General features: G+C 41.6%; 2 long non-coding RNA genes across 3 annotated transcripts; both read right to left on the bottom strand.

The window, feature by feature from the left end:
- Positions 1–109,943: 109,943 nt before the first annotated feature.
- LOC132360471 (uncharacterized) lies at positions 109,944–113,866 on the bottom strand. The gene is made up of 3 exons (XR_009501112.1): positions 113,802–113,866; positions 111,266–111,288; positions 109,944–110,272 (listed from the first exon to the last, which is right to left on the bottom strand). It is a non-coding gene; the product is annotated as an uncharacterized LOC132360471 (long non-coding RNA).
- A 36,099-nt stretch (positions 113,867–149,965) lies between these two features.
- Positions 149,966–272,704, bottom strand: LOC132360469 (uncharacterized). Of its 2 annotated transcripts, XR_009501110.1 has the most exons (6): positions 222,767–222,898; positions 212,063–212,284; positions 207,624–207,750; positions 162,452–162,539; positions 152,186–152,283; positions 149,966–150,340 (listed from the first exon to the last, which is right to left on the bottom strand). It is a non-coding gene; the product is annotated as an uncharacterized LOC132360469 (long non-coding RNA). The 2 variants fall into 2 exon arrangements; XR_009501111.1 differs by lacking the exons at positions 207,624–207,750; positions 212,063–212,284; positions 222,767–222,898 and adding exons at positions 270,938–270,976; positions 272,584–272,704.
- Between the last annotated feature and the right edge of the window lie 457 nt (positions 272,705–273,161).

Here is a 273,161-nt window from a genome sequence, read left to right as displayed (position 1 = left end):
CTCTCTGTCTTTTCTTTTTTAAACTTTTATTTCATATTGGAGTATAGTTGATTAACAATGTTGCATTAGTTTCAGATGTACAGCAAAGGGATTCAGTTACACATATACATGTATCTATTCTTTTTCAAATTCTTGTCCCATTTAGGTTGTTACATAATACTGAGCAGAGTTCCCTGTACTATACAGTAGGTCCTTGTTGGTTATCCATTTAAAATATAGCAATGTGTACATGTCAATCCCAAACTCCTTAACTATCCCTCCCCCCCAACCCTTCTCTCCCCGCTGTAACCAAAAGTTCATTCTCTAAGTCTGTGAATCTGTTTCTGTTTTGTAAATAAGTTCATTTGTATCATTTCTTTTTAGAATAGCATATGATATTTCTCTTTCTCTTTCTGACTTACTTCATTCAGTATGATGATCTCTAGGTCCATCCATGTTGCCATAAATGGCATTATTTCATTCTTTTTAACAGCTGAGTAATATTCCATTGTATATATGTACCACATCTTCTTTACTAATTCCTCTGTTGATGAACATTTAGGTTGCTTCCATGTCTTGGCTGTTATGAATATTGGGGTGCATGTATCCTTTCGGACCATGTTTTTCTCCAGATATATGCCCAGTAGTGGGATTGCAGGATCATATGGTAGCTTTATTTTTAGTTTTTTAAGGAACCTCCATACTGTTCTCCACAGTGGCTGTATCAATTTACATTCCCACCAACAGTATAAGAGGGTTCCCTCTCTTGATTTCAGTTTTCTCATTTTTGAAAGGAGATGGTTCAACATCCATTTCTCTGACACTTCTATGGTATCTGTCAACTCTGTAGCACCATTAGCTATTTTATGAATGCTACGCTTAAATATTACTCTTTCAATAGCTTGGTCTGTAAGCTTTTTATGGATGTGTGAGCCCTGTTCCCTGTTAGATGTGAGGTATATATGAGATTGGCAATAAAATAAGGCATGACAACAATGCATTTTAAGCCATTTAGCTTGTGTCTATATTTGATGTTTACCCTTTTTGCATATATAGCATGCAAAACACTTAAATCTCTGCTAACGTTGCCTTCTTTATCAAACAGATGTTATACCATAAACAAGGAGGAAATGGACAGATAATAAAATCAATCTTTAATTCACAGAGGAATCAAGGGGTGAGAGGTTGGGGGAGGGCAGTCAAACCCTGGATATTCAGACCACGAATCAACTGGGACTCACATATTAAGGAAAATAGACTATTTCTAGACCCTGTCCCATGATATAATTCTTTTTAGAATTAGGTATTGATTATTGGTTGATAAATCTCTTTGTAGCATGCACTTTGGCTTATCTTAGCCTCTTGTGCTGGGTTTGGGTGAAGGAAAGCATGAAAATATGGCACTTGTTTCATATGCACTGTTAATTCAGACTGTTGTTCATTTGTGTGAGATGGACTCGCCTGAAGCTACTGTAAAGATTGACTTAGGGCCAGTTAGAGAAGTTGTGAGAGGGAAGATTTGTCAGTGTCAGACAGCCCTGTCCAGTGGAAGTTTCTATGCTGGTGGAGACTCTGTGCTGTCCAATATGGTAGCCACTAGCATATATGGCTTCTGAGCAGTTGGACTGTAGCCAATGCCACTGAAATACTATATTGGACAGCACTGATCTGGAAAGCCACCACTGCTGCTGCCACAACTGTCAGAGGTCAGACTGCTGCTCTGAATGTAACAACTCCAAGGGACACTTGACTCTGCTTAAAAGATGAGATCTGCCTTGTACATTTTGTATATCTACCCTTGTGTCTCATAAACACTGAGCTCACAGTTGATCAACCAATCAATCACAGTGCTAGTTTGAGGGTCTTTGGGGTTTTTTATTTTTCTTGTTTAGAAACGATGATGAGCACATCCATTGGAAGCTGAGAGAGGGTCAGCACTTGGCTTGGGGGAACGGTTTCCTCTTACATTTTCGTGGTGCTTTTGAGCTCTATGAGTTAATTCTCAACACGCTTTTTGTTGGAAAGGAATAACCTTCATCATTCCCATTTTCCAGGTGCAGAAATTGAGATCAGCGGGGCTGTGACAGCTATGGAAATATAGATGACAGCCAATTCACAAATCAGGGCTAATTCACATATTCTCACACTCAGGCCCTGTGCACAAACCAACACTCTCCACGAAAGGGCTGAAAGAGAATATCAGTGTTCAGTCAGAAAGGATGGCCTCTCTCCAGCGTTTCACGTATAATGAGGAGAGACAAAAAGGGTAGAATAATTACAGTATCCAGGGGTATGTGCCAAATACGGAGTGAAAAATGAAACATTTAGTGAATCAGTCACATGCTTGGCTATCATAATGAACATGCCAAATCAATTATTTGGAAAAAAAAAAAAAATCCCTGGATTGAGTTGATGCAGTACTGTAGGCTGAAAGCAACCAGAGAGGATGAATTTAGAGATGTTAAAAGAAACTAACCTGATGTGTCCAAATTGTACCCATCTAAGTTTCTGGGCATCCTGCCAGATCTACATCTGTGGACTGTCAGAGAGTCTTTGGGGGCAAATTCACTTTATTTCTTATTTTGGAATTTCTTCATATGGAGCTGGGGTGGTACATTGGGAGTTAAACACGGTTATAATTTTTCCACTTTTCCCTATGGTTGGGAGACCTATAGGGAATCACACTTTATCTTAAAGGAGAATGTTTTCTGATGATCTGAGCTGCCTAGCCTTCTGTGAGGCTTGGAATAATAACATAGAAAATGTCTGTTGAAGGAGCAAATTTGATGACTGCCTCAGGGTTTTATTCTAAGCCAGGTGGCAGGGACTGACCAGACAATTGCAAACGTTAATGCTAATAAACATAGCAGAAGCATATACCACTTAGCATTTGCAAATCAGGTTCCCAAATAAGAGGATTAGAGAATTCTTTAACATTCTGAATGGTTTGGGAGAGCTTTAGAAAGTGTAAAAAGGAAATGGAAACCTTGGGGTACTTTTGCAAACTTGAAAGCCTCAGGTGTTAGTGTGCATTTGGAATTTGAGTTAGGCTCCAAAATTCAAGGACATCTCAGGTTGAGAGACAGGACCATTAGCTGGTCTAAGCAATCTGGATTGTTTGTTGGTCAGTTATGAACCTACAGCAACTGATAAAATTGAAGTCAAACCTTAAGATTCAACCTGACTTGATGACAGCCTCTCAGACTGCCCAAGTGAAGGCTGCCCCCTGAATAAGCCCATCTGAATTCTGGGACTTATTAAGCTATTATTTCCAATTACCTATGCAACCCATCTCCAGAGAGGTAGAAACAGTTGAACTCTTGAAGCTGGCATAATTTACATAAATATTTACCATAAATTTATTTAATGAAAATGGTAAAATATTTAACTGAAGAAAGCAATGGAATTCAAATTATTTTAAATGTAAGTATACATATAGAAGGGAGTCTGGAAAGAAACACACAAAATACTAAAAACTGGTTGTAATCATTAAAACTAACATTTTGAAATGTGCCTCATTCAAACATATATTTTGGAGAAATGTCTTTAATTTAGATTCTTCTAAGTTTGTTTTAAAAAAGGAAAAAAACAAAAACTCCTGGAGACAGCCCCTGACTTTGATTAGTTTTCTGGTCTCAAGAAAAGGTGACGTCGGTCCACCACTGGAAACAAACTCCGGGAAGGTTTGATTTAGCTGGGAGAGAGATGTCCCAGTGGTTATCGACCTTGGTGTCCTTTGATTTCCAAGGTGTTTAAACAGTGTATTTCATTTTTAGCTGGAGATCCTAGGAGTGACGTGGTGAAATATGAAAATTGTGAAAATCCCAAAAGGCAGAAAAGAGGCTTCCGAGGAAAGAACTAGGACCCAGGCAGAGCGGCCCAGGCAGCAGCTGAGCAGGGCGTGAGTAGACGCTAAGAGTCCAGAGCAGGACCTCAGAATGGAGAAGCTGCGTCAGCCTTGGTCTTATTCTCAAAGGGCACAGACACAGAAACCTGGAAAGACCCATCTTCTCCTTTGTCTTCTCTTCCCTGGATTCCAGAATAACAGAAAGCTAGGAAGCGCGTGAATAGAGAACAGGTAGCTCTGGGGGACAATGAGATTGTTACGGCAATGACAACTCGTGAAAACACAAAATAATTAGTAGAGCAAAATCCTCTCCTCTGTGACAGCATGCCAATTAAGGCTGTCAGAAAAGCCACACCCCTTTCCAAAATTCCCTGTGGTTCCTCCCCTCGCCCCTCCCACTGACCCCCTCCCTTTTTTTTTTTTAACATCTTTATTGGAGTATAATTGCTTTACAATGGTGTGTTAGTTTCTGCTTTATAACAAAGTGAATACATATACATATGTTCCCATATCTCTTCCCTCTTGCGTCTCCCTCCCTCCCACCCTCCCTATCCCACCCCTCTAGGTGGTCACAAAGCACCAAGCTGATCTCCCTGTGCTATGCGGCTGCTTCCCACTAGCTATCTATTTTACATTTGGTAGTGTATATATGTCCATGCCACTCTCTCACTTTGTCCCAGCTTACCCTTCCCCCCGCCCCATATCCTCAAGTCCATTCTCTAGTAGGCCTGTGTCTTTATTCCCGTCTTGCCCCTAGGTTCTTCATGACCTTTCTTTATTTTTTTCTTAGATTCCATATATATGTGTTAGCATACGGTATTTGTTTTTCTCTTTCTGACTTACTTCACTCTGTATGACAGACTCTAGGTCCATCCCCCTCACTACAAATAACTCAATTTTGTTTCTTTTTATGGCTGAGTAATATTCCATTGTATATATGTGCCACATCTTCTTTATCCATTCATCTGTTGATGGACACTTAGGTTGCTTCCATGTCCTGGCTATTGTAAATAGAGCTGCAATGAACATTTTGGTACCTGACTCTTTTTGAATTATGGTTTTCTCAGGGTATATGCCCAGTAGTGGTATTGCTGGGTCATATGGTAGTTCTATTGTTAGTTTTTTAAGGAACCTCCATACTGTTCTCTATAGTGGCTGTATCAATTTACATTCCCACCAACAGTGCAAGAGGGTTCCCTTTTCTCCAAACCCTCTCCAGCATTTGTTGTTTGTAGATTTTCTGATGATGCCCGTTCTAACTGGTGTGAGGTGATACCTCATTGTAATTTTGATTTGCATTTCTCTAATAATTAGTGATGTTGAGCAGCTTTTCATGTGCCTCTTGGCTATCTGTATGTCTTCTTTGGAGAAATGTCTATTTAGGTCTTCTGCCCATTTTTTGATTGGGTTGTTTGGTTTTTTTATGTTGAGCTGCATGAACTGTTTATATATTTTGGAGATTAATCCTTTGTCCGTTGATTCGTTTGCAAATATCCAGAAAACTTTTCTAAGTGCAAGCAACTAGTTGAAAGACAGAAGAGTAGTTAGAAAATATTTTGCTTCATAACTATGTTGCCATCACATCCCAAACAACAAAGTATGAGGTACGCTACTTTGTACTCAGTTTTAATTGGACTCTGATAAAAGTTGAAGGAGTGGAAAGGAGAGATGAATGAGAGGGAAAACTGAGAAAAGTTGGGCAGTAATAGATAATATTTAGAGATTAGTAAGAAAAATACCTGTGTTTTACATGTATTTGGCTTGAAAGAACTGCTGTAATATACAATATGATCCTCTTTTGGTAAATAAACCATGACACCCCCTCTCCAACACATAAGTATATGCATTATTTAAAAATTTACTTTATTTTTTATTTATTTATTTTTGGCTGTGTTGAGTCTTCGTTGCTGTGTGCGGGCCTTCTCTAGTTGCAGTGAGCGGGAGCTACTCTTCCTTGTGGTGTGTGGGCTTCTCATTGCGGTGGCTTCTCTTGTTGTGGAGCACAGGCTCTAGGCTCACTGGCTTCAGTAGCTGTGGCACGTGGGCTTCAGTAGTTGCAGCTCGTGGGCTCTAGAGCGCAGGCTCAGTAGTTGTAACGCATGGGCTCTAGAGCGCAGGCTCAGTAGTTGTGGTGCATGGGCTTAGTTGCTCCACGGCATGTGGGATCTTCCGGGACCAGGGATCAAACCCATGTCCTCTGCACTGGCAGGTGGATTCTTAACCACTGCGCCACCAGGGAAGTCCTAGTATATGCATGTTTGATGATTTATGTATGCATTGAGAAAATTACTAAAGGATAAACACCAGGTGTGAACATTTGTTATTGGACTAAAACGGAATAAGTTAAAACTATTATAATAACAATAATAGAATGTGAGAGGGAGAATGACCACAGTAAAGACCATCTATGATGTAATTCTATTCATGTGTGAACATGTATATAGAGATACATAAACATATATCTTTATATGAGCAATAAGGGTGTGCATGAAAGAATCGAGGTGGTTGGTAGTCTACCCAGTAAACTTCCACCCATCTTCTCCTGCTGCAAACTTGCTAGGAGAGCCCACCTCCCACTACAGAGGCTTAACATGCCAAGTACTTCTTTTCCAGTCTCTTTGACAGTGAGGACATGGAAATGTAACCCAGTTCTGGCCAGCAGAACCTTAGCAAAAGTCTGGGAAGGCTTTGGGGAAGTTTTCCTTCCCTAATAGAAGGGAATACATGAGGAGAAGCTCCCCTCCTTTGGATGGTGGCAAGTGATATATGGTGCATGAATCAGCAGCTACCATCTTGGTACCATGAAGTAAACTGGGAGAAAAGCCCATGTGCTGAAGGAGGCAGAGGAAAGATGGTTATATAGAGCTGCTGAACTCACCAACTTTGAAGCCCCTCATATCTGGATTTCCTGTTAAGGGAGAGATTAATATTCTTGTCCCATGGCTGATGGGATATTGTTTCTTCCAGTTGAAAGCACCCTAACTGATAGAGTCACCAACATGCGTAAGGTAGTTATCTCACAGTGGAGGAGTGATGAGGTGGAAATCTCTCTCATCTATTTGCCCATACATAATTTGTTTTATATTAGTGGTTTTCAATTTTGGCTGCATATTGGAATCACCTGGAGAGCTTTTCAAAACTACCAATGCTTGGGCCACATCCCAGAACAATTAAATCAATTAAGTCAGCATCTCCTGGATGGGCCCAGGCATTGGTATGTTCAAAGTGCTCTCCACAAGATTTTGATGTTCAGCCAGAACTAAAATTCCCTGCTCTATGTTATGTCTTTCTTGTGTGTCATGAAAATGTTAGTATGTGTATTCGTCATCTGAAATAAATTACTTGTATTAATTTTCTATTGCTGCAGAACAAATTAGCACAAACTAGATGCTTATTAGCACATGATCCTATAGGTTAGTGTTGTGGGTATGCTCGACTGGGTTCTCTGCTCAGGGTCTCACAAGGCCGTAAGAAGTTCTCGGCTGAGTTGGACTTTTACCTGGAGGTTCTAGGAAAGAATCTGCTTCCAACTCTTTCAGGCAGTTGGCAGAATTCAGTTTTGGTTGTACAACTGAGGCCCCAGCTCCCTTGCTGGCTGTCGGCTGGAGCCACTCTTAACTTCTAAATGCTGTCAGTAATTCCTTGTCTTGTGGCGCCACTCTATCTTTAAGAAAACCTTTAAGAAAAACTAAAGAAAACTCACTGCTTTTAAAGAGCTCTCTTCAGCACTTTAAATGATTGCATCAGGACCCTATCACAAGGTCAACTACTTGGGGCTTTAATTATATTTGAAAAATCCCTTCACAGCAGTACCTATATTAGTATTTGATTAAATAAGAAGGGAATGAGAATCTTGGGGTGGGGGGGCGGCCATCTTTAAAATTCTGTCTACCACAACATCCCAAATTTAATGGCTGACAACAACGATTATTTTCCACAATTCTATAGGCTGGCAATTTGAGGAGGGCTCAGGTGGGACAGCTCACCTCTGCTCCACATGGTGTTGGCTGGGGTTTCTCATGCATCTGCAACCCATCAGCTGGTAGAGCTGGCCGTGAGGCTGGCTGGTCTTTGATGGCCTCACATACCTTGGGCCTCAGCTGGGATATCTGGGATGACTGGACCTCTATTGTAACAGGATCTCTGTCTGTCTTTCTCCCTGTCTCTCCCTCAAAAAGGCTATCTTAGGCTTGCTTCAAGGTTCTTGCTTCAAGAACGTGACAGTGGAAGCTCCAAGGCCGCTTTAAGCAGAGGCTTGGAAATCACACAGAATCATGTCTGTCACTTCCTTTGGTCAGAGCAAGTCAGAGGGCCAGCCCAGGTCCAGCGGGGAGGGGAGGAAAGACTCCCACTGCTTGATGGAAGGAGCTGTAAAAATTTTATAGCCATATATTGTCAGAGTGAGCAGTCAATATTTATGATGATATGTAACAAAGAGGTGTTTGGATGTCTTAGAGGTGCAAAAAGCACAGTTGATGGACCTGAAGTAGCCTCAGCTATAGGCCAACACATTTCAGTTAACTCTGACGGAGAAAATCCCAAGTGATTGACTGAAACTGTATGTTAAGTTGTGACCATCAGGGGCCCACAACACAGATGGCAGAAAGAAACAAAACAATCTGCTTCTATAAGTCCAACCCTTCGAATCTTAGAGTGGCTACAAAATCATGCAATTGGATGTCCAACACTTTAAAGGACCGTAGGAATCAAAGAACTCTCTTTCCCAAAGTGATGTTAAAAACTCAGAAGGGGAGCATTTCATATTCTTAGTCTGAGGATAGTCTTGGTGGTCATTAAGGATCTAGAAGTTCCTTGTGACTTTATATTTACTAAAATGATAGATAATTGAACACATTAAATGTGTTTACACTAATTTCATGGGGACTTGTCTTCCAAAACTATACAGCACTCTTAGACTGTGTAAGGTCGGTAAAGTACATTTATTTCCGTTAATAGAAAACAGAATTAAGGCAGCCATATCTATGTCTGGACTAAAAAGCCCTTTGGTTGTTAAAGTTTTCATTATCACTTTTTGAAAGCAACAAAAGCTTAGGTGCACGTCAGTCTTTTCACCCACCAACTGATCTTCTACGTGACCATCAGCATGATTTTCTAAAACAGCTTTTGGTTACTAAATTACTCCCTGATTGCTTAAAAAGCTTCAGTCACTTCCTATAACAAAAAGAATAAGTAATAAATCCCAACTTCCTTATTTGTATACAAGGCCCTTCCCAACATGGCTTCAATGATGGGTCCTCATTATCTCCTATCATTTCCCTAAGTCATACTTAGAAGTCAATACTGTTCATTCAGTAATTTAGTTATTCATTCATTCAAATAAGAATTCATTGAGGGCCTATTATGGACCATATATGGTCTTCCAGTTGCTGGAGGTTCAAATATGAACAAAGTATTTTCCCCCCTCCCCCACTCCCCGCCAATGGATTCAAGGCTTACTTGGGGCCAGGAATAAAAATTTAAATGGCAATTAGAGGACTTCCCTGGTGGCACAGTGATTAAGAATCCACTTGCCAATGCAGGGGACAGGGGTTCGATCCCTGCTCCAGGAAGATCCCACATGCTGCGGAGCAGCTAAGCCCGTGCGCCACAACTACTGAGCCCGTGTGCCACAACTACTGAGGCCCGCGCGCCTAGAGCCTGTGCTCTGCAACAAGAGAAGCCACCGCAATGAGAAGCCCACACGCCGCAACCAGAGAAAGCCCTCATGCAGCAACGAAGAACAAATGCAGGCAAAAATAATAAATAAATAAATAATGGCAATTAGAGTGCACACATTGTAATAATTATGATAGGTCTCTAACCCAGGTACCCTTTTGCAAACATGCATTCATTCATTCAAGGGACATTTAGTGAGTGTCTACTGCTGAGCAGCATGAAAACACCTAGAGAAACTGGTGGGAATGCACTGAGCTTAAATTTTCCACTTTAAATGGGGTTCCATGGTGAATGAAGAAACAAAAAACAAACAGACAAAAAGGTCCAGGACAGTTTATCTATCTTTCCCTAAGCAGCGCTGTCCTGTGCATAAGAAGAGCCTCTAATCTGGGAAACTGTACAGCACATTGGAAAGTACTGCTGCCCTGTAGCCAATGACAGGTGCCTGAGTCAAGTACAAGGCAGGGGGTGCACATTGGTGGGGTGTGAAATGAAACAGGTTTTCACAGAAACTGGTAGTGGCAGACTGAAGGACATAGGCCATGCCAACATTCTCTAAAATCTCTCTCCCTTCTGTTTCCCATGTTTTCTGCTTTTGGTTCTTGGTAGACAGGGAGAGAAGCAGGAGAATTGGGTGTAAGGGATAAAGTAAATAGCCTTTGCTCTGGGGTTATTTTGTTTCGTTTCCTCATTATTTCCCATCCTGTCAAGTGATCTCCGGAATAGGCTGAGTTAGAGGCTGGGAAATCGAGGCTGAGCGCACTTTTCTGGTACCTCGTAGAGCCTCACTTCACTCCCATTTGCCCTTCCACCCAAATCCTCCTCTTATAAAAGAGGACAAGAGCAAAATGAGAAGGTCAACGACATAGGGAAGAGGAAGTATAGCTTGAAAGGACAGATTCACAGACATGACAAAATCTAAATCACTTTTGCGTGCCAGAGGCTCCAGCTGAACAAAACTTCCTAGTTTCTGCACGTGTAGGGTTTTCCTACCACCGTTCACCAGTGCATGCGTGAATCCTGTGCATCCTTTTTTTAAAAAAACTTGACAGAGACATTGTGAAACCTTTTATTTTTTTAATTTAATTAATTAATTAATTAATTTATGGCTATGTTGGGTCTTCGTTTCTGTGCGAGGGCTTTCTCTAGTTGTGGCAAGCGGGGGCCACTCTTCATCGCGGTGCGCGGGCCTCTCACTATCGTGGCCTCTCTTGTTGCGGAGCACAGGCTCCAGACGCGCAGGCTCAGTAGTTGTGGCTCACGGGCCTAGTTGCTCCGCGGCATGTGGGATCCTCCCAGACCAGGGCTCGAACCCGTGTCCCCTGCATTGGCAGGCAGACTCTCAACCACTGCGCCACCAGGGAAGCCCCTGTGCATCCTTTAAGGTCCAGGGCAAACGCAGCCACCTCCTCTATGGCATTTCCCTAGATCTGTTGGCTGGAAGAAATCTGACCCCGAGGACTCCTTAGTCTTTCTCTGAACTCCCTTTATGGCCCTTGTTGTTTTCTACGTTGCAACCAAACTGCACATGTACTGGTCATGTCCCACCCTTGACTGTAAGCCTGTTGGTGGCTGACACCATATGTAGCACATCTTTGTAACACCTGACACGGCCTAACCCAGCCCTGCACCTGATAGACCCTCAGATGTCTCAAAGCCACGGAACTGAAGGTTTGAGCTCAGCCTGGGGGCCTGCTCCACGTGGCTCTCTCTGCCTCTAAGTGCCAGTAACCACACTACGTTCTCTTCTTTGGGTCGAGAGATGAGAATTGCTGTCTGCTCTTACTAGACCCCAGATATTGCACTCATTTCCCTACAAAAGAATTTTATGAATTCTTTTTCTGTCAACCTTTGCTCAAGAAATCTTAATTTGAGAGTGCTGTCAGTTTCTTGTTCGGACCCTAACTGACACAGTATTTTGTCAACAACAATAACAGCTACTATTTGTTGGACCACTTTCCTCTCCTCTATCTTTACAGTAAACTAAGAGCCGAGTACTTTAATTTTATCCTTGAGAGATTCAGGGAGTTTAAATAATTTATCTAAAGTTGCACAGCTTGTAAGATCTCAGTTCAAGTGTTAACTTCTCACAGGAAGCCTTACCTACTTGAAATAACCCTTTCCTCCTAAGCCCTAATGGCACTTTTTATCTCCTTCGTAACACTCATTACTACCAGAATTTCCTTATTTGTGGGTGTTTTATCTGATTGTCTTATCCAGCCAGAATGCGTGCTCCACGGAGTCAGGACTTTGTTTCATTCACGGCTTTGCCCTCAGAACAGACTGGATACTCGGTAAATATATGCTGAATGAACGAGAGAAATTCTCCTTCTTCAGCCCAGGCTCCCTTTACACTGTGTGTCTCTCCTAATACCCTGGGATTATTTCCTTTCCATTTGTTATCAAGATCTTCAAATCCAGAGCTTAGATCATTCAATTCTACCCATATCAACTCTTTGGACCAAAAGTAGGGAGTCTCAAAATTGATTCTGATGTTTTTATGAAGAAAGTTAAAGAGCCAAGAGGAAGCAAAAGGAGAGACAGAGAAAGAGAGAGTGACACAGAGAGACACAGAGAGGAGGGAGAGACAGAAAGAGAGAATGGGAAGAGATGCAGTGAAATTCTCCAGGGCGGAAGATTCACTAAGAGATGCTTAGGGCCGCTAATAAAGGAGCAGCCCAGCAGCAAGTGCAAACCTGGTGAATCACTCTCTAGACTGCATTTAAGACTGTGGTCCTCTGGCAACCGTTCAAAGATTGTTGACACCGTGTACCCTAAAACAACAACAGAGTAAAAATAGTCACATCTGATAAGTAAACGACCCTTGTAAACGTTCAAAACCAAACAGCGCACTCTCTTGAAAAAAAGCAAATAAAAATACAGATTGCTGCGTATGTTCTGTAAGGACTATATGATCTATTCCCCTGTGGGAAAAAAAAATGTCCACATACTCTACTAAATTTACTGCTTGTAACTATAGCGTGCACCTACACAATTTCACATTTAAAATATTTTAAGATTTCAGATGAAAAGATTTCAAATTCACATGATCCTTCTATAAGGAGGATCCTTCTATAATGGTATAAGTAGCCATTTGCTTTAAAAAAATCCATTTTGGACTTAAATTCCTGGCAATTCTTTAATTTTGTTTCACAAACCATTTTCTCTGCACAGAACTGGTCCCTGCCTGCTGGAGATCTACATGAAGCCTTGTGCTGGGCTTTTTCTGTTCAGGAAGGACAGGATTAAGTTAAACTCTCATTTCTCCATTTTGTGTTCCCTGTTCCCCACTGAGAATTTCCCATGGACGTCATTGTAAGGACCTTCCTGGGAGCTTTCCATAGACTATAGGCTGTAAAGCCTTGAGCCAGGGAACCTAGTACAGTGCTTGGTACATTCCTGGAGCCCAAAGTGATTCCGTTGGCTGGCGGGAGGAACTCAGGGCTTCCTCAAGAGGGTAAATATCTTTTACACCTGTAGTGTTGTTTTCTTTCCACAGGAAAGAAGTTATTGTTCTGTTAGAAGTCTCTGTAATTTTGGTGCTGTGTTCACTGGGTAGATATGAGGACCCTTGCTCCTTACAAACTGTTCCTGAGTGAATGCAAAAGGAGTCTTAAAGCAAACCCCTAGAATCAGCATGGACATACATAGATGTCTGGAGGAAAATATCACAGAATAAAATGCGAAGAATGCTGCACAGATGACAACGTGGGTCAGGAACAGGCCTGAGCACTCCCATTTCCAGCCGTTTATAACTGGAGCAATGACACCAATCACCACTGAGATGGACCACGGGTGAAGAAGAAAAACTGCACCTGTATATAAGGCGCTGCTTCAGCAAACCTAGCTAATTTATATAAAGTGTTGTTATTCTTGTCAGTTTTGTGTGTGTGTGTGTGTATCTAAAATCCTTGTAAATTCCACAGAGACATTTTCCTAGCAGAAATCCTTGCAATCACTGTGGTGTCTCCTGAACACACTATCATTTTTGGAGAAGAAAATCCATGCAACGTATGTCCCAGAGCTGAACCCTGATGTGATAACTGCCCGTCACCATGACTATGAGGACACAAACTGAGAAGGACCACATCCTGCTGAGGTTAACTTGACTTTCAGTGAGTCTCTGGGCTTAGCACACGTGTGTCAGCACCTCTGTGGCCAAGCCAGTTCTCCAAGGGTGGTTTTCAATGGCGCAGCCTCACAGAATCTGCATAGAAATTGTGAACTATCAGTGATCTGCAATTCCCTGAATCAACCTCACATCCCTGTTTGGACTAATACAATTTAAATTTCTTCCTTAAGAAAAATAAACACTGTGGTATGTTTTGGGCTGTCCTCTTATACATTCTTCCAAACAAATTCTATCATCACCTTGAGATAAATGAGTTTTAAAACCCAGTTGCTGATCCAAACAACAATTACAGAAAGGGGGAGGGAGGCGGGAAGGAGTGTTAAATAGAACATCTAACTCAAGGGGTTTTGTTGTTGTTTTGGTTTCATAACTATTTTGTTGTTTTTAAGCAATGCAGCATAGTTTAGGTCAGAGTGCACAAGACTGGAGGTCAGGAACTAGACCCTTCTCTGCTGTGTAAGGCTGAACCCTCAATTTCCTGAGTAACAAGAGGTTGCATCAACTAAGCTCTAACATTCATTTCAAGTCTTGCTTTCGTGAGTTTATGCAGTGGAGCCAGTTGACCTGGGGTTGTTTCACAATCTCTGCCATTTATTAGCCTATAAGCTGTGCCAATTTGTCCTTCTCGAAAAAATAAACTCTCCTCTGTCTCCTCATTTGTCAAATGGGTACAATAACAGTATATATCCCTCTTAGGGAGTTTGTGGAGATTAAATGTGTTTCTATATGTAAAGTGTTTATGCAGCTCTGGCACTAGGAAGTACTGTATGCATATTAGCTATTGGTATTTACATTTTTATTATTATTCTGTCTTCATTGAGAAAAGCTAAACCAATATTTCTCACTGTAAGGGGAAAATGCAAGCTGAAGACTGGGTGAAGATTCATGTAGGCATGGGCTTGAGTAGCAAAGTTTTGGCTTAAGTTTTATGATACTTGAATGATGGAGAAATGAATGCCCTTGAAACTCTGCAAAAGCTTTTGCCCCTTGACCCTCTTCCCAGTGAAGTCACTTCTTTCTGGATAAACAAGTCAGGTCCCATCCAGGGGAAGCACTCTAAGTGAAGCCTCCTTCTTTGTGTGTGACAGGAGTCTGAAATAAGCATTTCAATTAAATTCATTAAGACAGTTATTACTTGGTAATTGAATAGCGACAGATTGTAAAGGAACACTTATTGAGGTCTAATAAGTATGTAGGAGAGAAACCTTCCGTAATTCCATCAGCTATGAACCAGTGTAATTAGATTCTTACTAACACATTCAAATTGAAGGGAATGTTGAGGCATATAATTGGCACTTAGGAAGACACCTGCATTATGTTAGGGTGCTTTCCATTTACATACTTATTAAGTGTTAGTTTAAGTTGTTAAATAATTGAGAATTGTGGACAGTAGTAGGTCAAGTGGTTAAGTAAGAATTAAATTCTTAAACATATAAATAAATTAGGACAAGATCTATTTTAAAATATAAAATGCAACTTTACTGTGTCCATAAGTTTGCATCAATACACATAATATTTCAACGCTTCTCATGAAAATATTCAGGACTATGAATTGATTTGCTCAAGTATGATAAATTCATTCATTCATTCATTTGCAATCATTTTTTGAGCAACTACTGTTTGTAAAAAGAGTACGTTTTTTTGATAATGGAGAGTTTCATAATGGAGATAAGGTAAGTACTATATAAGAAAAATCCATAGTTTGTGACACAAGCAAAGCATGCTGGGAGAACCAAAAAGGAAGAAAAAAAATTCTTTTCATAGTCTCTCTTTTTCATGGAACACAATCCTCTTTGGGATTTCAATTTTCTACCAATTATACGACTAGATAGTTCTACTTACAAATCAAAGTACGAACTTCAGAGGCAAGTCCTTATTCTTTATTATTTTTGATGCAAAATCATGACCAGATGCTATGTGTATAGCAAGTTAAATTAAGTATTTAAAAAACCTCAAATAATTTCTTGTAATGAAAATGTATTTAATTTTTTGAGAAATTACATTTAATGCAATTATATTAATAACCAAAATTCGGATAACCTAGTTTATCTTTCACTGAAACCATTCATAAGAAAGACTCATATCCCAGAAAATCTATAGGGAAACAAAATCTAAAATGACTGCACATGCGTGAACAATTCAAACTGTATTTATAAGGCAGGAGGCTCGCTTGACTGTTGACTGGTGCAAAAAAGTATCATTTTTTTTACCAAAGTCCCTGAGAAGCAAAGAAAAGCCACCAACCCCAGAGGACCTTCAATATGGTGGAGGAGTAAGACGTGGAGATCACCTTCCTCCCCAAAAATACGTCAAAAATACATCTACATGTGGAACAACTCCTACAGAACACATACTGAACGCTGGCAGAAGACCTCAGACATCCCAAAAGGCAAGAAACTCCCCACGTACCTGGGTAGAGCAAAAGAAAAGACACAAAAGAATAGGGACGGGACCTGCACCTCTGGGAGGGAGCTGTGAAGGAGGAAAAGTTTCCACACACTAGGAAGCCCCTTCACTGGCGAAGATAGGGGGTGGTGGGGGGAAGCTTCGGAGCCACGGAGGAGAGCGCAGCAACAGGGGTTCAGAGGGCCAAGTAGAGAGATTCCCGCACAGAGGATCGGTGCCGACCAGCACTCACCAGCCCGAGAGGCTTGTCTGCTCACCCACCGGGACGGGTGGGGGCTGGGGGCTGGGATCTGAGGCTCGGGCTTTGGTCGGATCCCAGGGAGAGGACTGGGGCTGGCTGCGTGAACACAGGCTGAAGGGGGGCTAGTGCACCACAGCTAGCCGGGAGGGAGTCCGGGAAAAATTTGGAGCTGCCAAAGAGGCAAGAGACCATTGTTTCAGGGTGCAGGAGGAGAGGGGATTCAGAGCACTGCCTAAACGAGCTCCAGAGACAGGCGTGAGCCGCGGCTATCAGCACGGACACCAGAGACGGGCATGAAATGCTAAGGCTGCTGTTGCAGCCACCAAGAAGCCTATGTGCAAGCACAGGTCACTATCCATACCTCCCCTCCCAGGAGCCTGTGCAACCGGCCACTGCCAGGGTCCCGTGATCCACGGACAACATCCCCAGGAGAACACACGGCGCACCTCAGGCTGGTGCAACGTCACACTGGCCTCTGCCATGGCAGGGTTGCCCCACATTCTGTACCCCTCCCTCCCCCTGGCCTGAGTGAGCCAGAGCCCCCTAATCAGCTGCTCCTTTAACCCCCTACTGTCTGGGTGAAGAACAGATGCCAGAGGGCGACGTACATGCAGAGGTGGGGCCAAATCCAAAGCTGAACCCCAGGAGCTGTGCAACCAAAGAAGAGAAAGGGAAATCTCTCCGTGCAGCCTCAGGAGCAGTGGATTAAATCCTCACAATCAACTTGATGTACCTGCATCTGTGGAATACCTGAATAGACAACAAATCATCCCAAAACTGAGGCAGTGGACTTTGGGAGCAACTGTAGACTTGAGATTTGCTTTCTGCATCTAATTTCTTTCTAGTTTTATGCTTATCTTAGTTTAGCATTTAGAGTTTATTATCATTGGGAGATTTGTTTACTGATTTGGTTGCTCTCTTCCTTTTATATATATTTTTTCTTTTTTTGCTTTTTCTCTTTTTGTGTGTATGTGTATGCTATTTGTGTGATTTTGTCTGTATAAGTTTGCTTTTACCATTTGTCTTAGGGTTCTGTCTGTCCATTTTTTTAGTGTAGATTTTAGTGCTTCTTATCATTGGTGGATTTGTTTATTGGTTTGGTTGCTCTCTTCCTTTTTTTTTTTTTTTAATTTATTTATTTATGGCTGTGTTGGGTCTTCGTTTCTGTGCGAGGGCTTTCTCTAGTTAAGGCAAGCGGGGGCCACTCTTCATCGCGGTGTGCGGGCCTCTCACTATCGCGGCCTCTCTTGTTGGGAGCACAGGCTCCAGGCGCGCAGGCTCAGCAGTTGTGGCTCATGGGCCCAGTTACTCCCTGGCATGTGGGATCTTCCCAGACCAGGGCTCGAACCCATGTCCCCTGCAGTAGCAGGCAGACTCTCAACCACTGCGCCACCAGGGAAGCCCGCTCTCTTCCTTTTTTTAAATTGCTTTTTTATTCTTTTGTTTTAATAATTTATTTTTTATTTTAGTAACTTTATTTTTCTTTCTTTCTTTTTTTTTTTTGCTTTTCTCCCTTTTCTTCTGAGCCGTGTGGCTGACAGGATCTTGGTGCTCCCGCCGAGTGTTAGGCCTGTGCCTCTGAGATGGGAGAGCTGAGATCAGGACATTGGTCCACCAGGGACCTCCTGGACCCTCATAATTTCAATCGATGAGAGCCCTCCCAGAGATCTCTGTCTCAATGCTAAGACCCAGCTCCACTCAACGACCAGCAAGCTACAGTGCTGGACACCCCATGCCAAACAACTGGCAAGACAAGAACATAACCCCACCCATTAGCAGAGAGGCTGCCTAAAATTATAATAAGGTCACATACACCACAAAACACACCACCGGATGTGGTCCTGCCTACCAGAAAGACAAGATCCAGCCTCATCCACCAGAACACAGGCACCAGTCCCCTCCACCAGGAAGCCTACAAAACACACTGAACCAACCTCACTCACTGAAGGCAGACACCAAAAACAATGGGAACTACAAACCTGCAGCCTGTGAAAAGGAGACCCCCAAACACAGTAAGTGAAGCAAAATGAGAAGACAGAGAAATACACAGCAGTTGAAGGAGCAAGGTAAAAACCCACCAGACCAAACAGATGAAGAGAAAATAGGCAGTCTACCTGACAAAGAATTCGGAGTAATGATAGTAAAGATGATCCAAAATCTTGGAAATAGAATGGAGAAAATACAGGAAACTTTTAACAATGACGTAGAAGAACTAAAGAGCAAACAAATAATGATTAACAGCACAATAAATGAAATTAAAAATTCTCTAGAAGGAATCAGTAGCAAAATAACTGAGGGGGAAGAACGGATAAGTGACCTGGAAGATAAAATAGTGGAAATAACCACTGCAGAGCAAAATAAAGAAAAAAGAATGAAAGGAATTGAGGACAGTCTCAGAGACCTCTGGCAGAACATTAAATGCACCAACATTCGAATTATAGAGGTACCAGAAGAAGAAAAGAAAAAGAAAGGAACTGAGAAAATATTTGAAGAGATTTTAGTTGAAAACTTCCCTAATATGGGAAAGGAAATAGTCAATCAAGTCCAGGAAGCGCAGAGTCCCATACAGGATAAATCCAAGGAGAAACATGCCAAGACACATATTAATCAAGCTATCAAAAATTAAATACAAAGGAAAAATATTAAAAGCAGCAAGGGAAAATCACCAAATAACATACAAGGGAATCCCCATAAGGTTAACAGCTGATCTTTCAGGAGAAACTGTGCAAGCCAGAAGGGTGTGACAGGACATATTTAAAGTGATGAAACGGAAAAACCTACAACCAAGATTACTCTACCCAGCAAGGATCTCATTCAGATTCGATGGAGAAATTAAAACCTTTACAGACAAGCAAAAGCTAAGAGAATTCAGCACCACCAAACCAGCTTTACAACAAATGCTAAGGAAACTTCTCTAAGTAGAAAACAAAAGAAAAGGAAAAGACCTACAATAACAAAACCAAAACAATTAAGAAAATGGTAATAGGAACATACATATCAATAATTACCTTAAATGTAAATGGATTAAATGCTCCCACCAGAAGACATAGACTGGCTGAATGGATACAAAAAAAAAGACCCGTATATATGTTGTCTACAAGAGACCCACTTCAGACCTAGGGACACATATAGACTGAAAGTGAGGGGATGGAAAAAGATATTCCATGCAAATGGAAATCAAAAGAAAGCTGGAGTAGCAATTCTCATATCAGAAAAAATAGACTTTTTAAAATAAAGACCATTATAAGAGACAAAGAAGGACATTACATAATGATCAAGGAATCAATCCCAGAAGAAGATATAACAATTGTAAATATTTATGCACCCAATATAGGAGCACCTCAATACATAAGGCAAATACTAACAGCCATAAAAGGGGAAATCGACAGTAACACAACCATAGTAGGGGACTTTAACACCCCACTTTCACCAAAGGACAGATCATCCAAAATAAAAACAAATGAGGAAACACAAGCTTTAAATGATACATTAAACAAGATGGACTTAATTGATATTTAAAGGACATTCCCTCCAAAAACAACAGAATACACTTTCTTCTCAAATGCTCATGGAACATTCTCCAGGATACATCATATCTTCGGTCACAGATCAAGCCTTGGTAAATTTAAGAAAATTGAAATCGTATCAAGTATCTTTTCTGAGCACAACTCTATGAGATGAGATATCAATTACAGGAAAAAATCCGTAAAAAATACAAACACATGGAGGCTAAACAGTACACTACTAAATAAGCAAGAGATCACTGAGGAAATCAAAGAGGAAATCAAAAAATACCTAGAAACAAATGACAATGAAAACACGATGACCCAAAACTTATGGGATGCAGCAAAAGCAGTTCTAAGAGGGAAGTTTATAGCAATACAATCCTACCTCAAGAAACAAGCAACATCTCAAATAAACAACCTAACCTTACACCTAAAGCAACTAGAGAGAGAACAACAAAAAAACCCCAAAGTTAGCAGAAGGAAAGAAATCATAAAGATCAGATCAGAAATAAATGAAAAAGAAATGAAGGAAACATTAGCAAAGATCAATAAAACTAAAAGCTGGTTCTTTGAGAAGATAAACAAAATAGATAAACCATTAGCCAGACTCATCAAGAAAAAAAGGGAGAAGACTCAAATCAATAGAATTAGAAATGAAAAAGGAGAAGTAACAACTGACATTGCAGAAATACAAAGAATCATGAGAGATTACTACAAGCAACTATATGCCAATAAAATGGACAACCTGGAAGAAATGGACAAATTCTTAGAAAAGCACAACCTTCCAAGACTGAACCAAGAAGAAATAGAAAATATAAACAGACCAATCACAAGCACTGAAATTGAACCTGTGATTAAAAATCTTCCAACAGGGCTTCCCTGGTGGCGCAGTGGTTGAGAATCCGCCTGCCAATGCAGGGGACACGGGTTCGAGCCCTGGTCTGGGAAGATCCCACATGCCGCGGAGTGGCTGGGCCCGTGAGCCACAACTACTGAGCCTGCGCATCTGGAGCCTGTGCTCCGCAACAAGAGAGGCCACGATAGTGAGAGGTCTGTGCACCGCGATGAAGAGTGGCCCCCGCTTGCCACAACTAGAGAAAGCCCTCGCACAGAAACGAAGACCCAACACAGCCATAAATAAATAAATAAACAAATTTTAAAAAATTAAAAAAAAAAAATCTTCCAACAAACAAAAGCCCAGGACAAGATGCCTTCACAGGTGTATTCTATCAAACATTTAGAGAAGAGCTAACACCTATCCTTCTCAAACTCTTCCAAAATATAGCAGAGGGAGGAACACTCCCAAACTCATTCTATGAGGCTACCATCACCCTGATACCAAAACCAGAAAAAGATGTCACAAAAAAAGAAAACTGCAGGCCAATATCACTGACGAACATAGATGCAAAAATCCTCAACAAAATACTAGCAAACAGAATCCAACAGCACATTAAAAGGATCATACACCATGATCGAGTGGGGTTTATCCCAGGAATGCAAGTATTCTTCAATATACGCAAATCAATCAATGTGATACACCATATTAACCAAATGAACAATAAAAACTATATGATAATCTCAATAGATGCAGAAAAAGCTTTCAAAAAATTCAACACCCATTTATGATAAATGCCCTCCAGAAAGTAGGCATAGAAGGAACTTACCTCAACATAAAAAAGGCCATATATGACAAACCCACAGCCAACATCATTCTCAATGGTAAAAACCTGAAACCATTTCCACTAAGATCAGGAACAAGACAAGGTTGCTCACTCTTGCCACTATTATTCAACATAGTTTTGGAAGTTTTAGCCACAGCAATCAGAGAAGAAAAAGAAATAAAAGAAATACAAATCAGAAAAGAAGAAATAAAACTGTCACTGTTTGCAGATGACATGATACTCTGCATAGAGAATCCTAAAGATGCTTCCAGGACACTACTAGAGCTAATCAATGATTTGGGTAAAGTAGCAGGATACAAAATTAATGCACAGAAATCTCTTGCATTCCTATACACTAATGATGAAAAATCTGAAAGAGAAATGAAGGAAACACTCCCATTTACCACTGCAACAAAAAGAATAAAATACCTAGGAATAAACCTATCTAAGGTGACAAAAGACCTGCATGCCGAAAACTATAAGACACTGATGAAAGAAATTAAAGATGATACAAACAGATGGAGAGATATACCACGTTCTTGGACTGGAAGAATCAACATTGTGAAAATGACTCTACTACCCAAAGCAATCTACAGATTCAATGCAATCCCTATCAAACTACCACTGGCATTTTTCATAGAACTAGAACAAAAAATTTCACAATATGTATGGAAACACCAAAAGCCCCGAATAGCCAAAGCAATCTTGAGAAAGAAAAACGGAACTGGAGGAATCAGGCTCCCGGACTTCAGACTATACTACAAAGCTACAGTAGTAGCTGGCAAAGACAGTATGGTACTGCCACAAAAACAGAAATATAGATCAATGGAACAGGATAGAAAGCTCAGAGATAAACCCACACACATATGGTCACCTTATCTTTGATAAAGGAGGCAAGAATATACGATGGAGAAAAGACAGCCTCTTCAATAAGTGGTGCTGGGAAAACTGGACAGCTACATGTAAAAGAATGAAATTGGAAAACTCCCTAACACCATACACAAAAATAATCTCAAAATGGATTAAAGACCTAAATGGAAGGCCAGAAACTATAAAACTCTTAGAGGAAAACATAGTCAGAACACTCTGTGACATAAATCACAGCAAGATCCTTTTTGACCCACCTCCTAGAGAAAAGGAAATAAAAACAAAAACAAATGGGACTTAATGAAACTTTAAAGCTTTTGAACAACAAAGGAAACCATAAACAAGACGAAAAGACAACCCTCAGAATGAGAGAAAATATTTGCAAATGAAGCAACTGACAAAGGATTTATCTCCAAAATTTACAAGCAGCTCATGCAGCTCAACATCAAAAAATCAACCCAATCCAAAAATGGGCAGAAGACTTAAATAGACATTTCTCCAAACAAGATATACAGATTGCCAACAAACACATGAAAGGATGCTCAATATTACAAATCATGAGAGAAATGCAAATCAAAACTACAATGAAATATCACCGCATACTGGTCAGAATGGCCATCATCAAAAAGTCTACAAACAATAAATGCTGGAGAGGGTGTGGAGAAAAGGGACTGCTCTTTCACTGTTGCTGGGAATGTAAATTGATACAGCCACTATGGAGAACAGTACTGAGGTTCCTTAAAAAACTAAAAATAGAACTACCATATGACCCAGCAATCCCACTACTGGGCATATACCCGGAGAAAACCATAATTCAAAAAGAGTCATGTGAGGAGATTTAACCAAGATGGCGGAGTAGAAGGACGTGCTGTCACTCCCTCTTGCGAGAGCACCAGAATCACAACTGACTGCTGGACCATCATTGACAGGAAGACCCTGGACTTCACCAAGGAGGATACCCCACGTCCAAGGACAGAGGAGAAGCCACAGTGAGACGGTAGGAGGGGCGCAAGCAGAGTAAAATCAAACCCCGTAACTGCTGGGTGGGTGACTCACAGACTGGCGAACACTTATACCACAGAAGTCCACCCACTGGAGTAAAGGTTCTGAGCCCCACGTCAGGCTTCCCAACCTGGGGGTCAGGCAACGGGAGGAGGAATTCCTAGAGAATCAGACTTTGAAGCCTAGTGGGAATTGGATTGCAGGACTTTGACGGGACTGGGGGAAACAGAGACCCCACTCTTGGAGGGCACACACAAAGTAATGTGTGCATCAGGACCCAGGGGAAGGAGCAGTGAGCCAGGGGGAGACTGAACCAGACCTACCTGCTGGTGTTGGGGGGTCTCCTGCAGAGGCGAGTGGTGGCTCTGTTTCACCGTGGGGATAAGGACACTGGCAGCAGAGGTTCTGGGAAGTTCTCCTTGGCGTGAGCCCTCCCAGAGTCTGCCATTAACCCCACCAAAGAGCACGGGTAGGCTCCAGTGTTGGGTTGCCTCAGGCAAAACAGCCAACAGGGAGGGAACCCAGCCCCACCCATCAACAGTCAAGTGGATTAAGGTTTTACTGAGCTCTGACCGCCACAGCAACAGGGAGGGAACCCAGCCCCACCCATCAACAGTCAAGTGGATTAAGGCTTTACTGAGCTCTGACCACCACAGCAACAGTCAGCTCTACCCACCACCAGAGCCTCCCATCAAGCCTCTTAGATAGCCTCAACCACCAGAGGGCAGACAACAGAAGCAAGAAAAACTATAATCCTGCAGCCTGTGGACCAAAAACCACAGTTACAGAAAGATAGAGAAGATGAAAAGGCAGAGGGCTATGTACCAGATGAAGGAACAAGAAAAAACCCCAGAAAAACAACTAAATGAAGTGGAGATAGGCAACCTTCCAGAAAAAGAATTCAGAAAAATGATAGTGAAGATGATCCAGGACCTTGGAATAAGAATGGAGGCAAAGATTGAGAAGATGCAAGAAATGATTAACAAAGACCTAGAAGAATTAAAGAACAAACAAACAGAGATGACCAATACAATAACTGAAATGAAAACTACACTAGAAGGAATCAATAGCAGAATAACTGAGGCAGAAGAACGGATAAGTGACCTGGAAGACAGAATGATGGAATTCACTGCTGCGGAACAGACTAAAGAAAAAAGAATGAAAAGAAATGAAGACAGCCTAAGAGACCTCTGGGACAACATTAAACGCAACAACATTCGCATTATAGGGGTCCCAGAAGGAGAAGAGAGAGAGAAAGGACCAGAGAAAATATTTGAAGAGATTATAGTCGAAAACTTCCCTAACATGGGAAAGGAAATAGCCACCCAAGTCCAGGAAGCGCAGAGAGTCCCATACAGGATAAACCCAAGGAGAAACACGCCGAGACACATAGTAATCAAAGTGGCAAAAATTAAAGACAAAGAAAAATTATTGAAAGCAGCAAGGGAAAAACGACAAATAACATACAAGGGAACTCCCATAAGGTTAACAGCTGATTTCTCAGCAGAAACTCTGCAAGCCAGAAGGGAGTGGCATGATATACTTAAAGTGATGAAAGGGAAGAACCTACAACCAAGATTACTCTACCCGGCAAGGATCTCATTTAGATTTGATGGAGAAATCAAAAGCTTTACAGACAAGCAAAAGCTAAGAGAATTCAGCACCACCAAACCAGCTCTACAACAAATGCTAAAGGAACTTCTCTAAGTGGGAAACACAAGAGAAGAAAAGGACCTACAAAAACAAACCCAAAACAATTAAGAAAATGGTCATAGGAACATACATATCGATAATTACCTTAAACGTGAATGGATTAAATGCCCCAACCAAAAGACATAGACTGGCTGAATGGATACAAAAACAAGACCCATATATATGCTGTCTACAAGAGACCCACTTTAGACCTAGGGACACATACAGACTGAAAGTGATGGGATGGAAAAAGATATTCCATGCAAATGGAAATCAAAAGAAAGCTGGAGTAGCTATACTCATATCAGATAAAATAGACTTTAAATTAAAGAATGTTACAAGAGACAAGGAAGGACACTACATAATGATCCAGGGATCAATCCAAGAAGAAGATATAACAATTATAAATATATATGCACCCAACATAGGAGCACCTCAATACATAAGGCAACTGCTAACAGCTATAAAAGAGGAAATCGACAGTAACACAATAATAGTGGGGGACTTTAACACCTCACTTACACCAATGGACAGATCATCCAAAATGAAAATAAATAAGGAAACAGAAGCTTTAAATGACACAATAGACCAGATAGATTTAATTGATATATATCGGACATTCCATCCAAAAACAGCAGATTACACGTTCTTCTCAAGTGCGCACGGAACATTCTCCAAGATAGATCACATCTTGGGTCACAAATCAAGCCTCAGTAAATTTAAGAAAATTGAAATCATATCAAGCATCTTTTCTGACCACAACGCTATGAGATTAGAAATGAATTACAGGGAAAAAAACGTAAAAAGGACAAACACATGGAGGCTAAACAATACGTTACTAAATAACCAAGAGATCACTGAAGAAATCAAAGAGGAAATCAAAAAATACCTAGAGACAAATGACAATGAAAACACGACGACCCAAAACCTATGGGATGCAGCAAAAGCAGTTCTAAGAGGGAAGTTTATAGCTATACAAGCCTACCTAAAGAAACAAGAAAAAGCTCAAGTAAACAATCTAACCTTACACTTAAAGAAACTAGAGAAAGAAGAACAAACAAAACCCAAAGTTAGCAGAAGGAAAGAAATCATAAAGATCAGAGCAGAAATAAATGAAATAGAAACAAAGAAAACAATAGCAAAGATCAATAAAACTAAAAGTTGGTTCTTTGAGAAGATAAACAAAATTGATAAGCCATTAGCCAGACTCATCAAGAAAAAGAGGGAGAGGACTCAAATCAATAAAATCAGAAATGAAAAAGGAGAAGTTACAACAGACACTGCAGAAATACAAAGCATCCTAAGAGACTACTACAAGCAACTTTATGCCAATAAAATGGACAACCTGGAAGAAATGGACAAATTCTTAGAAAGGTATAACCTTCCAAGACTGAACCAGGAAGAAATAGAAAATATGAACAGACCAATCACAAGTAATGAAATTGAAACTGTGATTAAAAATCTTCCAACAAACAAAAGTCCAGGACCAGATGGCTTCACAGGTGAATTCTATCAAACATTTAGAGAAGAGCTAACACCCATCCTTCTCAAACTCTTCCAAAAAATTGCAGAGGAAGGAACACTCCCAAACTCATTCTATGAGGCCACCATCACCCTGATACCAAAACCAGACAAAGACACTACAAAAAAAGAAAATTACAGACCAATATCACTGATGAATATAGATGCAAAAATCCTCAACAAAATACTAGCAAACAGAATCCAACAACACATTAAAAGGATCATACACCACGATCAAGTGGGATTTATCCCAGGGATGCAAGGATTCTTCAATATACGCAAATCAATCAATGTGATACACCATATTAACAAATTGAGGAATAAAAACCATATGATCATCTCAATAGATGCAGAAAAAGCTTTTGACAAAATTCAACACCCATTTCTGATAAAAACTCTCCAGAAAGTGGGCATAGAGGGAACCTACCTCAACATAATAAAGGCCATATATGACAAACCCACAGCAAACATCATTCTCAATGGTGAAAAACTGAAAGCATTTCCTCTAAGATCAGGAACGAGACAAGGATGTCCACTCTCACCACTATTATTCAACATAGTTTTGGAAGTCCTAGCCACGGCAATCAGAGAAGAAAAAGAAATAAAAGGAATACAAATTGGAAAAGAAGAAGTAAAACTGTCACTGTTTGCGGATGACATGATACTATACATAGAGAATCCTAAAACAGCCACCAGAAAACTGCTAGAGCTAATTAATGAATATGGTAAAGTTGCAGGATACAAAATTAATGCACAGAAATCTCTTGCATTCCTATACACTAATGATGAAAAATCTGAAAGAGAAATTATGGAAACACTCCCATTTACCATTGCAACAAAAAGAATAAAATACCTAGGAATAAACCTACCTAGGGAGACAAAAGACCTGTATGCAGAAAACTATAAGACACTGATGAAAGAAATTAAAGATGATACCAACAGATGGAGAGATATACCATGTTCTTGGATTGGAAGAATCAACATTGTGAAAATGAGTATACTACCCAAAGCAATCTACAGATTCAATGCAATCCCTATCAAATTACCAATGGCATTTTTTACGGAGCTAGAACAAATCATCTTAAAATTTGTATGGAGACACAAAAGACCCCGAATAGCCAAAGCAGTCTTGAGGCAAAAAAATGGAGCTGGAGGAATCAGACTCCCTGACTTCAGACTATACTACAAAGCTACAGTAATCAAGACAATATGGTACTGGCACAAAAACAGAAACATAGATCAATGGAACAAGATAGAAAGCCCAGAGATTAACCCACGCACCTATGGTCAACTAATCTATGACAAAGGAGGCAAAGATATACAATGGAGAAAAGACAGTCTCTTCAATAAGTGGTGCTGGGAAAACTGGACAGCTACATGTAAAAGAATGAAATTAGAATACTCCCTAACACCATACACAAAAATAAACTCAAAATGGATTAGAGACCTAAATATAAGACTGGACACTATAAAACTCTTAGAGGAAAACATAGGAAGAACACTCTTTGACATAAATCACAGCAAGATCTTTTTTGATCCACCTCCTAGAGTAATGGAAATAAAAACAAAAATAAACAAATGGGACCTAATGAAACTTCAAAGCTTTTGCACAGCAAAGGAAACCATAAACAAGACGAAAAGACAACCCTCAGAATGGGAGAAAATATTTGCAAATGAATCAACGGACAAAGGATTAATCTCCAAAATATATAAACAGCTCATTCAGCTCAATATCAAAGAAACAAACACCCCAATCCAAAAATGGGCAGAAGACCTAAATAGACATTTCTCCAAAGAAGACATACAGATGGCCACGAAGCACATGAAAAGATGCTCAACATCACTAATTATTAGAGAAATGCAAATCAAAACTACAATGAGGTATCACCTCACTCCTGTTAGAATGGGCATCATCAGAAAATCTACAAACAACAAATGCTGGAGAGGGTGTGGTGAAAAGGGAACCCTCTTGCACTGTTGGTGGGAATGTAAATTGATACAGCCACTATGGAGAACAATATGGAGGTTCCTTAAAAAACTAAAAATAGAATTACCATATGACCCAGCAATCCCACTACTGGGCATATACCCAGAGAAAACCGTAATTCAAAAAGACACATGCACCCGAATGTTCATTGCAGCACTATTTACAATAGCCAGGTCATGGAAGCAACCTAAATGCCCATCAACAGACGAATGGATAAAGAAGATGTGGTACATATATACAATGGAATATTACTCAGCCATAAAAAGGAACGAAATTGAGTCATTTGTTGAGACGTGGATGGATCTAGAGACTGTCATACAGAGTGAAGTAAGTCAGAAAGAGAAAAACAAATATCGTCTATTAATGCATGTATGCGGAACCTAGAAAAATGGTACAGATGAGCCAGTTTGCAGGGCAGAAGTTGAGACACAGATGTAGAGAATGGACATATGGACACCAAGGGGGGAAAACTGCGGTGAGGTGGGGATGGTGGTGTGCTGAATTGGGCGATTGGGATTGACATGTATACACTGATGTGTATAAAACTGATGCCTAATAAGAACCTGCAGTATAAAAAAACAAACAACTAATACTAAACTTTCATTGGGTTATTTGTATGGAAACATGTTAATATAAATGTTTCAGACATTACATGAAATTTCTAAAAATCTTATATTTGTATTTGTATGGAAATATGTATGGAAATATGTTAATATAAATGTTTCAGACATTACATGAAATTTCTAAAAATCATATTTGTATTTGTATGGAAATATGTATGGAAATATGTTAATATAAATGTTTCAGACATTACATGAAATTTCTAAAAATCTTATATTTGTACTTGTATGGAAATATGTATGGAAATATGTTAATATAAATGTTTCAGACATTACATGAAATTTCTAAAAATCTTAGATGTTCTGGTATAATGTTATAAGTAATAATCCTAGTTATTACTTTAAAATGTATATCTCAGAAATAACTAATTTTCTTGTCAACTGCATTATTATGAACTGTCATCAAATCTTTAACCGTGGTCATTTTTAAGTCTTTTGTCATTTACAGACAGTTCTGGGTGTACTCTGGTGATTTTGCAAATATGTTCCTATAAAAGGGTTTCATCTTCAAGAAATACATGGAAAAGACTCTGACAAGTACAGGTTTCTGGTAACGGACTGTACTGCTGAACTGAATGAATAAGCATTTTCAGAACTCTAATGAAAAACTGATGAACTCATAAAAGTGCTAACAAAAGATCAAGATGAAAAAAAAAATTAATTACATGGGACTGAGTGAACTGATGAGGATGAGTATAATTTTTGTGACTTTCTGTCTGAATTTAAAAAAAAAAAAAAAAAAAATTCCACAAGGACTCAGAGGCAAAGAATATACAAATCAATTTTCACTGCAAAGTAAAGGAGTTGTTACAGTGGAGGATTACTGGACTGAATGTCAATACTATGACATAGTATGAGTGTGTTTCATGTTTGGTAATTGCAATCATTGTTGCTTTTGTTGTGGTCATCCATGTACAATGCTTGGTGTCAGTCGATTTATCTCTTGTAAAAATAAAATACAGTGTGTGTGTGTGTGAAAAAAAAAAAAAAAAAAAGAGTCATGTACCACAATGTTCATTGCCGCACTATTTACAATAGCCAGGACATGGAAGCAACCTAAGTGTCCATCGACAGAAGAATGTATAAAGAAGATGTGGCATATATATACAATGGAATATTAACCATAAAAAGAAACAAAATTGAGTTATTTGTAGTGAGGTGGATGGACCTAGAGTCTGTCATACAGAGTGAAGAAAGTCAGAAAGAGAAAAATAAATACTATATATTAACACATATATATGGAATTAAAAAAAAAATAGTTCTGAAGTACCTAGGGGCAGGACAGGAATAAATACGCAGATATTGAGAATGGACTTGAGGACACGGGGAGGGGGAAGGGTAAGCGGGGATGAAGTGAGAGAGTGGCATGGACATATATACACTACCAAATGTAAAATAGATAGCTAGTGGGAAGCAGCCCCATAGGACAGGGAGATCAGCTCGGTGCTTTGTGACCACCTAGAGGGGTGGGATAGGGAGGGTGGGAGGGAGATGCAAGAGGAAGGAGATATGTGGTATATGTATACGTATAGCTGATTCACTTTGTTATACAGCAGAAACTAACACACCATTTTAAAGCAATTTTACTCCAGTAAAGATGTTAAAAATATATATATACTGTGATAAACCATAATGGAAAAGAATATGAAAAAGAATATATATATGTATAACTGAGTCACTTTGCTGTACAGCAGAAATTAACACACCATTTAAAATCAACTGTACTTCAATAAAATTTTTAAAAATAAATTTAATAAAAAGAAAAGCCACCAATCCCCCCTCCACTCCCCCTACACCAAAAAGTAGGATTTGACAATATCCATTTTTGATGATTTTTTAATTTATAAACCTTGCCAGGATGTGTACAGATTGCTAAAAGTTCTCATTGTTGACAACATTTTCCCTTCTCCTCTCTGTTTTAACTACCTATTTATCTAGCAAGGGACAGAAAGGAAAAAAAAAATGTCTTCTTTACTATTCTGGCACCATTTTGATTTTACTATCAAAGCCCTGGTAATACCACAATCTTTTATTTATAAATCCAACTCCTTATCTAGCAGACCAACCTCTCCCTGTTCCCTCTTTGTCACAGATACCATTGTCTCCCTCATCTTTCATGCTCACCATTACAGGCCTGCTTCTGACACTATCCTTTTCTCCCTGTCACTAAACAATGGATGTCACTAAGCCTTGTCACTTTTCTCTACAACATCTCTTAACTCCATCTTAGCTCTCCATGTCTGTTAAATCTTTACCCATGTTTTATCCTGTGTAAAGACGTAAAACGGGCTTATGTGACAACTGGAAGGATTTATCTTGAATATAAGGGAGAATTTCTTGACCATGAATCATTGCAAAAGGCTTTTATAAGAGTCTATTGTAATGTTTAAGGATGACAGACTCACCTTGGATGGGAACCAGTTAAAATTTTCTGAAACCCGACTTTATTCCTCTGCTTATTTGTGGTCATGCTTCCCTCTCCCATATGCAGCCCTCACTCTGCTACTTCTTCTAGCTCCTATTTCTGCCTTCATTATTTCTTCCTCAGCCAAGTGAATGGATTTCTCTATTGCTGATGCGTTAGGATTTCTTTACAAATTCCCATGAACATCCCTCTGGAGAGTCACTTAAATGACCATTACAATAAAAGCTAATCTTTATTAAGCACTTACTGTGTGCCAGACAATGTCATAAGCACTTTGGTTATATTATCTTATTTAACCCCATAACAACCACAGAAGTCAGATACTATTATTATCTCATTTTCCAAGTTGGGGAAATGAGATTTAAGTTAAACAACTTGTCCAAGATCACATGGCTAGTAAGTGGTAAAACCTGGGTTTACACCTGGGAAATCTCCCTCTTAACTACCCACAGCCTAAAATTATTAAATTTTAGGTTTGTTTCCAATAGAACTGACATTTACTGCTATATTCCAGTATGCCTCCCCACCTCCTTTCTTAATACCACCCAGATTTTAATGAAAAACAAAAAAGCCACTCATCCCCAAAGGGCCCCAGTATTTGTGAGAAACTGACCCACTCACAGTTCCAAATGGTGGACCCTTGTTGATGGAAACCAATCAAGGCATTCCATTTCCTGGGCCATGTCATTTATAAGCAGTGGGCACGTGACCTAAGTGTCTGAACCTCAAAATCCTTGCTTGTAAGGCCGGGGCAGAAGTGCTCTCCCCGTTGCCAGATGTGAAAGCAGCAGCATGGAGCTCCAGTTCCTCCCGGCACCCGTCCTATGACCACAGAAGAAGCAGCCTTAGGATAAAGCTATCATCCAGAAGGCAGAGTGGAGACATTAGAAGAAACTGATTGGACTGCTTCAAAGCCCACCTGACCTCTGGAGTTCTTGGTTTGCGGGCCAGATTGCTCAAGACAACTTGAATTGGGGTATTTTAAGGGTGGAAAAGTGACCCGTTTGCCCATGACAGTCCAGGTTTATACCTGTTGTCCTGGACTAATTATTGGCAGTGCCTCCTTTCACTCTCAAAGTGTCCTAGTTTGGATAATAAATCATATGGTCACCCTAGTTTTTCTATAACTTGAAACAACAAGTCCTAACTAGCCCATTCAGTTCTTCCTCAGACTGGATTTCTTTCTACACATTTCACAAATACTCCAAAACTTGATGTGAGAGGATCAGAAAATAAAGATCCCCTGATAAATGGGACATGGTAATTTTGACACGTTAAATTCCTGAACCCTCCTTGCTTCTAGCCAGCTAAGAAAAGGCTTCTTGAGGCCCAAATCGAATGAAAAGGCCATTTGGGGATCCAGGATCCAGTAAGTTACTGCTGCTGTAAGCTGCACCCAAACTAAGCTGATCACTGGTCGTGAGCGTCAGTGACATGAATCTAGAAGCACCTCCCCCACATTCATTTGTCAGCAGGTAAAGATTAGGCTGTGTCTTGCTGCTCTATAAACAGTCAAATGTAGCCTCTTAGAATAGAAAGAACTATGCATCTCTGAGCATCACACTGATGCCCTGGCACAGCACATCAATGCCGACACCCTGGGAACCAGATTGCAAAGGTGTTCTTAGCATCTGACTCAGAGCTAGAGCAACATACTGAGTGAGCTATGGATTCCAGCTACGAATGCTAATTTTAGCATTTTCTCTTTAGTGAAAGAGAAAATGAGGAGAAAATCGCTCTAACGGAGAATAATAATTGGGAACATTTGGATTTATATCATGAAATGCAGTGCAGGTCTCAGGACTTGAGGTTTGGTGAAGAGAAAACATAATGATTACCAAGTAAAAATAAGGAAGGATTCAAGCACCCTAATTATTCATGCACTTTACACTCTTGAATATTTTCTTTCCTCTCAAATACTAAGAAGAAAAACTTTGAAAATATTTACTTTTTTCCTCCAGTTTCATGTCCACCTCGGACAGAGGATGGGTCTCCAATTCTTTGAGGATCTCTCTTTGCATATAGTAGTTGTAACTAGTAGGAGAAAAGGTGAAACTCTTCTAATGACCCTGGTTGGTCCCATGATGTCTATGTATCTGAGGGTCCCAGAGGGTCTGCAGCCAGTGGAAAGGAGTCTAGTGAGAAGGGACAGACAAGGGACAGGGCCAAGGTCTTGAAAGGTAATGGAGTTCTGAACACAGCTCAGATGCTCCTATAGAATTTGTCCTTATCCGGGGATCCAGGAATCTACTGCTGCATAACAGAATATTCCCCAGCTTAAAAACAATGACTAGGGGCTTCCCTGGTGGCACAGTGATTAAGAATCTGTCTGCCAATGCAGGGGACACAGGTTTGAGCCCTGGTCCGGGAAGATCCCACATGCCGCGGAGCAGCTAAGCCCGTGAGCCACAACTACTGAGCCCGTGTGCCACAACTACTGAAGCCCACATGCCTAGAGCCCGAGCTCCGCAACAAGAGAAGCCACCTCAGTGAGAAGCCCGCACACCGCAACGAAGAGTAGCCCCCACTCACCGCAACTAAAGAAAGCCAGCGCGCAGCAACGAAGACCCAAGACAGCCAAAAAATAAATAAATAAATAAATAAATAAATAAATAAATAAATAAATAAATTTCTAAAAAAAACAATGACCATTTTTACATAGGTCAGGAATTGGTCGATTCCTCTGCCACGTGTCGAGTTGACTGGGGTCACTTCATGGCAATCAGCTGGTGACTGGCTTTCCCTGGAGGGGCCAGAGGCTTCGGCCGCATGCCTGGGGCCTTGGCAGGCGTGGCTGGAAGGCTGGACTCAGCTGGACCCTTTGCCTTTCCGTGGAGTCTTAGGGCCTCTGCGCATAGTTTCTCAAGCAAGGTAGTCGGATTTCTTATATGCTGGGGCCAGGTTCCAAGAGGTCAAGGCAGAGGCTGCCAGTGCTCTTCAAAGCCAGGGCCAGACCCAGCGCAGATTCGCTTCCATGGTACTCATTCTCCTAGTCAAACACAGGCCAGCCAGAGTCACGGGGAGGGGTGGGGAGAGGACAGAGAGGTCCCACTTCTCCTTGGGAAGCCTGTCAAAGAATTTGCCCCCATCTCAATTTAGTCATATCCGGTTACACTAGCAGTGTGTGTGTGTGTGCGTGTGTGTGTGTTTATACATTGAAAGAATATATCCCTAAGTACTTGAGGGCTGCTCATGTAATCTTGCTCCGGGAACCTTACTCCCTTTCAGACTGAAAATGAAGTCATTTTCTACCTTTGACTTCAAAAGTAAGCACGTCTGGCACCCACTTCACCCTCAGACAGGTGAAGGCAGTACTCACTACTGTAGAGATGCAAGCAGATTTCCACCTTCAGAGCTGTGTCTCTGAGGAATGGCTAGCCTGGGGGCTACTGATCTAGGCTCACATCCACCACCCTGGGAGGAGGGAAGAGCTGGATCACTAATTGCTGTGATATTATGAGGCTCAAGCTGAAGTTCTGCAGGAAATCCTGTCTTCCACCCTCAACTTTCCCAGCCCCACCCTCAGCTTCTGACTTTGCAGAAGCAGTGATAAGGATCTCTGGCACCCGGTCAGGAGATAGCGTTCCACTTTCCCTGACATGGAGAACCGTTGATTTTCAATTCCTGCAGGATTCAGGCGACAGCAACAGAGACAGCAGCTGTATTCTAGAATCAGAATGGTCCCTCCCCAGAAACAACAAGGCAGGGTTGCGGAGCGTTGCAGAGTGTTGCAGAGTGTCCGTGAAACAGAGAAGTTTAGAAAGCAGCAGTGAAGACCAATTACCCTGGGGGTAGCATGGCTTGGGGTGTGCAGTTAAATATGACAGGGGCTTGGAGCCATTACGATTTGTGTATTAAAACTCAATTTGTGCTTATTGGCTGGTGAAGCCTGAGATGGGCACATTATATAGATCGGATTTTTTTTTTTTTTGAATGAAGAAACAGAGTTAAAATAAAACATTGGTTAGCTACTGACAGCCGACTTAGCAAAAGGAAAGGTGAAAACAATGGAAGAGTGATGCAAAATAATCTTCTCTATTCTGCTCCATCTACCTTACTTCTGCACTTACAGAGTTTGTATTTCAGTCCCGGGTGGGAAGAGGTAAGTAGTACGTACTCCTGAGCTCCAGTTACAGGCTTTAGTAGAGGTCCTCAGGGCATCCACAAAATAGTCCTGCTTCAAGCTGGAAACTGAGGCTGAACATCCCGAGCTTTTTTCCCTTTGGGTTATAAGTGCTTAAACTGTAAACTGGAATCTTGAGAGACATGGACATCCTTAGTGGAAGCATCATTTGTAATCATCTTGTGCAAGTTCCTTCCTTTAACTTATTTCTCAGAAATGTGAATACCGCATTACACCATAAATGGTACTATTAAGAAGGGAAGGGCTTCCCTGGTGGCGCAGTGGTTGAGAATCTGCCTGCCAATGCAGGGGACACGGGTTCGAGCCCTGGTCTGGGGGGATCCCACATGCCGCGGAGCAACTAGGACCGTGAACCACAACTACTGAGCCTGCGCGTCTGGAGCCTGTGCTCCGCAACGAGAGAGGCCACGACAGTGAAAGGCCCGCGCACTGCAATGAAGAGTGGTCCCCGCTCGCCACAACTAGAGAAAGCCCTCGCACAGAAACGAAGACCCAACACAGCCAAAATAAATAAATAAATTTATAAAAAAAAAAAAAAAAAAAGAAGGGAAGAAATTATTAAAGAAAAAGAAGCTATTCGATGATCTTACTTAAACTTTAGTTTGAATTGTAGTGTAACTCAGCATCCCTTAATGAGGTGAAAACTTGTAATAATAGTCGTAGATTCCAGTGTGTTTAAAGCAATGCTGTGTTTAATGTTTTCTTTTCTTTCCTTTCTACTTTTTAAAATGATTTTTTTCAGAAATGTAAAAATGATCTGTAATATTTAGATCTACTATTTAAGGACAACCACTATAGCACTGAGAAGAGAATAAATTGTTTAAATTAAAAATGATCTTAAAAAAATGATCTTATTGATTAAATGTTCCAAGGTAAGAAAGGACACGTTGAGAAACTGCAAGTTTGTGTAGCTGTGTGTATCTGTATACAATGTGTGTGTAAATATATGTATCTATATTTTATATATGAAAGAAAAATATTAATAATCAATTTAACCACCTCTTTTATGAGACTAAATCTCTCAGATAACATGATGAAAAGTTAAACCACCTTTTGAAAAGAAAATAAAAACTAAGGAAAATAAAAGACCATGAGTCATTGTGTAGATAGAAGTTGAACGTACAGACCATCCCTAAATCAGTAAATAAATTTACCACCTTTATTGAGATGTAATTGACATACAACATTGTGTAAGTTTAAGGTTTACAATCTGATGATTTGATACATGTATATATTGTGAAATGATTACCACATTAAGGTTAGTTAACACATCCATCACCTCACATAATTACCATTTTTGTGTGTGTGTGGTGAGAACATTCTACAAAACATTCCATAAAATATGCCATATCCACCTGATGCGGTTTTAGAACCATCCATCCTCCTGAATGACATGAGATCCACTGGAGCTGCAGCTTATCCCAGCCATGGGTACAGAGAGACACCGAGACCAGCTTCATAGGTAAGTTCTTCCACCGCCACATGCAGGTAGGCTGAGGGACTCCCACTGTGAAACAGTGCACCCCTTTTGCAGCCGTAAATCCCAGGTAACTCTCTGCAGGGCTGCTGCCTGGAGGGACTTAATGAGCCTCCCCTGCGCTCCCCCTGGGCTCAAGTGGAGGGCGTTGGCAGGAGGAGTGGGGAGTAGGTGTAAGGTCATAGGATAGAAATCAGTGTCATCTACTCTGCCACAGCACTGAGACTCGAGGCTGAGAGTGCTGGAATGAGGAGTGGGAAAGACAGGTGTGCTAGGACCCAGCTACGGAAGCAGAGTCCACAGACCGGAGGGTTTGGCATCACCTGGGAGTTGGTTCAGAGCTGCAGACTGAGGACAGATCACCTGGGGGTCTGGTTCAACATGAGCTCTGATTGGGTAGGTGTGGAACGAGCCCTGAGATACTGCACTTCTCCCGGGGACACTGCTATTAACAGCTGCTCCTTCAACAGGAGTGGTTCTGGGACACCCGGTAATTTCAGTGCAGTTCCTCTCTGTTTTCAAGCAAGTGCTTTTAAACTTGGAAAACATGATTAGGTATTCCCATGAAGTCGATCTCATTATTCTAGGGACTAAAAATATTGGAATCAATGAGGGGAGGGGGCTGATAGTGGAGGGAGCGGTAGGTGGAGAGGAGAGACTTAGAAACAGTTACTCTAGATCCAGCAGTTTGTACATAAATATTAGGGCACCTGTTTCTAGTTGCCAAGTCTATGCATCTCTCAGGTGCTCTTTGTGTTTATATTGTTCTTATTATTTATTATCATTATTACAGCAGCACAGTAATTAAGAGAATGTGGAAGGTAGTTTAGAAAGATGACTCCCCTGTTTGCTATCTGCATGACCTTGGACAAGTCTCTTGCCCTCTCTGAGCTTCAGTTTTTTCATCTGTAAAATGGCAATAATAATTATGCCTCTCTCACTGACTTGTGAGAATGAACTGGAGTTAAAGACATTATGAGTTAAAGAATAATGACCTATTCAGATGTTAATTGTCGATACTGTTCTTATCAGTGATTACACTGCATGGACCCAGTTGTCCTGGAGTGTGCTTAGGTGCCTTTTCCTTGGGCAACAATGGGAAATTAAATCCCTTCTGTTAAAATATGAATTCTACAAACCAGTCAGAACAGGGGAATTATTGGAATAAACTAAGCAATTTGCCTGAGTCAAAGAGGGAACTACTTCTAAGGACTCGGAGTGTCTCTGAGAATAAATATCTATGCCCTTGGGGCTCTGTGGAAGGGTCTGCCTGGGTTTGAGTGACCGCCATGCTTTTTGTCCCTCATCAACCAATGAGGCCACAGGCAGATGCTCCTTCATTGGCCTAAGAGCTGGAGCCCAGTTCCTGAAACTTGCCTGATGGTGAAGTCCCATGCTGTGTTGCTGGTTCAGGTGAAAATAAATGATGCAGTTAGAAGAGGATAGGAAAGAATATTTAGGAACTGGTGAGAAAGTGAAGACTCCCAGCTCAGAGAGATTTCATCACTTTTTCCTATTGCTCGTTAAACTTTGGAATGGAAGGGAGGAAGGGCAGGGAACTCAGATCTGAATAAAAGTATTCTATGAGTCAGTTCTAGATGTTGTTATCCTATTTAATTTTCACAACAACATTATGGGTTAGATAAAATTTCCACTGTTTCAGAGTTGAGTAGACTAAAGCTCAGAGAGGTTAAATTGCATGTTTGTCTAAGCTCACACAGCTCACAAAGGATGGAGTTGAGACACAAACCCAGGTCTGGCCAGACTCCAAAGCCCATAGTTTTTCCATCCGATCTTGCTGCTTCCTGAAAAAGACAATTTGGGAGATGTTAACGTTACTCCACAAATGGTGTCAACACAGTCTGTCTAAAGAATTTCTTTACTTAAGACAATTGTCCTCAAACTTTAGCAGGCATCAGAATCTCCTACAGATCTTGTTAAAACACAAGTTGCTGGGCTCACCCCCAGTTTCTGAATCAGTCTGACTGAGGTGAGGCCAGAGAGTTAGCCTTTCTAACAAGCTCCCAAGGGATCCCAATGCTGCTGGTCCGAGGACCACACTTTGAGAACTGCTGACTTATGGCAGTGGTTCTCAAACTTAGCTGCACATCAAAATCACGTAGGGGGTTTTAAGAATCCCAGTGCCCAACGTGCACCCCATACCAACTACATCAGAATTTGGCGGGTGGGGGGTTGGGACCAAGGCATCAGTGTTTTTAAAATACTCTCTAGGTGATTCAAATGCCCAGGCAAGTATGAGAGCCTGTATCTAAAGGTACTGCTCTGATGAGCCAATCAGGGATGTGGCTGTGGAATGGGCAGCCCTGAGCATTTGTGGAATGCCAGTGGGTTGCTCTTCTTACAGTTACAGGATAGGGAGGGGAAGAGGAACCGGGCTGTTGGTTTTTTGTTTTGTTTTGTTTTTTTCCCAGCGTTGGTGGGGAACTCCTTGGTGGAGAAACCCACTCAAAATCCGCAAACGGAAAGGTCAATAAGGAAAGTCTCCACTCTCGTCATGTTTTCTGTTTTCTATTCCATGTCAAAGAAGACCAGTAGCCTGCTTATTCTCTGCAGCCTCTGTGAGTTCCTTCTTTGCTCTCCCGCTTTCAGGACTAGAGCCTGTGATTCAGAAGAAACAGAATGCAAATCAAACCTAACTACGGGCTACAACTCTTAAAATAAAAGTAAGCTAATCTGATTATGCGGCTGTCACGCAATGCAGTGTGACAACACCCTGAACCTTGTGGTACATTTACAATCATAAATGTATGTTATTTTTTTTTTCCTAGTCCCCCAAGCATTCATGGCTACAGTGCTTCCCTGCTTTTTGACCCATGTATTAGAAGCTTATGGGTTCTTAATTTTTAATAAATGAGATATTGATTTGTTTTGCAAAATACGCTAGCAGGTAAACCTTAATTGACTGTTCCTAAAGACCCAGGTTATAAAAAAGCCATCAGACCCCACAATTACACTCTGATTTTTTTTCCTTCTAACTTCGGGAGACATTAAAAAGCATTCCCGCCAACATGGCCTCCTTCAGAATTGTTCAGGATCCTTAAGAACAGAAGTAGATGCAAACTATTATATATAAGATGGATAAACAACAAGGTCTTACTGTATCGCACAGGGAACTATACTCAATATCCCATGATAAACCATACTGGAAAAGAATATGACAAAGAATATATATATATAAAACTGAATCACTTTGCTGTACAGCAGAAATTTACACAACACTGTAAATCAACTATACTTCAATAAAATAAATTAAAAAAAAAAAAAAAAAGAACAGAAGTTTGCCTTACTCTCAGAGGAGCTGTCCCATGGAACTCTGACCTCTGGAATCCTGTCATCTCCAGAGTGAATTTTCATCTCAGGCATTCACCTTGGCTTGGGGTCTCGGGTCTGTTCAGGAGCACACATCGAGGAAGGGGGAAAAGCAGCAATTTTCTAGGGAATGTAGGAGTCAAGTGCTTCCTGTTGATCAAGGAAAAGGGTGAGGTCTATGAATGTAAAGGGATTACGAGTGTCTTGGGGCCAGCCCACTTGAGCAGGATGTCTATGAGATAACTATAAAATCACATCCTTGCTCTGCAGCTTACTGAACTGGCTTGCTGGTTGACAGCACAGAAGGGAGATGGAGGAGGGGGCAGGGCCGGAAGGTAGGAAAAATCATCTGAACATTATATTCCAGAGTATGCAACTGTATCTTTCTGCCAGATAATTAAACATTAACCTGTGACACTAAAATTTAAACATGTGACTAATAAACTAATGCATGAGGCCATCAGGCTAAACAGAAAAGGCAATTTGTAGTTGCATCCTTCGTCCTGGGGCTATACTTTCGGGTTTTGAGGCACGGACCGAAATGTTCATTTTTCAAAATACGGCAAAACTCAGGACTTAATGCCACCAATAAGGACTAAACAGATTATGAATAAGAAACTTCAGGAGGTCTCACATTCACACTGCAGCAATGTTCTAAGTGGCCCTCAAGCCATTCCCAACGAAGTGCTCTCTAGATATCCTGAACAGATAAGTGCCGGCATTTGGGGATGGGGTAAACCTAATTGTCTAATTACTGCTTCCTTAATTTGATTACAGTTTTCCCCCATTTTGGCCTACCTGCTGTAATAGTGGTTTTCCTGTCAAAAGGAATTATTTCATACCGTGCAAAGATTCAGTCTGAGCAGCATATGGTGCTATGCAAATCAGCAAGAATGATGCACATCACCTCAAGCAGAATCTAAATGAGGTGACATAGGCTGATCTCATCAAGCCAGCGAACCCCGATTCAACAAATCACCAAGTAATTACCGTGCCATAGTAGGCAAAGCTAATCTGATTGTCTTTGTTTTCTCTAAACACATATATACACATGCCGTTTTATTTATTTATTTTGGGGAAAATGATAGCTGCTGGTGGGGAAAAAAAAAAAGCAATCATACAGAGTACAGAGAGCTGAGTAAGAAATAGCCTCTAACAGAGGCAGCAGGGAATTTTAGGGACCATAATTCCAGAGATTCACATACAGACAGGAGGAGGTTGGGAGACAAGTTTCACAAAAATGAAGTTACTCTACGAGCTATTTGTATTCAATGTTTTAAGTTTAATTTTTATAAATGTTAGCAGAATATAACCAAATATAATAAAACGAAACATATTGATCTTTAGATAAAATTTTTTAACGTTTCTAAAAGATGCCTAAAATTTGAAAGTGAAGATTATGGATAACATGAAGAGACTGAAAATCATTTAAAAGGGAAAAGACTCCCTATTTTAACTTTAAACAGTGTTTATTGATGTTTTATTATAAATTATAAGGAAATTAGCATCCTACTCTTTCTCTCCATCTCATGATTATTATTATTATGTTATTCAGTCTGGCCTTAACATTTGTGAGGTCTGTGGCAACAGTAAAACAAAAACTCACTTACCCTGTGCCTAAATATTTGTTATAAATGCTAACTGTTAAATGAAATTCTCTTTATCTTCCTACCCTGATAAATATACCTTCATAATACCAAACTGAAAAATATGTAAAACTATAGTTTTTTTTATATGGCTAAAAGTTGGGAACTATCATAGACAAGTGAATATAATTATTTTTGCTCCTACTGATGTGTTTTGATGTATAAATGAGTAATAAAAGACATACATAACTTACAAAGTATTATGTATTTATTTTTTGTACTTAAGCCAAATCACATTATATTTATATAGTCGAGATTTTCATATAAGTTGTATTATATTGACAGTAGTGAGACAAAGAATTAAACATAAAATGTAGTTTCATATAATATGTGAATATGTTTGGACCAAAAGTGTAAATTAAGGTAAACATAAAAATAAAACAATCAAAATTATTTATTTTTCATGTGGATTTTTCACATGAGTGCTCAACTGTAGTTTATCATTAAATGTTGTTATGGAGAAGTTTAAGGTCACTTAGATTTTTTTTTTCTTGTGATTATGATTTGCTTGGATGCCCCAAGATTCTTTTTTTAAACTTTATCACTAGTTACTTTGATGTAGATCACTTTCTATCAGTTTTTCTGCTGACACAGTATGCTATTTTGTACAGCCTGACACACAGTAAATGCCATATTTTCCTATTACTGCTAACATATTAATAAAATTTTTAAAATTATATCTCTGAATATTTTAAGACTCCATTTGTTTTGTATCACATATGAGAGGCTGTATAGCATAGCAGTTGAGAACATTGGAGACTTCAGGTTTCAAATCTCAGCTCTGCTGCCTACCTTCTAGGTGACCTTGGATAAGTTACTTAACCTCTTTGTGCCTTGTTGTTCTCGCCTATTGTGTTAGTCTGGGCTGCCATAACAAAATACCATAGACTAGGTGGCTTGGACAAGAGAAATCCACAGTTCAGGAGACTGCAAGTCTGAGATCAGAGTGCCAGCGAGGTTGGATTCTCATGAGCATCTTCTGTCTGGCTTGCAGATGGCTGTCTTCTCAGTGTGTGTTCACATGGTGGAGCGAGAGAGAGAGAGAGAGAGAGAGAGAGAGAGAGAGCTCTCTGGGGTCTCTTCTTAATGGATAGTAATCCATTAAGGGCCTCAGCCTCATGACCTCATTTAACCTTAATTAATCCCTTACAGGCTTCATCTCCAAATACAGCCACACTAGGTGCAGGTGGGGGTAGGGTTTCAACATGTAAATTTGGTGAGGGGGGCACAGGTGTTCAGCCCATAACACCCATGAAATGGAGACCTACTTTATACAGCTTTTATAAAGATTAAATGAGGTAATAAAAGCCTTAGAAAATGCCTGACATTTAGTAAGTACTATATAAATATTAGCTATTATTATTATTCATGAACACCAGCCATATATATGTAATATATATAATAAACAGCTATCATATATATGCATGTATATTTATATACATGTATATATGATTACCTTTTGTCTGCCTTTCGTATTTTTCATTTTATTGATAACACTTTATTTTTTTAAATTATATTGTGATTCTAAAGTGATAATTCCCTCAGGCCTGTTATCCATGTCTCTAACAGTGTTTGCATTCAATTTCCTTTCACTGTTTGTATTTTCTTTATGTGACTTTCTTCTTTGCAATAGTTTGACTTTCTCTTCCATTTCTTTTCTGTGCTCAGCCAGGTCACTTTTCAACTTTTCAGCTGTCTTACCATCTTTTCTTCTTAAAGTAATATGTATTGGTTCTCAGGGTCCTCCTACATTTTATCCCAAATTTCATTGTATTAGGCAATATGTTAGATGTCTACTGCTGTGTAACAAATTACCCTCAAACTTAGAGGCTTAAAACAATAAACATTTATCATCCATAGTATTTTGGGGTCAGGAATTTGAGAGTGGCTAAGGGTGTCTTGTGAGGTGGCAGTCAAGATATCTGCTGGGAGTGCAGTCATTTGAAGGCTTGATGGAGCCAGAGGACCCTCTACCAAGATGATTTACTCACATGGGTGTTGGCAGGAGACGTTAGGTCTTAACCACATTGGTCTAGCCTAGGCTGCCTGAATCCTTGTGATACAGCAGCTGGCTTCCCACAGTGCCAGTGATCCAAGAACACACGCTGGAAACCACACTATCTTTTATGACCCAGCCTCAGAAATCACACTCCATCCTTTCTGCAGTATCCTAATGGTTACATAGGTCAGCCCTATTCTTTGTGGGAGGGGTCTCTAACACAGGCATGAATACTGGGGCCATCTCGGGGTTGGCTACAACTGGCGGATACTACTCATGGTTTAATAACAGAGATGGCTTCAGAGCTTTGCTCTGCCACTTAGTAGCCATGTGACATTTTTGTTACTATCGAATGGGCAGGCAATATCATCCAAATTTGGAGATAAGTGCAATGCATATCATGGAGATGACTGAAGCAAGTTTAATGTCAATGCTGTACCAGTTTGCAGATTCCCAACAGTCTAAGAATATCCAAATTTGGAGTTACATTCATCATGTTTCCCTGTAAGCAGAAGGGAAAACTAGAGTCTTATGTGAGCCAGCACTCCCTCTTTCCCCCTGCAAACCAAATCAGGTGGGCATATTGAGAAGCTGCACTCTCATTCCCTAAGTCACTGGCTGAAGGGACACTTTCCTGTCTACACAGGTTACCTTCCCTTCAGAACTGGGGTTCTGGGCACCACCCATCAGTCTCAAGTTCAGATAAATTTCACTTTGACCCCATATCTGGCCTGCACATACCATTCTCAGGAAGGGTCAGCCACAGGCACAATTTTGAATCCTCCCTTCTCAGCACCTTCTCCTCTCTCAGCACCCAACTCCCTCCCAGCACGTGCCTCTTCTGTTTTCTTTCCTCCAGGTCTTGTTTTCAGGTAGCTGTCATTTAGTTGTCAACAAATTTCTGGAGGTATTACCTGACAGATTATTCTTATCTCATTCAGGGGCATGACATTTTAATAGGGCTTACTTAAGGCAAAGACATCTTCAATACCCAAAGGAATACATCCTAAACAGTGACTTTTAAGCACGGTGACTAAAACGGGTGCTGGATAGGATCAGAGAGAGATTTTGTGGTTAAGAGGTCCTAATATTTGCTCTTCAAATCACTGCTCATAGGGCAAGTCTGCTTTGGGAGTTCAGTCTTCATTCCCTTCTCTCCTACCTCACCTTCTGGGCTTAATTTCCACACCTGGGGCTCCCACACCATTTCTCCCCTGGAGTCCCTTCCAGCGCTCCTGTGCAGCTATTCAGATTCACTTGTGCCTTCAGCTGAAAAGTGCCATTCCTTCCCCTCTCTCTGCCTTCATTCAGGCTGTGCATATGGTGGGGGTGTCTTCTTTACCCTTCTTCGTTCTCCCTTTCATGAATTTCAAAATCTGATTCAGCCTCTAAGTTCCAACATAAATATCCCCTCCTCTCAAAAGACTTCCCCTAAATTCCCCAGGTCGATCTTATGGTATCTGACTCCCAGGATCCCCCCGGAACCTCTGTGTACTTCAAATGGAGCACATGCTGTAAAGTGCTTAGTGCATTGTGCCTTCCTGGAGGGAACCACTGAGTCCTAGTCAACTTGGTATGTTTGGTTCCCAGCACAAGCTTTGGCATTTTGGTGCCCAATAGAAGCCTCATTGGTTTCTCGTTGTTGTTGTCTGTCTGTTTTTTTTAAATGCTACTTACAGTTTCTGCCGTGAACTAACTCTGTGCTCTTGGTTAAATCATTTCCATTTCTCTGCGCCTCAGTTTCCTCCACTTTAAAATGAAGAAGTTGGGCAAGAATTATCCTAAAGCTTTTCCCATCAATAAAACGTTATACCACAGCATCATGGCTCAAGCTCTCCAAAACAAAGAATTAATATTTTCTTCACAGTATGATAAGAATGTGTTTGTTTTTTAGAGACCTTCTGACACATAAATTTTAGAGACCTTTGTGCAAATAAATTAACATTGCCGCCTCATTTGTCCTGGAACCACAAGTTCACATACCAAAGAGAACTGAGATGGGGCACGAGAAAAACACTTCCAATTTATCAAAGTAGGAGTGTACCATTCCCCATTTTTATTCCATGAGTACTAGCCATTGTTGTCCTGTCACTCTGCAGAATGGGAAAGTTCTGGATGGCTTCTCTGAGGAGCGTGAGGGTCAAGGATGGCTGCCAAGGCATCAAGAGATATCATCACACTTGTCCTTCTTCTTGTTGACTTTGCTTAGATCATTACAATTGAAATGCAGGAGAAACCCTAAAGGAAATGTGAAGCTGAGAGGGACCTAGCTCTCTGACCATGACCACAGAATGAAACAAAGACAAACACATTCCTCTGATGGTTTCACTTGATTGCCTCTTCTGTCCAGCCTTGAACAGTCTGAGCAAACGCCCATGTCCAAGGGAATGACAATAGACCAGACTTTTTCTCCCTGCCCTGTTAAACCTTCTTCTCTCTCCTGCATCCACACTCCACTCCTGCAGTAGATGCTATGGGGTGGGAGTCGGGGGCAGGGGGCTGGGCCCAGATCCCTTTAACCAGCTGGTGCACTGATCCCACTTACTGTGCTAACGACCCATAGCTGCCCTCTTCTCCAGAAAACCACCCTCAGAGGACAGGAGCTGCATTGCCCAGGAAGATACGCACCCTCCCTAGAGGCCCGCAGCCAGTGCCTGATATACACGGGCATATAGAAAGCCGACCTCCTTGCCTAAAAGGGGACAATTGTTCTGTGTGGCATGTGCTCCAGAACCTTTCTCCCATAGATCAGACCAAGGCCGGGCCTTACCAAACCACACCCTCACTAAGCTTCTCTGCCTGCCCTACCCTGTGTCAGGCTCGGCTTCTAAGGAACCCAACATGATTCAGCCCATCTCTCCTCGGACTTTCCACATAACTCTCTTCTAGAAAAGCCAGTTTAAATGGTAGGTAGACTGCTTTGCTGCACGGCTGCTCTTTGGAGGTTTTATGCAATCCTAACAAATGTGCCCTGTGGTTCATTTATATTTAAGCGCTAGTGGGTCTCCAGTAGTCATGTTTTCAGATCACTGGGGAGGAGGAAATGAGGCTTGTGGTGTCATGGTGTCGTGGCAGAGGACTGGCTTGGGATGAAGGGAACTGTCCAGCTCCACCCCCCAATAGTCATCTTGACCGGGATTGACTGGTGTAGCTCTTGGGTCTCAATTTACTGTTCTGTTAAGTGGAGAGAGGAAAAGATGAGCCCCAGATTTCCTTCCTGTTCTGCCATTCTAGGGGTTTATGATTCACACTCTTTCCATTTCTACCCGGAAGGAACATACAGGAAGATATGCATATGCAGGAAGAGATATGTGATGGGGTGGACCCTGAACTCAATTATTCATTTCCTAGCTCCAAAGCAGAGAATCCACACACATATTTTAGTGATATTTATGCAGCACTTAGTGCCTTCAAAGAACTGGTTTTGAAATAACATGGTCTAAGCACCTACACTTTTGGGGGGAAGCTGGCAGCGGGGCTTCCTCATTTCACTCTGGCAACCACTCAACATCTGCTCTTCTTGGCTCTGCATTCACAGAGAGCCTGTTGGTAAAGGCCAAATCTGCTCAGATCAGCACAGGACTCATTTGTAAAAAAAGGAGGGTGCTTATTGAATCCATTGTAGACCACAACGTTCATTTCAAGAGTGGAGCGTTCACTTGTTTTCTCTTTCCTTTTGATTTTCCAAAACACAACCATTCCTTCATCTGGTCTCCCTGCTGACCTTGTAACATCCTGCCTTGTTACTACATGTTACCTTGTAACATACCTCTATTTGAAAAGCAAGGAAACTGAGGAAGGGTGTGGTTATGTGACTCGATTTTCTTGTCACGGTGCTTTAATGTCAAAAGCAGTCCTAGGGCACAGTTCTCAGGCTCTGAGCCACCTGAATTCCTACCAAACCACACTGCCTTTCTTAAAAGAGTTTAAAAAATTGTTCTCCAAGGATTTCAAGTTTATTGGAAGGTGGATAATTGTTATGCAAAAAGGAGTGGTCTGTGATGAAGTAAGTATGGGAAAAGCTAGGTTAAGCAGGCTGCTTTACCGTAAGACATCTTGGAGCCTTCATGCTACTTAAGTGTTCCAAGACAAGGCAATGCACATAGCAGTTCCAAACGTACTTGACCGTACAGACCCGTACTTCCAGATCATCCTGCATCTTGGAAAGCACTCTAAGAAGTCATACTCATTGGTGTATATGATACCCACAGTCTGGATATTTGGATGATTTCTGCTATCAAGTAGGCATATCCTACTATTCAAATTATTTCAGTGCCCAGTAACCTAATGCCTTGGTTTTGAATGTTTATTTGAGTGTGTTCATGCGTGTGTGCTAGCAAGCCCCACTTGGTTGTAGTATGATGAGTGCCATCTCTGCCCCTCTGTCTTTGAAAAGTTTGCCACAGAGGACTTAGTGACCACTCTTGCAGAACTGACTCGAATCTCACCTTCTCAAAGTTTCCAGTAGGCTAACTGGGTCTCATGATTTCCAGCAATCTGGACATTCGAGGTATACTAGTTCTGACACAGCTTGTAATGTCTTAATCTTAAACCTTATCCAAGCTGCTTTCTGCTGAGAAGGTCCACAGCCCTCCAAAACAAGTTGACAATCATCTATAATTACAAGGATTCAATTGCCCACATATAAGAAAATTTCAAGGACTCTAATCATGGTCTCTACATAAACATATACTTCTTTTACTTAGATACGAAGTACCAGTGATGGACTCAGTTTATGCCTCTCCCCAGTTCGCTCTGCCCCAAATGTCCCCAGGTCTTGGATTTTGCTCAGTGGAGAGCCCTGGCTGCTGCTGCCCTGTTTCCTATCACCACTGGCAGCAGCTCAGGCCCTATACAGACCTTGTTAGAGGCATAAAGGCTCAGGTCCTCCACATTCTGGGGCACGAATGAAACTCCAGGGCACGAGGCTAGGAATTGGCCCTCTCCCAGAAGGGCTGAGTGATACAGCCTGGCAGTGTGTGTTTGGGGGGTGAGGGAGGGCTTGATACCCAGAGAGACCACACCTGACCAGTAAGTGGCAGAGGAGGCAGAAAGAAACCACCAGGAAAACACTACTCCTGTTCTCCCCTCAACAGAATGTTCTGAGGTACAGGGGCTCCTCACAGCACCTCCAGAGCCCTTGGAGCAACCAACTGTGCTTTCTCATGAAGCTGTGGCCGCCTCAGAAACCACTGCCTTTGACTTGCTTTGTCTGCTTCCCTTGCCTTACTCTCTGTGCCCTGGAATTGTACACCCCCAGGGAAGCCTTAGCATTTAAACCCTGATTTAAGCTCTGCACTAGGAAACTCAGGCTGATAATTCCATGCATATCCAAGGGTTTTGCCTATTTTAAAAACAATCATATCTTGTATACGGAACCTTATTATACAGACTCCACACACACTGTGCTTCCTACCTCCCATTGGATGAGAATAAAATTGTGATAGGCCACTTCCTACAACACTTTGTTTACTCTTAAGGGTCCTAAAGTAGATCTTTTCCAAAGTATTTCCTGCAGAGGACAGATGTAAGAGTTCATTAAGAAAATAATTATGCTCTAGACAAGAATGCTGCCAGGTTTCATCATTGCTGAAGCATGATTAGCTCATGATCTTCCAAACCAATCCTGTTCAAGGGAAAAAATACATTCAGATAAAAAGTGGGACTAGCATATGTATATATATTATAGGGGTTATAGGTTGCCCACAGGCCTAGGAAGAAAGGCAGATCAGTTTCATCATAAACTTTAATAAAGCATTGGAAAAAATTGGTTAATTCTCTATTCCCCCACAATAAAATCATATATAGCTAAAGTTTTATGGAAACTTGGTTCTTTCCTACGTCCACGATAATATATATTTCCCTGGTCTGGAAGTGAGAAGGACTTTTTCAAACCCTAGAGAGGTGTTTCTATAAGCTATGAACACAGATTCTTTCCACTGACAGCTAGAAGCTCCCCTCTTCCCAGAAGGGATTGTGAGAGTCCAGTAGAACAGCGTAGGCTGTGCTGCATTAACAAGCAAGGCAATTATCTTAGTAGCTTATGACAGTAAACACTTGCTTCTCACTCTCCTTACATGTCCATCAATGGCTGGCAGGGGCTCTGTTCCAAGTCATCTCCATTTTCGAAGCCACCATCACCTGACCATTGCCAGTCACCTTGGCAGGTAAAAGAAGAGGTGGTGAATTAGGTAGTAACTCTTAAAGCTTCAACAGGAGATGGTACAATTATTTCCATCCATCCTTATTTTAGTGAGCCAAGCAAGTCAGATGGCCACAGCTCACTTCAGAGTGGGTGGGGCAAAAGAGTTCTACCAAATGCCCTAAAGAAGCAAGTAAATATTTGCTTTCAGCCCTAAAGACTACGGTTCTTCAGCCCTAATTACTGTGCTTCTACGCACCATCACCAAAAGAAGAAATTACATCCTGGGAAAGGAAAATCAACAAAGCATTTTGTTCCAAGTACAGCCTGACTTTTCTGAGGTCGTAGATATCCAGGAGTTCTCAGATATTTGAAGGTGGTGCTACTACATGGGCACAACATACTAACACACACACACACACACACACACACACACACACAAACACACACAAACACACACACACACCCCTCCCCAGACTGCCTAGTGTAAATGTTTACTTAAACCCCCCACATTAGAGAAGGGAGAATTGGACACCCCCTCTCTGTGTCGAGCAGCTTCGTAGGGGGTAGGGGGAGTAGAAGTTTGCCAGCCCCATTCTGGGGCAGAATGAGATTCAGAAAGCATCCTACCCCAACTGTCCTCCACAGTGCCGAGGGCTTCCTTCTCCTCTTTCTGCAGACTTAGCCTTGGCAATAGAATGAAGTCCCTAATGATTTGACACCCCGTGTACTTTGCATCCAGATGCATCAGTCTGCTCTGGAAAGCTTTGCAAATGCAATCCCCAAGTTCTCTGCAGACAGCATCCTGTCAACCTGGGAGCTGGCTTGTTTTCTGTGGTGCTGTCTTAGCAAAAAGCCATTTTCCAGAGGGTTCCTGTGAATGGTTCCTATAAACCAGAGTTGAAAGACATCATGGCCAGAAGCCTTTTAAAGAAATTTCTGTTCTTTCTTCTCCAGGCTTTTAAAAGACCACATTTTCAGAAGCCATTTTCTTTATCTATCTGGGGCTAAGTAGAGAATTCTATAGATCAGAGACAGAAGAAGAATTTTCTTTATTTAAAAAAAAAAAGAAAGAAAGAAAGAAAGGAAAGAACAAATCATAAAGAGTTTTTAGGTACACGGACCTAGAAACTTTGATACTGGATGTATTTTTATCACTCGATAAAAATGTCTTTGTTTCTTCTTCAACCTCATTAAAGGGGACAAAGGAGAGAAGCACATTTCTCGTTTTCCCCTCTGAGGTTATTCCCCTTTACACGGCCCACGTGCCCACAGCTTAGCACATTAGCATCACCAAGCCCCCCAAAGGTCTTGCCTCTCTGCCCACCACCTCTCAGATCCTCTCTGGCTGCTTGGAAAGCAAGTAGCAGTTTAATGAGACAAGTCCCCCTTGGAGACTCCTCTTCCCTCTAGGAATTCGGTAAGTGCTTTATATAAAACAGTAATAGGATGGTTCAGCCAGACTCTCTGGCTCACATACACTAACTGGTATTCCCTTTGGGAAGGAGGAGCAGGTAGCCGAGTGATAAGGCCATTAGGGCTGACTGCACTGTGTGAGCCGCTGGTCCCTGGAGCCACTTTGCTTGCCTGTTGTAAGTATGAAAGGAAGTCGGTGAATGGCTGATCAGAACAGACTTCCTGGTGGGTTGTAAAGACGTCCATGGGCAGAGCCTGGATAATAATGGGCAAAGAGTGATGTAGTACCATGACTATTCCTCAACAGAGGCTGGAAGCATTGCACCCAGGAAGCTCAGAGGAGGTGCAGAAGGAGAGATGAGTGAGAAAGCAGATATGCTGACCCCACAGAGGTTGCCTGCTCTTGTCAGTAGAAGGAACCAAGGGAATCCTCTGGGAGGCCTTAGCAAAGCCTCGCAGCAGAACACTAGGAGACATCAGGTAAGAGAAGATCACAAACGTGGGAGAACTGGAGAATTTCTCTCCTCCTTACATATCACATTACCTTGTCCTCTGAATTCATAGATTTTCAGCTCTCAAATGACTCTAGGCATCAAGGGTACCTGGTGCTCTGCCTATGTTGGGTTCTTTTTCCTAAGAAGTTAAGAATGTTGTAATATCTCAACAATTGTAAGATCAACAACTGGAGTTAGGGAGAAGTTAGTTAAAGCCATGAGCAATGTCAGAATGGCTTAAGGGGTGGGGATGGGGCTTCAGATGGAAGTGAATGGCAGGATAAAGAGTGACAGGAATAGAGTTATGCTTTTCTTTTTCTTTCTTCCTTTTCTTCTTCATTTTAATGCATGGTATTTGTTGATATCTCCCTAACAACTGCACAAATTAGAAATTCTACTCAACCAGTGAAGTGATTTTAAGAGAAGTCCACAAATTCTTTGCTACTCCACCCTTTTAGAAATGGAGACTAATTCCCCTTAAGTGTGGGCTGGACTCTGCTATTTGTTTCCAACAAATAAAATAAAGCACATAGTATGTGACTTTGGAGACTAGATTGTAGAGAGTCTGTGGCTTCGTGCTTGTTCCCTTTCCCTCTCTCACTTGAAGCTTTCATTCTGGGGGGAGCCAGCTGCCATGGCATGAGGACTCTCAGGCAGCCTGTGGAGAATTCCACACAGTAAGGAACCGAGGCCTCCTGCCAGCAGCCACGTGAGTGCGCTATCTTGGAAGCAAATCTCCAGCCCAAGTCAAGCCTTCACTGCCTGCAGCTACAGTCAACATCCTGACTGCCACCTCACAAGACATCCTGAGCCAGACCACCCAGCTAAGCCACTCCCAAATTCCTGACCAGCAGAAATTGTGAGATAATGTGTTTGTTGTTTTAAGCCACTGCATTTTGGGGTGACGTTATGCAGCGGTAGATAACTATGACAACTGGTATTATAGTCACTGTGATAATGACAGTGGTCCAAAGTAACAGATCACTAATACAAAGTCTGCATCACTGTTCCTCTACTCAGTGCCACGGTTCATTAGCACCTCAAAAATCTGGGGAGGAAGAAAAGGAAAATAAGCTAAAAGCTTTCCATTCAGTGCTTGTCCCCGGCAAAATGAATTTGTTATTTTAAAGCATCCCAAGCTTTGTTCCTGTGTACCTTTCCTTGGGCCAAGTGAGCAAGACCTCAAGCTGAAGCTACATTCAAAGTTGTGGTTACGTATTCATGTGATCATCCTTTTTGAGTAATTTAGATAATACATTTTCCTATTCTAGGTTTAGACATTGTTAGACTGGAAAAATTAGAGCAGAAATGAAGGAGAGAAGGAGGAGAAGAAGAGGAGAGGAGAAATGAGTTAAGAGTGAGATCTACAGTTTATATTTGCTCATCTGGAAGCATCAAAAATAAGGAAATTTCATATTTGAGCAGCTAGAGAAACTCCTGCATTTCGAGTTTTTATGAATTTTGTCCCTAAGCCTTTCATACCTATCTTGATTTATTAGCCTTTCTCAGCATTATGTCTTGTAGACCTGCCAGAAGAACACAGTAGAATGAAACATCTGGCAAATTTTCCCAGATCCTATTATGAAATATCTTCAGTTTTCAATTCAGTGAAAAGTAAACAAGTCATTGTCGTCCCCAGAAGTGATTGATTCACTTTGCTGTCAGAACCCATGGGTTGTAGGCGATGGAGGTTTCTGAGTCCCTCCTCGGGCTGATGGGCACCTGGAGCCCTGTCTTTGGCAGTCTGGGTTAGTTGGAAGGGTCACAGGACTCTCGGATACTTCAGCTAAGTAAATACATCTGCTTGCTCAGTGAGGTGGTTATTTTTTAATTTCCAAGTGATGTGCTTTGATGCTACTAAGGGGTCACTTATGATTTGACATTATATCAGTGAATAGTAATTGCTTAATTTCTGCAGAAATGTCTAGTTTCATTTCCATTCCAACTTTCCAACCCCCCCCCCCCCCCCCAACACACACACACTTAAAAAAGGCAACGTGGATACCATGGCCATCTACAGCTGCTTGTAGTATCACATAGCCAGATTCTTTTCAAAGGGAAGAATTCTAGCAGATCTTTCTGACATCAGTCTGTTCTGAACTTGAATTAAAATGCACACTATTTCTGAAATCTTCGTATTCATTCAACATAAAACAAAGCCAAATAACTGGAAGAGACTGACTACTATGCTGGTGAGTATACCCAGGGATTTTTTTTTTTTTCAACAAGGCATCTTTAGAGATATAACATATAGAGATACTAAGCAGATACCCTGGACTGACAGACAGGGAGTCCTGAACCAGAAGGACTTGAAACAAGCACGTACTAGCTTTCAATTGCCCTGAGCCTCTGCCAAGAGAGTCTGAGTGACTTAGAACCAGATGATTCTTAACAACACATATGGAGACACTGAGCTCGAATGTGGGAAACAAATTTGGTTAGCGTGCCACATAAGTGATGCCAGTGCGGTGCAAACAATTCAGATGTAGGATGTCGAGGAAAAAAAGGCAAAGATAAGCAACTCCAAAATTAGAGTGGGTCAACTGGATTCTAAAATCACTGCTACCCCACTGCAGAGACTCAGAAATGATCCACAACAGGACCTTTTAACTGTTGGTAGGGTCCGATGCATGTGAATCATCCCAGACTGTCTCAGCAGTCCAGAAAGTGGAAAGCCTTCTTTCACAAGGAGCTCTGGTTCATCTTTACAGAGATTAAGTTATAAAGATGTTAAGTGCAGAATCTATGATTGTCTATTTTTTAAAATTTTTATTGAAATATAGTTGGTTTACAAACGTTGTGTTAGCTTCAGGTGTACAGCAAAGGGATTCAGTTTTATATATATATATATATATATATATATATATATATATATATATATATATATGTTCTTTTTTTAGATTCTTTTCCATTATAGGTTATTACAAGATATTGAGTATAGTTCCCCAGGCTATACAGTAGGTCCTTGTTGATTAGCTATTTTATATATAGTAGTGTATACATTTTAATCCCAAACTCCTACTTTATCCCTCACCCCTCCTTTCCCCTTTGGTAACCATAAGTTTGTCTTCTATGTCTGTGAGTCTATTTCTGTTTTGTAAATAAGTCCATTTGAATCATTATTTTTTTAGATTCCACATATAAATGATACCATATGATAGTTTCCTTCTCTGTCTGACTTACTTCACTTAGTATAATAATCTCTAGGTCTATCCATGTTGCTGCAAATGGCATTATTTCATTCTTTTTTATGGCTGGGTAACATTCCATTGATTAAGTCTTTAATGGTTCCCATTTCAAGCATGGTGCTGGGCATGTAATAAGCATTCAATAAGTGCTTGTTGAAACCCACTACTGGGCATATACCCAAAGAAAACCATAATTCAAAAAGACACATGCACCCCAGTGTTCATTGCAGCACTATTTACAATAGCCAGGTCATGGAAGCAACCTAAATGCCCATCGACAGACGAATGGATAAAGAAGATGTGGTACATATATACAATGGAATATTACTCAACCATAAAAAGGAACGAAATTGGGTCATTTGTAGAGATGTGGATGGATCTAGAGACTGTCACACAGAGTGAAGTAAGTCAGAAAGAGAAAAACACATATCGTATATTAACGCATATATGTGTAACCGAGAAAAATGGTACAGATGAACCGGTTTGCAGGGCGGAAATAGAGACACAGATGTAGAGAACAAATGTATGGACACCAAGGGGGGAAAGTGGCAGGGGGTGGGGGTGGTGGTGGTGGTGGGATGAACTGGGAGATTGGGATTGACATGTGTACACTAATATGTATAAAATGGATAACTAATAAGAACCTGTTGTATAAAAAAATAAATAAAATAAAATTCAAAAAAATAAGTAAAATAAATGCTTGTTGAAGTGAAAAATGGAATAGTTTCCATCATTTTGGATCACACCTTCTACATTTCTTGCTATTAAGAAATAGCAAGAAATGTAGAAGAAGAAAGAAACTTCTTCCTTTTAAAGAAGAAACTTCCTTTTAAGAAGAAACTTCTTCCTTTTAAAGCTGAATGAAGGTAGAAAGGGGCTCCAGCACTCCTTAAATTTCCTTCTTGAAATAAATGAGCCAGCTGGAAACTCTCAAACTTTGAGTTTCTAGTAATCTTGTTCATGCAGTTCCTCTGTCTTTCTCTCTTTTTGATTTCACCTTAATAAGCACTAAGCCTATTAACGCTTCCACCCAGGAACGCAAGCAAGGGAGAGAAGAGGGAACACCACCTGCATTTTACCTTTCCTTTTCTCAGGGAGCCAAATTATGTTATTTTTGTAAAAGCATCTCTCCTCTTTTCCTATCATCAGTCCCAGTCATCTCTTGTATCTGACTGTGGAGCGTCTCAGCATGGGGCCTGCTTATCTTGGTGGGGATCTGGTGGGAGGCTTTAAAAGTTGCCCTAAGCTGAGCTGGACGTCTGCAATTCTCAGCACTATTTACTTGGGGGGCAAAAAAGTGGGGGGAAAATCATCACTGATGCACTGGTGTAGAAAATGCTAGTGAACATTTTCATTTTCAGCTCCATTTTCTTAATTCCTTGCAGTGGAAGAAAGAAAGACAGTAGGCTAGTAAACTTGGAAATTCACAGGCCCATGCTCATGCCTGGCATTTTTGTAAATATTGTAATAAGGCTCAGGAATGAAAGACAAAGGCATGGGAGAATGTCTAAAGGCAAAATGCTCTAGTCAGTACTGTTTTCTTCTATCACAAACATTTATTCTTTTTGCTAAGCCTGTTTGAAACTGCTAATCCAGGTTTGTTTATGGTTGGCCTCAGCCTGTAAGCTTGCAGGCCGGCCAAACCAGGCAGCAGTAAGCCCGTTCCCTGCCCCAGCTTCACCTACTCGTCACAAGCCTGGTGGAGGTTGAGTATGCCGCAGTGTAAACAAGGGCCGTTGAAGCTGGAGCTAAGAGAAACCGGCCTCGACGTTTTCCTATTTTACATGAAAAAAATTGGCAAAGCTTATTCCAAACCTGCTTTGGGAAACCAGGGTTCAGAAAACAGTGGTCAGGAAGCGTTCGATGAGTTAAAGAGAATCTTGATTCCTCCACCAGGACCCTCACATAGGATGGGACAGGAGAGCTAATGTGAAAACGATAGACCAGCTGAAAAGCATTTAATACAAATGGGTGGGCTCCTCGAGGGCTGCCGAGTGGTGGCATCTCAGCGGCCCAGAGCTGATGCCCCCCGGCTTGGTTCGTATGCATGGGCCCCGCTGGCCTGGAGGAAAGGCCCTGAGTGCCAGAAGCAGACACTAGCTCATCTACTCTCAGCGTCCATAAAATAGAGAAATTAAAGTCAGACCTGAAAAATAAGAAGACAGGGCTTCTCTGGTGGCGCAGTGGTTGAGAGTCTGCCTGCCAATGCAGGGGACACGGGTTCGAGCCCTGGTCTGGGAAGATCCCACATGCCGCGGAGCAACTAGGCCCGTGAGCCACAATCACTGAGCCTGCGCGTCTGGAGCCTGTGCTCCGCAACGGGAGAGGCTGCGATAGTGAGAGGCCCGCGCACCGCGATGAAGAGTGGCCCCCGCTTGCCGCAACTAGAGAAAGCCCTCGCACAGAAACGAAGACCCAACACAGCCATAAATAAATGAATAAATAAATAAATAAATAAATAAATAAATAAATAAATTTATTAAAAAAAAAAATAAGAAGAAGGCAAAGAGTGGCTCCAGAGCCAGGGAAGAGGACATGCAGGCAGCACACGAATTAACTGTATCCTCTCCTCAATGTCCATCTAACCCAGGTTATACTGTGTTCTGGAGAATGCTGGGCTTCCACAAGTATCTGGCCCAAATGGCACCAGCATTAGGAAAATCAATTCAAAGTGTATGATAAATGAATTAAAGGGAAGAAAAAAATGCTCTTTTATGAAACTGAAGGCAGCTTTTCAGTCTAACGGGGAGGGGTGACTATTTGTGCAGAAGTCGTGAGTGAGGGCAGGCCGGGGCTGCTCTTTTGTTTAAAGGGGTATCGGTTAGGGAGGCAAGAACGTGGTCCGGAATGGGGTTGTCAAGACAAAAGAACTTAACGTACTGTACACAGTAAGGCAATTCTGAGACTGAGAGCTTGTTCTCATGTGAAATGAGGTTTTCATTTCCTCTGTGGCAGCCTCCGTCACAGAGGGAGGAGAGCGGGGTGGGGAGGGGGCAGGGATTCAATAAGGTAAACATAGGTCCCAGAGATAAGATGAGGAAGCCAGGTCTGAGGAGAGGGTTCCATGATGATGCGGAGGCCAATGCCAAGTGTTCAGCAACTCTGCTCTTCCATAGCCGGTGGGGCTGTGTGTCCAGTACGTGCTCCAATCCCTCTCCATGCTTCCCCGCCTTCAAGACAGCTTGACGAACCATTTAGTTTAGGGTACACCTGGTGACAACCCTGCTTTGGGTGGGCTGTGCTCACATTGCAGGTGCCAGGACCCCAGATGCCAGAGGGCACTGAGAAAGTGAGCCAGGTTTGGAGAGGGTGTTCACGGATGACTCAAGGGCACATGGGGACCACCCAGGCTTTCTCAGAAATGTCCAGGAAAGTACCAAGGGTGTGGCAGTCAAAATGAGGGATGGGCTGGAGCTATCTTACCCCTTTTTTTTTTTTTCATTAAACATAGTTTATTCAAATACATCCTCAAGGAAAAGGTTGAGTAATACTTATTTCAGGCAACTCCATTTTGGAGCAGGCAACTGTTCCCTTGTGTACACCTGTTCAAGTAGGAGGTCTGAGCCTAAAGAATGAGACTGGGTTTGAAGGGAGAGACAAGCCTCAGCTTTGAGTGGGTCAGAAGCCTGCATGATGCTGGGGTGTGGGTGGGATCAGAATGAGGCAGCGGCTATAGGTGAGTTCTGAAGAGAGAGCCCAGAACCAGGCAGACTGCAGCCAAGAGTCCGGAGCTATCTTACTTGAATAGTAAAATCAAAGCCAACCCAGAAGTCTAAGGCTGGAGGATACCACTTCCCATGACCACTGAATCTTGCTTCTGCTGATGGGGGCACGGCAGGGAGGACTAACCACATCTAGTTTAAGCAATGCTGATTTAGCTGCCTCTGCCATCCCTGTGATTCCTAGGCAGACTTCCTCAACTCCTTAACTCCTCTCCTCTAATCTTCTCTTCAAATCTCCTTGGCTGTGCAGCAGTTAGCAGGCCTGGTGGTGTAGGGCTTGCCAAGCCTGGTGGTTACACCGTTGGTCAACAGCCTAATGCCAGCCAAGGAGCATGGGAGGCTGCGATGATTTATTAGATTTATTATTTCCACCAATAGGAGTAAAGAGGCCAAACTACTTTATTTTTTTTTTAAGGCCAGGAGTTAAACTACTACTCCTGAGTTACCGTTAAGCTGAAATAAAATGATTGGTGGAAAGCTTTAGTGTACAATCATGCTAAATGTGTAATGGTATAAGGTTAAATTGCTTTCTGCTCTCTGTTCTTTTTGTCTTAAGGTCTGACACTGTGCGATATCATCTGATGATATGTATTTTCCATCATTAAACCAGGTAAAATGTTACTTCTTCATTGTCCTGAGACTTGACGAGATTGCTTCATTTTGGTTGCATTCTTTGAGTTACTCTTTTGGGAGAGGGTTTTTTTCTGTTCTTTTTATGTCTTGTTGTTGAGTTAACTTACACACAGATAATGAGTTTTTGTAAATGTATACACCTGTGTAACCACTTGCCTAATCAAGACATAGACTGTCTCCATCATTCCAGAAAGTTGCCTTCTGTCCTCTTCCAGTGACTCCCAACTACCTCTATCCCCTGAAAGGTAACCACTGTTTTTTTTCAAAGGGTAGTTTTGTCTGTTCTTGAACTTCATATAAATAGAAGCATACCGTACATAGTCTTTTGGTGTCTGATTCTTTTGCTCAACAAGTCGCTGCATGAATAAATGACTTGTTCATTTTTATTGCTGAGTCATATTCCATTATATAAATGTACCACAATTTGTGTACTCTTTCTCCTGTTGATGGACATTTGGGTAGTTTCCAGTTGGGGCTATTGCGAATAAAGCTGCTATAAAAGTTCTTGTGTAAGCCTTTTTGAGGGTATGTTTTAATTTCTCTTGGATAACAGTAGAATGGCAAGATCAAAAGGTAGATGTATGTTTAACTTTATATAGAACTGCCAAATAGTTTTCCAAAATGATTACAACATTTTTCATTTCCACCAACAGAGTATGAGAGCTCTAGTTGTTCCGCATCCTAGACACATTCTTTGATTTCAGCTATTCTAGTAAATGTGAAATGGCATTTCATTGTGGTTTTAATTTTCGTTTCCCTGATGATAATGATGTTGAGCCTTTCTTCATGTGATTATTGGCCATTTGCAGATCTTTTATTGAGAAGTGTCTATTCCAATATTTTCCCCATTTCATTATTGAATTGTTTGTCTTTTTAAATTCATTTATTTGTAGAAGCTTTTATATATTCTAGATACAAGCTCTTTGCCATATCGTGAATATGTTCTGTAGTCTGTGGCATATCTTTTCATTTTCTTAACAGTATTTTTTAATAAGAAGTTTTAAATTTTGGTAGTCTAGTTTATCAACTCTCTCCCTTTACATTTAGCATTTTTTGTTTTGTCTAGAAAATCTTTACGTGTTCGGGTGACTTTTTGACTGAAACTTTTAAAGAACATTTTCTAAGTGTTCTCAAGAATAAAAATTTCCCGATTATCCATGTTCACAAAAATACTTCTTTATTTTCATTATTTTCATTTTAATTACCCAAATGCAGTGTTGTGCTGGTAAACTGGCTTTCTGGGAGGCGAGGGAAGCCCTGGTTTATAGTATTTGCCAATCTCCATGGTATAAACGCTCCCACCATGACTAATTTCAAGCTGCAAATGGTTTAACAACTGGATTACAAAATTCCTGAATATTTAACAATCAACTCTCACTAGCTATTATGATTCTCTCTAGTACACGATTGCAAATGCCATACGAAAACCAGTGGCAAGAGGTAAACCCTTGGGGAAAGGCTGATCCCAGGGACAATATAAAGATGCCATGTTTTGAGGGACACTTGGTGACCCAAACTGAAGAGTCAGGGACCATGACTGAGAATAGAGCCTGCCCTGACTTCCTACTGTGGCTAATATTAACAGAAGTGCAGAGATGAGTGATGAGAGAGTTAAAAAATAAACACTTAAAATGGGAAACCCACTGTTCTGACAAATTAGTGTAAAAGCAGAGGTTCTGTGATATTCCAGTTATTGGCGAGATCAAGAGGCAACTGCCTCCTGAAAATACAAAAGGGGACTGGATGGGAGGCTGGATGACCTTGTAGGGCTGGGGGAATGGACATTTAGATTATAAACAAAGGGAGCAGAATAGAAACCAAGATGGAGTGATTCATGGAGAGACCCAGGACACATCTTGCCTAGTGAGTTCACTTGGAATAGGAATTATTAAACAGCAAAAGCCTAGTGAGATGGTAAATGAACATATTTCATCCACAGCTGCTATGACCAAGTGGTGTGCTTGACGATTTGGCCCAGCAAATGATCATGGAACCAAGACCTTCAAGGCATAAGAAAGAGTCTCACAGATGGCTTTCTTTTTTTTTTTTTCCTTTTTTTGGCCGCGCTGCGCGGCTTGCGGGATCTTAGTCCCCAGCTGGGGATTGAACCTGCGCCCTTGACAGTGAAAGCGCAGAGTCCTAACCACTGGACCTCCAGGGAATTCCCCAGATGACTTTCTTTTCATCAAAAAGATAAGAAAATTTATAGTAACCTCCTACCACAGCAGTAAGCAGAAGGAGGCATTTCATAGCAATCATTCCACAAAGAATTTGCATATTAGAGTAGAAAAAACCTGGAGATTTGCAGCTGTGCATGGTTTTCTGTTGCAGCAATAACAGAAATAGAACAAGGGAAATACATTTTAAAATCTTTATTCTTTCAAAACTAAGCTTTGGCCAATTATGAACTGAGATTTAGAAGTATTTCCAGTTTATACCTATGTAATTTTATATTTTATTTACTTCATTAAATATATCATACATGCAAACAAACATACCTATTTAATTTAGTTTAAATAATGGTAATAAAATGAATGCACTTATACTCACCACCAAGCTTATATAATAAAAGATCACCGATGCCCATATCTATACATCTCTTGAGCCATCTCCCTCACTCCTCCCATTCATAGAGGAATTTTTTTCTTCATTTCATATCCCAGTGGTTTTCCTAACTTTACTGCCGGCTCAGCCATGAGCTAAAAAGATGTTGTTGTTGTTTTATGATTTATCCTGCAGTGTTAGGTGTCCTGTATTAGGAGACGTTTCTCTGTAGCACTGATATGCCACATCACCAGAAACAGAAAGTCCATACGGCTTTCAGTATCACTAAGTAATAGGCTTGAGGACATGCTAGTCAAGGGGCCAGCCCCTCTCATGGCCTTTCTCAGAGAATCCGTGCTCCCCTACCCCAGCTGAGTAAGCAGTAGAGGGTGTGACCTTGTCCACTCCCCACTCCTGCTAACAGATGATTGCGTGAGGTTTGGGCACCTGAAACAAGCAAGGCTTGATAATAAGAAATGGAGAAACAGAGATCTACTTAGCTCATGTTGACCACTGGGTTGGAGAAGATAGGTAGAACTGGGGCTGTGGGTACCACTTCCTCTGAGGTACTCTGTTTATTCTGTTCTGTGGTGTCTGTTTACTCTGTTCTGCAGAGAGAAAAGATGAAGGAGGGCAGTTTTGAATTGTACTTCCTTGTGATTCCTGGCTGTAATTCTTGCTCATGGGTAATGTGTGCTGCTCGTTTGTTCTTCCAATGGCTACCTCTTTTATGTGTGTTTGTTTGAACTAGTTTTAATAGGTTTGTTTCTTGAGTTTAAATAGCCCATAATCACAAGCTGGGATTGGGCAGAAAGAAAATGTGACGGTAACTGTAACGTCCCAGTGTGGGAATAAATGAAAGTCTAGACAGGATAACACCGACCTCTTCAAGTATTTCCAAAACAGAGAACTTAATGCCTGGAATTCGTAATGCAAGTGATGGAGGAGCTGAGCTCCAATCTGGAGATGCTGCGGTAACCCAGAGATTAGCAACAGCAGGAAGCCACTGTCACACCTGGGCAAGAGAGACAGGAGGAGGAAGGTGTTACTGGAGCCGAGGGCTTGGATCATGTGGAGGGAACCTGTCTGGTGAGAGGGGAGTTGAGGAGGAGGCATGGCTGCTGCTGAGAAAGCACCCAAGGGAGAGTGGAAAGAGAGAAACAGCTGGGCTTTTTCCTTCCCCTGTCCTGCAATCTCCTGTTAGCAGTGCCTTCACTAGGTGAATTCAGCCAGCAGCCAGCTGACCCTGAGACCCGTAATACGGAGCAAAACAGAGGAAGGATGAGGTGTGAATTTGAGGCCCAGGACCGGTATAGTGAAAGCAAGGAATTCTTCTCTCCTCTTCAGCAGAGTTAAATCACCAGGTACATTGTGAATGTGAAAACCACCTAAATGCCCAGGCACAGATAGATGTTTAATTAATTAGAAAACAGTAAGTGGGCTTTGAAAAAAGATATTAAAAAGAATTTATAACTACATGAAAATATTTAAAGGTTAAGGTTAAGTAAAAATATAGGAAAATATTGAGCATCTATTACTTTTATAATAAAAAAAAAAGAATGTTCTCATCATCCCCTGAAATATGGAATCCACCGAGTTACACAGCTCCCAGGGAGATTATCTGCCATTTGTGGGCATTACTATTAGAAATGGTAGTTTTGATGCTCTCATGCATTCTTATAGTATTGTATTTTGTAAAGGACTTTTATTATTTTTTTAATAATAACCACATGAGCTAGGTTTTTCTGCCCTGCAGATAAAGAAATAGAAACAACACAAGATCAGGCTGGTAGCAAAAGGCAGAGCCAAGGTCGGAGCACTGGCCTTGATGTCCCTTGTCGAAAGACACTGTGGGGGACACTCCAACTGCTTCATACGTTCCTCTTTCAAGACACATGGTAGCGATGCCTTCTCCACCTCCTGGGAAGCATGGTCATGTGATTTTCTCTGGCTAAAGAAATATGAGCAGAAATGATGTGTTTAACTTCCCGGTTGAAACTTTCAAAGCAGGGTGAAGTTAGTCATTGTCTTTTCCAGAGAATGGGAAATCTATGGAAATCCTGGGAAGCCATTTAAAAATGAAGCCTCCATAAATCTTGGTCTCTGAGATCCCCATCTTTTTACCTGCTTTGGACCTGTAGCATGAACAAGAACTAAACTTTCAATGTGTTAAGTCACTGAGATTTGGTGGATGTTTGTACAGTTTAACTTAACACATGTTAATCAAAACAGAAGTTATTCTTTCACAGCAGTAAACTGGGTATCTCATATTCCTATCCATTCTCAAAGACAATTGAATAGTGACTATTTGTAAAAACAACACATAATGTCAACAGAATAAAAATATTAGAGCAAAATAGTCAAAGATACATTTTGAAACTATTCAGAATAATTTTGTAAATGGTAAAGAAGTAATTGTCTAATTTCAAAGGAAGAAATAACAAATGTAGTTTTTTTAAATATAAATCTGATTCTTTTTTTTTTTAATTAATTTATTTATTTATTTATTTTTGGCTGTGTTGGGTCTTCGTTTCTGTGCGAGGGCTTTCTCTAGTTGCAGCAAGCGGGGGCCACTCTTCATCGCAGTGCGCAGGCCTCTCACTATCGTGGCCTCTCTTGTTGCGGAGCACAGGCTCCAGACGCGCAGGCTCAGTAGTTGTGGCTCACGGGCTTTGTTGCTCTGCAGCATGTGGGATCTTCCTAGACCAGGGCTCGAACCCGTGTCCCCTGCATTGGCAGGCAGACTCTCAACCGCTGCGCCACCAGGGAAGCCCAACAAATGTAGTTTGGATACAACTTCTTAGCACTGCTCTTTTGCTCCTCCTCTTCCCTTCTTTAAAAACCGTTTATTGTTTTCTTTCCTTCCTTTATCAAAAAGCCATTAAGGCAGACCCAAATAGGTAGGTGATCTGAAGGAGGCAGGCCCAAGCAAGGGTAACCAGGGGGCTAGCGCCAGGTGAGGAGACTGGAGATGCTGGAATCCAGGTTTCTCACATTCAGAGAAGGGAAGTACACATATAGAACGGGGGGAGGTGGAACGAACCTGTAATGCTGGATTGGAATTGGAAGTATCAGTGAGCACACATGGTTTTCTATCTAGTTAGAAAGATAGAGAATAAATAAATAAATATATATATATATATATAAATTTCTGATTCCCCAGGACTGGGTCAAATAAAACACAAGATGAGTCTAGAACACCTTTTTGTGACAGTAAGTAAAGAAATGGTCAAAGAAGGATGGGGACAGGCCAAAAGTTCACATATATAGGGGTTTCTATTGGCTAAACTTGGACAATGTGAGGATCAAAATAATAATCTGAGAGTGAATTACAACAGGCTGAATACCATAGGAAGCCATGAGTCCACACTGATATAAATAAATGAATAAATAAATTAATGAATGGAAAGAGAAAGTTCTTTCCAAGGAGAGGAAACCAACTAATAAATGTAGAAGGAACCAAGGTATTGGAAAAAACACCATTTCCATCATAGTAGTGAGTAATTCAGGCAAGAAATGTGCTGAAGTGTGCTAAAACTTGTGGGTAAAAACTGGATGAGGAATAAGATTTTACATAGTCTTAAAATGTCACCCACAGTATATTGATTAGTTAGAAAGAAATAAAAAGTTACCTTGCAATAGAGAAACCTGGCAGACACCATCTCAATCACATTATCAAAATTCGCACCAGTTACAGGACAAATAGACATCATGTGCCACTACGTAGGAAGTATTGGAAAGAACTCCAACATCTGTGATATTCCCTCCACAAAATATATAACTGGGGCCTAATCATGAGGACGCACTGGAAACCCCAAACTGAGGAACATTCCACAAAATGACTGGTTGACAATCTTCAAAAATGTCAAGGTCACGGAGGTTAGAGAAGACTAAGGAACTAGCCGGTTGAAAGACCAGAGAGACTGACAACAGGCTTAATGGTTGATCCTGTGTGGACCTTCTGCTATAAAGGATGTTGCAGAGGCATCGAGCAAAATTTGAATGGGGTTCTGGGTCAAGATTCTATAGGAGGTTTTTCTACTCTTCTTATGACTTTTCTGTAAGGTTGGAACTGTCAAAATAAAATATTACACAAATCTCTTTGCATGGCACCATAGTTTCCCAGTAGCTGATGAAGAGAAGGTGGGGAGCAGGGAATGGAGAGGGAACACTGAGGCTGGCAGAGGCCAGAGGCAGCACAAATATTCCTCAGTCCTGTCCAACAAATCAGCACTTCCAGTGCTTCACTGCAATGAGGGGGTCACAGGGACGGATGACGGGGTGGAGCAGGTAAAGAGGCTTTCCAGCTTCTGGAAATTCTGCTTTGCACAGTCAGGTCAGGGAAGAGTAATTTGGGGAGCACGGACAAGAGGAGGAGGAGGGTGAGGGCCCAGAGGTAGAACAAGCCCCGGAGGAGCTGGGACCCAGGCAGTTAGGCAGATAGCAGACCCTGGTGAGAAAGTCAGGAGCCGTGAGCCGTGAACGTGAGCCGTGAACATGGGCCTGGGGATGGAGGAGCCTCTGCAAAGGAACAGAAGAGGAAAGTGTGGGTCTGAGAAGTCAAAAGTAGGTGACCAGGGTACAACGCTTGTCAAAAGGAAGCCAGGCCAGAGAAATGAAGCAAAGGTATGTTAAAAACTAAAGACAAAAAATAAAAATACGTCAAGTTGATAAGAAGCAAAGGTCAGCAGGGCCTCACAGAGATAGGTGGATTTCTTATTGGTGTTAGAAGGCGAGATTACAGAAAATTGAAATAAATTCTGTGCCTGAGAGTTCATGGGGAAGGCTGGCAAACGGGGAACAGAAAATCTAAATTTCAAGAAGGGAGAAAGCACAGACAGAAAAAGTAAGGGAGCATACATGGGTGATGGTATAAAGCTTATACTACCTGGATCATAATAAAGCATAAAGTTGGGAATGACCACAGCCTAGTATTCAAAAGTGGCAGGGAAAAAAATAGTGATATTTCTCTTTAAAATCACCTCCTGGTAGCAAGAAAGGAACCTGCTCAATATCTTATTCACTAACTAGATGAACGTCTAGTGCTCAAAACATCATTGTGCCATCAGAGGGAGCAGAAGGGAAGTGGCAAAGGCTCACCCAGCATCCTTAGTCAGGAACCCCAGGCTTCTGATGTGAGCGGCAGGAAGACGCACAAATGTTCCCTGCACAGCCTGAGGGCGTTCATCTTTGGGTCCTCAGTACCTAATGCAAGTACCAGTCACCTAGCAGTTGCTCAATGAATGTTGTTTTAACTGTCTGAAGAATAAAGGTTTCTCTCAAATGATAAGGACAAATAGAGAAAAACAGAGAGGTCTGTATAATTTGGTAAAATCTCTGGGAAATTATTAGGAATAAATAATTATAGATAAAATTTTACCTTAAGTCTACCTTTTATTTCATTTCCAAACATTCTGAAACAAACCCTTGTAAAGATTTTAGCCAGTAATGTATCACTCTAAATAGTGGGTTTAGTAACCATGTCTGCCGGTCTTAAAAGTACGATATAAAATTTCAAATAGACTCTGACTACGGAAAAGAAAAGAAATGATTTGGAGAGGGAGAGATGTTTTCCTATTTTAAAAGGCAACGTGGAAAACTGTCCTCTTCTGATAGGAAAGACTAAATTTCAGGGAAAACTCAAATTCATGAAAGATAGAATCTTGAAAGTCATAGAGAATAGTAGACCATCCTGAAAAGTAAGAAGGCAGGCAGGGCTATCGATTTAATTATTTGTGTTGACCTCTGCTGATGGAGAAGTGCTGACAGTTGAGAATGAATAACCAGAAGAGACCAGACAGCAGTTTGTTCTACAGTCACAAAGCCATAGTCGTATCATGATAAGGAACTATATTAGTGTTCTCCAGAGAAACAGAACCCATTGCCTATATATGAAGAGATTTATTGTAAGGAATTGGCTCCCACAACTTCGGAGGTTAAGAAGTCCCACAATCTGCTGTCTGCAAACTGGAGATATAGGAGAGCCAGTGGTGGAAATTCCAGGCTGAATCCAAAGGTCTGAGAACCAGGAGCACCAATGATGCAAGACCCAATCTGAGGACAGAAGACCAGTGCACAGCTCAAGCAGTCAGATAGACAGCGAGAGAGAGTGAAAGAGAGAGAGAGAGAGAGAATTATCCCTTCTTTCACTTTTTTGTTCTGTTCAGGCCCTCAAAGTGTTGGGTGAGGTCTACCCTGAGCATGACAATCTGCTTTACGCAGTCTACAGATCCAGTGCTAATCTCATCTGGAAACACTCTCACAGACACACCTAGAAATAATTTTTAGCCAAATATCTGGGCATCCAATGGTCCAGCCAAATTGACACATAAAATTAACCATTGCAGGGGCTAATTAAAAAAAAAAAATTCAGGGAGAATCTGGGTTGTACACTGAGACTAAAAACATCCTAACCTATGACTAACAGTAAAGGGCACAGAATTACAGATTAAATAAGCCTTCTCTCAAACTGTTCTTTGGGTGAAAGGAAAAACGGGTTCCTCTTTCTCAGTGATATGCTGGGGAATTAAACCAAACCAGGAGAACCACGAGGACATATACTGGTTATGAAAGACCTTCTTTACTACTGAGTTCTACAGACCTAGAACTCAAATAAATGGCAACAGGAAGTCATATGAGAAGAAGTTTCATTAAAAATCTGAAATTTTAATTGAATTCCATTCTGCAGAGTGAAGAGCTTTTGAGAAGGATGAAAAATCAATATCATATGCTAACACATATATATGGAATCTAAAAAAAAGTTCTGAAGAACCTAGGGGCAGGACAGGAATAAAGACACAGACGTAGAGAATGGACTTGAGGACACGGGGAGGGGGAAGGGTAAGCTGGGATGAAGTGAGAGAGCGGCATGGACATATATACACTACCAAATGTAAAATAGATAGCTAGTGGGAAGAAGCTGCATAGCACAGGGAGATCAGCTCGGTGCTTTGTGACCACCTAGAGGGGTGGGATAGGGAGGATGGGAGGGAGACGCAAGAGGGAGGAGATATGGGGATATATGTATATGTATAGCTGATTCACTTTGTTATACAGCAGCAACTAACACACCACTGTAAAGCAATTATACTCCAATAAAGATGTTAAAAAAAAAAAAAAGGATGAATCAATAGAGAATCAATCTTCTTCTCTTCAGAGCAGAACTCACTCCTCTTCCCTCTTCTCCCACTAGTTTGGCTTTATCTTCCTAAAATACAACTCTGGACAAAAACTTGAGTGGAAGCTGCTGAGTGGATGGGTACTCAATTTCCACTGACCATCTGAGGTGGTCTGACTTCCTCGGGAGCAATGTTTCAGGAAGGAAGACAAGAAATACATCAGAGAAGCCAGAAAATGCTCAATTCGCTGGGAACCGGAGACACTCAGGTGGAAGGAATCTCCTACATCTATGTGTTCAACAAGCAGAACTGAGCACCTACTATGCACAGAGCACTGTTCTTGGCACTCGGGCGCTGTTCCCTACTGGGGACGCTAAGCAGAAGTCATTGTCAGCAATGGAAAGGTGTAGTCGGATCACAGTGAGAAGAGGAAGGCACACAGTGGAGGCTAAGGTGAAAATGGGAAATGGCTGTTCTCTGTCTGCTAAGAAATTGGAAGATTAAAGCTGGAGTGTTAGGGTGCATGGATGGTGCGTTGTTTGCAACAGGCATTCATTGCGGGAGGAACTTCTCTGCATTTTGAGACAATTGTTTTATTGGCTTTCCATTTAGAGCAGCTTACATACTACTACAGGACAGGATGATGGAGTTAACTTTTGAGGTCAGTCCACATTTTAAATTCTGGGTGCTTATGCTTTCTATCTTGCCTTATTTGTACACTGTTTCTATTCTTAAACAAACATGCCTAATGCTTTAAAGGGGCAAGTTGCTGAATTAAGCAACTTGAGACCCAAAGAATAAAGGAGACATGGCCTCTGACTTTAAGGGACTCATAAAAGTTGATAAAGCAGGTGCCCAAGTTATATTCTGTTTTTAAATTTCTATCAAAACAGTAAAATTAAACCACAAGCAAAACCTCTTCAAACCAGGCAATCAAAAAGGTTGTGATTGACTGACTGCAAACATTTCCCAAACTCTTCATTCTTTCTATCCATGCCCGATAAAATGTGATTTTGCAGTTCCTTCCGTAAGAGGTTGAGTCTAGTTCCCCACTCTTGAAACCAAGTTGTTCTTGTGATTTTCTTTGGCCAATAGAAAGGAGCAGAAGGGATAGCATGCCGGTTCTGAACCCAAGCCTCAAAGGGCCTTGCACACTGCCTCTTTCTCTCAGAACCCTGTCACCACCATGAGACCAAGCCCAAGCTAACCTGCTGGAGGATGAGGGACCATGTAGAGGAAAGCACAGTTGTCTCGGCTAAGGCCATCCTAGGCTACCTCACAGCCAGCCAACCCCCTTACACGTGAGAGAGCCCAGCCAAGATGAGCAGACCTTTCTGCCATCACAGAGCTGTCTGCGGATACGTGGGTGAACCCAGCTGAGACCTGTAGACTTGTGAGGACAAATAAATGTTTACTGCAGTTTGCTACCACAGTTTGGATATTTGTTACTCAGCTTCATTGTGACAATTCATAACTGATACCAAAGGCTTCACGAGGTAGTTATCTTTCAAAAAAGCCATGAAGAATGAGGAGAATTGTGACAGGCAGTATAAACGTGGAGGATTTCAGGCCAAAGGAATAGCGTGAATAAAACCATGGAGTCAGAAAGCCCAAAGATATGTTCACAGAATGGCAATAACTCAGATCAATAAAAAAAGGCTCGGGGCTTCCCGGGTGGCGCAGCGGTTGAGAGTCTGCCTGCTAATGCAGGGGACACGGGTTCGAGCCCTGGTCTGGGAAGATCCCACATGCCGCGAAGCAACTAGGCCCGTGAGCCACAATTACTGAGCCTGCGCGTCTGGAGCCTGTGCTCCGCAACAAGAGAGGCCGCGATGGTGAGAGGCCCGCGCACCGCGATGAAGAGTGGCCCCCGCTTGCCGCAACTAGAGAAAGCCCTCGCACAGAAACGAAGACCCAACACAGCCAAAAATAAATAAATAAGTAAATAAAATTTTAAGAAAAGGCTCAGAGTTTCAAAATGACCCCTATCATGATATCAGCTCCAAGAATGGATTTGGAAGGGTGGTTGCTCTCTAGACAAGCAGCCCTACTGAAAGAGGGTTCATTCTGACACAAGCCTCCTTAGACATTGGGACTATGGAATACAATTTGCGCTCCTCACTGGGCTGAGCCAAAGGGGTGCAAGACATGGGAAGAGTCAAACCTTATAGTTTCACCTGTTTTAACACATGCATCTGAGCAGGGCAAGGAAGCAAATACGTTCTTGAAATAAAGACAACATGACTGGATGGTGGAACAGGGAGCTGGAACAAGTGAATACAGATATTTTTGCTGAGACACATTTTTTATTTCACTGGAACTCAGAAGCACTCAGGTTAGATATTTGTATTAGCTTGTTGTTGTTATTTTGCTAAGAAACTCAATTTAGGAGCATGCGGGTGTTACTGAGATGCTATCACATTGGACTGCCTCAAAAATCTTTGGGGAAGTAGGTGGCATATGAATAATCAATAAATAACTAATCCCTTTCTAGAGAAACTGGAAGAAAAACAGAAATGCAGTGTTGACTTCCTCATATTGATTGTTTGCTTTTACTTTATGTTCCCCCCTCCCACTTCCTGTAATTGCCAGCATGCTAGGTGACCTTTGTGTGTTTAATTACCCAAAAGAAGCATGCAAGAAATGAATGCCAGAGGAAGAGGGAGGTCCCTGTTCCTGAGTGTCTTGTCAAAATAACCACCTTCAAGCTCTTTTCTCTTTCTGCGGGATATGTGATGCTTCTTTGAAATGAACAGAAAATGAAATGAATGAAGCATATGGCGGTGAGGCCATGAGAGAAGGTGGAATCGGGTGGGGAATAGCTAAACAAAAACATGTCTCTGCAAGGAAGCGTCTCAGTGTCATTCTTGGGAATAAGAGGCTCCTAAATTGCCCATTCTTGGGAATTCTTCAAACAGAATTGTCAACTCAGACACTTCTATCGTGGAGCTTTCAGTCATTAGATCCAGTTATCTTGCTGGACCTGATCATTTCCAACCTGGTTATTGAATAGACAGAGCCTCTCGCATAAACAATGCTGAAGAGAATAAGGAAGATGTTTCAGAGCTATTGCTACTCAGTCAAGGGTCACACGCCACTTTCTCCAACGAGCACAGAGAAAATAATATTAATTTCCTCTCTCATCACTTCATTTGCATCTGATGCCTTAGGTGCCTAATAAAAGCTACTTTACTGCCCTGGATTATTTCCTGACTTAGTGACTCTTTTATTTCACTATTATGGGGCTTAATAAGAGGTGCAGGGAGTAACACAGGAGAACTTCAATTTGAATTATACGATTTCTAATTTGCAGTTTGGGCACTGAGACAGAACAGCTCAACTCCATTTCACAGCCTCCAGCCAGAGTCCACACTGGCAGGGAAACAACTCAGAGTCCTTGAGCACGTGCTTGTCGGGAGGCATTTTTTAGGTCTATTGAGAGACAACTTGGAAATTAAGTATCTTTAGTGGGAGTTAAGAGGACAAAGTAGTGTGGGGAGGAGGTAAAGGGGACAAAGGAAGGAATCATGTCCGTGTTAAGAAGTCCAATGCTTGTTTGTTCAGGCTGGAGATTATGGCTTTGCTTTGTATCTACTCAATGAGTGCCAGAACTAGATGGGTGTCAGGGGTTATAACCTCCAAACTACTCATTCCATCAAGAGGAAACTGAGATCAATAAAAGGAAAGATGTTTGCCACACATAGATCCCCACCTCCCCGTTCTGGGTACTACCACACCATGAGCTTATCTGGAGTCATACAGGCTTCAGCCTAAGGACCTGCTGCCCTTCACACCCACCCCCCCATATACACACAGAAGGATTTCTGAGCACTGAGATAGTCATCTCTATCATGCTGTCCCCACAGACAACAACCCAGAAGGGCACACATCACAGTACATGTGCTTGATATGCCATCTCAGTGATGCATCCAGATTGATGGGCTCTGCCAAATGGATGCCCGTCGTGGTCTGGCTTCCCAGACGACACTCTGTTAAACTCAGACCCAAAGACCACGTTGAACTACTTCAGATTACCTTCCCTTTATCTCAGCAGATCGTCTGTTGATAAAAAGGAAATGAACATTCCCATCCTTCCTGAACTGGACCCTTTTTTAGGCTACCAGCTACTGGAGGAATGATGGCCATGGAGTTTCTCCAGGAGACTAATCATCCCAGCTGTCTGATCACAAGACCTGAAAGTCTAGTCTTCAGGAGCTAGCCTGAAAAGGAACGACTGCCAAGACTGATTGTGAAATGTGACTTCTTCTCTTGCCCACAGAAAGGTATGGAAGAGCTGGTAAACAAATGGATTTAAAGGGCTGAGATAGTGATTCTTCACCTGTGCCAAGGGAGCAACTACTTTTCCCCAGATCCTTTATCTGTAAGTAATCATGTTACTTTGCCTATGAATGACAGATACATCAGCATACTAGCACCATCTTTAGACACCTAGAAGCGGCATTGGGAATACACTTCATAGAGTCTACCTTCTCATCATTGCCTCTTCAACAAATGCCTCCTCATCTCCAGTTTCCATGTGCGAGAATATCGGTTTTCATGTTTCAGCCTGAGATCCTTGATTTAAATACTGGATTTATTTTTTACTCACCTCCCCAGGGTCAGTGTGGGAGAGTTCAGACATGTTTTCACATGCACTGAGATGTCAGAGAAATTAAAGAAGAGGCAGAATTTTCGTATCAGTCAAAGACTAATTATAACTGTGCTTTCCAGCAAACCAGTGATTGTAGGCTAATTTTCAGTTATGAAACAGAAACTGAGGTTAATGAGGCTAATTGTGTTTACCAGCATTTGCAAAAAAAAAAAAGAAGGAAAGAAGCCAACTCAATTTTGAAGAGAGTTCTCTGTCAAGAACAAATTGGGAAAAATTGCTACAGTTGTATCAGCATTTCCTAAAACTGCTCAATGCCATTCTCAGGAAATGAACATCCTTGAACACAAGATAGTAGTCCAGAAAATCAAGTCCTTAGACGGTGAGGCTTTCCTGATCCAAAGGGCATTGCTGCATGACATAATAGCTGAATCTTGGAGCCAATGAGGAGACGTTGCAGTGGCCAGCCCTCAATTCTGGCCCATTGTGCAGGGTGAGTAGCAGAAAGAATCATCATATACTGATGTCTAATAAACCAAGATCTGGCTTTGCTGACTTCTGAAGATTGAGAGAGGCAAGGAGCCTCCTGAGAAGAAAACCTCATCTAGCTGGAGATTAATATGGCCTTGACACTCCAGTGTGAGGTGACTACAGTACTGACTTCCTCCTGCCTGGGATTGCCCGTGAATGGTTCATCCATCCTTTCCAACAATTTTATCAAGCTAGAAGATTGGCTATAACAACTCCTAGGAAAAATCATCAGTCAAGAGGCCTGAGTTTCCTGAGGCCACAAACAGCTCGCCATGTAACAGAGCAAGCATCAACTGAATACCAAGTACATAGAATAGAGGAAAATGCTTCTGTGATCATGTACAGCGTCAGTCTGGAATTAGAGGTAACAGGGACTGTTTGTAGTTCCCACGTGGGCTTTGCCCATTTGCTCTAAACGATCCTCCCCTTTGATTACACGAGACCATAGGGCAGAGTTAGCTGGGCTCTGAAAGAGGTTGATTTAAGGCCACCAACATCAGGTTACTCTGGTTCTAGATTTAGGTTCCAAGATCTCCATGTCTCTAAACAGGTTTCTGCAGACAGTCCTTTGGGGGCATTAGGCAGACTCTAGTGGTTCAATAGCTTTAAAGAGAACGGAAATGCACCACATTATCTATTATGATTCTAAACCACACTCCCTATTTTAAAGGAAGTCTTGGGTTCTTCCACTTGAGATTGTTTGAAGGAACCAAATCTGCTGATACTCATGACGATGATGACGATGACGATGATGTGCCCATGACCCAGCCAGGGTTAACTGAGCACATGCTGTGTACCTGAGGAATACAAGAGAAAAAGACGACAGGGCTTGCACTAAAGGACTTTATTCTCTGCCAGGGAGACCAGACTTCCCCCCCACACACACTCTACCATGGCTGGCAAATTTGGGCATGAAACAAATCATATATTTTAAAAGACTGTCACATTGTATTTAATTAAATGCTGCCGTGCAAGAATAACAAGTGCTGAAAACCATCAGAAATGAAAGATCATTCACATTCACCAAGGCTTAATTCAAAGGCAAACTCTTCAGTCTCTCTCATCTCTCTAGTCACTGTCAGCCCCATTTTCCTTAGGGTCCCAAAACACAGGGTTTCAACCTTGATTCAGCACTTATTTCACCATGCCTTATTGGTATACTTGTCTATTTCACTAACTTCTTTAAATTAGAAGTTCTTTAGGACAGGGGCCCCAACCTACCTTTATATTCTTCACATAATACTGACATAAAGTAGGCTCTTGATAAATATTTATGAAAATGAAAATGAAAGAAGAGGAGTCATTTGTGTTTTCTAGAAATTGTTAGGGAAAGGGTTCTAGATAATATGAAAAAGAAGCCAAAGCCACAAGAGCTAGAGGGCTAAGGGTCTAAGTAAGAGAAAAAGAGGCTGACATTTTAAGAAAGGGAGAGCAGCCTGGGCAAATAGAAAGTAACAAACTTTGTGGGTGACTGCTGGAGGCAAGGTAGGGATCAAAAATGGGAGATCTGATATAGATCATAGGTGGAGAAAAGCTGAGACAGATTGGGAGATTCTGAAGAAATTAGTTTCAAGTGTAAGAAGCTTAAGTTTGCCAAAATTCAATTCATTGATCTCTTACATCCCTTTCTGAAATGCATGAAGGTGATTCCTGGATGGGCATGTGTGAGCTCAGAAAAATGTTTATGGCTGTGAGCTTGCAGAAGTCTGGATGCCTGCTACCCTGGTCTTTTAAAAGCTGGAGGAGTAAGGTGCTTAGGTTGGCAATAAAGTTTTAGAATTAACCCTATGTGCAAGGCAGTGATTCACCAAAAGTCAGGCCCAGAGTCTACCTATTGTGGGGATGCAGACTGTGTCTTGATGCGCGAAGTAGCTTGGCCACTCTGATTAGTCTAGCCTGACTGGCGTACTAACGTGATCTTGGCCCTTAAGACCTGAGTACCAGCTCATCAGAGTCAACAGGATTCATCAGTCATTTTCCATTGCGGTGGCTTTTCAGATATCGCAACCGGTGCAGGGCACAGATTTCACATTAGATTTTCCTACTTTCCCATGGGATCATAGCCTCAGTTCAGGAGAAAACAAGCCCAAGACCATGCTAGTTTGCAAAGATTCCATAATCATCTAGGGTTGGTGGGTCAGCTCCTTCTCCTGTGGTCACAGGCCTGAGTGTGAACATCCCCATTGACACTTTGTCACAGTAGGGCTTTGAGGTCACTTGAATTCTGACATTCTGCTCAGCAATCTCCAGAGCTCTCTACGGCAGAGCTGGACCATGGGTGGTTCCCAGTGGGCACAGAGGCTCAGCTCATTAACATTTTATGCCTATGAGATAACGGAATTTTTTTTTGAATAGAAAACTAGTACAGAGTGGCACTCGAATTTCCCCATGTCTAGGCCTTCTATGCACTATTGTTGGCAAAATTATTGCAAAAAGATGCATTCTTGCTATTTTGTAAGGAAAAGAGGAGGAAGAGGAGGGAGAGGGGCAGGAGGAGGAGGAGGAAGGAGAAGAATCTCCACCAAGGCCACTGCCACCAAAATGTCACCTGATTATTTCTCATATTTTCCAATCCAGCATTCTCGAAGACCCTCTAGTCTCCATCGTCAGACTTCGAATTTTAAAATATTCTGGAGGTCAAGGGAGAAGAATGAAAGTTCCCAGGGCAGATCCAGCGCCTATGCTCTTCACAACCTGCCCACTCTTGGCTTCTGCAGCCTTGACTCCAATGACCAGTCACTTCACGCCACCCGTCGCTCCCTGCATATGCCCTGTGCTTTCTCGATTTGTTCACCCTTCCCAGGCTGCAGGCTCCCACCCTCTGCCACGTGCCAGAAGTGCACAGCATTCTTGCAAGCCTGGTTCAAATCGCATCTCTTCAGAGCGGCGGGCGGAGCGTGTCACTCCCTCCCCAGCAGCCCCATGACACGAAACTTTGCACACTTGTCCATTATGTGATCTGTGATGTTGTCGTAAAGGTAGTATGTTGATGAAAGTGTCCCCTGCTTACTTGCAATCTGAGTAAGAGTATGGAATGGGTTTGCTCTCCTCATACAGTGGTTGGCATGAAGCAAGTGTTCAGAAATAATGTTTACTAAGTGAACGACTGAATGAATGAATGAATAGATAAGTGAGTTAAACAGTAAAGTTAAAGGAGGAAAGAGCTCTCCATTTTTACCTGAGTGAAGTCCTTTCTAAACAGGACAAGGATACCATCTAGCACTCTGTAGATTTTTCTGCAGCCTAAACTACTCTTGGAGCATAGAACTAAAGGCTTTGAACTTTGCCTTAGGGAATCTGTTAACTGATAGGACACAAAGAGGCTGGGAGGAAATTAGGAGAACCAAAGGCACAGTTATCTCACCTGGAAGCATAGAGAGCAAACGGGCTGCCTTAACAGAGTGGACGCCTCTGCTGCTCTGTGTGTGTGTGTGTGTGTGTGTGTTTGTGTGTGTGTGTGTGTGCACATGAGGCCACACATGCATGTGTGAGGGCACTGTGAGTGTCTGGAGGAGGAGGGGGAGGCAGGGATGGGGGTGTGGAGCACACGGACACTGGATTTGAGTAGAGTTAATAACAAACTATCCACAAATACAGAAAGCACTTTCACGTTGGAAATAATCATGAGGAAAATACCGAAATTAAAGAAAAATTGCAGATTTCCAGAAACAATCCTAACCTTAGTCATTTAAAAAAACAAATAAAAATGAACATTTGTTATTGCAAAATACATTGTATCATTTTTCTCTATATTACCAATTTTATTTCTTTATATTCTTCCATTAAAAAATGTTAATTTTTTATTTTGTCTTCCAGGTTAAAAGCAGGGAGAATCCCTACCAGTCTAGGCTGAGTTCTGTCTTCCCAGCATTAGGGAGGCCGGTGCTCAACACTGACCCGGCCCAGGAGTCACTAAGGCTATTCCTGGCAACCAACAGGAAGCATAATGTATTGATCTAAATTTTGAGAGAAGTGACTATAATCAGTCAGCATTTCCCAGGCCTACTGAGTTCCATAGTATAGAAAATCTATTTGTAAATATTATTTAATTTCATATACAAATATGTAGCTAGAATTTCATTTATAAAACAGGCTGCCATCACTAACATACATCATTCAGTCAAATTAGATTGTGGATGAGTTCAACATGCCGTGTAGGGTAAAAATTCATTTAGGTCTAATTTATACTAACAAAACTGGTCAATAAATAAGGGTTAAAGTGATTATCTCTTCTTTACCCCTCCAAAAAGGTTTTCATAATTTTTTCCCTAAAATTATTCAAGTAGTTGCCTAAATTCTCATATTCTCTTTGTATGTGTAGCTATAGATGATAACTTGTTTTCTCTAAAAATAAAATGCTTTCAAAAGCATTTTCTAATGCCTCAATGAAAGCCAAAAGAAAGACAAAAATAATACTATATTTTGTTGGAAGAATATTTCAAGTTTAATTCAATTACAGAATCTCATGATTCAAAGGAACTTGAGAGATCATCTGATAGGCACCTTCACTGAATTATTGAATCCTAGCCCAAGTGGGCATCAGCCTCTACTTGTCTCTTCTAATCACAAGAAGTGCAAGACAGGGCATCTCATTTGTTTCCTGAAAGTTCTCATTGTTTAAAGTTCTGAATACAATCTGCCTCCTTGAAATTCAGTTCCAGTTCTGTATACTGGAGCTACGCAAAAGCTTCCTCTTTTACACGTCAGCTTTACCCACCAACTTCAGCCTTGAGTGGAATTAAAGTTGTCAGGAGTGTGTCACTCAAAGAGTCACATCCTACTTGAGTGATCATATCCCATTGTGAGAAAATTAGGACTAGTTCATGGTCAACACCAATAAGCCTTTAGGAACCTATAAGTCTCGTTTGTCCAATATGGTAACCATTAGCCATATGTGATTACTGAGTACTAGAAATACAGCTGGTCTGAACAGAGATATGTTATGTGTGTAAAGTACACAGCAGAGTTTGAAGACTTGTAAGAATGTAAATAAATCTCACTAATTTTCTATACAGATTGCATGTTGAAAAGTAATATTTTAGATATACTGGATAAATAAAAACATTTTTATTAAAATTAATTTCACCATTTTAACCTTTTTAAATATAGTTACTAGAAATTCTAAAATCATAGATCCTCCAGTCATGCTATTTTCACCATAGAATTGATCACAACTTGTACCAACCTCCAGTCATACTATTTTCACCATAGAATTGATCACAACTTGTACCAATGTTATTGTATGTGCACATGTGTGTCAGGGGAGGAGGTGTATGTGTGTGTATGTGTGTGTGTGTGTGTGTGTATTTGCCTAATATCTGTCTCTCTAGTCAAGTATGAGCTCCGAGGACATTTCACCTCACTCACTTTCTATTCCCAATACTTAGCACAGTATCTAGCATGTAGTAGCTCTAAAAATTTTTGTTGAATGTTTGAATGAATGGAGCTTACCATATCAAGGACCAATTTCTGCATCATTAGAGAGTCCTCAAACATGAGGTTCTGAGTTCTGCATATTCAAATGAGGAGCCATATAAAAGTTGGCGATTTGGCCGGACATTAGTGAGGACAGGGCCAAGACATTCTACAAAATGCAGAAAGCAAGGGACATGGGCTGGTAGGATTGGGGAAAGGCAGAAGTAGGCAAAGATAAAGCATGGGCTAGGCTAGCCTCGCATTTGTCACATCTGTAAGTACCTACTTACCCTTAGAGAAACGTTGTCCTATAAAAATACAGTGTTAGCCACATAAGTGAGTTTATAGAGAGTTGTAGAGAGCGTCTTTAAGGAAGCGATATTGAAGGAAAGATCTGGAAGATAGAAGAGAGTCATCCAGGTGAAGACTGGAAGAAAGAACTTTTCAGCTGTGTGAAAGCCTCAAGGTGAGAAAGAGCTAGGCCACATTCAACTAAATGAAAAAAGACCAATGTAATCGAATTGTGGGAAGCAGGAAGAGAATGGGCCAAGATGAGGTTGGAGAAGGAGTCAGGGGCCACTCGTCTTAAGAAATCTGGACTTTAAGTATACTGACCGCCACCAGTGACATGATGAAATCTATTGTTTTTGTTTTTTTTTAAGATCATTCTAACAACCATGTGTAAAAGGGACTGCCAGGGACCAAGAAAGGAAGCAGGAAGACTAGTGAGACTATTGTTGTCCAGGAAAGAGATATGAATGTTTAAACTTGAGGGAATGGGGATGGAGACAGTAGATGAACTCAGAATAAAATCTGTAGAACTTGGACTAGATTGGATAGAGTGCATGATGAAGAAGTTAGAGATTAAGGATTGCTCATGGTTTCTGGTTTCAGCACTTGGAAAGAGGAACATTTCCTCACCGAGTGGAAGAAGGCAGATGAAAGAGCAGTGGAGAGAAAGTCAAGAACTACATTCAGCAAGTGTTTAGCAAGTTGCGCCCACTATGATGAAAAAGTGTTGAGGATGGGGTAGAGGTCAAGGGAATGTGAGGAGTAGCTAGTAACCATCGTGATCCTCTGCACAGATGAGAATGAGCCCTCTTCTGCACCAATCCTGCAGTTCCGAGGAGGACTGCCTACCTTTATGACCAAGGGAATGTGTGCTCACCTGTGTGCAACAGGATTAAATCTGGAGGCTCTGAGACCATCCAGCAAGCTTTGAATTTGCCTGCAGAGCTTCTTATCAACTGTTTATAAAAATGGTTAAGAATTTTGAATGTAATATTGAAGACGAAACATTAGGTAAAAATGAAAATACTAGAATGCATCTTACTCGTAAGCGTGAACCTCCTGGGAAGCTTCTAAAAACTGGGTTATTTCGTGCTTTCTAGCTGGTAAGAAGAGTAAATCCCTCCCCAGACAGACCTAGAGTCCTTCCTAAATCTCTCACACTGTAGTACATAAAGGAGGTTCCATGTAAATAGAACTCACCTGCTGACTTGCCAGGAAATGAAATATCTAAGCCTGTTGTGTCTTTCTCAGGGCCACAAAGAATGATTCGTGGGAAGAAGGAAGCAGCACGAGAACCCAATCAGATGGTGGTCCACAGAGGACCTTTGATGATTAAAAAGTCAAGTCCACCCAGCATGCATAAGGAGACCCCCTTTGTGAGCCTATTACGTTGCCTGCCACGTCGGAAGTTCTTATTGCAAAGGTGCCCCAACACGTCACTTTGGTTCCTCTCTGCTTTTGTCCTTCATCAAATTCTAAAGTGAGATACTAACCCCAAACCCTGATTTTCAAGTCTTCTGGAGACAGAATGCTGTTCCACCCCATACTTTCAGCAGACCTGCTCTCCTTTCCACACCCTCCTCCTGCCACCTACCTCATATTCTGGCGGTAGGTATTATTCCAAAATCTCAGAATATTTAATGTGTTGTGTTTCCTGCACTGTGTTAACACTTCAGGTTAATGATGTTATCCATGCTCTGCACATTCACATCTCTTAAGTAAATATTTTTTTATACATTAAGATTCTAAATTGCCTATGAACAATTACAAAACGTGTCAAGACACAATAAGGACTAGTCAAGTATGAACTAGTACAGAGGAAAAGTGTTTCAAAGCAGACAAACTGACCTAAATTCACAGTCAATTGTTCTGTATCGTTAGGATTTCACTAATGATTGTATTTGTTCCCTCTTGTCTAGGTTGATCTGCCATTTATGCAACCCATTGATCTACAGACAGGAATTAATTGCAGAACTCAACAACTTCTGTCAAAGTATGGGACTTAGTTTGAAAATATAGTTTTATGTTGCAGATCTTTGCTGATGATGATTTCTAAAATTGAAATTCAGGAGGTAACAACACCAAAAGAAGAAAAAAAAAATAGCTCTATGTAATCGAGACTTGCCAAAAGGAATTTGAAAACCTGTTGTATATTCTACATTGAGCTCACATATACTACACATTTCAAATGTTTCTTAAACATCTTTATTGGAATAATTTCCAGGAAAATTAAAATAAATCATTGCTTTATAGTTGTATACATGACAAAAATAAAGATGGGAAATGTAACACACTAATTTTTTTTTTAACATCTTTATTGGAGTATAACTGCTATACAACGGTGTGTTAGTTTCTGCTTTATAACAAAGTGAATCAGTTATACATATATGTATGTTACCATATCTCTTCCCTCTTGCATCTCCCTCCCTCCCACCCTCCCTATCCCACCCCTCTAGGTGGTCACAAAGCACCGAGCTGATCTCCCTGTGCTATGCGGTTGCTTCCCACTAGCTATCTATTTTACGTTTGGTAGTGTATATATGTCCATGCCACTCTCTCACTTTGTCACAGTTTACCCTTCCCCCTCCCCATATCCTCAGGTCCATTCTCTAGTAGGTCTGTGTCTTTATTCCTGTCTTGCCCCTAGGTTCTTCATGACCTTTTTTTTTTGTTTCTTAGATTCCATATATATGTGTTAGCATACAGTATTTGTTTTTCTCTTTCTGACTTACTTCACTCTGTATGACAGACTCTAGGTCCATCAACCTCAGTACAAATAACTCAATTTCATTTATTTTTATGGCTGAGTAATATTCCATTGTATATATGTGTCACACCTTCTTTATCCATTCATCTGTTGATGGACACCTAGGTTGCTTCCATGTCCTGGCTATTGTAAATAGAGCTGCAATGAACATTGTGGTACATGACTCTTTTTGAATTATGGTTTTCTCAGGGTATATGCCCAGTAGTGGTATTGCTGGGTTGTATGGTAGTTCTATTTTTAGTTTTTTAAGGAACCTCCATACTGTTCTCCATAGTGGCTGTATCAATTTACATTCCCACCAACAGTGCAAGAGGGTTCCCTTTTCTCCACCCCTCTCCAGCATTTATTGTTTGTAGATTTTTTGATGATGGCCATTCTGACCGGTGAGAGATGATATCTCATTGTAGTTTTGATTTGCATTTCTTTAATGATTAATGTTGTTGAGCATCCTTTCATCTGTAACAAACTAATTTTTAAATAATCCTGGTTCCTAATCTGTTTTTAATATCACAAGTCCACTTTTTCTTCTATTCATGCAACAAAGGAAATAAATAAATAAGTGCATTTTGGTTATTTTTCAATCAAAGATGCTTGTTTACTTTTAATTTAATGTTTATCAAAGTTATATATATGCATAATAACAACTCAAGAGATAAGCATGGAAATCTTTAATCTCTTTACTCTAGTCCCACTCCTCAAAAGCAATCTCAACGCTAGTCAGTTTTCAGTTGTTCTGAAGTTATCACTATGTCTCTTGAGAGATGCTTGTAACACCATGTCTTGATTTTTTAAATTTAGAAGATTTTCTATTGACTTTCAAAAATGAAAGATGAAGATCTGGGTCACTTACCCTACCCCCCTTCTCCTCTTCTGCTCTCAGCATTTGATAGTTAAATGTCTAATGTTTCTCTTTGTAGCTTTAAATATGCTATTCTATTTCTTGTCCCATTGACTTTCAATATAATTCTTGATACCCTATTTGTAAAATAAAGATATTAGTGTCCTACTTTTTCCTCTGCTTTTTCTCTTCTTCCCTACATCCCCCCTTCCGTCTCCTACACGTTGGCATTGCCAGTGTGCTTCACATTTACATTCATTCCAGCAACCACAAGCAAATGTACTTAGTTCACAGATTGATAGTAAACATCTAATAAAACAACAAAACCTGTTTACATTATTAGGACTGTGTAAATTGTGTTCATTGCTCTATTGAGCAGCACGCCAGGACTGTGTTTCTTTCCTTGCAGGTCTAGCCTCATGATTCCTCAGTCATTGGTAGGAAAATTTCTAGCATCAGAGTTTAAAAACCCTTTATACCATTATACTCAATCAATTACATAAAATCAAACAACATCTTACTCTGCTTCATAGTGGGGCCATTCTGCTCCTTTTCTTTTGTTTATTTTTCTTGAAGTTTCTAATTTTATTTTTCATTTTAGTTTGCATTTTGGCCTTTATGATATCACCAAGTATGCCCAAGTTATCTTATGAAGACATTTGTAAATTTTTCTCCTGAGGATCTAAACTCTCTTTTTCTGTGTGGGAAATTTTTGGTCAAAGCCCAAGTTCCTCTACTGGAATCTACAATCCTCTTTCCTAATCTCTTTTGCATCCATGGCCATGAACAAGTTACCTAGGGTTTGCCCATCAGATTTCCCTACTCAGGACTTTGAATTGAGAACTAGTGACTCAAAGAAACAAGGACCATAGAGTATTTGCTCTGGTTGGGATGGTGGTGTTGGTGGCATCAGCCAGGGTGTTGAGTTTCTGTGGACCCCAAGACAGTGGTGTGAGGGTCCAGCATCCAGGACCAGCTGCAGCAGTGAAACAGGGTATGCAGTCAGTATTCTATGGAAGTGGGAATGGTTAACTCAGTTGTGACCTAGTTTTGGCAACTCTCTGGTGCTCTTCAGCCATGCCTTCTCTCCCACTTTCTCAATCTGATACTTCAACCTTGCCAGTCATGAGATGTACATTTTCTGAGTCTCTGATATCTAAAGAGGTTTCTATTCTGACTTCCCACTTGAGTGGGCAAAAATTCTAGGTTGAACTTTATTTTCCTCAAAACTTTAAAATTGCTTGCTCTGTTGTCTTCTAGCATCCTAAGTTGCTTTTGAAAAGATTGATGTCAGTTGTATTCTTTTTACAAATTTAAATTTGCAAGGCTTTCCTACTTGCTGGCTATGAGAAGCCTCTAAAATTACCATTTATGTGTGATCGAAGTGAGATGCTCTCTGGACAAATCTTTTTCATAAGAAACTCAACACAGAATGGTGACATGAAGCCTATTGTAAAGTCAGAACACAGGCACAAAATCAAAATACATTCCATCTGGACCGGGCACCAGGCCCATGGTTATAATGCTCATACTTCCGAAAGGTTGAGAATCACCTTCTCTTACTATTGACAGATCTTCCCTTACTGCTTCTCTCTCTAGTTACAATTGAACTTTAACCTCTATTGGTCACCTATCAGCTACCAGAGTTAAGGAAACTTTGTCTAGATCGGTGGTTTTTAACATGCTCTAGGTTACTGACTGCTTTGGGAATCTGGTAAAGGATATCAGCTCTTTCCCCGAGAAGAAATGTACATATTCAAAATTGTTTGCATATAATTATAAGGATTTCAACCCATTCATAGACCTTGTGATCCAGAATTAAACACCCTTTTCTATGGTCCTGTAAAGTCCAAGTTTTATAAACTGGAAGACTATCCAACAGGCAATACAAATATTTAACTATGTCAGAAAGGGTACTGTTACCAGCATTACTCTGAGAAAAGTGAGTAAAGAATTCTCATAATAGCACTCTGTCAAAAGATCTTCTGCTGACAACTTGACTTTAAAAACAAACCGAAGGTCTAGGGCACAAGAGTTAGAAATTCCAGACCCCTCCCTGACAAGTAAATCTAAGCTATGTGAAAATGTGCTTCAAAATTAGTTTCCAGCCTGATTTTGTGCCTCTGGCTTGAGAATAAACCGGTTATCCTGTCCAGTGACACAGAGGACATCTCTCTGGAATTGGTGTGAATACAGGGCTGGATCTGGTTCATAGAAGAAGCCATGCAGGTGGGAAGCCTATTCCACAGAATCGCTGTGGGCCTGACCCTGTTTGCTGTTCTCTCTGAACTCTTCTCCCTTGTCTTGTCCGTCCGAGGAGAATGTGTAGCCTGGTCTGTCTTCTACTCCTTGGGTGCAGGGAGATGGACTCCTACAGTCCACAAAGATGGAGCTTCATGACAGGGAATTGCATCTAGGTCCAGAGTCACTATTATCCTTACAGTAATGTCAGGAGATGTAATTTCTCTCATTGGAGTTTGTGTCAAGGCAGCAAGATGAAAAATAGGAACTTGATACAGAACGTCTTTACCCACTTTCCCTTCTACTGGAGGAATGAGTTCTCTAGCAGCCACCTAACATTGCCCTACTATACCTTAACTTTTGTATGGAGAAATACATGACCCTTAGAATTGATTCATTTAAGAGTAACCACTAGCTAGCTATGGAAACCCGTTTTGAATTGTTAATAAAAAAGCCCACACAACTTACTTATATTAAGACGTAAGTGTTAATTTTCCAGCCCACACCTCGCATGTCAGAGCTACTTAACCATTATGTTCCAAAGGTGTCTGACAGTCTCAAGTCACGGCTGCATGGTGGAGACAAAGAACCTCTATGGGGTTATTTGGCTATGTTTTACCACCTAGCTCAGGACTTGCTTGTGCCAGAACCAGAAGATGTTGACCTTTTATAATTGAGGGAATCTCCTCAAAGGTCAACCCCAACAGAAAATGTTGTGATTGGTGCAGCTGGAATTGCTGAATCCCTGGGCTATGACAACTCAGCGGAGTGTCTGTGGTTTCCTTTCACTGCTCTACAGACAGCAGTCCAACTCAGGCCACATGGGGTTTTTATATCACCAACTGGGGGGAAAAAATCAAGCAAACACAGCCACCACCACTCCCCGAGGGCAGGGATTTTGTCCTTTTCCATCATGGTGTCTGTAGTATTTAGCCCCGTGCCCAAAGTTTACTAAATGCTAGCATTTTCCTGGAGTTTCCTAAAGGGATACACCCAATTTTACCATTTCCTAGAAACACCAAGGCCTCCAAGTTACGTGTACTCGAGCAAAACAGGGAGATAAAAGATTCCCACGGTCTTACGCTGAGCTCCCCTCTAAGTGGAAGAGTGTGTGGTATGATCTTTGTGTCTCATAACCACCCCTCTGAAATCCATGTCGTGATTTTTATTTTACAGAAGGGGAAACTGAGATTTAGAAAGATGAGAGAACTTTCCAAGATCGTCTGTATAAGTACATGGGGATCCGGGATTGAAATTCCAGTCTGTCAGAACCTGATATCTAAAGATATCTCCATCCCACAGCACTGAGGTAGCTTTGAGTGGTTCTTCTGGTCCCCAAATGCCTCTAACTTTATCTGAAGCTCGCATCACCTACAAAGACGAGAATAATGCCTCCCTTAAGCTCCAGTTCAGATGCAGCACAACATTGATTGAAATGTGGGCCTGTAGCCCTTTACTGCTAGCTTTTCCTTTTTTTAATATATATATTTTTAATGGAGTATAATTGCTTTACAATGGTGTGTTAGTTTCTGCTGTATAACAAAGTGAATCAGCTATACGTATACATATATCCCCTCCCTCTTGCATCTCCCTCCCACCCTCCCTATCCCACCCCTCTAGGTGGTCACAAAGCACCGAGCTGATCTCCCTGTGCTATGCAGCAACTTCCCACTTTTTATATTGAGTCAAATTTCAGTTAGGATGAGCTGAAGTCTGACATGCTCTGATTAGCACTAAGGCTGAGGGTGTAGAGCATGAAATAAATGCCTGAACTCCTGGACAGCTTCTTAGGTATACAACTCTGCGGAGAATCTCCCATGGCTAGGGGACAGTGGGTGACCTCAATCTAGTGCATCTTCCATGGCCTAATCCTAAATGTATCCAATATTCTTCAAAGGGAGAGGTCCTGGGTAACGGCGAACACTCCTGACTCTACCTACAGAATTCCGCAAACAACCTTGGAGAAGGTCAGCAGCTAAGGTCAGCAAGATGCCAAGGAGCGGGCACTGGACTCAGCTGCTCACCCAGGAGGCTGCATAGCTCCAAGGGGAAGTGGCGCCCTCAGGTCCGCTGTGGGTGCTGAAGGCTGCTGAGTGGCCCAGAGACGCAGCGCACTGTCTTTCTTCTGAGGTGTGGGTTCAGATGCCTCACTCAGAGGGAACTCTTATCTCCCCATCCCGCATTCTACAAGGTGTAACAGGAAGTCAGGTGCTTCCGGGAATACGACTCATTAGCTTTCTTCCCACCAGACGGCGATGATTTGGTCTGGTTCTAGTTCTACCCAAATGCACTTCAATAAACAGTGTTTTTTTGGGGCTTCCCTGGTGGCGCAGTGGTTGAGAATCCGCCTGCCAATGCAGGGGACACGGGTTCGAGCCCTGGGCTGGGAAGATCCCACATGCCGCGGAGCGACTGGGCCCGTGAGCCACAACTACTGAGCCTGCGCGTCTGGAGCCTGTGCTCCGCAACAAGAGAGGCCGCGATAGTGAGAGGCCTGCGCATCGCGATGAAGAGTGGCCACCGCTTGCCGCAACTAGAGAGAGCCCTCGCACAGAAACGAAGAACCAACACAGTCATAAATAAATAAATAAATAAATAAATTTAAAAAAAAAAAAAATAAAAAATAAACAGTGTTTTTTCCCTCAAGATTGCCTACTCCTGTCTTTTACCTCCTTTGCATGTGGCAAGGAGAAATAAGATAATATATGTGCAATGTTTTGAGCTCCTTGGGAAAGCAGAACTCTCTAAGTGCATGATATTAATAACAGCAATATTTCTGTTACCACGAAGACAGGCTGAGTCCGTCTTTCTCATGTCCTTTTAAGTCATTTTCCCTGCGGCTGCCTTTTCTGGTAAAATGGTTCTGAACGAGCCACACATCTCTAGTTTTAAAACACTCATTGAGGAAGACACTAGTTGGTCTCCATATTACTTAGAAAATGAATATTCCGATGTTTGTTTCTTGCAATGATGGTGCTTTGGTAGGTCAAGAATGGGAGAGTGATCTCCAGGTAACAGAGCTGTGAAAGAGGCAATTGGTATGGAAAATAGAAATGCATGGAAGCCCTGCCTGCCATGTTCAGAATTCTGGGCCTGCTCCCTGAAGAGCAATGTGACTGAGGGACAAGAAACTCCTTTCTTGGGAGTCATGAAACACAAGTATTCTAGCCTTAAGAAAACAGACCAATACCGGGGGGAAGGGCGGGGGCAACGGGTAAATTGGGAGTTTGGGATTGACATGTACACACTGCTATATTTAAAATAGATAACCAACAAGGACCTACTGTTAAATAAACAAACAAACAAACAAAAAAGAAAACAGACCAAGGTTCCTGCAGCCAGGCAGCCAAGAGCCTCCCTCGATTAGAAACAGACCTGACTGATAATACTATACCCAACACTGGCAAAATACCATGATGATGATGATGATGATGAGAACCACCATTTATCAAAATCCTGTCCCATCCAGAGACCAAGCTAAAGTCTTTTTTTTTTTTAATTTATTTATTTATTTGTTTATTTTTGGCTGTGTTGGGTCTTCGTTGCTGTGCGCGGGCTTTCTCTAGTTGCGGTGAGCAGGGGCTACTCTTCATTGCGGTGTGTGGGCCTCTCATTGCGGTGGCTTCTCTTGTTGTGGAGCACGGGCTATAGGCAAGTGGACTTCAGTAGTTGTGGCATGTGGGCTCAGTAGTTGTGGCGCACAGGCCTAGTTGCTCCGTGGCATGTGGGATCTTCCCAGACCAGGGCTCGAACCCGTGTCCCCTGCATTGGCAGGCGGACTCCCAACCACTGCACCACCAGGGAAGCCCCCAAGCTAAAGTCTTTATATTCCTTGTCTCGTTTTATTTAATCCTCTAAACAAACCTAGTTGTTGATACTCTTATTTTGAAAACTCAGGGATATTTAGCATTTTGCCCAATGTCACACAGCAACAATTTAAAATTTGAGGTTCAAGCTGAAAATAATATGCTGTGGCTACTTAAAAAAAAGTGGGGCCTGCTCCGTTGCTGTGATCCCCCATCTCCTCCGCCACCTCCTCTCCATCCATTCAAATGCATTTGGTGCTTTTTGTGTCTGAGTTAGACACTGTTAGGTTCTGGGAATACAGTGATGAATAAATAAATGTTTCCATCCTGGAGGATCAGGAATGCACTCTAAGGGATAATGTGGGGACTCCAGCAGAGGAATGAGGTCTATTTCCTTGTTTGCTCCTGGGACGATCACCCGATGGGCAGGCTGTGAGCCTGCGGTTTCCATGCCTTTCGCCTCTGTGCCTGGGTTCCCTCTCTCTCCTTAGGAGGGCGCAAACATGTCATAAATAAAACCAAAGAACAGGGCTTCCCTGGTAGCGCAGTGGTTGAGAATCTGCCTGCCAATGCAGGGGACACGGGTTCGAGCCCTGGTCTGGGAAGATCCCACATGCCGTGGAGCGACTAGGCCCGTGAGCCACAACTACTGAGCCTGCGCGTCTGGAGCCTGTGCTCCGCAACAAGAGAGGCCGCGATAGTGAGAGGCCCGCGCATCGCGATGAAGAGTGGCCCCTGCTCGCTGCAACTAGAGAAAGCCCTCGCACAGAAACGAAGACCCAACACAGCCATAAATAAATTAAAAAAAAAAAAAAATTCCAAGCCTCAGTTGCTCATATTTTAAATGGAGCTAACACTACACACTGTGAAGGGCGGTTGAGAGTATTAAATGAGCTACTGCATTTAAAGGGCCTGATATAGGGCTTGGCGGCTATATGACCCTCAATTGTGGTAAACGCTCTTTCTGTCGTAAAATCCAAGAAGAATGTTCAAAAACAGCCAGGCTTGAAGAGTAAAATCTACTGGAGACTGGTGAAGTGCCACCACGGCCATTCTGAAGTCTGTGAAATCTGTAATATAACCTCCTTCCAGCATCCACACTTGTCCAAAACCCCTCTGCCTGGGAAGATTGCTAATAAAATGGGAACAAAAGAAATCGTGCAGGAACCATCCATTCGGTAATCAAATAAAGCCAGTGCAAAACCAGCCACTGCCCCCTTAGCGCAACAGACTGGCTGGCCACAAGGCAGGGGCCCCAGGGCGGCTGGAGAGCCCCCTTATCACAAGGAGCTCGGAAGACAGGGTCGCCATTCGCTGGCTGCAGCCCCCTGGACGCTAAGGATTGTCCACCCTTTCCTAACAAACACAGGCGTCATCAATAGAGGATTGACACAGCCCTGGGCGTAATTAACTGCCTTCTAATTCACTCCAGTGCTGGTCCTTGCTCTTAGGAGACTGAGAATGAACTTGGTATTTTGCCTTAATGAAGTAAAACAAGCCTATGTGTAAAGAAACCTCCAGCTTTCTTGTGCGACTGGCAAGGGTATCTGGCTTTTCTCTTTCACACCAACCACACACTCTATTTTTCTTTCCTTGCTGAAGACTGTCATTGTGAGACAGGCCGAATATGACAATTTAAATGTGTACCCCAGGGCTTAAGAACCACAGTGCCAGAAATTCTAGTGATCCTGGTTGATACAGACAGTCTGACCTCCAGCTGCAGTCCTTGGAAAAGGAATCTGTGCTGCCCAAACACAAAACATATAAGACCGTTTTTTATATAAAGGATTCTGTCAAGTGTCTTTTTTATTTATTTTGCCTTTTGTCACACTCAGTCAGAAGTCTGTATATGAAAATTCTTTCTTGCTGTTCTTGGTCCTCATCTTACTAAAAATTTTCCTCACTTCATTTGTAAAAACAAGTACATATAAACAAATACGGTTACTTGTTTTAAGGTAGAGCTTTAAAATAACAACTGATTAAAAAGAAATGGAGCATACGGGAATAAATACTGGCATAAAGATTATCAATCTTAGGAAGTTCCACAAATACATCAAAGACGCTGTAGCTAATCCCTGGGTATCAGTGACCTTTCTTCCCTGCTGCCAAGGCCCTGATTGGGTTTTGGCATTCACTCCTTCCCCTTATGAGTCACAGATACATCCTGAATTGCCCAGGCCAGTGATGGAGATACCATTTTTCTTGGTTTAGAGGTGGGCATGGACACTAGTCCTTGTCAATGAAACGTGAGGGAAGGCCCACTGGGAGTTTTCACGGAATGGTTTTAAAAAGAACCAACAAGCCCAAGAGCTATGCTACTTTGTAACATTTCGTTATGTAAGGTAATATTTTTTCCCTTATTCTTTAAGCCTGTGGAGGTGAAGATTTCTTATTTGTCACTGAAAACATTCAAACTGATAAATGATAACTGCTCAACTCATCTTGTAATCTCCTTGATGGAAAATGCTGTCAGAATCAATTTAACACCATCACAAGGAAATCTGTGTAGCAGTCAACTGTTGCTACCGTTCAGCATCCGTTCTCCCTTCTTAGTAGAGCAGTCAGTGCTCCTCGGACTTGAATGTGCAGATGAATCATCTGGGGCATCTTGTGCAAACACAGATTTCGATTCTGTAGGTGTAGGGTGGGACCTGACACTCTGTCTGACCTGTATTTCTCCTTGGTGGTACAGAGGTTGCTGGTCCATGGACCACTCCTTACTTAGCAAGGGTCTATATTTCCACTGGGATAACGAAATCCTCTCCCATTTGCTATAATATTTAGGTGAAATTAGCTTGAGATAGCCAGAGAAGTCTATTCCTGGACTACAGTTATTGGTTCATTGATGGGCATGTCACCCAAGATGAGCCAATGAGATGTGAGATATTTGCTGGGAGCTGTTCGTAAAGAAGCTTTTTCACTCTCCAAGAAAGCTACTGGAACAGTTTTCTTTGGATGGTGTGGTACAAGGATATGATGATTGGAATCGTGCATTTCTGCTGCAACAAGTGGAGCCACATAGGGATGAAGCCCACCCACTGAAAAGTCAGAGCTGAGAGAAGCACAGAGATATAGAGTCCCTGGGGATGAAGTTGCAAACCTCTGCATCAACCCCCACTGACATTAGAGATTTTCCTAGAGTTTCCAGTGATACGATCCAGTAAAGTCCTTTTTCCCTTTGCTTAAAGCACTTTGGTCAAGGTTTTCTATTACTTGTAATTAAAATAGTCTTAAGTAATGCAGTTAGAATCAATGCTTTAGATTAGAGCAGGGGTTGGCAAACTATAGTCAGAAATCTGTTTTTGTATGGCCCTGCAGCAAAGAATGGTGTTTACCTTTTTAACAAATTGTAAAAGGAAAGACAAAAGGAAAGAAGGAAAAGAAAGAAAGAAGGAAGAAAGAAAAGGAACAACGGCCACACAGATAGTATGTGGCTCCAAAGAAGGGATTTGTAAGACTTTTCTGCAAACAACCAGATAGTAAATATTCTAGGCTCTAAAGGCCATACAGTTACTGTTGCAACTACTCACCTCTGCTGTACTAGCTGAAAGCAGCCATAGATAATATGTAAATGAATGAGCTTGGCTGTGTACCAATAAAACTTTATTTGTAAAAACAAGCAGCAGGTCATATTTGGCCCATGGGCCACAGTTTTCCTACCCCTGCTTTAAAGCCACACTTCCTTTTGACAAAAAAGAAAAAAGAAAAAGAATCTGATCAAATGCTTTATATATTGCTTTGGTCACTTTATGACCAAAGTGTTAAGCTGTGGCTGCAACTGGGTCATCAGCAGTTTTGCAGATGTCTACTTTGAGCCTTCTCCATAGACACATGAGCTCTGGCATGTTTGTGTAACCCACTTTCCCAGGCCCACCGGTCACCAGATGTGAATGGCTGACAGAAACTCAACACAGGATTCTTCTGGCTCGACCTCATCACACTTACTGTGTGGGAAATCTGTCCCCCTTCAAATCCTCAAATGGTTCTTATAGCTATAATCTTTGTCAACTCTGAATATTGTCCTCTTGCTACATTTCCAAAAGTTTTTGTCTTTTCTGCTCCAGATTTCTTTGGTAATAACAAAGGCAAGAGCTAGACCAAGCCAAGGGACTACCATAAAGGCACATGATTCTACTACTGTCCTCTCAGCTCAGGTAATGAGTCTAAGGCCAAGGGCACTGATATTTGAACCAATAGTGTTTATATTGTGGGCATCAGTGGCTTCAATGAATGACACTGAGGGCCCACTATTGCTGCTGCTCTGCCTTTGCTCCTGGTTGCTTATGGTAGTCTGCAGCCATCTAGACTTTGATGAAGTAGATTTTTTCAGTGTACTTTCCCCTTGACAGTCTTATCACAGCTTCCTTAACCTAAGGTTTAGGCATGCACTCTTTCAGCGGGGCCTCATTGTAGGTCAAATAATGACCTCCTCCCGATCCAAGATAACCCCAGACCCTAATTCCTGGATCCCGTGAAGTTACCATGTGTGGCAAAAGACTTTCAGGTATGATTAAGTTAAGGATTTGAGATGGGGAAATTATTCTGGATTATTTTCGCAGACCCTAAATGTAATCACAACTATCCTTGTAAGATTGGGTTGGAAGGGGGGATGGCGTGGCGCAGAGGGACATTTGACGTCAAGAGAGCACAAGGTGATGTGACCATGGAAGCAGACATTGGAGTGATGTAGCCACAAACCAAGGAATGCTGGCAGCCACCAAAAGCTGGAAGAGGCAAAAAATGAATTTTCCCTGGAATCTCTAGAAGGAAACAGCCTTATCTACATCTTGATTTTAGCCACATACGACTAATTTCAGATTTCTGGCCTCCAGAAAAATTTGTGGCAATTTGCTACCGCAGCAAAAAAAGAACAAAAACAAGCAAACAAAAACAAACAACCAAAAATAACCAAACAAAAACTAATACAAGCCTGGAGATGATCATCCTTATCTTCAGAATCTTCCATTCCTTCTGAAGTTCTTGAGTCACCTACATTCCCTTATGTACCTCTTATTAAGATATCCTTGGCACACATACCCTACCAATCCTCTGAACATAACCAAATATGCCTAAATCCAAGCTTAGGCTAAAGCAAGAAATCCTGATACTTATTTCTTTATAACCTACTCATTCACTTTTGTAAATGACCCTGGAATGGCAGGGAATTGATTTATTTTAAATTTTGAAATTTTCCTGTCACTACTTTTCTCTTCACTTCATTCACTCCCAGGTTAAATTGTATTAGTTATAATAGGGAGAGAGATGATCTATCCAGCTTCTGAAGTTCTTTCCAGGTCAACGTTGCTATGGTTTTATCTTGTAAAGAGAACTCAAAACAATGAATATAACTCTTCCCAAGGGTGAACATCATGAACATCACTACCATGAAAATGCAGAGTGGTCTTCTAGGAGGAGGCACTGTGGTGCTACAGAGAAGGAATCCTAGCCAATTTAGCAGAAGGTATCAAAAGACTTTAATAAACACATATACATTTTCACCCAAAAATGTATTCCTAGGACTGTACGCCTATAAATTTAAAATTTATAATCAAATTAACCCAGATGTGCATGAAGATATATCTGCAAGGATGTTTATCACAATTTAGTTTATAGCTGCAAAAGGGAAAAATGAAAAGAAATAGACAAAGTATAACAGGAGATCCATTAAATAAATCATGGTACCTCTTTATGATTGAATGATATGCAACCATTAAGTGGTGTTATAAAAAATTAATGACATGGGAAATCTCATGAAATTATGAAGAAGAAAAAACAGGCTATAAAACAATGTTTATTTTAGGTTACCATGTGTATATACACAAAGATAAAAGATTGAAAAGATCTACATCAAGATGTTAAAAATGGTTATTCCTTGGTCATGGAATTAAAGATGATTTTTATTTTCTTGTACATGTCTGTATTTTTTAGATTTTCTACAGTGAGTATGCTATTCATGTGATATAAATGAAAAATGTTAATTTTAAAAGTAGAATAGCTCTAATCTGAGAGTCAGAATCCAGAGTCCCATTCTCACCTCCATCAAAAACCGGTTGGGTGGCTTTGGGTAAATCATTTCATCTCTCTGGGACTCAATGTATTCCTCATCAAAAAGACCCCCAGGGCTGCACACAGGTGTCCAATGAGTGAGTAGACACATGAACCCCCTACCCCTGCTTCAGTCAAATCAGCTATGCTTTTATCTGCTCTGAACACTGGGCTTGAACCTTATGTTTTGTTTGGAAAAACGTTTTGTTTTTAATTATTAAAAATTACTGATTTATATAGTTTCCAAAATTCCTTCCAGCAATAACATACTTTGATCTAGTGACTATAATTTCATGTCCATTCTCATAACTATTTCCAAAGCATTCAGACCATTTCCTGCTTGAATCGGAGGCTGCTACCAAGTAGACCTGAGAAAAGATGGGAACCCCAGAAGGGAAACAAGAAAGTTCGTCTGTCAGGTTTTGGTACAAGGAGGCAGCATGTCAAAGCCATTTGGAGTCTGGATTCAATCATTCATCCTCCCAGCCTGCCCTCTGTTTGGTGCTTTCCATGAACGAGGTCCTTAGCTCCCTTTTGGTCCACTCTGCCATCAGTCTATGTGTCCTGCAGATGGATGATCATCTGGGTCTTTTTTGTCCTTTTGTAGGACAGCCAGACCTGTGAGTGAAGGCATTTCCGGATGATTTCAGCCCCCAGCATAGAGTCACCATCAACCTTTGACTCTTCCCAGCTGACGCCCCAGACATAATGGAACAGGGGCAAGCTGCCTCTGCTGCACCCTCCCTGAATTCCTGACCCATGGAATATATAAGAAAAATAAATCGATCGTTTTATGCCCCTAAGTTTTAGGAGAATGTGTTACCCAGCAAAAGTAACTAGTGTGACCCTAGGCCTCATCAGCTACAGATTCAAAAGAAATCGAATTAACTTTCATAAACCAGTTGTGTTCCTCTTACACCCACGTGTTCACACAGCCCCTCTAACACCTGCCAAATTGTCTTGGAGGCTCCAGAAGAGTCTCAGGTGCCATTCGCTGAGCTCTCCCCCAACCCCCTGGCCTCTGCTGATGACCAATCTCATCCACTGGGCATTCACAGGGCCTGATAAGTACCCCATCTCCTCCAGGGTTCCTGCTGTCGCTGCTCCCTCACCAGGTGAATGCTGCCCTGTCCTGGGTGCTCTCTTATCTTCTGCATAAGAACTAAGAAGCTACTTCTGGAATGAAGAGCTGCAGAGGGGGTTATAACAGCTGGGCAGATGAGAAGGCCGTGAACTGGTATGGGGCAACAGTAATAGCAATTAGGGGATAGGGCACTGCCTGCTAAAGGGAATCTGGGTGGGGCACCAAAAGCCTCTGCTTCAGAGAAAGAGAAGGAGAAAGAGAGAAGAGGGAATGTAATTAAGGGCATGGACTTTAGAATCAAAATGCCTGGGTTCACATCTCAGCTCCTGTACTTACTTGCTGTATCACCTTGGGGAGTTACTGAACTTTTTTTGCCACAGTTTCTTCATTTGTCAAATGGGGATACTAGTAATACCTGCCTAATGAGAAAATATATATCAAGCACATAGGCCAGTGCTTGACACTTAGAACAGCGCTGTATCCCTGCGGTAGGGAAAGGCAGCCCCTAAGACAGCTGGTTCCCAGGACTCTGGTGAACTCATAACAGGCCCCGGAGCCTGCCCTTCTCCTCCTATACATGGGAAGTGAGGAAAGAAGTAAACAACAAAAATATCCAGGAGTCTCACGCATTGCTGGGGCTTAATATTACCGGGAACAAGTGTCCCTAGAGAGGAGCTTTTCCAAAGACACTTAGCGGGGATGGGGGTGGGGAAATCGGGAGAAGAAAGCGGAATTGCTCATTGGGCATTCCCTTAAGTGATTTCTGAAGGTTCATTTCTAAAGGCAAATACAGTAAACTGTCCCCCTAAGGAGTGACCCAGTGTACCAGAGGCTCCGAAAATATGCAGATGGAATTTCTGGGATTCGCAATGTTGCAATCGGTTGTTTTCCCTTTTTTTCAAGAGGCAGCCCCAAGGGAGCTGGCAGCAAAGCTCTTCTCAGTGCCATAGATAAGCAAAGAGCAACTGAAAGAGACTCTCTTGCAGTCCCCAAGGTACAGACAGGCAGGGGCCGCAGCAGAGCTCACAAAGGGACGCAACTGGCATTTACACTAAGATGATGTGCAGCTCTAATCCCGTGCCCTTTGCCCCGCACTATATTCCGATAGGTCAGAGCATCCTTGCTTGGTTTGCCTAATGCATATTTTCCTCTCTAGTCAATAAAATTCCCCTCTGTCTCCACATTGACAATAGATGTGAAGGTCAGCTCGCCTCCTCCAGCTGCAACAGTGTCTGAGCTGTCAGTGGGAATTTAAATTAAGGATATAGGTAATCATTTCATTGCTTTTAGGCAAAAATGGGAGAGTCTGTTGCTTTGGCTGCAATCAGATTCTCGGAAGAGAAGTGAAAAGATCTCTGGGCTCCCAGAGGAAAATATTTTAAAGTGCCTGAGAGGGCCTAAAGTGCATACACACTGCCTTAAGTGGTTCATTTCCTAAGAGAGAGACTCTCTCTGTTACATTTTTCCTGGTGCGAGCCACCTTCTTTCTCAGCTTTCATTGTCAAACAGTGTCACCTCCAGCAGAGCAGTCATGATTAGAGTGAAATGAATTCCGTACTGAAGAGATGACAAGAAAAGGAAGACAAGAGGAAATGAAGAGATCGCTAGAGACCTGGACGGGAGGGAAGCCGCGTGTGGATTTGTGGGCCTGAGCCCTGGGCCGGCTCTGCTACTGGACCGGTCCGTCGTGGGATCTTGGGTAGGTCCATTAACCTCCCTGGGACTCAGCGTCCTTATCAGCAAAATGATTTGATTGAGGTTAAAAGTTCTCGAAGATCCTTTCAGGTGGGTTCCAGTATTTCCTGAGCTTAAAAGTCATTACAGCTTAGAGTTGTTTAGCGTGCACTAGTCTCATTTTAGAAAAACTGGATGAGAGACGTGTTTTGCCCTCAATCCTCAAATCCTATAAAGCTGAGCTGGAACAGAGCTCCACAGATTATCCTGTCCAACCTGCTCATTTAGAAGATGGAGAAACTAAAGTGGCTTTTCTACTTGGCTTTTTCAACCAAAATTTCCCCCTTGATCTCCCTTTTTTTTTTCTTCCCTCTCCTTCTAGCTCTCTTTTCCTGGTCTCTGTTGATGGAAGATCTTCTAATTCAGTTCAGATTTTCTCAAGAAGTCAGTGAGAAATAGAATAGAGTCAGAGAGAGAAGGAAGTTGGTTCATACTTCTTTAAAAAGAACCAGACTCCTATTGCACACTGTATACACAAATAATTATGGGATGATTAAAGGTTTAATTGCAAAAATCCAAACAAAGTACTAGATAAAAACACAGAAAAAATATATATTTGACCTTGCTATGGGTGAGAATTTCTGAACATGATCCTAAAGGCAGAAACCAAAAATGAATAGATCAATATATTGTAGTGACATAAAAATTAAAAGAATTGCACACCAAAAATACCCACACACAATTGAATGTCAAAAGAAGGTCCTGGAAGAAATGGGCAATTCATGTGGCTCATAGAGTTAGTCTTCTTAATATATAAAGGTTTCTTTCAATTTAAAAAGAAAAATATGAGCAGATAGTAAAAGGGAAAAAAGATGTGAATTGCAAGTCACAGAAATATGAATGATCATTAAAAAATATAAAAATACCCTACCTCAATAATTTCCAAATAAATACAAATCGTAAAATCTGTCAGATGTGCTTTGCTTATGAAGTTAACAAACTTTGCTTTACTTTTGTTTTTTATAGTAACAACAGCCAGCATTGGTAAATGAATATTTTTTAAAACTCTTAGTAGAAGTGTAAATGGGTATAGTTGGTAATCGGGCAACACATAATCTTTAAAACTGAATATGCTCTTTTGTGCTCTAGAGCCCACGAGCCACGACTGCTGAGCCCATGTTCCTAGAGCCCGTGCTCCCAACAAGAGAAGCCACCGCAATGAGAAGCCCTCGCTCGCCACAACTAGACCCGTGCTCAGCAACGAAGACCCAATGCAGCCAAAAATAAATAAATTAATTTATAAAAAAAAAAAAACCCATACATTTCCCAAGAATCCTTAATGATATTGGCATTTAGACTTTTAGAACTAAACCTCAACTATATATATGTGTGTGTGTATATACATATGTATATACATATGTATACATATAATATATGGATGCATTATTAGAGCCCCTTTTGGTACCTACTGCAGGGGGAAGTCACGTCTGAGCGGGGATAAATGGGTTCTCGCCTATGCAAACCCACAGGGGTCCCCAGGATAGGCAAGAAAAACAAGCATTTTTTTTTTTCTTCATCTCCTTACTGTAACCTCCCTAAGAATATCATTGAAGACAGACCCCCTGTATGAGTCTGCTCGGGCTGCCATGACAAAATACTGTAGGCGGAATGACTTAAACAACAAAAATTTATATTCTCATAGTTCTAGAGGCTGGAAGTCCAAGATCAAGGTGCCAGAGTTGGTCTCTGGTGAGAGCTTTCTTCCTAGATTGCAGTGGGCAACCTTCTTACCATGTCCTCACATGAAATTTCCTCTGTGTGTGAGTGCAAAGAGAGAGGAGAGAGATCTCTAGCTTTCTTCTTCTTATAAGGACACTAGTCGTATCAGATTAGGAACCCACCTTTATGACTTTGCTTAACTTTACACCCTTGAAGACCCTATCTCCAAGTACAATCATGTTGGGGGTTAAGGCTTCAACATGTGAATTTGGGGAGGACAAAATTCAGTCTATGACACCCCCAAGTGAACCTATTTATTGGGTCATCTGGTTGCTCATTTAACCAATATTTACCAAACAAGTACAATTGCCCATCAGTGTGCTACATCTGGGATGTGTGGTTATTATGCTTGTTTTTCTTCCTTGACTTATGGTGTACATGAATTTGGGCTAAGGTTGTATCTAACCGAAATTCTCAAAGTCTCATACTAAAAAATAGGAAGGCAGAAAATTGTGTCAACACGAAAACCTGCACACGAATGTTTATAGCAATTTGTTCATAATGGTCCAAAATTGGAAGCAACCCAGATGTCCTTTACTAGGTGAATGGATAAACAAACTGGAAAATCCATGCAGTGGAATATTATTCGGCAATAGAAAGACATGAGCTATCAAACTATGAAAAGACATGGAAGAACCTTAAATGCATGTTATTAAATGAAAGAACTGATCTGAATAGGCTACATTCTATGATTCCAAGTATAACACATTCTGGAAAAGGCAAAACTATGGAAACAGTGAAAAGATCAGTGGTTGCCAGGAGTTGGGGGGAGGAAGGGATGAATAGACACAGTGTAGGAAATTTTTAGGGCACTGGAACTATTCTGTGTGATACTACGGTGATGGATACAGGTCGTTGTACATTTGTCCAAACCCAAAGAATGCATATCTCCAAGAGTAAACCCTAAAGTCAATATGGACTTTAATTCATAATTATGCATCAGTATTGGCTCATTAATTGTAACAAATACACTACACTAATGCAAGATGTTAATAATAGAGAAAAATGGGGGGAGAAAGTGAGGGCATATATGGGAACTCTTCATTCTTTCCATTATTTTTCTGTAAATCTAAAACAGATCTAAGAAACTAAAGTTTTAAAAACGGGGAAAAAATAGAAAGGCAGAAAGCATTCTTCTCCACTCCCTTCCTCCCCTCCCTACACACATACACCCTCAGTTAGTGTTCACCAAAAGGGCTGCTGAGAAGCTGACAATCTGATTAATGTAATACTTGGGACCCTGTCCCAAGCCGCCCCTCTGGGATTATTCCTCCTTCTATTCTGTCCAGCACTGCTTAGACTCAGTGTGCTTGCCATGATAACACTTGTCAAACATGCAGGACAAATTCAGCCACAGCTACCACGTTTACTGCTATCCAAGTTCAGTACGGGACTGATAAAAAGACTCCATGAGACCCCTGTCAGCCCAGTAAACACCTTTGAAAAAGATGACCCACCTCCCTACTGTTATCTTCTGGTTATTCTTGAAATCACTTACAGGCAGGAGAGTTCTGTCAAGTCACAGTGGACTTAAGCTTGGAGGTTAGTGGTAAAAAGGGGGAAAAAAAATTGAAAAGGAAATTGCTGAGGATTTCAAGTCAGCTGATCTTGGGATTTTCTTGTTCGACTCGTGTTATAGAGGCCTGTTGTCTTTAAGAACAGTGAAATCTGAGTCTTAACTTTGATGCCTTATGAATGGGGTCAGGAATCTGTTACATAATACAAATTAAAATTTCAAAGACTTTTCTATTCAGTTCCAACGTCAGCCTCTCTGCCTGGTCACCAGACCTTCCCATGGATATTTCAATGCATGGTTCATTCTTCATGTCCAGTTGGCAGCGGTGGGCACTGGGCTGACCCTGGCTGTTACCTACCCCACCTGCCATGCTCTATGGATGGTCCTCTGGACACTGTGCAAGGAAACTATTAGTCTGATCTGAAAAGACACAGGACAAGGGACACAGTCCCACTTCTACATCTCTCTTCCTCAGACAGATTAAGGGTATTTGATTGCCGATGCAATTCTGGTCTTAAAGGGAAAGAAAGGGACCCATTGACAAGCAAACATAACAAGTGATGCTTTCAGATACTATGTCCAAACTGTTTTGGGGGTATTAGAAATTTACTGCCAGCATTTGGGCCTTTAAAAAATACTATAAGAGGGACTTCCCTGGTGGCGCAGTGGTTAAGAATCCGCCTGCCAACACAGGGGACACGGGTTTGATCCCTGGTATGGGAAGATCCCACATTACCACGGAGCAACTAAGCCCGTGTGCCACAGCTACCGAGCCTGTGCTCTAGAGCCCACCAGCCACAACTACTGAACCCCACGTGCCTAGATCCCATGCTCCGCAACAAGAGAAGCCACCGCAATGAGAAGCCTGTGCACCGCAACGAAGAGTAGCCCCTGCTCGTCACAACTAGAGAAAGGCGGCACACAGCAATGAAAACCCAACACAGCCAAAAATAAAAAATAAAAAATAAAAAAAAATTTTTAAAAAATGCTATAAGAGACCAACTTTATGTCTTAGCTAAGTTCAAGTCCCCCTCCCCTGCCCTATAATTGATAAAAATATACGGGTCCACTCTCCTCAGAAATGGCATGACTGATGATGGTTAGGAGGATGTCAGAGGTCAAGCCAAAGTGGCATTTCTCCATCTCTTACAGAAATGGCCATTTTGCTCCCTTGCAAAGGTAAGAGTGCATTACTGTAGCAATAATGCATTAAATGATATTCTAATTGACCTTAAATAGATACTAGAGCTCTCTAAGCACCTAACTTGCTACTGAGGAGGGATTCAGACACATGGAACAATGGAGGTTTTGCTTATTAGCTGTACCACACAAGCTTCAGATAACCAAAGAGAGCTCACTTTTTAGCCCCATAATAATCTCAATGCAAATTGGAATGCATAGAGCATCTCCATCTGTAAACTAGTCAAAACTGAAGCTGTGTCTAATCAAATGGAGCGAAAAGACCATGGAGCAATAGAACCCTTCACTTTGGATCACCACAGCCTGTCTCCTAAGTCCGGATGGATGTGCCGCGTGTGCCCTGACCACTCGGAGAGTGATGCCCTATTAAGATGGCATGGCGGCTGGCTCAGTGATGCTTCAGGCTGGTCGTTTCATTGTGTAGAGGCATGACCTTGAATCAAGTCATTCATCCTTCATGTCTGGCAAACAGTGTTCCAAGATTTAAGTATTTGAGTTTTTAAACCGATGGCTCTTTTCCCCTCTATATTATATGCCAAGAAAAAAAGAATTATGTCTGAAAAATAACGTTCATCTATCCCAAGGGCTGCTAAGTTAATGCTTTGATGTGAAGGTTTGCTTAGGGGAGAGAAAGGGAAGTGCTTTTGGTCCATTCCATGGACTCATACAGCCCCGCTGAATAAACTGGCCCTAAATGACCCCCTCCAGAGCCATGACCTTTTTTTTTTTTCAAGTCTCCATTATCCATTGTCCATTTGTCCCGTTGTGCTAGTGGGTGACAGACTGGAAGGAGAGTGAGATTTTGCAGGGAGTGGAAGTCTTACGTTCTGCTCAGGGTCCCGGTTTTATTGGTCTGGCATCTTGTGCCAGTTGATTTTATTGACAAAATTGTTTGTCCCAGTTTCAGTATTTAATTGGCAAATTTTTTATCTGTGACTGTGAGTCACTTATTTCTCTTTGATGTTAATTGTATGGAAAGCAGTTGAAAGGAGAGTTCTGTGTTTCTCCTCTAATAGGAAGCATGGTTGAAAGTCAGAATACAGGAAAATGAGAGAAGCTGATTAGTCAAATTGCCTTGGGAAGATAAATGGCAGTCATTGATTGTGTTAGGAGATTCGATTTCCAAATAATCCCCACTGCTTAGAAGTGCAGCACAGCACTAACTCCATTCAGCGTCCCAGTTCGGATCAGCCATCGATCAGCTTTCAAACAAAAACAAACTCTAGAGTCTAATCAGAATATTTGCAGAAAAGGTGACTCAAATTACGTCCTACTTTAACCAAAGACTAGCTCTTATTTTGTGTTCACTGAAGTCTGTTCTGATTTGGGAACTAGCCAGATGAGGAGTGCCAAGTGTACAGAACATGTGGCATTTTCCACTTTACATTCAGATGAGCTGGTGTCACTGAAAACCAGTGTTTCAGAAACGAAATGGAAAGGCCTAGAGGAACTTGCAGTTAACAGTGCTTGAAAGACACTTGTCTTTGTTAATCTGTTTGCCTTAAAATTTTTTTCAGAGTCTAGAGAATACAACTCTTCGACTTTTAAATATTTACTGCAATTCTTTGCTTCTCAGTTATATAGTATATCTTTCCCTGAAGTCTGCCTACCAATATTCTAAGAAGAATCCTGCCAAGAATTCTCTGCTACCACATCAGGAAATTTTCAGCAGAAAAGCTGTGATTGGAAATTGAAACCAGTAAGACTATGTTTTTTTTTTTTAAATCTAAACCCAACTCAGAATATTTTTTATGGCTCAGATGTAGAATTCAATGTGAATTCAAGTATGTATTAATGCTTTAGAGGGAATCTTAAAGTAATGGAATAATTATTAGTACAGTACACGAGGATGAAGAGGGTCATACATAACCACAAAACTGATAGAAGCCTCATGTTCATTTTCATGTAATGATCACACTCTCACCTAATTATCATATCTAGCCTATTTTTGTTAGAGCTCACACTATACTGAGTGCTTGATTGACTAATGACTTACACTATACAATTGCTAAAGATCATGATAGTAGCAATTTAGAAGCATATCAGTGCAATTTGTTTGTTGTGCTGAATCAATCAAAATATTGTTCCCAGTTTCCCTTTAATGGTTTTACTGAAGCAATTTAAATATTCTGCCATTACCATCCATCTTTGACAGTTTCCTTTTTGAAACTACGAAAGAATTCTAAATTTAGGTTGTGGGTAGAGATGTATGGTGCCACACACATAGAAATCTGTTCTCATTTTCAATTAAAGCATTTCTATTAACTTTGTTCTATAGACAATTTATAGACAGTATTGCTTTGAAATGGGAAGTGACCTGATGAAGTATACCAGGGTGTTTAGCTAGGCTGGACTTAGGACTCAGATATTTCTGATCAATAATTTGGTAAATAACAATTTTACCCCCTAAAATGTATATATTATATTTATTTCCTGAATTACACAGGGGCTAGGGAGACTCCTAGGGGAATAATGAGCAAAAACACAGTGTGGAAACACATTAATCAAAGTCACAAAAATGAATTTATTGCAAACTATAATTAATGCCATTACAGAGAGAACACACTAAAGGGGGTCAAGGGTTTCCCTGGTGGCGTAGTGGTTGAGAATCTGCCTGCCAATGCAGGAGACGCGGGTTCGAGCCCTGGCCTGGGAAGATCCCACATGCCGCGGAGCAATTAGGCCCGTGAGCCACAATTGCTGAGCCTGTGCGTCTGGAGCCTGTGCTCCGCAACAAGAGAGGCCGCGGTAGTGACAGGCCCGCGCACTGCGATGAAGAGTGGCCCCCGCTCGCCACAACTAGAGAAAGCCCTCGCACAGAAACGAAGACCCAACACAGCCATAAATAAATAAATAAATAAATAAACTACATTCCTTAAAAAAAAAAAAAAGACCCAATGTAGCCAAAAATAAATAAATAAAAATAAATTAAAGGGAGTCAAGAAAGACTTTCTGGGGTAGTGATGTTTGTGTTGACATCTAAAGAAGTTGGTTGGCTTGCAGAGTCCTGGGAGGGTATTTATGACTGGGGTAAAAGAAGTAGGGAGAAGCCAGCTCATGCACAGCCTTTTCAAGGATTCTGGTCCTTAAGAGCAATGGGAAGACACTAAAAGGGTCCTTTAAGCATGCTCACATTTGCATCTGGATTTTTTCTGGTTCAACATAGGAATGAACTGGAGGAAGCCAGTTAACAAACTGTCTAAGTTGTCCAGGTGATAAATAATGGTAACTGAGACCGGTAGGGGATGACATAGACGGAAACAAGTGGACAGATTCAAGGCATTTGGGAGGCAGAATGTCCTAGTTTGGTGATGGTTATTTATTTGGTGGGGAGGTGAGTGAGGCAGATGATTTCCAGTTTTCTCACTTGCTCAACTGAATGGCTGTAGTATTTACTAGGTAGATAACCCTGGAAGAGGACCAACCTTGGAGGGAGATATGAATTTGTATAAATTAAACTTGAGATACCCTTGAGACAGCCAAGTAAAGATGTCATGTAGACAAGGACTTACATGGTCTAGAACACAAAGAAAAAATATGGACTATAAATATATACTTTGATATCACTGGCATATGAGTAGTAGTTAAAGTAGAGGACAAGAATATGTTTCTTAGGAAGAATATATAGAAGAAGAAGAAAAGAAGACCAGGACTCAGCCTTGAAGAACTCAAATATTAAAGATCAGGTGGAGAGAAATATGCAAGGGAAAGCTTTGGACAAAGAGAAGCCAGGTAGGCAGTAGGAATATATGAAGAGCGTGGTATCACAGTGACTAAAGAATAAGAGAACTTCAAGAAAAAGGGAGCATGGTAAATAGTGCAAGGATTGCCAAGAGACTGGATACAAAGAGCCCTGAAAAAATATCCATTGCATTTGGTGACCTGGAAGGATTATCAGAACTCTTCTCTAGCACAGTGGGATCAGATACCAGCCTGGAGCAGGTCAAGGAAAAAGTGGGACATGGGGAAATAGAGCTCTCAGGTAGAAAAAGCCTTGTCAACTTGTAGTCCCTGGGGGGATTCCTAGAAATAATTAAGGAGGGAGACTGTACAAGCATCACGCTGGTAGAGCCTCAGACCAATGAGAACTAGGTATTAATGTATATATTCATTTTATCTGTACTGGCTTCAGGTTGAAGTTTGCTTCGTATTAAGGCCATTAAGCCTTAAACAATTAACCAATATATGATCAGATCACGTTTTGCCACCTTAAATTAGATCATAGAGCACAGCAAACCAATTGATTACTTGGCAGTTGGCCTATAACTGATCGATCCAGGCAAACATACAGTCTTTGGTTCTGAACAGCCTCCACCATAAGCACAGTCATGCATCCATCAACGGAGGCAGCTAGTTTTGACTAATGTCAAAGGAGATAAGGGAATGGTGTCTCTGTGAGAAGGGTGTCCACAGAGGACAGGCAGATAATACAAATGATCAAGTGATTGAAATGCAACTGCAGAAAACTAGAGGAAGTATACCCCCTTTAAAGGGACAGCTGCCACTTCGTTCAAGCTGATGATAGCCGTGGGAAATGCCAGACATCCAAAGTTTTATGTGAAATCTGCCAATAGGCCATTACGTCAAAATTTAAAGATGCTTCTAGCCTATGACCTGCCAGTTTGTGACTTCTGTTGTAGGACTACAAACTTTAATTTAGTGTATGTTTCATGAGCACTTGCTCTCTGTAAACTGTGATAGAAGCTTATGGGTAAGCACAGATGGCATGGCCCCTGCTCCTTGAAAGGCCATTAACTAGTGAGGAGAGGTGAAACAGCTATCATACAAGGCAGAGGGACAGAAATGCCAAAAAGAGGCACAATTACAAAGTTCCAAAATGCAGAGGAAGGAGCTGTTAATTTTGGCTGGAGAGAGGGCCATCAGAAGACTGTATAAAGGTGATATTTGCACTGGATTTGAAGGATTTCAATGGGGAGGAAGTAAATGGGAGGAATTCAATACTTCTCAGCAGTACCCAAAATCTTCCTTTAAAATATGAAATGTAACTTTCAGAATCAAAACAAATGCAAACAAACAAGTACAATGTATAACTTTTCTGGGTTAAAAAAACTTTGTTTTAACATGCTAAGAGTTCCTCCATCAAAAGAGATGATTAATTAGTAAATGACATCACCTTGTAATTTGCTGATTTCTGTTAATGATAAGAGTAACAACTAACACATGTACTGCTTTATAGTTCACCTATAGCTTTCACTCACTTTTTCTCAGTGAAGGCTGCAATCTAGCCAAGACTCTCCCAAGCCAGGACAGCTACCTCAGAACTTACCAGAGTTGTCTGTGGCCAGAGTACTTGGTCCTCTGGTTATGCTACAGGGAAGAGTGCAGGTTGCAGTGCCAGACAAGGGCTCATCTCCTTGTAAACAGTCTCCGGTGCTAGTTTAGCTCTGTTCTTTGGATTCTTCCAGGTCCTTTTCCATGGGAGGGCTCAGGCATTTTTTTTTTTTTACCCATTGAACATATTCATTCTCTATTCAAGTAAAATACAGTGTGAAAGTAGGGATGGAGTGGGGAGGGCTGACCCACATTCAAGTTCTTAGAAAAAACATATTCTTATTGGCCACGAATCTCTGAGCTTCCATGTCACTCCTGGGGAAGGATTTTAGCCTATGGATTCTCTGAGTTGAGCAGGAGGCAGAGTATGTAGGGTAGGGCCACTATGGGATGGTAGAGTGCTATCCTGCCAACCCTCCTTCACCTCCCTGGTGGACTCTTGCCCCAGGGTAATGGGTGAGGCATGGTAGTACACAGGAATTTTTCATGGTTCTCTAGAACCTCCATGGTGCTGTCTGCAAGACCACACTAGTAAGAATACTGCAGGAGCTCCTTGAGCCCAGGTTGCTTGTGTTTCATCACAAGAACAGAACTAGGTTGGTAAAAAAAAAAAAAAAAAAAAAAATGGATTTTAAGACTGGCCAGCTCAAAATATTCCCAGTGGTTCCCAATCCAATGGAGTGATTTAGGTGGCCCCAATGATAGGAGGTAAGCAAAAAAAAAATGGCTGCCATAAGGTGTCACTTCCAGCCAGAATGTGAGCAGAGTAGTGTTTCTGGGTTGCAACTTTAGTCACATCTAAAATCAGGCTTTATTACCTTCAATCCCAACCTCATAGCTTAGTGGTTCTCAAACATTTCTGCCCCCCCACCCCAAATCACCTAAGCATTGTAATAAATGCAAATTCCTAAGACTCACCCCAAAATACTGACTCAAAGGGTTCAAAGTGGGAACCAAGAATCTAAATTTCTAATGGAAAGCCCAGATGATTCTGAAGCAGGTGACAGCCCATGGACTTGCCTTTGAAAACCAATGGTAAGAATCACCTATTTCCTCAAATCACTTCCCACTCCCAAAACTTACTTACCATCGTGAACAAGTAGAATGAAGTAAGTGATGGCCTATCAAGAGTGTGAAAGGGGCAAAGGTCCCTGTGGTCAGGGTCTCCCATTCAATTACTGCCTAAATTTTAGATTTCTGACATTATATCCAAATAATGTTATTTATATATTTAATTACAGAAGTGAACCAACAGGATTGGAAGAAGATGATGTTCATCAAATAATTTTAAACTTTCATCCCATTACCAGATTATAATACTTATAGGTGATATAATTTAAATTTTAAAATAAATCCTCCAATTACATTTTGAATGGCACAATTTTATTAAATTGTACTTTCTGAATTGAAGGTAAGAATATCTTTTTCTTTTTTGGCTGCGTTGGGTCTTCATTGCTGCGCGCGGGCATTTTCTCTAGTTGCAGTGAGAGGGGGTTATTCTTCGTTGTGGTGTGCGTGCTTCTCATTGTGGTGGCTTCTCTTGTTGTGGAGCACAGGTTCCAGGTCCGCGGGCTTCAGTAGTTGCAGCACGTGGGCTCAGTAGTTGTGGCTCACGGGCTCTAGAGCACAGGCTCAGTAGTTGTGGCGCACGGGCTTAGCTGCTCTGCGGCATGTGGGATCGTCCCGGACCAGGGATCGAACCCATGTTCCTTGCATTGGCAGGCGATTCTTAACCATTGCACCATCAGGAAAGTCCCAAGTAAGAGTATCTTAAATGCAAATATTGAACTTGTATAAGCTTCTGTAATTTTTATTTTGGCACTTATTTTTATTTTGTAGTGTACGAAGAGCCCCACCCCACCCCACCCCAACCCTACTCCCAAATACAGAAGTGACCTGGACCTCTCTCAATGTCTGTAGAGAAGGCACCTTAGGAGACTAGAAAATAAAAGATAAACTTTCAAAAATGTTGCTTGCTAGGATTTTAAATATGCACCACTAAACTAAGGTCTCAGGCTTAGCATGGCTGGATTCCTTTGCAATTGTACCATAGTACAATAGGAATTTATCTACATTAAGATGAAGAAAATGACTATTCACTCCCAAAAACTGAACCAGAAGAAAGGCCTTTCAGATGAAGAAAATAACTTTTCACTTCCAAAAACTGAACCAGAAAAAAACCTTTCTCTAGCCATTACTAAGCTGAGCTATCCCTGGACAGACTGTAATAAAACATTCATTCACAGTTAGAAGATCCAGAACATTTACTGGATGTTTACCATCCATTTATGCCCTCTCTTTCTCTCTCTCTCCCCCTCAATCACAGGCGTGCACACACACACACACACACACACACACACACACACCCCACACACCCAAACATGACAACCAGTACTTCAACTGATGACAGTACATCAGTGGTATAAGCCATTTCCTGCTACTTCTTTCATGGCTTCCAGATGTCTGGTGGGAAACTCACTCCATTCTCTGTTTCCTTAGCAAATTCCACAGAGGGACGCTCCGGCGGATTTTTAGCAGAGCTGTATACTTAATGGGCTGCTGGGCAATTTTGTCAACCTAGTTGTTTTCTGGTGACTTATCTATAATACTGAGGGAGCTACACAATGTTATCTGTTTGTAAATAATTGGAAATCCTTCCTGAGCTTGCAGGGAGAAATGCTTTATGGCTAAATGGAGTTGATTCCCCCGGTAGTTTAATTTTCTTACGTACATCTCCTTGCTGACCTCAAAACAATACCTACCTTTTTTCATCCTTTTTTTCTCCCTGGAGAAGGAAAAAGAAATAAACAAAACCAGACTTGTTAGAACACAATAGTTTGTTAAGAGCGAGCTAGATTAGTTGGTGATTAGTGTTGTTTTAATTAAATAGGAAACAAAGATGGAGCCCTTGGGAGGTTATTTACCTTTGGTGGAAATAAATTTAGGGTGAGAGATTACTACTGGGCTTCTACAATGGGAGCAGGTTTTGTTTTGCAGTTTGGTGATCGCTGTTTTTCAAGATTTCACTCAATGTGAAGACCAAGGACATTTAGACAATTGTTAAACATATAATTCCTCAGGGCCAATTAAAATAACAATACATTTTTGCTGGGCTTTCCAATTTATAGGATGCCTTGAGATAGTTAAATTTTTCTTTCTCATTACTCTGTCTTAAAGCATCAAACTGGGTGGCCTTTTCCCCATCCACAGCAATTACATCAAATAATAGTCCCTAGCTGAAACCTTAAAGTTCTTTGAAATGAGTTTCAATAGAGAATGGTAATCTTGAAATATATTTAAAAATTTTTAAATGCTTTCTTTATTTTAGTGTACACTTTCCATTGTGCGATTTTTAAAAAATCTGCCACCTGAAAACTGTATCTGGTTATGTTCCAGGCACAACCCAGTGGAGATAGAAATAAAGCCAGCCTTTTCAGAAGTCTTCCACTTCCTCATGACTCCGAGGAGCAGGCAGTTGGAAACCGTGGGGACATTGATAATTTTCAGTCAGAAATAAGCGGATTGGTACTAGAAAATGCATCCATTAAACATCAAATGGACTCGACTCACAGTGTTAAATAACAGCTAGAAAGAAGAGCCTCCTGCAATGGCCCCAGACTGCCAAAGGGCTAACCCACATGTGTCATTGTGACAGAGCTGTCTTCCTGATGGAGGCCATTGGAGGATTCCAACGTCCCATGCTGTCATGGAAGGGAGTGAAGTAGCGCAGAGGCCCACTGGCTTCTCCTGCCTTGAAGAAAGCCTGGGAACCCAATCAGGAGTTTGTCTTCCATAAAGGAGATTATTTTAGAGAAAAATGAAAATTAATGAAAGTCTTTTCAAAAATTCAAAATAGCCCAGAAGAAGTGAATACGCTAGAACTGGAGTCACAGAAGGAGAAACCAGACTTAGAAAGAGTGCATTTTGCTGAGGTCACCCAGGATGTAAATACTCTTCCCTTGGAGAAAATTAACTTTAAAATCACAATATCAAGACCTCATCAGAATCCATTTCCCAGTGCCCTCCTCCCATGTTTCTCTGCCTCATCCTGCTACCAGAGGTTGGCAGTCAACCCAAGGCCAGCAGTCACAGTTGTAGACACATTCCAGATGGAAAAATCATTTTGTTTCTAGACACCGTAACAAAGGACTTGGCAGTTGGTGAGTAACCCCCCTGCCGGGAGCAGGTGTCTTCACTTTGACAAGATTGTATTTTATACCTTGAAGGACCTGAAACAGACTGTAACGGGTAGTAGGTCAAACAAGTTGGGGTTTTTGAAAAGAGCTGGCTAACCAGCTTGAGGTGAGGAGCAATGACATGGGGAATGAGTTACCTGTTTACTAATGTCACAGGAATTTAGCCATTCATTTTGACTGTAGCAGGCTCCTTAGTGCAGCCCGAGGTTCTAGCCTCTGAAAGGCTCAATGGAAACTGTTGCTTGGGAAGACAGTAAATTAAAATGTACACACACATGCAGAGAAAAACAAACTAGATTTTGGAAAAATAATTCCGTAGTGTGAGCTAGTATTTTCCTTCAGTGGAATATACCACTCTTCTAAAAGGTGAATTTATTACCTTTGAGATAATGTTTTCTACAAACAATTCAACACAATAAAACATCTTTAGGATAAATGCCTAAACACCCAACAAGAGTAGATTGGTTAAGTAAACCGTAATATAGTTGCACCGTGGATGAACGATTAGAAATACATGCAACAATATGGGTGATTCTCACAGACACAAGACTAAGCCAAAGAAGTCACACCCCAAAAAGTACATACTACACCATTCCATTTATAAGGACAAAACAGGAGATACTAGTGTGTGGTTAGAAAGCAGGAGGGTGATTACTGCGGGGGGTTTGTTAGTGACTGAAAGGGGGCCAGAGGGGATGTTAGTAACGTGCTGTTTCTTGATCTAGCTGTTGCTTATGTGAATGTGTTCAGTCTGTGATGATTCAGCAAAAGAAACACTTACATGCACTGTTCTGCATGTAGATTTTACCTTAATTCAAAGTTAAAACATTAAATTCCCCTAGCACATAGGTGTTCTTAAAAGAAGCTCTGATTTATACATTTTTTAAACTGGGAAGACAACCTACTGAATTGCTGTAGAAAAATAAATTAGGCTTCAGAGTTTATTCTTGATGAGTGATGGCTATGTCCATGGCTTAGAGAGTCCTGGATCATGAATGGACTTGAGACATGAGGCATGTGAAATAAGCAGTGAGTGTCTTGTAGGTAACTTCAAACACATGTTTTCAATTCCCTTCCCAATAAAATTCTACCCATGACCTACCTTGGATTAACCTTCAATTGGAAACGCACCCTACTTCCGTCTCATGTTGAATGTAAAATTGTACCTGGTATATAAAAATAAATTATTTGAGAAAAGTATATTGTGAGCTTGGGGAACAAAGTTAGATTGAACTTAGATTAGATTGAACCCTAGATTCTTCTCCTTCCTCTTGCATGGATATTCATCTACCAAATCTTCTTCCCATTCAGTGGATTGGAAGTTGCTACTGTAACTTGATTTTTATTTAAGTGGTGGATTGTATCACTGGGCATGGGGTTGTAATGAACTCAAATAAGTATTGAGAATGTTGACATCTAATCTCAGGTTTTCTTCTCTCTCACACTGGAATCTTAGGTAAGTCACTTCCTCTTTCAGAGAGCTCAGTGTCTTCTTCTGTAGAATGAACCAGTTGACTTGGGCCACCTCTTAAAGAGTCAAGAATCAACACAAATATATAGACAAAAGTTTGACAAAGTTAGATATACCACAGTATAAATATCCCACCAGAAGTGCTTCTCAGATTCTTTCACTGGGTGACTTTTAGCAGGTGAGGGGAAGAAAAACCCCTAAGATTGACTGGATTATGGCAAAGAGTTTTCTCACCTGTCCTAGAATAGAAATTATATTTCAAATTGCATTAAGATGGTGGTAGAAGGTTCAGAAGTTATGATTAGATTTTTCTTTGACCTCAATTCTACCTTTATCCTTGGTCATTACTCATTGCTGTCCTCATTTAAAACACTGCAGTTCTAATAAAGAGAGAAGAAAATGGCCCCCCAGAATGGAATATGTCAAACGAGAGTGACCTTTGTCCTTTAAAGTCAAGGAAGTAAGTCTTAACCTGAAGCTCAGGAACCCTGTAATTATAGTAAATCCACCCCATTGGCTTGTAACTGGGATTAGAGTATCGAGCTGGGCCGTACTTCCATCCTCTAGAGGAGAAGTGGTTTATGAAGGACTGGTGCGTTTGAGGTTAAGGGAACACTCTCAACCTGAGTAGGTATCAAACTGAGGGATACTGTTGTCACAAAGGGACCATTTTCAACACTGTAAGTTTTCCTTATTTCTTCTAAAACTTAGAGTTGATATAAGCTACAAGGCTATCAGAGAAGAGGACTTAAATTCTCCTGGGCATATAATTCAGGCACAACATGGAAAATGTAAAGACTTGGGATGTGAGAAGAGCTGCCACATCAGATGTGTTCAATCCTGTCTCCCCCCCACCCCCCGGCAACTTTGACAATCGGCAGATGCTGGTCCCCTATTCATGGAGAACTGGAGACAAACAAAAACAGACTTTCCAGATTAAATGCCCCAGGCTTGGGACCATTTTAATAAGAGAGAAATGGAGTTTTCACACTTTCATCACGCTGGAGTTTGATCCTCCAAGGCAATTTCAAGGTATTCCATTCAGCCTGTTTATTACAGTTTTTTTTTTTTTTTTAAAGTGAGGGTGAGGCTCTGAAGCTTCTCCAGGTGATAGCACATCCAAGAGATTTGCCTCCTTCCTTCCTTAAATTTGTCTTCTTTGAATTAGAAATAATTCCAGAAGAATTGCCTATGAGACCCTTGGAACTAACACAGACTCCTGCTTGCTTCAGGACCTCACAGAATCTCCTTAATGCATCTTTTCTGATAGGTGAAGGGAAAGCAACTGAAAACCACTTTGACTGCCCTGGGTGGTTGTGACGACTGATTTTTTAACACTCGAACTGCCTACTAATGAAACTTACAAGGCATAAAAAGGAGGTGTTTTACCTTGTCCAGGTTACAATAGCTCACTCAGAATTTGGTGGGGGAGGGGAAAGGCTGTCTTTGGCTTATATTTGATGAAGTAAGTCAATTCCTCCACTAGTATAATATGGACCTTGTGTGTGAAAGATGATTACAACATTGGACTTGAAATCAGAATTTGTGTTCAATGGGTGTTACTCCTAAAACAGTTTTTCTCTTAGGGTGTGTTATTTGCATTCAGTAACATATTTAAGTCAGCACAAGTGTTTAAAGTACTGGGTGGTAATTTTAGCTTTACACCAGTATATGCCTTCTTCATTCTTTCAAGGATTGCTAATCTCATTAAATGAAGTCTTTTTATAAATGAGTTCTAAATATATTTGACTCTTTCCTAATTTCACTTGGGCTCAACTTAGAGTATAGCTAGATACTACTGCATTGTTAACCAGACCTGTACCTTTTAAATGCAAAAGGAGATGCCGTCTAGTCCTCAGAACATAGTTTTCCCTTATAATAATAATCTTAGAAAATGAGTTATACATGTGAACTTTGCTATCTGAACTAATCTCATATGAACTAACATATGAACTAATTTTGGATACAGAGTCCAAAATTACACATGTAGAAATTGCTTGATTCTGAAATAAATTGTACCAATTTTTATTACTGGTTACTGAAACAGGAGAATGAATGTATGTGTTGGAGGGAAGGTAGTATAACTGGTGCCTTTATTTTTGGCTAGAGGAAAAGGGACTTTCAATGAAGGAGAATTAAGCTGTATTTGAGTCCTGTAAGTGTGCATACATGTTCAGAGGGCTGTACGTGCCACTGGGGACGGCCCATAATTAAAATACCAAAATACTTCCTCCTTACCAATTGGAAAACAGCCTCTCCCTCCAATCCTAAAACGGCTGCACCAGCACTTCCCTGAGGATCCTGGAACTTCCCCAGGATCCAGCAATCAAAGAAATTTAACCAGCAGAGCAAGGGGCCTCTAGGACCCAGGGAAGCATTATCACGTTAATCAGCCTCCCTGACTGAATCGGGGATCCCCAATAAGCCTTGGCCAGCATGCATGTTTGAATGAGCTGTCAATTAATAGCATGGGCCCTACACCAGCATTCTGGCTCCTCCAAGGTTACTGGGTGACCTTGGGCAAGTAGCTTAACCTTGCTGTGCCTAACTTCCTTATCTGTAAAATGAGAATAATGGTAGTGTTTACTTCATGGGGTTGTTGACACAATTAAATTGAGTTTATGTATGTCAGATGCTTAGAACAGGGCCTGTGTAAGTGTTGGGGATGATAATGGTGATAAAGTTGATGAAAATGATGACTGGTCTAGACACGAGGAAGACCATCTGACCATGAGGTGAACCTCTGATTACGTCGGGTGTTTGGTACATAACAGTGAAAACTAACCTGATCATATCCTCTCTCCTGGGAATTATGATGACTGATTTGCACTGAGACAATTCCTTCTTTGAGCCTGAGCAATATTCCAAACAGTGGGCATTCTTATTCTCCATGAGGGCAAGTGATATACCACAGGGATTGCAATAAACTCCCATTATTAAAGTTATTCTAGGCTTAGGTCCTTCATGTTGCCTGAAAGACCATCACAGTACAACTAGATGAAGGAAACTTTTGACCCGTGAATCATATATCTATGCAAAATATTCATTATTGGAATCTTTCAAGAGAACAGCAATTCCTAGAGTGGTGGTTCTTGCCCTTAAGAAGAGCGTCTGCTGGTTCCCTAGAGTTTTGCAGATGACTGCAGTCCAGTATACAGTGTGGCACTTTTGGTCTGGGTGAATCCATGGCCAGTTTAAGGTTGAAAAAAGAAGAACAGGGGCTTCCCTGGTGGCGCAGTGGTTGAGAATCTGCTTGCCAATGCAGGGGACACGGGTTCGAGCCCTGGTCTGGGAGGATCCCACATGCCGCGGAGCAACTGGGCCCGTGAGCCACAACTACTGAGCCTGCGCGTCTGGAGCCTGTGCTCCGCAACAAGAGAGACCGCGATGGTGTGAGGCCCGCGCACCGCGATGAGGAGTGGCCCCCGTTTGCTGCAACTGGAGAGAGCCCTCGCACAGAAACAAAGACCCAACACAGACAAAAATAAATAAATAAATTAAAAAAAAAAAAAAAGTAAAACCAAGAGAGATGGAGGCAATTCCTTTAAAAAAAAAGAAAAAGAAAGAAAAAAAGAACAAAGAATAAATTTTAAAACTGTAACCCAAAAAAAGAGGAAAAGAAAAGAAAAGGAAGAGATACGTTTTGTGCTTAGAGCAACTTTTCCCAATAGAGCATGAGTGCTCAGGATGGATTCAAAGTGATGTTGTCCCTATGATTACTCGTTTAAATGGAAAGTACACCATCTTTTGAGATTAATGCAAGGAATACTGTCCTTGGATAGCTGTAAGGAGAATGAGAAATTGTCGGTGAAGGAAAGTATATCCTCCCCTGCATCCCATTTTCTCTCTCAGTGTACTACCTGAAGGCACAAAAATGAAGTCAAAGGGCAGGACATGACCTCAATAAGCATGATTGGAGTGGGTCAGAGGGCACTACCCTTGGGATTGAAGATGATTGAAGAAACCGCCTGCCCGGTGACTGTGTCTATGGCCTCAGTCCATTTCCTCTACGGTGACAAGCAGGTTCACAAAAGAATGCAGGAACTTTGTCCCAAGGAAGTTCACGTAGTCCGAAAACTGGAGAAGGACCATTCTAGAACATCCAGTGCATTTTATGGCTCTGTGCCATCACAGAGAGCCAGATAGGGAAAAACCCCACAGGGGAAAAATGACGACAGGCGAGTGTCATTCAGACATTCTACCTGCATTGCGTTCCCTTCTCTAGTCATATTCTTCATATGCAGTAAGATTATATCTGAAAAATGGAAAGCAGTGGTCTCAATGCACTCAGAATATTAATAGCATCTTTGGGCCTCTTTCTGCACAAGCGTTCTCCGCCAAATTGTCAGGGAGCATGGGACTCTGTCATCTATCTTGCTAATGGTTTTTAAGATTTCTGAACCTACAGCCCTACAAGGAGAAAATAAGTTTATTTTTGGTGTGAACAAGAATTATATTTACTAAAGAGTCTAAAAGTACAAGTTCAAATCGGGGAAAATGCAGGTGCACTGGGGGAATTCTGATCAAGAGAATCTTGCTGCGGCACACAGCTTCCCTCATTTATCAGAGCCGAGCGAGAAAGCCATTTTCTTATTTTCCTAAATCCCCAAATATGTCAAGGACAGGGAGCCCACCTTACCTCTGATTTGCGCAGAAAATGCTGACAGGAACAGAGCAGTATGTGTGGGGAAGGAAATACAGTTAGCAAATTTTTTCCAATTCAATATGCACCCCTGAGCACCGTGAACAGACTATTGACTCTTGGCCACCAAGCTCGGAGCTCTGAAAAGCTGCAGAACTGAGGGATCCTTACCCCTGAATGTTTTGTCCACCGTAGAGTTTTTGCTTCATAAAGGGGGAATGAGGCAAAGCTGTCAAGAGGACATAAAGATTACCCCCAACTGCTGACAGCAGATGGTGGCTAATGGCAAGTGTTTTTAACAGAGCTTTATTGTTCCAGGTTGAGGCATTAACATGTCTCTGTGGGGTTTTTCTGGCTTTATTTATTTATTTGCTATTTTAAAAAGTCACTTTGTAAAATGACAGTGTGACACGCATTACAATTTTTGCCTACACTGGGCTCCCATGGCATATTTGTCTTCTCATTTTCCTGATGTGAGGGTGACATTTGGGATCCAACCAAAAGCAAGTTTGTATTATTTTGAGCCTTGACAATTAATAGGGAAAGCATCAGTTCTTCTAAATCAGAGCAAGGAGTTGTTCCCCCATTTTCTGAGTGACTGCAAGAACTTTAAAATCAAAGTAAATACAGCCTGTTTCCACATGCAAGGTGGGTTTCACATCACTCAATGCAAACAGCCCCAAACCTGTTTGTGCCAGCTACAACTGTTCAGTAGCCTTAGAAGAAAAAGCTTCTTACCACTTTTATTTCCCTAACAAAGCAACTTTAGTCACTGCAGATTTAAATCTGATTTCTGGGTGATTATCTTTTTGTTTGATTTCTAAATCCCAAGTATTTCTCTGGACTCCAGCAAGCTGTGACTAAAGCATCAGGCAGTTGATTAATGCAGACACAAAGGAAAGCAGGAAACAGAGGAAGAGTGCAAGACCCTTTTTTACACTTTCCTCCCCATCAGAATCCATCTCAATTATTGACAGAGGAAAATCATAACAGGTGAGAAGCTAGCCTCCCTCTCACCTGCCTTGCTCTAGCGCAGGGACCTAGGGAGTCTTGGAGACTCGGCAGCCTAGCTGCAGATGTGAACACCAGAGGAAAGGGAGAGACAGCAGTGCTAGGAAGAGAGCACTGCATTTTCTGAGTCTCCTTTAATAATTCCTGGGCACAGTCTGAAACATATTGCTAGGCACTAGAATATTTCTTCTCCACTACCCCTCCCCTCACCAAAAAATTAAGACATGTCTTCATGTCTCTGTAGAGCTAGATGCAGTAGAGTGGTGGTAACAGTGCACATCAGGAATCCAACTTGCCATCAGCCTTCCGTGGTTGGATGGAGTGGGGAGCAGGGCGGAAGGATGGGCATCTGTTGCTCTGGGTATTTTCCTATTTTGGCAGGACCTTGCAGAGAGCATGGCCTTCCTAGGAAGGAAATTCTGGAGCAAGTCCTTCTGTCTGTCTTGTGTAGACATCTCCCCTCTTGCACTGGAATTCATGGCAGCCCCAAGACCTGCCTCGGTGTGTCCAGCACAGCCTTGCAGTTGGAAACCTCAGAGCCTTCCTTGGCCACCAGCTGTTTCCAATGTTAAGATAAAATAAAAAACAAGCAAACAAAACAAAACAAAAGATCAGGTTCTTTTGTTCTTTGGCAGTTACCAGCTGCTTGGAACTGTTGTATATTCACTCAGGAAAAGTTGTAGAAAGTCTCTCACCCTTTTTAAATTGCAAAACAAGCAGCTCAACCTCTGAGACTCCAATACTGCCACAGAGTGGGTGCTAAATAAACAGGTTTTCCTCATCCCTCCTTCCTCCCTGCAGTGTCACGCATCTTGGACAGTGTTTGTACCTCAGGAGAAAAGAAAAAACAGTGAATTTTGTACTTTTGATGCAGGCAAGAGCCCCATTGCTAATTAAACCACGGTAGCCTGAACCTGGAATCATCAGCCGGTAGGCACCTCCAGCAGCGTTAGAAGGTTCTCTTGAAATGGGTAATGGAGATTTTGCACCTCAGATAGATTTCTAGAAATAGTCTTGATGTCACACCCCACGGCCTCCTCGTTTCACATTTATCATCCCTCCTCCCACTAGGCTGTCTGGGAAGTTGAATTTCTCAAATCCTTTCTGCCCCTGGCCTCCAAATCTTACAAGGGCCAGTTGAGTGGTTTTAAGCCAAGACCCTTAAAGATTGCTATTGCATCAAGTAGGATGACTTGGGCTGTAAATAACAGAAAATCCTACCTCACCTGGCGTAAACAGTAAGGGCAATTACAACTTATGTAACAATATTTCCTAGCATAGGTTGGCTCTAGCGTGGCTCAATAACACAGCTCAAGGACACCAGGACCTTGGTTTATTCTTCATTCCACTATGCCAACCTCAGCATGTTGGCCTTGTTCTTATCAAGCTCCCCTCAAACTCGTGAGATGATTTCCCAAACTGCAAACATCATTGGCAAATGTAGATGTGCAGTCAAATAAGAGACAAATTGCTTATCATTTGTCTTTTTTAAAGAAGAATTTCTTTGCTAGAAAATGCCCACCAGATCTCCTCTTAATTCTCATTGGCTCTCATGCCCACCCCCATACCCAATTACAGGCTACAAAATTGGAACTCCGGTGACTGACTAAGATGAATCAGGATTTACACCAGAGCCAAATGGGGAAAAGGCAGAAACCCCAACGAAATCAGGAATTGGTGAGCAAAGAAGAATAAATGGTTGTTGGGTACGAAACCAACATACCTGGCCCAGTTTCAAAAGGCAAATAACCTCCTGAATGCCATTTATCCAGTATTCAATGAAATCTTTCAGGAGTAAAGTCCCCTCTGCCAGCAGTAGGGATAAAAGTAAGAAGCGCTTACTTATTCACATTTTCTGGTGCTAGTTCTCAAAAGTTCAAGGTATAAGAATATGTAGGATCATTAAGACTAGAACAAAAATATATACATAGTATTTACTTCTCTAGGCTAATTTTTTTTACGTTGAAAGCTTGGGGTTTCAGAGACATTACTTTAGTGAGATTATCTTATTTGCAAGATTTTGTTTTTCCTTTCTACAAAATTTCTAGAAAAGTAATATGCTCCTTTTTTCACTGAATAACTCTGGTTACTGTGTGGATGGGAGCCTCCAACTTAATCTCACCTAGGATGTGTGGCTCTGGCCCAGCAGAGGGGCTTTTCTACACCATTAAGGTTCACAGATTTCACATCCACCTTTTCTTCTAGGGGGTCACCTTTTCCTGAACCAACAATTCAGGATGGGGCACAGCATTGGCACTGCCACAGCCAATTCTCACAGAGATGGAGACAAAACAGATTTGGTGCTGGAGAGCTGATCAATATCAGTGTTTTTAAAAAACCAAATCCCATAGATTATCTACCCCATGTCAAAGTGTTGGGACTTTTTTTTTTCTACAGACGCCATAAAGAAGAATTTCTTGTGTCTGTTTCACTAAACAATAATTATATTTTCTACTGCACAGCATAGTGTTAGAAATAATTTATAGAAATAGTGAATCACATTGTGATGGTTAATTTTTTGTGTCAACTTGACTGGGCTAAGGGATGCCCAGATAACTGGTAAAACATTATTTCTGGGTGTGTCTGTGAGGGTGTTTCCAGAAGAGATTAGCATTTGACTTGGTAGACTGAGATTAAAAGATTGCCCTCACCAATGTGAACAGGCAGCATCCAATCTCGAGGGCCTGAATAGAACAAAAAGGCAGAGAAAGGGTAAATTTGCTCTCTTTGCTTGAGCTGGGCCATCTATCTTCTCCTGCTCAGACAGGTTCTTGGGTCTTTGGGCTCTAACCAGCACTTACACCATTGGTCCCTGATTCTCAGGCCTTTGGACTTGGACTGAATTACACCATGGGCTTTCCTGGATCTCCAGCTCACAGACATCAGATAGTGGGACTTACTGGCCTCCATAATTGTGTGAGCCAATTCCTATAGTAAATCTCCTCTTGAATATATCTCTGTATGTCCTATTGGTTCTGTTTCTCTGGTGAACCCTCACTAATACACAAAAGTTATCCAGTGTCTGTTGTTTGGCAAACCCATGTGTTCTATCAACTGGAATCATTTAAAATTTGCTGTATTTTATGGATTTTATAGGCTATGTTGTTGCAGGGCCAGGCAGGCTGGTAAAAATTTGTTATGGGAAGAGCTCTGCTCTTGGCAAGATGGCAGATGAGATAACATGACCATCCTCTAGCTATAAAGACTTAGAAAATGCTGCAAAAATAAAACAAAATGTTTAAATGCACAATGAACTCACAAGCAAGAAGAGGAACACTCAGTTGCCTGAGACAAAGGTGGAATTAAAACAAGTTGAAAGCACATGAGCTATTGGATGAGTATCAGAGTGGGGTTGGCATAGGGGCATCCTAATACTCTGTGCGGGTACCAGAGACAGGACCTTTGAACCAAGTGAGAGGGGAGTAGGAACAAAGATTCTGGAATAAAGCGAGGAGCTCCCAAGGGTAGCAGCCTCATTGGCAAGGTGGACTTGAAAGTATTATCCTTGTCGGGGACATGATATAGAAGCTTGTCCATCTCTGCCTGAGATTTGGGTGGGAAAACAATTCTTCCCTGAGTGAAAGTAATTGAAAGTAGGCCTGTACTTAAGGTGATCAGTGGTCAGAGTTTGCCCAAGACTGTCCTGGTTTTAAATCTGAGAGTCCTGGATCCTGGGAACCCCCTCAGGCTTAGGCAAACCAGGACAGCTGGTCACCCTGTCTGCACCTTGTGTAGTGCAGGCATCCAAATTCACACTAGCCTATATTTAGGAACTCCCACACCAAAAAGTGAACCAATTATGGCCTCAAACCTGGTGAGGTACTTGGCAGAAGCAAATGCAAACCCTCTCAGTTCTCACAGCCCTGGGATGGGTTAAGAGCTGGGGAGAAGTGTTTATTAAAAATGAGCCTACAGGGCTTCCCTGGTGGCGCAGTGGTTGAGAATCTGCCTGCCAATGCAGGGGACACGGGTTCGAGCCCTGGTCTGGGAAGATCCCACATGCCGCAGAGCAACTAGGCCCATGAGCCACAACTACTGAGCCTGCACATCTGGAGCCTGTGCTCCGCAATAAGAGAGGCCGCGATAATGAGAGGCCCGCACACCTCAATGAAGAGTGGCCCCCGTTTGCCGCTACTAGAGAAAGCCCTCGCACAGAGACGAAGACCCAACACAGCCAAAAATAAATAAATAAATAAATATTTAAAATAGTGTGGAAAAAAAAGAAAAAGAAAATTATGTGAGGTGATTGATGTATTAACTAACTAACCCTGTTGTGGTAATTATTTTGCGATGTATTAGTGTATCAAATCATCATATTGTACACCTTAAACTTACACAACGTTATATGTCAAATATATCTCAATAAAGCTGGAAAAAAATTTTAATTTTTTTGAATTTGGGGAAAACAATTTAGACCAGAAGACGACCTTGCATCTTTGCAATCTCTTTTTAATAGACATAAAATGAATATCTAAAAGGTATCTTACAAATTAATAAGAGAAAAACTATATAACTCAATGGAAAACAGACAAAAATTAAGAAAGAAATTAACTGCAGAGGAAATGAAAATGATCAATAAAGATGAGAATCTGCTCAACTTCACTATTACACAGAGAAATGAATATAGAAGTGAACTACTGAAACACCAAGTCAGAGCCATCACACTGGCAAAAAAACAGTTGTCAGATAACACTGAGTTTTGGGAAAATGTAGAGAAATAAGAATGTTTATGCCTTGATGCTAAATGTGAACATGTTTGCAGCAATGTTGGCAAGAAGTTTGGCAAAAAGTAGAAAGTTCCAGATGTGCTCACCCTCCATTTGTGAAGGTCATCCTTTGGAAAGTCCCCGTTTACACATACGGAGGTACATATAAGGACACCACTGCAGCACTGTGAACAGAAGACAAAAAAAATAAACCACCAACTTGTCCATTAGCAGGAGAGAGAAATAAAACGAGGCTTATTAACACAATGCAGTACCATACGGCGGTTAAAATGAATTCAATCTATGTGTATCAAAAACCAACGCTGTGTCCTGGGAATTTACTCAAGAGAAATGAAAACATCTGTCCACACAACAACATGTACACGAATGTTTATAGCAGCATTGTTCACAATAGCCAAAAGGTGGAAACAACCCATATGTCTGTCAACTGATGAACAGATAAACAAATTGTTGTATGTCCATATAATGGAATATTACAACATGGACAAACCTTGAAAACATTACGCTCAGTGAAAGTAGCCATTCACAAAAGACCACATATGATATGGTTCCATTAATATAAAATGTCTAGAATAGGCAATCTACAGAGACAGAAAGTAGATTAGTGGCTGATTACAACAGGGGTTGGGGGAGGATTGACGGAAGAATGGGGGATGATAGCTAAAGATACAGGATTTCTTTCTGAGGTGATTAAAATGTTATAAAACTCACTGTGATGATGGTTGCAAATATCTATGAATATAATAAAAACCATTGAATTGTACACTTTAAATCAGCAGTCCCCAACCTCCTTGGCACCAGGGACCATGTTCGTGGAAGACAATTTTTCCACGGACGGGGTGGGGGGGGATGGTTTTGGGATGATTCAAGCGAATTGTATTTATTGTGCCCTTTATTTCTATATTTTTACATTGTAATATATAATGAAATAATTCTACAACTCACCATAATGCAGAATCAGTGGGAGCCCTGAGTTTGCTTTCCTGCAACTGGATGGTCCCATCTGGAGGTGATAGGAAACAGTGACACCCGAAGTGTGTTGCTTATGTCCCTGGTGCAAACTTCTATTCTGTAATCTCGTTTTGGTTGCTGTCACTGCAGAAAACCCTGCTTCACAAAGATAGGATGTTGGAAATGGAAGCAGGCTTTCAGTGCTTCTGTGGCAATCTCAGGATATTCTGCCTTGACTTTCATCCAGACATATAGAGATCTGAAGTTGTCTCAGACATACTTTTAAGGCCACCGTCATTTGCGATCTCAAGCAGTTGATCCTCTTCTAGCAAGGACAAAATCAATTCACCTGGCTTATTCACAAATGGGTCGCAGATCCATTCCTTCCCAGTTCAGGGGCCTTTTGTGGTTGGGAAGTAATGCTCAAACTCTTTTGAAAGCTGAGATAGGTGATCATGCACCAGCTGGGAGAAAGAAGGCCCTGGCTCAGTCTCTTTCAAAATCTCTGCTAATGTTTGAAACATGTCAAAAATCCCAATGTTCACTCGTTACCCCTGTAATTTCAGTTTGGCTTTGAATGCGGCCACTTTATCTGCTGACTTGAACACAGTGTTGTTCTCCCCTGAAGTGACAGATTGAGTTCATTGAGCAGGTTGAATATGTCACACAAGTAAGCAAGTTTTGAGATCCATTCTGTGTCACTGAAATGTGCTGCCAGTGGTGACTGTTTTTCTAAAAGAAATCTCTGGAGTGGCTCTCACAACTCAAAAACGCTGGCCAGTGATCTACCTTTAGAAAGCCATCTCACTTCTGTGTATAAGAGAAGACGTGTGCTCTGTATCCATCAGCTCACAGAGCTGCACAAACAGACGTGAGTTAAGGGCATGTACTTTAATGTGATTGATAATTTTAATCACATCCTGCGAAACGTTGTTAAGTTCAGGTGACAGTTTTCAGCTAGCCAGCATTTCTCTATTGATGACACAGGGCGTAGACTCACATTCAGAAGTGACCTCTTTGACCTCAGTAGTGAAACCAGAAAGCTGTCCAGTCATGGCAGCCACTCTGTCCGTGCATATACCGACACAAAATGACCATATGAGTCTGCAAGCAATTGATTTATTATGGTCTCTGTGCAGTCAAACCTCTCTGCTAATGATAATCTGTATTTGTAGCCGCTCCCCAGCGCTAGCGTCACCGCCTCAGCTCCACCTCAGATCATCAGGCATTAGACTCTCATAAGGAGTGCACAGCCTAGATCCCTCGCACATGCAGTTCACAGTAGGGTTCATGCTCCTATGAGAATCTAATGCCGCCGCTGATCGGAGATCAGGCGGTAATGCGAGTGATGGGGAGCGGCTGTAATTACAGATGAAGCTTCACTCACTCGCCCACTGCTCACCTCCTGCTGCACAGCCCATTTCCTAACAGGCCATGAACCTGTACCAGTCCGTGGCCCGAGGGTGGGGGACCCTTACTTTAAATGGATGAATTGTATGTTATGTGAATTATATCTCAATAAATTTGTTTGAAAAAAGATGTAGACTAATACAACATTTAGGTAAGTAAGAAAACAAAAGTAGATTTTGTTTGGGGACATGGATACATACATGTGTCAAGTGTCAAAAGAGGCATTGCAGTGATGCACATTGAATTCAAGATAGAGATTGCTGTTGTAGAGGGAAGAAGGACAAATGGGAGAACACTTGAGTGTACTATAACATAGTATTTCTTTTAAAAAGGCATATCTGAAGAAATATAGAAAAATGTTAACATAAGTTTACTCTTCATAATTCATGCACAGATACTGTTGTATTATTTCCTGGGTTTGAAATCTTCCAAAATTATTTTTTTAATTTAAAACAAAAAATTCTTATAGTCTGTTAAATTCATTGAAATGAAAATTTAACCTTCTAGGGAGGAAATAAAATTTTTTTCCCTTGCTCCGATCTTGTAGACAATAAAGCCATCCTCTCTTTCTCCGTTTGACTGTGTTTTACAATTACTGAGGATGGTCTCAGGTGATAGGTATTTGAGTCCATAAAGTGTGTTTTGCATGAATCACACACCTTTCAAATGAATGTGGTATAATTCCAGCAACAGAGAACTACAAAGTGGTGCTTTTTGTCAGTTTAGGACAGATTTTTAAAACAATTTTTTCCAAGAACAAAGATATTCACTAATTTATTTTCAGTATAATTATCAAAATCAGGAGATATAACAGTAATATGATTCACTATTCTAGGTACATCATTTTCAGCCCCTCTGGTCCAAGATTCAAATTAGAACAGATTTTTGTTATCCCTTCAGGAATGATATGAATTAAATCACTCTTCCACCATGATAACATGTTAGCATATTAGCATATTTTAGCCTCAGTGTCTAAATGGATCACATTGTTTTTCCAAAATGAAGATTAGATGGCAGTGGTGGTGGTAAGAGAAAAGTCAGGAATTTGGACATTTTTGAAAACTGAAAAAGAGTTGGGGGTCTCTTTACAATCAGACTGTCAAAACGGGAATTTGCTGGTTGTGAAAAATGTAAATATTTTGTAGTTCAACTAAATCCAAGTTTGAAATATGAAAGGCACATAAAAATCAGTATTGTGCTCTCATCTCAGAAAGGACCTCTTTTATTGCAAACTGTAAAATAGATTCAGCTACTCTAGTCCTTCTGAAATGGCATATTAAACTGATACTTACAATGTTCTAAGGATATCATGAGCACAGCAAAGTAAATGATATAAATCTGTGCTGTACAATAAAAGAAAACTAATTGCAAAATGTACACCATCCTGGGATTATTTTTGTCAGAAAATAGTAGGAGTCACTGGGTAGATCTTGTTTGGAGAGGTATTTATGGCCAATCTCTGGTGTGTCTGAAATCACAGATCTAAGATGTTGGCAAAATCCACTATGCTTACTGGCTTAGCTGACCATCACATCCAAGAGGAAAGATTTTTATGGAGAAAAGTCTTTTAAATATGTGGCTGACTGCTAATAGATGGAACCAATTACCCAAGAAATAAAATGAATAAATGGTTCATCATCACTGCTTAGACTACTGTAATAACCTGTTTGTGATTAGGACTTCTTTCTGCACAGACAATGATATCCCCTCGGAGGACAAATACCCAAGTTCTAAAGATCATTGATAACTCATAATTTCTTTCACTGGAATTTACCCTTGGTGGACGCTTCTACACCTCTGTAATCCACCAAAGTGGCGGTTTATAATGAACTTTAGCATATTCTGTATATGTCCCTTGAATCAAACAGTATGAAGTCTATTTTTTCCTGGACCATTTTCAAAAGGAGTTTTTGAGCAATCTGTTTGGCCATAAAATCAATCCGATGTGTTCTTAAAACAGCCTAAAACATCAGACTGAGTAGATTTGGAGCTAATGTTTAAGTCACATAAACATTCCCCTGCTCAATGGATTAATAGAGCAGTCCCAAAGGTCTGAATAATTCGTTTCAGATGCAGTACATGAAGGTATTGGACTCATTTGTGCTTTTATGATCGACATCAAATTCATATTATGTCAATGAAAAGCCTGAGAGAAATGGAATTTTTAATGCCTACAGGAAGTTTCTGACAATGTTCTCCAGGTTGGCAACTTGATAAGTAGAATCCAATATCCTTTCAAAAGGGTTTCAAACTAACTATTAGTTAATATTTAGATATTATTTGGACCATTGTTTCTTAAAATGTGTTCAATCTCATACAAGTCCCAGGAAACGTTACTAAAGTGGGGGTAGGGTTGAAGGATAGGGGCTCTGTGATCAAAGTTTTTCTGGAAACAGTATATTCTAGCCTGGTTTTGGAGAGTCCCAGCGTATATTAGCATATTAAGGACACTGAGAAGTCCGACAACAAAGAAAACTAACCCTAACTCAGCATTATCCCTATTTATTTGATCAATGAATCCTATTTCTACCTAACACTTATTCTACACAATGCACATTGGAAAACACCGATAGACACTAATCTCTTATGAATAACCTAGAAAGTTTAAACTATTTACCCAAGATCACACAAGCACTTAGTTGAAGAGTCAGGAATCCTGGCTCCCTATCAGGCCTACTTCCTGGGATGATCCAATTAAGGCTAAGGTGGTCTAAATGATACTCTCAAATTATATGAATTTTTAAAATAATAAAAAAACGGAGTAATTTAGGAATTATCAAGAAACCTAAGAATATTTAGGCACTGTTCTTCTCTCTGGTTTAGAAGTAGCTGGAGGGGCTTCCCTGGTGGCGCAGTGGTTGAGAATCTGCCTGCCAATGCAGGGGACACGGGTTCGAGCCCTGGTCTGGGAAGATCCCACATGCCGCGGAGCAACTGGGCCCGTGAGCCACAACTACTGAGCCTGCGCGTCTGGAGCCTGTGCTCCGCAACAAGAGAGGCCGCGATAGTGAGAGGCCCGCGCACCGCGATGAGGAGTGGCCCCCGCTTGCCACAACTGGAGAAAGCCCTCGTATGGAAGCGAAGACCCAACACAGCCATAAATAAATAAAATAAATAAATAAAAAAAATAAAAATAAAAAAAAAGTAGCTGGATACGGGTAGGACAAATCAGGTAGAGATCCTCCACTCTACAGCAGGTAATATAATCTCACTCCAAAGTCCCTCCCTGCTTTTCTTCACTTTCTCACTATCCATATTAATACTGCAGCTCCAAGCCCAGCTCTCCACTGGAAAAAATATCTTTTAAAATAAAAGAGTGGGCTCAGATCACAGAAACAGTGGTGGGACTGAGACCTTGATAACCCAGAGGCCAAGAATGTCTCGAGATCTCTTCCTTACATCATGCTTCCAGTTATACATCAGTTCTTGTGGGAGACCCTCAGGAAAATCCCCATCTGTGCCTGAGAGCCTCTGACTTCACCATGTAACCATTTTTCCTTCCCGTCAGAAGCAGATGGAATTAATAAACTGTGACAATTGTCTATTGTTCTAAGCAAGTTGCTCCATGATCTGTACGCCTCTTTCCCAGAAGATGGACGGCAGAGTGCAATAAGGAATGAGAATGTGTAATGTCTGTGACTTTCTTGTTAAAAGTCCCTCTTTGTTTGGAAGTCATGCTAGCTTGACTCTCTGTGTTCTATTAGATGATATAAGAATCTTGATCCTCAGTGTCTCTGATGAAATTAGACTCATGATCGGGTGTCGCCAGGGTCTTGAGGTTTTCTGCCTTGAGGAAGCATAAAACGGGTCAGAATGCCTCTTCCTTTGGAAAGCAAGTTCTTCAGGCCTGCAGGACCCCCTTCCCCCCCACTAGAGAGCCAGGCACCCATCTGTCATCTTTCCACCCACCACAGAGAGAGCCAAGTCAGCTGGGCTCAGACTAATTCTGATGATTGAAGAACCCACCTTCAGGCAGAGGCTAGGAGCTGTGGGGTGATATCTGACTTTTCTTACTTTAGTCTTTGATAGCATAATCTTTGATGGGGAATAAAGACTGGTGAGGCCTTTGCCTTTGGGTTTCTCTGAAATCTTGATCTTACTTTAGATGGCCTGGACTCAAAAGGATGTCACCCTGCAATTCGTATAGTTTCTAAGTCAGTATGATTGCACTTTTTCACAGCAATTAATTGTATAGTTCACTTCTATTTCAATAACTAGTGCATTTATTAATGGGGAAATGTCTGGTTTGTGGATACCTGTTGATATCAATTATTAATGCTTGTTTACCCCTTGCACTTACAAAAGGTGCCTGCCTAGAGCTCCGCAGAGAACCTAGGAAGATGGAATGAACTAAACTAATATTTATTTAGCATCTACTGTGTGTCAGGCACTGTGCTAGGTCTTCCATATATTACTATTAAATTTAATTTTCAACCTGACCTTGGAAAAGTAGCCGTCATTGTCATCTCTATTACAGATGATAAAACTAAGAATCAGAAAGGATCATTTAGTCTATTCAACCAGCATTTATTACCTATTAACTTTAAGGAGGAGGAGAAATTAAAGAAGCAGAGAGGCTGAGTTTACATCCTTGCTCCCCAGAGCGTGGCACACATGTACATCACGTAGACCCTTGTTAGAAATGCAGATTCTTGGACCGCTTCTGAGCTACGTGTCAGAATCTGTTAAACAAGATCCCAGGTGTACTTTAAAGTCTGAGAGGCAGTGTCTACCCAATTAAAAGCTGACCCAGAAAGAAGGGAAGAGAGAGGAAAAAGAAAGTCTCTATGGGTAAGACTGAAAGACGGGGTTGTGAGAAATGTGAGAACAAAGATGTCTAAGACCTTGGGTTGTGTCTAGGGAGACCTAGAGTGCAGTTGGGGAAGAAGCATTTTAACGTTTTTTTTTCCCCCCCGTGGCTTTTAAATTATTTCCCCCCTTTAACGTTTTTCAGGAGAATACAGTACAACTTCGAATTTCATTTTCAATTATTCTTCATTTCTGGTCTGACCCTGGCCTTTCTCTGCACCATGAAGCTGCTGCGCTTTCAAATAAGTTGCTACTTTTAATCAAGCTTGTTGAGCTTCATTGAATTGAAAAATCAGATGTGGTTCCCTGATTCTCCGGGAGGAGAACCGGCCTTGCGGTGCTCCTGTCTTCCCCTCTCTCCCCTCAGGTTATTAGGTGTGGGATATTTGGTCCTAACAAGCTTGCTTTCACCTAGAAAACCACACAGGAGTCAAACTCGGGGCAGCACATTGGGGTCCAGGAGACGCTCAGACTCTAGGGGGCCACGTCACCGAGCACGTCCTGCTGCCGCCACAGAGTCCGGGGGAGCCTCGTTACTACTCAGTGTGTGAGTCAGCAGACAGGCAGCAGGGGCAGCAACGAGGAACCTGCTAGAAGCGCAGCCTCAAAGCCTCTTTCTTAGACCTGCTCAATCAGAATCAGACACTCGAGCAATTCACGAGCACTTCAGAGTCTGACAACACTCCCGTGGCAGTATTCACATTATTATTTTTTTTAATTTATTTATTATTTATTTATTTATTTATTATTGGCTGTGTTGGGTCTTCGTTTCCGTGCGAGGGCTTTCTCTAGTTGCGGCGAGCGGGGGCCACTCCTCATCGCAGTGCGCGGGCCTCTCACTGTCGCGTCCTCTCTTGTTGCGGAGCACAGGCTCCAGACGCGCAGGCTCAGTAGTTGTGGCTCACGGGCCTAGTTGTTCCGCGGCATGTGGGATCTTCCCAGACCAGGGCTCGAACCCGTGTCCCCTGCATTGGCAGGCAGATTCTCAACCACTGCGCCACCAGGGAAGCCCCACATTATTTTTTTATAATTTCTTCCCTCAAATTGACACCCCCTCCTGTCTGAGTCTGCTCAGGCAGGATACTATAACAAAATACCATAAACTGGGTGGCTCATAAAAAAACAGACATTTTATTTCTCACAATTCTGGAGGCTGGAAATCTAAGTCAGGTGCTGCAGGGTTGGGTGAGGGTCCTGGTCTAGGTCACAGACCTCCTTGTAGCCCCACATGGTGAAAGAGGGGCCAGACAGCTTTCTAGAGCATCTCTTATGAGAACACTAATTCCATTCATGAGGGTTCTGTCTTCACGATCTAGTCACCTCCCAAAGGCCCCACCTACTAATACCGCCACCTTGCAGTACATTTCAACACATGAATAGGGGGCAGAGATACACTTAGACCACAGCATCTCCTAAAACTCTCCCTCCCAAATCTGTCCTAGGCACACACACAGAGACGCGGCTAATTTTTGGCCAATTTTTCTACAAATATGTCCCAGGCAAGACCTCCCAAAGTGCCTCCGGAGAGAGTGTGATGCTAAACAGATGCCAAATGCAATTTTATTTTTGGCAGAAGTAGAACAAAAATCCTGGATTATCTACTCTGTGCCGGAGGGCAGAGGGATGTTAACCTTTTCTGGGTCTTGTTTGCTTAATTAGAGAGCCATTGATGCCATGGCTGTTTCAGCAAATCTGACTCCAGGTTTTGAACCCAAATATGAAAGATTTCACTACTATCTAATTTGGAGCCTTAGGGATTTTCATATTCAATATCTAGTTTGGTTTTAGTGATGCTGAGAGCAGGGTCTCCTTTTTGTAGGTATGTAGAAAAATGACTGGCTTTACCACATGACCCCTCAATTCCACTCCTAGGTATATATCAAGACAAGTGAAAACACAGAGCCACACAAAACCTTGTGCTTGAATGTTCATAGTGGCGTTATTCATAACAGCCCCCAAATGAACACAACCCAAATGTCCATCAACTGATGAGTGGATAAATAAATGAGGTACGTCCATACAATGGAATGTTATTTAGCCATAAAAAGAAATGAAGTCCTGATGCATACTATGAAGTGGATGACCATTAAAAACATTATGCTAAGTAAAATAAGCCAGACACTAAAGGACAAATATTGTATGATTCCATTTATGTGAAATATCTGTAATAGACAAACTCAGAGAGACAGAAAGTAGATCAGTGGTTGCCAGGGGCTGAGTGAGGGGTGGGGGAGGAATGGAGAATGACTGCTAATGGGTATGGGATTTCTTGCAGGGGTGTTGAAAAAGTGACTATGGTGATGATTGCACAACTCTGTGACTATACTGAAAAAAAAAAGCACTGAATTGTAGACGTTAGATTTTACAGTATATGAATTATATCGTAATAAAGTTGTTTTAGGAAATGACTGACTCTGAAACAAGAGCAGCTCTACGCTTGAGGTGAAAGTTGGCTGAAGGAGGGTGTGCAGCCCCCGCTCAGGACGAGAGACGCAGAGAAGCTCAGCCCCCAGGGTGATCAGCTTTCATCTTACAGCATGGGCAGCTGAGCATGGGAGACGCGTCTTAGTATCCAAGATCCTAGAAATGGGGATGATCTCAGTATTAACTCCCTACTCCCTGGTTGGGGCAGGTATTTCTGACACGGATCAGTTTTTTTTTCCGCCACTAACCTCACTTAGTTTTTCACCAAGTCACTTTGCCAGGATATGTGTCTAATGTGGTAATAATAAAGGAAATAATCTTTACTGGAAATATGCGCTTAATTCTCCTCTGTTCTAAGTTTAGCTTAACCCCCTGTGGGGAGTTACTAGACCCTGAGGAGTTGCTCCCCAAGTGAATCAACTCTACCTTGTAAGGAGGTCCCATTACAGACTAATGATAGGTGCTACGTCATTTGTAGGGCAAATTTCTAGTGCATAGTGAAAAATGCACACACCCTGGTTCATAAATTATTAAGAATTTCAAAACAATGACTGCAGAGCAAGCACGGGGATCTTCCAAGTGTGAGACCCTGTGTGGTTGTACAAGTCCATCATGAAGCTGGGTAGATATATAGACCAGAGAGAGAGAGAGGGAGAAGTTCCCATTCTTACGTACTTGAAAATAGTTTCATGTCCTTTATTGGACATGCTATTTCTTGTTAATAAAAGCTACTTCAAAATGGTATATTTCTAGGGAGTGTATAGGGGTAACAGTATAAAATATAATCTGACTTTTAAGGAACTCTCCAAGTGTTTCATTAACATAGTCTATTTCAAGGGCTTTACTTTGCAAATTATTTTATTTTACCTCCCAACATTATTGTGATGTTGAAAGAGACAAAATTTTAGCATCCATTTTACATATAGAGAAATTGTCAAGTAATGCATTTTAAAGGAACATCCAAAGGCAAGGGAGCACAGTGGGAGAAGCAGCATTTTACGTTTCTCCTGTTTCTTTTCATAGTAAGCTATGGTATTTATGACAGTAGTATAGAGACTGCAAATTAATTCATAATATTGACATATGCATTATTAATAATAATAATTACAAAATAACATTATCAAATGTTTACAGTATACCGGGCACTGTGATAATCCCTTTATATATTTTATGTTTGATTTTTACTCTAAAACTCTTGCCTAAGTTGACAATTTGTACACTGAGAGGTAAGTACTCGTCTGTGTCAGATTGTGTGTCTGCGTGTGTGTGTGTTTGCGTGTATGTACATGTGTTGGCAGAGTGCAAGCCTAAATTAGCTTTAGTTAGCAGGAATTCTCTTTTAGCAGAAATATTTTATGTAAGCAGTTCCAAAAGTATCCCAAAAGTTGACCACTGATTATATTGTGAACCTAAAGTGGCCTCCTGCTTCAGAGAGGTAGCATGGCATGATGGTGAAGCATGCAGGCACAGGGGTCAGGGTGTCTGGGATTCAATCTCAGGCATACTGCTCACCACCTGTGTAAACTTGAGCAAGTCAATTACCCTCTCTGTGACTTGGCTTCCCTCCTTATAAAATGGAGATTACAGTAGTACTCACCATGGGATTATTGTGAGGACCAAATGAGTATATATCTAAAGTATTGTATTATACTAGTGTTAACTGTTGTTATTGTTATTATTATTATATAAAAAAATCAGACCTTAACATCACAGGCTATCAGTTGAGGTTGTCCACTAGTGTCGTTCCTATGTACACAGCATGTCTTTTTTTTTTTTTTTTTTAACACTGATGCTCAAGCCCCACCCCTAGAAACTCTGATTTAGTTAGACTGGACTGGAGCTTGGGCAGGGGCAGTTTTATTATTTATTTATTTATTTATTTATTTTGGCTGCATTGGGTCTTCATTGCTGCGCACGGGCTTTCTCTAGTTGCAGCTAGCGGGGGCTACTCTGTTGCGGTGCATGGGCTTCTCATTGCAGTGGCTTCTCTTGTTGCAGAGCAGGGGCTCTAGGCGCACAGGCTTCAGTAGTTGTGGCACATGAGCTCAGTAATTGTGGCTCATGGGCTCTAGAGCACAGGCTCAGTAGTTGTGGCGCACGAGCTTAGTTGCTCCACGGCATGTGGGATCTTCCTGGACCAGGGCTCGAACCCATGTTCCCTGTATTGGCAGGTGAATTCTTAACCACTGAGCCACCAGGGCTCCAACCCATGTTCCCTGTATTGGCAGGTGAATTCTTAACCACTGAGCCACCAGGGAAGTTCCCAGCATGTTTTGATAATAGATTAAATTGTATTTAAGTACAATGCATGGTGTTTCTCCAAGAAGCAGGATAACAAGCTACCAGGTCATAATGAGTGGTGGGAAAATAATGTGGATGCAGAGGCTGATTCCTGGACCAGGAAGAACAGGTAAAGAACAGTGCTAAGCTCTTTTAAACAGTGTTTAAATCAACATCAATCTTAGCCATGATTCAAATGACAGTTGGCTTCCAACTGCGGCTCCCAATCAGGCCAGCAAGGGACATTGGCCCAAACTCCAGAAAGCAGAGCATGAGGGAGACAGATAATCATCCTGAAAAGCTCTTTCTGGGGGAGTAAAATCTCAACCACTGGGCTGGGGTCAGGGGTAAAACTTCCCATCCCACATAGGAGGAAAGGTCATCAAGAGTAAGGCAGAGGGCTTCCCTGGTGGCGCGGTGGTTGAGAATCTGCCTGCCAATGCGGGGGACACGGGTTCGAGCCCTGGTCTGGGAAGATCCCACATGCCGCGGAGCAACTGGGCCCGTGAGCCACGATTACTGAGCCTGCGCGTCTGGAGCCTGTGCTCTGCAACAAGAGAGGCCGCGATGGTGAGAGAGCCACGCACCGCGATGAAGAGTGGCCCCCGCTTGCCACAACGAGAGAAAGCCCTCGCATAGAAACGAAGACCCAACACAGCCATAAATAAATAAAAATAAATAAATTAAAAAAAAAAAAAAAAAAAAAAAGTAAGGCAGAGCCATAAAGCCCCAAGCCCTGGGGCCTGGAAATAGCAGGACTCTAGACCTAGAAGGGCTGGGAGCTGGCAGGAAGTAAGCCGTCATCTGGGGAAATCTGATTGCAGGCATAGCTCCAGGGGCACCAATTAGTCTGCATCTGATTAGTGGATGAAGAGCAATGTCAGCAGTCCTGCAGGTGTGGCTGGGCCAGGTCCGTAACGGTGACGTAAATCGGAGTGTGCAACTCCTGGTAGAGAAAGAGGGTATGGCTGTGGACACCCTTTCAGTCTCCTGGAGGACTGGCAGAGAACAGGACCAAGACGGAGACTACAAGTGGGGGAATCAGTGGTTCAGATGTGAGACAATAGGGACCCAGAGGCAGAGAAAACAAGATGGCGGCAGCACCACCAGCCCAGCCTCCTTTGTCACCTGTGCCCACCTGACCTCTAGTCTCTCCACTCAACACACTTGTGACCCTGTGAGTCCCATGTGTTGTGATCCCTCTGGACAAGAATGGCCTCTCCATTCCTCTCCACTAAGATGAACTTCACTTGCTTTCAAGGCCAACCTGAGACTCCGCACACATTATGTTCTGACCTTCCTTGCTCTGCCCCTTCTTTGCGGGAGTCCTGCTTAGTACCTGGCAGTGACTTAGAGAGGGTGCAGGTGAGGGAAGAGGTGGAGGCTCCACAGCTGATGCCAAATACTCTTGAGTTTTATCAGTCCTCCTGGAACCTCCCTTCCATTGTTCCCCATAAAACCTAAAGCAACATGTTGAGTAACCTGAGTCTGTCCTGCCCCATTGTCACACTTGCTTTGAGTCTGTAGGTTGTCTTTATGCTACTCTTTTTACATTTCAAGCTTGAAGTTTAGCCAATTTTAGCCTAATATTGCTTAAATAAAAATTTTGGAAGAAAACACAATATAATTTGCCTTAGACCTGAATCTCTGAAATGGCCTTAGCTAGATCTTTGTACATCAGTCACAGAGTAGGAAAAAGAATTCTTGTTAATATTCTGAGTTTGTTGTGGGCTGTCCAGTGTCTAAGGGCTCTGTTGAACAAGAGAAGAATCAGTGTATTAGGGTAATACATTTACATAATGAGGTTTAAAAATTGTTTAGTACATCTTTGAGCAGAAATCATCACCTTTTTCTTAGATGCTGTTTCATTGTGCCCATGCACCAACCTCAGCCTAAAGGAAGAGGCAGAGGGGAGAAGATTCAAGGCCATGACCTAGGATGGAATCAGGGGAATTCCATCCTAGGAGCCCTTGGGAAAGGCCCGTCCGTGGTATATAAATGTATAGTTTTAATTCCCCAAATTGCTTAGACAGTTTGCCCACATGTATCATGCTAGCTTATGTAAAGTTCACGGCCCACACCACAAGGGGCAGACAATGCTGGGCACATCCACTAACTTCACAGGGACAAAAATGAAAAGCGACAGCAGCTTCCTGAGAGCTTTGTGAGCTGACACATTAAAACCTGCCTATTGGCAACAGCTGAAGTGGGGGGTGGCGATAAGCCCTCTGAGTGTGATGTTTTGCGAGCAACAGTTTTAGCAGTCTGCTTCTCAGAAGCAGAATGTGCTAAAAATGCCCAGGCCTGAGGTTTACCTCAAAGAGCCAAACCTGAGGTCATGAAGAATAACTTTCAGAAAAGTTAGATAACTTCTGCAATATCAGTAATTTAACCTTTTAGCCTCAGAACTAGCAATGAACATGTGAGGTTCAATAAAGTGATGACATAAAGAAAAACACACGTATTGTTTTTAATGAACTATGGTCAGCCTGGGGTGGATATCTGTCAGTCAATAGGTCAGAAATGATATTGGCTCCCTCTCTCTAAGGGAAAGATTTGAGAATTTTATGAGATGCGGAGAAGACTCTATTTGATGGATAATGAACTCAGATGGAAATTAAACAGGTATGAGTTGAAATCTATTGTTAAAGTCCAGCTGGATCTCTCTTTTGCTGATGCCCATAATTATGGTCCTAATGGTTTCTGTTTTCTTTTCATCTCCTAAAGTACAGTTTTGTTGACGTGTTCCATTACTGTCAGAGGTGAGGGCTTTGAGTTAGCCAATATCATCACCCTCCATGCGTGCTGCTAAGATTTTAGGAATTACACAGAAATGAACTATTCACGATTTCCCCCTAAGTCTTTTGATGTATGTAATTTACTGTGATTTCCCAGGGATAATAGTTTAGAATCATTTTTGTGTTCCAGAAGGGTAAAGATGTACCTTAATGAATGACTCCAATGTCTCCCATGAAACTATTATATCATTGACAATGGAGATGTTTTTGCCTAAGAATATACAATGTGTTAATTAATCTAGTCAATAAGTATCTAGTCATTAAGAGAGGCATAATGAAATCCCCAAGTTTTAAATCCCTAGACACATCTGTGCAAAACCAGAATATATAAACATCATCTTAAATGCTCACCAGCAAACACCGAACACCCATATGTGTGAAGGCAAGGTGAATAGAGTTATATCAGTGAACAAAAAGTCTATAGAAACTGTAGAAGTAGAGTAGATATGCCAAAGAATAGCCCAATTTCCCTGACCAAGGCAATTCCAGGTGGATTCACCTCGACTTTTGCTGGGGAAATCCCAGCTAATACCAGCAGTCACATTTTCATCATCTTTTTCTGCAGCAGCACTGGTCATGCTTGCTAGTCAATGACATCAGGCTTGGCCAGATCTGCTGGCATGGAAATCCCTCTTTTATACAATACACAGCAAGCACTCACAAGCCTTGTAACATAATTTGAAGACGACAACTGGTCTACTACTCTCTTGTTAACCTTCAACCTTACAACCTTGATTCTCTCTCCAGCCGTTCAAAATGAATCAGGATGTTCCCATATGCAAGTGTACACTAAGGCTTAGAGTTTCACAATCCCCTGGTAGTTTTATAAAAAAGCAGCAGACCCAAGTGAATTTTCCAGGCTAACAGTACTTTGACCCTTGTCTTCTGGAGGCATTCCGCATCTGGATCACTTGTAGCTGGACCTGGGTGGCCAGCTGTGGATGGAAGAAGCTTAGAAATTCACTCTAGAACTACTTTCCTGTGGGTGTATATTCATGTCATCTAATACCTTAGCCAGGGATCCTTTCACTGCACCAAACAGAACTCCACTCAAGATAGGCTAAACCAAGCAGGCAATTTCATTGACAGTAGACGCTCTCAGGGATGAAAAGGTGTAGGTCAAGAACTGAGGCTGCTTGTTTGTCTCTAAGTGGACCCCATGGACTTTGACTTCTCTACTCTTCTCTTTGCAGACTGAGAAGTTTCTCTGCTTCCCCAGACTTTCAGCTTGCATGAGATTTTGATTGGCCCCAAATCTGCATGACTTCAGTCCATTTTTCTTCCATTACATAACTCCTCAGATTGTGTTCATAGACCAGTCTTGCTTCCTTCATCCTCTATTCACAAATGTTGACCCTGAACAAATACCTTGTAAACCAAACTCTACATCAGTGTCTTCTTCCAGCGACTCAAACCCTCACAGTGCCATTTTAGCCTGACATATATGTAAGTCCAAAGCAAGGGAACAAACCCAAATGTGAACCAGGGCTGCTCAGAAAAGACTCTCCAGAAAGGAATGACATTTCAGTGGAATCTGGGAGAATGCATATAAAATTGAGGCAGGAAGCAGAGTAAGGTAAGCACATTTCCTCCAGGTGCAGGAAATGGATTGTGCAAAAAGAAGGAGGCAGGTTCTGGGCGTCATGAGCTCTTGTCATCTGGGTCTCAGTTCAACCATCTCCTCCTCCAGAAGACTTCTTGGACCTTCTAATTTAGAGTAGCCACCTCTATGCTTGCCCAAGTCACTCTCACATCCCATGGAAATGTTAAGAAACGCAGCTGGAAATGTAGATGGGAAATAGACCAGAAAGGGCTGAGTAGTCCGGGCTTAATTCTGAAAGCCACAGGAAGGCTTGGGGAGATTGGAAGTGCACTTCCTGTATCGTTCGAGTTGTGCCTTGGCAGCTGCACGAAGGCATTAATGAAGTGGGGTAAGAGCGGTGACAGGAGGATCTGTTTAGAGTTCTTTGCCCTGATACAGATTTAAAAGATAATGACCAAAGGAAGGGGCAAAAGACTGTGTAAAGCAATGGTTTTCAAATGTTAAAGTGCATTTGAATCACCTGGGAATCTCGTTAAAATGCACATTCTGATGCAGGAGGTCTGAGTTCGGGCTCAAGACTGCATTTCCAACAAGCCTCCCAATGATGAGAGCACTGCTAGTCTCCTGGGACATCAAGAGCCTCTTTGGGAAGCTATTAACCAGCAGGTGATGTGTATTGACCTAATATGAGAGGGCTACAGGTGTTCATAATTCTGTAAGGCATAGCCACCCTAGGATAGCAAATGACTGGGATAGATATGCATAAGTCTTTGATGCATAGATAGTTGGAGACATGCCAGTCACAGAGATGGCTATCTCATCTCAAATGGCCGTAAACCTCTCCAAGTATGATATTAGGGTATGTGGTTCATTTAACGATGGCTTCATGTCGCCTGCTATTGACCAGGAACTAGATAATTTAACTACAGATGGACTGAGTAGCTTTGGGCTTCTGCTAGAGCTCTAGATTCATCACAATTTCAGCTGTTGTTAGTTCATCCAAAACGTGGTTTTCACAGGAAAAAATCCACAGCTAGCCAAATTCTTCTCTTGGTTACTATTATGCAAACTTATTATTAAAGCCAATTATCAAATACACCTTCAATTGGCAAATATGGATGGGCACATCTGAGCACTTAATTATCCCATTGAAGTCAGCTATAAAACACACTTTTATCAGGGTCACACACGAGAACATGCCCACCAGCCTTAAGCAGCATTGCTCACTTTCAGCCTAGGCGGTTGCTGTCTTTTTCTCTCCCCCTCTTTTACTTCCTCTCACTTCCCTCTTAGACATTAGACATTTGTCACATAGCAGAATATGGAATTCCTGGCACCTGACACTGAACCTTGATTTTTTTGAAATTGAGGTTTTTTTTCTTCTGTGTCTTTAAATCTGGTCGGAGAAAACTTCGAAAAGCTACAAATTGTTAGTAAATTTTATTCTGGTATTAGGTCTTCATGCATATTGATATATTGCTGTCAAACAAAACAGACATTACCTTGCATACTGATCTTCTACAAAATTTCATGGTGCTTTAAAACTTCACTCCCATGCACACATATTGCTATACTAGAATTCGGATTCACACACATCAACATATTTTAACTTTAAAAATAAGGTGTTTTAAACTAGGGACTTTGGGGGGGGGGGAGAATCCATATATTTACCTACAATTATACAGTAATGGTTTGGCTTTTAGTTTTTCACAGTCTCTTCAGGAAAAATGAAAAGCGTGGTCTTGCTATTCTCAGTTCACATTTGGTAACATACACTCTGTAAAGAATAAATACTTGCAAATACTGTGAAATGCCACTGGGACAGACAATCTCACGCAGGGAGGGAGGACAGGAAATATTAATTATAAGGTTGTGATTCCATTTGGAAGACTCTAAGGGTAGCGTCTAAATTTAGAGTGAATGTGCCATAGGGCGTTAGTAATCTGCCCCTCACTGCTAGTCATGTCCGCTTGGATCCTGAACTTGGTTTAATTAAGATTGAACCTTGCGAACTGAACAACATATAACGTCGCTAAAAGAGCAAAACGAAAGGATCGCAGGGTTTTAGAATGAAATTAGAAATTCTATAGAAGGCTGATAGCCACTTCTGAGGCAAAAATAATACTGCAAGTAGGTTAATATATGTGAAACTGCATTGGAAATATAAAGTGTTATAAATGTAGGGGATTATTACTATTATTATTTAAAAGAATGCTGCAAGAGGGAGAGAGGCCTCTTGGTGGGAGAATCATAAATCTTCAGGCTGGGAAAATAAAATAAGTGCATATCTCTGGCAGAGGAAACAATACAAATGTGGAGAGCAAACAGCAGCCAAGTAAAACCTGTTCACATGTCCGTCGCTGGAGTGTTCTCATGTGCACCAGTGGTATGTTAGAGGCCACTGGAGCTCAGTCACGCTGTGGTTACCACAGGGGGATTTTTTTCATTCCCACAAAATATTTCCAGAAGACCCAGAACAAGGGCACAGAGTGCTATCATTGCACAGTCATCTGGGATTTGCATACTGTAATTAGGGGTAGATTTACTACGGGGTCAAGAAAGCTGAAGCTTCAAGGCTCCCGTGAATGCGGGGAGTTGCGGGAATTGCAGAGTGTTCCAGGTGGTGAGTGGAAGGCAGGCGGCACTAGGAACCGTTTCTGTGTAAGCCTTTCCGGCAAATTGCCTGAAGAGATCACAGAAGAACGGGTCCTGAATTGCCAGGGCTCCAGGCATTTGTTGTGATTTTTCTCCTCACTTGAAATAAATATGCACCTCCATACCTATTTTCGTGTTTGAAACAAAGATGAGACATCTGACTTGATTTCTCTCCTTTGGTTCATCTATTTCCATACAACATGAAGTTGACTAAAATTCGACCTGTCAGCCTTTCAGTAGAAACTAAAATGCCCGCAAGTCTAATTTACCAATCAGTCGTCAAATCCTTATAGAGCAAATACATTAGTCAATAGACCACTTAGAATGATCTAGATGTGTTGCTCACAGCATCTGGTGCAATACCCTGGGGGGTGGGGGGGGGCATCACCCTGACATCACTGCAGGGCTTGGCTCTTGGTTCACATACTCAGTCAAGGCTTACTCGTTTTCCCTCCATTTCTCTTCACACATCAAACATCTACCTATTTGCCAGCCCTGCTATCAGTGTTTTTTAGATACACTTTCATGACAACCCTAAAAGATAGGTATTATTATCACTGCCATGTTAGCGAGCCCAGGGGCGGCCACATAGCTGGTGATTAGTCTTGATGTAAAGCAGGCGGTCTGCCTCCTGAAGCAGACATCTGAAACCACTGGTTGCACCACCTCAGTGAACTGAAACTCTAATAACCTCCTACTGGCTTCCTTTCTCCAGTGCATCTTGGTTCTAATCCATGCATTAAACCAGTGGTTCTCAACGAGGGGCGATTTTTTACCCCAGCGGATATTTGGCAATGTTGGAGACATTTTTGATAGTCAACACTGGGGAGGTGCTACTGCATCTAATGGATAGAGGCCAGGGATGCAGCTAAACATCCTACAGTGCGCTAGACAGCCCTCACAACAAAGAATTATCCAGTCCCAGGTATCAGTAATACCACTGTTGAGAAACCCTGTGTTAAATCAATGCCATAATCCATCTCAAATACATCATCCCTCTGGTAGTGACTCCTTATTCATTTCTAGATCAAACTGACAAGCTTTGGATTTGAATTCTCTGCCTCCTTTAAGAGGCCCTTTTCTATTTTTCCACTTTTATTTTTTAAATTCTGCCACCACCATCTCCACCCCAATATAACCTGTAGTCTGTACACTGACCCAAGAGCCTAAATACCTGGGCTTTGCTCCTGGCTCTGTCACCACCGGTACATCAGGTAGCCTCTCTAGGCCTCGGTCTCCTCATCTGTGAAATGATGGAATTGGGCTAAAGGATCTCTTGGACCCCTTCCAGCAGAGACACTTGCTCTGGTTTCCCTCAACAGGAAGAGGCATTCAAAGAGGAAGGCCAATCTCTTTGCCTAGCATGTGACTGATAACCAGGTTTGTTCCTAGAGCAATCAGGAACAGAAATACAGCAAAGACAGAGACTAAGGCTGTAGGCAGGAGTGGCAAGAGGTCCAGAGCCACAGGGACGAGGCAGAATGTGAACCAGAACAAGACAAAAAATTTTGCAGTGAAGGTCATGAGCAAAGAACGAATGAGTCGAATAAGAATGATGGAGGCTCCTTCTCAGCAGGTGTTAGACCTGCGTTGCCCACCATGAGTCAAGGCTGAAAGCGGACTCTGTGGGGTCTGCACCGCACGTGGCACTGCCCAAGATGACAAGGATGGGGGAGCTCTTCTCAGATGTACTGGGATGTGATGAGTGATGACGACAGGACCTTGGTTTAGTGATTAAAACACTCGCTGACGCCCCCACCAGAGTCAGACTCAGGGGGTCTAAGCAGGAGTAAATCCTAGCCCCACACGCTGTCCAGTTCCGTGCTGTATTATCCTTTCAGAGACCCCTACTGAGACCCCCTGAATGGAGGCCTCCATGTTGGCCTCTGGCCACTTCACTGCCATTACCCAAGGATGAAGAAATTCTTCTCTTTATTTCTCTGTGCCTCTGTGACCCTGTGCCTTCCTTGGTACCTTTCCTTCTTTGAGAGTCTAGATCATGATACTCTAAACAACTGGGGTTTGCTTGTTTGTTTATTTTTGTGTATGTGTGAAACAATCTCGGATGTTCAGAAAAAGTTCAAGAACAGCACAAGAATGTTTTTTTCTGAACCACTGAAGAGTAACTTGTTAACATGATGCCCCATCACTCCTGAATGCTTTAGTATCTAATTCTTACAAACAAGGACCTTCTCCTATATGACTCGATACAACCATCAAAACCAGGAAAGTAAAAAAAAAAAAGGAAAGTAACATCGATACCTAGCACCATCTTATTCTCAGATCCATTCCAGTCTCACCTGCTGTCACAGTAATGTCCTTTAGAGCAAAATAAACCAGCCTGAAATCACAAGTTGCATTTAGTTATCATGTGTCATTAGTGTTCTTTAATTTGAAAATCTGTTCAGTCTTTGATAACCTGGACATTTAAAAATTACAGACCAGTTATTTTGTAGACTGGCCCTCAATTTGGGGTTGTTAGATGATTCTCTATGATTAGATTCCGATTATGCATCTTTGGTTTTGGCGGGAATGACAACAAAGTGATGCTATGTTCTTTTCACTGCATCCTATCAGGTGGCACATGATTTCAATTAGGTAGCAACATGATTTAACATCACACTACTGATTGTCAAGTGATAATCAGCTGATCGGTTGTCTGCCAATTCCAGTGTCTGCCAGCTTCTCCACTGTAAATTTACCTTTTTCCTTTGTATTTAATAAGTATTTCTTAGGAAGTTACTTTGAGCCTTGATTTCTACTCTTCATCAAACTTTCAACCTATTCATTGGCTTATTGATATCAGCATGGACTCATAGATGCCTCTTGTATTCAGCGGTTTATATTCCATTATAATCATAATTTATTTAGATGCTCAAATTGTCCTAGCTTTAGTTCAATGGGAGCCCCTCAGGCTATGTTCTGTGTCCTTTGATATGTCCCCATCATTCATCGGGCACATCACTACTTTCTGGCACAATGCAGTGTTCCAGGATTACTCATACTTTCTCTGTCCCATTTCTGGGGCTTCTTCAGGGATCCTTTTGAGTGGAGAACGGCATTTAGTTTCCAAGATCTAGACATCTGCTGTGTTTATTGCTATTGGGCCGTCACTGCTCTCAGACTCTCTTTGTGAATAGAGCTAGAGAATACGTGCATGTCACACATTTACACCCAATTTGTATATATATCTATCAAAAACTATGATTTCACATCAATATCTCCAATTCCAATCTAACACCATCGGGTCCATTCTAATTTTTTTCTCTTTTCATATTTGCAACTACCTTCTCTGACAATGAGAAACCTTGTTCCTATCATCTTTAAAATATTTAGTTATTTGCTCAATCCCCCTGTCTGTATCTAACACCCTGTTGCTGCTGGATTAATTCCCCTCTGCTGCGTGGATGCCTTCTTTATCCCATTCAGGCTCTGACTCCACCTGCTGGGCTGTGCCCACCTCTTCCCCCTCACACACCCCTCACTCACACAGATGTCCTCCTCTGTCTCAGCATCCAACAAGCCCATATCAGGCCACCGCTAATGCTGCCGCCCTGCAGATGCTCTTCTCACTCTGTCCAACCACCAGTACTGGCTCCTCCTGCCCCAGCCGTGCACACACGTAGACAGTGTCCTTACTCTTTTCAGGCTCTGACATCCTGCACCACACACACCCAAAAGCATGACTTCCTCACCTCACTGAGTCTCTGATACCTCTGCACAGGAAACTCCCTATCCTGCTGTGGCTTTGATGGCCTACACCAGACCACCGCTGCCGCCACCCTCCCATTGGATGCCCTCCTCACCCTACATGGGCTACAATGCCACACCAGGACTCCTCCTACCCTGTGGATGCTTATAATGGCTTTTGGATTGAAGTGTTTAGAAAGAGAAGGGATGTGAAGGGAGGGGGCAGAGAGGAAAGAGAAAAGGGAAGGGAGGGAAAGAGGAAGAGAATCATTGCTCCTTTTATTATTTAAAAATGGCACAGGGCGGGGCTGGGACGTTGTGTGCACTCCTGGGTCAGCCAGGGCTCAGTGTAAAAAGCAAGCCACTCCAGGTATTTTAAACAGTAGGTATTTAGGTAATTGGATGCTAACAGGTTCACTGGAGGATGCAGCAGCAGATTCTAGTCTGAGCCTTTGGGAATGATTTCTGGAGAAATGCAGGACTGGGGTTGCTGTTGGATCATGCTGCTTGGAGCCCAGAGCTGCCACCCTTTCCACAGCAGTGTCTAGGCACCTGAAAACTTTGAAAGGACACCTAAAAATGTTTTCCACATATCAGGGAGTCAAAAACAAGAGAGTTGCTGCTACCACCACTGTTTCTCAACATCCAGGAAGCTGGAGAATAAATTCCAGAAATTGCCACGGATAAACTACAATCTTCCTAACTGATGGCAACAACCTGAAGCTGATCCTGTGTTTCTTACTTCTGTTTTCTAAGTCACACAAGTGCATCTCTTGGGCAGAAACTCATTCATCCAGGGGTCTAGCTTGAAAAGTTTTGGTAGATGTTTTTGGTTCACGTAAATGTGTTTTGTTTTGTTCCTTAGAGTTTGTTTGCTTTTTAGATTTCCAATCTATTCAAATAGAAGGAGGGTGAAATGGAGATTGAGTGGCCAATCCACTCAATCAGGAAATTCCCTCTCTCTTATTATATCCAGTTATTTATCATGTTAGGGGATCTATGTTTTGTATAAACCTAATGAAATATTAGCATTTTAATACACAAAATATTAAAATCTTTTTGTGAATGTTCCAAATATATACATTATTTAATTTCTTAAGTCAATAGCTATATTTTCTTTTCAAGTCAAACAGAAAATATTACCAAGAAACTCCAAACCCTGCTACGGCCACCAGGATATAGCCTGTGTCCACTCATTTGGCTCCCATTCCAGGTTTGCTTTTGGCCACCCAGCCTCCTAATTCATTTCCCAATCAGTGGCCTTCAGATCCCACTTCTTTTTTTACCATCGGTTTTCTTTTTTCTTTCACATTTTCCCTCCATCCTCTTAGACTCTTCTTCCACTGGTTTTCTTTTTTCAAGTTACCCACCCACTCATCAAGCAACACACACAAACATGAACAAGATTTTACTTTACTGTTTCTACTCCACCTTTTATGGCTCACCATTGGCAAGAAAACATAGGTCCATTTAGGTTTAACAAACTGTAATTGACTTTGCCTGAGGCAGTCAAGTAAGTTATTCTCCATAACAGTATTTAGTCCCAGGATGCCTGGGGTTGAAGATGCTATCCTGTGTTCCTCCCTGATACCCTCAAATCCCTCTTACCATTTTGTGCACCACTGCCTTCCCCTGTGTTTTCACTTCCGGTAGCCAGCATCTCTTTGCTGCATCTCTTTGTCAGAGGGCTGCCCTCAGGCTGCTGGAACCCACATTGCCTAAAGGCGTGGAGGGTGGAGAGTCAGTAGTGCCTGGAAAAGTCTATGTTCTTTCCCTGAGTACCTTAAACAATGACTGAGAATGGGGAGGAATAAATAAATACTCCAGCTCCTTAGGCCCCTGATTGGGTGGCTGTGAGGTATGGTTCCAGAGCAAGCCCATCTATACTATAGTCACCTTCCATTCGACTTTGCTTGATATCTCACATCTGTTTGGCCTCTTTTCTGTCCCAGGCCCATTGCCCTGTTGCCTTGTTGTCTTTTATTGGAAATAGTTCTTAATAAATCATTTTCACATGAACCCTCAGGGGCTGATTCTGAAGAATCCAATCTAAGACACTTGGAGAGATTGAATCCAGTCTTTTAGCTCCCTTCCAAAACAGGGTGTTGTGTAAGCATACATAACTGCTAATGCCTCTACTTCTAACAGCATGGGCTTATTTAACAGTTACCATTTCTATTTGGAGGACCTTTGTATCATCCATTGAAACTATTATCAACACTTGCAAAACAGTAAGAGAGGTTAACAAGAGTCTCAATTTGCACATGATTTTCTTTTTAAAAAAAAATCTTATTTTCTAATGAGCTTATAAAAATGAAAAACCTTCAACTTCTCTAGGAATAAAGTAATACAAAGTATAGCCAAGAAAGAATGCTACTTCTTACTTATCCAATTAACAAAGATTTTGAAAATTATCTTATTCTGGCAAAGGTGAGGTGAGATACAGTCATACACTCCTGGTGGGAGTGTAAATTGATACCACCTCCCGGAAAAGCAATTTGTCAAAATATGTCAAGAGTCTTACAGATGTTCCAGCACTCTGGCTCAATTTATTCACCTTCAGGAATCTATCCTAAAAAAAAACAAGTTTGAAATTTTGGATAAAGATTTATACACAAAGATGCTAGCTTTCTTTCTTTCTTAATTTCTTCCTCCTTTCTTTCTTCCTTCCTTTCTTCCTTCCTTCCTTCCTTCCTTCCTTCCTTCCTTCCTTCCTTTCTTTCTTTCATCTCAACATTCTCTACAATAAGTGTGTATTAGTTTTCTCATGAAAAAACATATGCTTTAAATCATCACAAGTAGTCTACTCCTTGAACATTTCCAGGACACACACTCTTGAACCATGTTTGGTTTTATTTTATTTTATTTTCTTTATCCTCATAATACCAATTTTAAGGTCTACTTCAAGAGGAAGCTTTCCTATAAACAATTCATTGAAAGGCAGGTGATATTCTATATTAAGCTCTAAGGAAACGTCTTAGATACACTCTGGGTACACAGTTCTCTTTGTGTATGAGTCTCTCTATTGCTCTTTCTTCATTATACATTTATATGGAAAGAAAATTTGTGGAATTTTTAAAGTGTCCCCCCATTCTGAGTGCCTATCCTGTCACAGAAACCATAGGAGATGTTATGTAAGTCACGCAATCCACTCATAATGTTCTCTCAACCTTCACATCTGCCAAGAAGAAAACAAGGGAGGAGAGACAATGAACCAGGAAACAAAAAACCTGAGTAAAAAAAGAAAACAGTAATGAAACAATAAATATGGTAAAAAATAATACATGCAAAATAAAATCAAAACCCTATTCCATTATGGGGTTCATCAAATTTTCTTATGGAGTATGAACACTGTAAGAAAATCTATGTTTTGTTCCTATTTAACACTTAATAATCATCAATTAAACAATATCTGTATATGATAGAAAACAGATTTTTCTATACTATAATTCTCAGGCTTCTAGTCTAAGTAAGCTCCCTGGTTCCACACCCTCCTAAGCCATCTCAGAAAAGGATCAAATAGTACAATATAAACCTTAAAAAATAATAAAAGATTATAATGAAAATTGCCATCTTTTCCAATTCTATATTCATTGCATATATACTCTGATTCTCTGGGTAGATAGAAACAGTTGACTATAAGGTTTTAGACATGATAATAGATATAATGTGTCATCAATGATTGAGACAAGAGGACAATAAGGGAGGAAATAGCAATCTCAGGTAGTGAGTCCCTGAAGTGGGAGAGATGCTTAAAAGAAAGGATCAGGGAACAGGATGAGATAAATGCAGGAAAATGAGCTACAGTGGGTGGCCAGGAAGTCAGCAGCTGACGTTTAAGTGTGGCCAAGAGAGAGGAGAGGAGAGAAAGTACTGAAGAGGGACTTGAGAGATTGAGGGGGGCCTAGGGAGAAAAGTGTGTTCAAAAGGTCCTGGGAAGTAATCCAAGGAAATGTACACTAGTTTAACAAGGTCCCAGTGGTTGCTGAGAGCGAGGATTTGGCCGGAGTTGAGGGTTGAGCTTGGAACCCTATAGAAAAGAACAAATAATCTCAGTAAAGGCCAGTGTTAAGACTCAATTGTCTGACCCAGAGGAGAGACAGGGGGAAAAGAGAGAGAGAGAGAGAGAGAGAGAGAGAGAGAGAGAGAAAGAGAGAGAGAGAAGAGAGGTTGCCCACAAGTTTAACCTGAATCAGTCTAAAGGCTGGGTCTGTGTGATTTGCCTTTTCTCTAGGAGCCTTTGGTGGCCAATATCAATATTTCTTTGGCCTCTTTGGTTTGGGGGCATCTATGAAAAATAGATGCATGATGAAAAGTAGAAGTGACAGTGAAGTTTTCTGGAACTCTGAAACCCAACATGACAGAGAGAGTGATGAGTTTTCTTGTGCAATGCCCCGGGATGGTGCCCAGAAACTGTATAAATGATCACTTTCAGCCAGCGGTGTGCTAGCAGGGCAGGAAGGGGCCTTGAGAGAACGGGTATGTGAAGATGCTCAGAGCCGCCTGGGTTGTCTTTCCCAGGCCACTCGAGGGGCCTCATCTATAAGCTGGAAACAATTTTTTCCTGATGGGAGCGTTGAAGCCAAGACTTTCTATTCTTCTGGTTATAATTAGAAAAGAAGAAAATGCTCTATGCCCTTGAGCAATGCCTGTTTGAGAGGGCCTTACCAACTCTCCTTTCACAGAGTCTTACATCCCAGGAAAAGGGAAGCAGAACTTAAGAGCTGTGAGCAGAAATGTACCCACTTTCAGCTCTTACCTGGTTTTGTTGTCAGCATATTTAAATGAACATTTATAGCTGGTCCTCTATCTCCTTGACCAGGCCCCTCAGTAATCTCCCTGCTTTCTCCATCAATCAAAGGGAATTAGAACATTTGCCCTAGAGACAGGGAGTGCAAAGAAATTCGTTCAAGCCTTTGCAAGTAAGGTGTGACTCCAGTGGAGTTTGATGCTAATGCCTAGCAGTGGTTTGCCAAATGGAGGTGTCAAGCTGTGCAAAGATGAAAAGAGATAGGCCCTAGGAGATCTGTGAAGAGAGTGAGAAAACACAGAAGTTGAGATTCTTCTATTTTTACCTGGCAGTCAGGTGGCTCATCCTGGGGCAAGCTCCCAGGCAGGCTGAGGTCCAGGTCTCTCTCCAGGAATCCCATTTGTAGCTTCCTGGTATCATTATCTATTAGAGAGGCAAATATTGAGGGTGCCTTGCTGAGAAGACCTGCTGTGGGATTAACTTTGCATGGGGAGTCACAAAAGGGAGAGAGCTGTTTTGACATTTTCTCTCTGAATTTGTGCTTGGCTTCTTCCACAAATTTCAAGGCAAGTTTGCCATCAGTATTTTCCTAATTTCTTCTTTCTTCTCCCTGTCCGGTACTGCCCATGTCACCTGGAACTCCCATGCTAGCTTGGCTGCCCAGGAACCCTTTATGCATTGTCCCCTCATTTGTCATTCACACATGTGTTGAATACTCAATGGAATCCAAGCTTTGTGGCCAATCACTAGATATATGGAGCTGAATAAGAAGCAACCCATGCCATTTGGGAGCTCAGAGTCTTGTGTAAAGACAAACAGAGAGAAAAAAAAGTGTGCCAGGCTGTAAGTTGAAGAATAAAGGTATAGGTATGCTGTGGGCACCACATGGAAGGGGAACCAAAGTTTGAGAGTTAAAGCTTAGAGTTGGGAGGTGTATAGAGTCCAGGTGGGTCTTTTCAAATGAGATGACATTTCCATCAGGGAAGGAATAGACCCAGGGAACAGCATGAGCAAAGGTCTAGGGTTAGGACAGTGTAGAAGGCACTCCGGGAAGACAGAAGGCAGCCAAGAAGGTTAAAGTGCAGGATAAATGAGACTGGGAGGGGGCAGAGTGGCCAGGAGAAAGCCGAACTGGGAGGTTTGAGTGTTTTGAAGGCCATATTAAAAAGTATGGTCTCTCTAGACAGTGGCAGGTCTCTGAATACTTTAAAGCAGGAGAATGTTGTTTTTAAGAAAGGGCACTATGATAGCAGGATGGAAAATAGTAGGAGTGAGAAATGAATAGTAGGAGGAGAAATCTGGTTACGTGGTTAGTTCAGTAGATTGGGCATGGGATGATGAGAATCTGAAGTAGGGAAGTGGCAGTGAAGAGAAGAGAGTAAAGGGGCTGCTTGGAGAGATGGTTCAGGAAGACAGGACTGGTTGATCATGAAATAAGAGTGCCGAGAGACATTGGAATGCAAGATAACTCTGAGTTTTCTGACTTGGGCAGTGGCTAGAGTGATATGTCCACGGACTGAGAAAGGTTTGGAGGAAATGCACACGGGAACTGATGAGCTCAGATGGGGACCTGTGTAGGTGCCTATAAGATGGCCAGATGCGTTGAAGTCCAAAGCTTAGGAGAGGGCCAGGCCTGCAGACATTAGAGAGTCATGAGTACGTTGTTGAGAGATGCGTGAAGGAAACAGAGAAAATCAACCACAGAGGGCCTTTAAGTCTTACTTTGGGTAATACCTTATATTTCAAAATGACTTCCATCTCTCCTATGAATTAAAACTTTCAATTACTTTCAATCCTTCCACGCCATGATATCAACATACTCTTAAGAAGAAAGCAGATGTCTATGTTATTTTTAACTAAAGGGTAAATGCTGGATTGCTAGCATGTTGAGGAGAACTTGCCTTTGAGGTCAAATCTAAAATCCTGTGGATAAGGGTGAAGAAAGGTGCAGAAAGGAAAACAATGTGCATGCTACCGGAACTGACGTCACCACCCTGGGAGGCAGATGGAACTGATATTATTAGCTTTGTTACGTAGATGAGTAATCTGAGGTTTAATAAGTTAATGACTTAATCTAAGGTTTCACATAATTTAATCGCTTGATTGAGTTGATATATGACTGAGTTGGGATTTGGACACTACTTTCCTAAATCCTACTCTAGTGGTTTTCTCCCTTATACTAGTCTGCTTTTCAAAGGCAATAGGTAGAAAGGCCAGTGTTTTTTTTTTTTTAAGTTGGGGTATAGTTGCTTTACAATGTTGTGTTAGTTTCTGCTGCACAACGAAGTGAATCAGCTATATGTACACATATATCCCCTCCCTCTTCGACCTCCCTCTCACCCACCCCCCCATTCCCACCCATCTAGGTCGCTGTTGGGAATTAAGAAGCACCTTTCTTCCTTAGTGTGAAGGAAGAAGAAGGAGGGCAGTGGAAAGTTTATGATGGCAAAAATGCCCAAGAAGCCACATTTTGGTAGTATTTCTCCAGATCTGCTTTCTCATAGGATTTCAAAGGTGGATGCTTATTTGCCCAAAGGCATGCATTTCTATTGTTGGCTTGAGTGGGACCCCTCAGGTCACAATATCCAGGTGCCCATTTTGTAGCTTTCTCTCTAAAATCTGCCCTTTCAATTCGCAAATGAACTGCAATATATCTATGCATATTTTCAACCCAAATCACTCAGCTATCAATGCTGAAAGGAAAGACTAGCACTTTTAGAGTTATGTGTGTTGTCAATATTTCATAGCTTTCAATCCCAGAGTAAAGAGTGTAATCTTAATAGTTTTTCTTTCTAATGCCCTGCTATTTACCCAGCATGATTGGAAAAAGAGAAAGAGAAAGACCATGACCTTTTGCAGACTTTTAAAGTGCATTTTATAGTCTGCATAACAAGGCAGTGGTTGTTTAGGCTATATTTTGCCCTGTAACTGATGTTAGAGGTAGCTTCACCAGAGACTTGCAATGGGATTTTTATTTGATTTACATTTTTACATTTACAATGCAATTTTCTCTGGCATGTTATTTTTCTTGTAAGTTGCACTAAAACATGATGTAAATAAGTAGATTACATTGCTAGATAAAGAACAGAAAAAGCATAATTTAAAAAACTAGAATCAGAAAAATTAATTTTTTTAAAGATTGCATCAATCTACACACTTGATAATGTTCAGAAACTAGAAAAGTTAAAAAGATAAAATACGAAGAATTCCGAAATGGCTTTATAAACTGGCAAGACACAATTATAGAAAGTGTACACCAGTTTCACCACAATTTCATTGGCGTTTGTACAGTCAACAGATTAATATCTGTTAATACTAAGTTAAAAACACTGAGCTGAGTATTTGGGATAAGGTAGTCAATCACACAAAATAGTTTTATCCCTCATAGAACTTTTAACCTAACAGAGCAGAAAGAAAGAGAGAGAGAGAGAGAGAGAGAGAGAGAGAGAGAGAGAGAGATAAAGGACATACATGTGTATATACATGCTTATATTTATACAGGTACATACATATATACATGTATATACATAGTTATACCTATATTCTACTAATTTAGCATTTTAATGGGGAGATTACGTCATTGCAATTTTAACTGACATTTCATTTCTAGCAAGCTTGAATAATCTTTTACGATTTTTGCCAGTTATATTTCTTCTTTAAAAATTGGCTATTCATATGTGTTACTTAGTTTTGGCTTAGCGATTTTCTTATTAATTTGAATGATGTATTTATATAATCATGTCATATTTACTGAAAGTGCTTCACAGCTTCATATACATATATATGAAACTTCTGTCTATATGAACATAAAGAAGTTATTATATAATCAACCGAATCAATCTTGTTTTTTCTGATCTGTGTTCTTATTTCTGAACTTAGAAAGTCTCACCCAGCACCCCTACTTCTCCTCCTTCCACCAATCTGAGTCCAATAGGGAAGAAGCAAGGAAATAATACCACGTGTTGAGACCACTACTTCTCTATAGACTGATTCATTTGTATGTGCTATTTAATATGTATTATTTCATAAACAATAAAAATGGGATAATAATATACCTACTATCTTATAACCTGGGATTTTTTTTTACCTTTCTTGAAATAACACATTTTTCCATGTCAGTAACTACTTATCTAATCGTGTTTTTGAGTATATATATAAATATATATAATTTATTTACTCTCCAATTAATGAATATTTCGATTTGTTTCAAAGTAAAATTAAGATTGCTATGCTATTGTTAAGATTCAAATTAAAATTGTCTTTGCATATATTTTTCCTCAGATTCTCCCCTTAAGATATATTTTTATAAATAGAATCTTATAAATAAAAATGTATTAAAAATTTTTCAAAAAATATTTTTAGTTCTCTTTATATATGTTGCCAAAATGCTCTCCAAAAAGGTTATGTGTCTGGTAAGAGACGAGGGTCTAACAACATACAAAACTGGGAGCGTACGAGGTCATGGACTCTGAGATGGAGCAAGTTGGCAGGTGGTGGATGAAGGTGAGTCAGGTGACAGCCATGGAGTTCAAGAGAACCAGGCAAAGCCAGGAATGGGCCAGCTAGATGTATATTGAATTCACCCAGGAGGATTCAATTATTCACTCATTTGTTTCTTTGTTCAACAAATATAGGAGGGCTTACCATGAGCTAGGTACTGTTTTAAAGAAACACAACAGACAAAAATTACTGTCTTCATGGAGCTCATTTATATTCTAATGGTGGAAATAGACAATAAGCAAATAAACAAGGTAAAAGTTGTACTATGTCAGATGGAAGAAGAGCTTTGAACAAACATAAAGCAGTGCTTATTGGAAGGCTTATATTTTAAAAAGGATGTCATGGAAGGCCTCACTGAGAAGATGAAAATTAACTGACAACCATGTGGAAATCTGGGTGGAGAGTGATTCAGGAAAAGGGAATAGCATAAGCAAAGGCCCTGAGGCAGTTATTCCAGCGTATTGGGAAATAAGCAAGATGATCCCTCAAAGGATAGTCTGGTGCCAGTGAAGGAGGTTGAGAGACCTGGAGGAGGATAGAAAGTAATACAGAGAGTGGTGAGGCCAGACAGAAGGAGCTTCAAAGGAAGCTCCTTCCATTTTACCTATGAATGGAAAAGCAGTGGTTTGAAAGCAGCAAACACAAAGTGAAAGAATGCTAGTTATTCCCTCTCCATCCTGAAGTACACAGGGTGTAGAAAAAGCGCTACAAATATATTGATATATTCAGAGGAGAGCCAGATTTAAGTTAGGGCTGAAAGAAAAAGGAGTCTTCTGTGACAACACTGAGAGTGAATCTCTGAAAAAAAAAACAATAGGAAAGGCCATTACTGAGGTCACAAAGTGACTTGCTTGCTGATGGTGGGAAAAATGCAGTGGAGGAGGGTTAAGAACAATCAGGGAATAATAGTTTGAAGGTTATGATGCGATGGTGGGAGAGGGAAAATGAAAACTGAAGAGGAACTGGCCAGTGAGCTAACTAGTTAAGTAGGATGAAAACCTACCTCAGTGGTTTCCAAGAACAAAGTCTGGTATTCAGGAAGCCAAGAGGCGGGGGAAAAAGCACTTTAAGAAAGAGTAATCAACTATGGCAAATGAGGTTGACAGGTTGAGTAATTCACTGCTGAGAACTGACCATTGGATTTGGCAAGATGTAAGTTGTTAGTGGTCTTGACAGAGTAGTTTTTTCGTGGTATGTTGGGATTGAAAGTCTGAAGAGGTAAGAGGAGGTAAGGACAAGTTGGCAGAGAGTTAGAGCAAATTTCTTAGGGTGTTTGGCTTTTTTAAAAAAATTTTTGGCTGCGTTGGGTCTTCATTGCTGCGTGCAGGCTTTCTCTAGCTGCGGCGAGTGGGGGCTACTCTTCATTGAGCTGTGTGGGCTTCTCTTGTTGCTGAGCATGGGCTCTAGGCACGCGGGCTTCAGTAGTTGTGGCATGTGGGCTCAGTAGTTGTGGCACACAGGCTTAGTTGCTCTGCGGCATGTGGGATCTTCCCAGACCAGGGATCAAATCCGTGTCCCCTGCATTGGCAGGCAGATTCTTAACCACTGTGCCACCAGGGAAGTCCTGGGGTGCTTGGCTTTAATGGAGGGCATTTCTAATAATCAGGTGAGAGGTGGAGAAAGACAAGCTCTAGGAAATATTTTTTAAGATGGGAGATGTTGGAGTTTGAGAGAACCCAAAAGAAATCATCCCTTTCATATCTGCCCAAATTCCGAATCTATGAAATATAGGAAACAGGCAGTCAAAGATAAGAATACTACTTTCATTACTGACAAAACTGTTAGGGTAAGTGGATTAAGTCAGTTAGCCAAATGCAATTGATAATATTTTAGATAGAATTAGGCAGAATTACCTGCCCAGTTCCTGGCAGCCCTGAACAACTGTAGACCTTCCCCACTGGGGTCTGCCCTTGTAAAACATAACTTTAAGGAAAGAAATAAAATGTGGGCTTTCTTTAGGCAAGTGGAGCCTAAAGAGGAAAGAGAGAAGAAGGAGCTGAGCTGAGCTCCTCTATTCACCAATCAGATCATTTCCTCATTCCCTGGAGGATAATTGAGGGGTTCTTTCCTAACAAGAGATTTCCCACCACGTCTGCTTACTGACAGAAAAGGGGAAACCGAAGATTCAGGAAATAAGGAGAAGACCGGAGTTCTTGAGTAGGTTACAGGAGATGAGATCCAGTACAAAAACATTTGATAGGAACTAGGGAAGTTTATCCCATTTACCAGGAGAGGAGCATTTTTCTCTTCTGATTGTTCTTATTTCTCAGTGAAATAGGAAGTGAGATCATCAGTTACGAGTGAAAAGAGAACAGGTTCAAAGAGACAGAAGGTGTGAAATAATCTTCTCAAAGAGTGGGAAAGAAAATTGACTAGAGAGATGAAGATTGGCTGAGCAGTGCTGAGGGTCTACTTGAGTTTTGTGGTTGTAAATTTAGGGTGAGTTCTTGCAGTAATAGATTCTTCCTCCCCTGGCCACAGGAAAAGAGGAGGCAGAGAGCTTTATTTAACCTGGGCTGTGGTTTTGCCAGGTGACTCTTAGAGAGAAAGGGGAAAGGGTGTTTAGGTTGTATGCAAGGGAGTGATGAAGCATGGAACTTAGTCTAGTTAAAGAGGACATAAAGGATGAGAGGTACAATATAAAAGCAAAAGGGCAAGGGCAATGAACTGAAGTTCCCAGTGGGGTCAAAGAAATGTTGTGGTTAGAGTATTGGGATAAATATGCTGGAAAGCTATGAGTGATTGTTAAAGAATAGAGAACTTGAAAATGAGATATGAAGATGTTAAAGGCAATGACAAGGTCTAGAGTTTAACTCTGAGAGTAAGTGGCTGAGGTGGATTGGTTGAAGACATCATTCTAAGTGAAGAGGTCAAGGCTGTGAGAACACAGGTTGTGGAATGGACCATCTACATAATTGTTGAAGTCACCAAGACAATGACAGAAATAGTGACAGAGAGAAAACCATGAGCCAAGTGCTAAAAGCTTCAATGAGTCGTATGACTGAAAGATCAGAGAATGATTGCAGGAAGGAAGCGTGGAAAGTAGTTTTGTCTACTTTTGGGTTTTGGGAGAAGATAGAAGAGAAAAAATATCTGGGAAAACAACGGCAAATAAGGAGGGCACCAATCATCTCTTGGGTCCACAGTACGGAGACTGGGTGAGAAAAAGCAGGTAACACCTGTGAGGGCTTCAACTACTTTCCTTGACTTTTTTAGATAGATCATAAGATAAAGGGAGGAATCAGGTTTTAGATGGATCATAAGATAAAGAGATGAAGATTCAGAGGAGAGACCAGGGATGTGGAAGATGATGGCAAAAAAAGAACATAAGTGACAGAAAAGCAGAGAGGAAGGATTTAGATTATTAGAGGATCCAGATCCTTATATGTGGTGATATTTCTGTGTGTTCTTTGATGACCTGGGTTCTTGGACTTCTGGAAGAGATAGAGGTAAATGAGGCATAATGGCATTAGTCCTGATGGTTTCTCAGGAGAAGGCAGGCCACTGATTCCATTTACAGCCTTTTTCTTGGTTATAATAGCAGAGAAGTGGGCTGTCATGGTGAGAGTGCTGGTCTTACCATGGGCTTATAGAAATCTGGAAAGTTCCTTAAATCCAGCTGAGGGTAGTATTATAGTATATTGAGCTACCCACTATTCTGTCCAGAATTTTCTTTGATAGTCTGGTCTGTTTATTCTATTGCATGTAATGTAATATTATACTGCAAAATTTCCAAAAGAAAAAAAAAATCTCTCTGGGTTTTTGATGTTGATTAATTCTTAAGATTGATTTGGACCATAGTAGAAAAATATCAGAGTCCTCCTCTTCCTTCCACTCAGAAATAAATTCTCTCCCTCCTCTGAAATTCCCACAACCCTTTACTTGAATCTCTCTGGTAACATTTTATCACAATTATTTTTGTGAATGTCTTACATCTATGACATATACAACTTTCTATCACACTACAGTGCCCCAAACTGTACCTTAAATATAGTGGTTCTTAAATAAATATATGTGGAATGTATGAATAAAAAAGCAATGAACAAGCTGGGAATCAGAAAGTCTGCATTTGAGAATCATTCTGTCTCTCACTATGTATGTAACTTTGAGCAAGTTATTTAACTTCTCATGTTTGCATCTGTAAGGTGGGAATAATAATGGTCCTATCTACCTACAGGCTGCTGAAGTAAGAAGTGTGAGAACTAGATGCAGCACTTGAAAATGCCTTGAACACTCATTCCAAAGAAGCTATTTCAAAAACGACATTCAAAAAAATATTATCATTCATTACAAGACAATTTGATAATTTGCAGGAAGCACTCCATTATATGTCCAACAATTATTTTTTGGCTCAGACATATCTGGAAGTAAAACACCTGGCTAGGACTCAGATGATAATTAGGCCCTTTCATTCTGCCATCTTTAGCACAGAAGTACTGCTGAAGGTGGCAGCTGTGAGCTGACTTTCAACTCCAAACTCAACAAAAATGTTCCATTGCTTCATACCATACTGAAATCCCAACATCACTAATTTATTCCCTGGAGTTAAACATTGTCTTTATTCTTTAAGTTCTATTTCAAAGAAAATAGAGGAATAGTATAGTACAGTGGCTTGGATTTGAATCCCAGTTTTGTGACTTAGTGGCTCTATAACTTTAACAGAGTTTCCTAATACGTAAGACAGATATGATAGTATCTTCCTCCTAAAGTTATCCTGAGGACAAAATATGATAATGTTTAAGATATGTATGTGAGCATTTTGATATGGTATCTGGCCAATGTCAACTGCTCAAAAAATATTAGGCGTTTTAAAATTCGTCATAAAATCTCTAACAACATACTGAGGATGATAGATGAAATAGAAAACAAAGATCTAATACAGAGAATCAACAAATCCAAAAGACTGTGCTTGGAAAAAGATTAATAAAATAACCAAACTTATGCAGAAATTGATCAAGAAAAAAATAGAGCAAGAACACACAAAAAATGCTAGAAATGAAACAGGAATATAACTGCAGATAGAGCATAGGTTAAAATTTAATAAGACAATATTGTTAATACTTAATGCCAATAAATTTGAAAACTTAGACAAAATAGATACATTTTCTAGAAAAAAATTATAAATTACCAAGCTCGGGAAGAAACAGAAAGTTAGACTATTCCTATAACCCTTAAGGAAATTGAATTAGTAGTTTCAAACCTTCTCATACAGGTCCAGATAATTTTATAAATGAGTTATACCAAAGTTTTAGGGAGCAGAAAACACTCATCTTATTCAATCTAGAGAATAGAGAAAGAGGTAATGCACCTCCAACTCATGTTGCAAGATGAGTATAACTTTGGTGGCAGAACCAGCAAGAAGAATATGAGAAACTAAAATTTCAGGTTAATCTAATAAACATAGATTCAGTGTCCTACCTAAATGAGAACTTAGAAAACAAAGTCCATCAAAAAAATTATATGTAGGAATATGTATAAAATATATATTTATCCAAGAAATAAAATGTTAGAACATTATGAATCTACTGATAAAATTTTCAAAATTAATATTTAAAGAAGAAAAATCATATAGTCATCTTAATAGATGCAGATAAGGCAGTTGATAAAATTCAACAGCCTTAGCAAAAAAAGAATTGAAGGCATTTTCCTTAACTTGATAAAGTGTGTCTACCAAAAATACATAGCAAGCATTGTGATAATGGTGAAAAATTAGAATCATTCCATTTAAATTGAGGAATACAGTGAGGATACCCACTATTACTACTTTGATTCAACAACATACTAGAGACCTATCTGTAAGGCAAGATAAAAGAAGATATAAATATAAGGAAAGGAAGTGTATTAGCCTGCTTGGGCTGCTATAACAACATATTATAAATTGGGTGGCTTAAACAACAGACCAAGGTTCTGGCCAATTCGGTTCCTGCTGTGGGCTTCTTTCCTGGCTTGCAAAGGGCCAGCTTCTTGCTGTGTCCTCACATGGCAGAGAGAGAGAGGGCAAGCACAAGAGCAAACTCTTGATGTCTTCTTGTAAGGCTACTAATCCCATCATGAGGTCCCCATCCTCATAACCTAATCTAAACCTACTTACCTCTCAAAGGCCCCATATTCAAATACCATCACATTGGGAGTTAGGGCTTCAACATAAGAATTTGGGGGTGTGAAGGCAACAATTCCATCTGTAACAAGAAGATATCAAAACATTGCAATGATTGATTTTCTGCATAGGAAACTAGAATGGATCTACAGAAAAATATTGTTAATAACTGTGATTAGCAAAATGACTGAAGTGGGATCAATATACAAAAATCAGTCACATTTTTGCCACCAGGAACAAATTGGCAATAAATATTTTGAAATATAAAATTTACAATAGCAATTTAAAAACCATAAAATACCTAAGAAAAATCTTAGAAAGTATATGTAAGTATTCATAGAGAAAATTAGAAAACTTTATTAAAAAACATTAAGGAAGATTCAAATAAATGGAGAGAAGAAAAATGGACCAACTATACAGAGTAGAGAGCCCAGCATATAAGAAAACTTTACATATACTGTATGACAAAGTGGCACCATAAATTAATGGGGAAAGAATATATAACTTAGTAGATGGTGTTGCGAAAACTGACTTACTTCAGGAAAAAAATAAATGTGGACCTCTCTATAACACAGCTTACAAAAGTGAACTATATGAATGAATTAAAAATCTAACTGTGAGAAGCAAAGGAAACCACCCACAAAAGAAAAGGCAGCTTATGGAAGGCAAGAAAATATTTGCAGGGGCTTCCCTGGTGGCACAGTGGTTGAGAATCTGCCTGCCAATGCAGGGGACATGGGTTCGAGCCCTGGTCTGGGAAGATCCCACATGCCGCGGAGCAACTAGGTATGTGAGCCACAATTACTGAGCCTGCATGTCTGGAGCCTGTGCTCCGCAACAGGAGAGGCCACGATAGTGAGAGGCCCGCGCACCGCGATGAAGAGTGGCCCCCACTTGCCGCAACTAGAGAAAGCCCTCGTACAGAAATGAAGACCCAACACAGCCATAAATGAATAAATAAGCAAATATGGTTAAGAAAAATATATTAAAAAAAAAAGAAAATATTTGCAAACAACATATCTGATAAAGGGTTCATAGCCAAAATAGACCAAGAACTCTCACAACACAATCTTCAAAAAACAAACAACCAAATTAAAAATGGGCAGGAGACCTGAACAGACATTTTTCTAAAAATACGTACAGATGACCAACAGACACAAGAAAAGATGCCCAACATCACTTATCATCAGGGAAATGCACATCAAAACCACAATGAGATTATCACCCCACACCTGACAGAAAGACTGTCATCCAAAAGACAACAAATAACAAGAATTGGCCAGGATGTGGAGAAAGGGGAACACTTGTGCACTTTTGTTGGGTATGTTAATTGGTACAGCCACTGTGGAAAACAGTACAGAGGTTGCTCAAAAAATTAAAAATAGAACTAACATATGAAAAAAAATCTAACTGTGAGAGTTATGTTATAAAATTCTTAAAAAGAAACACAGGAAAATAATTTTGTAACTTAGTATATTGGTTTCCTATTGGTGCTAAAAAAAAATTACCACAAACTTAGTGGCTTAAACAATACAAATTTATTGTCAGAAGTTTTAAAAATAAGCTGCCTGTAGGGTTGTGTTCCTTCTGGATGCTCTAGGGAAGAATCCCTTTTCTTACCTTTCCCAGCTTCTAGAGGCCACCTGCATTCCTTGGCCTGTGTCCCCTTCTTCCATCATCAAAGCCAGCAGCACAGCATCTTCAAATCTCTGTCTCTTTCTGACCTCTGCTTCGTTCACTCTCCTGCTTCCTGCTTTCCTTATAAGTACCCTCATGATTACCTTGGACCCTCCCAGATAATCAAGGATAATCTTCCCATCTCAAGATCCTTAACTTAATCATACCTACAAAGTCTCTTTTTCTATGTAAGGTTATATATTCATATGTTCCAGGGATTAGGGTACAGATGTCTTTGGGGGCCATTATTCTGTCTACCATACTTAGGAACAGGAAAGGACGCCCTGGGAAATATTTCAAAAAGTCAAACCATAAGAAAAAAAAAAAAAAGATTGATTGAATTACATCAAAATAAAGAACTTCTGAAAGTAACTGCAGAAGACACAAATAAGTGGAAAGATATTCCATGCTCATGAATTGGAAGAATTAATATTGTTAAAATGTCCATACTACCCAAAGTGATCTATAGATTCAATAAAGTCCCTATCAAAATTCCGATGGCATTTTTCACAGAAATAGAACAAATAATCTTAAAACTTGTATGAAACACAACTCAAAAGACTCCAAATAGCTACAGCAATCTTGAGAAAGAAGAACAAAGCTAGAGGTTTCACACTTCCTGACTGCAAACTATATTATAAAACTATACTAATCAAAACAGTATGGTATTCATATAAGACAGACACTTAGGCCAATGGAACAGAATAAACCCACACATACATAGTCAATTAGTTTTTTACATGGGAGCCAAGAATATACAATGGAGAGAGAATAGTCTCTTTAATAAATGTTGTTGGGAAAACTGGATAGCCACATGCAAAAGAATGAAATTGGACCACTATTTTACATCATACATAAAAATCAACTCAAAATGAATTAAAGGTTTGAACTTAAGACCTGAAATCAGAAAACTCCTAAAAGAAAACATAGGAGGTATGCTCCTGTCAAGGATTTTCTGGATTTGACATCAAATGCAAAGGCAACAAAAGCAAAAATAAACAAGTGGGACTATATCAGACTAACAACTTCTGTACAGCAAAGGAAAAAATCAACAAAATTAAAAGACAATCCATGTAATGGGAACAAATATTTTCAAATTCTGTATCTGGTGAGCTGTCAAAAGTTCAAAAATGACAGAAGTAAAACCAATTAATTGCTGAGGTAGTAATTAGTAAAAGTTTATTATGCACACACTAAAAATACAGTTTGCAAGCCAGGAGCACTCAAACCAAAACATGAAATGAGGTTTGGGGGTATATTGATATAAAGCAGTTATATAGTGAAAAAGCAGTGGATTTTATTCTTCACAGTGATTGGTCATTATATCAGAATTTTCTTAAGTGATAGGGAATTGGTTAGTGGTTACCTCATATCAGTCTTGGGAAACAGTTTAAGTATTGCTTCTGATTTCCAGAGGCATAAGCCAGAAATGACCCAGGTCAAGTTAGTCTTGCAAAGGGAGCTAAATTAAGCTTTGCTTGTATGAGTAAACTGGTTTTGTCTACTCAGGGAATTTTCAAGGTTGGTCTCCATTTGTTTTTTATTTTTAACATGGTTAATATCTAAAATATACTAAGAATGCATACAACTCAATATATTAAAAAAGTTCAATTAAAAATTGGGCAGAGGAATTAAGTAGACATTTTTCCAAAGAGGACATACAAATGGCCAACAGGTACATGAAAAGGGCTCAAGTCACTAATCATCAGGGAAATGCAAATTGAAACAACAGGAGATACCATTTCACACCTGTTAGAATAGTTATCATCAAAAGACAACAAATAACAAGTGTTGGTGAGAATGTGGGAAAAAAGGAACCTAGTACCTGGTTGGTAGAAATGTAAATTGGTGCAGCCACTATGGAAAACAGTATGGATGGAAGTTCCTCAAAAAATTAAAAATAGAACTGTCATATGATCCAGCAATTCTACTTCTGAATATATATTTGAAAGTAGCAAAAGCATTATCTCAAAGAGATATCTTCACCCTGTGTTCACGCAGCATTATTCACAATAGCCAAAACATGAAAACAACTTAACTGTCCATTGATGGATGAATGGGTAAAGAAAATGTAATATTCTTTAATGTAATATTATTCAGCTATAATAAAGAAGAAAATCCTGCCATTTTCAAGAACACGGATGGATCTTGAGGACATTATGCTAAGTGAAATAAGTCAGACAAAGAAAGACAAATACTGAGTGGTCTCACTTACAATGTGGAATCTAGGAAACCTGAACTCATAGAAACAGAGAATAGATTGGTGGTTGCCAGAGGTGGGGGATGGGGGCTGGGAGAAAAGGGTGAAGGTGGTCAAAGGGTACACACTTCCAGTTATAAGATAAATAGGTTCTGGGAATATAATGTATCGCATGGTGACTATAGTTGACAATACTGCATTGTATATTTGGAAGTTGCTAGGAGAGTAGATTTTAAAAGTTCTCATCGTAAGAAAAAAAATTTGTAATTATGTGAGGTGATGAATGCTAACTAAGCTTGTGAGCATTTCACAATACATACATATGTTAAATCATTTTGTTGTACATCTTAAACTAATAGAATGTTTTATATCAATTATATTTCAATAAAACTAGAAAATAATAATTTTTTTTAAAAAAAGAACTTCTGTTCAGCAAGAGATACTGTAGAAAATGTTAATAGATGTAAGATATAAAAGAAGATTATTTGCAGTGTCTAAAACAGACAAGGGATTAATATCTAGAATATATAAGAATGTCTCTTAAATCAATAAGAAAAAATGCAGCAGTCCTAATAGGAAAATGTTCATCACATCACATCACAGGAAAATGACAGAAAAGGAAATCCAAAAGGCAAAAAAGCATGTCAAGAGACTCTCAAAGTCAGGAAAATAAATGTTAAATAAAGTTATATTCTCTTATACCTATAAGATTAGAGAGTTAGATAATGCAGCAGGAAGGCAGGGACTGGGAAATACACACTGCAGCCATCCTGGAGAGAAATCTGTCAAGACATACTCATGTTAAGTGTATGCATCCTCTATGACACAGCATTTTTCTAGCCCCAAAGAAATTTACCTACACACACCTATACCAGGTTGTTCATGGAACTGTTATTTGTGTGTATGTAAGAAGGGTGGGATGAGTTGAAGTTCATCTGGGTGCCCATAACTGGGGGAGTGGATACGTAAAAATAAGGTAGCTTCACATGTAGGCATACTATGCAGCCATTAGCAAGAACTATCTAGATAGGAATATAAGCACTTAAATGTATCTGAAAAACAGGACTGAGAAAAAAAGAGTAATAAATGATATTATACAAGAGCATTTACAGAAATTAAAATACACACAAAAGCATATCTTACAAAAATGCAGACCGTAAGATTCACATAAAACAAATCAGAATGTTTGCCTATGATGGGGAGAATGGGGGAGGGAGGGAAGGGAGGAAGTGAGGAAAGGAGAGAGGAAGGGAGGGACAGAGGAATGGAGGATGTTCAAGGATCTAAACACTGAATATTGTAAATACATCTATTCTCTCCAAACTGATTTATAAATTCAATAAAATTCTAATATAAATTCCTATAGGGTTCTAAGTGAAATTTGACAAGTTGATTCTAAAATTTATGTAGAAGAACAAAAGGTTAAGAATGGTTACTATACTCCTCAGGAAGAATCACAAGACAAGGAGACTACAAAAATCAAGACTTATTGCAAAGCTTTAAGAGAGAACATGATCTTGGCAAGTGTAGCAGACAGACCCATGGAATATAATATAGAACCCCACATATATGGAAAGCTGATAGATGATAGGAGGGTGGCATATAGACTATGCAATAAACAGTAATGTGGTGAGGCACTTGGTTATCCATTTGAAAAAAGAAAATGGATTCTTTCCCATGCCAAGTATAAAAACCAGTTACATGTATTAAAGACAAGTGTGAAAACAAAACTTGAAGATATTCTATTTAGGAGACAAAATAGAATGTCTTTATGATCTTGATGTCAGACATGATTCCTTAAAGAAGATGAAAAAGGTAACTATAACAAAATATTGGTAATTTTGACTGTGTTAAAATTTAGAACTCCTGTTTATCAAAGGGTTTCATAAACAAAGTAAAAAGGCATTTATCACATGTAAAAACAAAATGTTAGTATCTGGAATATAGGGTTTTTTAAAAAAAGTATTATATTTCAACAAGACCAAAAAAAAAAAAAAAAAACCCAGAAGAAAAATAGCCAAAAAGACATGAATTCAAAATAGGAAGTATGAATGACTGATAAACACATGAAAAGGTGTTCAGGCTCCTTACTATTCAGAGAAGCCTAAATTAAAATTCTAATGAGGTACCAGTTCATACACATCAGACTGGCACATATTCTAAAGTCTGACAACACCGAGTGTTGGCGAGGATGTAGGACAGCCTGAGTTTTCATATTTGGCTGGTGGGAATGTACATTTGTACAAAGCCAGAGCAATCTGGCATTAGGCAGTAAAACTGATGGTGAACCTACCCTGTGACCTTGTTCTTTTACACATATTTTGTGCCCTAGAGAAACTTTTGCGTGTGTACACCAGGAGTCAGGCAGGAGAATGTTCCCAGAAGCGCCACTCCTGTTAGCAAAATGAACCAGAAAGAGCACGGTGCCCATAGTGAGCAGAATGGGTCATATACTGGGATTTAGTCACAACGTAAAATTCCCTACAGTGCCTAGAATGAATGAACAACATTCATTCATTCATACTGCATTCAACTGCATTCACAACACATACTACATAGATTACCATGGATGAAGCTCAAAATTCAGATTGAGTGGAAAAAGCAAGTTGTAGACAACCACATTATATATCCTATTCAGGTAAATTCTGAAACCATAAATGTAATAATTCTTGTTTAGGGATACTTACATATGTAATAAAGTCCAACAAAATGAAAGAGAATTATAAACAGTAGAAAGAAAGGAGAAGAATTCAACTGGGGCCATGTCAATAGAGAACCTTTTCTTTTTTTTTCTTTTATTTATTAAGATACGTGCTGCAGGGCTTCCCTGGTGGCGCAGCGATTAAGAATCCGCCTGCCAATGCAGGGGACATGGGTTCGAGCCCCGGTCCAGGAGGATCCCACATGCTGCGGAGCAACTGGGCCCTTGCGCCACAACCAATGAGCCTGCGCTCTGGAGCCTGCGAGCCACAACTACTGAAGCCCGTGCACCTGGAGCCCGTGCTCCGCAACAAGAGAGGCCACTGCAATAAGAAGCCCGCACACCGCAACGAAGAGTAGCCCCCACTCGCCACAACTAGAGAAAGCCCGCGCATAGCAACGAAGACCCAACACAGCCAAAAATAAGTAAATAAAATAAATAAATTAGAAAAAGTGAGTTTGAGTCAAAATGATTTTTTTTTAAAAAAAAGATACGTGCTGTGTATTTTTCTTTTTGCTATATATTATATACATATGGACACACATATATATAGACACACATACATATTATATATGTATATGTATCTGTTATGTTCATTCACATATTTATATTCATTATATTTATTCTTTTGTACGTAATATTTCATAGTAAAACTGCAAACAACGAAAGAAAAAAGTGACGCTTCCAGTTAGCATATAAAAGGTTTCCAATACAAGCTATGACCTTTGATGCTCAGGCTCTGTTTCTTCCCCAAGCCTAAAATTCATCCTACCCTGTGGCTTTATGCAAAAGTAATTCCATAAAGCCTGTGGCTGGGAACACACACAACTTACATAGGTCCACAGAGACACACACACACACAGACTGCAGCCACAGTTGTCACACTTCTTTCCCCTTCTCTAGCTCCAGTGCTGAGACTGGCAAATTAGCAGCCCTCTATCATGGACGGAAGAGGGCACCGTGGGGAACAAAGCCAGCCAAAATGCTGACCATCTATATTTCCTTCTAGACCTGAAGGAGGAGAGGGCTCAGGCACTGGGAGGGGAAACTTGGCAGAGCCTAGAGGGTTTTCATGCAGGAGGGAGCTATTTGAAGAGCTCTGGGGAATGCTGGTCTGTGGGAAGGGCATGCGTGGAGCTGACCTTCTGAGAGCAGTATTAGGCGTATCGAATGTACTCACCGTCCAGAGATTCCTTCTTCCCTTTGACATTGCTAAAAATGGAATCAGCTGCAAACAGTATGTGACTGTGTATGGTAATTTGGGTAAAGCTTGTCAAGTGTAACATTTAGCCAGAAACATGGTATGGTCTGGGATCAAAATAATATTTTTAAGATGACGTTAGTTCTCAAACTTCCTCCGGAACCTCCAGGGTGTAATCTGAAACCCAGCCCCCAACCAGTAGGTGGCGGGCAGGGTGAGATTTAAGAAAGAGGCAGATTACTCCAGATTGGTAGGTGGAAGGTTTAAGAAGCAAGGGAACTTACTTTAGAGTCTTGTCTTTTGTGGCCGCAAGACAAGTCGATCTCCACGCCTGCCTGCCAGAACCTTAAAAATCTATATAGAAGGGCTTCCCTGGTGGTGCAGTGGTTGAGAGTCCGCCTGCCAGTGCAGGGGACACGGGTTCGAGCCCTGGTCTGGGAAGATCCCACATGCCGCGGAGCAACTGGGCCCGTGAGCCACAACTACTGAGCCTGCGCGTCTGGAGCCTGTGCTCCGCAACAAGAGAGGCCGCGATAGTGAGAGGCCCGCGCACCGCGATGAAGAGTGGCCCCCGCTCGCCGCAACTAGAGAAAGCCCTCGCACAGAAATGAAGACCCAACACAGCCAAAAAAAAAAAAAATCTATATAGAAGCCTTAACTGGGTTCAGTCAGGTACACAGTCCAAATAGTCTCATCAGCACATTATTCACTCAAGGCTGTGTCCTTGGGAAGCTTCTGGGAGCAAAGAGCAGGGAAGGCAAGCGAAGGCACATTCCAAAACCAGGGGGAGGGGTGAGGAGCCTTCAAATGCCCCGGTCCAGCTTTTGGGTCAAACCAGGGGGCAGTCACGTCTTCTTGATGACCTCCCTTAACAGATGAAATGGTGTAGCTTTCCTGGCAGGCAGGAAAGACTGCAAGCTCAGAAGACTACTCAACCCTTATAAAACTTTGCTTTCTCCCCAAATACCTCTCCAAACCCTCACAGTAGCTAAGCAGCCCTTTCCAGTAGCTTGCCATGCTGGAGGGAAAAATCATCACTCACTCAGCTGTAGGCAGTCCCAGGGGACTACCTCTTACTAACAAAACCATGTCAGGCCTGAAGCAGAGTCCCGTGATATCCGGGAGAACTGTGTAGATTTCTGGAGTGATTACAGCTTGTGAAAGCACCATGTTCTTTCTGTAACTTTTTGTGTGTGTGTGTGAATTGAGACCACACGGCAAGTTACACCGAGGCCTTTTACTAAAGCATAATTTTTGACATGATTTTTCTGCCTTTGGCTCACCGTTAAGTCTACCTCTGCTAACAAACACACTGTAGATGTTTTGAATTATAGGAACTGTAAAACCAAGGAGTCCCGCACACCAGCTATAATAAATTTGTATTAATTCTAGGAACTGGGAAGCTTTTAAAGAAAGAAGAGCTCTTTGGTTTTCTCCGAGTTATTCATGTGTGTCACCGGATGCAATAAAATCATACCACAATGTGTTTTATTTTGTCACAATGAATGCTGACCTGGAGGGACACAGCATGATGTGCCTAAGTAATGGAATTAACTTGAATAGAATGAATTTTTAATGCAAACCCGGTAAATGGTTAGAATGGCCTGGATCTCAAGTTGGCTTGATGTCCTAGTCCATTCAGGCTACTATTAAAAAATACCACAAACTGGGTAGCTTAGAAACGACACAGATTTATTTCTCATACTTCTGAAGGCTAGAAGTTCAAGATCAGGGTGCCAGCATAGTTGGGTGAGAGCCCTCTTCTGGGTTGCACACTTCTTATTTGCCATATCCTTACATGGGGGAAGAGGGGTGAGCTAGCTCTCTGGAGCCTCTTTTGTAAGAACACTAATCCCATTCATGAGGGCTCTATTCTCATGACCTAATCACCTCCCCAAAGGTACCACCTCCTAACCCCATCACCTTGGGCATTAGGTTTTTTTTTTTTTTAATCTCTGGGGCTGGGACCCAGACACCAATGTTTTTTTTCTTTTTCTTTTTTTTTTCTTTCTTTTTAAACTTTGGGTTATTTATTTATTTATGGCTGTGTTGGGTCTTCGTTTCTGTGCAAGGGCTTTCTCTAGTTGTGGCAAGTGGGGGTCACTCTTCATCGCGGTGCACGGGCCTCTCACTATCGCGGCCTCTCGTTGCGGAGCACGGGCTCCAGACGCGCAGGCTCAGTAGTTGTGGCTCACGGGCCCAGTTGCTCTGCGGCATGTGGCATCTTCCCAGACCAGGGCTCGAACCCGTGTCCCCTGCATTGGCAGGCGGACTCTCAACCACTGAGCCACCAGGGAAGCCCTGGGCATTAGGTTTTCAACATATGAACTTTGGGGGAGGGACACAAACATTCAGATCATAGCACTTGGGTTATGCCCCCAACTTCTTAGTTGCTTCCCCTGGATACATAGTACAAATTAGGGGATCCTTCAAAAGTAAGGAAAGAGAGAAAGGGAAAAAAATGGAATAGAAAAAGGAAGGAAGGAAAAAGAAGAGAAGGAAAAAAGAGAAGGCAAAGATGAAATGAAGAAAGGAAAGTCTGAAAGAGGGGGAAAAAGGAGATGAGAGACGCAGGAGAGGAGAAAAGGAAGTGAAGCATCCATTTAACACCCTGAACTGAGCAAGTTCCCGCGAGGCTCAAGGAGGCTCCCTGGGACACTGCCTCTTCCCTTCGGTAGGAGCATCAGGTCAAGGGTTTCACTGCACATTATGTTTACTTTTTCCCTAAGAGAAAGCACTCTATTAGATTAACTAGTAATTTGAGCCTGGGGCCTTCCTGGACTAGTCTAATTAAGATCTAGTTCCCAACAAGTAAGGCGAAGGGTGCTCTGTATCCTCAGCCCATCTGCTCCTGCTTGACCCTTGACCTGTTCAGTAACTCTCAGAACAGCACCAAGTGGACAGCTCACAACCCAGGTCTGCAGAAACAGAATTTAATCTGGAAGGTGTATGATATTTTTTGCCCACTGAGTTTTATTTAATTTAACCACACGCACATGTGTACATGCACACACACACACACACACATACATACACACACACACACACAATGCTTGGATTTAAGGCTTTTCAAATAATTAAGCAGAGGCTTGTTACACATCATTGTGTCTTTCTGTAGCACAATAACATACCAGTGTTTTCAGGCCAGTGGTGACATCTGCTCAATGATTTCTGTAACAGGACCAACCCTCCACATAATCAATGGCTGGTTGGCTTTTGTGCCCCTTCCTTTCTTTGTGTTGGCAGCCCTGAATGACAATGTCACTCTTGGCAGCCCTGAATGACAATGTCACTCTTTCTTACGGTTCTGAGGACACTCGGGGAGTTTGTTATTTATTGGCTTAACAAAAAGAAGAGTTCATTTCAAAAGCACACAGTGAAGAGGCGCTGGGCTGTACCAGCTAAATCCTACTTTTGTATTTGATGAGCTTTATTGAGGATTTGCATACTCAGTAAGGAAAATTGACAGACACTCAGTCTGCTCCATGTTATTATTTCACATCCTATCACTGCCTCTCTTTTGTCCAGTTTGAACCTCTGGAATATTCCTCTTAATTTTTAAAGTTTTGTCATTCCTACAAGGATACAACCCTAGCACTATGTTGCCAGAACGAAATGGTGAGAGACAGATGATGTCCTTTGCAAATGACATTGAAAAGAAGAAAAAAATTCATAGTTCCATAGCTAGTAATCTAACATTTTCTTACTATTAGATTATTGGAACATTATTAGAGTGTTATTCAAAGGAGATAACAAAGGGTTACACGTAGAATGTAGCACAGTGTCTCTCACACTTACATTGTGCCAGTCACATTACTACACATCTTTACACATTGTCTCTTTTAGTCTTCACCACAAACCCAACAGGCAAATATCATTATCCCCATTTTACAGATGAATAGACTGAAGCTTAACAAAGTGAAGTGACTTGCCGAGGTCATTGGCTAGTAAGTAGAAGAGCAGGGATTCCAACCTTGTCTGATGGACTTCTCTGCCTAACCCATGTCCTAGATTAGACTGTCTGGTTCAAATCCTGGCTCAGCTATGCTGTGTGTATGTATTACTGATGTACGACTACGAGCTGGTCACTAAACCTCTTTGTACTCAGTTCCTTACCATAAACTGCAAATAATACCAAGAGCTACCATCATAGAGTTGTGAGAATTAAATGAAATGACACAAGTGCTAAGAACAGTGCACTTAACCACGTGCATGATACGCTTCCATAAATGTAGCTATTATCTAAAATGTTTGTAATTAATAGATATAATCACCCTTCATTCTATGGCACTTGTTCCTTTATCTTGGTTCTAACAGATCTATTGCACTTGTGCCTTTTATTGAAAGCTTACTCAAATCTGTTTTGGGAGCAAAATGGGTATAAGTAACAAATTCTTGAATTAATTTCATATTTTGCTCCACTGAAGGACCTGTTGCAGAAATGTTTCCCCTGTCCCCTTTCAGAGGACCTAAGCAGGAACTGTCCATCTACATGACGACACCATCTGGTGACACCGCCGCAGGGGTGCCCTCACTGCATTTCATCACCAGGAAGGCAGGCAACAGATGATCAGTGAAAATAAAATTTTAGTTGGAAACTATTTGGGAATGGTTCTACTCTCACATATGGATGCAGCCTGACTGGAACTGGGGAGATCTTTCCTATCTGGTTTCTTTTCAAGGTCTTAAGAGGAGCTCTGAAAAACATCTCTGGCTATCTGGCCTATTTTTTCATATTTGTGACTCCTACAAGTAAACATGGTCATACGTGGAAACTTCCAGGTATCTTCCTTAAAAGACAGCAGGGACTTGCCCTGTGCAACTTTCGGCTCCATCCCTCCTTCACTGTCTGGCTGTGCTCTGAACAAGAGGCAGATGGCCATACCTTAGGGACAACTAGAAGAAACCCCAAAATGCCAAGGCCAGGATCCAAGCAGATACCAGTTTGAATCTAAGTCCAATGCTCTTTCCACAGAGCCATTTTATCAAGGCCTTATACACAAAAGTTTAAAGTAAAAGTAAAAAAGACAAGTGTAGAAAGAGCAGAATGAAGTCTGAGTGAGGTCAGCATTGACTCTGTGAATTTGGAGTGAAAAGCTCCCCTATGCTGTAAATGTAATCACTGGCAAGTAAATAAACCTTTCTGAGACGCAGTTTCCACATCTATAAAGTGAATAATGATATTGCAAAGATTTAATGAAATAGTCAATGTAAAGTGCCTAGCGCAGTCCCTGTCACAAAAATTGTAGCTACCCTCCTCCCTCATCTCCTTCCCCTCCTCTTCTTCCTCCTCCAAGTTAGAATAAGTACCAGAAGAAGAGCACTAAGTATTTTAAAGAGAGACGTTCGTTTGAGCTGGATCTTAAGATATTTCACTTTTTTGAGATAATCAGTTCCTATCCCTAGAAATCTGGGGCTAGGCCTAGAAATCTGCATTTTAAAAAGTATCTTTGTTGATTCTTTTTCAAGTGAACCATGGACCACATTTTGAGAAATACTTGGTTAGGAGATAACAATTGGAGAAACAGGGGGAAGGAAGGAAGGACAAAGAAAGAGGGAAAAATACAGGCTATGAAGGTGAATATTGGAAAACCCCAAATGCTGAGCTACAAAATTTGAAATCAATAGTTAGTGAAGCCATTTCATGTTTTTCAATAGAATTTTTAATCCAACCTTTGATTTAGGAAGAGTAATTTGATAATTGTACGTTGGAAGATTTGAAGGAAGATAATTGAATTAGGCACCTCATGTGTGTGCTATTGCAAGTCGAGGTTAACAGAAAGAACTAATAAAAATTGGAAAGATTTAAAAACTGCTGTGCGGGAGGTGAATGATGATGAACTTGGACTTGAACGTGTCTTATTGAACATGCCGTCAGGACACACAGCAGCCAGTGAAAAGGCAGATCTATAGTTGTTAAAGAAGTCAATGAAATCGATGTCATTTCCCGAGTTTGGGAACTTTTTTCTTTTATAAATAATAACAACACCAGCGCCACCAACACTAATAGTTTGCGCAGAAAGTGACTATGGTTATTTCTACGTAGCACACTCAACTGTGTTGGGGTCATACGGTTGGTTTGAACTGTCATCACTGTCAGTTAGCAAGTAACTGAGCTGCCTTCCAGCAGCTGAAAAGTAGAGTGGACTGTGTGTAACCCAATGCCACCAGTGGCGCCAACCCACAGAGCGCATACAGTTGCCTGGAGCTGAGCCCACATGCCGAAGCCTGTAACTCAATAATCTCGTCAAAGTAATTGGCCACAGGTGGGCCACACAGCTGGGTGAACAGCTGAGTCTGTTCACTATTTTGGAGGCTGTCTTAACAAGTTGCTTGCAGTTGGGTGTGTTGATCTCTCTACTCCAATTGGTTCTCACCCTGGAGTGATTTTTGCCCATCAGGGAATGTTTAGCAGTATCTGAACACATTTTTTACTGCCATTACTTGGGGAGGTGTTGCTGCTGGCATCTAGCGGGTAGAGGCTGGGAACGCTGCTAAATATCCTATAATGCTCAGGACAGCCCCCACAGAACAAATAATTACTCAGCCCAAAATGTCAACAGAACTAAATTGGAGACATCAGGCTCTATTAAAACACAGACCTGGGCTCCTCCTCTAGTAATTCATTTTGTTTAGCAGAACACAATGGCTGGGTGATGATCAGGAACCAAAATGAAGAAGACTTATCCCTGAACTTTCCAAGAGCCCTGAACTTGGAAAAGGTATTAACGGGTCCTGAACTTTGCAATGGAAAAATGTGTTTAATCTCATCTGTGTGTGTGTGTGTGTGTGTGTGACAGAGAGAGAGAGAGAGAGAGAGAGAGAAGAGGAGGGGAAGGGAAAGGATGGGAGGGGTGGGGAGGGGAGGGGAAGAGAGGAGAGGAGAGAAGGGAGGGGAGGGGAGGGGAAGAGAGGGGAGGGGAGAAGGGAGGGGAGGGGAGGAGAGAGGAGGAGAGGGGAGAGGAGGGGAGGGGAAGAGAGGAGAGGAGAGAAGGGAGGGGAGGGGAGGGGAAGAGAGGGGAGGGGAGGGGAGGGGAAGAGAGGAGAGGGGAGAAGGGAGGGGAGGGGAGGGGAAGAGAGGGGAGGGGAGAAGGGAGGGGAGGGGAGGGGAAGAGAGGGGAGGGGAGAAGGGAGGGGAGGGGAGGGGAAGAGAGGGGAGGGGAGAAGGGAGGGGAGGGGAGGGGAAGAGAGGCGAGGGGAGGGGAAGGGAGGGGATTCTTGGTGAAAAATAATTTGCAAGCAGAGACAGCAACCCAAATCTGAACAAAGAAAATCGTTTCATGCTAAGCCCCGACAGCACATGCATAGCAATGCCAGGATAGTGAGTGAGTGGGATGAATCTAGCTCAGTACCCTCCAATAAAATGCATACAAATTGCTTATAAAAGTCAGAATCCCTCCCCCCACAACAACAAACAACAAACAACAAGTTATGCAAATCCAGTCCTTCACAAAAATTTATCCTGTCATTTTCTACAGATTGGCAGTGATCGCAGGAGTGGCATAAGAATATTGAAAGGGCAGGGAAGAAATGGCATTCCCACAGACAATCAGTGTTGGCCGCACTTCACCTCTAAGATGGGCATTGGGGATTTCCTGTTGGGTTGTAGAGGATCTGCCCAGCGGGTGGTCCCGGACAGTGGCGAAGCAGGGAGGGCTAGGTGGGACACGAAATGATAATAGGAACAGTAGTGTGTAGCACAACTCTTGTTCTGGCCTAACCCCCATGAAGTCTGTAGGTATGAAAGGTCTGGTTTGGAAAGAGCAGAAAGATAAGCAAGTTTGGAGGCAATGTGACTGGGTTATGTAGGGAAACAATTGTCCTTCCCCACTTGAAGTTGTTCCCTACCCACAATCTTACCCCTTAAATCAGTGTCAAGGAAATGACCTTAGACCCTTTAAAAAAGGAAAGGGTATATAAGCAATCAGCTCTAGAATCTGTCACCTTAGGATTGATGACTACGTGTGAAGAGAATTTTCTTAAGAAATTCAAATGGGAGTTGCCGGTGAACTTTCCTTTTCAGAAGAAACATTGGCTTTTCCTAGGACATTTTCTGTTCCTCTTATTGCTGTGATTTTGGGCTGCCTTCCTGTCCCACTGCCTTGGTATCTATATTAGTTTCCTATGGCTGCCATAATATATTGCTACAAACGTAGTGGCTCAAAATAACACAAATGTATTATCTTGCAGTTCTGGAGGTCAGAAGTCCAGCATGGATCTCACTGGGCTAAAATCAAGGTGTCAAGAGAACTGTAGTCCTTCTAGAGGATCTATGGGAGAATCTGTTTCTTTGCCTTTTCCGGGTTCTAGAGGTCACTTGTTTCCTTTGGCTCACGCCCTCTTCCATCTTCAAAGCCAGCAGCGGAAAGTTGAGTCTTTCTCATTTGGCATCACTCTGACATTGGCTCTTCTGCCTCACTTTTCCATCTTGTAGGAAGCGTTGTGATTACCTTGAGCCCACACAGATAATCTAGGATAATATGCCTATTTTAAGATCACCTGATCAGCAACCTAAGTTCCATTTGCAGATCTTAATCTCCTCCTTGCCATGCAACATAACATATATATGTCGGTTCTGGGGAGTAAGATGTAGGTGTCTTTGGAGGGGCCATTATTCTATCTACCACAGCTTCCCTATTGGATCACCCCTTTGCAGCTTTGGGTTAGCAGCTCACTGAGGGCACGTGCAGTGCCAACAAGTGTCTATCAACAAATATGTGCCAAATGAATGAATTCAGCTTCCTGACTTAACTATAAATCCTAAAAATAAACGTAATTACTAGAGAATCTCACCTCTCTCACCCACATGACTGATAAAAACCCTCCAGAGACCATATGCACTCCATCTGTGGACAGCTCAGCCATACTTCCAGCTTCACTTCTGACTTTGGTGACTCTCCCTCTTGGCGTTTTCAGGATTTAGTAGTTCAAGACCAGAATAGCAAGATTTCTTTCCCATCTTCCCCACATAATCAAGATACTCAATTATGCAAAACTTGTCCTCTCTCAGTTCTACCCTTTGTCCATTTGGTGTTGTTTTAATCACCTCGATTCAGAATGTTTCCTTAAAAAAAAAATCCCATGAATTTTTTTCCAACTAATTAACCTCTTTCCCATTCACTCTAGGGTTTGGGCTTGGGAGTTCTGACTCGAATGAGGTCAGTCAGTCACTGTGAAGTTTTTATTTACTGGACTTCTCTGGAAAGTATTGAGCCAGTCTGGACTCAAGATTTATTTTCCTGTTAGGTTGTGTGAAATTCTGACAGCTGCAAAAATAATTATGATGCTAAAATAGAACATAAATACATGTGTAGAGCAAAAACATTTTATCCTTTCTCAATTAAAAGAAATGATTTGCCCTTTTATACTAGAGGCTAATAAAGACACATTTAACTCTCTCTGTTCTGCAGGGGAGGATTTAATTGACGAAGGTTTTGCTGGAAACATGCACTCCTATGCCGGGTTCCCTCTGCCAGTCACGGTGTCCAAAAACTGCCTCATTTAGATTACTGGTTTACGGATGTTAATTTTTAATATTAGCCTAATCAAAATACATTCCCAAAATACTGTACTTAATTTGCCTAATTCTATCATTCAAGCCTTTTCCTCTGATATGTTTGCTTTAAAACAGAGGGAATTATGTAAACATCTGGCTACCAGCTGTGACAGTCATTAATCATAATATGTTTTGCACCCCCATTCATTAAAGAATAGCATTTGGTCCAAAGTTATCCAACAATCAGTGACAAAGTTAATGGGAAGCTACATCTTCCCGCAACCTCCTTCCTCAGTCTCTGACAAATACGTTTACCAGCATCAACCTACTACCATCAGTGACACTGACTGTGGGTAGTAAAAGCTACCATTGATTGAGCTTGAGTCCTTTCTGGAGATCAAGCCCTCTGTGATACACTGAGTACATTTTCATGTTATTTCTTACTATCATAGGAGGTATATATTATTGTCCCCATTTTATAGATAAGGAAATTAGAGCTTAGAGATAGGCATTAAGTAATTTGCCCAAAGTCATACCACTAAAAAGTGGCAGAGCTAGAAACTTAATTTTTTAGAGCTCAGTCATTCCCAAAGCCCAGAGTCTTAACCTTTTATCTAACTCTTAAAGATATGTTTACTATTCTAAATTGAAAAAAGGAAGATAATAGATACAATAGGGATTTTTGTTCATAATGGAATGGGAATATATATTTATGGGATAAAATCTGTAAAATTATTTTAAAATGTCCTTCGGATAATTCCTTGCTTTGTATTATCTATAGTATTTTTGCTGTTAGAATGGCTGGTTAGGATATGCTCCGTGTGATTTGTCTTCATCTTGGAACTCTCAACTCAATGCCCTCACTTCACAGGGTTGCTCTGTGCTGATTAGACCTAAACATTCATTATTGGGGGACCAGGGCTCCCCTCTACATTCTTTAGTGGTCTTCATCTATCATGGTGGCATCATCAGTTCTGGCTCTCTGCCCCACGCCCCACTTCCCAGGTATGCTCTGCTTCTTGCTCACCTGTGCCCCATCTCCAGCTTCCTTTGCCACTCCTATCTCTCCTACCTTCGTAGTCAAGTCTCTGCCAGCTGTGACCCTCTACTCTCTCCTGTCTTAATTCAGCAAGTGTCCATTAACTCTTAAGTTCCACACATTCTAATCTTTCTTCTTCTTTTTTTTTTTTTTCACTTTTCTGTCATTGCATCATTCTTTTCTATCATGCTCCAATAAGTAGCAAGTAGGGGTGAGGGGCCAGGCCTATGTGTGTATGTATGTGTGTGTGTGGGAGGGGAGGTCACAGGAATTGTGGTCCATGACTTGTGGGTTACTCGAGGGCCCTCTCCATTCCTCTGTTCTTCCTCCCTCAAGTTCATAGTATATTTCTTGGAAAAGGGCCCTGGATTATTGCCAACGCCTTTTAGCTCCACCCAAGACACCAACCCACAGTAATGTTCTCACAGACCACAACATCACTTAGAGTTAAAGATGTTAATATCGGCAGGAAGTTTAAAGATAAAGTGGGGAGTAATTTTTTTCTCTCAAACAAAATAATCCACAGTATCTCATAAGGTAGACAAATCTTACGTAATTCTATGCAGACCTTTCTTTCACAAACTTCAAGAGTACCTGTCCATAACTTGTTCAGAGATTGTGTTATGTCATAGAAGAATTGCATTTTTTGAATATTGCTCTTTCATAAAAACCTAATGGTTCTAAAACAAGATGCTCTATCAATTCATTCATCTGTCCAACAGATACTTATGCTATTTTTATGTACAAGACAAGGTGTTAGGCATTATGGATAAGACAGGAAGTATAGTCTACCTTGCTCCTGCCCTAAAAGACTTTACAGCAGCGGGGAGAGGGAAATAAATACACAAAACAAAGATACATATCGCAACTCAGGCATTCTGATGCAGACCGGATGTTGACAAGGGTTGCCCCCCCAATGTAGTATTTTTTTTTTTTTTTCCAATGTAGTATTTTTAAACTGGTTTATCTGAACATGCAAGAGGCCACAGTCATTTCTGGGGTTCCTCAAAGAGGATGGTCAAGTATAGGTATGTAGGTTGGGTTCTTGTGTCACTTCAGGCCTCGTGTCAATGTGACACTTGACAAGGACAAGGCCTTCTCCCTGTGGCTACAAACAGCTTTGAACGGGGACTGGGCACCAGGGCGTTTCCAGGCCTCACTGACTGTTCTGAGGGAGGTCCTTTCTGCTTCCATTAGGTTTATTCTGTTATCCAAGTGCTGGGAATGATGGCATCCTCTGCCAAGGGCCTAGATACTGAGGAGAGGATTAAAAAGGAGAAGTAAATATTCTCTAGCAGGGCTGCCCAAGTAAGCGGGACCAAGAAATCCATATACTGAACGGAGGAACACCCTCCCTCCTCTTTGTGCTCATGCCGGGTACCCAATCTAATTAGGACTTCTTTTCCAGGAGCCCAGAGCTGCCCTTGACCCTTTTCTTGCTTGGAATTATGGCCAGGCTGACATACTGAAGACAGGAACTTCATCCTTCCCTTCCTTCTGCAAGATTTTGATTTCTATTAAAATGCAAGGTATCCCACAAAATTCACTCTTGAGGTTGTGATAATAATTTACATGTGAATTTTCTGTGAGAACAATTATTCTGTGACAGAGCTGCAAAGGCAAGGGGTACTTAAGTGGTAGATGGAAGAAAGCCCCTTAGTAGGGGAAACACCCAGATAGGAGACCACAGAAACATATGTCACCTACTTCCCTGTTTTGCTTAGAAGCAGCTCTACCTGTAAAACCCACTAAGAGGTAGATAATCTAAGTGTTTGCCCAATATTACTGTAGATATTCCATTTTGTTACTGGCTGGTCCTTTCTTCTTCACATTTACCTTTGGTTCAGAGTAATCTCAGTGGCCATCTATTACTTGAGAGTGACTCCACTCCCATAAAGTGACTTTCTCCCTAAAGTAGGGGTAGCAACTAATACAAAGATTCCCTGGCACCTCACAAAACTGACCCATAAAATAAATGAAGGCTAACTGAGCTGGATGGAGCTCTTGAGGGTGTTCTCCAGGATAAGAGCAGGAACCATTTCAGGAAGTCAAAAGGGTGCTAACAATGTAGGAAGAAGAGGCCTTTGTGAGACTAAATGGAGGTGGAATAGGATGGAATACAGCTACTCCACAAATCATGTGGAAGCCTCCTTTCTTTGGTGAATGGCCCACTCAGGGAACCCCTGAGCTTGTGACAAAGCACAGGCAGGAACCTACTGACTCCAAACCTCTCTGCTCCCAGGGGCCAAGACTTCTGGGAAGAGATAAAAAGCCCTTCTTCTCAAACCTTCAGCTTCTTCATTGGCAAGTTATCATTGTCATAGCAATTCTGAAAGCCAAAACCAGCTCTCTTCTCCCCTCCGCTCAAGCACAGCCCCCTGTTCCTTGGTCTCTACTCTGCCCTGATCTTTCTTTTTCCTGAGCCGCTTCAGCATTCATAATCCACTACTCACTAATAAACAATTAAAAATGGCCTTATTCATCATCTCAAATTCTTTTGGGGAATAATTCAGGGTATTATTTAATGTTTCATATTGTCCTTTGTTTAATATGTGATAATCTCATTTCTTCAGACTAGTAACTCTGCAAAGGCAGGACAAATACCCTATAAGTCACAAAAGCTGATGGGAATCTTATTTCCTAAATTAAAATTCAGTTCATATGGGTCTACAAGTACAAGTTCATGTCTGAGAATAATAGGATGGAATAGTCTAAATTTAGGATGTCTCTGAACATCCATGTGGTCACCATGCTCATGTTTCCTGGGGTCATATTCTCACACTGGAGCCGGCACACTGTCGGGGCCTATAATGGCCTGCTGGCAGGATGCAAAGCATCTAAAAAAATATCTCCATGAATTTCTAGTTCCAGTTCCACACATAAGGAGCTTAGAAGTCACCAATCCATTCTAACAACAAGTAACAGCATGGACAGACTGAAAAATTAACAACTCCTCTTGAATCTGTAGCAGAGAGGAGGACACAGGGTAAACCACTGCCCACAAGATTGGACTGACAGACAGGCAAATACAAGGAGCCAAAGTTTACCAGAGCAGAGACTCGTGAGCAGAAACAACCACAGGAGCCAGGGCCGGGGTGGGAAAATCTGAATTGTAATTGACCAATTGCTGGAAGCTCAGTGTGAACAACTCTGAGAGTTAAAAACTCCAAAGAGACCCAGTCTTTTGTGGGTTTTATGGCCAGGAGCCCAAGCAATTTCTCACAGTAAATACTGGAGAAAAACTCCCTCATGTTTCAGGAAGGGCAAGAGGAAAAGGAATGACTTTGAAATATGCTAGAGTGCACTGTTCTTCTTAACAAGGCCTGCCCTCAGGAGAAACTAGTTAACTAGAGCCTAACTTGCTGGAGTGTTATCAGAGCTTGACTGACCTGGCGGGAGGAAAGTACCTAACTCCAGTGAGCTAGCCTTCCATGTGAGAGAAGTGAAATCATCAACTGTGGTCCACTCTAGCCATCCTGTCCCACCTAAGGGAGGAGAAAAAAAAACTGAGAAATGCTCTGTGAAGTTCACAGTCCAAAGGCTCACTAAAAGAATTAGACCTAATCATAGACAATAGAACTTTTCCCCTCTCTTCTCCCACTGACCCCCACATTATTGAAGGTCTGTGTACAGCAGTTCCTTTTATGGGTACATCATGTCTGGCTATCAATAAGAAATTACAAGGCACACTAAAAGGCAATAAACACAGTTTGAAGAGACAGAGGTAAACATAGAACCAGACATGGCAGGGATGTTGGAATTATCAAATTGGGAATATAAACAACTGTGATTAATATGTTAAGGGCTGTGAATGGCTAAAGTAGACAGCATGCAAGAACAGATGGGCAATATAGGTGGAGAGGTGGAAATCCTAAGAAAGAACCAAAAAGAAATGCTAGAGATCAAAAGCATTGTACCACAAATGAAGAATGCCTTTGATGGGCTTATTAGTAGACTAGACACAGCTGTGGAAAGAATCTCTTATCTCGAGGATATATCAATAGAAACCTCCAAAACTGAAAAGCAAAGAGAACAAGGACTGGAAAAAAAAAAAGCAGAACAGAATATCCAAGGACTGTGGGACAACTACAAAAGGTGTAACGTGTTTAATGGGAACACTAGAAGGAGATGAAAGAGAGAAAGGAACAAAAGAAATATATGAAACAATAATGACTGAGAATTTCCCCAAATTAATGTCAGACACAAATCACCAGACACCAGGAAGCTCAAAGAACACCAAGCAGGATAAATACTCCCCCTAAAATTACACCTAGGCATATCATTTTCAAACTACAGAAAACAACTTTTCCTTAGAAATCATGCAAGCAAGAAGATAGTGGAGTGAAATATTTAAGGTATTGAGAGAAAAAACCCTGCCAACACAGAATTCTGTACCTTATTAAATTATTCTTCAAAAGTGAAGGAAAACTAAGGACCTTCTCAGACAAACAAAACTTGAAGAAGATTTTTGCCAGTAGACTTGTCTTGCAAGAAATGTTGAGAAGTTTAACATTTAGAGAGAAGGAAAATGGTATAGGTCAGAAACTTGGATCTACATAAAGAAAGGAAAAGTATCAAGAATGAATAAGGAAAGGTAAAATAGAAACGTTTATTTTTCTTATTCTTAATCTAACAGATAAGAGCTTGTCAAAATAATAATAGCAACAGTGTATTTGATTATGTGTGCCTATATATGTATATTCTTATGTATGCTTATATATAGGTGAACTGCATGACAGCAATGATACAAGGGATGGGAGGAATTAGGATTATTTGGTTATTAGAAGGTACGCACACTCCATGTAAAGTGGTATAGTGTTATTTGAAAGTGGACATGGATTAGCTGTAAATGGGTATTGCAAATTCTAGGGCAACTACTTAAAAAAGTAAAAACAAAACAAAACAAAAACTATAAGTAATATGCTAAGGGGGAAAGTGGAATCATATAAAATTAAATTAAATCAAGCCACAATTAAAACCACAAAAGGCAGAAAAATAGTGGAAGACAAAAATAGGACTAAAGAACAAGGGTAACAAGTAGAAAACAGTAACAAATATGGTAGATATAATCCAACTATATCAGTAATCATTGTGAATTGTCAATGGTCTAAACACACCAATGAAAAGACAGAGATTGTCAGGGTGGATCAAAAAGCAAGATCCAACTGTATGTTGTCTACACGAAACCCAGTTTAAAGTGGCATGGACATATATACACTACCAAATGTAAAATAGATAGCTAGTGGGAAGCAGCCACATAGCACAGAGAGAACAGCTCAGTGCTTTGTGACCACCTAGAGGGGTGGGATAGGGAGGGTGGGAGGGAGACGCAAGAGGGAGGAGATATGGGGATATATGTATATGAATAGCTGATTCACTTTGTTATAAAGCAGAAACTAACACACCATTGTAAAGCAATTATATTCCAATAAAGATGTTAAAAAAATAAATGTATAGAGAAAAATATACCATGCTAACTTGCTAATCAAAAGAAAGTGGGAGTAGCTACATTCATTTCAGACACAGCAGACGTCAAAGCAAAGAAAGTTATCAGGGATAAAGAAGGGCATTACATAATCATAAAGGGGTCAATTCTCTAAGAAGACATAACAATCCTAAACTTGTATGTACCTAACAACAGAGCATCAAACTATATGAGGCAAAAACTGCTAAAACTGCAAGAAGAAATGGACAAATCTACTATCATGGTTGGAGACTTCAACACCTCTCTATCAGAAATGGATAAATACAGCAGGCAGGAAATCAGTAAGGACATAGTTGAACTGAACAACAGTATTAATCAACTGATATAATCATTTTCTTATATACCAGAAATGAACAAGTAAAGTTTGGAATTCAAACCACAATACCATTTACATTGGTAACCCCAAATTAAATACTTAGGTATAAATCTAATATGATATGTAGAAGATCTATATGAGGGAAGCTACAAAACTTTGATGAACAAAATCAAAGGAGAACTAAATAAATGGAGAGATATTTCATCTTCATGGATAAGAAGACAATATTGTCACAATGTCAGTTCCTTCCAACTTGATCTATAGATTCAGTGCAATCCCGATCAAAATCTCAGCAAGTTATTTTGAGGATATTGACAAAATGATTCTAAAGTTTATGTGGAAAGGCAATAGACCTTGAATAACCAACACAATATTCAAGAGAGAAGAACAAAATTGGAGGGCTGACACTACTTGATGTTAAGACTCACTATAAAGCTATAATAATCAAGACAGTGTGGTGTTGGTGAAAAAATAGACAGATCAGTGAAACTGAATAGAGAACTCAGAAATAGACTTACATAAATATAATCAATTAACTGATCTTTGGCAAGGGAGCAAAAGCAACAAATGAAGCAAAGATAGTCTTTTTAACAAGTGGTGTTGGAATAATTGGACATCCATATGCAAAAAAATGAATCTAGACACAGACAAAATTAACTCTTCACAAAAATTAACTCAAAATGTATCATAAACCTAAACGTAAAATGCAAAACTATAAACCTCTCAGAAGATAATAACACAGGAGAAAACCTAGATAACCTTGGTGATGGCAATGACATTTTAGATATAACACCAAAGAGATAATCCATGAAAGAAACAATTGATTAGCTGTACTTCATTAAAATTAAAAACGTCTGCTCTGCAAAAGGCACTGTGAAGAAAATGAGAAGACAAGCCACAGACTGGTAGAAAATATTTGCAAAACGTATATCTGATAAAGGACTGTTATCCAAAATATACAAAAAACCTTAAAAACGCAACAATAAGAAAACAAACAACCCAAATAAAAAATGGGCCAAAGACCTTAACAGACACCACACCTTAACAGATTACTTACAGATGATAAATAATCATATAAAAAGATGCTCTACATCCTATTTGATCAGGGAAATGCAAATTAAAACAACAAAAATATACCATTACTCATCAAAATCTGGAACACTGATAATACCAAATGCTAGCCAGGATGTGAAGCAACAGGAATTTTCATTCATTGCTGGTGGGAATGCAAAATGGTACAGCCACTTTGGAAGACAGTTTGGCACTTTCTTACAAAACATATCATTATACATTTGTCCACACCCATAGAATGACCAAGAGTGAGCCCTAAGGTAAACTCTAGACTTTGGGTGATGATGTTGTGTCCATGCAGATTCATGAATTGTAACAAAGGTACCACCTTGGTGAAGGATATTGATAATGAGGGAGGCTCTGCAGGTGTGGGGACAGGAGTATATGAGAAACCTCCTTATCTTCCTCTTCATTTTGCTGTGAAGGTAAACTCTTATAAATAAATACATAGAAAAAAAATCTTCTAGGAGCATTGGTTTTATTCCATGGTAAATAATCTAAACATTATTTATACATGAACACAAACAGATATTTTTAAAAGTAGAGTGGGAAATTTACACTATTCTCTAAGATAAAACTTGATTTGAATGAAATTTCATCTTCACAGCAGGCCTGTCAGGTTAGGCCAACACCCGCTCCCTCCCCCAAGCTTGCACCAAACTCTTCCTGGAGTCTAAGTCCACACTCCTCTGCTTTTAGGGTCCTTGTGTTCATGTTTGAGAAGCTCTGCTCTTACACTCCCATGACAGGATGGAAGAGAGTAAACGTTTGATAAATAGTTATTGACAAACTGATTTATTGTTTCTTCAAAATTCAGAGCAGCTACAGGGAGTTGAAACCAAATCTTTTAGGAGGAAGTGGAAAGGACAATAATGGCCTGTCTGGCACTGGAGAAGCATCCTGCTAGAGAAGTGTTCTAGTTGGCTACCGTATGATGGTTCCCTCATCAATGAAATGGTGATGAGAATGAGAACACGGTTCAGGGAAGAAGAAACTTCGGAGGGGTGGAACAGGAGGCGTGGGGAGACATGTGTGACAGAAAAGAACTGGGCAGAGCAGAGCTCAGAGCTCAGAGACACAAGTCTCAGGAGAAGCAAATGCACTCAAGCAAAGCAACGGGCAAGTCTTGTTTTCCCTCCAAACTCAAATCTTCAAGAAATAAACAGTTGGTTTCTGTTTACTTCGGACTTTGTTTTTGTTTTGCTTTTGTGCCTTGGAAAGGACTACAAAAAGTACAGTGGCTCAGGTGAAACCTTTATGTCAGCAGGAAAGACACAACCCAGATTAACCACTGTGACGGTGTTTCCCTCAGCTGCCCCCAACCACAGAGCAAGCACCCTCTCTTGTTTCGAGAAATCCCAGCCAAAACCAAAATTGCTTAGCCAACTTTGCCAAGCGGAACTTGACTTAACACAATTTTTTCTAAACCTCCGAATTTGATCATTTGCAAGTTACCACGACTTCATTTGGGCCCGGCGACTCAAAGTCTTCGCTTCACTTGCTGTATGAAGAATGACTTGCTGCTGAACACCTACGTGTGCAACACTAAGCCCTTGGCTCCCTACATCGTCTCTATGTAGGATTATAATGTCTCGGGAAAGGGGTGTAGCCTAGCCGGGATCTCCATATTAGCAGCCAAGCGTGCCCAGTGGAGCCCTCTCCTCAGATCTACTATCTGCTTGCATGCTAGGCTATTTAACAGTCACACCCTGGGAAGATCTTAGGGATCATCTAGCACCTGATTCATTACATAGAAGCGACAGCTGAGTCTCAAAGAGGCTGAATGATACACTGAAGGTTAAACAGCAAACTACTCGTGGGGAGGAGGGGCAGAAATTTACATTACTTTTGCTTTTGGAGGGGAATACTCTCAAAATGCCAGGCATTTGTCTAGATGCTTTGCATAATCCATCTTTTTTAACTTCACAAACGTGTATGGTAGAGAATCTCACCTTCTTATGGCCCTATTTTATAAAGAAGGATATGGGTTCTGAGAAGTAAGTTAAATTTGGATCCACATCTGTCCACAAAGCCCATGCCTTTTCCTCTGTGCACCTGATGCCCACCCCCTACTCAGCAGAATCCATAACACTTTCCCCAGAACCTAACCCAGGATCTGAAGACTGGGCTTCTGCTGTCCTGTAGAGGATGGTGAATGGGGGAGAATGGCTATGCCTAGGGTTGTATGTTGCACCTAAGAACATATTCATGCACAGAAATAATGATATAAATTGATGTTTAGGTTTGCACTGTGATGACTAGAACCATCATGTGTTGAATAACCTTTTCAACCCTGTTGTTTGCGTGTAAGGACATGCTCTGAGTTCCTAGTAAATGATTTTCTTTAATGCGCCTACTGCAGATGTTATTAAAAGACGGATTTCATTTCAGTAGATCCGAGTGGGGTCAGAGAGTCTGCATTTCTACAAGGTCCCAGGTGATACTGATTGGACCAGGCCATGGACCATACTCTGAGTAGCAAAATTTTGGACCAAACTCAATTCATGAAGTGGAGACTCACTCTAGATCAAAAATAGCTCATTAAGTTGGAGTGGCTTGTTTGTTTGTTTGTTTAATGGGGCTGACCCCTACGTCAGCCATGGTTTCCTAACCATTTGTTTGGAAAATCTTCCCATTTCCCATGCAGTAAACCACTGCTCACACCTAGTATTTCAGCTTCTCCGAGACACATCCAGGCTCTGCCAAAAATTACCTTCTAAAGCTCTACAAGGAAATGCCATTCCTGTGTTCTCAGGCACACACACATGTACCAGCTGGCAGCAACTCTTCTGCTCTTTCCAACAAGCAAACCAAAGTTTAACAAGTTCCATCGTCAAAGTCTCTGGATGAGCAGTGCATCCCCTTCTGGAAGCTTCCCCATTCTCCTCCCACACCAGGAGGGCCTTTCAGCCCTATCTCCTCAATGAACCCTTCAGTTGAACATTTCAAAGCAACCACCCTTCTTCCAATTTGTGTCTGCCTTACACATTCAGCCTATAAGATCCTTTTACTGAGTCATCTTTTTTTGTTTGCATGTCTTGTCTTCTTAACCAAATCTTCAGCTCTTTGAAGGCAGAAGCTCCATCTAATGTCTCATTGCATCTTCCCACAAGGCTTAGTCCAATGTTTTGCTCTAATTATAGGATAAATAATTATCTCTTAATTTCCTGAAAGTTTTTTTTTCCTATTGTGTGAGAATAAAAGCTCCTATTGGGCCTGCAAAGAGTGTCTGTGAAGATCACACAATGGAATCTTCAAATATTACTAAGTCAATAAATTAACTTCTTACCTATGGCAGTGATGGAATTGTATAAATTCATGCCAGAATTCACATCAATAGTGTACAAGAATCATATGAGATAATGCATGTGAAAACATTTGATAAAGTATAAAGCCCTCTGTAAATGTAAGGTATTATCTTGTTATTATTATTTAACACATATGTTTCTACCAGAAGTGAACCACGAGCTCACCAAGAAATGACAGACAGGCTCTAACTCTGCCCTAAACCCACTCCATCTGAAAAGGGACTTTTTTTTTTTCATTCATTCATCCTTGAATTATAAGTCAATAAACTAAGACTCTCTCCTGGGCCAGGAAATGGAGGAAAGAGGAAAACATTAGGATGGATCTGCAAACCTAACGCTAGTATCACATGGCAGCTCCCATGTCCTGAAGCTCAGGGGTAGCCAGGTACAATTTAATATGACCCAGGGAGCTATTTCATGGGCTGCAAGAGGCAGTGAGAATGAATGTCATTCACAGTAGGACAGCATAATAGCATCCATGTGTTTGTCTGACTATACAGAGGCACTCCATATGCCCGACTCTTTCATCTTATTGAATAAGTCATGTTACCTCTCACTTTCCTCCTGCCTGTCCAGACTTTCTTCCACCCCACCCCTACTTTCCTTCTCACTACAGTTTCTTCATTATCAATGCCTTGGAGTGGTCCTGGACCCTGTATCCTAGGCACCATTCTCCTGGAACTTCAGCAGCTTCTTTCAGCTTCTCTCCCTTTGAAGACCCATGTATACTTCCAGAGGTACTTCCTTTTTGGTTCCATCTGGCTGTTATGACAAACATTCCACCCTGGATTTACCAGTTCCCTTAAACTCAACACACCTTAAACAGAACCATATTTTCTGCCAGGCCTTCTCCATGCCTAGCATTTTCCATCTCAAAGAATGGTACCACCAGCCACCCCGAGAACTAGAGTGACCGAGACAGGCCAACACCGATGGCCCTCCAAAGAAGCATTTGTTAAATATGGATCTGACATGTTTAGAGGAGTCCGTATGAGCTGCCTGTGGGAAGACAGAGCCCCACTGGAGGCTGTGCTCACTGCTCCCTCCTTTCCTAAGTAACTCAGCTCTGGCCTCACACCTTCAAGCTGCAGTTAAGCGGACCCACTCTCTTAGGATGACCAATTCATCCCAATTTACCCAGTAATTCCTTGATTTTATCATTGAAAACCCCATTCTTTGGAACCCCCTGGTCCTGAGCAAATCTGGACAGTTGGTTGCTCTCTCTCTCTCTCTCTCTCTCCTTGGAAGGCAGTTTAGAGACCATCTGTGGTTACTTGCTGCACTAGCTTCCTTGGGCTGCAGTAACAAAGTACCATCAACTGGGTGGCTTCTACAACAGAAATTTATTGTTTTATAGTTCTGGAGACTGGGAGTCCAAAGTCAAGATGTTGGCAGGTTTGGTTCCTTCTGGGGGCTGTGAGAAAGAATCTGTTCCGTATCTCTCCCATAGCTTCTGGTGGTTTGCTGCAATCTTTGGAATTCTTCAGCTTGTAGAGACAACACCCTGATTCCTGCCTTCATCTTCACATGGCTTTGTCCCTGTGCATGTGTCTGTGTCCAAATTTTCCCTTTGTAGAAGGACACCACTCATACTGGAATAAAAGCCCACCCTACTCCAGTATGACCTCATCCTAACTTAACCAATTACATCTGCAATGACCCTATTTCCAAATTAGGCCACATTCTGAAGTACTGGGGATTAGGACTTCAACAAATGAATTTTAGGGGGACACAATTCAACCCACAATACTTGGTGTTGGTTACTTGGGAATCTCAACCTCCCAGGCCCACTTCAACTACCTCATGTAGTATATGGAGATCACGAACCATCAGCTACAGCCAGGAATCTCCCTAAGTAAAACTGGGCAATATCATTTTTACTACCTCATTTCATTTTCTGGGTTGTTTTACTGACCTTTCTAGATTGGATCCCAGGCAGCTGACAAGCCAGGCCCCAGGCTTTGCCCAGGAGTCTCCTAGACTCTCCTATTCACTCCTACCATTCTTTGATTTTATCCCTTAAATATCTCTCAAATCAATCTCTACCTCCAGTGTTTTAACTCAGGCTCTCATCACAACAATAGCCTAACTAACTTTCCTCTTTGTTCTGTTTCAGGGGGCTCCCCCTTCTAGCTTTCCCTGCACCTTACTTTCTACGATGCACATTCCCACACTTAAAAGCCCCCAATGGCTCTTCACAGAGCAGGTAGAGTTCGAATGCCTTTCCTTCACACCCAGGGGCCTATGTGACGTGACTCCTGCCTGACTTCTCAGCCTCATCCTCTGCTGCCTTGTCCTCACGCACAGCAAACCCAAGTGACACTCAACTCTGTGGTTCACCAGATCATGCTATTGTCTCTGGTTCCTGCCTTGGCACATGCTCTTCCCTCTACCCTTGATGCCCTTCTCCCCACTGCTGTTGCCTGTGTTCCTATTTATCCCTTAAACTCTGCTCAAGTATGACTTCTTCTGGGAAGCTTTCCCTGATCCTGCAGAATGATATATGCTGTTCCCACAGAACTTCTCACTGCACTTACCACAAATCAGTACACTTTTTATCTGTCTCTTCCTCTTGGTCAGAGGACAAGAAGTTCATGAACCGTCTAAAACTGTATCCAAAATGCACTTTGTACCTCGTCTCCCCTCACTATTAGATGTGTACCTTGGGGCAAATTATTTAACCATTTTAAGCCAAGAGGTTCTCCACCGAAATATATAGATAACGAAAGTATCCACTCATGACGTTGGGATTAGTACTAAATGAGATAATGTAGACAGCTTGATACATTGCCTGGTACATGGCACTGATTCTCAAAATCTGTTGCTGTTGTTATCATGTCGTTCTTGTTGTGGTTGATTTCAGTAACACAGCAGTCTCAGAGGAGGCACGTGGACTCCAGACTTGCACTGCCTGGGAGTAAATTCTCGTTCTCACCACTTGTTAGCTGTGTGTCCTCGTGCTTGCGTCTCTATTTTATCATCTGTATGTGCAGATAATAATAACTACTGCATAGATATTTGAAGATAAAATATGCTACTTTTGAAGCATTTGGAACAGAACCTGGCATGTAGTAATCGCTCAATAAATAATAGCCTCTAATATAATGGGCTTTTATCAGATTCCCAAAGGGTTCCACGACTGCAGAAGAGATGGAGAATCAATTTTCTAGCCTGTGAACACCTTGAGGGAGGCACGGTGTATTAATCTTTGTATTCCAACCATATACTACAGCACTGGGCACACAGTAGATGCTCGATAATTTTTTCAATGAATGGACGAATTGTAAATTGAGCAATAAATGCCAAGTTAAATAACGTCACTTTTCAAGATGTCACAGACAGAGCAACCTCATCTCTTGAGAACATGGCTGAGAATCAGGAAATGGGAAAAGTATACGTTCCAAAAACGGTGCATAAAAGCTCACATAGTTTATTCAGAGGAATCATAAAACGTTAGAGCTGGACTGGACTTTAGCAATGATCTATGACAGCTCCCTCATTTTGTAGATGAGGAAAATGAGCTGACTCGCAGATCCGATTTCCTCTCCCTTTATATATAATTCTAAGGTTCGTTATCTGGCTTCCTGGCCAAGGCACATTAAGGAGAGCAAATTCGGAGAGGAAAAGGGAGTGGGAGCTACGTATATCCACGATAAGTATCAAGAAGTGAAAGCTGGGCTGGGGACAGGGAAGCTATATAAAAAGCAGAAAGAAAGACTGAAAAATCACCACAGCCTGCAACACTGGCTGGCGGGTAAAAGTGCTCCCTTCTCAACAGACACTCAGGACCTTGACTTTGAGCCAGTCCCAACCATGGAGAAGATTGCCTGATGCTTCGCAAAAGCACGGTTTGCAAGAAACTTAACGTTCTTTAATTCGCAATCATTTCTATTGAGAGCCCCTATCCCACTGAGTGGTTTACAAATTCAAACCTCAAGGTTTCATAGCACCTCTCCACTCCTAGCCTCCATAACTCTGAGGTTATGTCAAAGGTTCCAAGAGACGCCAATAATGTTGAAACACTGGTGAGCTGGGCACTGGGTCCCTGAGTCACCTGCACACACAGGTGAGCTCGCTGTTGCCCTCAGCACTCCTATTCCTCACCCAGCCTTGGCTCACTGCTGCTTCTCATCCACTCCTGGAGAGTAAAGATCTTCCTGCAAAGCTCTGCCTGGCTCTTCTTCCTGGAGTCACCACTCAGGCAGTCCTGTCTAGGCTCTGGAGGTCTGCATCTCTGTCTCTCTACCTCTCCCCTCTCCTGCCACTCCCCCCATTCTCCCCACCCCCTCCCCTTCTCTGTGGTTCTCCCTTCCCCTCCTTCTGCCCCCGGGTGCATTTATTTTTAGTCTGGAGGATTATCGTTCTCCATGCATGTTTCCACACCCCAAGTCCTCTTTCTTTCACCCCCCTCTGCGAATCCACTAAATTGTTCTAAGAACCTGGGCCTTTGAAACATAAAAGCCAGATAGATGTACAGTCTGCTTCTGCCTTCTGCCCCATCATATTCCTTCTCTGAGACAATGAACCAAAGAAAGCTGACCCTGCTTGGATGAGGGAAAGGAAAAAAGAGAAAGGCAGAGAGGGAAAAACATAGTGAATATCTCAAAATGTTATCCCATCACGTATGTAATATGTTGCAGAAATACTGTTGCCCAAATGATATTCTAAACAGAGTTAACAGCCATGAAGAAGAACGAAATTTTGCCATTTGCAGCAACGTGGATGGACTTGGATGGCATTATGCTTAGTGAAATAAGTCAGACAGAGAAAGACAAATACTGTATGATCTCACTTATATGAGAAATCTTAAAAATACAACAAACTAGTGAATATAATGAAAAAGAAGCAGACTCACAGATATAGAGAACAAAACAGTGGTTACCAGTAGGGAGAGGGAAGCGGGGAGGGATGAGGAAGGGGTAGGGGCTTAAGAGGTACAAACTATTAGGTATAAAATAAGCTACAAAGATATATTGTACCACATGGGGAATATAGCCAATATTTTATAATAACTATAAATGGAGTATAACCTTTAAAAATTGTGAATCACTCTACTGTACACCTGTAACATATAATATTATACAGCAACTATACCTCAGTTTAAAAAGGGGAGGATTTTAAAAAGAAAAACAAAACAAACAAAAAAAGAGAGTTGATTTTCAGTTATCCAGAAAATTCATAGCTGTTCAATAGCTCATTACCCTGCATGCTAAGTAAATAAATGTCTTGTTACTGGATGCCCATAATAGCATTGAGCAGCATTTCCTAAAACTTTTTGGAAAGATCTGGCTGATATTTTGTACTGATGACCAGTTCAAGGTGAAGAAAGGCAGAACTTTTCCATGACGTGTGTGCTGAGGACAGAGATGGGATTGGGTAAGTCACTGCTTACAGGGAGGGAACAAACCAGCAACAGCTCCTAGAGCAGGGAGCCTTTACTTTCACCCTCAGCCTGAAGGGTTTTGTAGCCCAAGGCTGAACCCGCCAAAGCTGTCAGGTCCACTGTTCAGTGAGTGACACAGGGAATGCTGGGCACAGAGCTCCAGGGTCAGTGCCTGGGCCCCTGGCTTCATGCTGCCCTCTCCCCACCCAGGATGATACCTATTTAGATCTTCAAAGCCATTAAGCACACACCCATTTGGATGCACAAGAAATCAAGAGAGAAGGAATTATTTGAGACGTTGGTGTCCCTGGCATTATTTCCAAACAGAACAAGCAGTTCCTTGAATTACGTCATCTTCCCTTTGTACAGGGAGGAAAAGGCTCAAGCTAGACAAGAAATGGCAGAATTGTTTTCTGAAAAATTGGAAGGCACAGAAACTATGTAATAATAGGTCAAGAAAGGTGCTAAAATACTCTGGCTGCTAAAACAGTGAGCTCATCAGAAAGGCACGGATTCAGGAATTTCCTGACTCACATTCTGTATACTTGTAAAGTAGTTTCAGTTCGAGAAAGAGTGTTTGGACATCTCAGAAGTGTTATCATTTTGCTAGACACTACTGGGATCTTAAATGTAAAATTAAAACTTTTTCATTTATCATAGAAGACTCTTTACGATATAGCCACTGTCTAAGGAGCTTCGAACCACATCTCCAGGTGTCCCTCCGTATAGCCTACATTCCAGGCTTAGAAGTATTTTTGCAGTTCTTTATTCCTTTTTTTTTTTTTTTGGCTTCGTTGGGCTTTCGTTGCTGCCAGAGGGCTTTCTCTAGTTTCGGGGAGCAGGGGTTGCTCTTCCTTGAAATGCGTGGGATTCTTTTTGCGGTGGCTTCTCTTGTTGCGGAGCACGGGCCCTAGAGTGCGTGGGCTTCAGTAGTTGTGTTCCACAGGCTTAGTTGCTCCGCAGCATGTGGGATCTTCCCGGACCAGGGCTCAAACCCGTGTCCCCTGCATTGGCAGGCAGATTCTTAACCACTGCACCACCAGGGAAGTCCCGTATTTTTGCAGTTCTTAATCTAATCATTTTTATTTTCACCGTTTTATGTCCTGCTGTTTCTACTCACTCTCCAGTCCACTGGACAAATGTCTATTTCTCCTCCAAGACACAGATCAAGTGTTAGCATCATTGCGAAGCCTTTGCAAAACAGCTCCCACCTCCCAGAGATTTGGTTCCTCTGGCCTCTGGGTTCCCATTTCATCTTAGAGAGATGTCTGCAGTAGTTAGCATAGCAGAATTTAAAAGGAAAATGGACTTGGAGCTCCTGTTCTTGCATTTAGCTGTATAATCTTCAGAGAGTTACCTAACCTCTCTCTATGCTTCAGTTGCCTCATCTTTAAATTGTGAATAATGGCTCCTTCACATGAAGTTTAAATGATATAACAATGGGTTTTGCACAGTGCCTATTACACATGGGTGTTCCACCAAAATATTACTTACTATATTACAATTAGTGGCTTTCTACTTTTCATCTGTGCAAGTCTCAGTTTCCAGGGCTGCCATATTTGTTTTGTATTCTTAATTCACAGTGCCTGACACACAGTAGACACTCGATAAACAGCTTTAATGAAACCATTAATTAGCTAATTAATCGATGGAGAGATGAATGGGCTCTGTTTCTAAGGGGCCATAATCTCTAGAAGATGAGGCAGGAATAAGTAATCAGCATGCTGAGACAGTAGGTCCTGAATGCCAATAGGACTGGGTTCAGCACATGGGCCATGGGAGCCCAGAGTCATGAAATGCAAGACAAGCTATGGAGCTCAGAGACGGCACCTGAGGAGGTCCCAATGGCACCCGAAGAAAGGACATGATTTTAAGAAGTAGACAAGCGGTAAAGCCTTCTAGGCCCACTATACAGGAGGGCTCAGAGCTCTCTCAGGATGAGGGAGACCAGAGCATATTTGAAGGCTTTGGAAGGAAAGATGTACTGGGGAGGAGGATTTGAAGATCTTGGCAATAAGCTGTGAATGGAGGAGAGCAAAACCTGAAAGAAAAGAACCTCTTAGAAAGAGGTGGGGGGGAGGGACTTCCCTGGTGGCACAGTGGTTAAGAATCCGCCTGCCAATGCAGGGGACACAGGTCCAATCCCTGGTCCGGAAAGTCCAGGAAGATCCCACATGCCGTGGAACAACTAAGCCTGTGCGCCACAACTACTAAGCCTGCACTCTAGAGCCCACGCACTGCAATTACTGAGCCCGTGTGCCACAACTACTGAAGCCCGCACACTCTATGGCCCACGTGCTGCAACTACTGAGCCCACATGCTGCAACTACTGAAGCCTAGAGCCTGTGCTCCATAACAAAAGAAGCCACCGCAATGAGAAGCCCACGCGCCACAACGAAGTGTAGCCCCTGCTTGCCTCAACTAGAGAAAGCCCATGCGCAGCAACAAAGACCCAATGCAGCCAAAAGAATAAATAAATAAATAAAAATTTAAAAAAACCACCAACAACAAAAAAGAAAGAGGTGGGGCCAAGAACACAGCAGGGGGGCCTGCCTCCTGTGATAGGTAAATGCTATTTTCTGAGTCTGAAATAAGGGGGAGAGAATGGCTTTGGGGACCCCAAAAAACATAATATGCACAACTGAATACCAAGTGTTATGGACTGAATGTGCCTCCCCAAAATTCATATGTTGAAGCTCTAACCCCCAAAGAGATGGTATTTGGAAACAAGGTCTTTGGGAGGTAATTACGATTAGATGAGGTCATGAGGGTGGGGCCCTGGTCTGATAGGATTAGTGCCCTTCTAAGAAGAGATTACAGAGAGCTTGCCCCCTCTCCCTATGCATGCACAAAAAATAGGTCATGTGAGCACACAGTGAGAAGACAGCCATCTGCAAGCCAGAAAAAGAGTCCTCACCAGAATCCTACTGTGCCGAGACTCTTACCTCAGACTTCTCACCTCCAGATCTGTGAGGAAATTAATTTCTATTGTTTAAACAAACAAACAAAAAACATAATATAAAAGGAGAAAATGTGGACTTTCTCAGTGATGTAGGAAGCAAAATTGTCTCCTGAGAGAGAGGGGATGGGAATATAAAGATGTGATCCAGCAAAGTGGTCAAGAAAAAGACTTTATACCACCCACTGTCAAATTCTGGCACCATCGCTGACCCCCTGGATGGTCCTGGGAAAGTTCCTTAAACTCCTTGTGCCTCAGTTTTCTCATCTGTAAAATGGGAAATATAATAATACCTACCTCTTTTATAGAGTTACTAGGAGTATTCAGTGACTTAATAATTGTTAAACACTTATAGAATAGCCCGAAATAGAATAAGTACTATAGTAGTATTTGCTGTTATTATTGTTTTTATTATTGTTATTGTTGATGTTGTTGTTATTATTATTATTATCAGAGGAGGAGGAAATTTGTGGATTTTCGAACATGTTTGGACCAGCCATTACGGGAAGCGGTCAGGAAAATCAACAGGATATTGATATTGTGTAGCACATGAGTTGCAGTGGGCGTAGCCAGTGTGGTCCTGTGTCCTTCTTCAGCAAGCAGGGAATAGAAGCAAGGAGCAGAGAAAGTAGGAATTTGTCCCTGGAGGTGGGAGGCAAAGCAAAGTGACAGAATAGAAAGTTAAGATGACAAGATTCTACATTAGTGATGAGGACAAGATTAAAGATGTCAAATATGGAGGCCCAGCCAGGCAAGGAATCAAGGGAAGCTAGGCAGGGGCTAATGGACAAATTATGGGCCCAGAGAGTAATCTTTAACCACTTATTAAGGCTAGAGATAATGGCTTTCAAGCTATAGTATAAGTCATTCTCTACTGAGTGTCTATTAAATTTGGCAGTGAGAACCAAAAAGCTATTTGGCCTGCAGTAGGTGTGAGATATTCTGAGTAAAATAACATCTCTAGAAATATGACATAGTTATTCCAGACTTCCTTCTCATCTGTGCTCTGTCCCCTCCTTCTCAGCATTACCCTGGACACAGATAAACACTGAAAGAAAGACAAGAGCATTCAGGGGAGTGGAAAACCCAGAAATGCAGAAGGACAAATTCAGTCCCTGAGGGGGTAGAGAGAGGAGCCAATCGGGAGCCTCTGTGGGGAGGGAGGGGACATCAGGTTGGAGGTTTCACTGTCACCTCAGTTCCATTCGGCTGTTTTTTTTAATGTCAATTTCTTACATGAAAATAGTATTTTCTTATCATTTTATTTTGTATTTCTTTGATTGCTAGTGAAATTGAATGTTTATTCATATGTGCATTATCTTCATTTTTTAATCAATTTTCAAACGGAGGTCTTAGAGATCTTTATATTGATTTGGAAAAGCTCTTTATACATTTATGATATCAGTCTCTTGCCATATTTATTGCAAGTTCCCCTAATTTGACATTTATCATTAATAGTGTTTATAATCTATTCCTACAGACTGAATTCTTAAATTATTATGTAATCAAATCTACTTTTTTCCTTCATATTTTCTTCCATTGCTTTAGAGAGGCCTTTCTGGCCTGGAATAAGTAAACATTTATTTATGTCCTTCTTGCATTTTAAGGATTTGTGTTTTTTTCTTTTTACATTTAAGTATTACACTAAAGTGGGAATTATTTTGGTTTTTGGTTTATGGAGTTACTAAGGGAGAATTATATTATTTTCCAAATATCTAAATAATTCTGAATAATCCTTTTTTTTTTTTTTTTTTTTTTGTCTTGTGTATATGACACTACCTTTTAACTAAAGACTTCAGGAAACAAGATATCTTTGAGATACCTTCAAAAGACCTAACATGCAATTTCAGGTTCTGAAATTGTGGTGGGTGAAATAGTGGTGGGTTAGATTTCATGTTTTGAAGGGTATGGAAGGAAGGGTCAGGGAAAATTTCTCAGCGTCTCTCAGATCATCCCAGGGAAACTCTAAATAAGGTTCCTGAGGTTGGACAATCACTTCATCATTATTGCATTTAAGAGCAAGCATCATGAAGGAGAATGAGACATGAGTTGTGATATCTTAAAGTAAAAACTCTATAGCGAGGGTCTAGAGGATGCCGGTTTGGTTCAGGAAAGCACGTGTGGATCCTGAATAAATACATAATAAATAGACAAATATATCCTGCGTCCATAAGAGTGTAAGTTCTCCAAAGACAGAAATTTCCTCTTCTATTTCCACCCTCCAGCTCCTCTTACCTAGTCCTCTATCCCCCCGGTTTGCCCTCTTGACTAGTGGAGGGATCAGGAAACTGGTAACCAAACCTGAACACTACTCCTTGGCTCCAGACCCAACTGCCTCAATCTCTTGTCTCAATTCCTTACACTTCCTTTGTTCCTTTGAGTCCAGTTCCTGATACCCTCCCTCCATCTGGAAGAAGGAGGTGCATTTACGAGTGTTTCTCTTTCTAGGAATAGCCTCCAAGGCTCAGATGAGAGAGTGGGCAGAGGAAAGAACAGCTAAGCCCATGGGTTGAGTAGCCAGGGTGTGGCTGCAAGGATGAAAGCCCAGCTCTGACCTCATCGGGGCAAGATGGCCGCTGCTGGTCTTGTGGCTGCCAGCAGAGAACAAAGCAGAGGGAAAGCTGGCTTCTCCCCAGTCATTTTCCTGGGTGGCAGTTGTGATTTCTCAGAGCTGAAAGTATGTCAGACATCAATGCTCTGAGGTAGCTATTGAAAGCATTGCCTTTCACAGTGATGTGACTAGGTTTGGGGTGTGATAGAAAGGTTTGGGGTGGGTGGAAGGAAGGGAAAAAGAGTGACCCAAAGCCAGAGCTGGACTCCTGAAGCTGAAGTCCTTACTTGCTGCCTAGGAGGGAGCCCGTGTGTGCAGAAGCTTAGCTGCCTCTCCAGGCCAGGGGCCTGCCCTGCCCTGCCTCACCCACACAGAGTAATCGGTACTCACTCTCTCAGGGAAACAGAGAACAGGCACGTCTGACCAGAGTTGCCATCCAGACCAGGATCAGCAAAGAAGGGTGGGAGACAGAGCCCGACATCGCGTTCTGTCACAGGCCAGAAGATTCTGAAGACGGAGGCTGGGTGTGCGCGATGGATGCATCACAGACAGAAGAGCACCTCTTCCAGCGCCTGTGCAGGGTTTTCACCTGTGCCTTCAGGTGCACTTTATTTCCCGGCTTCAGCATGTGCTTCTCCTTGGAGAGATACCACACGCCTACTTGGGTGGAGAACAGGACTGAAATGAGGCCAGCCAAGGAGCCATAAGAAATGTCCTCCCCTCCATCCTTTCTTATTTGGCAGCTTGAAAGCTGGACTGCAACTGAGGGCAGAGTTCCCATGGCAACAGGGCCAGTCCAACAGAAGGGGCAGGCTCCAGAGCTTTGGAGTACATTTGGGAGGGAATCAGAAAGACTTCCATTGATCCTATCCAGGTTTTTTCAAGTTATGTTTCTCTTCAGTTAAGCCAATGGAAGCCCCTGAATGGCCTTCTATATTCACTATGATCATCCTGAAAATTTTAGAATTAGTTCATCACATAAAAAGAACTTTTAAAAAACATTTTACTTGTGTGAGACTCTCTGTATAATATACAAAAATATATAAGATTCAAACTCTAAATTCAAGGAGCTTTTGTAGCAGAGGAGCCAGGATGTCAAGTTTTAAAGAGCTGAATATAAGTTCTAAATGATGATGGAAAAGAGCAATAGAAAAACAGTAATAAAGCAGCAAATGATTAATTGTCAATGCATAGTAGAAACAACAATCTACTGAGGGATTCATGTTAGGGAAGTTTTGGAAGGCTTTACAAAGTCTGCAGGATTTGAGCTGAGCTCAAGGTGGGTAGGACCTGCCTGGCTAGAAAGAATGGAAGAGAAGGGGCAGTCCAGGAGAAAGCTAAAGCATAGAGCAGAAAGCAGAAGCTGTGGTCAGGGAACAATGAATAAACACCTCTGGCTGAAGTCTGGGGTCCAAGTAGGGCCTATGTGGGAGATGAGTTTATTGTAATCGCTCCATTCTGAAGGGATAGATGCAGAATGAAACACATTTGATAGCAGGAAGGGGTGTGAGCATGGAAACTAGAGTGAGGGTGATAAGGACCATTAGGGAGAAGCATATGGGCACTGAGTCCCCAAGGGATGGGGCACCAAACGAGTCAGTGAGCGCTGAAGATAAACTTATGCAATTTTGTAGCTTTGCTGCAGACCACTCCTGGGGATGAGAATCCAGTAACTCATTCATTCCAGAGCAAACTGATCAGCATGTAGGAAGGCATTGCTTGACTGTCTTGGAAGCCTAATTGGTTCTTAGTGAAGCCTAAATGCTGCTTTTAACAATACTACAAACACAAAACATGTGACTTGTCTACAAAGAAGCACAGAAAATATCCTGGTTGGTAATAAGATCATATGTAAGAGGGCATGTGCACATACATGTTCCATGGATGCAGGAGCGATCTCAACTTCCAAATGTATGTGCATACATAATATTGAGCTCCAACAGCAACTTAAAACCACTGTTTGTTGGTTAAGCACCTTCATGCATTGTTTTCAGAAGCCATTTCAAGCATCTGAACATGCATGAATCCACAGAAGTTTCAAAACTCAAACCACTTTTTTTCTCCAGTGAGAGACTGTGGCATGCCTGAGTCTGCTTTGTCTCCTTACCAACAGTAGAAAGGAATCTCAAGGTGAATCCTGTCCATCTCTCATGGCCATGAAAGCTTCTCCCATGCTCTGGCCCACACTGATCTTTCCAATTTTCCATATATTTGGATACTTAATGATATCTAGTTTTTCCTGAACTCTGCCTCTAATGTGTATGACTTTTCTGTAAGGATCTTGTCACCTGTAGTATCAGCATCACTTAGCGGGTGTTAGAAATGCAGAATGTCTTCCTTGGAAAGGTCTTTGTGTACTTTTGCCCAAGATTCATTTCCTCTTCCTGCTCCAGTGCTCTAGTGCTCTGATCTGCCCACTGCAGTGTTCCAATCTTAACTCTCCTCCATGCCCATGGACGCTCCAGTTCCTAAGCTATGCCCCATATTCCCCTCTGGCTTTCAATGGCCCTATTCCCCTGACCAAACCCCAAATGACCACATTTTCATGGTGCTCCTGGTTGGTAGTGGACTTGAATCCTCTTGATTCCAAGTGTTCTGATGGTTTACCAAGTCTGGATTTCTGTAGGTAACCTAATTAACAGAGGTTGTGTGTTTTTCCTCCTCAAAGATCTGGATATCTAATTAATGGCAACTCCAAACAGAGAAGTAATTTCAATAAACAAGTGCTATAATGCTAAATTAAAAGAAAAGCAGAATCCCAGGCTTCACCCCAGACAAACTGAATCAGAAATTGTCATTTAACCAGACCCTGGGAGATCTGTGTGCACATTAATGTTTGAGAGGCATTTCTCTAGGAGACAGGGACCGTATTCTGTATTTCATCTGTATTCCCATCCCTCCATAATTACATGGAATCATGGCAGCCATGAAATAGATTGAACATATTCTTATTGAAATTAGTTGAAATGGTCCTCAATGGCCAACCACTCTTACAAAGGAAAAGGTGCCCTCACCATTTTATCTGATTCAAACAACCACCCATGGAGACAGGCAAAACAATTTTTCATTCCATTTTATAAATAAGGAAATGGAGGCTAAGAAGGCCTTCAGAATTTCTTAAGGTCAAACAACTGAAATTTAGGAAATACCAAGGACTTTCAAAGGAAATTGTGTAAAGTTTAATCTTAATTTCAAACTTTTAATCTCCTTTGCATGATACTCACACTCAAAAGAATGTTGAAGGGCTTCCTTGGTGGCGCAGTGGTTGAGAATCTGCCTGCCAATGCAGGGGACACAGGTTCGAGCCCTGGTCTGGGAAGATCCCACATACCGCGGAGCGACTAGGCCCGTGAGCCACAACTACTGAGCCTGCGCGTCTGGAGCCTGTGCTCCGCAACAAGAGAGGCCACGACAGTGAGAGGCCCGCACACCGCGATGAAGAGTGGCCCCCGCTTGCCACAACTAGAGAAAGTCCTCGCACAGAAACGAAGACCCAACACAGCCATAAATAAATAAATAAATAAAATTAAAAAAAAAAAAAAGAATGTTAAAGAGATGAGATGGTGTGGAATCTCCTAATACACCTTTAGTAGACAAACTCCTGGGCCCTGGACTATACACACCAACACTCATGGCGTATCCAAATTATTTTTGGTCAAGCATGGACTAGAAGGACTTATAAACTTTGTTGGTGTTTCTAACTGCCTTGCCCCAAAATAACCTTTCCCGAAAAGTAAAACATCTTTTATTCAAGACATTGTTTAGGAAGGAAAAGGAAAACCTAATATTTTTCTCATTTTTTTTTCCAGGATGAATGGAGACTATTTTCAAAACAAGGATGTCTTTTTTTTAACCTACTTTTTAAAACATAACACTAGAAATGCTGGCGATATTTGAGAAAAATACAATAAAATTTCCCAAAATGTTGATAATAATTTTTTAGAAAAAATAAACGTAACAATGAAATATATTCTTTTAGACCCATTACAAATAGCTAGAGAAAAAATAAAAAAAGATTATATTACAACTGAAACCATTAAATGCATCTTTATTTAATTCAAGATGTAAATGATTTAATTATTCAAATAAAAATTAAAACTCACAGTGGGAGAAATAAAAGATGAGGGGAATAATTGGAGATATATATACTGTTCCTTACTGGAAAGACCAAATACAGGAGTAATGACAATTAAGTCCTAAGCAAATATTTATAGATTTTATGTAAAACTAAGATCCCAAATGAATACTTTATTAACTCTGACAAACTCACAGTGTAATTCATCTAGAAGAATAAACTATCAAGAATATTGAAGTGTTCTTTTAAAAAGAATAATTACAATGGCTTGCTATACCAGATTTTAAAACATGATTTATAGCAAAAATTATCAAAACAATCAGTTATTGGCTTAAAAATAAGAAAAGTTAACCAGTGTTTAGAATCTCAGAACAGCGATTCTAAACTAAGTACTTAATATCCAAATAACCACAGCAACAGCCATACTACACTAATGACTTATATTGAATTTCTTGTCAACTAAGACTTCAAATCTTCTGCACATATTGTATTATCTACCCAAGTTTTTTCTCGTTCTCTATTTTGTTAAAGAATAACTTTCAGAATAAGGTAAAATCATGATTCTCATATAAATATAAAATGAACACACATTAAAGATTTTATTTAACTCATTATCTAATGAGGGAACCAAGCAGATGTCACTTTTCATTCAAAGGAGAATCCAAAGAACAGACACATTTATAGATTGGGAATATTGAAATAAAAAAATTTGCAAATAGATACAAAACTGGCAAATCCAAAGTGTCAACTGAAATTCTACTAGACAAAATTTATTTGTAAGTCTATAGACAAGAATTATTTCAAACTGCTATAGGTTATCCACAATTCACATAACTAAAACAGCTCAAAGGCAATGAAAGATGCAGAATCTCCACAGAATCAGAATTCCATAATTCTGAATAGTGTGTCCTAAATAATGCACAGCTTGCCATTGAAGCACGATTTTTTTCTCTACCATTTGCACAGTTGTTTCTTTTTTGTACCCAGCTTAAGCATTTTGCATTTATGTTTATTAGATCCCGTATTGATAGATTCAGCCAGTCATAATCCCCATCCCTCCAAGCTTTATGTGTGGGCGTCTTTGATCAGGATGTTATCAATACTATTGTCCAAGCCATTGATTTTTTTGTAAACAAGTTGAACATAACATAAAATCAAAGCACAGATATCTCAACCATAGAGATGAGAAATTTTTCTTTAAACTGAAAAAGTAGAGGTGATTATCTGAGATAATGTAGAGAAGCATCATCTTTTCAAACAGCAAAAACAGATAACAAACACAGAACAGAAAGAAGCAGGCTGAGTAAAATAAATGTGCTCTTTCATTTATGTAACAAGTGCTTTTTTTGAGGACGACTGGGTGCTAGGCACTGTGCTAGGTGCTGAGGGCACTACAACAAATGAAGACAAACCCCTGTATCATGGAGATTACAGTCTGGGGTGGAGTGGGGGAAACAGACATTAAACAAACAATTTATACTTTGGAATAATGGTAAGTGCTGTGTTTAATGTGGTAAGTGAAATCAAGGAGAACTATAGGCTGTTAAGTGTAGTAGTACATATGAACGTTATTAATCATCATCGTTTGTTTCAGTCTTGCAGATACTAGGTCTCTATCTTTTATTTTCTCTGTCTTTGGGAGAATGTAAGGATGTTGAAGTGGACACAAAAAGAGTCAAGAGTTGAGAGAGAACTGCTACTCACCAGCAAAATGAGAATGGCCAGTGGCTTGCTTGATCTTCTCCTCTTTCAGGACAACCAATAGTACCAAGCGTTTCCTTTAGGTAGGACGGACATGCATGATGAAGACAAAGCCTTAGCCATTCAGATTCTATTATAACCAAATGTGTAAAACACTGTTACTACAAGCCAGATATTGGGATATAAAATAGCTTTATTATACTGCAATGGAAATTTACTTTTTCTATGCAAATAGAGCTAACTCTGCATATGCATGTAACAAATGGTGAAAATATTAGCATAATTTTATGGAGAAATTAAAGTTTAACTCACAACTAGTAGAAGACACTTGCCACACATTATAATTGACAAACGATTGGATACTGGATATTTAAATACTCTACAAAATTAACAAACAATCCCATAAAAATTGGGCATTTCATGAAAGAAAAAAGACTTATGGCCAGAAAGCATATGAAAATATGTTCAACCTCATTGAAAGGGAGAATATTAATTAAAACCACAAGTATTTTGCTCCCACCAGACTGGCAAAAATGTAGAAGTCTGGCAATAGCAAGCGTTGAAAAGAATGTATATAGAACAATCAGAATTCCTATATACTGCTGGCTGAGAGTAAACCACACTGGTAGGAAAACAATTTGTCATTACCTAATCAAGTAGAAGTTGTGTGTTTCCCACTACATCACTATTTGGATATTGGGAGACACTTGCACATGCGCTCCAGAAAACATGGACAAGAATGTAAGTACTTACATATAAGCATTTTGGGGAACTGTAATACCTAGAAAGAGCCGAAATGTCCATTGACAAAAATCTGGATAAATAAACTGTGGTGTATTCTTACAAGAGATACCACACAGCAGTAAAACAGAATTCTCAAAGCACAAAGATGAGAGGGGAAAAGTTCCAGAAGAATATACACGGTATTATCTTCCACTTGTATAAAGTTTAAAAGTAAACAATTTAGGGATATAAATTTGGTAAACACTAAAGAAAAGCAAGAGAATAAGAAAAATAATTCTAACTCTAGGAGGTAGGCCGAGGGATCAGAGCAGGGTAAACACACAGGGACCTTAGATGTATCTTAAGCTTGTTGGTGAGTCCATTGGTGTTCATTTCATTATTACTCTTTAAACTTTACACATAAATTTTAACTAATACATATATATATAATTTTGCATTGTTATGTTTAATAAAAATAAATGGGAATATATATATATATATAATATGTATTATATATATATAAAATACACAAATATTTGTCAGTGCAGTTACCAATGCTATGAGGTCAGCCTTCAAAGAAAGTGGGGTTTATTTATTTGTTTGTTTGTTTTTAATGTGTTTCTCTTGCTCTACGTATTTTGGTTACTATTTGCTACTTCATAGATATGCAAAGCTGAAATTCTCTAGGTTTATTTTACTCCAACATGAAAATGTTTCTGCAAAATAATTGCTCTAAAATGCCTTCTCTTCTGCCTTGCTATGGTGGGAAGATGTTATAAATTATCTTAACTTTTGGATGAAAAGAAAATAATTTCTCACATGAGTGCTATCTGGAAAGCTCTTCCTGCACACTCTGAAGTTCTTTATAGTGATTTCTTGTGTAACACTATCAAATATACCACCTGGCTACAGCAGCTGTGGATAAAATCTGTCCACTTGCTTTCTCACAGGGCTTGTGCTATTTAATATTTTAATTCCTACTCCAAATGGATCTTACTAGGAAAAGTCATGTCCATGGGTCCAGGGTCTCTCCTTGAATCACTGGTGAGATCTCCTCCTGCCCTCTCTCTCTAGTCTGAAGGCTCATCTTCCAGCCTAACAAGTCCTGCAGGCTGCCTTGTGGGGTTCGCTGCTCCCTTATAATCTCCATCTGGAAATTTTAGGAGGAATTAATCTCCTGATTTCCCAAACAAGTGGTATCTCTGCTTGCATGCTAAATACCAGAGCAATGGGCTCCTTCTTTAAAGATAATCTTTTTGGGCTTCCCTGGTGGCGCAGTGGTTGAGAATCTGCCTGCCAATGCAGGGGACACGGGTTCGAGCCCTGGTCTGGGAAGATCCCACATGCCACGGAGCAATTAGGCCCGTGAGCCACAATTACTGAGCCTGCGCGTCTGGAGCCTGTGCTCCGCAACAAGAGAGGCCGCGAGAATGAGAGGCCTGCGCACCGCGATGAAGAGTGGCCCCCACTTGCCACAACTAGAGAAAGCCCTCACACAGAAACGAAGACCCAACACAGCCATAAATAAATAAATAAATAAATAAATTAAAAAAAAAAAAAAAAAATGTGTAAAGTAAAGATAATCTTTTGCTTTTACACTACTTATTTCTATGTGTCCAGATGCACTAACCACAGTGAGAGGGCATGTCAGGCTCTGTCACTCATTGTCACTGATTCTCTAAATTGGATTACCAAGCCTCACCCATATTTGACAGCTTTCCAGCTTTCCTGACATGGAGCTGGACAGCCCTTTCCTAAAGGACTGCCTCCTGTTTACTCCAGTTTTCTCCCATTTTGTCCCCGTTACCACAGAAAACACAAGGACATGTCACTGGGGATTATCAAGGATGTGCTTCTGGGGATTGTAAGAGATTTTGCAGCATAATCTCAGGTCTACATGTTTTCAGCCCCATGTTCTGCCCTGTTTGCATTATATAATGAAAGAATTGACCACTCTTACAAGTTGATGCCAAATGTATATGCAGAGCCAAATTTCTCACATTAAAACATAGGGCATGTTCAAAAAGTTCATTTTTAGGTCAGTTGCTGAAATGTGAGATTCATTTTCTTCTAAAAAACAATGTTTGCAGTGTTGGTGCTGACCACAGACTTGGCCCCAATACTCTATCTAAAAAAGTATCAGAAATAGCATACTATTGCAGTGAAAATAAGCAGAACACAACATTGCTTCACAACTGATAATAAAATATAATGCCCAACCGTTGCAAATAAATCATTTTTATTTATTTGAATTCAGGTGATTGAGGAAAGGTTAATTCATCTAGCAGACAAAAAGGGAGATGAAAACTTCTGTGAATATTCTGAAGGGGGATTCAGGCAGCTTTCAAAGATTTGCAGACACTAACGAGGCTGCTTTTTAGTAGCAGTAGTAGTAGTGGAAGAAGAAGGAGAAGAAGAAGAAGAAGGAGAAGGAGAAGGAGAGGGAGAGGGAGAGGGAGAAGGAGAAGGAGAAGAAGAAGAAGACGAAGAAGAAGAAGAAGAAGAAGGGGAAGAAGAAGAAGAGGAAGGAAAAGAGGGAGGGGCAGGAAGACAAGTAGAATTGTCATCATTATGCAAGCTTTTCACTTCAACATTTCTGTCTTTTCATTGATACAACCCTACCACTTGTAGAACTCAAGTTATTGGTTGGTTCACAATGAAATAATAGAGAATTGAAAAGAAAAAGGTTGAAACTGAGAAAAGAGGGGCTTTCCTGAGTAAACAAAAGAAAGAAGCATCTTGAATAGGATTCACTGATTAAAAACCCACATATGTTTATTCAGCATCCACTATCTGCCCAGCTCTATGCTAGGTCTTAGGGATATAACAAAGAAGAATAAGACAGTTGCTACCATTTTGGCACCAATCTATTGCAGTGGGTGGTAGAACAAAATAAGGCAGGGGGCCTAGGAGTAAGAACTGACACATAAACATATAAATTATACCATAATGTGCTAAAAGCTGTTTTAAAAGAGGATCAAGGTACTGTTTGTGGGAGTCTGGAAACACTTCCCCTAAATGACAGTTAATCTTCAAAAATGAGTAAGAATTTTTTAGAAGGAACAGAATGTACAAAAGCACAGGCATAAAATCATTTTGGAAATGATGTGATGTTCAGATTAAGTGCAGGGAGGAGAATAGGAAATGGAGAGAGATGAGGCTGAAGAATTAAGGTGGAAACTAACCCTACATCCTTGAACGCAAAGAGAGTTTAAACTCAATTCCGTAGGTAACCTGGAGACAACAGCTTCAACTGGTAATAAAATGTTGGAACAACCAATGAAATTAACTGAGATGGAATTAATTGATCTTTGCATGACTTAAAAGAGAGAAGAGAGCATCAGCAAATCACAGTTCTCTCTGTGGAGAGAGAAGGGAGGGAATGGTCAAAAGGCATAAGATCAGAACTTTTCTCTGCCCTGGCGGCTGCTGAGACAGTTCAGTGCCTTTTCAAGGGGAAGTGAAATTGGGAAAGGGAACGAGCCTTGGGGTCTTTGGGAGGCAGAGTGAACAAGTATGTATCAGTGCTGGATGTTTGCAAGCGCACCCCTCAGCCTTTTACAATACCATTTCATCTTAAGATTGAACGTAGAGTGAATTTTATGTCAGGGACTGCTGAAGAACTGGAAATCATGCACTAGCATCTGCAAGTCCTGGGTCATATGTAAATGGGGAATTTATGTTTAATTATTGACAGGAGCTAATGAACAATCACTTACTTGTTTGACCCTCCCTTTGGCATTTCTGCAATGTGGTTCCTAGAATCATACTTTTCTTTTTCTTCCTTTCTGCCCCCGACTTTCACCAGTGAAAGAGTGCTTTGGCAGCGATAAACCTCTCCAGTGAAGAATGCTCTCTTACAGTAAATTCATGGCATTTCAATAGGTCCGCTTCGCTATGTCTCTGGTTTCTGGCTTTTCACAAGTCTTAAGTTTTAGAACCTTGGGCAAGAGTAAGAATGTAACTAGTTAAACAAGAAAATGATAAGGTTAAAACATTAGAAATTAATCAAACCTCACATGTGAATCAGGGACAGTTCAGTTTTCAGAATGCTAAATCGTGCTATCTGATTCTGCCGTCCCCGGCAAAGCTGTCGTGGGCCTGGGCCGGGGTAGATGGCCTAATCTCTAATACCATATACACGGCAGCCTTCCCAGCTCCTCAGAAAATGAACCGGTTCAGGCCTCTAGCTGTGTCTAGAGAAGGAAGGCACTGCCACCTACAGGTTGTAAAATCAGGGACATAATAAATTAATATTTAATTTATAGAAAAAAAGTTATTTTATTAATGTAACATTTTCATAGCCCCAAAAGCCTCAAAGTTAGCTAGTTTATCCTCCTGCCTTTGGGCAGATCTGTTCCTAAATATACAGAAATTTTCACTGAGATTAAAGCAGCTCAGCTCTCAGACAATTAAAATCTAAGTCAGACTTGCCCTGTAGGAATTGGGAATTAGGCTGGAAGTGGCGCGGGGTGAGCAGTGAAGGGGTAGTGGGTAATTGCCTTCTTAAGTACTCTTTAAACTCAGAGCTTTCTGGGCCCCAGTTTCTTCATTTGTAAACTGAGATAATGGATTAAATTGGGGGTTTTCAAAGTGTGGTCCCTGGACCACCATCACCAACCTCACTGGGGATTTGTTAAATATGAAAGTTTCTCTGGCCCTGTCCCAGACCCCAGACTTATTGAACTGAAAACCCTGTGGGTAGGACCCAGCAATCTGGGATTTAACAAGCCCTCCAAGTGATTGTAATATACACAAAAATGGGAGAATCACTGGGTTAGATGATCTAGAAATATCCAGTAAATATGCTATTCTACATCACAAGGGTGGTATCACCTGCAGTTCAAACACCTGTCTGTGGAGGAGCTGAATCCCTGGGAAAATTGACCCTGGGGGAGGAGAGGGCAATTGAGGAAAAGCTGGAACTGAAGAAGCAGGTTCACCACTCTACTAAGTGGACATGTGGCCATCGATACACCATCTCAGTGGTCAACTGGAAGTCTAAAAACTAAAAAGTTTTTCACCCTAGTTCATCAACACAAAAATGTACCAGGCACCCCTCTGCTCTGCCTGACTTTGTCTAAATTAATACCTCTCCCCTGGCTGAACTCCAACTATCAAATATAATCCTTCAAGACCCAGGTTTTCTTTCCTCCTTCACAAAGCCTTCTGTGAACAGCAATACATCCTTATTTTTCAATTACCCTGAATCCCTTTGACCCCTGAAGTCTGTAGCAGAAAATTTAGTACTTAACGACCTACCATCCTGGAGTATTCTCAAATTGTTTCTCATGATTACCTCATCTCGCTGCCCAGATCTCCCCAAGGATTTTTGCTTATATGGCTCATATATTTATCCCTATGCTTCTGGCAAGTTCCCAGCATAGCTCTGGCACAAACTGGTGTTTAACAAATTGTTGGTGATGGGTTTTATATGGTTCTCTGAAAATAGAGATTTGAGTCTGTGAATAGATTTTAAGCCATCACAATTTTCCCCCTCCTTCCTTCATTGTGCTCATGAAGAATTCTGCAAAAGGGTCACGTTGACTTCAAAAATAGCTAAAACCCACCAAAAGTAGCTGAAATTAAAGGGCGAGGGTTTCTAGGCAATGCCTTAGACCCACATGTATAGATCAATGGAATAAACACAACTCAAACTTCCTCTGTTACGGGGCATTTACTTGGGCAGTTAGAAAAATAAAATCTAAACCATACTGAAAAAAATTTTAAATCATCTGTTTGAAGAGAACTTAATGAAAGTTGTGCTTAGATTTAGTTAGCCCTTGAAAAGAAACCCAAACACCAGTAATAATTTCTGGTATTGTGACTATAAGGTCATTTATGCAAATAATTACTAAAAACCTCCACGAATTTGTTCTGGGTTCCCTTTCAATAGTAAGAAGGAAACTGAGGACAAGATGAGATGGCCTTTGGCTGTTACAGCTGTTCTAGTTGGGTGCTCTGCTAAGAGAGGCCCATCTGTTGTGAAGAAAAAAGAGTCAGGGGTCTGAAATTACACCAAGCCCTTTCCTTTTATGCAGGGTATGTGAACATCTGAATGTGCCTGACGCTGAGGCCAGAAGCTGTCCAATTCATGTTAGCTTCCCAGCTCCTAACCCAGCTCTGTCACGTAACAAACCCTTTGTTACACTGAATTAGGCAAAAACAGACTAATATATCCATAGTTATTTGGGGACAAGACCAAGTAAAGTTTATTCTACCACTCTCAAATTTTATTTATACAACTCCCATTTTAAGAGGCCTAATTGTTTATAGTAAAGAGGCCACTTTGAATGGGACAAAAATGGACAGGGTCAAAGTTTGGATCTTCATTGCAAAGCAAACCAACATCATTCCGATAGAGTCAGTCTAGTTTTCTTAGGATTGGTTGGGAGACTGGTTTGGGTTTGTTGTGTGCATTTTACGAAAATCCAGATTTTCTCTCTGACTTGCAGGCCGCGGTGCTATCCTCCTGAACTCTCATCAGCGTATGAAATTCTAAATGACCTGGAATTGAGAGATGTTTTCTGCTCAGAACAGCTATCTGGCAGCTGCACAGTGGAGGTGGTGGCATTTCAACAGGGCCGGTTAGTGAAAGACCCTTTATCGTCTTGTGGCAGAGGACCAGGCTGTGAAGTGTATTGTGTGCTTGGGAATGCTTTGAGATAAAAGGTGCAGAAGAAGTAGAATGGACTCTATTCAGCTTCGTGGAGGGCAGAACAGAGACTGTCTTCATGGGTTTGGATTCTGTGCTTTGGGCAGAAGAGCACACTGGCAGCAGAGCCTCGTGGGCGCAGAGGGGTGAGGCACCCTCTCGTGGCTCCTCTGGGTGGCTCTGAGTCCAGGCGTACAAAAGCATTGCTAAAGAATCACTGCCCTGTTGCGAGAAGCTTATGTGGTCCCCCCCCGAAAGACATTCTCTGTGCTCCCACGTGGGAGGGGAGCTGTAGACTTCTCCCCGAGGGGACAAGCTGCGGGGACCACACAGTTGGAAGGATCATGCGGAATGCCCAGCCTCCACCTTTGCACAGCACTTCCCAGGTTACAGGCTACTTTCAGAGGGAGACCTCATGTAAGTCTTGCAACACCTCCAGGAAACATGCAGGGCAGGTATTAATACTTCCATTTAATAGATGAGGAGAATAAAGTCCAAGAGCTTCAGTGACTTGCCCAAACTTATGTGGCAAATGAATCAGGAGATCTGGGACCAGAAACCTTTATCTTTGCATCCTAGTTAAAGATTCATCCTTCACCATGAGGCAGCTTCTCAGAGCCTGCCTCTCAGATATAACCCAGAACCAGAAGCCACATGGTCCCACGGTCTGGTGAGGGTGGCTCCACCTTCCTGCCCATTCTCAGTCACGCCTGCTCTCCGCTCCTGGTCAAATATGCACCTATCACAGGACGCTCTCAGGGCTCTGGAAATGGGGGCAGGACATTAACTTGGCAGGATACTGGGCTACTTGTCTGGACTACCATGGCAGTAGCCAAGGCACTCTAATGTCCTCAAAGGGCTGGTAGTCCTCCTCTTAAAGTAGAGCTCCCAGCCCCTAACCCCAAACCCCAGTGGCTCGTGGAGCCTCTCAAGTTTCAATCAAAGGCAAACTGAGAAGGCAGACTCAGGTTGCTGAACCCCTTTCTTTGGAAGGAACTGGAGATGCACTAGCTCTACTGAGCCATGTTAAAAAGGAACTTTACAGGGGCTTCCCTGGTGCGCAGTGGTTGCGAGTCTGCCTGCCAATGCAGGGGACACGGGTTCGAGCCCTGGTCTGGGAAGATCCCACATGCCGCGGAGCGACTAGGCCCGTGAGCCACAATTGCTGAGCCTGCGCGTCTGGAGCCTGTGCTCCGCAACAAGAGAGGCTGCGATAGTGAGAGGCCCGCGCACCGCGATGAAGAGTGGCCCCCGCTTGCCACAACTAGAGAAAGCCCTCGCACAGAAACGAGGACCCAACACAGCCATAAATAAATAAATAAATAATAATTAAAAAATAAAAAAAAAAAGGAACTTTACAAACAAAGCAAAAACTAGTCAAAGATTTCCCACACCTTCAGTCATTCCAAAGGGCCTCCAAAAAGACCACAGAACTTCAGATGGCATGAGAGAAAACAGCCTCATTGATGGGGAGGTATCTCTTCCTTGAGGAGACTTTACAGAATTTCTGCATTGGATGTTTCCTGAAAACACAAAACCCAAATCGACCTGGCTCCTGGGAATCAAACACCTGACCGGTTGGGGACAGTTTCCTTGTCTGTTAAGACAGAGAATGGGGGTTGGACAGCTGCCCTATCTGCTTCACAAAGAGGTGTGTGTGTGTGTGAGTGTGTGTGTGTGTGTGTGTGTGTGTGTGTGTGTACAGGGAACACTACTTGCAAAAGTGCTTTTTAAAATATAGAGAACTTGACTTTTTTTTCCTTAGTGGTGGTAGTACAGAAATACAATGGCCATCCAAAAAGAACATCTACATTTCTATCTCCTAGAAAGCTGGCCAAAGGAGATTTGTCTCATTTCCATTTAAGTTTTTTAAAAGACATAGGGCATTGAGTCTCAAACTTAGCTGACATCAGAAACTCCTGGGGGGCTTGTTTCTGATCGCTGGGCCCCACCCCCATAGTTTCTGATTCAGTAGGTCTGGGGTGGGACCTGAGAAATTTACATTTCTAACAAGTTCCCAGATACTGAGGCTACTGGTCTGGGCATCACGCTTTGAGAACCACTAACATAGGGAATTAAAAAAAAAAAAAAACCTGAAGAAGAGGACTTATTTAGAAAGTTACTCTCTGAGGGCCTGAAAGTCCAACCTGAGCGGCCTGGGGTTGTTAGACGCCACTTTCACTCTGGGTGACTTTGGAGATGGAACAAGACAGTTGCCACCTTCTCAATGACACTGCCTACAGCGCTTCAATCTGTTTCCAATTTAAAGGAAGAGAACAAGTGCTCTGCACACGCTGAGCTCAATAAACCTGTCGTCGACAGGCAGCTCTGCACCTGGAGCTGAGCTGACATGACACTTATGGGCTTCAGAGAACTTTGTGAAGACTGTTACTGCTGCCTCTACCTTGCAAGGGATTTTGTCATGAGTCACTTTCTCGACACCACTCAAAAGCCAGCTTTAGGTAAAATTATAAGTTAGGCCTTCATTATTCTTCCACCTTCTCAGTGCCTCAGCTTTCTCCTGCCCATAAAACTGATCTCTGTCTGTCTCTCTCTCCCTCTCCTGTCTTCAGCCAGTAGTTCTCAAAATGTAATGCTCACCCAAATTACCTGGGGATCTTATTAAAATGCAGTTTCTGATTTAGGAGGTCTGAGTTAGTGAGGCCTGATATTCTGCATTTCTACCAAGCTCCCGAGGGATGCTGATACTTCTGGTTTCCAGACTATGTTCTTGGCAGCAAGGCATGAAATAAGTTGAGGCTTCTTAAGATTATCTATAAATCTTATCTTTCATTCCCTAGTTACCCTTCTGCTAGGGGAGACTAGAGGCTAATGGAAAATTATATCTACTACTGTTAGCATGTGAGCTTAACAACTACTTCCTCTCCCGGTAATAACGTGCTAGAATGTGTAGGATTTCGGAGGCCCCCTCAGGGAATGACACAGTAGGGACTTCCAATCCAGGGACTGGCCACTGAGGTGAAATTTTGGAGTTAGGGCCAGTTCTCATCTTTCTCCTTGTACGGCTCTGACCTCCATTTGCTGAGGAAAGAGTCAATCCCTAAGGTGGATGAGTTGACCTGATTATTTATTTATTTGCAATTTATATCCTATCTCCTTCTAAAATGGATTTAAAGCGAGGAGATCTGATTAAGGATCAGGCTACCTGACCAGTAAAGTCAGTGTAAAATTGTCCCCTATGTTTTCAGTTGTCCTCTTTTTATAAAGAAGAAGGAGTGGAGGGTGGGTGTGTGTGTGGAAGCTGAATTTTTCCCTGGCTTCCCTGTGTGTATGTTCTCAGCCATTCTTTTGCTTCTCGGAAAATTCACTGTATCAGATCAATTTCTCAATTCTTCTCTCTCTGTTATTTTATCTGAAAGAATGCCGGCTCAAACCAAAATAACCCAATGCCAAGAACCAAATGAGAAAGATGATTTATCAATAATTTATGGAGTCTTCTTTGACCCTTCATTCTCCCCTGTCCCCTTTACCCTATCTGTCACAATGTCCTGTCGTCCTGCCTTTCACATCTTTCTCAAATTCACTCTCCCTCCCTCACTTCCACGCCTACCAAACAGCCCAGCCCTCACGACCTCATGTCAGAATATCACTATTAATTCCTAGTGCTTAGTGGCGACCTGGTTTGGAGAGTACTCAGCTGAGAGTTTCTTATGCATTAACTCACTGTATACTATGGGTGTTATCATTTCCCCCTTTTTACAGGCGACTAGTTTGACACTTAGAGGTGAATTAACCTAAGTTTCCATACTTAGCAAGTAATCTAGTAGTAGAATGCAGGCACACTCTTCCACAACTAGACAATACCACCTCCTGTGCTCTGGATGCATCTGTCTGTCTGTGCATCTGTCCATGTGCTTATGGGTCTACCTATCTCAGCTTATTCTCCTCCCCAAATGGAGGTGCTTAGAAACTATTTTCTATATTAGAATTCTCTTCCTTTCATGAGACATGATGATAAGGTAATCAGATCTACTGCTCTAAGCATGTGAGATCAGCATAGTATTTCTACACCACTCACCAGGGATTGCCTATGGTTTAAGTCTCTCTCATAAAATCTATCCTCAAACTGCCAAACCAACTTCCCTAAAACATGTCTTTGTCAGTTCAGGCTATTGTAACAAGATGCCATAGATTGGGTGGTTTAAACAACAGACATTTTTTTCTCACATAGAGGCTGGGAAATACAAGACCAAGGTGTGGCAGATTCAGTTCTTGGTGAGGGCTCTCTTGCTGGCTTGCAAGTGGCTGTCTTCTGCTTGTGTCCTCACATGGAGAGCAGAGAGAGAAGCAAACTCTCATGTCTCTTCTTATAAGGGCACTAATCCCATTGTGAGGGCTCCACGTTTATGGCCTAATCACCTCAAAAAGGCCCCATCTCCAAATACCATCGTACTGGGGACAAGAGTTTCAATATATGAATTTGGGGTAGGACACAAACATGTAGTTCATAGCACACTGTTTTCCTCACACTGTTCCCTTGTTCCAAGAATGGACAAAGCCTCAGAAGAGGACCCTTGTCATTTACTTTACTGCTCAGTATCTGAACTCCATTTCCATGCTTGGGGAATCCTCTCCCTTAATAAGCAGAGCCCACTGTTGAAAGTTGCATCACTAGCCTTCCTTGCAGCTAGGGCCTCGGTGTATAACCTAGGACCCACCTTCAGACAACAGCACCCCAAATTTTAAATTGGAAAAAGCCTGGGCCTTGGAGAGCTCATTCCGGCAAAGGCTAGTGGTAGCTCTGCCTGCTTTCCAGAAGCAAGGGTGGCTGCAGTTTTAGCAGCAGAGTCCAGGACTGTGGTGCCACGGAGCAAGCTGAGCCCGGGTGCCCAGTGACAGTAAGAGAGGTGTCTTCAATGACCAAGCAGGTTTTACCTGGTGGCACAGCTTCCAAACCCCCCAGGAGAATCTCAGAAGTTCCTGCGACTGTCTGATCATACCTTTTTCTGCACTAGGTCAGCCAGAGTTGGGTTTTGGCTTTGCTGCTAAGCATACTACCTGCTTTAAACTCCTCGCCTCATCAACGGGTGGGGCAGCCGCTGCTTCCTACAGCACTCACACCTCAGAAGTGGAGCAACAGAGGGAGGCCCGTGAGAGACAAACCTTGACTTCTCTTTTGTTTTGTCATTTTCAGTGACATGTTCATTTACACTGACTTGTCATGCCCTGACCTAGAACGGGCTACCCCTGTGGACTCTGGCACAGGCATATGCTATGACTACCACAGGATGGGCAGGAAGATGCCAGGGCCTCCCATGATCACCACCTCCAGTACCGGGACCCCCAGACGCCCCACACCTGCACCCAGCAGAGAGCCTGGAGAAACTAATGAGTGCGAGAACCTGGAGAAATGTGCCACTCAGATGCTTGCTCTGCCACAACCCCTGCTAACCACACGGGTCCGAGACCCCTCACCTCTCCCAGAGGGGCCACAGCTGTGATTCGGAGGCATGTAACCCACGGGTGCCATCCACTGAGTCACCAGTGGCCCACACTTTTATTGTGCTGACGATATCTTGGGTGTTTGCATATGCCCAAACTCAGCACATTGTCTCCATTAACTATGTGTAAATTCTTCATGTATCCATTATACCTCACTGAAGCTGTTTTTTGTTTTTTTTAATGAAAATGACATGGTACAAAATAAAATGAGCTGGTGGAGTCAGATTTTTCTCTTTCGGGAGCTGACGTTGGAAAAAATAAATAAAACAGATATAAGCAGGTAATTTGCAATAAAAAACAAAGCCATATTGAAAGACAGGAGCAGGGGCCATTGCGGGCCACAAGGATGCCAAATCATGAGGAGGCAGGAACCCTGAGGGTGCAAAGCCTTAGGGCTGATGGGGCACGAGGTGGAGAGAGGAGTGAGGAAGCACTTGGGAGGCCGAGGGGGCCCGTGGACGGGGGCAGCTAGAGTGAGCACCCCAGAACTGCAGTGAGGCCCGTGGCCACCTTACGCTGGAGGCCTTCCCGTCCTGCTCCTCCTCCGCCAGGCTGCTTGCTCTCCTGTGGTCCCCAGGGCCTGGCATCTGACCACACAGCACCCAGGACGTGAGGTCAGCTTGAGGTCAGCTATGTTCTTTTGACCAGAACAGCCTCCCTGAACATATGGACACACATTTCTGCCAACACAAGGCTCTGCTTCTTAAGCACCCTGACTACAAGGATACCTTCTTCCTCCCAAAGCACAGAAAGCACCCAGAGGCTGGTCTTTCTGAATGTCGCTCAGGTATCTGGAAGCATAAACATGGCAGTGTGAAATTAAGAGATGCTCGCTCCTAGGAAAACGGTAATGGTAAGAAAAAAGAAGTTAGCACGGTTGAAAAATAGCATAGAATTGTATTCTCCTCACATCTATAGTTTCATTTTGCTTTTTTCTAATTACTTCTCTTTTACTTCCTTTCCATGACCCTGTATGATGGTCTGGTGACTGTACCCTCAGCTTTCCTGTGTAAACTGACTGTTGGGACATTGAAGTACAGCAATGACCTGTGACTAAATGGAGGTTTGGTCCATGCCTTTGGCACTATTACTCATCCCTGGGCTTCCTGAGTCAAGTCTAACCTCTTCTGCTGCTTTTCAAAGTCCTTCCTAGCCAGGACCCACCCTCCTTATCCAACTTGATTTCCCTTGCCAATAATAACCCATTAACTCAGGCCCAAACTTCCATTTTTTATAAAAGGTTCCATGTAGATTTGCCACAAGCAGCTAATTTTTCATAACTTCTAGGCACATTATATCCCCGGGACAAGGCTGGAAAAATAACGTCTGGGCCCTTGTAGATATTTCTTTGCCTTGCTGTTGTCACAGCTAAATGGAGTGATTCATTAGCCCTTGTGAGAAATGCCTGACTGTCATTCTTAGAAGATATTACCGTTACTATGCAGTAGCAAGTCAATAGTCAAAGAGAATTGAAATCTCTCCCTTCTCTGAACTCCCTCAGTACTTTGGGTTTACAATTCTCACAGCCCGTATCAGGCAGAGCTCTGTGCTGTGGCACACACACGGCACACACACAGCACAGTCCCCTACCAGACCCCACTCTGATAGCTGGGACAGGTGTAGCTCCCTGTCTCTAACTCGGCTTGGAACTATGAAGGTAATCTGTAATTGTTTTTTACTGAAATGAAACCATTCCTGAAACATAGTTTTTCTTTCTCCTTTTTAAAGAAACTACATTTACTGAGCACCTTCCTTGTTCCAGACAAGGAACTAAAATGATTTATGTATCCTGTTGAATTATCTCCCTGAACCCCCAGAAGAAGCTTATGAGGTAAGCGTCCCTCCTGTGTCTGTGATCTTGGTTAGCGTGAGCACTTCTTTGCTGGTAAACTCACCTCCTGCCCTTGTATTCTTCTGATGACTTAGAAAGTAACTGAGGCCTTTAAAATGACAGAAAAACACAACTTAAACAGCAAGCAATCTAAATTAATGTCTTCAGCTGGTCGTCAAGTGTTTCTCCATGTGTGGGCCTCAGGAAATAGTGGATTCACAGATATATTGAACAAGAATGTCTGTGGGTGATTTAATATACAATTAAAATGCAGATTCCTGGGCCCCACCTCTGATCTACAGGATCAGAAACTTTGGGATCAGTTGTAAAGCACTTAAGGTGGTTTTGACACACACATAAGACTGAATCTATGTGTCAGTCAGAATGTGCTAGTCGCGCTGCAGAAACAAACCATACCACAATCTCAGTGACTTAATGCAAGCACAATGCAAGAAAAGTTAAAATCTCACTCACGCCAACTGCTGTGGGAATGAGTAACTCTCCAGGGGGTAGTTCCATGTGGTGGCTCAGTGGTCCAGGCTGTACTGATCTTGGGGCACCTTCCTTTCAACACAAGGCTTGAAGAAGGATTCACTGTGTTGGAAGAAGGGAACTTGCCTACAGAGGGAGTCATAAAACAATATTCCATGTTCATAATCTTCAGAAAGGAGAGGAGAACTGGAAATGCTAGTGATCACCGGTAAAATGTACCTTAGGTAAGGTTGTCTTTACATCCCCATGAGCACACGCCACCCTTCCAGGACGCCCTAACTTATTCTCTAGTTTAATGACATCCTAGAGTGGCAGGTGAGAAGGCTGTGTAAATTAACATTTGCCTCTTCCAGCTCAATTCCAGGAGCCCTTCAGACCTCAGGAGAGGAGAGCCAGAGCAAAAGGTAATGGTCATTTGCCTCACTGTCTTCCCTTCTTTGTGTTTGTATGTGAAGAAAATGAACTAGGGGTAGAATTTTCCTCAGGGAATGTTCACAATGAGGGAAAGAAGCTAATGTTGCTAAGAAACTCCAAAGGAAGCCTCCTGATGCTGTGTACTTACTGGGAACCACGTCTAGACCCTGGAGATGACTCAAGGATGGTTCCCTTGCAGGACTTGGGCATTGGACCACCCATTCACCCACATCCTTTGCTCTTGTCCCTCCCCACCTCAGAGTTTTCTTACTCTTTGGTTTACCATGGAACAAGCAACTCTACACAGTTTTTCTGTCTCTCCCACCTTTCTGAAGAAAGCACATAAGCCCTCTTGTCAGATGGTTATAAAAGAGAAATAGCCACAGGTCAAAAATATAATGAGGAGAGAAAGTGTAGGAAAAGTCCTGCCTCAGGAAAAAGCCCGGTAAAATGGAGGTCACATAAAGGCATATGTTGATTTGCCTGAATTGTCTTCTCTCTCCTCTAGGAGCAAGGGACCACATGCCCTTTGGCTAAGCAGAGGCTGGATGGAGGAGAGGATCAGTGAACAGAAGACAGAGGCCAACTGTGTTTCCAATTACATCTCAGGAGGAAGCCAGAGACTCCAGAACGGTGGCTACAGGAACCTTGAAAGGACCTCTGTAAGTTTGCTCTTTTCTCTCCTCTCCAGGTAAGAAATGGCCTCCCATGCTTCAGCCAGACTTGGATGTATCAACACTATGTGTGTATGGATGTATGTACATACTAGAACATTCTATGAGAAAGGAAGGAGGGTGCTGGGAACCAGTGTGGTCTGAAAAGGTGGCCTGGGTGTAACCCTGAGACAGGCTCTGTGGCAGCTCCAATAGGAAGTGACAAAGCCATAGAATTTTTTTTTTTAATTTCAAAAACTTTCTGCAATAACCACCCAAAGTCTAAATTTCAATGTAACTGATGCTAGACTTAACTTTAACAGTGCTTTTTTTCCTTCCCTGATGGGCCCTGAATTTGTCTTTGGGGCATCAGTGTTGCCCAGGCCCTCTGTAAGCACCAGGTATGAGGGCTGTAATGGACCTTGGAGACTGAGACCAGAAGCCTCATTTTGCAGACAAGGAAACTGAGACACAGAGCTGTGACACAGTCAGACACGAGCTACTGTGATTATATTATCAATGTATTTGTTGTACATCTATCTACAATAGCCCTAGAGCTATAGAAGGGAAAAGTTATATAAAGTCACCGACTTCAAAGAGCCTCTGGGCTTCAGTTTCCTCATATTTGAGAAGAAAGTGGTTATCTCTAAGTTCCTCCCAATCCGTGATCTTATACTCGAGCAGGATGAAGACAATTCCTCATCATCAGTCCTGTCAGTTACTGTCCCATATGCAAGAAAGGCTTGAAAATCCAACAAGTTATCTTTTACCTCTGAATCAAGAGATCTGATTATCCAGGAACCACTTATAAATTCTCGATTTTATAAATGTCTATAAATGACTCAGAGGGGTGCAAAAACATTTTGAAAACCCAGACTCACAAATTCATTCATTAATTTGTTATCCAACAAATGTTGATTGAATGAGTACTCTGCCCAAGGCACTGTGGGCAACAGGGTGAAAAAACAGGCTTGGGTATACAGCCATTGAAATACACCTAACGGGGGCTTCCCTAGTGGCACAGTGGTTGAGAATCTGCCTGCCAATGCAGGGGACACGGGTTCGAGCCCTGGTCTGGGAGGATCCCACATGCCGCGGGGCGGCTGGGCCCATGAGCCACAAGTACTGAGCCTGCGCGTCTGGAGCCTGTGCTCCGCAACAAGAGAGGCCGCGATAATGAGAGGCCCGCGCACCGCGATGAAGAGTGGCCCCTGCTCTCCGCAACTGGAGAAAGCCCTCGCACAGAAACGAAGACCCAACACAGCCATAAATAAATAAATAAATTAATTAATTTTAAAAATTAAAAAAAAATACGCCTAACGATTTACAGTCATGCTTTCACACACATTAACTCAACTCATAATAAACTGTGAGGTGATGAAAATGATTCCCATTTCATCTAGGTCCCACAGCCAGGTGAAGTGGCTCCCCCAAGATCATACAGTCAATAAATGGAGAGCTTGAGCCTGCTAGGTCTCTGGCTTCCAACCTCCTGTCATTTCCACTCCACCACTCTGCTTTCCTTTGCAAAACATCCACAAATAGCAGCGCTTTACCACATTTTCTCATTTGTTTTGGCTCTAGAGCTACAGGTCACCTTGAAATGCCTCAGAACGTCGTCCTTGAACATGGGACTTTTAAATGATAAATGTTGAAAGTATCTAGTTAAGGTAAATACTGCTTATACTCATTTAAGCTCTACTAAGTCTTTACAAATAATGTGATTTTTATTCCTAAGGAAAAATAACACATTCTTTGTTGGGCACAAGTACCAACTGAATAGAAATACAGAAGCTTAATAGATCTCACCTGTAAATAAAGGTATATCTTTATAGATGAATTCCGTTACAATAATAAGTTATACATAAGGATACATTTAGTTATAGAAATCTAAACATATGTTTATATGAGATGCCAACATATTTCTAGATAATGGCACCTGGCAAGAGTACAACAAGCTTTAAAGCACTTGTTATTTATTCCCAGGAAACCAGGATCAGGTTCAGAGCATTCAAAGAGTAAGGTGGAGAAAAATGGCATAAAACACAAGAAACACAAAAAACACCAACACAGTAAAAATAACCAGTAAAATAGCTAAACTAGCGTCAAACAATATACAATGGGAATTAGCCCTGTCAGCCCCCATGAAGCAGATCCAAGCTTCAATCTATGTCAGAATAAAATTGAACGAACCAACCCCACACTTGGAAGACTGGGTGGAGAGTGGGGTGGGGTATGGAGGAAGAGGGCCAGCTTTGCAAAGGAGGAGGCCAAAATTTTTAAAGGAATAAGGACTAAGGCTTTTGCAATTAGAAGGTCATCAAATTCAAATATTAAGTTTGCAGTGATGTCTCAATAGCAATCAAGTTGCTTGTTTGATAACGAGGAAAGATCCAGTTTGAGCAATACCACAGCGTAATGCTTTCTAAAGTGAGGTGCTTTACCACTGAATGGATGGTCTGTATGCATGGGCAGTGCTTATCTACCACAGGCTTCTACTGGAAAGTGCCCCAAATATCCAAATATTTTAGCCTTTTCTCTTAGCTTCCCTCGAGAAAAAATTTTCAATCTCCTACCTGGGGTGTTGGGCAGAGGCCTGGCTTCCAGAAATCCAGGAGCCAATCAGGAGAATGGGGTTGGTGGAATCTCATTCAGTGTGCAAACTTTAATTGAAGCCCCTGATTCCACTAGTGTCTCTCCCCAGGCCCTGACTCTACCTGGCATGTCTGAATCCAGAGCACTAGAGAGTATACTGTACTCAGCCTGCTGAGGTCAGACAGGAGAGGTCATATAGCTGAGCTGGGAGGTAGAAAGGATCTATCTAGGTGGTCTCAGATCTTCCTCTGCCATCCCTGCACCCCACTCTACTCCCACCCCACCCCCAGACATTTGGGTCTCGGATTTCTCTGGTATGCCAGGACATTTATCGTCCATCCATCTAGCTTCCATCTTCCAAATTTTGGTTGAGATCCTCACTCTCCTTTTCTTTGTCCTTGTAGATTTATCCTTCTTTATTCCTCTGCTTTTATTTTGTTTTTAAAGAGAAATAAACATGTGTGTGCAATTCGCCATGTTAAGTCAGAAGTATAATGATATAAGGCAGCTCAGCTGTAGATATGTAAGGAGAGATTTGCAAAAACATAATCAAGTCAATCACGGCAAGATCTTAAGCAGCAGCCACAAAAGTGGCAGGAATTTGAGTTCAAGGATAGTTTTCATCATGACAATGCCAACTCATAGGGACTCTTTAAAACAGGAGCTTGGGGTAGAAGGCTTTCACATTCTGCTCGTGGCAGGACATGCAGGGGGCATAGCAGATATGGACAGATTCTGCCCCAAGCACAGGCTCCTAACTAGCTCTGTGATGTTGGGCTAGTTGCTGACCCCTTCAGTTGCTTCTTTGGAAAAACAGATGTGATTGCACCTCCCTTGTTGGGTTATGAAGATTAAAGGAGGTCGTACATGTGAAAGAGCCCAGCACAGGGCCAGGCACACAGGCAGGTAGTCAATGGCAGCCGAAGCTGATTCTCCCACAGCCCTTGAAATCAAGCGTGGGCTCAGAGGGCAACCATTTGTCTCTGCTTACAGTTCTTTGCCCCATTGGAAAGGGGGTTATAGGGAAAGAAAAATACAGCAATAAATCATACATGCTGTAACCTTCAAAGTCTAAAGAACACTGCCCCAGGCAACTGGTGCACCATCCAGGGAAATGTGCTGGCCTTCCTGTCTCACCCACCTCACACCCCAGAAGCCTGCCCAGCTCTGCTTGCCGAAGAGTGGGACTTAGGGGGGAAAGGATGTTTTCTCAACCTCTCAAGCATGATCCTACCCCTGAGGATATGGGTCAAATGACCTCTGAGGAGAGGAGAAAGGGAAGGGAAAGGCATTCCATATTCATGTGACTCTTGACCCACTTAAAGGTCACTCCCCAAGCTGCATCACCCCTTCCTAGGAACACTTAGCACCTGACTCCTGAAGGAGTGGTTGGCCTCTTCCTTGTGATTTAATTAGTTACCCAGAGGGTGGTTGGCCGAAAGCCCACATTCCATGCAATGTTGTAACTGGAAGGAAACTTCAAGATCACCCATTCAGAGCTTACATCTCCTCTACGACATTCTCAACAAGTGGCCGTTTGCCTTGTTTGGACTTACCCAGTGATAGGAAATTAAATAAATTTGGGGGGGAAACTATGCTGTGGACAGCTCTGAGAGCTGCAAAGTTCTTGTTTAAATCGTTCATCTCTTCACTCATTTTTTATAACTGAAAAATTAGGACCAGCAAAGAACATCAGAATGCACCCCTGCCATCAGGGAGCTGACCTAGGAGGAGACAGATGTCAAACAAGCATGGAGAACTCTGGACGTGTGAGCAATGTGATGGGTGCTACAAGAGTGTAAGTACAGGGTGCTATGGGCACCTTGGCCTAGAGTGCTGGTTCTCAACTGGATTGGGGGAGGAGAGGAGGATTTTAACCCCCGAGAGACAACTGGCAATATCTGGAGACATTTCAGATTGTCTCAACTGAAAGGATATGACCAGCACCCAGTGGGTAGAGGCCAGGGAGGCTGCTAAACATCCTAACAATGCACAGGGCAGGCCCCACAACACAGAATTATCCCACCCCAAACAGGGTCCCTTAGGGAAACCTGATCTAGAGGATTTAAGGGAGGCCCCTTGCTCTGGGGAGATGAAGTCTAAGCTGTTTCCCAAAGGAGGAGTCAAGGTTATCCAGGGAGATGGTTGCACTAAAGGGAACTGCATGCATATAGAACCAGAGGCCATTGAGCATGGCCAGAGCCTAGACAAGGAAGGTGATTTAGGGATTGGATTTATGACTCAGCCTGGTTCTACCCATCAGGATCTCGTAGGGCAAGTTCAGTCCTCCTTCCTCAGGAAGACCCTCCAAGAGTCTAAGGACAGCTGTGTTGGCCTTGCTGATTTTCTCTTCTCTAAATCCTTCAGTGTTTCTCCAGCAGAGAGCTTTGTGACTCTCCCAATCCCAAATACATCTTGTTTGCCTATCCTCCAGATTCAGGGCCATGCTGAAAGCCAAGGCATCCCACCAAGTGTGAGATGATGGACAGGGAGACATGTGGGCCCATCACCACTTCCGGAGGTGCAGACAAGATCAAGAGGCTATTCCCCATGGGTGCTTTCCTGGGTGGAAGGAATCAGCTCTGTAGGTACATAAAGTTTGTCATGCTTGTATGGAAGATGAACCCTGGCTAGAGTTGACCTTGAGTGTTCCTGGCCCTGGCCTGAAAAACTTGGCTAGAAAAGCTATGCAGGGGGCTTCCCCGGTGGCGCAGCGGTTGAGAATCTGCCTGCCAATGCAGGGGACACGGGGTCGAGCCCTGGTCTGGGAAGATCCCACATGCCGCGGAGCAACTGGGCCCATGAGCCACAACTACTGAGCCTGCGCGTCTGGAGCCTGTGCTCCGCAACAAGAGAGGCCGCGATAACGAGAGGCCCGCGCACCGCGATGAAGAGTGGCCCCCACTTGCCACAACTAGAGAAAGCCCTCACTCAGAAACGAAGACCCAACACAGCCATAAATAAATTAATTAATTAAATAAATAAACCCAAAGTTAAAAAAAAAAAAAGTAAGCTGAAATATTTAAAAAAAAAAAAAAAAAAGAAAAGCTATGCAGGAAGAGTTAGCCAGCCAGATGCAGGTCTTCACACCTGACTCTGGAGGCAGGAAGGAGGAGGGAGAGACAAGAGAGAGAAGAGAGGGCTCTCTCCTAACACCAGACCTGACCTTCAGCCTTTCCAAGCCAGGGTGCACACCCACCTAGACCAACCACCTCCAGGCCGCATTTCTGCCAAATACTTTGTCAACCCCTTTCCTGTCCAGGGCCAGCCTCTGCAGGCTCCAGGACATGAGAGAAGGACGAGAAGGGGCCGGGTAGGGGAGGAGACCATCAGGAATAGGTTTTTCCTCCTGACGGGGAGGAGGCTGGGCCAAGGTCAGCCCTAGGGTACAGGGAGAGTAGCATGCAGGGCTGCCTTAGCAGTCACAGGGTGGCTGTGTGGCACAATAAATGATCCACAGGTAATTAACATTTCATTACATCCGTGATCCGAGTTAGCTTACCAGTGGCCAAGGCGGATTCATCATTGAAACCAGCAATTATTCTCCAACTATTCTGAGTTAAATGTGTTTTGCTTTTCTTTTTTTAAAAATTGTTTCAAACTGTCAAAGTATAGAAGTTGTTGGTGGGGAGATGTGTTCTAAGTTTGAACTGATACATTCATTAATTACTTTTGAGTAGGCTCAGAAGTTGTTACGGTTCAGTAAGTCAATTTAACTCAACCAACAAATACTGGTCACCTCCAATGTGCCAGGTTCTGTGTTGGCTACTAGGAGGGACAAAGATGAACAGAGAATCAATCCCCAAGGCAGAAATATGCCCTTGTATACAATGGCTAAGTAAAAACCATAGAGGTACAAAGTGCTGGAGGGCATAGAGGAAGGAGAGAGTCCCTTTGAGAGGGGAAATCAAAGATGTCAGGGGAAAGGTTGCAGGTGAGCTGGGCCTTGAAGGATGAGTAGGGTTTTGATGGAGGAAGGGAATTTTGAGTATGGATAAGTAAGCGAGGAAGCAATGAAGAGGAGAAAAGTAGGAGAGAAAGAACCAGTGTGGGCAAAGGGGGTAGGCTTTCTTTTTCCAGCCTGTTACATTGACCTGGCTTAAGCCAGGAGAGTTTCATCCGGGACACACTGGCGTGTTTCCTTAGAGCAGAGACTGTGCCTGACTCTATAGGGACTCTGAGGCACTCCTGCTGCTGACACTTGTACCTCTACAAATCTCCAGGCTGACTGGGTTCCAATGCTGGGTCTCCTAGTTCTACTTCACCTTTCCTTGTGTGTGTGTGTGCAATCCGGGGTGAGACAAAAGCCTAGTTCTCTGGCTTACACTCTGACTGGTCATCTGATTCACCTCAAAAACTTTTGAAAATGTATAAGCTGGGGCATATCCCAGACTTAGGAAAACCCCAGGCTGTGGCCCAGGCAACTGTGCTTTTAAATGAGCTTCCCAGATGTTTCTGATACCTATCAAGAATTCAGAACTGCTGCTGTGGTTGGAAGGCTGATGTGCATTGAAGACACCTGTTCACTCACGGCTATTCTATCCGTCCCCAGAGGGCCCAATCATAGTTGTCACATTAAAATAGTTGTTGAATGAACACATGTGGGCATAACTGAACATGGGGAGCAGACAGGATAGCACAGGAGGCAGCTCACCTATATTCTAGTCCTGTTTCTCACTTTTCTGTACGAGCTTGGGCAAACCCCTAAGGTCTCTCTCCCTCGGTTTTCTCATCTGACAAATGGAGTGAGTTTGCCATACATTGTGTGAAAGTGGGATGGAATGATGTTTGAAATAAGTGCATTGAAAAGCATAGGCATTCCACACACATTTTGTTATAGGGCATTATTAACTCACCTGATTCTAGCTCTCAGTGGACAAGAGGTGCCATCTCATTCTTTGAGAAGGACCCATCCAGTAGAGTTCTGCACACAGTAGTCTACAGTGGGCACTTCAACAAAAGATAATCCACTGAGCTAAGGATATCCTCTGCCAAGACACTAAAATATCCCCTTTGTCAGAGGGTAATAACTGCAGTTACTATTTAATTAAGAAAGACTTCCAAGGAAGAACAATCAATTTGCAAATTACGTTGGGTAAAAAGCAGACAAGGAATTGCTCAGCTATCCTGGTAGTCGATGAATACTAAGTGAGGGGAGAGTTGTAGCACACAGGTCTGCCTGCCCCCTCTCTGCCTTTGCAGATTTACAGTCTCCAGAGTTCATCCCAGCTGTTAGCTCAGGGAATTTTGACGCATCAGTATATTTCTTAGGTCAGGGGCCAAACCCACTGGGTAGAACACTGTCCCGTTATCAGTGGGATAAATGATCAGTCTGAAAAAGAATATATAATTCATGACTAAATAGAGCAAAGCATTAAATCAGGAAGCCGACACCAGCCCAATTTATGACAGTGCTTTACTAAGTGTATTCCCCACTGTGTCATCCAATAGCCCATCCTGATCTAAAAACACCTGTTTTGTAGAATGGGTCTCTCTTCGGCGCTGGGGGAGAAAGCAAATCGCTTCAATCTGCAGCCATTTCTGTTGATGGAAAACCTTGTGGCCCTAAGCCAGCAACATGTAAAAGTAAATAAAAGTTGAAGTGCAGGTCTGAAAGAAACAGCAACATGGTATGGCTACATTAAAATATTTATGTCCTCAGACTTTTAGACATCCATTATCTTCAGCATGTTAATAAGAATGCTAAACTGACCTTGGCTGGGACACAAAACTTCCAGAGCCCTGCAAAACAACTCTGGCCTCCCACATGCCTTCAGTTACGGAGAAATACGCAAGGGAGGGAGGAACAGAGAAACCCTGACGTAGGTCAAAACTCCCAGCCTGGGCTGGTGGGGCAGCTCGTGACTGGGGAGCCAAAGGACTGTGTTTGACCCAGTTCTGCCAATAATTAGCGGATGACATTGGGGAAACGGCTTCAGCTCTCTAGGCCTCCATCTCTTCCCTGTGCCCCACGATAGGATCGCAGAAGATCAGCCAGTCTCAAACCTGGCTAAGTGCTTTCAGATCTGAAATGAAATATTTGCACATACAGATGGCCAGGCCACACCCCAGACCCAATCAGAATTAGAAGTGGGTGGGTTGCCCCACACCCACCCCCATGTCTCAGATGGTCAGAGAGAGAGGGGAATCCTGGGATCCATGCCCTCTGAACTGCCCTCCCCTCTACAGCTGAGTCCTGCTCCGTGATATTTCTAGGTCAGCAACCCACCTGAGGAAAACTTAAGATACTTCCCCTTGCCTGTGGAATCAACGGCTCTGGATTTGGTTCAGACTCTTGGTGTGACATTCAGCGTCCTTTTCAATCTACTCTCCTAGCTCCTTCCTTCTCGACAAACTGTGCTCTTGCAATTTATTCCCTAAACAAGTCGTTTTATTTCAAATCTCCGCACACTTGCATAAGCAACTCTCATTTCCTAGAATGCATGCCCCACCCCTCAAAATACATAATCCTTTCTTCAAGACAATGTTTTAATGGTATTAATGCCTGCTTCCAGGATTGCCTCTCTTCTCCATTGTACTGTCATCATTTGTATGTGTGACAGCGGACATGGAGCTCTCTCACTCATCTTTCTTGTGATACTCAGGTCTGGGGGTGCGCAGGTATATGTCAAGGGGCTTGGGATAGGCAGGATGCGCAAAACTGGGGCAACAATTTTCTTTTTAGTTTGGGAGACATTTCTAATATTAAACAAACATGGATACATTATAGAGCCAAATGCAAAATGTGCACAAAATTTCAAACTAAAACTAAAGCGCTCAAACAAATTTCAAGGGAGATTATGGCAAGACGATTCAAGTTATGCTGTCCCAACCACCAGCAGCAGTGTCCCAATCCAAGACTGATGTCTCTATTCTCCTGCAGTCTCCTTGACCATCGGAATACTTCAAGGAAAAGTTTGAGAAGCGCTGCCGGGACTGATTGCATTCATCACAAACATTCCCCCATTTCTCATCACTACTTCTGGCACTGCAGAAATGGCCCAATGAGTTTGTATTTGTTGGTTAATTGGATAGACAAATGGACATACAAGTTAGGAGCAGAGAAGTTTATTTAAAAAAAAAAATGTTTCTTTATCCCAAATGTCGAGATATCTTTATCCCTCTAATACCAACCTCTCTGTAATACAAGAAGAGTAATATATACTGTCATTGTAGGCAACTTGGCACTAAACGACAATGTGAAACTTCCTGGGATGGGGGTGGGACTCCGTTACACATCAGCAGGATTAAGAAAAAAAAAAAAAAAAAAAATGAAAGCTGCCTTCAGTCCATTCCCCACCCTCACAATCCCTGAAGCACCTGCAGGGTCAGGTGAGACCATTCAGCCAGGAACACTGCCTGAGGGGAGAATGACCACTGAGCTGAAAACAAGAACCAGAAAAGCTTTAAGCAAACTCAGGCTAACTAAACTTGCTCGGTCATCAGTGAAAGTTAGTGAGGAGAAAGGGGGAATGGGGGGTGGAGACTGCATAGGGCCAGGAAAGCCACATTCCAGAAGCGGGGGGAGGGGGGGGCACTCAGAGCTGAAGGACCAAATACCTATGTCCCCTCTCACGCCCCGACTCGCACTCATAAACATGCAGACCTGAAAAACAAACCGAAAACTGAACCCAGGACTTGAATGACCCCTCACAGTTAACCTCCAAAGCAAAATTGCTGAAAGCTGAACCCAAGCTGGACAAATCAGGCTTAGAGCAGTGTTGATAAGCGGAAGGAAGGAAATTAAACAGAAGCCTTCCTGCCACTCTCTCCCTGCCACCTCCCAACTCTGCCTCCCCAACCCTGACCCTTGCTTTCATTTCTGGCCTTCCTGGCCCACCTGAGCATCCCTCTGCTTGACGACTTGCCTTCCCTCTCTCTCCCTTCGCGAGCAAACCTCTTCCTCAACGTCTCTCATTACCTCCACCTCCCAGCCTCCATGGCCGCCACCCGAGTCCAAGGCTGCTACCCGCTCTCTCCTAGATGAAGACAATAGCCCACCTGGAGTCCCTGCACCTAATCTCAGGTCCCCCTGCAACCCTTCACCAACAAGCAGCAAGAGTAGGCTTCCAAATGCAAATCTGACCCTGTCATCTGCTTGCCCAAACCCCTTTTGTCTTTTCCTCGCTGATAGGTTTAACATCTAAAACCCTGACCCTACCTACAAAGGCCCTTCCTTCCCTCCTTAATCATATCTCGCCTTTGCTTCTCTTCACTCTCAGTATTCCAGACACTGGCTGCTTTCACATCTCCAGAGAGGGAGGCCATGGCGTGTAGTACTCCCTCTGCTTGGAAAGCTCTCCCAGGCCCATTTTGCTTGTTACCCTGCACTCCTGCTTTAGCTCTTCCCTGATCTCTCCTTCTAGGCCCAGTTCCTCTCCTTCATAGCACTTATCACAGGTGTATATGCTCACTGCAGGGATAACTTTCATCCATGTATTTCTTTCACAAACCGTAAACTCCATGAAAATAAAGATGTGCGGTTTTGCTCACCATTTTGCCACCAGTATTTTGAACAGTCCCATAGTAGACATTCAATAAACATTTATTGAATGAATGAATGAGTGAATGATTGAATGAGCAAGCGGAAAGCATCCATGGGCCCATGGCAATAGCAGCTATTACTACAGCCTCATCGGGAGCTGAGTCTGACGTTTCCATAAATGGTGGTGTCAGAGGCCATGATGAAGGAGAGGAGTCCCCAGTCTGCAAGCAGCTGTTGAGGCTAGAACCCATGACTACATAGACCTTCACACAAGAGTGATCACTGATCCCAAAACTGTCCTGCTTTCCACCAATCGCCCCCAAGCCAATGAACCCAGTAAATTTTATCATTTGTCCTGAATATACCAACTACAGATCTCAATCCTTTGTAGGTCCAGCCTTTGGGTAGGCAGACCTGCTTCCTGGTGGGTCAGATGCTGGAAGCAGTGGAACTCTGTCTTGAAGGAGCTCATAGACACAATCCCCTTCCAGTGTGGGCTTAAACAGGATACCGATTTAGACATAGACAGATGTAGATAACAGAGAGGCAGCACCAAAGAAGGGACTAACAAGGTTGCTAACTCCTGAGGACAGAGATGGATGAGTTCCATAATTTTTGTATCTTGCATAGCACCTGGGCTTCTACTTATCTCAGTATCTGTTCAGCTAGATTGACACAAAAGACCTAAGGAGAGGATGGAATGATCCTCAGTCAACTGAAACAACCATGCAACTGTTATTTGTCAAGCCCTTGGCATGGTGTCATCTGTTTCCTAACTGTTCTCTCTCTCTGTGATGTGAATGAGTAAGACAATGTCTAAGTTCCATGAGTTTCTTAGACTTATTACAATTGTTAGTGCTAGAATATTATCATAACAAGATTTTAGGATTGGAGGGATTTTAGAAAGGCTTCATCCAGCTGAGTGTAAATTTCTTCCTCAAGGAACCCTTCTCTTCCTCCTTTTCCTTATCAAACAATGGCACCATTGAAAAAGTTGGTGTGAAGCACTGATAATTTGCACCATCCTCTGAAATTACAAGAGCAGGGATCATATGAAATCTATTGGCCAAACTCAAGAAAATCAAAATGTACCTTCCAACTCCCAGCAGTTATAAGGATAAAGATTCAGTGATGATAATTTTTCACTTACATATCACTCTATAATCATGTGTATTATTAGCACATTTGAAATCTCAACAATCTTTATTATCCCTCCCTTCACAAAGCAAGAAATTAAGACTTACAAAGGTTCAGTGTCTTACCCAAGGTCATCTAGCTAATTAGTAGAATAGCCAGGATTCAAGCCCAGATCTTCTCATTCCAGAACTGGGGCTCTTACTACAACACTGTTTCTCAGCAGGAGAGAATCATGTTCATCTCGTTAATATTATTAAATTAAGACCTGATTTGTATATTTGTAACCAACACCCTAAAATTTTAGTATTAAGAAAAATAACATCCATGTGTCTCAGACAGTAGCTACTCTCCTGCAAAGCAAAAACATGAGTTATGTCCCACCTGCTGCAATGTTTGCCAAAAGAGAAGAAAACATGTTGGCAATGCATCATAAGTATTGAAAGATATCAGTGTTCCCCAGGTGAGTGAAAACTCCTGGCCACATAAGGACAGATTTTCTCCAGATAGTGAGACACCACACTAAATGCCAACTCCATCTCACTTAAAATGCTGGTCAAATCGAGCCTGCACCTGCCTTGTGTACTCGAACTAATAATGAACCACACTGGGTCCTAAGGAAGAAGCAGAGGGAGAAGAAGCATATCTTGTGACTGGCTAACAGAAGCTGCATTTCAAAGCAGACATAAAAGGAATTTAGGCCAGGCTGGAGAAAAGCTCACACTTTAAAGAAAACAAGTGTTTTTGTTCGGGTTCAGGGGACTTTTAAACTGCAGTATATAGGCTCAAAAGATGACACTCATGCTATTGTGGCCATGAAGAAAATTGACTACCAGGTGGGATGAAGGAAAAGTGCCCTGGAAATCTTTATGAGTAATCTGAAATGAAATGCTTTAAATCAACTCACTTCTCAACCATAGCCCTGCAGATGCTACACAGATGACATCTTTCTCATCATAAAAATGATGGAAAGCGCACAATGGAGGTATTCAAAACCAAAGATAACAAGGGATCACCTTCATGAGAAGTACAGCATAGACCTTGGGCTCCATCACGGGATGTCACACTTCTTGTCTCTTCACGGTCACTTGGTCTAAAAAGCCATTGCAGATTTGAAAGTTTATGACTATTGAGTCAGCAAGCAGAACTCAGGAGGGGGTTGTACGCATATAACCTAGAGGCAGACCCTGTGCAGAAAGACCAGTCAGACTTCCCCTGAGGGACAGGTGTGGACAACAGGAGAGAAAATAGGTGGCTCACACGCTTTATACTCAGACAGGAGCATCCATTAAGCACTCTCAGCTCCATTGTCATGCATTCTGTCTTCCCCACATCCTGGGCAGTGGTGAGGTGGAGACTTTCCAACAAATAGCCAGTGACAGAGTCAGGACTTGGGCTCCGCTCTTCTTACTTAAGATCCCTTTTGTTTCGACTACCACAAGCTGCCTCTGTGAACTACAATAATAAGGCACGCATAGCACTTGTCTTTAGCACTTTATAGTTCACAAGCCCTTTTCATTGCACTACCTCATTTATTACCTTCTCAAAGCCACAGAGTACAGAAGTGTATCTCCACCTGCATGACCTCCATTCTCCAAAAAAAAAGGATGACTAAGAGTGAAACCAATTTTTCCAGGTAGAGTGAATTGGTAGGGTGGTAACTAGGACTCCTTCCTGAATGGTTACCAGAATATTCCTACCTCCACCCTGTACAGACCATGGACTAGGTTAAGAAGCACCATAAGAATTTAAAAAGCATGAAGATTTGCATTTTTTTAAACTAAACCCTCCAATATCTACCACCACCTCACAACAGGAGACCCCAAGGTCTTCCACTAGGCCAGCTTGTTGACGTAGTCCAAGCTACTATGACGTGGGAAGTCATTAAAGTGCACTCCTTTAACGACACTGTGATTGCCGACCAGCCTCTGGTCTGCTCCATGTGAATAATGAGAGTCAGTGGTATGCAGTATCTTACATCAGATGGTGCTTACAGTTTACAAAGCGCTTTCACATGCACATCTCCTTTGATCCTTGCAATAATATCATTGTTGGATATTATTATTAGTGAATGCTTAATTGAAGTTCAAGGATGCTACACGATTTGCCCATGTTTACATGGCTAGGAAATACCAGAGCAAGAAGCAGGATTAGACCCTGAGGCCAGGATTCCTTCCGGCTGCCTCCTGAGCAGTATCCATGAAGTCAACCATGGATTAAACTTCTCACCCCTCTCCTTCTGTCTGTCACTGACCAACTCTATAGGTGCCTGACCTATCCTGACTCTCTTGCACCACTCTTTCTGCTTCCTTTTTCACTTACACACATTACTTTTCTTTAATATTTTTCAATCCCTTTAGTCCTCAATCCAAGCTATATACTTCCACCTTGTATGCCCTCCATACGTCCTTCCTCACCTTCTCAAGAAACTTTTCCAAACCCTAACTCTCCTTTCCAATGGCCTCTCTGATGCAGAAGCAGCAAGATATTTGCCTGAACACAAGCACCTACAGACACGGGAAACAAGTGAGAACAGAAACAGTGAGCAAAAGGGACCCTTGACAGGTTTTCAGCGTCCGACCGAAGGCATTGCCTGTGATCTTGTCTGTTGGAGTCAGTGTCTCTAAGCCTTGCTGAGTATAATTCCCCTCCAGTGTGTTCTTCCTCATTAGTGCTTTCTTGTCCTTGTCCTCAAGGCCCAAGGACTCTGCGAGCGAAGTGAGCCAGCCTGGAGGAGCGAGGGAGGAGCCCACACCGCCGGGAGAGCGCCTCCCGCTGCCAACAGCTGCGTGACTTTTCAGAGGACACACTGTGCCCTAAGCGATGGAGCCCCGCGGTGAGCAGGGAGAGCAGAGGCTGGAAGGCTACACAGGGAATTCTCTCACATCTCCACCCTGTGTGTTCACACACTCTCTGGAAGTCTACTACATGGCACCTTTTCTCTTACCTTTTGAAAACCATATATATTTTTTTAAATTTTATTTATTTATTTATTTATTTATTTATTTATTTTTGGCTGCGTTGAGTCTTCATCGCTGCACGTGGGCTTTTCTCTAGTTGCCGCGAGCGGGGGCTACTCTTTGTTGTGGTGCGCGGGCTTCTCATTACGGTGGCTTCTCTTGTTGCGGAGCAAGGACTCTAGGCATGCGGGCTTCAGTAGTTGTGGCTCGCAGGCTCTAGAGCGCAGGCTCAGTAGTTGTGGTGCATGGGCTTAGTTGTTCCGTGGCATGTGGGATCTTTCTAGACCAGGGCTCAAACCCGTGTCCCCTGCATTGGCAGGCCGATTCTTAACCACTGTGCCACCAGGGAAGTCCAAAAACCATTTATTTTTTTGCAATGCTCAGGAAGCACAGGGAGATTTGGGTGCATCTAACACCATGCAAGGGAATGGTTACCAGCTGCTAAATGGGATTTAAAAGTCTGAAGACAATTGGTCACAGATAACTCCAATTTAGGAGTTTCTGGATAGCCTTTATCTAGACCTTTTATTACTTCTAATACTCATTTGATGGGAAATAAAGTGACGATAAATTAGTGCCTACTAATTCTCTATAATAGAAGAGAGGTCAGTTTGTCTTTTGAAAAAAGCACAGGCTTGGAGAACGAATGAGTGAATTAGTTCCCAGTGTCCCTGCTGACTTTCTGAGTGATATCAGATGGGTAAGGTAACTGCTCTGAGTCTTGGCTTGTGATGGAAAATGTCGCAAATTCCTACGACAAAGAGAGAGTGAAGCAAGTCATGCCGGTAAACTGGAGCTGGAGGCTGCTTGTCCTATCTGAGCAAAGAGAAAAGCAGCAACTCTCCAGCTATTTAAGACAGCAGAAACAACAATGACAAAAGTCTGTCCTTGGCCTTAGCCATGGGCCTAGAAAACCCGTGTGAGTGATGGCTATGTCTGGAGACCACAGGCAGGAGGCTGCATCTTCAGACTTATTTGAGGGCCGTGAGAGACCAGGCCCTGCAATGCGTCTTTCTTCAGCTTCCACTATGTCCTTCTAGTCGCTCCTCCAGGAGAGCCTGTAAAGACCCTTCACTAATCTCTTGCCCCCGGTGGTGCAGCAGGCTCACCAAGAAACAGAACGAGCTCCACCGAGCTGCGGACTGAGCCTTCCTATTTCTGCGCCTTTACTCATTTCATTCTCTCTACCCAAAGTATTCTTCCCCTGCATATCTGCATGTTCAAAACCACCTGGTCTTTACAACCCCGCTCTCACGCAACTGGCACCACGAGACATTTCCCAATTCGCTCTCATACCCCAAGTCCACTCAGACTATGAAATACTGTGGGAATTTTAAGAGAAGCGTTAGAACACCACCCCTGCCCTTAGGAAGTCTACAATCTACCCAGAGAGACAATAAACTAATAAAGAAGAGGACAAGCCCATTTGGGATTCAATGCCAGGAAGAACTGTGGAGGTCGTAGTTATTGCTGTTTATTGAGCACTCACCACGTGCCAGGTTCTATGCCAAGAGCTGTCTGCATGTTACCTTAGTTAATACCCACCACAGCTCTAGCAGGTATTAATCCCACCCTATATGCGAGGAAGCAGAAGCTCAGAGATGTTAAAACCTTATCTAAGATGCAGAGGTGGTTAATTCAGAGCCTGAGCTCTTAGAAACCTATTACATTGCCATCTCACTCTCTCATTTTCACAAACGCTCATTTAAAAATATATGGAGTTTGAATAGCAAAGTTTTAAATGTAAAAGACTCTGAATAAACATTTCTCCAAGGAATATAAACAAATGGCCAATAAGCACTTTGTAAATATGCCCAACATCATTAGTCACTGGGGAAATGCAAATCAAAACCACTATGAAATACAACTTCACACCACTGGGATGGCTATAATCAAAAAAGACACACAATAACAAGTGTTGAAAAGGATGTGGAGAAATTGGGACCCTCATTCCTTTCTGGTGGGAATGTAAAATTATGCAGCTGCTTTCCGGAACAGTTTGGCAGTTCCTCAAAATTTGAAACGGAGTTTCCATGTGACCCAGCAATTCCATGCCTAGGTGTATACACAAGAGAAATGAAAACATGCTTTCACACAAAAACTTGTACACGATTGCTTATAGCAATATTATTCCTTATAGTCCAAATTGGAGACAACCTAAATGTCCATCAATAAATGAGTGGATAAATAAGTGTGGTATATTCATACAATGGACTATTACTCAGCCATAGGAATGAAGTGCTGATGTATGCTACAACGTGGATGAACCTCGAAAACATTACACTAAGTGAAAGAATCCAGACATAAAAGACCACATATTATATGATACCATTATATGAAATGTCCAGAATAGGCAAATCCATAGAGACAGAAAATAGACTAGGGGTTTCCTTAGAGTAAGAGGGGTATGAGGACGGAGGTATGGGGAGTGACAGTTAATGGGTGTAAGGTTTCTTCTTGGGGTAATAAAAATGTTCCAAAATTAGACTGCGGTGGTTGCAGAAGTCTGTGAACCATTGAATGGTCCACTTTAAATGGATGAATTGTATGGTATATGAATTATATTTCAATAAAGTTGTCAAAATATATTGAGTTTTAGGGAAAAAAATGTGTTACAACAGATCTTTTTTAAACTGCCTTTAGAAGTCTCATTCTCTACTGGGGATCTGTGGAAAATGCTCTCAGGGGGCTCGAGAGTTCTTCGAGAATTTATAAGTTGGTATCCTCATTTGATAAAATGCTAAACAAAATTTAAAGCCCACAGTGAATCAGGCAGTTGCCCATAACTAAGTACTGCCCCATAACTTAAGTACCTGCATCTGTGGCATAATGATGTCTCCTCATGCTGCAGAAACAAAGCTTTCACAGCAAGGCGACAAAGAGGAAGGAGAGCTGTCAGCCGTCACAAGGCACATGGTGGTACCAGCACACCCAACCCCAAGTGCCTGCTCAGAGCTGCACACACTGTTCACACTGGTAAAGTGCACACTCATGTCTTGGCTGTGTAATACTTCGGGAGCCATTAATGGAGTAAACCATAAAATGTAGGTGATAATTTTTTTTTGTAAAAGGTGTATTTTTAAATTTTATTTTGAGGTGCACTATTAAATTGATTGGTCCATCAAACACATGAATAAAATTTAGTCATTGTTAAAAATTATCATGATCGTGACTCAAATGAGAATATCCTCATCCTTAAAATCAAGGTCAATTCAAGACATATTAGATACACATTTCATCTTTTTTATCACAGTAAAACATTTTATTCATATTAAATTATGTTGATGTGAATGTGGCGGGTTTTATAGATTCGTTTGAATTCAATTTGTAAATTTTTTTTGATTTCATAGCTATAAAAAAGGTATGGAGGCACAAGGATTTGTACTTAACTTTATGTTGAAACATAATGATTTATGTTCATAATACTAGGAACACTGGAAATTTTTTTCCTTTTGCACCAGGTTGAGACATGTTACACTAGAATATTTCCTATTTTCCTTTCATGTCCATAAAAAGTAGAAAAGCATCCCTGTATACACCCCTAGATTCTCAGGCACCAAAGGGTGATATTCTCAGTTTACTCCTAGGTTTTCCACAGATCTGATTTAAAATCAGCTGAAAAGTAAAATGATTCCCCAGTAGCCAAGAACTCTGCTGACTCTAAGACTTTCCTTCACTGCTTTGAAAGTGGCGTGGGAGAACTGGGTACACAGGACCACAGAGCAGACCGTGCCCGCCGCTCCCAAGGCCACTTTGCCCAGACTGGCACCAACCCCTCCCGGGCTCTGAGGCCCCGGGCACTTAATCCAACTCGCCCACGACTCCCTCTGGCTGCAGAACAGGGAGACCTTCCCCACCACCTCTCCTCACTGTCAGGATCCAAAGCTCTTCCCCTGGCACATCCTGAGCTCCCCAGAAACAAGGGGAGCACATTGCAAACCCCATCGGGTCTAACATTCTGCCACGTTCAGACAGCTTATTTACTACAGGAAGGGGTGTATGGCGTTCAAATAAACTGATGTTATGGTGAAGGGCAGTGCACGTCTTTCTAGTATTTCCTATAACCATCTTCAACTGGAACTATCTTCTAAATAAGTGTAGTAATTTGCCATTAAGTGGGATTATTACCATGGAATTAAGATAATTCAAATAAAATCTGAAATTCACTTTAAAAAAGGAGATAAATCTTGTTATGGGCTGAAATGTTGAAATTCTAACCCTCGGTACTTCAGAATGTGACTGTATTTGGAGATAGGGACTTTAAAGAGGTAATTAAGGTTAAATGAGGTCATTAGGATGAGCCCCAATCCTTTGTGATTGGCGTCCTTATAAGAAGAGGAGATGAGGACACAGACAGACACAGAGGAAAGGCCGTGTGAAGACACTTGAAGAAGACAGCCATCTACAAGCCAAGAAGAGGGGCCTCAGAAGAAACCAACCCTGTTGACACCTTGACCTTGGGCTTTCAGCCTCCAGATCATGAGGAAATAAATTTCTGTTGCTTGTCTGTGGTATATGTTATGGTAGGCCTACAAAATGAACACAAGGCTATATCAAATGAATCCCTTAATTTATGAACTGCTTCTTAGTTACAAAGAAATTCCAACTACTTTACCTTGTTCAATCCTAACAACTACCCACATTTTCCCATTTTTTTTCTGATGAGAAGACAGTCTCAGATTTGCCCATATTCATAGAGTAAATTAGTGCCGAAGCTAGGATTCAAAGCCAGATCTCTTTATCTCTACATCAGTGCTCTTACTATCAGGCCTTTAGGTCTTTGGGCTATGAATTTGAAGTAACAAGTTTGCAAATAATATTTTAAATATGAAAGAAATCAAACTATTTTAAAGGTACCCACAGAAACATATTTTATCAGTATACCCCTTAGGCTGAGGCAAAGAGACCTGTGCTCTACTTTATAGAGGGCCCTGTATGGATTAGAGAACATGCAAACAATAGTAATAATAGTAATATGTTAAAGCACACGTGGGCACCCTTGTCACTCAAGATCTGGCCCTTAGTACTGACACAGCCTGATCCAGAACTTTAAACATCTGTCCTGGTAACTAACACTGTTCAGGTCCCAGACCAACACCGCTTTGCATCTCTTGCCCTAAGTCCTCAAAACAAAGGGCAACTGAATGATAACTAGGCTTACCGTGGTAATCATTTTGCAACATCAATGTGCAAATATCAAATCATTATGTTGCACACTTGAAATTAATGTTAGATGTCAATTATACATGTCAAATATATAGAAACACAAAAACAGAAGGCAACTATACCTGAATGCCATGAAGGTTTGAGAATTTTGCCACTTGTCCAACACAGATTCTGGGGGGGGTAAGGGTTTGTGCTTAGGTAAGAGAAAAGACTAACTACATGTCAAATCCTCTCTCTAAGGTGGCATGAATTCAGTGGAATGTGCATAATGAAGGACTATTTCCCAGTAGCACCGTCCTCTTTCCTGCTTTTCCTCATATTCCTGTTTGTAGTTCTACATGGACTTGTGAATTACCAAAGTATTCACAACAGGTGCATGTGACAATTAAGGAATATTTTGCAATATTAAATAACTCATATTGCACTTAAATATATATATATGCACGTATATATATCATGCATGAAGTATGATACTGAGCTTTTACATTAGCACTTGGATATTGAATGCTAGAAATGCAAATAGTTTTATTTTACAAAACACCTAATAAGGTTTATTTATCTTTTCAAAACTTAAATTTAAAAATGTTAGCTTTATTTAAGTGATATTATTTTAAATTTTTGAAAATATATGTGAAAAATAATTTTAATTTTATATTTTGACTTTGAAGTTAATTTATCTTTTTATGAAAATGTATTTAAATTTTGTATATCTTGAATACAGTTACAATTTTCATTCTTTAGATGATCACTATGAATAGAACGCAAATTATGTGAAAATCACATAATTAGTGATTTTTGCTGAAGTTAAGGGAAGAGAATAAATTTAATGGAATAAATATATGGTACTTTATGAATTATGTATGTCTTCATTTTATTCTCATGCAAATGTCACCAACTCATCAAGAGAGCTCTCAGACATGTGCATTAATAATTAAATTCAGTCATCTTTGGTATTTTGCTGACTTTCAGTCATTAAAAACACAGAACTTTACATGTATTTGGTATTGTCGTGATGAGGGAATATTTATCAAGGTAGGAAGAGGTTTTTAAGCAAGGGAATAAAATTAATATACTTGAATTGAGAAAAGAATACACTAGAAGTTCTGTGAAAAATAGATTATGCAGAGGAGAGGTTGGAATCAGGAAGACCAACGATGAGGTCTGGACAGTAATCCAGGGAAGAGAGGAGGGGCCCAGGCGTAGGGCAGCAGTGGGGACAGACTGAACCGACAGACTTGAGAGACACTTTATCTTTCCAAGTTTCATTTGTAATCAAAGTACAGTTTCTTAAATATACGTGTGTGTGTGTGTGTGTGTGTGTGCACATGCGTGTGCCTGGCCAAGCTGTTCACTTGATTCAGAAATCCTCCCTACAGAATCCCAAATGGCCTGGCATTCAGGTGCAGTTTAAAGACCTGTAGTATAAGATGATACAACTATTTCCAGAGGTCAGCCATCCTACCATCAGACCACTCTGGTTTCTAGAACATGATCTTCTATGATGAGTAGAAACCTACCTCTATAAAATTTTACATGTTGGTCTAGTTCTATCTTTTGTAGTAACAGAATTCTAGCCACTAGAAATTAGAATCATGCCCTTTGCATAATTCAGGTAGCTATTGTAGCTCCTGTTGGTAGTCTATTTCCAGGCTAACCCCTTCCAGTCCCTTATTTCTCTCAAATTATTTTCAGGGACCTCCAGCCCACGCTAAGCACACCCTCTTCCCACCGCCAGCAGCGGCACTTTGCCAGCAGCCTGGTCACACAACCTCAGATACATTCTGGTTTAACAGTGTCTCTCTTAACATGCAGCACCTAGAAATATTTCATAATTCGTATCTTTCCCTATTCACACTGTCCTTTCTCATGATTAATATAGACGGCTGAGGTCTGAATGCAATTTTTCATCTCCAGGGCACATTTTTATGAGATTTACCACAAAGGTTTCATTTCTCTATTCAGAATATAGGAAGATTTTTAATTTATGCCACCAACAGGGGATAGAAAGGGTGTCTCCTTTGTCATAGATCTAGGATTACAATTTACACGGAGCTCCCTAAAGGAAGTTAGTTGCCAACAATGGAGTAGTTGCCGACAATCTTCAGGAACCATGAGTCTTGCTAATTGCCTTCTCTTTCCTTGAACTAAAGCTTCCATTTAATTGTTTCAAAATGTCCCAAGGTGGAACTGCTTTCCTTGCTTCATTTTTTTTCTTTTTCTAGGGCTCCAGTGTGTAGGCTCTGCCTGGGTTCTTAGCCTGGCCCCATCACTCACCAGCTATGGGAACCTGGGGAAGTCTTTTCACCTCTTTGAGTCTCAGCTTCTTATCTAAAACTACAAAGGACAGTAGTCCTTATTTGATAGGAGTTTTGTGCAGTTTAAATGAGATTATACATGGAAATGCTTAGCCTTTTGCCTGGAACATGGTTGGGAATGCCATATAAAATACAGGGCACCCAGTTATATTTGAATTTCTGATGAACAATGAATAACTTTTTAGTGTAAGTATGTCCCAAATATGACATCATTGTCATTTTCCTCTTCTCCTCCTCTCCTCTCCTTGTTTTCCTTCTCTTCCTCTTCCTTTTCCTTTCTTCATTCTTTCTTCTTCCCCATCACCTAGTTCTAATCTTAAAAACATGTCCGTAGTAACATGATTCCTCTACATTCTAAGTTTTCTTTTTTCAGAACAACTATTATCCGTTATTAGTGGTGTGTATGGTCCAGCAGCCTCAGAGGAAGTCACGGAGACGTTAGATGGTGCCTGGCTGTGTACGTGGCACGGGGGCTGGAGGGTTGTTTACACCTTCTCCTTTTTTTGGAAAGTCTTACTTCATAACTGAAAATTCAAGTTTTTCCACCTGAGCAGATCACCCCTGCCTGCTCAAGTCTTAACCAGAAATGGAAACTTTTGTCTCTATCATCAGCACACTTTAAAAAATCAAGGTATTATGAAATATCTTTTTCTTTTTCCTGCCTTCCCTCATCCTTTTAGTTTGCTTCTTCATACAATCCCCAGACAAAGGCTATGAGGAATACTCATAAGCACGAAAGTCATGCCTAACCCCCCCCCCCCACCACACACACACAGACACTCTACATTCTCCTGCTCTAACCAAGAATAACTAAGTCTTATCACTCCAAACTCAGAGGGATCTGGCATATTCATAGGAACCCCCAAGGATGATGATATGATAATTTTACAACTCTTTTTTCCAGACTTTAAATATACCTACATGCATACAATATCATGGGCTTCCTGATATATAATCAAGAGTTCTTGCCCATATTCTAACGAAACACAAACACACACGCACACACACACACAGAGATGCTTTTCCTCTTGTCCTCTTTCAAACAGAAGGAAAGGGTCACCCAGGTTTTCACTTTTATGAAAACATCAAGACTTTCTTCCATTCCCAGGATTCCCACTTTTTTATCTGAGCATCCCATGACTAAAAGGGGGTTCTCTACATGCACGTATATGGCAAACCACACAACGCCAGCTGCCAGGAGAACCACGCATCCCTATGTTGATTCTCCTTCCATTACTCAACAGACCTACAACACTCTCCCTGAAGGGAGAAAAAACATTAAAATGCTTCATTTCTTTCGCAGGATATACAAATTAGTATTGTTATTCTCTCAGAATAAAAACGTGTTTAGATGGATTCAGGATACTCCATTTAAAATATTACCCTCAAATCAAATTTTCCCTGCCGTTGAGTGGCAAGGGGCGATGGCCCGGGATCAGTGAGCTGCTAAGATCCCTTCTGCTGGAGTGTTTAATTTCATTTTACTTTCCACAAATAAGCATGCTTGGAGCCGCTGCCTTTCCTTCCTTGAGAGTAATTGAAAAATTTAATTCACATTAAGCCAGAGAGGATGGTGTTTTTCCCTAAGTTCACCCAAGGCAAACATTTTAAACCTCTAACAGCTCATAGGTCAGAGATGCAAGTCTCATCCTTTCCTGATGAGATGCCTCCTGGAACCAAACAAAGCCTTCCGCCCAGCCTCTCTCCATCCTCCACCCACCACACTCAGCCCCTGAGCAAAAGATCACCCAGAGAAGCCAGTGCGTGCATCTCCAGATCCCCACTGTGATTCTTAAGATGTCTGCAGTATACATCCCAGGAACCCCCTCCATTTGGAGATGTATGAGTTTCTAGGCATCACTTCTGCTTAAAAGATTAACGTGAGTGGGGACCAAAAGCCTCTTTGCTACTGCAATTTGAACTGCAAGCAGCTTACCTGAGAATGAGTATTTCACTAGGGCTAGGTTATGCTTCAAATCTTATCATCCCTTCCCTAAAAACTAATAAGGTTTTGCACTTATATGGTGCCTTTCATCAGCCCCAGGTAATATATGACACAATGCTGAACTCAGAGATGAGTAAATCATTAATTGTTCGTAGTGCCTCACATAAGCACTTTCAGATCGTCATGCATAAGGATTCAATCAAGCGCAATGACATCCATGCATATTTCTCTTTTATTCAGGTATAAAATGTGTGCAGTGACTTATAAATGACAAGTTTCTCATGAACACAATCAAAAGCATATTATCACCAAGATGACCTGGTACCACAAAGGTGGGAGATATTCTGCTCACAGATCACAGGACTTTTTATCAGAAAGATCAAGGAGTTCCAAGGAAGAAGAAAAGAATAAGAAGCATCTAAATATTCTTATTTAAGATCATTTCTGGGATTTATAGGTAATATCCTTAGGTCCATATTGTGAGCAATGACAAAATTAGTTTACACCTGTTTTTCTTCAACTCAGATTATAGTGCTTAAAAGTATTATCTTCCTGGGCTTCCCTGGTGGCGCAGTGGTTAAGAGTCTGCCTGCCAATGCAGGGGACACGGGTTCGAGCCCTGGTCTGGGAAGATCCCACATGCCGCGGAGCAACTAGGCCTGTGAGCCACAATTACTGAGCCTGCGCGTCTGGAGCCTGTGCTCCGCAACAGGAGAGGCCGCGACAGTGAGAGGCCCACACACCGCGATGAAGAGTGGCCCCCGCTCGCCGCAACTGGAGAAAGCCCTCGCACAGAAACGAAGACCCAACACAGCCAAAAATAAATAAATAAATAAATAAAAATATATAAAAACAAAAACAAAAAATAAAAGAAGGTATTTAAGAAAAAAACTTAAAAAAAAATAAAATAAATATTCTTATTTAGAAAAACACCTAAAACACTAGATTTTCCCCTTGTCAGTCTAGCATAGCATTTCTCAGGCACTTCTGCTTGCAAAGATAATACATTTCTTTTTTTTAAAGAAGGAAAGGTAATGTAGTAAAACAGAGTGAGATCTTGTAAGAAGTCCACCTCATTCGGTTCCTGGATCTTTGTTTACTTCAATCATAGAGTTAGAATTCATGCAGCAGAGAAGAAGCATGTGGCCACAGGGGCTGACTCAGAGAGTATCGAGGTGACTTGGCCTGGAAGGAGCGTGGAGGGACATTTAGAAAGGACAGGGGTGTGTCTGTTTCAGCGTGGGCCATAGTTATTTTCCTCGGTCTCATGTCTCTGGCTTCGGTAGAGAGAAGCTACAAGCAGAAAGACAATGCTTTACATTCAAAACGCCATCTCTGCCAAATTTGAGTCTGGTAAGTTGGCTTTGCTAGTTACCCTCCCTTTGAGCCCAGATTCATTCCTGCCCTTCCCAGCTTGTGTAACGTTCGTTGCGTCACACCACACCAGCCCTGGGAGTGCTGTAGCATCTCAGCAACAGTTAACATCAGAGCACATCCTCCACAGGCCCTCCCACAGATCAAAGACACCCCAAATCCCTCCCTGCAGGTTTCTCATAGGGTATGGCCCTCCTGGGGCCCACCGTCTCCCCCGCGGTTCCAACTGTGGGCTCCCGGGCAGCGTGGGCTACTGCTCCAGTGCTACTCTGGGCCTCCTGCCCATCGCCACCCCCTCTTCCATTCCGCTGCAGCAGGCACGGTGGAGGGAGCAGTGGGTGAGCCTTCCTCGCTCCACCCATGGGGAATTCCATTATTGGACTGTAAATACCACTGCTCTGCATCCTCAGTTTTTCAGGATTTGACAGAGACTCCAGGGATGCAGTTGTTTTCCTTGGCTCCTTGTTTATGACAGCCGTCCTCCCGCCACACCTCCTCCCCTACCGATTCAGGGCTGTCCTCTAACCTGGGGCTGAGCCTTAAACACTCCAAACTAAGTCCCCTTTTTCTGCCAATGACAGAAATCCACTTAATTAATTTAAACAAAAACAGAAATTTGCCATATTGTATTTCATTGTTCATATATGGTCTCACTGAACCCCAGGGCAGGGACACAGCAGGGCCTCAGGGATAGACCAAAACTTGTAACTGGAATGCCTTTGTGGCTGCCTCTCTGAGTCTTTCCTCTCCGTGCTTTTAAATACGTCCACATCACTCTTTCTCACCGCCGGCCAGCTTTCTCAGCTTCCCAGGTCACCTACAGCTCCTGCTAAGGCTGGAAGCTCTGAGTCCCAATTCCAAATTTTCAGAGAAGGAACCATGACCAACCCAGGTTGTCTAAGGGGCCCAACCCTGGACTAATCAGCTGTGACCAGCAGATCAAGACCACTTCATATAACCTGGTTATATGGGAGTCAGCAGAGTAGAGAGATAGTTTCCAGAAAGAATCTGAAAAAGAACATACATATATATGTATGTGTGTATATATATATATATATACACACACATATAACTGAATCACTTTGCTGTATACCTGAAACTAAGACGACATTGTAAATTAACTATATTTCAATTTTAAAAAATGGTTAAAAAAAAAAAGACAGCTTGCCACAAAAGTGGGTGCAGCATCTTTTAACACCTACTTAAAAAAAAAAAAAAGCAGAAACTAAGCAAACAGCTCTATCAGTGTGTAAAACTAGGTTGGCCTCCAACCAACTTTCGTATTTCAGCTTTTCCTCCCTGCAGATAGAGCTCCTTCCCCACGTTATACTTACAGTGGCACAGAGGCCATTGCTACCAGCGGACGCAGGAGGCTCGATCCAGGAGAGGAAGAGTTCAGCCCCAGTCCAGTCACTACTGCCCCATCAAGGTATCCTTGCCCCCTTCCCCACTTCCGTCAGCTGCCCGCATGCTTAGAGTGCAGTTACTCCTTGACAGGTTCACACCCTGCTATACACAGCTCTCTGTAGACAGCCTGAGCTGCACAGCACTTTGAGGTCAGGCCAATCTGCTGCTTCTTTTTTTCTTTTTTTTTTTTAATTGCCTTTTATTTTAGAATTATTTTATGCTTACAGAAGAGTTACGCACATAGCATAGAGAGTTCTGGTATACCCCATACCCACTTTCCCCTACTATTAACATTTGCACATTTGTCACAATTATGAACCAATATTGATGTATTACCATTAACTAAAATCCATACTTTATTTGTATTTCCTTATTTTTTTTTAAGTTTTTTTGATGTGGACCATTTTTAAAGTCTTGATTGAATTTGTTACAATATCACTTCTGTTTTATGTTTTGGTTTTTTTTTTTTTTGGCTGCGAGGCATGTGGAATCTTAGCTCCCCAACCAGGGATCAAACCCATACCTCCTGCATTGGAATGCAAAGTCTTAACCACTGGACCGCCAGGGAAGTCCCCAATCTGCTTCTGACATTGGTTTCATCACTTACCAGCTGAGGGTCATCATGATTTCGGATGCACGTAGCAGTGATCGGTAGCTTGCAGTAAGCAGCAGCCGTGAACAGCAGCTGGAAGCAAGACCTTCGTTCCCTGACCAGGAGTCCTAACTGCTAGACCACAGAGGCCTAAATCCCCAGTCCTTGCCTGCCTTGACAAGAAAGAATTCTGACAAGGAGGCGGAAGGCAAAGAGAAAAGTAAAACATTTACTGGAAAAGCAAAGTACCTGAGGAAAGACAAACGGGCGAACTCTGCGAGAGAGTCTTGAGAGTCGTGCCTTTGGGAAGTTTAAATCCTTTATAAGGGGGCAGTTTCCCGGGTCTTTGTCTTCCTTCTGGCCAATCGTCTTGTTTTGTCGCCCTGGCTAATTTGTCTCAGCACCCTCCCCTAGGTGCACATGCACCCCTCAGCCAAGATGGACTTCAAAGCAAAGGCATCTGGGAGGAAAGAAGCAAGACTTACTATGGCCTGGCGTCCCCTGACTTTTGACCCCCAAGGAGCCTTTCTGCGTATGTGTAGTGTCTCCCTTGCCCCAAGAGGGGGGATATGTGATCTCTTGATCCTTTACTCAAACAAGGTTTAGCTCTTCTTCATTCCTGCCATGCCTGTTATTTTAAGGCATCCACAAGAGACAAAGCCTGGCTATTTACCCTGTTTCTGTTACTTCCATTCTGGAGAACAAACAGGAGGCTGATGGTAAATGCCTAACCTGGAGCCCACCTATCTCCTGTCTCAGGAAATGCAAACAGTAGGCTAGCTGTAAGTGTCCGGCCTGAAGCCCACTTTTTCTCACCCCAAGAAATGTAAACAGGAGGCCAGTTGTAAATGCCTAGCCTGGAGCCCATCTATCTCCTGCCTCAATCAAGCCAGCTGTCTATCCTTTCTAAACCTCAGTTTCCTCATCTACAAATGGACACAAAAATGTCCATCTCAAAGGGTTGAATTGAACTAACCTATGCCATGCGGTCAAAACAGTGCCTGGTGAACTTTAGGTGCTCAATAGAAGGTTCCTCTTGTTATTTCTAATTGTTCTTGTTAATATTAACCTTTATAATAAAACCTATAAATGCCATTTTAAATAGGCAAACCATCTTCAGGTTGATTTCATAACTACAGACCCTATGCCATGTTCCAAAAGCATTGGATAGAACATTCTAATAAAGGAAATGGCTAAAATACAAAACAAAAGCACGTGGTAAATTTAAGGCCTTTTTGTTTTGTTTTTTGTTTGTATTTTCTGACACCTGTAGAAATCTCTTACTCAGAATTGTAAGAATGAAATAATAAAAAGTGCATAAAGCACTAAGCACTGCACCTAGATGAAGAACATACTCAACAAGTGATGATTGTTGTTTTTATTCCCATACCTAGTATGATTTTGATTACTATCATTATTATTAGTCCTAAGGGGAAAAGTGCTTAAACGTTCACTGACAAATCCTTTAAAGTGATCATTTCATTGAATACTATGCAAAGCTATGAAACCTCCTTTCCTAGTTAAGTTTGAAACTTAATGTATATGTGTGACATTAGATTTTAATCAATATGGACAGCTCAAAGTAATTTTTTAAAAAATTTTTAAATGGAAAGGGAATCATTGATTAACACAGCAAAGAGAAGAGTAGTTGCCCCGGGGAAGCAGCAGCTTTTCTGGTGGTTATTGCTCGCTGTAGCGCCTGCTAACTTTCACACTGCTTTCTTGCTCAGAGGACTTTCTAAGCTTCTGTTAGAAACAAGTGCCTTAAAACCTCAAGACAAAATATATCACTTCCCACCACACCTGGAGCAGCCTATCTTGGGTGTCTGTGACCTAGATTCACCATAACATGAGAGCCAAGAGAGAATGTTGGCTTTTAAAACATGGGACGCCTGCCCCCACTCTGGGCTTCAACCTGGATCTCTAGGCTGATTTGGAATGAGTTCTAAGGTGATCCACTGGGAAGGGGTTCTGGTTCAAGAAAAAGGTGGGAACATGGCAAGAGGGGAAGAGGAAAGAGGGAGTACCTAGTATGGACCCTACTGCAAAAATAATCCCCTCTGCATATAAAATCCACAAGCTGGTGGCAGTCATTACAGTTCTCGGCCAGAGCCTGCAAGAGATATCTTCTTTAGTCAGGCATGAGGGAAACACTGCCTCTTGGGTGCTGCTAGATTTGTTCTCTGGGTTAGATATTGATTTTTCCTTCAGCGGAATAGCAAAGGCACGAGAGCATGAAGGATTGAGAGGTGGGTTCCCTTCCCCCATCCCGGGCTCAGAGTGATGAGTCAAAGCAACTATGAGCCACTCCTTATCTTTCACATGCAAGGAGACATTGAGCCCTGGACTCGCCGCTGGTTAGAGATAGCTGTGCGAATGAGTGTGCTATGAGGCTCTCGGAGAAATAGGCTTTTCCCCTTCTCTTATCATTCTGTCCCCAGTCACATCCTGTCTATTTAGGGTGTTGATAACCATATTAAAATCATCCCCATACAATTTCAATATCGATGAAAGCACAGTTATATTTGGATGTGATTTTTCCTTCCCAAGCAGAAAACTGTTGTCTTCTTCATTTCCTTAAGTTTCTCAAGAATTCTGCAAATTGTTAAGCATATTTATTAAAAGATTTTTTTTTCCTATCAGAGAGACTCATCTATACAAAGCAAAGGTTTGGGCTGGGCAATCCAGTGATTTGGCCTCTTTGATGGGGAGAAATTGCTTCTGTGTAAGAACTAATACCCACCTGGTTTCAAACCTCAGATTTTTACAGTAGTTTGAAACAAGTGTGGTTATTGGTTGGTTTGATAAGCAATAAAAGTAAACATTGCAAAATGGAACAGTGAAGAACCTTCGTAAACCTCTACATTTGTCTTTTTTAATGAAAAATATTCATACCAAAAGTAAGATGTAAACATCCACGTAAAAAAAATGAATCTAGACACAGACATCATTCACAAAAATTAACTCAAAACAGACCACAGACCTAAATGTAAAATGCAAAACTGTAAAACTCCTAGAACACATAGGAAAAAATCTAGACAACCTTGGGTATGGCGATGACTTTTTAGATACAACAACAAAAGCACAATCCATGAAAGAAATAATTGATAAGCTGGACTTCATTAAAATTAAAAACTTCTGCTCTGCACCAGACACTGTCAAGAGAATGAGAAGACAAGCCACAGACTGGGACAAAATATTTGCAAAAGATACATCTGATAAAGGACTGTTATCTAAAAAATAAAAAGAACTCTTAAAACTGAACAATAACAAAACAAACAATCCAATTTAAAAATAGGCAAAAGTCCTGAATAGACACCTCCCCAAAGAAGATATACAGATGGCAAATAAGCATATGAAAAGATGTTCCATATCATATGTCATCAGGGAAATGCAAATTAAAACAACAACAAGATACCACCACACACCAAAATCCAGAACACTGACGACACTAAGTCCTGGCAAGGACGTGGAGCAACAGGAACTCTCATTCTTTGCTTATGGGAAGGCAAAATGGTACAACCACTGTGGAAGACAGTTTGGCAATTTCATACAAAACTAAGCATATTTTTACCATATGATACAGCAATCATGCTTCTTGGTATTTACCTAAATGACTTGAAAACTTATGTGCACACTAAAACCTGCACACAGTTGTTTATAGCAGCTTTATTTATAATTGCCAAAATTTGGAAGCAACCAAGAGGTCCTTCAAATGGATAAATAAACTGTGGTACATCCAGACAATGGGATATTATTCAGCGCTAAAAAGAAATGAGCTATCAAAACATAAAAAGACATGGAGGAACCTTAAATGCATATTACTAAGTGAAAGAAGCCAATCTGAAAGGGTTACATACTGTATGATTCTAACTATATAATTTTCTGGAAAGGCAAAACTACAGGAACTATAAAAAGATCAGTGGTTTCCAGGGGTTAGGGTGAAAGGAGGGATGAATAGAGCACAGAAGATTATTAGGGCAGTGAAACTATTCTGCATGATTCTATAAAAGTGGATACATGTCGTCATATTCTCCCAAACCCCTAGAATGCAAAATACTGAGAGTGAACCCTAGGATAAACTATGGACTCTGGATGATAATGATGTTGTCAATGTAGGTATACCTGTTGTTACAAATGTACCACTCTGTGTGGGATACCAATAGCAGGGGAGGCTGGGTGTACTGTGCCATCCCCACTTCGGTACACACAGTTCTGCTTCAGGTCCAAGAGCCATGTGCAGGACGTACCTTCTCTCTCTCAGGTCCTCATTTACAATAAAGAAACAATAATTCCCACCCCATCCACTGCCCGCCTTCCCTTTATAGGCATTTTGAAAAGAAAAGTTATGGAATACAATCGGTTACATTGTATATTATAAAAGTTAAGTGCATTAATGTAAACCCATCTGTGAAATACTGTTCCATAAGAACTTAGCCTTATATTCCAAATCAAGTTGCTTTGGGTGAAGCTCATTCTTTAACGGCCTTTTCTTGCTAATAGTACATAATCCCAGGTTTTATCTCCCAAACTGCTTTCTCATGTGTGCCACCACGGCCAATACTTCAGGCTGTTGATACTGTTATTGTTGTTATAAATTGGTAAAAATTATTGAGCACCTGTTACCTGGCAAGCGCTATGTGACACAGTTATATACGTTATCTCATTAGTCCTTACAACACCGTCACAACAATGTTCAATGTTGCAGAGACTGAACCTCCAAAATGTTAGTTAAAAGACCTAAGGTCCCAAGTGCTGAGTAAATGCAGCAGCCAGAATTTACACCAGTTTGCCTAAATTCCCTAATCATTAGGCTGTACTTGAATCAAATGGGGAATCACTGACTTCCGAACTGCCCAAGGAGAAGAATGTCACTTCATTGGCTAAAACCTAAAAGGCTGTCGTAGGTTTTCCTTTTTCCTACAGTTGCCTGAAGTCTCTGCTTAGAAATACATAGAACACAGAGGCAGAGAGGCAACATGTTTCAAAGAGCCCTCAGACGTGCTGTGTGCCTTTTAGACGGTGCAATTTCTACTTTTAAGGACACCTTCATCTAAAACTTCCTCCAGTGCTCAGATTTCTCTCTGTGTGTGTTTATGCGTGCACACACAGTGAAATACTATTCCCAAAATTTTATCTGCAAAGAGCTGCCATGTAATGCAAGCTGACAGGCGAGGGAAGGAGGCATAATCACCAGCTATCTATGCATTTTTTTTAACCACCCAAATAGGGCTATCATAAGAACTGGGATTAATCCTGGCACCCAAATCTACAGAGGGAACTTTCTTTCCTCAGGAGATACCTTAAAATCAGGACACTGTCCAACGTCAGAAGGAAATCTCCCCCAGAATATTAGAAAACCATTGCAGCGTGGAGCCTCAGTCTGATCAAATGTAATGCCCCTCTATTCCCAGCTCCCCTTTTGAACAGTGGCATTTGTCTGATTTTCTTTCCCTTTCCATTTGTTTTCCTGTCAAAGGGCTCACTCTCCGCTCCCCTACTCCACGGCACCACCTGACTGAATTCCACTCAGGGCTCCTGGTGGTCCTGTTCTCCAAGCCAACTTGAGGGATCCCTTTTGCCTGTTTCATACCATCCATCTCTCTGGGCAACTGAAATTGTGCTGCAAAATGTAGCGCTACTTCTTGAGACCTCATTAACACCAGCTCCAAGGGAACGGGGCTTCGACAGAGGAGACATTAAGCATCTAAATAGCACACTGAGACAGCAAAGACTTCAAGAGCATGGCAGACAAGTGATAGAAATCAAGTAACTGATCTAAAAAGCCAGGCAGTACACAAAGAGCCAAGGGAAGCTTTTCAATTTATATTTCATGTTGATATTACATTTGTTTCCACATAGCAAGGATAGGTCCCAAAAATAGAGAGATGGCAGAGAGTTTGTGTGCCTCTTGGGGTCCCTAGATTCAGCTGAACTGAAGCCAGAAATAATATCGTAAAACTAATTTAGCCATCCATCACACCAATAGGGCTCCTCAGCCATGAGACAGACTAGATAATTGTATGTTTCCTACAATTTCTGACACTCGCCAGACTTTGGAATCCAAGGTTCAGCCTTGCTTTTATCTTAGCCACATCAGCTGTTCTGCCAAATGAGAACTCTTGGTTTCACTGTTAATTTTTTGTAATGTGTGTGAATAGATGTGTGATCCGAAATTTATTTCGGGAGACACTTGAGAAAATTGGGTATATCTCCATAAGGACTCAGGGGAGCCAATGGACAGACAGCATAAGAGGTTGGGGAAATCTTTCTGCCTTAACAACAGATGAGACAGAAACACAAACAATTGGATGGGTTGGGGTAAGGCTAACACAGCATCAGTGACTACACAGGGCAGAACTGCAGAGGATCTTTAGTCCAACCTCCTCACTTACAGGTAAAGTCCCAGGGTAAAGCAATTGCCCTGAGATGGTACCACTGGCATAGACTTTAAGAACCTGTGGCTTGATCACCTTGTATGCTTGATCACCAAGAACATTTGACTTTGGGGTCCATTAATTAATTTAGATTGTTCTGATAAAATGACTTAGATTTTCTATCTTCACAATTAACTTTCTGTTCAATTTCTTTTGCTTGAAGAAAAAATGAGGTAGACAGGTAGCTGTGACAAAGCAATGTGTATTTAGAAGTGCCATCTGCTGAAACTTAGTATCTTAGTACAACAATGTTTATTTTGCTTATGAGTCTGCAATAGGGGCAGGAATTGGCAGGGTCAGCTTATCTCTGCTCCATTAGGCATAAGCTGGGATGGCTTGAGGCTGGGGGCTGGAATCATTAGAAGGCTTGGCAATTGGTGCTGGTTGTTAGCTGGGACCTTAGCCAAAGCTATTTGCTGGAACATCTACATGTGGCCTCTCCATGTGGCCCGAGCTTTCTCACAACATGATAGCTGGGTTCCGATGGTAAGTATTCCTAAAGAGAGAGAAAGAGCTAGACAGAAAAATGTCACCTTGCATTGGCCGAACCTAAGAAGTCATGCAGCATCATTTCTACAACATTCTACTTGTTGAGGCAATCACAAAGGCTTAAAAATTTAAAGGGGAGAGAAAATGGACTTCTCTGGATTGGGGAGTGGCAAGATTCTGGACAGGCCATTTCTAGATAAGGATATACTGCTGTAGCCATATTTTGAAACTACAATCTGCCGTACTTGGTTAGGTTACTTGATTCTTTTGAGCCTCAGTTTCTTTACCTGCAGACTTAGGATAATAACACTTCACAGAGTTCTCAGAAAGGTTACAGGTAGTGTACGCTATGTGTGTACATGCAGTAGATGCTCAATACCAGTTCTCAGTCCAGGTTAGGGGTCAGATGCAGAGAGGCAGAAATGGTCTATTGCTCCTTCAATGGTTGCTGACACACCTGCACCTGGACAAGGAATGATGCTTGTTATAACTAGGATAAGACAAAAGGCCAAATCGCCCATCCTTCAGGCTCTTCCCACTTATCCTGAGAACATTTCAGGAGCATCTCATCTTGAGAAGGTATCAGCTCAGTTCTGGAATGAAGACAGTTAATTTCTCCCACATTACTGTATCTATGTTAGACCTTTTAGACTGAGGGTAAACAAGTAAGTAAAAATGATGAGTTAAATGCTGGGGCTTAGAAGGAATGTTAATCTCATTTTCGATTGTTTACTTATGTGAGGAAAAAAAGCTCTTTACAAAAGCTCTGACAGAAGGACTGGCTGCTGGGATTATTCCCAGAATCTGACATGCTCTCTAAATAAGTTTGAGCCTGGGGTATTATTGTGGTTCACAGCAAACCAGTTTAAAACATTTAAAACACAAAAATCTGATGCGATAAACCTAATTCAGATTCACAAATATCACATAAGAAAATCCATAGATTTTAAAGACAAGTCCATAATCCTTGGGGGGGGGGGGTCACATGAGTTACCTATAAGGTGCGAATGAAATCTGAACAGATGAGGTCTTCTGAATAAGACAATGGGTGTGACAAACCTGCCCTTCTGGGAAATCACCTCATTTCTAACCCAACTTAGTGGTGCAGTTTCATGGGAGCCTCCCTCAGCTGTAGCAGGAGTTTTCTCTGAGTCCAACTTCCCACCCCTTCCATAAGGAACGAGAAAGAAAAGCAAAACAAATGGGTGAAAATGCACTCTATCTCACGATAGTATTCATGAGGAGACTCCCCACAAAGAAGCTCTTCAAAAGGGAGAGATGAAAGGGGGTCCGACTTTGCGCTAGCATTTGAGCTGGCATTTGCAGCATTACCGTGTGACTCGGAGCAGGGCATGAGAAGCCCTTTGATGGCCAAAGAACAGTTGCACCTCTGTCGGAGCGGTCCTCATGACTCACGTGGCTTAGCAGCAAAGGAAGGATAAGAGCAGATGTGAGGGGGAAGATCACAGCAGAGGGAAAGTTACTTGACTATGAACCAAAAAGAGGAAAAAAAAGAACACAAAAGGAGGGGGAGCGTGAGGAAAAAGGAGAAGAAAAAAGTGTTTGGTATACTCTGGCAGAGCACCTGTAGTCTTTACAGGCAACAGCACATCCAGGAGGGAATGAGTCATTCCTTCTTAATCATGAAACTGAACAACCTTGCCCAGAAAATGTCTCAATGGCAGCAAACGCCTTCCTTCTCTGCCAGCTTCATGCAGTGGAAGTTTGATCTATATTGGAGAGTGTGGGAAACTTATGTATTTTTCTTGAAAACATGAACACTTTAATAGCAATTACAGTGTGCCAGGTATTCTGCTAACTCCTTTGCAAACATGAACTCACTTCATCCTCTCCGCAGTCTAAGAGGCCGATAAGGAAACCGACATCCTTGTTTCTTTCAGTTAACCATCACGGTTGTCACCATCTCCATCCGTCACCACCACATTAACAACTATTATCTGTGCGTCAGGTGCTTCTTACATAATCTTACATACCTCATCATTTCAGTCCTTTCAACAACCCTGTACTAGGGGCACTATTTTTATTCCCACTTTTCAATGAAACGAAAATATTAAGATTTCACGATGTCTTAGAACTGTTCACATACATAGAGTGATAAGGCTAATGGGCAGCAGGTCTGAGGAAAGAACCCAATTCAGCCTGTCCTCAAAGCCAGTGCCCAAACCACCGTGACTCTCAGCCAGGAACCCACGAAGCAATAGACACCCCTTGCCACTTCTCACACGTTAGGTGCTGTGAGGCACTCTGGTCTCAAGGAATTCAGTCAGAGCCATAAATTCCTGCTATTTCCACTCTCTGGTGGGTGGGTTACCAGAAACCAGGCATTGAGTCATAAAACATTAGAGCTTCCCCTCTCCACTCCACCCGCATTATACCCACACAGAAACTGAGGTCCACGGCATTAAAATCAGAATCAAAATTCAAATCTTGTGACTTCAATCTACCACCGCCTTTCAAGAAACTCCTGGCTCAGAAAAATGGAACTATACTTATCGAGTCAATTTTTTGCCAGATATTTTCATTTTACCCAGATGAAGAAGCACAGGACATAGGTCTGGAACATGAATTTATTTGTACTTTCACTGCTAACATGACTAGGGACCTTCTTCTGTCCCATTTTCTAAATGGTATGGAAAGAGAGTCTTAGTCTATCCTCTTTGGATAAAACCCACATGCTGAAATGACTTCTGCAAACTCCAGAAGTGTACTTAACGTCATTAAAATTAATTCAGAATTATAAGAAAAGTCTGCTTGAAAATGTTTGTCAATTATTTTGTTTTCAGATAACAGATAACCACAAAGCAAATCCAAGAAGGAGGCTTACATTTTTTAGTAGCAATCCCAAATGTGGCCACAATCAATTCACTAATTCCTCTGCAGTTTTATTCATTTGTTTATTAAAAAGAAAACAAAACATTTACTTTGTACTACTGATACCCTGTGTAGTGACAGGCAGTGAGAGACACACAAGGACAAGACAGATTTCTAGCCTATAGGAGCTCTCTATATCACAGGGGGAACAGACATGTCTACAAAGAAAATTCAACAGAGCATCCTTACAGCAAGTTAATCAAAGACCTTTATACACAGAAACCCTAAGAACAGGGATGTAAACAAAGATGGAGTTCAAAGATGTCTTTATAATTCCATCAGTTGGATAATAATCAAATGACCATTTACCAAAATGATTTGAAATTGCAGAATCCCCTGATCTGCCTTCAGAATTAATGCTCAGATAATGAATGCTCAGTTCCTTCAGATGTCTAATTACTGAAGGGCCTTACTTTCCAAAAGAGAGCCTATACAAACTTGGGAAGTGACATGGAATATTAATGAGATGTGATCTTGCGAGGTCATATAATTCAGACTCCATCCTCAGGCAAGACCCTTATATTTAAAAACCTCAGGGAGAGAAGCTTGACAACCTTCTTTATTGACAGTTTTGACAACCCTCAGGTCTGCAGTGGTAGCTCTTAAAGTATGTCCCTCCACCATGGCCTCTAGGGTCCCTCATGGAAACTTGATAAGAGAAAGGCCTGTATTTATCCTGCATCTGGGACTGAGGTTCTTGGTCCCCTCAAGTCCAGAGGATTATCTGACTGCAAATGGAAGGACTGGAGACTGTGAGGCCAAAACCAGGGCTAAGGAAACATCGTATGTGTTCCATGGGGGAGGGGAGATGGAGCTGGGTCCCTGGGGTTGGTGACAGTAGATGAATCGTAACATTCAGTAATAACTAACATCTGGATAAAGCTTACACATATACAAATTTCTTTAACATACACCATCATCTGGTTTCCAAAGGAAGGTGCAATAACAGCCATGTAATGTGGATTACCATCCCATTTTACTGAATGGAAAATGAGACTCAGAGGATTTAAGTTACTAAGTGGTAGATATGAGAATACTATTACTACTCTACTGCTATTCCTGATGATAGTAATAATGCTGATAATACTAATGAACATGTATATGTTCCAGCCACTTTGCCTGAAATATTTCATCTAATCTTCATAATGGCCCAGCAAAGTAGACAGTACAGAAGTGAAACTGGGATTTTAAAAGATTAAGTGATTTGCCTGTGGTGAAAAGTGGTGAAATGAAATTCAAACCTAGGTAATTTGACACCTAAGCCCATGCTCCTGCTATATTCATGACCATTTTAGAAAATAACCACCACTTCTACCAGAAGAGGGATTCAAAACCCTAATAAATCCCTGCCCAAGAATTCCTGACATGTGTTTTAACCCACTCTGACAGTGATAAAACCCACATCTCCCTGTGTCCGGGACATTGCCATCTCTACTCACCCATCTTTCCCTCCCCTCTGAGAATCCCAGCATTGCCCTTACCTCCTCATGCATTAACAGTGAGCTGGGTTGATATTACCCCTTCCCACCAGCAGGACACAAAGAATTGAACTGAGAGAGTGGGCTGCAATTCTTTTGCCTTGAGCAGCAGGCAAGACCCTCAATGAATAATACAGGACCATTGGTAATTTTCCTTACAAAACACTTCCTCATCTAGGATTCTTTAAAATTTTTAGTTTTATAGAGGAGATGTCTGATGAGATATAGACATGAAGAGGCTAAACACTTGCCCAAAGTCACAAAAGAGAACAGGGACTTAAACTTAGGTCTCCTGGGTTTAACTGGCGAACAAGTCGATTCAATAAGTATTCATGGAAGGGCCACTATGACCCAGGCCTTGCATTTAGTTCCCTAAAGCTCACAAGGAGATTCATTCATTTATTTAAAAAACCCTTTCTGAGTAGCTAGAAGATGCCAGGCACTGCTAGGGCCACTGAAGATATAACAGGAGACAAAACAGGGCTGCTGCTTTCCTGAAGTTAACATGCTAATGGGGGAAGACAACAAACATATAAACAATGAAATAAATGCATGTCATATGCCTATAATTACAGGGAGGAAAGCAAAGCATGGTAGTGTGGATAGGGAGTACGAAGGGGATGGGGGAACTGACTGCCTTATGCAGGGTGATGGCCTAAATATAAGCAGGACCTGAGAGAAGGGAGGCTATGAGCTATGCAGGGATCTGCAGAAGGGGTGTCTCAGGCAGAGGGAAGATTGAGTGCAAAGGCCTAGAGGTGAGTGTGTGTCGGCATTTCCAAGAAAGAGCACAAAGGCTACTCTGATGGGAGTGGAATGAGAAAGGAGAATATCTGTAGAAGGTGAAGTCAGGTGTGGAGGCCAGACTAGGAGGAGCCTTGTAGGCTCTTGCAAGGACTCTGGCTTTACTCTGAATAAGCGGAGTAGCCAAAAGAAGGTGGAACAGAGAAGGCACATGACCTAATTTACATCCTAAGTTCTGGATGCACAGAGTCAATGGTGGCTGATGGCCTGGCACTCCACCGTCTCTTTCTCCTCTCATCCAAACTTCTCATTGCCCAGAGCACAGGATAGCCTGGATTCCCTAATCAAGTCCAGGCCCCAGGACATGATGGAGAAAGAAAAGAATCATTTCTATTCCTAGCCTGAACAACTCTGACTCTTCAACATAAGGACCAAAACTGAAGATGATATTCTAGTCAAGGTTTAACCATGCTTTAGAATTTCTAGATATACCCAATATCATGCTAGCCTTTTTTGACAAAGAGATTTGGCTAGATTACATTCCCATGCCTTGTTTGTCCATTATTTATCTTTAGCTCTTTTTTTTTTTTTTTAATGTAGTCACAATGGAGTGACCCATCTTGTATTTATAGCCGGTCCCTATTAAATTTTATTGTTCATTTATGGCCACTTGTACAACTAGCCAAGGTCTTGGTCTAAGCTGACTGATTTCTAAAACTGCATCCGAAACCCCTAGCCTGAAGTCATCTGTGCAGTCAATGGGCGTATAGGCCTTATAAATCAGCATAAAAATTCCCATGGATTTTTTTAATCTATGGTGGATGAAAGATGACCACAAATTTTTCCCTGCTCCTCTCAATGAAAGGTGAGTCTACTTCTCTCTCCTTGAACCTGCATTGGCCCTGTGTCTTGCTTTGACAGCAGAATGCATGGAATGATGCAGAAGTAATGCTCTGAAACTTCTGAGCCCAGGCCTTAAAAGAACTGTCAGCATCAGCTTGTCTCTTTTGGAAGTCAGCTGCAGAAGTGGTAAAGAGGCCTGGGCTAGATTACTGAATCCTGAGACAGCATGTGGAGAGGGACTCTCAGAGGATGATACACCATCCTGGACATTATGGCCTCAGTGGAGCTCCCAGCTAAATGCAGCCCCCTGAGTGACCTCAGCTACACCCTGCGGAACAGAAGAACCACCCAGCTGATCTCAATCAACCCACAGAATTGTCAAAAGTAAGAAACTGTTGTTGTTGTAAGGCACTAAGTTCGGGGGGCAGCTTGTTACACGGCAACAGAAAACCAAAAAGCCATCCTTGACTTGGATGCTCACAGGAGGAGAAATGGTAGGAAGGAGAGGATAGAGGAAGAACTGGCTGGCCTGACAATTACACTGCAATTCAGTTCTTAATTTTCTTTTTTTCTTTCTTGAAAAATGAAATGAACTCTTACTAGTGGTTTCCTAACTTTGGTCCTCAAGCCAGTGCTAATAGAACAGAATTATCTGGGAAAGTTGGTTAAAACACCAATTTCTGAACCTTTCCCTTGGGAATTTAGATTCAGAAGGTCTGAGATGGGGCCCAGAAATCTGTATTCTTCCAAAAGTCTTCAAGTGATTTTGAGCATACAGATTTGGGAATCTTGGCTTTAGACTGTGCACTTCTTGAGGGCTGGAAGTAGGCTTATCCATCTATCCCATTGGCCTGGTAGAGTGTCTGACATATATAGGAACGACATTCATGTTTAGGGAATGGATGAATAAATGAAAGAATGAATGAATGAATGAATCAGAAGAGAACAGGAATATCTATAGGTATCTTGACATCCCAACAGAACACAGATATTCTTTTGCACCCAGTGTTGATGACAGCACTACTGCCTGTATCTCATTCTTCCCTCCTCTTTGTTATGACTGCTACCCAGTTAGGAATCTTGTCAGGATGAGAAGAGTGTGTAGCCAGTTTGGCAGTGGGGTGGTAGGTGACAGATGGAAAAGAGATACGGCATTAGGGCAATGCATGTATGCACAAAAACAAAACAAAGCACCACATACACACACACACACACAAACTTGCCACAGGCCTTGAGCTATCTGTCTCACTAAAAATAGCCCCTGAAAACTGGAAAATAAATTCTCATTTTCTCTCCTTACTTCCCTAGGCAATTCTACTTTCTTTGGGAAGATGTCCAAATTCAAGGACACTGGCAGTTTAGGGAGCTTGGAGGAAAAAGAAGTAGAGAAAGGGCAGAGGGGTGTTTGACAGAGAAGAGCACAGAAAGCCCAGGACACTTGTGGAGATGGAGGGACCACAGGGATAATATCTCGGCCAACGTGATTTGCTTGCTTTTTCCACCAAATTCTGTTCCTGTCATGCTGAGGAAACTCAATCTCAGGCCTTCGAGATCTGCATTTTAAAAAACCTGAGAACCAGAAAGCCTTCCTCTCCCACTTAGGCTTTCAATCTTCTCTGAATACAAAAGACTAAAAAAAAAAAAAGTAAGGATCTTGAAAAACAGTCCCAAACAATGTCCAGTAGGCTAATTCATTCTGATCCACACCTACTCAAATTACATTGGTAACTTTGTTCTCTGACTGCTTTACTTACCAAATGAAAGGGCAAGTTTTCTAGGTACAGGGAGCAAACAAACACAAAGGACCCATGCAAAAAATGATCCAACTTGAAATTTTTTAAATGAACCAAATTGAAACCAAAAAAATGAAGCAAGCTGAAACACATTTTATAGAATTTTAAATGTCCAGCAAGGAATGTGACTGCTGTTTTCTATTTTCAAGACTTCAGATTTAAGAAAATCTACTCAAAACTTTGACATCAAGCACCAAAATTTATATTACACAAGACATACACATTTATAGCAGAAAAATAAGAATATAAAGATAAGCAAAAAGAGAAAAACTTCCATGATCCTACCATCTAAAAATAAGTATTGCTAACATTCTAGATTTATCTATCCAGATTATTATATCTATAGCTATATTTACAAAAATGTGACACTATACTTACCTTTTTTCACTCAATAAAAAACCTTAACAACTTACTAGGCTAATTTAGATATGCATTATCATCATTAATGACAGTATAGTATAGTAGTTGAAATATATATATATATGTATTTTTACAAACTCTTATTATACTTACAGCACCAGAGTAAAAAAGTATATATATCATATATATTTTTTCATGTTTTCTAAAGATAAATTGCTATCAATAGCATTATTGGGTCAAAGCTTTTGATAAATATTGTCAAATAGCACCTTGAAAAATTGGTGCTTCTCAACCCTCTCACTAGCTATATGACAGTGGCCATGTCCTTACTCTCACCATTCCAGGACAGCAGCCTTCTTACTCTTGGCTTAAGGGTCAAAAGAAAAATGTTTTCTCCTTGTTTGCATTCTTTGTTTTCTCCTCACTTGTGAGATTGTGAAGTTGAAGCTCTTCTCATATGTTTATTAGTCATTCTTCTTCAGCTTTACCTTGGACTCTTGAATGTTCCATTGGAGTATTCACATATCCAATATTGATTCGTAACAAACCTTTTTAAAGTAGGGATAGTCACCTTTTGCCTTTGATGACACAGATGTTTTTCCTAGGTTGTCATTGTTTTTTACATTTGTTTATAGCACAGCGAGTTTGAACACAGTGGGTTGGGTTCAAATCTTGGCTTTTCTGTGTCCTCATTTTGTGAACTTGGGTACATTTCTTGACTTTTCTAGTTCTCAGTTTCCTCACTGATAAAATAGGGGACATAATAGTGCCCTATGATAGGGCTAGATGGCAATTCATACCAAGTCCTGATAACAGTAACTGGCACATAATAAGCTTTCAGTCAATACTAGATTTGTGAATTATAGTAGGTTTATTACCATGAAATGTTAATCTTATTTGGAGTTCATATTTTTCTTTTATAGATTCTGCCTTTGACATCATGCTTAGAAAGTCCTTTTCCACTTTCACTATTACATTTTTTTCTAGTACTATTAAGTTTTCTTTTTCACATTGAGATGGACTTGAATCCATTTAACATTAACTTTAGTGTAAGGTATGAGTTAGGGAATCTAACTTCATTTTTGTCCCAATAACATTTTTTTTTTAATTTTATTTTTTTATTTTTGGCTGCGTTGGGTCTTCGTTGTTGCGCGGGGGCTTTCTCTAGTTGCAGTGAGGGGAGGCTACTCTTTGTTGCAGTGCGAGGGTTTCTCATTGCGGTGGCTTCTCTTGTTGTGGAGCACGGGCTCTAGATCGCAGGCTCAGTAGTTGTGGCGCATGGGCTTAGTTGCTCCGCGGCATGTGGGATCTTCCCAGACCAGGGCTCGAACCCGTGTCACCTGCACTGGCAGGTGGATTCCTAACCACTGCGCCACCAGGGAAGCCCTGTCCCAATACCATTTATTGAGTAATCATTCATTCCTAATACAGCGAGAAGCCACATTTTATGAACAAAAGGTCTGGTTCTGGTCTTGTATTTTTGTTCCACTGACTAATCTATCTATGCCTATGCTAATAATTTGCTCTTTTCACCATTGTAGGTTGCTTCGTAGTACTGTGGACTGTATCTTATGGGGCAAGACTTCCCACATAACTCTTCTTTGTTAAAATTGTATGAAGTCTTCTATCACATTTATTATTTCAGATAAACTTTACAGACAGGACTTTTGTCCAATTTCCTCCATGTGGTGGATGCTGTAACGAGCCACCAAGATCCTCCTTCAGAAATACTTATTCTTCCAGCTTCTGGGAGGGCTGCCAGAAGATGGCCCTCAGCTGTGAGCCCTGAGCTGAAGAAAACTGTCACACCTTTGAGGAGGCCTCCTTCCAGAAGTAGCCTGCATTTGATGACTGACTGACTGGGGGTGAGGAGTGCATTATAAACACCAGCTGCCTAGTCCCAACTTGGTATAACTGAGGATTCAACGTAGTGCCAGGGCTCCCCATGGCGACAGGGGAAACCTTCTTTGGGACTGCTCTGCAGACCAACTTCTCCCCCTGTCCAGCCCTGCTTCTCCCCACCCCCCCCTTTCCAGAGTCCACAAGCACTCCCAAACAAATGCCCTGCATGCTAACCTCAGGCTCAATCAGCTTCCTGGAAAGCCCAATCTGCAAAACATCCTCTGTGAAATGTAAAATTACTGGGGTTTGAATGAGAATGACATTACATCTCATGATTAATTTGACAGAATCAACATTTTTACAATATTGTCTTCTCATTGTATCCTTCCCCATTTGTTTCCATTTTTCTTACATTCTCAAAAAATGGTTTGAAGTTTTCTTCACACAGGTCTTGGAATCTCTTTTGAAGTTTATTCCTATGGTTTTTTTGTATTTGCCATTGATATTAGTGAGACCCAGTATTTTTTTCTTCTTTGTAGTAGGAAATGAATTTGCAATTGCAGACACTCTTATAGAAGAAATTACATTTATTTTGTATGACTTCAAAGGCCAGAACAATTGGATTTTGACCTATCCCTCACACCTTATACAAAAATAACTCAAAATGGATCAAAGATACAAATGTAAAATGTAAAACTATACAGCCTTTAGAAGGAAACATAGGAAAAAATCTTTAGGCAAAAAATTCATGGATATTACTCCAAAAGCACTATCCATTAGGAAAAAATGATAAATTGGGCTTTATCAAAATTGTAAAATTTTGCTCTACAAAAGACACTGTTAAGATAATGGAAAGACAAGTTATAGACTGGAGGAAATATTTCTAATATATAACATCAAAGGACCTGTACCCAGAATGAATAAAAAACTCTCAAAACTCAACAGTAATAATATAAACAACACAATTTTAAAATGGGCAGGGCTTCCCTGGTGGCACAGTGGTTAAGAATCCGCCTGCCAATGCAGGAGGACACGGGTTCAAGCCCTGGTCCAGAAAGATCCCACATGCCGCAGAGCAACTAAGCCCCTGCGCCACAACTACTGAGCCTGCGCTCTAGAGCCCGTGCTCTGCAACAAGAGAAGCCACCACAATGAGAAGCCCGCACACGGCAACGAAGAGTAGCCCCAGCTCACCGCAACTAGAGAAAGCCCGATGCAGCAGGGAAGACCCATCGCAGCCAACAGATTAAAAAAATAAATAAATTTATTTGAAAAAAATGGGCAAAAGAACTGAATAGACACTTCAACAAAAAGAACATATGGAAAACAAATAAGCAATATGAAAACATGTTCAACATCATTAACCATTAAGGAAAAGCAAATTAAAACCATATGAGATACCATTACACATCTATTAAAATGATTCCAAAAAAATACTAACAATACCAAGTATTGGAAAAGATTCACAGGAAACTAAATTTCTGATGTATTACTGTGGGAATGTAAAATGATATGGTACTTTGGAAAACAATTTGCTGTTCTTTATAAAGTTAAACATATATATACCATATAATGCAGAAATACCACTCTAAGGTATTTAGCCTACAGAAATGAAAACTCATGTTCACCCAAAAACCTGTTTAAATGAATTTTTATCACAGTTCTATTCATAATCACTGAAAAGTAGTTTTATGTTGGTTTGCAAACTGGCCTCATACACAGAGGGCAGGGAGAGACGGAAGAAAGAGGCAGATCACTCCCAATTGGTAGGTGACAGGCCTAATAATCAAGGAAACTCAAATACAAGGCTTGTCTTGGGTGGCCACAAGATAAGTAGATCTCCACACCCACCTGCCAGCATCTTAAAAGTTTATATAGAGGCCTTAATTGGATTCAGTCACACATACTGTCCAGATGGTCTCAACAGCTCCCACTGTGGGAACGGTTGGCAAAACATACATTCCAAGGACAGGAGAGGAGAGGGGGTGAGGAGCTGCTGATTACCCAGGTCCAGCTCTTGGGTTAACTAGTGGTCACATCCTCTCGATTACCTCCTCCAACAAATTAACCCAGTGCCTTCCAATGGGTGAATGGATAAACAAACAGGGGTATATCCATATAATGGAATATGACTCAGCAATAAAATGTCATGAACTATTGAAATACACAGCAATTCTGATGAATCTTAAAGGCATCATACTGAGCAAAAGAAATCAGTCTCAAAAGGCCACTTACTGTACCATCCCACTTATATGACATCAGGAAAAGGCAAACCTGTAGGGATAGAAAATAGATTGGTGGTTGCCAGGGTTTGGGGGTGGAGGAAGGGCTAGCACAAAGAAATTTCATGGGATGCTGAAACTGTTTTGGATCCTGATTGTGATGATATTTACATGAATGTATACATTTACCATATATTCATTTAAAAATTAATTTTTAATGTATTCAATTTATTCAGGAAATATTTAAATGTCTTCTCTCTTTCAGACACTGATTTGGACTCCAGCCCTCAAGGTGCTGAAAAACAACAGACAAGAGACTGGAACATAAATAATTCCAATACACTGTGTTCATTTGGGTGACAGGAGGCTGAGGGAACATGTGGCAGGAGACTGTAACTCCACACTGAGCATGATTTGGGCAAGGAATGTACCCTGGAAAAAAATGACTGGAAAATTAATTAAGAGTTTTCTAGTTTGGAAAAGCAAGTGGGTGAAAAATATTAGAGGACATTCCAAATGAAGTAAGCAAGATAATGAAACTGAGGCTTGGAGAGGATGAGTACCCTGCCCAAATTTCTGTAAATCCGGAAATATTCTAAAATTAAAAGTTTATTTAAAAAAATAAAAAAAAAAAAAAAAAAAAGGAAGGATGACTCAAAAAAAAGGAACCTAAAAGCCCAGACGGCAGACCTGAGAGCCATGGAGAGTTATTCCCAGGCCTTTACACTGAATCAAGGAATAACTGACATTTGACCAGCTGGATTCCAGAATTGCTATTTCTGAAATACCAGTGACTTTTTGTGCCATCCAATTACCCCCTCTTTGGGCAGGAATGTCCATAGCAGTCACCCTATGCCTGTCTCCCAATTGTATGTTGGCTGTGGGAAGCAGACAAGTTGTTTCTTTAGTTTCATAAGCGAAGAGGAGCTGAACTTCAGTTGAGGCTTTAGTTGCGGCATACAGGATCTTTTAGTTGCAGCATGCAGGTTCTAAAGATCCCGCATGACGCAACTAAAGATCCCACGTGCCACAACTAAAACCTGGTGCAGCCAAATAAACAAATGAATGAAAAAAAAAAAAGAGGGGAGGAGAGCTTCAAGATGGCAGAAGACTAAGACGTGGAGATCACCTTACTCACCACAGATACATCAGAAACAAATCTACAGGAGAAGAGGAACCAAGATGGTGGAGTAGAAGGACGTGCTCTCGCTCCCTCTTGCGAGAACACCAGAATCACAACTAGCTGCTGGACAATCATCGACAGGAAGACACTGAAACTCACCAAAAAAGATACCCCACATCCAAAGACAAAGAAGAAGCCACAATGAGACGGTAGGAGGGGCTCAATCAGAGTAAAATCAAATCCCATAACTGGTGGGTGGGTGACTCACAGATTGGCGGACACTTATACCACAGAAGTCCACCCACTGGAGTGAAGGTTCTGAGCCCGACATCAGGCTTCCAAAACTAAGGGTCCGGAAACGGGAGGAGGAATTCATAGAGAATCAGACTTTGAAGCCTAGTGGGAATTGATCGCAGGACTTCGACAGGACTGGGGGAAACAGAGACCCCACTCTTGGAGGGCACACACAAAGTAGTGTGTACATCGGGACCCAGGGGAAGGAGCAGTGACCCCAGGGGAGACCGAAACAGACCTACCTGCTAGTGTTGGAGGGTCTCCTGCAGAGGCGGGGGGTGGCTCTGTTTCACCGTGGGGACAAGGACACTGGCAGCAGAAGTTCTGGGAAGTACTCCTTGGTGTGAGCCCTCCCAGAGTCTGTCATTAGCCCCACTAAAGAGCCCAGGTAGTTTCCAGTGTTGGGTTGCCTCAGGCCAAACAACCAACAGGGAGGGAACCCAGCCCCACCCATCAACAGTCAAGTGGATTAAACATTTACTGAGCTCTGCCCACCAGAGCAACAGTCAGCTCTACCCACCACCAGCCCCTCCCATCAAGCCTCTAAGATAGCCTCATCCACCAGAGGGCAGACACCAGAAGCAAGAAGAACTACAATCATGCAGCCTGTGGAACAAAAACCACATTCACAGAAAGATAGACAAGATGAAAAGGAAGAGGTCTATATACCAGATGAAGGACCAAGATAAAACCCCAGAAAAACAACTAAATGAAGTGGAGATAGGCAACCTTCCAGAAAAAGAATTCAGAATAATGATAGTGAAGATGATCCAGGACCTTGGAAAAAGAATGGAGGCAAAGATCGAGAAGATGCAAGAAA

The sequence above is a fragment of the Balaenoptera ricei genome, chromosome 2 (genome assembly GCF_028023285.1).
Source record: "Balaenoptera ricei isolate mBalRic1 chromosome 2, mBalRic1.hap2, whole genome shotgun sequence".
In the NCBI taxonomy this organism is placed as follows: domain Eukaryota; kingdom Metazoa; phylum Chordata; class Mammalia; order Artiodactyla; family Balaenopteridae; genus Balaenoptera; species Balaenoptera ricei.
Note: the sequence above shows the minus strand (reverse complement) of the source record. Positions and strands in the feature narration are given on the sequence as shown.